The sequence below is a fragment of the Mya arenaria genome, chromosome 5, assembly GCF_026914265.1.
Source record: "Mya arenaria isolate MELC-2E11 chromosome 5, ASM2691426v1".
In the NCBI taxonomy this organism is placed as follows: domain Eukaryota; kingdom Metazoa; phylum Mollusca; class Bivalvia; order Myida; family Myidae; genus Mya; species Mya arenaria.
The window spans coordinates 53982462-54234333 of NC_069126.1; the positions used below are offsets into that span (position 1 = coordinate 53982462).

Sequence of the window (251872 nt, forward strand, 5' to 3'; positions counted from 1 at the left end):
TCTATTTTCCATATATTGGTGGTAACTCGGAGGATTAAACCCATGGTGCCCTGGGTTCGGTGTGTTGTATGCCAAGTCCTGGGCTCCATGGGAAAACACCGGTCCTGCTCCTGATCCAGGTTGGTAAGCAATATACTGTCCATTACCAATATTGCCATTCGAAAAGTTACTGGTTCCGAAGGGCGTAGTCGCACAGGCAATAGGAGGGGCGAGGGAGGTGGGACATTGCGGTGCCTGAGTAGAAAATGCGACACTTGGATGGTTTACATTTTGAAGTCCAGTCCCTATATTTGATATATTATTCTTCATATTTTGAGAGTCATGGGGGTTTGCGGTGTTAAATGAGGCATTAGATACCTGTAAATGTACCCCTCCCACCTCCTGTCTGTCTTGTTCTTTGTCCGTGCGTTTGGCGCCAGATTTAGCCTGTGTCTTTTTATTGTCTTTGCTTTGTTTTCCCTGTTTTGTTTGATTATCTGACATGATGTGTCCGTTTGATTAAGTCTCCAATAACAGTTTATCACTTTTTAACACACAATTTTAATCCAAAAAACTCTATATTCGAAAATAAATTTAAAACTTGAAACCTAAGCAAAATTTTCCAACCGACATTTTTCAGCCTCGTTCAATGTCCAATCATGTGTGACACCCAGCCAATTTCATTGGGAAGATTGTTTATTGATACGGATCGTGTGAGACCGGTAACTATTCGAGCAGCTTCATACTGAATTGCGTCTAGCGTTTCTTTTTCATATTGAGCACACTTATCCCAAAGTAATGATCCGTATTCTAGATGCGGTCGAAGATATGACAAATATATGTGGTTAGGTGTTTTTCTGTGTAGCTTAAATTTCATCAATTTCATAGTACCAAGTATTCTTGAAGCTGTTGCGATGATATTAGTTATATGTTGGTGCCAAGACCCATCCTTACTGAGTGTCAAACCAAGGTTCTTGTGGTGATCAACAAGTTGAACAAAGGTGTTATCAAAAAGAAGTGTTGGACTATTTCTTGGACAATAGGTCAGAAACATTGCCTCTGTTTTAGCGGGATTAAAGTTGACTAGCCATTGTTTAGACCATGCAAGGATACAATTTAAATCATGGTTTATTGTGTCTTATATCATATTTACGTCACGGGAGGAAACAGCTAAAGAACTGTCGTCTGCGAAGAGACGAGTTATGCTTAGTAGAGAATCTGCTATGTCATTTATATAGATAAGAAAAAGTAGAGGACCTAACACGGATCCTTGAGGGACATCACCTCCTAATAATTTTGATTCTGAAAAGGATGATATTACAAAAACTTTTTGACTTCGGTCTTTTAAGTAATCTGTTAGCCAATCCAATAAATTCCCATTGATACCATATTGTTTTAGTTTAAAAATAAGACCTCTGTGCCTAACTTTATCAAATGCCTTGGATATGTCGCAAAACACAATACATGTTGATTCTTTATCATCAAATGCTTTACAAATTTGGTTAAAAATGTCTACCAGCTGATATTGAGTCGAATGGCCTGGCAAAAAACCTGATTGCTTTTTATATATTAGGTCATTAGCATGAAGATGATTATAAATATTTTTAAACATTATTCTTTCCATGACTTTACCAACACAGCTTATTAAGGAGATTGGTCTATAATTTGAAGGTTCGTCCGGAACACCTTTTTTAAAAAGGGGCATGACATTGGCTGTTTTCCAATGCTTGGGATATTTTCTTTCTATCAAAGACTTGTTAAATAATAAACACAGGGGGAGGCATATCGTTTTTGATGTTGCTTTCATCAGTTTGTGGCTAATACCGTCTGGGCCAATAGCTTTGTTAACATTTAAGTTTTCTTGGACATCAGTTACATCCTGTTCTGTAATTGCAAAGTGGGATAACCGTGAGTGTGTTTTAAAAGTGAACAAGGGGAGAGTGACATTTGAATCGTCAACGGTTGATATTGACACGAAGAAGTCGTTAAGCGAGTTTGCCTTTTCTTCATCAGAAGTAGCAACATAACCATTCGCTGTTTTTAGAGGAGGAATAGCATTTGTTAGTTGAGAGTTGTTCTTAACTAAAAGTTTCAGTTTTCCAATACTTCTTAGAATCAATTGTACTTAAATCGTTAAGAGACGTTTGCTTAGCATATTTTTTCATATTATTAACTTTATTCCTAAATTGCTTATAAGTTTGCCAATCAGATTGTTTACCCGAATGTATTGCTTTTTGTTTATGTCTATCACGTTGGCGACTTGTACGTCGGATGTCTGTGTTGTACCATGGTTTATCATTTGGTCTTATAGTTACGAATTCGAATGGAATACATTCTGTACAAAGTTCGATATGTTTCTGTGAAAAGATATAACAAGAGTTGTCAATATTTTTGTTGTTGATAAATGACCAATCCGTAATTCTGATTAATTTGTTTAGTTTATCAAAATCCGCTCTATTATATCTCCATATTTTTCGCTTATAAGGCAATGAATGTGGTAAGGTGATTTTTGTAAATATGTAGGTGCCATAATGGTCACTTACATCCGGATTTTTATAAAATCAAGAACAGTTATATTGTTTGTAATTCCGATTGGATCGATTAATGTTTGAGTATTTGCGTTGACTCTGGTCGGCTCGTAAATGCAGTTTGTCATGTTATTTAACGATAAATTATCGCGAAATTTATTATTGTGTATGTTTAGATGATCTTCATTAATATCTCCTACTATAATCATTTTATCTTTGTATTCAAGCGCTTTTTCTAAGCAGACATTAAGCTTGTCCCAGAAATCTATTGAATAATGAGGGGGTCTGTAAATTGTGCAAAGTAAATAACGAGTGTTCGAGTCATTGATCTCAATCCATAGCGAATCCGTTAGTAATCTCTCTAAATCAAGTAATCTCTTAGGGCGCAAGTATGCTGTAACATAGACTAGAAAACCACTTGAATGGTTTGTAAAATCCTTTCTTAACATATAAGTATAACCTTCTATTTTTAAATAATCGTCCGAAATATTATTATCTAACTTTGTCTCTGTAAAACATAAGACATCGTGATCAAGTAAATTGTCCTTAATATATTCTAATTTATTTCTAATACCTCTAATATTTTGATGTAAAATGGAAAGACATCCGTCATTATGTATTTGAGGACCAGGATTAGTCTCAATATCACCAGAACGAATAATTAATATACGACAAGTTAAGAAATACATCAGATCGACTGGCGTGTATAAATTCATTAGTAATACCATTCTATTGTGTGAATTTAAAATCATTGAACTATGATATTGATCAATTATCAGTATTGTTGCTAAGTGTAAAAGTACATTTTGCCCATGGGCCAATTCGTACTTGATTATATAGTGTATGCACCTTTTAACAAACAGTATCAATGAAAATGCAAAATGTATGCATTGTCCAATAGGATTAAATGAAATATAAGATTTGTATGACATTCGCTGCCTACAGCTATTAAATAACCCCACTGCTGCCCGCCACGCCATTAGCTCATTACCTATTAGGCAAAATAAAAAACGACAAATATGTGACGAACAGAAATGGGGTTAGAATATAAAGGGGACGAAGCGACAGATTGAAAACAAAAAAAGTTCGAGTAAGAATAGAACAATGAAAGTGGAGTATATACATAGGTTATACATTACAACAAGAGCTACCAAAAATAGCCAGCACATAAATAACATCATATTTGACACAATTAATTTAAAGCAGTGCAGAAAACCCCTATTTTATATCCATATATTCACGAAATCGGTCAAGCGACGAAGCCATGATTTAAATACCAGTAAAATAGTATGTGTAGGATCTTAAATGTAAGTATATACGACAATGGTGAAAATCAAACAAGAATATCGAGAATCACGAGGCAGGACAAATCAGTGTCTACTTTAAGGCTAAGCAGATATAGTTGTAAGACACTGAGCACAAGATGTAAATATTTTGCAAAAATAGCTGTAATAATTTACATAATTGAACATGGCAGTCTGTTATTCCAAAAATATAGCCCACATGGCCATAAGTAACATATACATGCATGGACAATTAAAATATAAGGAATGTTCGTATGGAAAATTATGTAGGCTTAGTAAGACAAAGGATGAGATATGAACATAAGAATGTTGTAAGTCTAATAAATAATGAATGTACAGTCTGAGCAACTGTTGGAAATTGGATTTATGGAATATAACGTCGGCGAAAAAGTGTTAGAAATGTAGAAATTTAAGAATATCACTGCAAATGCAAAAATTAAAATAGCTATGTTTGCAGTTATATTTCTTTATCGTTAGGTCTACATTTAGCTATTAAATAATGAGGATAGCAGGATATATATGTGCTTTAGTAAAGCGGATTTTTGTGTGTTCATTCAACTTAGAAAGGTAGGAAAAACATACAGAGAAAATTGGGTTATTTTACTATGTAATAATCGAAAAATGGTATCATAGAGGGAAGCTCACAAAGGAATAACACATGGACTTTGTTATCACGGAACTATTTGACAATATTAACATTTATTTAAATACATGTATATACACAGCAATGTGACGATGTGGAGATGATGGATTGTCACTGCCTCTAATGGAAAGGTGGGGTCGTGGTACACTGGGACAGCCCCCTGTCGTACTGCTTCCAAAGCGTCAATGTTCCTGATTTGGAATTTCCTTTCACTACCAGCAATAAGTTCATTTAACCAATCAATAGGATGTAATCGATAGCCAATCGTAACAGCGGGATGCAATTAGTAATTATGTCTGTGAACCGTGATTAAATATTAGTTGGCATACATAAGCAATATTTCATAGAAATGTCATGTACAACAAAGATTTATGTTAATGTATTATCATCACATCTGGGAATGGACTGGTTTAATTGTTTAGACCTGCACTCTCACAGATTGACCGTTTTGACAAAAAAATATTTTTGTCTCAGATTTAGCTTACTTTTGTATAAATTCCTTCAATTCAAGCACAAATATCACAGTAAAGCGGATCTTAATTGCTCAAAATACTGCCAAAGATAACAGTTTTAAATGCTGTGAGAGTGCATCTTTAAAAAGTCTAGACTTAGATATATATAGGTTGTGTCACATTTCTAATGGTTTTTCTATCACGGGGTTTTCTAACTTCATCGGGAAGCAGCCTTGCGATGAGTTTGCCATTTCGGTGCAATATATAAAATCTACAATTTAAATGTCTCTAAGCCATAAGTTTGATGCATTTTCATAATTTCTTTTTCAGTGACCTGATGTCCGTGCGCAATTTGACCTATTGCCTAAAGCCTAGAAATCGCAGAATGGAACTCATATTAGTTGTGTAATGTTTTTTTGATGTTTGTTATAACAGTCTGTATAAATTGTGTTTGACAAAACAGTGGATTTTTAATCATACAAAATTTTGTTTCAGCAAAGGCCACAGTGAAAGGATTGTGTTAAGGCAGATCTAGAATGAAATTTAACATTGATTACTCAAACGTGCTATTTTTGTATCTTATAAATTAATCTAAATAGTAGTTTTTCGTATGTCTATGTCTTTGTTGTTATTTCTTATCATCCGTGTCTAACACGGTCAAACCCTACCTAGGTCCATCCCGTATATGGTCCGTACATTCATCCGTACAGGTTGCATGTACGTTAAGGTTCGTAAATCCATGTCGTATACGTTACGTGTACGGGGTCCGTACTTCCATCTCGTTCACGTTGTGTGTACGGGGTCTGTTCCTCCATCTCGTGCACATTGCGTGTACGGGGTCCGTACTTCAATCCCGTACAGGTTGCGTGAACGGGGTCCGTATTCCAATCCCGTACACGTCGCATGTGCGGGGTCCGTATATCCATCCCGTACACGTTGCATGTACGGGGTTCGTTCTCCCATCCCATACATGCTGCGTGTACGGGGTCAGTATTTCCATCCTGTACACGCTTCGTGTACGGAGTCCGTATTCCATCCCGTACACATTGCGTGTACGGGGTCCGTATGTCCATCCCGTACACTTTGCGTGTACGGGTTCCGTATATTTATCCCGTACACGTTGCATGTAAGGGGTCCGTATATCCATCCCGTACATGTTGCATGTACGGGGTCCGTATAACCATCCCGTACACGTTGAATGTACGGGGTACGTATATCCATCCCGAACATGCGAGTGAACGGGTTCCGTACATCCATAAATATATTTTTGCCAAAAAATGCTATGGATAAAATATCTATTTCTTCAAAAATACGTAAAAAAATAATAAAAAAATGCACATTTTTTATTATTATATTGATAACTCCATATATCCACGGGTACGGGGATGGATGTACGGAAGTCCGTACACGTGGTGTTCCGTATACGTATTCGTGAACGGGGTTCGTACACGTTGGATTTACGGGTCCAAACACACCTGTACATTCAAGATGAACGGGACCGTTATTTCCCGTATATTCAACCATTTTCCGCAGTGGCATTACGCAGGGAATAAAGTTCGAAAAATGTTAACAGCGGTTATGAATGAAATTATTTAAACCGATAGTTATTTTCACTGATTTGTTGGAGCTGTGAGACCACTCTAGATGTCATTTATCGCAGGTCTCGCGGCACTTTGGGTACCAAATTACTCCTTTTGCGAATATCCCCTCAACCGGTTGGGACAAACCACCTTTGGATTTTTTTGTTTAAGTCACGCCTGGGAATGTGACGGGGTCAAGCCATAATGCAAACATTATAAGGCGCGGGCAGACCTTTATAAACTCAACACGCAAAAAACAACACTAAATTTCTAAATTCCATAACATATCTAAACCATACGATAACCTTTGCGTACCTGTGTTTCGGTCTTCTGGACTGTGTTATGCTTTAAGACTAATTTAATTTCCGGAATCATTCAGACATTGTTCGTGAATTCCATGATCCCGAAAGACAAGTTACTCTCTGCATGGAGTTGAGTCATCTAAGCGTTCTAATTCATTGACATTAAGGAGATTTACCGGAAAGAAAATGTAACCAGGCATCCTACTCATTGCCATTTAAATTATCTTTGCTACAGTAATAACTTTTTGTTAAACCACTTTCTATATAATGCTTTGAATTATATATGCATTGATAAAAACGCATAACTATTACAAAAAAAAATCGGTGTAATATTTGGCGAGACGCCATGAACTTATAGGTGCGTGTTGTTAAAATGAGTAGTAGTACTGCAAAAAAGGGCACAGTCTAAGCCCCGAGCTCTTCTTAAAGCTGCTGTGGAGAAACGTCTAAAGCTCCCAATGAACGATGCTGAGGATATACGTTTGAAGAACTTTTTGAAAGCGCTGAGCGCAGATGTACTATATAATTCCCGAGTTGTTATCGAACCAAGAGAATTATGATATTGGAATTATTTTTCAATTTGCAACTACATGTTTAAGTCATGTTAGTACATGGAAACGTAATAAGGTCTGTTATAGAGCAATTAAGTATATGCACTATCCTCTTAAATTCGGTCTGTGTGTTTAATTAGATATAAGATAATTTGATAGTGAGGATCTTAGTGTTAAAAAGCCTTAAACCGACGAGCCTCAATACTTTTGTTATGCGATAGTAGTAATGGTATGAAATCATGGATTGATTAATGTTACCATTCGGGGATAAGATGACAAAGCGTTTTTTGTTTATACTGTTTATTTGCTTTTGTTGATTTTATTTTGAACAGGAAATTGTAGTCATTTCTGGGCAGGTTATTGATGTGGGTAGTCGGATAAATTAATAGCTTTATTTCGTAAGAGACATTGTAACAGCGATAGGAAAATATGGTTATAGTAACTAGATGAGCAAAACTACATGCATATATCATCCATTCTCACCCCCTACAGAGGGTCTTGGAAATATGCACAATGCAATTATATATGATAACTACCGTAATAGAGGAGATTGAACTTAATATGAGTATAATGTTTATTTTATTATCTTTTAGGTATCAAAAGTGAACACGGTTTTTGAAGTAGAAATAGTTTTGTTGTATTGCATTCGAAACACGTTTTAATATTGATAGCGTAAATAACGTTAATTAAGTTTCAGAGATTTATTGAAATAATTTAGGAAGGAAATGAAGTACCAGCAAAAATCATTTCGCAAAAATGAAATAAAGAAATAATGAAATAAAGAAATAATGAAATAAAGAAATAAACCGAAGGAGGAGTTATACAATATGATTTAGCAGTTGCTGACGGAACTGCTATAATCGGTAGACTGCAACGTCGGGATGTGCAGAGATGAGAAGATCGCCGTGTGTCACAGTATGTAGAAAACTACATAACGATTGATGTTCAGCCATAGTGTTGAATGCGACGTAGTATGGAGGAGGGATGATGGAACAGCGACTGTGCCGCCTTCGCCACTGATATCACTGGTGCCACTACTCCTGTCAACGGCGTAAGTAGAACCATCGACCAAACCATAGTTTTAACTACCCATTCACTAAACACGACAACGTTAATGATCGATTTGATGTGAATTTTACGAGTCTAAACCACACCTGCGTTAACAGCGTCGACATGATTAACTCGGGCACGGTGTACAAAATATGGCCGCCATCATCAAAATAGAATGCATGGATCATCATTTCTTGTAATGACAATTATTCAGATTTGTTTGTGTATACGTGTTCGAGGGGTGCGTGGGTGCGTGCGTGCGTGCGAGAGTGTGTGAGTAAGGGAGTGAGTGAGTGTGTGCGTGCGTCGTGCGTGCATGTGTGCGCGTTTGCGCGCTTGCTTGCTTGTTTGCGTGCGTGCGTGCTTGCTTGCTTGCGTGCATGCGTGCGTTCATGCGGTAGGGTGTGTGTGTGTGTTTTATGACATACTTTTAAGAAGAAGAAAACTACTTGAAATAACATTTAACATTAAAAAAAATAAGTGCAAAAATATTTGTCATTGGTAAATGATAGCAGAATCTATCGTAAGGTAATTCAGTTTGTCAAAAGTGTGAAATAAAATTAATGACCTTTCATAAAATACATGTTTTGTTTGTATAACATATCTGTTCGCCTAAGAATAAATTCATGTACAACACAGTATGACTTAAAATTGTTGCTTAATTACAGTTCGCTCAAGACAGCTGTTTACTACATTGTAATGAAGATTGATTTTTACAACGGAATTATCATATAATGCAAAAATTTAGACAGTTATACAAATTGTATTTATGTGTACCAAATTGTTATATTCATAAGCGTGTCTATTTATTCATTAAGTTATTTTACATGATTTTTTACAAAGTAATAAGCAGCGCTTCCTCTAAAATTAAATCGTTGAGCCGCATCTGCTTGAAGCATATTTTGAATCTGAGTGATCTGCGTATGTAATGCGGTATATAAGTTGACATTTTGTTTCATCAGTACAAATATGAGTTCTAAATCTCACCTATTTCCAAAACATTTCATTTATCACAAAGGTCAACCGAAAGTGTACAAATAACATGGCAGCACATTTGTACTATATCCATACGAAATATATCAGTCAAACTACATGAGCTCTAATGAATCTGGAAGTTTTAAAATCATGTAGGAAGTTAAATAAAAATATTCACATACCTTTTCAAATATTTAAATGATACGATTATTATGTGACAAGCCAGTCGGTAACTACGACCTTGTTTAAAAACACTAAGATCATCAGACTCATCTCATTTAAGTCAATTTTGATGGACCTAAATGCGTTCAATAAAATCATATATCATTATTTACGCACTCGTTAGGAACAAAATGTTTAAATGGTTAATGTCTGTTAAAAGCGTTATTGTACTCAACCAAATGAATGTGAAATAAATCAATGTAGAACTCTTCCTAAAGCCGTTTTAACCTTGTGGCAATACTATAGGTTATGGAAAGTGAGATCACAAAAAACAGGATTTAATTGGCAGAACATTAAAAATAAAAACTACATCGACTACGACTACGTCTTCCACTACTACAACAACAACAACACCAACAACAACAACAACACCACCACCACCAACAACAACAACAACAACTGCTACTGCTACTGCTACTGCTGCTGCTGCTGCTGCTGCTACTACTACTACTACTACTACTACTACTACTACTACTACTACTACTACAACTACTACAACTACTACTACTACAAATACTACTACTACTACTACTACTACTACTACTACCACAACAACAACTACTACTACTACTACTGCTACTGCTACTGCTACCGCCACCGCCACCGCCACTACTACTATTGCTTCTACCACCACCACCACCACCACCACCACCACTACTACTACTACTACTACTACTACTACTACTACTACTACTACTACTACTACTACTACTACTACCACAACAACAACTACTACTACTACTACTGCTACTGCTACTGCTACCGCCACCGCCAAGGCCACCGCCACTATTGCTTCTACCACCACCACCACCACCACCACAACCGCCACCGCTACTGCTACTGCTACTGCTCCTGTTGCTGCTGCTGCTGCTGCTACTACTACTACTACTACTACTACTACTACTACTACTACTACTACTACTACTACTATTACTACTACTACAACTACTACTTCTACTACTTCTACTATTGCTTCTACCACCACCACCACCACCACCACCGCCAAATATAAGGAAAAAACAACTTTAAACGATGTAAAGGCTGTTTTTTTTTTCATGCAATCCTGTTACAAATAAATCGAATTTGCCTTGGGTCATTTTCGATCAACTCATTACTAGTCCACTAGGTTGTTGCTTAGATACACATTGCATTTCATCTGATCTTTCTTAGAATTCATGATTCTGATTGCGTTGATTAAGCTTCAATCATATATAAATATATCGCCATAAGTCCTGGTCAGAATGATCGTGTTCTTTGAATTGCGAATATACGAGAAAATGATCTCGGATCAAACAGAAGGTCACAAGTTCAAATTTTAGAAAAAAAACCTATCGATAACCATGAACTTTAGTGAGAATGTTAGTCCTTATGAATATGTGTAGCGTTTGAAATATGGTCTCGCTAGATTAAAAAAAAACTCAGCAAATAATTAAGTATTTAGAAAAAAAGCATTGTTTAAACAGCAAAAGCACATATTTTTCATCTGCTATTAGAGAAACTTTATCAAAATGTTTGTTTCGGTGAAATATAGATCAAATTCTTGATGTTCCATTAGATCACCGGGAATCTGGTCTGAATGATTGTCTTGATGAAGTCTTGTTTAATTTCGAACACGGATCTTCTCAGAAAATGAAAAGTATGTAGCAATTGTTTTGTTATGCCTGTGGAAAATGGCTGACTCATAGTGGTTACTTAATAGTCGAGTGTCGTCGTCCGTGATGTTGTCTTCGATTTCTCACTTTCGTTTTGCAGGAAAAAGTCTTGGACGATTTATTTAAGCGTCCTTAAACTAATGATGGTAACAGTTAGGCCTTAACTAGAATAATATTGGTCGCAACACATCCAATATGCAGAATTATAGCTAACAGTCTAGAGGCGAAAACTTTCGAACCATTTTCTTTACAGACGCTTTGTCAGAATGATCGTCTCTGTTAATTTTCACACAGTTTCGAATGCGGATCAATTTAAGTAACAAAAAGGTCATTTAATTAATACTTAAATTAATCTAATTTAACTTTAATTAGCTTCATATGCCCCGTCACTCTTGACGTACAGTATCTCTTTCACACTTGGACAGATAATGGTATTTGAATAAAGGGCAATAACGCAAAAAATATACATTCAGAGTTATGGCCCCTAAGCAGTGCATTTCCATCAGCAAGGTGTATACACTACGACGAATGTCCAATTGGCCACCTAGTTTTTATCATATTTTAGGAAAAGTTTTCGGAGAAAAATACAAATAACCAAATATAAGGTTAATACGATTTATTCCTTATACGTAAAACAAAACTTCATTGAAATATGATCACGGGAACAAACTTAACAGTCAGGGTTAACATTGACACCCTTAAAACAAAAACTGCAAGATCAAATCTCGTCGTATTTGATTTTGTTTTAATATTTTGTATGTCCACCTGCTGCGGCAATTACAGCACCTTGTCCTCATTGATATAATGTATCTGTAATGATACTGTTGTGGAATGGCTGCCAAAATCTAATGAATAACACGAGTGAGCACCCAGAGATTTGGTTGCAGCGGCTGGGCACGCACCTTGCGCTTCAAAAGGTACCACACGTGCTCGATCGGATTTAAATCCGGACTTTTTGCAGGCCATTGGAGTGTTCGCACGTTGTTTGCTACAAGCATAACTTGTGTGCTTCTAGCCGCGTGACATGGTGCGTTATCCTGTGCCAATCTCATACCGCGATTGGCACGGATATGAGGTAGAAGAACCGGCCGAATGACTTCATTTTGATACCTCATCGCGTTCATGTTTCCTTGAATGGGTACAATTGGAGTTTTCGTGTGCATGGAAACTCCAGCCCACAGCATAATGGAACCACCCCCGAAGTTATCCAATTCTACCAGACAGTTCTCATTGTTCCGCTCACCCCGACGGCGATAGACGTGAGCACGTCTGTCAGTCCCACGTAGTTTGATGCGTGTATCATCAACAAATAAACCATTGGCCCAGTCCGCCCTTGTAAATCGCAAATGTCGCCTGGCCACAATAATCTTGCCTGCCTGTGCCTTGCGGTAAGAATCGGAACCCGCAGGGGACGACGGCACCGCAAGCCGACTGAAGGTGGTCATTGACAATTTGAATGTCCTTTTGTGGAGTCGTCACTCTTCTTTTGGGGCGTCGTCGGAGATCTGCTACACTTCTGGTCTGTACGAATTTCGCCCAAAGAGTTTCAATTCTGAAATGTCGCCTATTAAAAAGCCGTGCAACATGAACAATAATAAAATCCACTTAAAGTTGATTCAAAGGTGAAAGTTAATAAGATACAATGTATTTCATTGTATGATTGGTCAGTCCGATATGACACAGGTATTGTATTGTTGACCACTCGTGGTATTGTTTACGACTGTTTTTACGTAAATAAGAATCACCTACAGATTAAATTAAACAAACATGTTTCAGTCAATATGTTGTGCTTAATAACAAATAATTACACATATTGCAACTTTTATAACGGCGCGTAACATACCTCTCTGATGGGGGTGCCGGCACGAATCATTCCGACGGCTTGAGCGCGTTCTGCAATGCCCATTATCGCCATATTTAATGTTTTTCATAAAAGAAAATCCACGAAGAATTCATTTTCACCATAGTCTACAACTACCATGCCGTGCACGAGAAACTTGAGCACATAGGCTATTTTCGCACCTACCGTTCCGCATGGATGATTTTGTACATGAATACGTATTTTCTTTGAGTAAATCGATAGATTTGTGTGAACAATACAAAAATAACCAAATCTTAGATTTGTTGATTAAAAACGTCGCAAAGCATCATATTTTATATGGTGGCCAATTAGAAATTCGTCGAAGTGTATACATGTATACGAAGTTTGAAATCAATCCCCTAATGATATTTGATATTCGTTCCGGACAAAAAAATAAGTATGAACATGAACAAGAACAATAACTCAAAAACTATCGCAACCAGACTGATGGTTAATGTGCACTGCACTTCCATTAAGATATATTTGAATACTTAGTTTGATTCCTATACCCCAAAGATTTTTGGAGAAATCCTTCGGACAAAAAGTATGAATATGAAGGTTGAATTAAATACCTCAATCACTCAACAAGTTTCCTTTGTGCTGCAGTTTTAACAAAATAGCAGCTTATTGGCATTTAAGTTTGTTTTGGAAAATATCTACTGTAATACTTCATTAATGCATGTAAATATTTACGTTTCTTACCGGTTGTCCGGTTAGCGCACTCGCATAACACCAGTGTAATCTGGGTTCGATTCCCTGCATGGGCGTACAAGCGGTTTTCCTCCGGAAACTCCGCCCCCCCCCCACCCCTACAACACAAGAACACACTCTCGCGCAACATACTGCCAACGAGAGTAATTTAACATAAGCTAATCCAACATCTTTCAAAATCGTACACTAATTAAGTTTAAACTAGATATTTACAATAAACAGAATAAGATTGAATGTGATAACTTCATGTTGTATTATTTACTAAATGACTGCTTGTTTCACAACTCATTAATACGAGTTCTGTGTAAATGTGAAACTGATATTTCTTGTCGAATATAGCCTTGAGTTAGATGTCCAAAACGCATGGAAACCGTTCTGTTTATATTCTGTCTACCTTACATTACATCAAGTGGCCATTCAAGAAACTTCCTTCAGATCCAAATGACAGCAAAAAATCCGTTGACTTCTTTGAAATTGATGTTGACATTAAATTAAAACTTGAAAAGAGAAAAATGCATTTTAGATTTGTTTCTAATTATTTCTCTCTGCTTAATTCAATTGCTACCCATTACGTGACACGTGATACACAGGAGTTATAGTGCACAGTGTGTGTATACCACGTGATAAATAACGTCATAAATGCTGCGTCAGAAGGCAACATTTTGCTTCGAATGAAGACTTTAAACAAAGATAACTTTATTATTTCTTTCCCATTTTAAATGAAACATAGCACAGTCTACGCCGCTTACAGAGCCCCGAATTCGGTCTTTTACCAGAGTTTGATTGAGAGTTTATTTTTTTTAAACACTTCGACAAACCTTTTCACAAAGTGGCCGACTGACGGAGCACCGTCAAAACAGTGTTTGACGAAACTAATCACCTAGTCAAAGTCTGGTAATGAAACAATGGTGGGACTCTCTAAGCGGCATAGACTACCCTTTATTTCATTTAAAATGGTAAAGAAATAGTAAAGTTATCTTGGTTTAAAGTATTCATTTAACGCAAAATATTGCATTCCGATGTAGCATTTATGACGCAATTTATCACGTGGTATACACACATCAGTTATTTAATTTATCACGGACCTATAAACCAGGTTTATAGGTCCGTGATTTTATGATTCTATATTATTTACATGAAAGATCAAACTCGATTATAATTATTCTCTATACATTAATTAACATTAAAACATCCATTGAAACTACACACATCATCCTCAGTTTTACTGTAAAATAGCATTTATTATAGGCTGAAGAACCCTTATCTGGTCAGCCCCTTGTCTTCATTTAGTATTTCCCTTCTTGTGAACCGGAAGTGCACTAGAAGTGCACAAACTGTCAAGTTTGATCTCAACAATACTCTAGTTTTATTTCCCAACTTTCATCAGTTACTGTAATTATATGTTATAAATGCAAGTGACGCGAAAATGTTTCCAAAGCAGGCAGCCATACTAGGGCAGCATTTTCATAATGCACACACACATACATATATATATATATATATATATATATATATATATATATATATATATATATATATATATATATATATATATATATATATATTAAGTATATTCTAAGTTAACATACATAATGGTACAAAGGGATGGCCTGATCTGAAAAAAAGGGATTCATGGTTTGTAAAATGCACTTTTTTTTATTACGAAATAAAGTATGGCAAATCATAAGAAGTGTTAAAACAAAGATACTCACAGCTTGAACCCTTCAGCACGTGTTGATATTGGCTCAAATATCGTCCTTGAAGACCAAGATTTGCATAAGCGTTACTATTGGCCTTAAGGTATTCGCTGAAGCGTGATTGATTGGTTGACATGATCATGTGATGTTATTAAGGTATTGTTAAAACGTCAAAATATCCTTCACTTGTGGACTACATGTACTATTTATAACGTCGATATTTTTTTATTGACATAAATACCGGCGTGGGTTTGCACACCACTAAAACCAAAATATTTTGTTTATACTATAAATGTATTTTTTTGGCAATTTCGTTATCTAAGAGTAAAATAATGATAGAATAAGTATGTTCAGATACATAACCGGGGAAAACTTATTTTTGGTAAAAAGAACCATTTAATAAAAGAACCTTAAAGAAAAGCATCTCTACCCTGTAATTCGATTAAAGCAGACATTACTCAATAATAGTAAAAACAGACAATTTATGTGTTAAAAGACTTATCAATTAATATAGTTTGATGTTTAATAAGTTTCTACTAATGCACCATGAAGGGCCTGACAAAACTGATTTCTACGAAAACAATAAATTGTGTGTGCACCGGAATTGGCAAATTCGTACCAAGTATTAACTGCAGACGATTGACATGTGAAAACAACTATGAAATGACCACTTGCATATCTGAGCAACTTTGTGGATTAAAGAAGAGGTATTTATTGCAACTTATGGACGACCATTTATTGCATGTGTTGGTTTTTGTAATTTTGTATTTTTGCGCCGGAACTAGCGAAATAACTGATCTTTGCAGTTTGCTGTGTCAGGGGGTCCAACATTTTTTGTGTTTCCCGACATTTAAGTGAGGGAAATGTGTGATGCGGAATACAATGGGGGTGTTCGAAGAGATTTTGGTGTTTTGGGAGGATATTTTCACCAGGTAAGTAAGTTTTATCACTTTTTTCGCAATATAAATACGCCTACCCGAAGGCCACACGTGTAAACTTCTCTCAGTTTTTTTCTATCCTTTTTGGGAAATAGATCCCAAAATATGCCATATCAAAGAGAAAAAATAATTGCTTTATATAAATCAATTGAAAAAAATACAGTTAAAAGAACACACTTTTCTGTCTACTACAAATGAGCAAACTATTAAAATATTAGTACTCTTCCCTTTCAAAAGAGCTGAAATTATCAAACTGTGTGAGTATAAATATATATTGCAATAAATCATGACAGATAATGCACACTGATCTCTGAATGTGAAACTTCTGTTCACTCTAGCATAAAAAATATGAAGATAACGTGAAACTGTGAAATATCATTTTTATTTCACTGATAAAATTCTATAAACCAAATGACAGCATTAAATTAATTAATATTTTACACTTATATTGAGTCATTTTTATTAGGCTTTATATGAGAACGTTATTGTCATCTTTTTAAAATAATGTTAAAGTGATATTCTGAATAAAGCTTTAAAGGTTTTAAACTACATATTAAAACACATACTTAATTTTTTTCCAACTGACTATAAACACGGTAGGGTCGGCGCCGTTTTTGTAGGTAGGGTCAGGTAACCCGAACCAAATTTATTGTTTAGGCCCAAATGGGTCTTTTTATGTTTGGGTTAATAAAATTAAGCTCGATAGCAGCGTTTTTTTATTGATTTATTGAATGAATTATGAAATTTTATATGAACCTTCTAACTGCATTTACAGATGAAATAAAATCATTTAATATTTTATTATTGACTCCATTCATTAGATGATTTAATTATCTGAAAAATATATGCATATAAAAAAGAATTGGCAATAATTAATGTCAGTAATATTGTCCTAAAGGTCAAATGTATATAAGTTTGCACTTTTACAATATTCCTAAAAAGGGTATCTACAAATAATAACTGTTTATCAGGAAGTTTGCTATTGACTGGGAGGTCTTATCTTGCCACTTGCCTAATGTGCTTAAGTGTCTGGGTAACCTGAGAGGAAAAGTGTGCCCAGTGTTGGGCTCTAACCCACAGCCGCTTGAACACTACAAAGTTGAAATTGAAAATATGTCTTCTTCATGTTAAGATTCACTACATGTTCTAAACTCCCTTACTACTTTGCTACCACTATGTTCAAGTGACTGTGCCGTGATCTTAAAGCATAGACTTTCTTTTGGGGTCATAATTTATGAATGGGAATTCTGATTTCTAACAGGCTTTTAAACTTCTGTGTACTGTGGAAAAAATGGGGGCATATAGATTTGCCCTTGTCCATTCGTACGTGATTGTGTCTCTCAAAACACTAGAACTATTTCACCTTGAGTCAAGAAACCTTGTTGACGTGTTATTTAGGTGATGCAGTTGTGCACCTGGGGTTTTGTTTCCCACTGCACTTAGTAAAACCAGAGTAATGGCCCTTGAATTAGCAGAAATTGGCGTTTCTGGATTCGTGTCACTTAAAAACTATATGACCAAGAGTCATTGAAACTTAGGGGAATCTTGTTGGGGTGATGAAGGTGTACACCAGGGCTTTTTTAATAAATGTTATACTAAGATCGTACATTTCCATGCATTACCCCGTTGATGTCGTAAACTGCGTTTCAATAAAACTATATTAAGAACATTTATCTCATAAATTCTGCTCGTAACTTTACGGACGTACATGAGCACTCGTAAGCAGCGTTAGGTTTACGACTAAGATATATTACGCTAGAACGGGGTTAACGCCTGGACATTTATTATCTTAAACCTCAAATTTTATCTTTATTAAAAAAGGGCGCTGTGATTTTGTTTCCCACTGCTCTTAGTAAAACCAGAGTTATGGCCCTTCAATAAGCACAAGTTGGCTTTTTTGGACTTTGGTCGATCAAAATTCAAAAACTGTTTCACCTAGAGTCATGAAACTCATAAACATTTTGAGGTGATAAAGTTGTGCACCTGTGGTTAAGTTTCCCGGTGCACTTAGTGAACCAGAGAAATGACCCTTGAATTAGCAGACATTCTTATTTTTGGATTTGTGTGGATCAAAACTCCAAACCTATATTACCTAGAGTCATGAAACCTTAGAGGAATATTAAAGAGAGTGATGAAGTTGTTCACTTGGAGTTGTATTTCCAACTACCTAGAGTCATGCAACCTTAGGGGAACGTTAATGGGGTGATGAAGTTGTGCACCTGGGGTTTTGTTTCTTGCTGCACATAGTATATCCAGAGTTATGGCCCTTGAATATGCAAAAAAATCGTTTTTTCCGGTCTTGTTGAAATGTGTTGCTCATAACTTCAAAATTATTAGTCATACACTCATGAGATATTTTAGGGAGGTATTTGCTGATATAAAGGGCTATGAAATAAATTAGCTTGAAAAAATGGCCTATCATAGATTTTCACGATATTTACCAAGATGAAAGTGCATTCCCGTCCCATTGGGAGCATGTGTTTGTTTAATGAATCGGACTATTATTTATTAAGATATGATTAAATTACAAGTCAAATCATCTGTCAAATAAATAGCCGACGTCGACGTCTTTTCGCTTAATGTTTTATTGTTGACGTTGTAACGTCGCATTAAATGCGTGTCAAAACTAGAGTTAATAATTGATTAATATAATATTTTACCATTAACCATCAGCTTGTGCATTAACTGCTGTTGGTGTTGTTGTGATTAATAAAAAATCGACACGCACGTACTTGTTGCAGTACGTGCGTTAATTGTAATCGAATGTTCTAAATCGCTTATAATATGAAAGAGATAATACTACATGCGTTTGTATTAAAGAAAACTTTCGAAAGGCCTTGATGATTTGTATTTAGATTACTACAAAGGTATTTAATTAAACCATTAATGTTATTATAACTTGATCGCATACGTTTATATCACGATCCACCAAGCGACATTCTATTTATGGCGCGTATACATTTCCACGTGCTCCATGCGCGTTCCGTACCTAAACGTAACTACTCGGTCATTTCCGTGACAAGAAGAAGTTCACTCCAAATTCGATAATGTTCCGAGTAACACGATTAAAATGTTTATAACGCGGTCTGAAGGTTATTTCCTAGCTATATACAAGAGTACTGTATATTATTACTAATAGTAATGTGTTAGTTTTTAATAACTTTAAAGTTTTATCATATAGAGTCTACAAGTGATTTTAAAAGTTACTTTGTCGTTAGTTTTACAGGACCAAAGGTGGCGGCAACTCAGTTTATTTAACCGATTGTGTTACACATAGTTCTGCAAAAATAAGAATTTATAGAAAAAGGAAGGTGATTGATGTGTTTGATTGTTTAAATAAATCGTAACGATCAATGTTACTTTCCCATGTTTAAACGAGAGAAGGGGAAACAATTGCGGGGTTATTGTGAAAAAAAAACCAGCGGCTCATTTATATGCGGTATTTCATTCGACTCTTTGGGAAAAAAAAATAAACGTACAAATAAGTGCATATTCGTTATCTTTATAGCATCTAATTAAGGCTACATGCATATATACATTCTGTATGAAATATCAATTTATAGCAGAATCGCATTCATCGTATAGTAAGAAGGCGCAGGCGCAATTTATTTGCTCTCATTTTCATCACAGTTATTATCGTCTCATTTGTAAAAAAAAATGTTTGTTGTGTGTGACTTTGTTTGGCGGGAAATTCGAAAACCTATGCCCTATAATGTATTGGTCACATACCAGGAAATAAATTCGAAAATAGAGTGCAAGATTTCGGGGTGGCCGCGACTGCTTAGCTTCTGAACGTATCGAAGACTTCCCCTTGAAGTACACACGTATTGTATATATATAAATCGTACTGTTAATTACATGTTTTATACAAATGACAATTGCATAACAGTGTGGCTAGATAAAATGAATACTCATTGTAATCGTCCACGGGATCATTTTTAAATGGTTGGTCGTTTTAGTATTTTCATATAATTATGACTGGAGAAACGTTTTGTTTAACTAAATTTTGTATATAACAGTCACTGACTTTCGTACAGTATTGTGATGGATCTTAGTAACACGTATGACCGTAAACCCAGTAATCAAACGCATGGGGGTTACAGGATTTCACGTTGGGAGCAAGTGGTAACTTGGGCGTAAGTTAGGTGCACAACGTTATTGCATGTGTCCTTCCATTTGAACCATATTAAGTTTTATATGAGAGCTTTATTAGACTGGCAGGGGGAGTCGTACTTCTCTAAGAAAACGTTCGCTACATTAAGTCTGAAATTGTTCATTTCTGCGTATTATATTAATTAGTTTTTCTCCGAATTTCTCCGTTATTGACGACATTCTCATTATAATGTGAACTTGAAGCTTTACGATTTAAAACGAGGGGGGCGTACCCCCCCCCCCCCACCAATACCACCACCAACCACTCCCCGTTTCGCTAGAACTACTGGGGGACATAGGAATAAAACGTTGTTTTTTTAACTTATGGGAAATACTGTAAGCATATTTTTTACTATCTAACTAAGTATTACCTTATTTTGCACAGTTGAGTTTGAGTCAGTGTGGGGGTGTCTGTGTAGTTGGATGCTCAACTTTTTATATGCGTGCGAAACCTCAGAACCCATATATTTGTACTAGAATAATGTATAGCGTGGTAAGGCTACTTTTATTCTGAAAAAGAGAAGTTTGTTTCTCGTTTGAATTATCTCAAATATTGACATAAATAGTTGGACATCTTTAAGGGGCGGGTGCATTCCCCCTCCCTCCCCCCCCCCCCCCCCACACACAAACACATACACATTAGCCTGCCTGTGCGTACGTACATGAGTACTAGTTTAATAATGCATATCAAACTTTTTTAAACATTTTCTAAAATGTACGACAATTAGATATGTACAAAACTGATTCGGTCTTGGGAGCCGTATCAACTATTACGGTCGTTGCAGTAGATATACAGTACTGTAATTATTTCAATTGTACTTGTTGTGGGCATAAACTACTAAATAGATACAGTAAATCATGTGTATTACCGATTTATGTATTAGTTAACGTATTGTTAATATCTTTTAAAAGAATTTTACACTTTGATCTTGAATTTTTAAATAAACGGACAGTCCTAAGTATTTTCATAAATAGCGACTAGCTGAACAATTGATTGTTCAACAGCTAGATTGTACTACCCAGCCGTAAACTAGGGTAGCTAAAATCAATAAAAACAAACATGTAAGTTGAGTACATTCTAACCTTCAATAAAGCAACACACAGTTAATAAGATATTACTCTCTCTTGACGAAACTTTTCCATGACACCGTATGTAAACAATTTGTCATTTGACAGTCACCAAGCAGACATCTTTGGTAAAGTTAATACAATCCGCATGCAGAAAACTTTACATATTATATATCCCTGCACAGGTAATGACATATAGATTTGTAATATATAGAAAAGTAAAAGTTTACGGCTTGCGCATACCTTTCATTTCTGGAAAATCTGTCGATGTCACTGATTTCTGCGACTTTCGTGCACTTTGCGATTGATGACGTCACAAATATGACGTCATGCACGGTCGTATAGCAATAAAATGCACGAGTTTATTTTCGTAACATAATTGGCAATTATTATATTAAACTAATTATATTAATTTTTTTTCATTATTTGAAGCTCTTTGCTCAAAATTTATGTTGGTTACGATCATTTTACATAACAAACCACACCAAGCCCTTAACTCTTAACTTTGATGTACATTTATGGATAATGGACAAAATAATGGCCTCTGCTTTTGTGACAAATGCGGCATATTGAGGCATTTGTGTCTTACGGACACATTTTTCCTGTTTGTGAGAGTACATCTGCAGTGGTTGAAGTCTACGCCATTCAGTTTCTAGCATTGTGGAAATGGCCCTTAACTGAGCAGCCACGGGTTTGATACCTGGGTTAAGCAAGCTGGTTGTATACACATCAAGTGGGGAGGGCACAAAAGCCAGGTAATGAGATACAGTGCGTCAGGGCTCGGGAAGGTATTGAGGGCAGGTCACATAAAGATATTAGTGGACACCGGGCAGACAGATAGGCCTCAACCTGGACAATAGAGGTTAGCTGCTCAATGATAGGGGGTCTTTATAACCCCATCAGCTGTGAGGCTTGTTGACGTAACATCATTTAGATAGATTCACAATTGTCAGTTTCTATTACACATCTCGATGACAAATTGGACGCACACACTAGTCAAAAGTTTCATAGTGATTTATTTTAATTGTTCAAGCAGGTTTCCAGCGAAAATTGAAAGTTTGTTGTCATTGAATAATGGTCAGAAAATCTTCCGTTTTAAATGTCATGCGGATTCCATATCACAGGTCAGATCAACAGGATGTGCATTTGTTTGACGTTGTTTTGTCCCACCAATGGTAATGATTTTTTAAGGATAACAAATATTTCTTTTAAATTCCAAAGGGTCCAAAAATGATTCGAGCAGTAAAAGTTTGCTGGAGGAAAGCAAAGCTGTTGGAAGAAAACTGCTTTCTTACAACACTTTTGTGATAAATATATATTTATCAGAAAAAAAGAGATATTTGTACAGAAATAATAGTCAAAAAGCTTAAAGGGACATGATTAACATTTAAATGTTGTATGAATCTGGTTGAGCAGTATGTGTCCAGATGCCATATTTATAACTACTAAGGCCACAACAAGTTGATCATTTTTTTCTCGGATTTGCCGCCCCTTAATTAAATCGAAAAACGAATTGCGCATGCACATATTTATTGACTGCCCGAATTTTATTTGGTTTACTTTCGAATTAACCCCTATTCCTGAATTTCTTTAACCTAAATTTTAAACCTGCAAAGTCGACTTCTCATTTTTGTTGAAGTTATTTTAATGCTTTACATTTTTTCGGGAGCAAACTTTCAGAGAAATATTGTCCGATGTGTCCAGACAAAATCCGGTCTGTGTAATCGCAAAATAGCTGATATTTGTTTACAGCCTTTTTTGTCGCGAATATTTTGCAGGATGCACCGTTGTTAAATAATTCTTTCCCCGATTAGTTTTCAGTTTACATGCAGCTTTTGAAATGTAAAATACATGTTTTACGTGAAAATTAGTGTCATTTTAAGTCAATGGATAATAGACTTCAGTAAACAACAGCAGTTTCACAGCATCAAAGGGAATACATGTAATTGTTTATGTATGTTTTAAGAACTTAAATGTTTTGTACTCAAAATTAAAAACAAGTGTTTAATAATGACTTAATCAGATTTCGAGTGAAACATTTAAGTACAAAGACAAGAGTAACAACCATCTTAGAAATGTTTTTCTTGGGTTATTGTTATAAACCTAAAATGCACTCCTCAGTATTCATATAGTTCAGATAAAAAGTAGGACATTTAAAGCTTGTAAATGTTTTAAAAATAATCTGTTATTACACATAATAACATCAGTAAGGCCTGACTGTTTTTTATTCTACGTTTTACAGACCCGCCGCTCAAAAAATGGCCGATCTGGAAAAATAATAAAATTGAAAATGCTACATTTGTTTTTATTTCCTCTACTGTGTTTTGGTATCATCTTGAAAAATAAATTGTCAGAAACATCAGTGGAAAAAGACGTCTGAACTGGAAAGATATTCAATTTTAGGTTCCCATTTTTTATTATAAAAATAGAAATGACGCTTCACAGATGTTAGAAAATGTATTGATCTCCGACATAATAACACCTACTCACTGATTAAAGTCAAACGTTGTCAGAACTAATCGTTCATTTCCGTAACAATGACAAATATTTCATCGGTGTTCTTCGACCGCGTCTGTTAAGAAGATCAAGTAAACTGGGTGCTCATTTGCGGAACTACCCGCATGAAAATCCCTTCAGTTGCTATTAAAGAATGATTACCGTCTTAAATGTACTATATGCACTAACCCATGATGTTTTAAAGATTCAATGAAATGCAAATTCATGAACTACAACATGGTTAGGATTGTTTTCAAAACCCTTTTGGTTAATTTATGATCATGTTAAATGTATAACAGCTTTGAAAATGCAAATTTATTTTCTGATTATGACTTTCAGCACACACAAATGACTAGACATTCTTAGGATTACATCAATTTATAATCATTTATTGGTTTCTGCCATCCTCTTTACTTGTGAACAACAGGGATAGTAAGAGGTTTTAAAAAAGTGACTCTGTCATACCCCAGTTTATGATTATGTGAAGATAGCATTGTTTTAGCAACTCTTCAATTTTATCTATCATTTTAAACGCAGTGGGTATTGTCTTTCTACAAGATCAGTAGTTTGCCATTTAGTTTAATGAAATTTGACCATAATTTATAGCATGAAGTTTGTAAATTGTATCAGTCATTCTGATCTTAATACTGCAAAGAAGACAATTAAGTCGAAATTTGCAAACTTCATGCTATAAATTATGGTCAAATTTCATTAAACTAAATGGCAAACTACTCATCTTGTAGAAAGATACATATCGAGCACGAAATCTAAGGAGTTAGAAAGAATACATTTAAAGTTTTGTAAAAGATTATTAAGAGTCAAAACAAATACTTGTAATGCCACTGTTTATGGCGAATTAGGAAGATTTCCGTTATATATTCAAAGATATGTGCGTATATTGTCATATTGGTTTAAGGTTGCTACCACTGATAATATTATTATCAAAACTATATATACACAAGCTAAGACTGATTGTGATAAAGGTTGTCGTAATTGGGTGTATAACATAAAAAAGATATTAAATGATTTTGGTTTTAGCCATGTTTATGACGATATCTACAATATTGATGTTGATAGATTTATAACAGTTCTCAAATGTAGAATACATGATGCTTTTAAACAAGATTGGTATGATGCTTTAGAAAACAGCTCAGTGCTAGATATGTATCGACATTTTAAGGCTAGTTTTGAATATGAAAGTTATTTAGACATTTTACCCTAAAGTTTACGATTTTTCTTTTGTAGACTACGACTCTCTGTGCACCCACTTCATATTCAGACTGGTAGATACGCTAGAAATAATATTGTTCGAAACCAAAGATATTGTCTTTGTTGTAATTCCAATGATATTGAAGACGAATTTCACTTTATCTGTGTGTGTCAAGCTTTTAATGATGTTAGAAAGAAATATATTAAGAAATGCTATTATACAAGACCGTCTGTATTTAAATATTTACAACTACTGCAATCTAATAATAAAATAGAGCTTATTAAACTATGTCTGTTTGTTAAAGATTCGCTTAAAGTAAGATCCACAATAATTAATGTTAGAACTTAATATTGTAACATTTGTTCATCCTTTGATTCATATAGATGATTTTTTTGTGTCTATATATGTATATATATATATACTCGTTTGTATTACATTGTTTGTTTTTATGCATACACGTTGACATTGATCAGTATAAACATATGTGTTGATGACGATGTACACTGTACAAGTCGAAATAAACTGTCTGTCTGTCTGTCTGTCTGTCTGTTATGGTTTGACAATGAGGATAAAACTATATTCTGTGATTGGCTCTGCAAACTGTTGGCGTCTGATAATGATTGGGATGAAAATAACGATAACGATGAAGAGATCAAGATAGAAGAGGTTGCATTTAGAAACTGATATTATTGCATACGAGAAAATTAATAACTATTAAAAACAAGTATTGTGTGGAATATAAGTAAATTTTAGATATAACATAACTTACGGCGCAGGAGTATATAACCTCATGCAATATTTTTCATATATAACTAGTGTAATAACTATGCAAATTAGGTAACCGCATCACAGAAAAAGTATTCATTTGCGCTGTCAAAAAACGTAAACAAACATCAGGAAAAATGTTTCAAAAGAAATCCTGTCGATGTCAACAAACTCAGCTCCACGATGAAACGAATGGTGAAGAAGGCTGGGCCTAATCCGAACAAACGACCCCTTGATCACAGCGCCACAAAATACCTCGTCTTTGAATTGAATCATGAATGACAACAATGTTCCTGCGAACCAGATTATGCAAATATCGGGACACAAGAACATTTCATCTTTAAACAACCATAGCCACATCAAACCAAATCAACACAAGGAAATATCCAATATCCTGTACTCCACTGAAAATACATGTACAATGCTCAGTCTATGCACACAGTTTTCACAATAGGAAATTAATAACGAAAACATTTTCTGAAAGCTGGTTGTTTCTTATTTGCAACGATACCAACATTAATTAAATTGATAAAGAATTAAAATATTTAGACCCTAGGGCCGTGTTTTTTTCCATACTTGCGCTTCTGTGCGATATGACGCGAATTTCAACGATGACTTTTAGACATTATATGCGTAGCTTATAAAAGTAGGAATTTAAAACCAAAACCATTTTCTAAAAGCTTGTTATTTCTTCTTTGCAACAATACCAAAATTTATTAAATTGATAAAGAATTAAAATATTTAGACCCTAGGGTCGTGTTTTTCCATACTTGCGCTTCTGTGCGATATTACGCGAATTTCAACGATGACTTTTAGGCATTATTTGCGTAGCTTATAAAAGTAAGAATTTAAAACCAAAAACATTTTCTGAAAGCTGGTTGTTCCTTCTTTACAATAATACCAAAACTTTAAAAAAAAGTATCAAGAATTTAAAAAGTTAGACCCTGAACCGTGTTTTTCATACCTGTTTCTCTGTGTGAAAATACGCGATTTTCAACAATGAATTTAAGATAATATTAGCATAACTTTTTAAACTAGTAATTAAGAACCAAAAACATTTTCTGAAAGCTGGTTGTTTCTTCTTTACAACGATGCCAAAATTTATTAAATTGGTAAAGAATTAAAAAGTTAGACCTTAGGGCCGTGTTTTTCTTACCTATACCTCTGCAGAGACCTTATAGGGCCGGATTTTATACTCTCCCTTTTTTTCTTTACGGTGCTCGAGGTTATTTTTCGTTGGGTTAAATAAAATAGAAAAAAACGGCGGCAAATTCGGACACAATCAGTTTATCACTTTTCCTTATTATTGAGCGGTTTCTCGTTATTCCGATCTTATCATTTCTTTTCAACATGATACGGCTTGTCAGTGAATTGAGTGGTACCTGTCAGCGACATTGCCATGCCATAGTATAACAAGAAAACCTTGTTGACAACTTCATTCTTGCAACATCGGCGTACACAAAAATAAATCAAGATTGATACTAATCCTTTGAATCTTACTTTCTTGTGTGCAGCTCGTGGGTTATACCTAAGGTAGTCCATACAACCAGCTGCTTAGTCTTGAAGATTTTGTTTGTTTTGGCGGTTGGGTATAAAAGACTGGCCTGACCTGACCAAATCCAGACCAACGGAAATCTCCGAACTGTTACGGAATTCGTTTGTGATGGTATAAAAGACTGGCCGGCCGGACAAAATTAAAATATGCATTGCTATGTTTTATAGATATTTTATTTATTAAAATTATATTTTATTATGTCTATCTGTGCGCCTGTACTTGCATGTGTGGGCCGATTCTTTTCATAATTTTCGTGAACGATATACCGGATGTAGTTGGATGCCTCTGTAAAATGTTTGCAGATGACTGTAAAATCTATAATAATATTCTTTCCGCAACTGATCAACAACAGCTTCAGGAAGATATTGACCGTTTATGTCAGTGGAGTAAGGACTGGTTACTGAAATTTAATATTAAGAAATGTAAAATTGTGTCATTTGGTAATGAAAATTTTTACAATGACTATAACATGATAGATGAGAATGGAAATGTTCACAAACTTGCAAGGGATTTTTCTGAAAAAGACCTTGGTGTGCTCTTCACAAATAATTTGAATTTTGAAACCCACATTAATAATACAGTCAACAAAGTAAACAAAATCATTGGGCTTATTAGAAGGAAATTCACCTTCATGGACAAATCCTTGTTCTTAACATTGTACAAGTCTCTTGTTCGTTCCCACTTGGACTATGGAAATTTAATATACTTCCCATACACGAAGAAATGTAAGCAAGTTCTGGAGAATGCGCAACGTAGAGCCACAAGACTAATACCTGAATTTCGTGGACTTTCCTATCAAGAACGATTGAATGAACTGAATCTCCCAACATTGGACTACCGTAGAAAAAGATTTGACATGATACAAGTTTTCAAAATTATTCACGAAATTGATGACATCAATGCAAGTGTATTTTTCAATTTTGCGGACAATAGTGGAACAAGAGGTCACTGTTTGAAGCTTGCAATGCCTAAAGCTCACAAGTCTATTCGATTAAATTCTTTTGGACATCGTACTATATCCATTTGGAACGGCCTTCCACATAATATTGTTACATGCAGCACCGTGAACAGTTTTAAATCACAACTGGATAAGTTATGGGCACACAAACGTTTTGATCTCAGTGATGTGTATTAATTTCATCAGCAAACAATCAGACTGGAGTGAATTTCAATATTTTCATTGATAAACAAAATCAGATCGGAGTGGAGATTTGCATAGAAGTAGTCTAAAGGGATCAACTAGCCTAAAGGGCTAAACATTTCCCTAGAAGACACAAGGTAGACACAAGGTAGGTAGGTAGTATGTGCGGCTGTAAGTGCGTCTGTATGTATGTCCGTCTGTATGTATGTCTGTATGTGCGTCCGTATGTATGTCTGTCTGTATATATGTCTGTCTGTATGTATGTCTGTTTGTGTGGCTGTCTGTGCGTCTGTATGAATGTCTGTCTGTGTGTGTGTACATCTGTCTGTTTGTGCGTCTGTATGTATGTCTGTCTGTATGTCTGTGTGTCTGTATGTACGGCTGTTTGTGCGTTTGTATGTATGTATGTGAGTATACTGTTCACACGTAATCATTTTCTAAGATTAAATTAACTTATGTATGTATTAAAAATACTATGTAATAAGCTGTTAATTTTTGTTTTTATTATAATTATTAATAATTTTATTATTATCATTATCATTGTCATTATTATTGTAACCTGACATAATAAAATATATTAATTAATAAATAAGATATCTATGAAACATAGCAATGCATATTTTAATTTTGTCTGGAAATTAGGTAAACTTCCGAACGATTTCCGTAACAGTTCGTAGATTTCAGTTGGTCCGGATTTGGTCCTGTCCGGCCAGTCTTTTATACCCAACCATTTTGGTTGCTCTACTACTACTACAACTAATGAATCATTGAACAGTTGAATGTCCATTAATGTTATCAAAGTTCCTGTTATGCGCATTTGTGTGGCTACACCAATGTTGTTTGTTATAATGATTGCATAGTTAATAATGCCCCTTCAAACCTCTTGGAAAATATATCTTTTGTGTTCTATTTTGAATGGAATTTGAGTAGATTCCAGTTCAACTGGGCAGCGGTCCCCATAAGTAACCTGTTCATAAACAAACTGTGTAGGAATAGGGGCTGCACTCTTTTCTGTCTGTATAGATTTGTGTTACCCATTTATTTTTATTATGGGGAATGCTAATCCCAAAGTGCCCGCTTATATTTATGATATTAGACAAGGCAGGGTTTTTTTTCGGTAATTTGGGAATATGACCTAGACCCGTGAGATTGGGAATTTTCGTGTCAATTTTGGCAAAATTGGGAAATTCTTCATAAATAATTACAAAGGATATACTTTATAACATTGGTATTTTTAACATTTTTAATATGCACTGACTCCATTCACACCTTACATTGTTTATTCCCTTGTTATAACTCTTTGAAATAGTCAATTGTTTGATTAACAAGTTCTTAAAAAATTAAGAGACAATTTAATGGGCTTTTCTTCCTCTTTCCTCTTAAATTGGATACAAAATCTGCTGACTATTAAAATTGATGACTTTCAGACCCATAGAGAGAATGGAATGAATATATTAGTATTTTTAATTGATTCCAATTTCCAAAAATCAGACTTGTTTGCAAATGAACAAAAAAAACAAATGAATCCATTTTGTAAAATTTCATCAACATGTTTCCTTCGGCATTCATCAAAAAGGAAATACACCTTCATTATATTAAATTAATACTTGGTCATTTCACCCAGTTGTCTACTTTCAGTTTTACTTCTCAGTTCTGTCATTTTCCGATATTGGCAATGAAGGTCAATGTCATGTATGTAAACATATAGGTGAGGCATGACAAAGAACAGCATTGTCTACCGGTATTAGTTATTTTAATCCCCTTCTGCACCGAATAATTTACTGTCAACTTTAAATTATTAATCCTTTTGTTGACAATGATACATGTTTTTAACACAATGTTTTAACTCTTAATTTGTTACATGCTCTCTGATTGGATAAAAAATATAGTTCAACCAATGAAAATCCACCTTTCACCATGACGCGGATATTACATCATTGTAAGTCTCTGTGAATGGACGCTTGCATGTAGGGGAAGTAACTGTTTTGTTTATGTTTTCATCGTCTTATTTTCTTTTGAAGTTTTTGAACTCCAGATTTGGAATTTTTATTCGGAAATTGGGAAAAAAAGATTCTTTTTGCCATTGGGAACATGACCGAATACCGGCTATAAATATTGCCAAGCTGCAAATCACTTTTTATGTAAAGTTTATTGTACGCCCTTATGTAATTTCATGATGTGTAGTGTTCTCAAATGTTAGTTTCATTCACTACTGGTTGAGTTTGTAAATCCAAACAGTTTTGAGAGTTTTTAGCTCTACTGGCCAAAGGCCAGAAGAGCTTATGCGATGGTAATGTGTACGTAGTATGTGCGTCCGTGCGTCTGTAAACAATTGCTTGTGAACACGATACAGTCTTCAGTTTTTATTGTATCTCGATGAAACTTGTACAGTATCTAGATATCCATTAGAGCTCAGTTCCTTTCGAAAACTAGCCAGATCCGCCCATGCATGCCTAGATTATGGCCCTTGATAGTATAAAAAAATGCTATTGTGTAAACCCTTGCTTGTGAACACCATACAGTCTTCAGTTTTGATTGTATCTCGATGAAACTTGTACAGTATTTAGATATCCATAAGAGCTCGGTTCCTTTCGAAAACCATCGTCAGTTCGTCTGTAAACAATTCCTTGTGAACATGATACAGTCTTCAGTTTTGATTGTATCTCGATGAAAATTGTACAGTATTTAGATATCCTTTAGAACTTGGTTCCTTTTGAAAACCAGCCAGATCTGCCCATGCATACCTGGATTATGGGCCTTGAAAGTATAAAAAAATGCTATTTTTAGCCAAGTGTATTTTTAGCCAAGTCTACATGAGCGAAGTCTATTTTTTAGCCAAGTTTACATGTAAAGTCACAATTGCTTGCAAAGGTTTGTTCAAATTATGCCCCTGGGGTCATTACTGCCCCCCCCCCCCCCCCACGGAGATCGTCCCACAAGGGACCAGTGCGGCAACACAAACGACCTCGGCGACATTGGCGGAGGCCCAGGGAAGAGTTCTCTTTTCTTTGTAAGGGAAGGACTCCCCCCCCTTAAATTGGGAAATGTTAAAAACCTTTTTGTCTGAAACCACTATGCAAATATTAATCCTTGCTTTTTTGAACAAGGCTTTATTTAGTGGTCCACTGCCATGGTTGTTCAAATTATGCCCCTTGGGTCAAAACTGGCACTGCCCTGGGTGTCACAATTTTCCTAGAGACTTATTTAAGAAATATTTTCAAAATCTTCTTGTTTCAAACCACAAGGCCCATACCTTTGATATTTGTTGTGGAGCATCATATGATGCATTTGAAAACATTTGAAATAATGCCCCTTGGGCAAAAGCTGGCCCCATCCCTTTTGACTTACTTTTTAATTTTTAAAGCTACCGTAATGAAATTTTGACCATGTGAACATTTTTGCAAACAAGCATTAATGTTGTCCTCGGATGTCCTTGACATTGACCTTTGACCGACTTTATTTTTAAAGCTACAGAAATGAAATTTTGACCATGAGTACAGTTTTGAAAGCAAATATTTTTTACCCTCAGATTACCTTTACTTGGCACATATTAAAATAGTTCATGCAACTAATCTGCTTACAACACTTCCTGTCCTCAGATGTTGAACGTGCAGCGTTTTCAGCTAACCCAAACACAAAATGAACTATATATTTGTTGCCTATTACTCAAACGTACATGCTCTGGATTGAAAATGACCACAAGAGCCATGCCAGTAGAGCATAGGCCCTTTTGGGCCTCTTGTTTAACAATATCTTTGCGAGTTTTGGTTCTAGTAACTTCAAACTTGGCATGAATAATGTTTGGTTCAAACCTCAGCCTCTGCTGAAGTACACATTCACAAAATAATTTGATTCATAAACGCAAAACGTTCATATCAAGCACAGTAAATCACCATTCACTTGGTGAAATGGAGTATGTTAATCCCGATTGCTTTTAAAATTATATTTTATCTAAAAATAGATTGCTAATCCGTCATAGTTTTTCATTTCTAATCAAACACACAATGGGAATGGGAATCAACTCGAACAGAATCTAATTTTAGAAAATGAAAGAGTTGTGTCCCTTGCTTCGATAATCTAAGAACATTCCTTACCCATGATATTGATTACAGTGCGATTTAAAATATATTAATAAGCAATTACGTGATAAATTACAAAAAAAGCGTCAAATCAAATTTAAGAAAATAGGTGGTGATTGCAGAAGACGGAAGAAAACTAAAAATGTAATAGTATAGTTGGCAACGCAAATTCGTCAACACCTAAAATGCTTCAAAATTGTGCACGCGGTCTGTGACGTCATTCCCCCCCCGTGCTGCATATTTACATTTCACCTGCTTAGGAGTTTGACAAAGATTTATAAGAAAAATACTCACCTAAACTTGACGAAAATTCACCTTCGTTGCTAAGACAAGCGTCTGTATCGATCTAGATCATCGAATTATCGATCGAGGTAAACAAACGCGTGATTTAACAGGTGTTCGGTATTTATAGACTGTTCGGATTTACAAACTCAACCCGAGGTATAATGTTGTTAAGGCTTCCATGACTAAAATTGTCTATTTTTGTAATTCTGACGTATCGCACAAACCTAGAGGTATGAGCGAAAGGAAGTCAATGAGGCAGGGCATGCTACTTAAGTAAACAGAACTGTGTTTAACCATTTTATATTTGTTATAATTTATTTGTAGGTGTATATGGACATTTATTGTTTGTTACTTATCAGGGCTTTTTTCAGCTGTTAAAATTAGCCATTATTAATCTATTCCTAATGCCAAAAAGTATATATTTTTTTACAATTTGAAGCTTAAGAAAAAAGAAGGTTTACACATAGAGATACCTTCAGTTTTAAATAGCAATTTTAATTTTTTTTGTATGTTCTATTACAAGTTTGTTGTAAAGCATTATACAGTGCACATAATATATTAGTATTTATAATTGCTTTCAGAACCAAGATGAACAGAGAAAGCAAGCTAATGAGGCAGTTACAAGAATGGACAACACAAGAAATGCACTTCAACTTACAATCCTCCATTTCAGCAGCGTTGTATCCTGAGGAGTTTAAAGTGTATGTTCCATTTGCTGTTATGATTTTGGTAATAATTTCTGTAATGTAATTTCAGTTAACAAAATAAAGATTTTCTTGAACAAAATTTTATACTTAATGTCTAGTTAGTACTCAATGTCTATTTAGTAGATGTTCATATAATATTATATTAAAAAGATAATAACTATAACACCCTTAAATAGAATGAACATACTCCCCCCTCCAACTACCACCCCTCCTGGTATAATAAAGTCCACAATTTGTACAAGAATTATGCTTGATTAATTCTTACGCTTGCCTTATCACAATTTAGGTGATTCTTCGAATTTTTGTATCATTTTACTGACGGAAGCTATTGCTTTACGCCTTGCCTAATCATACTCAAATTTGCTTCCTTAATATTGTGCATTTTTTGTATTTTCTGAATCTTTCGCAATGAAGTGCAAAAAACATCGGCCACTCATCGGTGATTCACTTAAAATACAGCAAAAAGCCGAACAATGTTGTGATTTTGTGACTGATATCAATGAACAAAGAATAAGGACATTTTCACATGCGTTTTGAAAAGATGTAATGATAGCACGGATTGTTTCGACATAAAAATGCAAAAATGAGTAAGAACAGTGATGTACCTTTGTTTTTTGGATGATTTTGTAAAATAAAACTGTTGCTCGAAAAACATAGGCTGATTTCAGGAGTGTGCTTTAAATTTCTGGTTTTCAGGTTGTGTAAAGGGCCAGGAGCTGCAATTTGGCAATGGGCGATGCAGCATGTTAAGTCCACAGAGTAAGTCCTGCAAATTACAAGAGATTTCATATCAACACAAAGTCTTACCACTTTGAAGTTTTACCATGATATTTGGAGAAGTCGTCCGATATATATTAGTTAGTAAAACATAACTCAAAATGAAAATAATCTGTTTGGCCCTAGAGACCCCTTATTTGTCAAGCATGAGGGTCACAGCACCCCAGCAGAAAATGTATTGGGGATGGGGGGACCTTTCTATAGTGGTGTACTAATACAGAATCAGACTGCAGATCAAAGTACTCAATTTCTACCGCAAGCATCTTTTCTATCATTATACTTATAAATAAAAGTAATTTCTTGTTTTGATTTTTATCACATTGATACGTTTTTATTTTTAGCTCTACTGGCCAAAGGCCAGAAGAGCTTATGCGATGGTAATGTGTACGTAGTATGTGCATCCGTGCGTTCGTGCGTCTGTAAACAATTGCTTGTGAACACGATACAGTCTTCAGTTTTTATTGTATCTCGATGAAACTTGTACAGTATATAGATATCCATTAGAGCTCGGTTCCTTTCGAAAACCAGCCAGATCCGTCCATAAATGCCTAGATTATGGGCCATGAAAGTTTTAAAGAAATACTTTCTATTATTAGCCAGGTCTGCATGAGCGAATTCTATTTTTAGCCAAGTTTACATGTACATGTAAATGTCTAGATTTAAGGGAGACAATTTGCAAGTCTAGGATTTTGAGAGACAATTTGCTTTTTGCTTCTGCAGTTGATTTCTGAATTACTCTGCCTTGTTCTTGTTGAAAGCCCAAAGGCCATTTTTTAGCTTTAAGTTCTGTAGTTTGCACATTCATCTTAACAAAATTGGTTGTGAATATTTAAGTTATGCACCTGGTGTCATTACTGGCCACACCCAGGGTTCACAGGTTTGGTAAACATAAATCTGGAAAGGTTTGAAAATCTTTTTGTGTGTTCGTGCATCCATCTCAGCACAATTGATTGTGAATGTTTGTTCAAATTGATCAATGTTTTCCTAGTTTTAGAGAAGTTCTACATTTGGTTTTATAAAATAATCCGCAAACAAGCCTATAATAAACTGTTCATATTCAGAAAAGTTAAAGTTACAGCAATATGTATTTTATGTCACCTTTATAAGTGAGTAAGATAAGATGTAAGGAACTTTTAGCTTTTAAGGTAGAATGCAACTATGACTATTTTCTGATTTTTATATCCGAAGCTTGGTATAGTGTACGCATAACGTATCATATGCCTAGTTAAGAACTATTTTATACAGCTGTTCATAGCACAGGACTTATTATATTTTTACCTGCGGCATACGTCAAGCGGTGGCCATTATGTTGTCCACTCAATTACTTTAAAGTGACACTCTTATTCAAAATCAATACATACACATTTATAACAAACCTCAATTTTGACTGATAAACCATTAACTACTTACTAAATAATGCATTTATGGAAAATATTAATTACGGATAACATGATTGTAAGCGTGTATTTAATAGCAGAAAGCGCAAAAATATTAAATGATTGGTGAATGCTAAAAGATTTACTGTGGTCTGCTATAGTTTCATAAGGTAGAAATGCCGTGTTTTATGCTCATTTCTTTCAAATTAAACTCGGTATCCTCCATAAGAACCATTGTTTTCAACATTTCATCATCTTTTTTGGAACATTAAAACATTATTATTAATTGTGGTAAATGTTATTTGGGAGTAAGAGTGCATCTTTAAAAGGCTTTGTCCATTCATCACCAAATTTGATCAGAATGTGTATGGACATACTATCTTGGACAAGTTTGATAACCAGCCATGTCACTCTAGTTACTCAAGAGTAATCCCCCTTTAAATATAAAAATTATCTAAAATTGGTCTTGACCCATAGAATCCTTTGTCCAATCAACACCAAATTGGGTCAGATGGTTTATGGGCATAATAACATGAAAATGTTTTATAACCAGCCATATTGCTTGAGTCACTCGAAACGAATCGCCCTTTAATTATAGAAATTTACTAAAATCGGTCTTGTCCAATCAATACCTTTAGAATCCATTGTCCAACCATCACCAAATTTGGTCAGAAGGTGTAGGGGCATAATATCTAGGACGAGTTTGATAACCAGCTGTATCACTTCAGTCATTGGAGAGTTATTGCCCTTTAATTATAGAAAATTTCCTAAAATTGGTATTTTTCAATCAATTGCTAAGAAGCCTTTTTCTAATCATCACCAAATTCAGGTCAGAATGTGCATGGGCAGAATATCTTGGTCAGGTCTGATTTCCAGCCTCAGTCACTCCAGAGTTATGACCCTTGAATTGGCAAAAAATGTCTTTAAACTGTCCGCTTTCTAAATTTGGCTTAAAATACAACCACTTATCACCAAACTTGGTGTCTTAAAATTAGGACGGGCATATTTTGTGACAGCTGGCGCTCTTGTTTCACATATATAAATATATATATACTAATTTTATCAAACAATTTTGTACTATTTTTAAAGAAACCAACTTTATCACATTCTTTCATCTTTTCTGTCTTTTATGGCATTTGAACATTTCCTTAACTTCACTAGACATCTGCTCCAGGTTACAAAGTAAACTATGATGTGGGTGGGGAACAGTTTGAAGACAACAAACAAGCCTTACTGGAGCAGAGAGCTGCTTTGACAAGGGAGATAACTATAACATTGAGAGATGTCGGCCATTTTGAGCATGAGGTTGAGAGAATCACCTCAGAAGTGACCCAGACAGGTGAGTGATGACAATGGAGAAATATAATACTGTGGGACTATTTGCACTGCTTTAAGTATGATAGCCTATTAGGTATTTCCACATGGTGGGTGGTTGAAACGGCATACTGGTATGTTAGGCCAGTACAGCAACCATCAAAGCTGTATTCGATATGTATCTTAGATTGGTTTCATCCTTAGATTGGTCGTTTTGTTCTTAGATTCGTACTCCATTATACCAGATTCTAAGATTTGGACTTAGTAGTTGCAAGAATCTGAGATTTCAACTTAGATCGTTTGAAGAAGTTAAGGAAGTGTTTACCTTCCTTAAATTTTTCATTACATAATAAGATCACGGTATTTTACGGGGATTTTGGTTGAATTAAAAAAAAAAATCTGCTCCTGTCGCTCAGCGGTAAGTACCTTTTTTGTTTTAATGGTTTTCTGTAGCCTACTGTACAATAGGGATTGGGAATGGAAATGTGAAGGTCAAACAAATATCTCAATGGCCATTTTTTATGTAATGTCGATGACCATTTTCTTATGTGGCAATTGATGATTAATTACATGAAAGATAATATTTTCCCACCTTAGACACATGTTAATAAACAATTATGTCAATTTATTTGTTTGACTGTGAATTGCTGTGTTCAACTGTCAAATGTCAGTGATAAAATTGTTCATCAGTCAGACATGTTTAGAATTTAAAAGGAGAATGTTTCCTCGAATTATAATCATAATTTGCAAAGAAAATAAACATTATCTGGATGTAATAGAGATAGGATACCAATGTGAAGGGGGTGATTTAAAGAGGGTCTTGATTTATGTTGTAATTATCATAATCAAAGTCTTTTCGAATGTTACCCCCTCTAAATTTTCGGATGCTTCAATGTGAACAGTGTTGAGTATTGTTTTAATTTCGGTGATAGTGAAAACATTCATACTTTTGATTGGTAAGTGTATATCTCTTAGAAATTGAAAGATAACTTATCATGTTCACTGCTTCACAGTGTAATCTATAGATTATTCTTAATTTGATCTAAAAATCTCTGTCTCAGCATTGTTCAAAGAAAGGTTGGAACTTAAATATTTCAGGCAATTATTTCTGATGGATCGAATTCCAAATCTGGACCAGCTCCTTGAAAGTGAAATCATTGATATATATAAGTTTGACTGGAATGGGATCAACTTCTTGGAAGAACTTTTAGGTGCCTATATCCAACCCAAAGATCCATGGAACAAAGCTTTGAGTGTTAAGCAAAATATTTTGATAACATTAAGGTACCTTGCAACTGGACCAATACAGTTGAATGATGGTGACATTCACGGTGTAAGTCAGCCCACTGTTTCACCCATCTTAACAGAAGTTATTGAGGTATTGTCTTCCCCTACATTAGTGAGGCGCTTTATTTTTTCCCGCAGGGAATAAAATAGTGCGAAAGAAATGCTTTGCAATTCCATGGTATTGCCAGGTTCCCGAAGGTGATCGGTGCCATAGATAACACTCATATACATGTTGTGTCACCTCATGAGCAAGAGGACATATATGTAAATAGGAAAGGTGTCCACACCATTAATGTTTAAGTCATCTTCGATGGATCATACAACATTATAGATGTTATTGCCCGCTGACCTGGGTCTGTCCATGACAGTCGAGTTTTGCGAGAAAGCACCATAAACCAACTTTTCGAAAATGGCCAGATTGCCCATGGGTTTTATCGGCTAGGAGATAGTGGGTTTGCAACCAAAAGATGGCTGTTGACCCCATACCTAACGCCCCAGACCCCATCACAACAAGCATACAATAGGTACTCAATTGAAACATGTTTTTAACTAGTGCTTCATGGATTAGCAAAATCAATGCTGTGCATGCATACTGCATGAGCGCGCAAAGAAAAGAATCAATCTTTAATTCTTCTGAATGCTAGTGTAATTTTTTGCTGCTTTTAGTGGAAATATTTCTATCAGCTATAAAGTTTTAATATTATCAAATTTTATAATTTAACACACATTTTGTATGACTCAAAACATCTAGTAAACTTTCATTTTCATTTTTTTATTAAAATATTGTTTTGATTCTCATATAATCAATACATAACAATAAATATCTTTAGCTTTTTAGTACAGTAAATTGATATGGTTCAAAATTAATCATGATAATTATAACGTCTGATTTTCAACTTTCAAAAATTGGAAATGGGGGAAAAAAGTATTTTGGGTTGAAGGCTTACAGTTTCCTGGGGCTTTTATAGGTCTTATTCATTGATAGTTTTTAACTGTTTTAGAAGCCATAAAATCACCAGATCCTTGGTTGAGAGGGGGATAGGACAGTTAAAAAGAAGATTTGAAATTTTGCATAGAGAAATTTATCTGCAGCCAATCAAAGTGTGCAGGTAAACATTTTTAGAATTTCAGACCAACTTGTTATGAAAGTTATAAAATATAATATGTTTTCTTTTCAAAGAGCATTTAATTCGAATACATCATAAATGTAATTTAGTCTTGTACAACAATTATGATCATAATATTTTAACAGTTCAACATTTAGTCTAAATGCATGTATGTACAGATAGGATTTCATATCATAAGTGTAACCATTAGGCCACAACAACAGGAGGGACCCAGTTAAAGTGTGCTGGTGAATTATTATACAAGATGGACAGTTTTAATGTAACAGAATGTACTTGACATTTTACATGAAATGAATTTATAACAATAGTAATATGTTAAAGAATATAAAATACATGTACAATGCAACACCTTGAATTTATACATTACACATGTACAGCAAACATTTACAAAAAACACAGTTATTTATGAATGTTAATTCAATACACCTGGTAGAATTTGTGTTGAGTTGCAGTAAACAATTATGATATTTTTTGTATTTAGATTGAAATGGCCACACAAGAGATATTTTTTGAATGATAATAAAATGCACATTTCAGGATTAAAGTAATTTCACTTAAAAAAAACATTAAGCTAATTCTCAATATTCTTATGTAATTTATATATCATCAAATGTAAATTATATTCAACAGGTGTAATTGCAGTGTTCTGCACAACATTTGCAAGCAGCGGGCCATTCCCATGGCAGCCGTAGCAGACAACAATGATGGAAGAAATGGTGATGATGGCAGGCCACAGCCCCAAGCTGACAATCTTGTTGGACTTAGATACAGAGACCACTTTGTTTCATCCTACTTTGGTAAAATAAGTTTATTTCAACATTAACATTACCAAGTATGCTAATGTTTATAACATTTATTTATTTGGTAACAGTAATAGCAAATTAAGTATCAATGGTGTTTTCAACGCAAACTACTTTTGAACAAAATACAATTTCTGCTCATGAACACTTATATTCTTATTGCTATTCCCGTTAAACATATAACCCACATGGGGAAATGCAAGTATTTTTTCCAGTATATGGGTGGGTGTCTTTTTTGGCTAATTTGGACCCTTAGAGGGTAAATTTGATTCTGTAAGGGAATGGTATAATTGTTAAGTGAATTCCCCTTTGGAGTTTATATGTTTTAAATGGAATATCTATTAAGTAAAATGTGCATGGACTACATGTAATCAAATTGCGAGCCTTACTCTTGAAATGTGAACTTAAGTATGGGATAAAATACTGCGGCGCAGAACACAAGTTGCATAATTTCTGAAATTCCATCAATGCACAACAAGGTGTAATACCAAATACCTGCAAGTTTACAGTAGTTATAATCAAAGACTTTAATGAGAAAAAACTGTTGAAAACAGATCAAGCTTCTGGGATAGAATGATATCATGCGCCTGTTCATTAACATTCTACCTTTTAAAATGATTGAAATAATGAAGTAGTGAAATATATCTCCTGTAGAAACATGTACCAGAGAGCTGTTCAGAGATTGGCACATTTCTACAAGACAGTTGTATGGAGCATTCGCAAATGATAAGGCCTTGTCGTTAGTAATAACATTTGCTACTTTGAAACAATATTATTCGTTGTTTCTTGATTACCTATGAGGATTATTCCATTTAAACATACAATCTGACCCAGAGGCAGTTTCTAAATAGATTGTCCCCCTTTAGAAGTAAATTTCTACCTTGTGTTCTGAAAAAACAAAACTACATGTAATATCACAAAGTTGAATGACTCTTTTCTTCTTGGCTGTGTCTCCAGGATTGTATATTTTTAACCTATTTTTTAACGTAGCAAAATCATAACCATGAAATTCCATAGAAAAAACAGTGTCACAGTTATGTATTATTGGTAACTGTTATACTGTGTTTACAGGTTCAAGTATGATGGTGGAGAAGTGAGGGATCTGGCTAGCTGGCCATCCTTGTACAAGAGTGTACATCAGTTGTCATCTAACATTGGTAACTGTTATACTGTGTTTACAGGTTCAAGTATGATGGTGGAGAAGTGAGGGATCTGGCTAGCTGGCCATCCTTATACAAGAGTGTACATCAATTATTGCAGGTATATACTATACTTATTAAAGTTATAGTGTCAGCGGTAATGAGAAAAATGCATGTGTATAAATAAAGTTAAAATTATATGATAGACACGTTCATTCAATATTCATTTGAAGAAAAATTGCAAATTTTTACTAAGAAAACTTGTAATAGTTGATATTTCCGAGATCAAAGTTATCAACTTTCGAAATACCCGCCACAGTTCGTAGCCGTTCGTAGCGAGCTTCGGAATTGCTCATTTGCATAATGCATGCATAAAGCACCCGTATGTAAACAACCGATAGCGTCTTTCTTTCAACTGCCGACTTGATCAAAAGAAATGTCTTCTACCAGTGACTCTGAGGTTTGAGCCTTATTTTATTTTTATTACTAACTGACTATTGATTAAAGTTATCAAGGAACTTCCTTTTTATGTTTATATTTACTTGGTTCTACTATTAAATCAAAATGGCAAGTCGAACTGAAGTGGGTGGTGTAAATTTGCGTGATATTGAATTGCGTTCAATTTATCCGAGATATCGTACTATGTTATTGTTTGGAGCCATGCATACAAGTTAACGTCAATTTGTTTTTTTTACCATTAATATGATCGATTAACATTTTTACTAGTGGAAAAAGCTGAAACTAAAACCAGGTGATCTGGGGTGAAATAGATAACAACATGTTAAGAGTTTTTATTTCATATTTTCAGTCACCTCCAAGCAGTCCTTCATCCCAGATTGATGTAGAGGATATTGATGAGCCTGGTCCGTCGATTCAAAGACCACAACAGAGACAAGCAGCAAAAAAACGTAAGTTGATAACGCGATCATCATAGCAGTTCATCTTATATATTGAATGATGCAGACTTAAGAATCCCAAACTAGAACAGTCTATAATTTATTATCCCCCGCCTATGAAATAGGGAGGGGGATATTGAAATGGCGTTGTCCGTCCGTCCTTCCTTCCGTCCGTCCGTCCGTCACCTGCGTTTTCTCAGTAACTAGCCGGTAGAATTTCATGAAACTTAAAATAAATATGAACCACTATACTGGAATGATGCCCGTCCAAAAAAAAAATTGATTGGACAATTGTCCTTGGAGTTGTTGCCCTTGATTTTTTGAAAAATGCACATTCACAGCCATTTCTCAGTCACTAGCTGGCAGAATTTCATGAAACTTAAAATAAATATGAATGACTATATTGGGATGATGCCTGTTCATTTTTTTTTTGGATTGGTCAATTGTACTTGGAGTTATTGCCCTTGATTTTTTGAAAAACTCATTTACAGCCATTTCTCAGTAACTAGTTGGTAGAAATTCTTGAAACTTGAAATAAATATGAACCAACATACTGTGATGATGCCTGTTTATTTTATATTTTGGATTGTGTAATTTCTATATGAGTTATTTGCCCTTGATTTATTAAAAGATCCATGTTTGCAGCCTTTTCAATGCAGCTAGCTGGTAGAATTTCATGACACTTGGAATAAATAAGAACCAACATACTGTGATGATGCCTGTCTATTTTTCTTTTGAATTGGTCAATTTTCCTTAGAGTTATTGCCCTTGATTTATTAAAAAATGAAATCTCTAAATGGCCTCATCAGTCTTTGCAGGAGATTTTGGTGATTTTCTTCAAAGCAATATTACAAATTTCATCACAAAACTGATACATCATCCAAATGTGACTCAATTTATGTATGCATAATGAATACAACTTTAAAATCAAAAAGTTGTTCTATTATTCTAAGGTACCTGGAACAACAAATATCAGAATCATTTAATCATAATAAAATAATAATTTTGTTTTTAAAAGTAACACATCTAAAGATTTGATTTGTCAAGACTGGAACTTACTCAGCTGCACTCTTTTCTGAAGACTTTAATTCCTCTAGCCCTGATGTAAGAATGCCCACTTCACTAAAATAGTTTAAACATTATTTATTTTATTAACATTAATACTAACAGCCACACCCCTTCGGAATTTGATCACCACAGCTAATAAGTAAGGAAAACTGCTAATGATTTATGATGAGAAATGAGTTCTAGTATTAAAAAACCAAATTTGATGAAGGTGAAAACCCTAATCATTATTTTTTATAACGTGTATAGTTTTGTATATGCATCCCTTTAAAGAAACTCATTCACATACCGGTAGTACAATACAATAATGCATATGTAAACACTAGTCATGTAAATATTTACTGTTTGATATCAAAATTGTAGATTTGCTTTTACGTGTAAAAAATTGTATGACCAAATTTAATGTTTTGGAAAAAACAAAAAACATGTTCACTAAGCTAATGTGGCTTACATCCACAGAAAGAAAAAGTTAAATATTAAAAAGGCTATAATTCAGTGTGAAAGATCTTGTGTAGCATCAGTAATGTGATTAAACTTCATCGAATTTCTAAACAAAAAGCTAAGCATACAAAAAAAAGCATTTTTAATGGTTTAAATCTTTGTCAATGTTCTAGTTTAAACACATCTTAAGATTTGATAGTGTGTTATGGGCATTTAAGTCAAATCTTTAATATTTGCATTTTCCTTACTCGGAAAAGATTCTCTTAGATTTATGTTCCTTATGTACTGCTTGATGTCAGTATTAAGATGTATAAATGAGTATGTGCCTTTAATGTTTATCAAAGGAATTGTTTACCTGCTGGCCATTTGTGACTCAGGAGCCGAGACTTTAGAAATTGAAGGGGTCTTTTCAACGGCTATAAATGATGCACTCGCGGGGGTGGATGTTAGCTTTGTGCTTGTCATTTTACTCCTTGTATCCGTTTCAATTATACCGGCATAGCTAAAAGTATTATAATAACATATTTAATATGAATCTGCAAATCGATAATTGGGAAGTATGGTAATTGTGAATAGAGTTTTACCAATTGGATAAGAAAAGCATTGTTTTAAATGTGTTCTTGAGTTATAAAGTTCCTCCCTAATTTTCATAATGCCTGCAGTATGGCTTAAATGATTTAACATATTCTGGCTAGTCTACATTTATATTGAAGTGAGTCACCCATCATTAAAACACTAGATGTGTTAATGCATGTTTGACATAAACATCAATTGAGATTATTACTATGTTCAATTTTACCAGTATATAACTTTTGCATGGATTAAATTTTATAATAAGGCCTTTTTGATGCTACTATTATAATATAATGATATATTTTAGGGAAGTAAAAAACAACAACATCATACCATACTATGATTATACATAGAAATTTAAGGAATAACTCACCTTTTTATAAAAAGCTCTTCACATTTTTTTTGAATATTTGTATAAACATTTTACTTAAAAAGAAATTTTAGCATTATTTACTTTTTGTATTGCTTAGTGATGGTTGGACTACTTTTGTACCTTAAATGTATTTTAACATTTTAATTAGTTTCATATCCTAAATTATGTAGAAATTTCTATTAGCCAGGAACTAACATTAATGATCATGAATTTTTCAAACGCTTACTGACATGAGTATGGTCAAAAGCAATGGAGTTTCTTAACTAAAGTATAATTTTTCTTAGCTTTTAAAAGGTCTGAATTTTTACATTTGGGGGATGGGGCCGGGTCTTTCAGTGAGAGGACTTGAGCATTATTTTTGCTAAAAAGGGTATGTGCAAGTTGACAGGGAAATCAATCCAATTCAGCACATTGAATGCAAATTCATGTAATTTACATATATGGAAATTACATATTGCAATGTCAATAATAAATGCAATTTGTTCTTTTCATTTGACTTGCAAAACTTTGCAATCATACCTGGTAATCAGCTTGATTATGCTTGATTATGTCTTTATAAACTTGCATATATTAACTGCAAACTATTGCCTTTAATGTTGGTATATAGAAATTCGGGTTAAGGTGTTACATTTTATCTGATTTCACAGTGATCCATGATTGTTTCACCATAGCTTGCAATCTTAAAAAGCGGCACACTCACTCAGTGACAGCTCTTGTTGGAAAGGTAATAAATTGTGAAGTTATTTTGCCCCATTATTTTGGATAATGGACCGGAGTTTTGACCAACATTTTGGGGGATAAGTACACCCCTTCCTCTGGGGAACGGGGTCTGTATACCCGCCCAAAAGTTTGCCGAAATATAGCCATAAATAAATGATGGGGATAAGTACACCCCTTTTTCTGGGGAATGGGGTCTGTATACCCGCCCGAAAGTTGGCCGAAAGATAGCCATGAATAAATAACTAACTAAGGTTTACAAACCCGGTGACTAAAGTAAAACACGTACCTGTCGAGAAGATGTTTTGCTACATCGCCGTCCATTTTCCATCCCATTTGTAGTTTCAAGGCTTTTCATTTATCTAAATGAATACCTAAATACACTTTTGAAGATGACATCTCTTTAACATTGTCCTGTCTTCGCCGCTTTCTGGTCGATTCAGTTAATCTAGGCCTTCCTCTCTTTCTCTTTTCTCCAACGTCCATCTTTGTTGATATGCTGACCTCATTGATTATTCATAACTATCACGTGATTGTCTCTGTTCAATTTCGTAGGCCTTCGGAACTGCTCGGAATAACTCCGAGTAGGCCTTAGCAGGTATTTTGGTAACCACCAAAAATAAAATATGGTCTGAAAATCGCGTTAATATCTGACCATCGGAGTGGAATATAGAGACGAAATTTCGCACAACCCTATAATAAGGATGCTTTTTCACGACATACTTTGCTCTAAATATTTGTTAAGTTTCTGACAAAGCATAGGTAATCAATCAATAAATTAGTTTGAACGATACTGATTTTGTATTGATTATCACTGATCGAATAATACCCTTTATATACCAATGCTGTCAAATTTTCACCAAAATATGTTGAGTAGTTTTTAAACTAAGAGATATCTCCCATAAAGTATTTAAAACTGGATGTATGAATTTCCTTGGCATCAAATTTGGAAGTTTTCTCCGAAATCTGCAGTTTTTGTCTCATGAAAATCCACTATTATTGAACTTTTGTGTTTAAAAAAACTATATTTGTGCCAAAATTGTGCTTGCTTCCAGGCGTATTAAAACATTGAAAGTATTTATTTCTTTTCTTAAAAATTGTGGAAGAACTTTAAAATTAAGATGGGAATATCAGTTATGAATTAAACCAACTCATTTTTTAACGTTTCAATTTCTATAGAAATAACAGTGTCAAACTATTTATTACAGTAGCAAGATAAAACATATGTGAGAATTATTCAACAATTTAGGCAAGGGAGGCAAATATATCAATGGAAAATGAAAAAATGAAAATCGCAGTGACTTCCCTTTGACTGTAGAATTTATTCTCTATTATTATTATTATTATTATTATTATTAACAGCTCGTCTGTGTTTTGAAGAACAAAAGGTCATTGGCGTCGTTTTGGTAAGCGTTACCTTGGTCATAAATTAAAAAAAACGAGGACATTTTGTTTTTCAAAATACAGACAAGTTTATAATAATATTATTGATATTCAAATGGAACATGGTACACATGAGACAGTATAGTAAGGCATATGTACAGCACGTACCATAACTCTTGCTTTACATATTGTAAAGTCACTTGGCGTTAACTTAATAACCATTCAAGATATTCACATAATTTTCAATTTGTATCTAGATAGAAAAATCAATGGAAGTAGGAGTCTTGAGGTCCTATCAAATTGTGAGTCAAGGGGTTCTGTGGGCGTAGCCTGCCGACTGAAAATGAATTTTAGCTTTTTTAGATTGACAATTTGAAGAGTAAGGAGGCTTTACTACTGGCTCAAGTGTTGGCATCGGCTTAAAGTTTTAGGGCTGGTTGGCATTTCACTTATTCATTCAATTCACCTTTCTCTTCACAGTTATTCAATGCCATCAAACAATGAGGTTAGATAGCTCCATATTATCCTAGATATGGCCCTGGTTGACTTAGGAACTTTGGTTAAAGTTTTATGGCACATTAATTTTGGACAGGTTGAAATTTTAGGGCAAGTTGGGATTTTTACTAGTAACTTCTATACCCTTCATTCAATTGGCTTAATACCTCGCACAGTTGGTTACAGCCATCACACAGTTAGGTAACAAAACTCCATATTACCCTAAAATACAAATTATGGCCCTTGATTGTCTTTTTTTTCATTTCTTTTTGATGCTTTTGACAGGCACATATTTATATTTTTAACCAAAGTGAAACCTGTTTATAAGAATGAAGTATGCCATTGTTTAGGCCGGCTGTTATGAGGGCGGCGTCAAACTCACCTATGGTATCAAATATTTTTAGTTAGGTTCGATATATGGTGACTAAGAGTCATGGTTAAGGTCCAGGTCATTGTTACTAAAAACAGAAAAATGGTTAGTACTGAATAACTTCCGTTAGGGTCGATAGATTGGGACAATTGGTACAGACCAGTATATTGTTGGATTTTAGAAGCCCTGCCTAAGAGAAATTTTCATGCAATTCTACAGCTGAAAAGCTGTTCAAGGTATGAGATAACTCCTTGGTATGAAATAACTCCAAAAGCTCTACAGTATTGCAATTGATTATTTATGTGCTTTATACCACTTGTGCCATTGTTATTCAATAAACCTGGCTATAATTTCATGATTCAAAATTATTCAACCCATATATGGTGGCTGCCGATTATGACATTTTTTCACTGCATCCAATCTACATTGTATGGTATAAGTGGTATTAAGTTTTTCCCCAAAATTTTCTCAATGTTTTGCCTGCATCCTACCTATGCTAGTATCATATACAAAGTGATTTGCGGTAAATCTCAGTTTATGAATCATTATACTCATGTGAAAAAACTATTGAAAACTTTTTCAAACCAAAAGGATTGTTAATGATCCTGCTGATTGTGCTGAAACTTAAAATCGTGATCTCACGAGCAGTCATGATTGATAAAAAGCAAGGCTTGTCTCCTTTAACGCTGCTAAAATGGAAACACTAACCTTCTGGAATAAGATAAAGAAACCAAACCATCTTGATTTATTCTTTGATAATACCCAATTACATCCTGTTTCTGAACACATACAGGACTAACCCTTTTAGATGACCGTAAGTGGAAGTTACATAAAACATCATTAGTCAATAAAGCCTGGCAACAGTTAAACTAAACCAAAATGAATCTAACTCTTACCATCTTGCTTTAACTCATGTACAAAGTCTGTTTTATCAGGAAAGGCTTGGAGACAGAGGAGTATCATAGTCGAGAAGCAGCGGGTGGAGATGGTGATGATGATGAGGAGAAATAGGAGGAAAAGACACCTGCACTGGAGATTACTTCCATGGTAAGTGGATAGTTTGCCAGGATTTTTAAAGAATGTGACTGAGAGGGCCTTTCAGAGGAAAAGACAGCAGCACTGGAGTCTGCTGCCATGGAAAGTAGGGGGAAACCAGGTCAAGTAGCGTGTATTACAGTAGATAGTTGGCCAGGATGGGTGGAGAATGTGACTGAGAGGGCCTAACAGAGGAAAAGACAGCGGCACTGGAGTCTGCTGCCATGCTAAGTTGGGGGAAACCAGGTAAAGTAGCGTGTATTATAGTAGATAGTTGGCCAGGATGGGTGGAGAATGTGACGGGGAGGAAGAAATGGAGGGGATAGACACCTACACTGGAGACTGTATCGACTGAGTGGAGAGAAACAAGGTAAAGGGTTGGTTACTTTATTGGATAGTTGGCCAGGATGGGTGGAGAATGTGACAGGGAGGGAATAACTGAAGAAAATACACCCGCACTGGAGTTTGCTTCCACGGTAAGTGGGAAGAAACAGGGTAGGGGTGTGTATTATAGTGGATTGTTGGCCAGGATGGGTAGAGAAAGTGACAGGGAGGAGGAAACAGAGGGGAAGACACCTGCACTTGAGATTGATTTCATGGTAAGTGTGGATTAAGGGTAAAGGTATTTCTATTAAAGTTTTTTAATTGACAGTTGGCGGGATTGAGTGCATATAAATATTGGGAGCTGGAGAAGGAGGGCCTGCTTCCACTGTGAGTTGCGGTGGAGTGTGGGGGGGGGGGCTTGAATTGTAGCGGCCAGGTTGGTTAGAGAAATAGAGGACTTTAGGAAGTGAACATCTACACTGGAAAAACTGCATCCACAGTGAGTTGTAAGAAACAAACCTACTACCGTACTGGTATAAGCTTTATTTAAAAAATTAATTAAAAACAAATAATATATGTTGGAGAAGTCAGGGATCTGGTCAGACAGCCGTCCTTAATCAAAAGTGTACATCAGTTGTCATCTAACATTGGTAACTGTAATACTGTGTTTACAGGTTCAAGTAGGATGTTGGAGAAGTCAGGGATCTGGCCAGACAGCCATCCTTGTACAAAAGTGTACATCAGTTGTCATCTAACATTAGTAACTGTAATACTGTGTTTACAGGTTCAAGTATGATGGTGGTGAAGTGAGGGATCTGGCCAGACAGCCATTCTTGTACAAAAGTGTACATCAGTTGTCATCTAACATTGGTAACTGTAATACTGTGTTTACAGGTTCAAGTATGATGGTGGAGAAGTCAGGGATCTGGCCAGACAGCCATCCTTGTACAAAAGTGTACATCAGTTGTCATCTAACATTGGTAACTGTAATACTGTGTTTACAGGTTCAAGTATGATGGTGGAGAAGTCAGGGATCTGGCCAGACAGCCATCCTTGTACAAGAGTGTACATCAGTTGTCATCTAACATTGGTAACTGTAATATTGTGTTTACAGGTTCAAGTATGATGGTGGTGAAGTGAAGGATCTGTCCAGACAGCCATCCTTGTACAAAAGTGTACATCAGTTGTCATCTAACATTGCCATGCTGTAATATTGTGTTTAAAGGTTCAAGTATGATGGTGGTGAAGTCAGGGATCTGGCCAGACAGCCATCCTTGTACAAAAGTGTACATCAGTTGTCATCAAACATTGCCATGCTGTAATATTGTGTTTACAGGTTCAAGTATGATGGTCGTGAAGTCAGGGATCTGGCCAGACAGCTGTCCTTATACAATAGGGTACATCAGGTTTTGCAGGTATCTATCAGAAAAGTATTAAGCTACAAATACTTCCAAGGATTTTTGCATTCCTTATGAATGTACAAGGTTAATGATCTGACTTTTAACAAACAAGATTTATTCTAATTATGTTAAAGTTTGGACAAAGCATAGTTATTTGACCAATAAATAAGAGTTTGCACCATGCTGATATTTTATTTGTTATCACTTATCAATACAGACCAGTTCATTTACTGATGCAGACACATTTTCACCAAGATCAGGTGTATAGTTTTTAATCTTGTCAAAAATATATACCTGCAGAACTATTTTAAATTTGAAACTGAAAGTTTGAATTTGCTTGCCGTCAATTTTGGAAGATTATCTCTGTGTAAAGATAAAGTCTCAACGCTGAAAAAAATCCACTATTTTCCACATGCTGTGTATCAAATAAATATTTTGCAAGAAGGAAGTTTTAGCCCATTTTTAGGGAGAAATACTCCGACCCAAACTTCCTTTAAAGACTCAGAAGTTTTTATCTTCAACATTTTAACGGGCAGGGCATATTCGTTGTTTATGTCATAGTGCATATGCACAGATTTAAGGCCTGTAAAGGAAATAAAGAGGAAGTATAACTTTAGAATCTGACGACAAAATAAGTTGGCAATCTAGTTATATGAAATAAACCAGCACATTATTTTTTAATATTTAAAATAGAAATAACCATATCAACATTGTGTTTAAATACAGAAGTGTAAAAAAAGATAATTTAGTGAGAATTTCAACATTTAAGGCAAGGGAGGCAAATCTATCATGAGAAATGGTAAAAATGCAAATCTTAGTGACTTCCCTTTGACTGTAGAATTTATAACCTGTTATCATTATTGGTATAATTATCAGCTCAACTGTGTTTTGAAAAACAAAAAGTCAAGTTATTGTCATTACCTTGGTGTCATTGGCATTGTTGTGTTGTTTTTTTTAATTTTTGCCATAACTTAAAAAAATGGTCAAGATATTCAAATGAAACTTGGCACATATTTTGCAGGAGACACTAGACACTAGACACATGTATAGCAAGTCCTATAACTCTTCCTTCAGTTATTGCAAAGTAATGTCACTAAATAGTTGGAAAAAGTCATGCAAAAAATATCACATGTCCAAAACTTAGGTAACCAAGATATTCACATGAAACTTTTTTCATCATTTTTAATTGTGTTTCTAGATGCACAATCAGGGTTGCAGAAATGTTTAGGAGTAGGAGAGTATATCCGCTAAAGAATGTGGGAGTGTTGTGGTCCTCCCTCAATGGGTGCTAAGGGGTTCTTGGGGTGTAGCCTGTCCGTCCTAAAATGAATTTTAACCTTTTCTGAAAATGAATCTCTGCATGTTTTCAAGGATCTTATAACAGAATTGTGTAACTTCATTTCTTAATTAGAGAATTGCTCACTTACAGTTTCTACAGGTTACAAATTCACATGTCGAGAATCTATAAACCAATGTTTCACAATGTACATATTCAGGAGAGGAACAAGGAACACTTCCTCAGTTTCGTCCAGTGTCAGAAGTCTGTCAACGATGCCCGGAATTTAGAGCAGTCTGTCTCCATGGTGAAGTCACGTATTGAGTAGAAACTCCACAAACTCTTCTCACAGAAATCTACAGACCTGAAACTGGCCAGGTAGTTGATGTTAAAAACATGTTTTTGTTGGCATTATCTAATTCAATCAGAATTATGATTTCCTTCATGATTCAGTCCTCAAAATTCAGATTCTCATATTGTTACAAGCTTGGTGTATGGGTTTTAGAAGCACCGACCATTCACCTGTTTTACTTTGCTGTTTTGACAAATATTCTTAAACCTGGACTGTAACTCAAAAACTGTATAATATTTGCAGACGATACTTCGACATGTATTGCTAGTGGTATGGTTTTAGCTGAAGATTTGTGAAAGGGTCCTTTATTGGTAACACCTTTCTGCTTCCATGGAGACTTTTTTTACAGCATGGGTACTCTTCTGCCTTCATAGAGGTAAAAGCTTACAGCTTCACTTTCACAGATTCACAATCATCTGATTTTGGTATCAATTCAGTCATATAAGATAACTCACAATAGAAGAGATCTCAATTGTGAGGTAGACTGTAGAAAATCTAATTTTCTGAAAGCATTAGTAACGCTTTTAATCATAAAAAATGAATTTTCAAACGAAAATATGAAAACTGCAATCTGCTCTTTTGTCAGCAGTCTTATATCACTGGATTCCAAACATTTTCACAAAAATTGGCTCATTCCAAGACAAACAAGTTGTCAAAACGGTCAATCTGTGAGAATGCAGCTAAAAGACTGTCACGTAACTATTTTGTTTTGATTAAAACTTTAATATGTAAACACAAACAAACTTAACATATTTGCTTGTTGAAACCTAATATTACTTCCAATGAAAAACAATACTATTATTTTCTGTAAAAAATCATGATGTTGAACAGCCTGATAAAATGTAGAACCCTGTCCTTTCTAAAACCTGGCTAAAAGCCTACAAGTGGCAATATGGACATGTTTAGCTATCTTTTATTAATTGTTAACTTATGCCTACAAGTGGCAATATGGACACGTTTAGCAATCTTTTATTAATTGTTAACTAATGCCCCTTGATTGACTTATCAAAAGTGACAAGTGCATGATGTTAGTGCCCTGAAGTAAGTTGTATTGGACATCGCCTGTCCATATCAGACCTCCTGTGTCCATTCTGCTAGAACATTCCTTAATTATGTATTCACCATGGAACTTTAATGTTATGAATTAGGTGATTTAATATTAGCCTAGTTATTTGTACAAGGTCAGCTGTATTGGCCTTAGCCTGATGGGGAAGGCAAATACTGTCGATTGAGGGCGAATAACTCAGCCAATATAAAATCACCTAATTAATGAGTATTTAATTAACTAACTATTACATATATATATAATATGCCATTTTGGTTTAAAACATTCTGAGACCTTACCTTATTATTTCCGTTTTTCATTCATGGATTCTTCTTTTTTAGACATGACTTTCCTGTTTATTGTTTAAAGTGACATTGTACAGACTTATAAATAAAGCCGATAGCATTGAGCATTGTATAGTCTAAGGAAACCAATCATTTCTCAAAGGCTCAAAATTGTTTTCACCTTCATTGTCCAATCTGTCGGTATCCAAAAAAATAATTGTCATAAAATCCACTAACAGGTTTAATACAACTGTAATATCAAACCGTACAAAGTGGTTGAAGTATTTAGGCTAGTAATTCCAAATTTGTTTTAAACAAGGCACACAATTTTTAAAAAAAGTTTCAAGTTTTATTTTAATCATGACATATAATAAGCATGTGATATCACAAAACAATGAAACATATATTGATTAATATCAAATAAAACAGTTAACAAACATATCAAACACAAAAAAAAGAAAAGAAATAACCTTTACTAAATAATATTACGGTAGTGAAAATATGAAGTAATAAGACACAATGGAATGGTTATTTTATTATGAACAATTCTTGTAGTTAATCGGAGTATGGAGAATGAGACATCTGAATTTCAGTATTTAAAGATAGTTTAACAGAACAATGCCAACTTAATTAATTTAGATCTATTGTTACAATCCATAAGTTCATCTTATTTATAAAAGTTTGGGTGACAAATGTAATAAGGAACAATAAGTTTTTTACGTACGATTGAAAAATGGTAACATTCAAGTAAGTAGTGAAATTCATCACCAAACAGTCAGTTAAATTGAAAAAAATGGGTGCCTTGTAAAATTATTTACAGCAATCTCATATTAGGGCAAGTTTTGACAGCAAATGAAAACGGTCTGTTTTTCCCATCTTTTATGTAGCGAGTTTAGTTGCCAGTAAAAACAGCAGTAGCTCTTATTGGCCGACTTTGTCGAAATAGGGCTACTTTTGGAATATATTGTCGTCAATTGTCAAGTATTAGTATTACAATTGTCCCAGTATTGCTTCAAATGTGTAATAGTTGATTAATAAAGTTTGATAATGCCCTGTTCTTCTGTTAGAGTATCCTGAACATAGCTGTAATGGACCAGTCTATACACCAGACCTTTTGTGTCCATATCAGACCTGCTTTGTGTAACAGTCTTCTGTGTTAGAGTGCCTCAACTTTTAAATATTCCAGGTAATTTATCTGCTGAAACGATTTGTGGTGAATAAGCTTCTTTTTTTTTAAATTGTTGTCATTGGCATTTTTCTCCAAGTCTTTTAACCTTGACCACAACTAAAAATATTCAAGATGTTCACATGAAATCGAGTGCACATGTTCAGTGTCAATGCAATGACCAACATTTATTCCATTGCCACATGCATATTGCAGTATACATAAATACACAATATATGTACAGTCTAAACTCGTTGGGTAGATATTCGAGGGACCGGCAAAAATACTTCGAGCCTGGAGAATATTGGGCCAAGCGGGATTGCTTAATAAATGTGTATTTTTTAATGCTTTAAAGAAAGACTTGTTAATCTCGTTTGCCATTTGCTACGTTATATCTGCCAAAGTATTTATTGCTGTACATACTTAGTACAGTTCACAACATGCCGCATTTGATTCTATGAAATAATTTATTTTTTATTTATTTGGGCTATTAAAAAAAATGGTTTGAAAAGTTGAAAAATGGTCTAAATTTAAATCATAATAAAATACAAGGCTGTATGGCTAGTTTTGATGAACAATCTTTGTAGTGTACAAAATAGGTTTTAAATGGAGAAAACAACTCATATTAACATTTTTATCAAACTTTTATCTAACTAAACATGGAATAAAAACACACAATACATGAACACCTTCAATGTCATTTTTTCTTGAAATAACCTGAGTTAACATGTCTCCCAATTATTATTTTAGTAGCTCTAATGGCAGCATACATTAATAGACTGTTGAATTTACTCAGTCGCTCCAATTTCCTGAAAAATTTGATTTTTTGTACTTTTTTTACCAATGAAATGTGATATTCAAAGGTATTTTTTTTATTTTCTATTCAAATTGTGCAATTAAATTTAAAAAAAAAATACATGTTCATAGAATTTAAACAATAACAAGTAACATTCACAAAAACATCATAGGAGGCATTATGATTTCACTTCACAGAAGAAAAATAAAAACAGGAACAATATTTTAAGAAATTGTTACACTCCTGACATATGTAGATTACAACCATTAAATAGATTTCACTTAGTGTTTCTCAGTATAAATCAAAGGAAATGCAATTACAAAGTAATTGATAGCCAGTGAAACATTATAAAACAAATTTGGCAAATGACAAATTGGGATTTTACATAATCTGAGAAAGGTTTTTCAAAACCATACAAAAGTGTTACTGTTACTTAATTCTTGCTCAACTTGTAAAAAATTGCAAAACTCAATTGAAATAACAGTTAAGTGCTACAACAGTAACACTTTTATCTCATTTAACTAATGGTATTCAGTGTTAAGTAACTAAATACAACTGTTCCGAATTGTTACACTCCTGACAAAATATCTCAAGTTCAAGTTACTATGTATCATATTTCAATTTTAACCCCAAACTGAGACACAAGTGTTGGCAGTGATGGTTTTCTTAGTATATCATTCCTGGGATGGCCATGATATATCATCTGCATTTGAGCAGGTGTACATCCCATTGAAGGTAGCTCACTGCATAAATCTGATCTAAATATCTGAGCGAGCATCCACTTTTAAGACATGTTCATTAGAAAGTCATATTTTACAACATGTATATAAAATATCTGTCCTATCATATATGATGATTAATATACCCGGTAATAATATAAATTTATTGCACATCTAGTGTTGAATATTTATTTTACATTTGCTACGTAAAGAGACTTACACTAATACAGTGGCACTAACGTGACACTTGATATATATTGTGGCCACAACTTAGTAAATTGTGTCACCAACTTTGTAACTTGAGGCCACAACCTTAAGTACCTTATATGAGGCCGCAACTTATTAAACCGTGGCAACAATTTAGTTACTTGTGACCACAACTAAGTAACAACTATTAATTTCTATGTTGTGGCCACGATTTAATAAGTCATGGCCACAACGAAGTAACTAAGTTGTGCCCTCAAGTTACTAAGTTGTGGCCACAATATCAATAAAGTGATGTCACCTCTGTGTCACTGTAGAGACTTCTTTCTGCATTAACTGTCAAATTATCAGCCACAAAATGATCCGGTTCAAATTGAAAGAAATGGCTCGTACAGATTATGAATATTAGTCTGCACCCCAATTCTCACAGTCCCAGGTATAGTGTCAAAAGGACATTATCATACTGATATGTCAGACAGCTCTCTATGGTCAGTGAATTTGCCTGGGCTGCCCTTATCGATTCATTTATCTGCTGTTCTAGACTTCAGTTTTGAACTTAGTAATTGGCATTTAGGTACTGGTACATGACTTCCATTTATATGCAAGGTGTCTCTTTTGTTGGGCATGATTCTGGAATTGCTTTCAAGAAAAAAACTGTGCAGCTTATCTTCCCAAACTGCTTTATATGCTTTTGGTTTTGACAGTGTACTTTTAATTGAGTATCTTTCATCTTCATGTATCTATTTAGACATGACTTTCTTCTGGCCTAACTATTTTTCTTGTTTGCAGATGCCAACTTACTTTTGACATGTTTGTTCTCATACTTTTGGACAGCTTACTTTGCTTACTACAAGGGTTTCCTCCACCACTTCATGGTCATCTTTGTCAACCACTTTGATCGTCTGTGAGCAGTTGCCTTATTCAATAAAAGCTTTATTGTTTTGGCCCAAGCTCTGGGCTTTTCTAGAAGATTCTTCATAACACAGCTATTTTTCTGATTGTTGCTTGCTTCTCGTGTTTCCTGTGTTTTCTTATTTCTTTTTCATTTTTTAAAACTAATTTTGAACATTGTCATTTTTAAGAGTTTCTCTGTATTTCCTAATTCTTTACTCTGATTTACTTTTAATGACTTTCTTCCTTGTATTTAAACTTTTCTTGTTTCTTTGTGCCCCTTTGAAACCTGGAAGGCTTACAATTAATTTGTCCCTATTTCCTATGATATTTCATCTGTAAAAAATAGTATTCACACTCATAACCAATATTTGGTCAGGAGTGTAACATTGAAGGACATGTCAACAGTCATGCTGGAAATTAAAGTCACATAGTTTTAAATGAATTAAATTATAAAGAAAGGGTCATCAGTTTGCCTCATTGTAGCAAAAAAATACCATTTGTTGATTGTCTGTCTCTGTATGATTTTTTCTATTAATTGTATAGTAATTAAGTTGCGTAAAATTCAAACATTTTTGATAACATTTATAGGCATTAATGGTTTAAACCTACCTTATTTACATCATATTGACAAAATGTATCCTTCACTTCTCATTTGAAATCTTAACATATGTACAAATATACTGCAATACTTCTAAAAATGATGATATAATAATATGCCGAAAATTCGCAAAAAAATGTTACACTTCTGACGGGCACGTATCTACATGCTCAGTAACCAATCACTATCTTTACTTATGATCATTTCTTATTATCACTCCATGACATAGACTTCCAGGAAACACCCTTATTAGTACATTTTTTAACTGTTCCCAAACACTGTGTTTAATTTTATATCAATTGTTACACTCCTGACATTTTTAGGTCAGCTTCTTTCTAGAAAGCTACACAACAGCAAGAGTAATAACACACAAAAAATAGTGTACCCATGTAATAATGATATATTATCCTGAACTTTAAATAAATAAATTGTAAGTTATATGATAATTCATCCGAGCTATACTTTAAAAAGAGCTTTTTTAAGAAAAAAAAATTGGAAAAAATTCAAACACACATTATCAGTATCAGTAATATTTCATGCATAAATATAAGAATATTGCTTAAATTTTTATATCACCTTGAGGTCAACATGTGTTTTTTTGGTAAATAAAGTTATTACATTGTCATTCGCCAATGTTATTTACAGTAATGCTTTAAATTGAGTGCTTTTTGTAAAGTGTCCCGTTTTTTTGTTACACTCCTAACAATTTTGGCCTGTTTTTTGTGCATAACTTTTTTTCCACTGAAGCTAATTTAGTCAAACTTCCCAGACTTTTAGATGACACAGAAACACAAGATATGGGAAAGAAGAAGTGATGATAATTTGAATATTATTCATTTTATTTACGAAATACTCAAACTAGCCATTTTTTTTTAAATAGCCCTTTACGCAATAAAATATGAACCCATCCATATAAAAACAATAAACAAGCAATCTTTACTCTGAGTTAGGAACACATACGAATAGCTTAAGGTTGTATTGGGTCCTTCTCTAGATTGCTCAGCATTTGATATTTGTATAAATTCTTCCATTTGGAGAAACATTCAGCGCAGTATTTTTATGTGAAGACGCTTTATCAAAATGCATTGAAAATTATACATGAAGTGACATACTTTTGACGTATGTACTCTTGCCAATTAAAGTCGGAAATTAAAGTGATAGCATGTTTGCTCAAACTGTTTAATCATTTAATTTTGATAATAATTTTGATACCAATCAAGCAAATCTAATCGATCAGCGCCTCAGCTTAATGAAGTCAGGCAAACAAATCAAGGTGTGAAATTCATATCTGATCTCGCAAAAATGACATCGAGCAAAGCAAACAGAACAAAGTGTAAAGTTTTTACTAGGGACCGCGAAAAATGACATCGAGCGTGGAGAAATATCGACCCTCAAGATATCGACCCATCTGCTCAAATTTTATATAAACATAGAGTAAAAACAAATGTGTCCTTTTAATCAGGTTCGAGCCAACGAGGATATCGAGCTTTGCGATATCGAGCCAACGAGTTTCGACTGTATAACATTGGATGTCAATGTGCTCGTACTGAGTAGGGCTTACAACTCTGCTGTTAATAATTGCTGTCAATGAGTTATGCCCCTTTTTTAATGAAAACCCCCATAAATCGTGGGCGTCTCCTTACAGTGCTCTAAGCTTTAACCTCAAGTATTAAAAGTCTTGAAAAATTGAAAAATGTATTGTGAATATTATAGTTCATCAAGTCTTTATGGCTTAGTTTAAGGAATGTCTGGCTTGTTAATCTCCAGCTAAGCATTCCCTATGTATTGCCTTGGTGTCACAGCAGGGTGCTGTATTTCCTGTTTGTTTTTTAATCGCTAATCGCTTACTAACGGAATTGTTCATAGAAAAAGGGCTGTATTGGTTGTGCTATGGCTGATCAGTATTCATTAAACAGAGAACAGACACCAGACGGCAATAACAATTAGGACCAATAAACAATGTTGTGTTATGTTCATTTTAAAAGAAGGAAAAATTAGAGGTGTAATTATATTAGCATCCAGCTACCTCATATATATATATATATCATGCTTCCAACATAAATGATGCAACGCCATTGGTTCAGGACTGATCACGCGGTGACCCCATATTTTTCCATATTGGGTCACCAAATTTATATCGTACCAAAATGGCATCTATTTTCCGATTCCGATGATTAAATGAAACATATACAAGTAAACATGTTGTCGACGTGACATTTACTTTACGGGGTTAGTAGGTGAACTGAATTGGGATATACAGGGCAAAGGAAACCATATATTTGGGTTCAAGCTTCACTCCAAACTGATATGGTTTCCTTTGCCCCGTATTTCCCATATCGGGTCACCTACTAGCCCCGTAACTTATAATATATATACATCATATTTGCTGTTTTAATGTATCTTCATGAAATACAAATGCTTACACTAGCTTTCTGCAATACCCGGAATTGTCACTTGAAGAATATTTAAACTAGGCCTGTATTTAATGCTTGCACACTATTCTAGAATAAATCAAGTTGTATACACTGACTTCGGCTACCATGGTATGTAACTACATTAACATGGCATTAACTATTCTGACCTTAATTTGGTTTTTCATGTTCAAAAGTTATGTTTGCTCGCTGTTTTCGATTTACTTCAACTAAATACTTATTTAGTGTAAATTGTAGCATAAAGGAAAATCATAATTATCTTCATGAAAATATTGCTTTCTTTCATTATTCTGTGTGACAGGCATTATGGTCATATATCTAAGTCAACAAATATCCTCATATATAAAATATGAATTTGATCCTTTTCCTAGGCTCCAGAGTGTATTCTGTCCAAATACAGGATGCTATATATACAATGTAGGGGACATTCTACACAGGATAAAAAGGGAAGCCAATCTAGCTGATGGAACAACAGAAGATAATGTGGTCACCTATATCTCAGGTAGAATAATCACTACTGGCATTTTAAAAATTGCAATATATTAATGTTTCTTCTGATGTTATAACCATCTCAGTTGAAGGTCAATGTCCATGTGACTACATTTGGTGCCTACTCCGTATCTCTTGAACCACTTGAAGGATTTTGAAATAACCTGACACAGATGTTCACCATATTGAGGTAATGTGCAGATCCTATCTTACAATCAACTCAGTTTAAGGTCACCCTTACAGATCAAAAGTCACTTGACTATCATTTGACTTTATTTCTGTCCAATGATCACCATATTTAGACAATGAACAGGTCGTATGTTACAACCAGGGTGGTTCCATGTCAAGGTCACACTAAGAGGTCAAAGGTCATAAGACTGCATTTCGTGTATGCTCTATATCTCTTCAAAGCCTTGGAGGATTTTTAAATAACTTGCCACAAAATGTCCACCATATTAAGACAATGCGCAGGGCGCATGTTACAACTTGAGGTCACAGTTAGAGGTATAAGGTCATATGACTTTATTATGTGTCTGCTCCATATCTGATGAACCACTTGAAGGATTTGAAATAACTTGCTAAAACTATTAACCATATTGAGATGATGTGCACAGGGGTGACATTTGTTTTTAATTACAAAAACAACTGTCTAGTTTAATATGATAATTTCTGAAGGTATATGTTATTACGTGAGGAACAAAAAAAGAGAGAAATATTTGCATGCATGTATACAGTACGTTTAAAATAGGTAGATAGTGAGGAATCATCCCATTTCAGTGAAACATCTTAATATATGTATTTACAGATATTGTGTTGAAATGGACTCTCTGTAATAAATGGTTATTAGTTGAATATTGATCCACTCTAGTGCTCTTGTTTGTAATCAAAGTTTTGTAAACTTAAGATGTGAGTAATGTTAATAATACATCTCCTGCAGATTTATGTGATCGTGCATGTGAGAGTGACAGTCAACAGTTCCGACATACATTACCATGGTTACAGGAGATTTCCTGCATGAACAAGGCCTAGACAACTGCACACATGCCAGGCTGGCAGCAGACGACTGGTATAGAATAATTTACATATATATACAGGCTGAGTATTGTGTCAAAGAAGATAAGAGGGTAAATGTAGTTTGATCCCCAACAGGGTTAATTTCTCATGGCCCCAGTACTGCTTTCTACCAAGACAATGTACTTGAAAGTGATTAAATAAGCTATCAGCTTAAGTTGTCACCATTGAATTCAAAAGAACTTGTTTTAAACGTTTGAATTTTCTTGATTGGAATATTTTGTCTGTTATCATCTCTGATATAAGTATTCTGGTTTGGGGAGCCGTCCTGCAAATACCACTAAGACTTGAGTTATATATTCTTGCAAGCCAAGCTTTATGTTGGTTGTCTGGAAAGTTTTGAGACTAAACTTGTTTCTTTACACAAGCTGATAACAGAAAATAACTCAGAATATTGAGCTGTAAATAATCATTCATGTCTTAAATGCTGGTTTTTAAAATTGATTAAATCAGTAGAATGGGAGAAAAGTGATGCTCTGAAAACCTATGTCTCACGGAGCACTTTAAACAAACATTACCACCATTCAGAAGTACAGTCTTGTTAAAGCACTAAAACGCCTGATGATTATTGGATGTTTACTGTAACCATCTGCGAGGTTTCGATGTCTTCTTTTTTCTTTCTTTTTTCTTTTTTTAAACAAGTCAGTTCATATAACATCACAGCATGAGCATGTGAAAAAGAAATACATAATAACAACGAGGCGGTTGTAAAAAGAAAACATACAATATACAAAGCAATAAAACTGAAGAAACATATGTTGTACAATGCTTTATATGAATATATGTCGAGAGTTATAGAGTATCGGATACATGTGTTGTTGTACAAATATATTAACATTTTAGAACAGTTTTACTATTTCCTTCACCAATTGACACAGCTTTTTATATTTCGACATTTGAATGTTACACATGCACATTAGATATTTATACCCCTACAAACGAAGTTTGAGGGGGTATATAGGAGTGAGCTTGTCGGTCGGTCTGTCGGTTTTCATGGTTTCCGGACGATAACTCATGAAAGGCTAGACAGATTTGAAATTTTTTTGGTACACAGGTGTAACATCAGAAGATACAGATCAAGTTCGATATTGGGGCTGGTGGGGTCAAGGTCACTGTTACTAAAAATAGAAAAAATGGTTTCCGGACGATAACTCATGAATGGCTTGACAGATTTGAACATTTTTTTGGTACACAGGTGTAACATCAAAAGATACTGGTCAAGCTAGATAGATCCTTCAAAAACTAAATGAGCAAATATTTACCTTAAAAGTAATTGACACTTGGAAAGATGAACAAACAAAACAAATCCAGATGCCAGTAGAATACCAGCAGAACTAAAGTATGGCATATTTGCCACAGTAGTGCTTACTACAAATATTGACCTGTCAGATGGACTTGTTAATTCGGCTACAGGAACAGTCCCGGGATTTATTCCCAGGTGGATAAGGATGCATTCAAGCCCAAAAATGTACTTGTAAAATTTGATGATAATCGTGTTGGAAGAAAAGCTCGTGAATGCTAGTTTTTCTTGTCAGCAGTGTAACTTCTAAATTACTCAACAGATTTAAATAAAACAATACATGCATGATAAAAGAAGATGCAGTGTGCAGTAACCTTGGAGTTATGGCCTCTTTTCAAAGGAATGGTTTGCCATTCCTGTGTCCAGGCGGCATTTGGGGTTATTCGTCATTCCTGTGACAGCTTTAGTTAAATTTGATGACATTCGGATTAACATAGTATTTTTATCAATAAATCGTTTTCTGCTATTGTTTAAACCTAAACATTCAAGTAAATACAGTGGAAACTCACTAAACCGGACAAGGTCTGGACTGGGCAAAAATTCCAGTTTAGTGAGGATTCCGGTTTGGTGAGGATTTGATATACGGAGTAAGTTTACTCAAAATATTAAAACTGAGTTAACCTTTAGAGGGAAGTTGAAAACTGGAATAAAATGAAAAGGAACAGTTCAATTCTTCGACGTTTAGACGGAGGTTGAGACATGATTAAAGCACATGCAAAAGTGATAAACATAGTTAAACATGTCTGCGTTTTTATAATCATCTTTTTTTTCCAAGTCTTAAAATAAAACAATCTGCGTAATTTAATGCTTGTTAAAAATGTTTGATAGTTTAATTAACGCACTGCTCTGATTGGATTCAATCATAGAAGTCTTTAAATAAAACAACCCTCCAAAATGATCACTTAATAACCATTTCTAGTTCTTTATTTTCTGCAACAAACAAATTAATGTTTCAATCAATTTTCTTTTCAGAAGTATTGATTATCGTTTGATTATCGCGCGGCAGCCAATTCTAAGCGCAATCATCATTATCAATTATCGAGTTAACACAACATCACAGGTGCAATATTCAACGACGCAATGGCTGTCAAAACAAAGTGACACGCGATTCGCGAATTCCTAATACACAAAATTATTTTGACATGTTTGAACAAATATATGTCCGGATTTGTGAGGTAAAATAACGTTGACAACTAACAAATTTTCTCGATTTTTTGTCCGGTATCCGGAATTCCGGGGTTCCGGTTTTGTAGGGATTTTTTTACATTGAAAATAAATGGGGAAAACCGGGACTCTGAAAAAAGTCCGGTATCCCGAGGATTCCGGTTTTGTAGAGATACGGTTTAGTGAGTTTCCACTGTAGAGATAATCGTCTCCAATGCTACTGTTTGTTTGACACAAAGGACACTTCCTTGATGACATTTCAAGTCCAATCCAGCTTCCTGTCTCGATAGGTTAAAACAATTCAAAAAAATAATTTGAAAATTGAAGTTAATAGGTGCATTTAACCTAACAGTTAAATAAACAATATTGACGTCATGCACAGATCAGCTGTTAGGAGGTATTTTGTCAGTATTTAAAGATCACAAAAATACAGTTACCATTTCTTTTTGTGCGTAATATTACAACTTACATGTTTATACATTGCTATCGACTGTGAAATTTGCAAGACCATGTTTTTTATACCAGGTGGGTAGAGCCCAGCAAGAACTGTGTCCCCTGGGTGACTGTAAATGACCATACCTTACAGCAGTACATGGGCAGATGAAAGTTGTCAAACATTAAATCTGTGGGAGTGCAACTTTAAGGGACACCAGATTGTACAGTTGCAAGAAAAAAGAAATAGTGAAAACCTTTGCTAATGGCGCAATGCTTCTTTGTTGTTGTTTTTTTGTGTTTTACCAATTTAAAATTAACTGTGTTTGTGTACCATATAAATACCTGTTGATTTAAAATTATTGTCAGTATATGAGTGTGTTCTTATCAAGTCACTTTTACATGCTAAATATTCACAATATGAACTGGGATATAATATAGTTACTGATTTTTGGACCATCTGGTGTCCAGCCCTTTCATAAACCATCTAGCTGCCAATGTGAGTTTTAGATACATATTGGACAGTTTCATTGGATTTTATTTAGTATAAAAAAATATGTTTCATGGCTAAAAGCCTAGAACTTACTCAGGGCTTTTTCTATAGAACCCACGGGTTCGACTTTCGGACCAGTTCCCAAAGCAAAATATAAGATGTTTTTCCCAATCTTCAGAAAAAAAATCCCAATCAAAAGTATAAAACAAAAAAAATATTATTTTTTTTAGAAAGTCTTAAAATGTACTGGTTCATTTTCAACATCTTTATAAATTATGTGATGTAAAGGTTTTTTGATAATTGTACTCGGAAATCATTGATTTTCATCACATTCAGATATATCTGTATGAAATATTTACTGTCATGATTGATTTATTGCAATAGATATTTACACCCAAGGATTGATATTTCAGCCATTTTGTTTCTATTAAAGGGAATTAAACTAATATAAAACAATATAAAATCATTTCCTAATTCGCAGGAGACTAGACTGGCTTTTTCTTTTAACAGTTAAATTTCCCAATTTCAGCATTTTCACGAAAAATTGTCCAAAATGTCTAGGGTCTTTTTCCCGAATTGGGCAGAACAAGCCCTGTTACTTAATAATGTTTTAGGAAAAATGTAATTCAAGGGACATTTTCATACACATCTCCCCACTGCTCGTTTAAAATTTGATTTTTTTAAATTATACATGTATTCAATGTTTTATTACAAATCGCCTGATATCAAGAAAAGGGTACCTCACCGACTTCGTTTTTGCGCAGTATCAAATAATCTAACCTGTTTCTTTTTCAATACATAGTGTATTTAAACGTTTAGAATGACGTTAATCGAATTGTTTTTGTTTATTAAATGAAAAGATTAGAAATGTTAGAGTGTCTTATCAGTTTTATGTTAGGGATATTTGTTATTGTTGTTGTACAAAATATCTAATTCCACACAAGACGGGCGCTGAATAACCAGCTTTATAAATCAATGACTTAAATCTGGCGGCTATTTTAATGAGAGGCTTTCTTAATTATTAAGCAATCTCATTTGCCGAATTATAATATTTTGATAATACACATCAATAATCGTTCCAGTCACTATGCTATGAGCTGTGACTATGCTGATTAGTGTTTTGTTTTATATATACAACAATATATATATATATATATCTTTTTATATTTTATATATCTCTTTATATCCAATATTTCTATATCTACAGTAATAACACAACAATAAACGGTTCTGCTACTTTATTAGTTACCAATATCTTTAATAAGTATCAGTAGAGATCTGCAGTTTTAAGGCTCTAAACTAAGCAAAAGCATAGTAAATCCAGTGTGTGACACTCATTTCATACACAAAATATAACTAACAAACCAAAAATATGGTAATCGACAGAAATCTGCATTGTAATAAGCACAAACGGATCCCAGCAGTAGATGGGTAGATGAGGTGCAGCCCCCCCCCCCCCCTTAAAATCCTCCAAGTTTTCTTCTGTATGTCACTATCGGAGAAAAATGTAATAGTATACAGATCTATAAAATACGCGACTATAGAGTTCAGTGTTTTGAATCTAAGTTTGATGTAGTCAATCGGTTATCGTTGAATAACAACATATACAATTAATAAATTCCACTAATATGGGTAACCATAATATTATTATTGACTAAGTTTGGTAGTGAATATAACTCTTGAACATTTTCAACGAGGGTCATTTGTTACGCAAGGGTTTGGGGAGGGGTGGGGGATTGTCTGTTCTTGACGTTAAAAATGATCGGTCATTCTTTGAACAGAAAGAAAATGACTCATGTGGTCAATATATAACGGGGTCAATCGGCGTTAATTTAAAACACACTAAAATTTTAAAGTGAAACTCTTATTCAAAATCAATATTCCACATGTATAACAATCATTTATTTTGACTGATAAGACCTTACTTCTTACTAAGTAATAAACTCATACAAAATATTATTCACTGATTACAAGATTAGATTGTAACTGTTTATTTAATAGTAGAAAGCGCAAAAATGATTCATTTTTTTTGGTGAATGCTAAAGGATTTACTATGGTCTCATATTTCTTTCAAATTAAACTCGGTGTTCTTTATAAGAACCATTGTTTTGGGATATGTATTTATTTTTAAAGGCATATTAATCTAATAGTATTAGTTGTGGTAAATCATATTTGTGTTTAATACTTGTGTTTGCACTGATTGTAAATGATCACATTGAATTGTTTCTATTATCTCATCTTATTAAGGGTTGTTATAGTTCACACAAATGCACTCACATGAACGCACGTATACGCACAAAGCCCCTCGGGGTGTTCAATTGTTGTATGGTCATTACATTTCATGGTCCAGTGCATATAGATGACCAATTACTGCCTCGTTCAGAATTTAATGACCAATTTCTTAGCTGACCAATGTATGCTATAGGAAAACTCGATACTGCTGTATTGATAAGTTACTGACCACTTCCCCAGCTGGCCAATGTAACATATATGAAAACTTGACTCTGATGCATTGTAAAGTTAGTTTCAATTTACATAGTGATTTAACTAATATGTTATTGAAACTTATTTTCAATATAAGTAACTAAATGTCCCGAGAATTGTTACTGAATATGAAAATGGGTACCAAAATATAAAAAAAAGTATCGTTACAGCTGTGCTTGTGCAAGAACTGTAACTTTGGTTTGCCTTATTTATGTCTTCCCGAGTAAGCAAGATACATGTTGATTTAGTGCTGTCTGTCTGTCACAAAACTTTGTCCCCTGTAAAACTTATAGTTGTACTGAAACCTGGAAGAAGTGTTTAATATAAACTGTAGTTGGGCATAGACTAATGTTTTACCAAAATAGGTCTCTTTTAATTCCTTCATAGCCTTGACTCGAGATCAGCCATCACCAACTTCAAAATATTTACATGGTATTTCTGTTTGTGGGCCCGCTGTGATACTTTGTATCACAGTTTTGCTTGTTTTATTTGATTCGCATGAAAGTAACATACATGATACACATGATGTGATGATGGAACAGCTGTATTGATGTCCAATGACACTTTAGATGAGTAATTTAATTTTCATTTCTGTTCAGTATGCAGATTTTGCTTATGAATTTACACCAGTCTACATGTACGTGTATTTCTTTAACAATTAGTTGATAATTAAAAACAGCGCTGTGCAGATTTCTTTTAAAACATTAGTATTCTGGGGTGATACAACATAAGCATGTTATCATTGACGTTTTCGTTTAATTACTTATTTAAACATATTTTAGATAAACCCATGAACACATAGTTTGTTATTGTTCTTAAGCAGTTAAAATATCTTGAAGTTTTAATATGATGTTGGAAATATTTTATTTTTAGTCTTTATAATTGATTGAAAATATTTAAACTTTACATAAGATGCTTCAGTAATACGGGCGCTGTTGTATAATTGTTGAATATACATCATGTGAAATTTGTTTTGAATATCCTAAATATTCATTTTGATAATAAATATCATTAAACTTGTTGTAATTACTTTCAATTTCTTTTATCATATATGCTCCTGTTTTTATTATCTTACTCCTCCCTTATAAACTGGAAGATTACAACTACAATTTCCCCTATTCATCCAAAGCTTATGCCATTCTTGACTCCTAACTACAATCATTAAACCTTAAGTTTATAATTGTTAGTTACATCACCTGGGATTTATTTGCCCCAAAGGGTGGCATAAAGTAATCTAATCGTCTGTCCGTTCGTCCAGTCCCACGGTTTACATTCAATATATGAAGAAAGCTTGTGCCCAGAGACCTGAAACTTGGTAGTACGATCTGTAATGACCAGCAGATGAACCATGACATTTTGAGGTCATTGGATCAAAGGTCAAGTTGGTGATGATCTTAAGCTGAAAATCAGTTTATGATCAATATCTGAAAAATACTACGGCCCAGTGACCTCAAACCTTTGTAGGCAGGTTGGTCATGAATAGCAGATGAACCCTATTGCTTTTGAGGTTAGTGGGCCAAGGGTCAATGTCGTTGTGACCGTAAGCTGAAAATACACAGTTTGCTAAACGATTAGGCATAGATACCTCGAACTTGGTACAGGTGCCTCATACATGACAAGCGCTCTAACTAATTTGACGTCAGGTGAGCTAAGATCAAGGTCCTGGTGACCTTGAGCAAAACATCCGATTTCTTTCAATTCCTCAAGAATGCTTGAATCCAGGTTCCTCAAACTTGGTATGCTAGTAAAAGGCATCTGCTTCATTTTAGTCATGTTTCAACAACATTCGACGTCTTTGATGCTTTGCATTAACATAAGTCTGTTTGATCTCATATTGCCATTCACTGTGATAGCTAGCAACTTGTTGCAAAATTAATTATTATATCGCCATTCCTTCTTTCAATATGACCTGTTTAGTCCTTAAGTGTTGTAGATATAAAAAAACAAAACAATATCAGTCTTTAGTAAAAACAATTTCTTAAAATATTGACATACGTGACCACATAATTTCCAGCTATATATAAAATCGCGAAAATATCGCTTAAATCATTTTCTATGTACACAAATCATATGTTTTTGATTTTGTTTTGATCATTAAAGCCAAATGAGTTAACATAATGATGCATTTTTTACATCAACTTATATTGTGCACGATGTGTGCCATTTGCGTAATGGGCTCAACGTTTTTTGCCATTATTATTCTATAATCTTGGAAAAGTTTCATCGGGAATCATATGGAAGGCCTTAAATCTGTGAAAGTGGTTACTCTCTCGGAAGGCTAGGCTCGCTTACAATTGCAACTTCATTAAGGGACGTAAATAAAAACAGATTTCAGATCGGCGTAGTACGAGTTTTACCCCGTTCAACAATCACGCTGGATGTGTGTACATTATCAAGCACAGATCAGGAAGAAAAAAATGTTACATGATGAAATAGCTGAGATCAACTTTCTTGTTCACTGACCCGAAATGAAATGACATGCTTCATTGTAAACGCCAGTGGAAACCTACTCTTCTGTTTAAAATAGTTGTGTTACACATCGAAACTATGGATTTGTTTGAAAAAAAATCATTTATAATTTCAGTAACACATTTGAACTAACCCCTAGTTTAAAATTTGATTTATGTTGTTTATATTCTTTACTTCCCGATTTAAATTGCAACTCCAATGTTGACACCTCATATAAATGATTTATGATAGTATTGATAGTGCATGCTTGAAAAAGAAGAGGGGGAGTTTTATTAAAGTCATGTTTGTTAAAGCGTCTTAAGATTAAATACAACCAATCATTTGACGAATCCAAATATCCGGATGCAATTTAAATATTTAAGAATCATTGACTCGTTTTCTTAGGTGATATATTTCATGATATAATTGTGTATAAGCACACTGCTTCAGGAAGAAGTTCATTTACTATTACCTGTATAGAAAAACGTTTTTTTGGGGCGGCTTATTTAGAATACAATAGTAATTATATGTAAACACCAAGCGTATATATGCACAGATACACAATGTTTATCAATTTTGGTTATAACATGTTTTTATACAGAACAGGACGCACTTTGATTACACCGCAAAACTGGTGTTTACGTATTGTTATTCATTTCCAAATGTGTTTTGTTTTATGCAATATGATAACATTCCTACTGCTCTTTCTTAGAATAAACGTATATATTTCCAATTGCATTCATATTTCGATGAAACAAGTTATGTCAGTGAAACCGCCGCTGTTTGAACAGCCGAATTTATACTACTTTCAGTTGTCTTGGAAGCGTCTGTTTTAGCGTTTTAGTTGGATTATCCTAGATTAAAGAATGTCATTTATGAAAAAAAACATCACCAAATGTTTGTATACACCAATTCGCCTCAATGTTATAACATTCAATGTGGGTGCGTTTGCATAGCAACTAAATTTAGATATATTTGCTGTCATACTAAAGTTTAACCGTACATGTATGGTTTGGGGGAGTATTACCTATGATGGTGGGAAAATTAAATACGTAATATTAAAGATCAAATAGCCTTTTTCAATACATAGTTGTGTATTTAGTTTACAGTATATTTATAGCTTTACGTACTGGTTAGCGCAATATTAAAAGTCAACGCTGGCATCCTTAATAAAAACTACTACTTTTGAAATGACATGTAAGAAGGGCAGTTTTCTAAGATCCTCCTCTAGATAGTCGAAAGAACACATTATTTTACTTTTATTTTGGTTTTCAAAAACAAGTTCTATGATAAATTCATAGCAAGCCATTGTGTTGTCTAGCGGGTTGTGGTATATGAGTGACAGTGAACAAGGACAAGTTACTTTATATGGCAACACGCTAAAAGGTATCACTTAAAAGCGCACACTAAAGGTTAATGCATAAAGGTTTAGCTTAACCTTCGGAAAAAATGGTCGAGAACAATTTCCTTTGCCGGGAGCGTGATTAAGCTTTCGAATACCCTAGTTTCATACGTTTTTCGTAAAATATCTTTTCTATATGTAAAAGCCTTGCCTTAAGTCGTATTTCTGTACACGATTAAACAAATCTAACGTAAAATACACTACCAGCCCAAAAGCATGAACCCTGTGTCAACAGAAATAACGAAACAAAATTAAGACAGTGTGTTTTTCAAGAAGCAACACCGCAATAAATTTTCGACCACCACAGATTTAAATTTTACGAGCTTAAAAACTGGTTTTTCCCGCAGTGCAACCACATCACTGATTTTTATGGAAGTAACACAACTATAAATATTGTTAAGAATATGTAATGGTCTTGTAATTTGAGTTTTTTATCTTGCTTTTATAATTTCAAAGTTTATTGGCAGATCGGCATAGAATAGCCTTTGGCCATTAACAACATAAATATGGCAAGAACATAAATCAACTATAAAAAGTAACGGAATAATAATAAATATACATCATGTAATTAAATATGAAAATATAAATTGTTAAACACTGGAAAAAGCAGAAATTAACAAAAGTTAACATAAGGAGGATTACTATTGTACAAGGAAAGTATTTCTTAAATTCATGGCTTCTTTAATGTAGATTGCTATCTTAGTTTGTCTTTTGCTTAACATTAGTCGTTTAAACATATTAAAATTTGGCCATGATATATTTCCTAGGTATTTTAAGCGTAAGAGTCTAAATTTACTACAGCATAATGCAAAATGGTATTCATTTTCTATAACATTAGCCTTACAGCATTTGCAAAGTCTGTTTTCTCTTGCAATACCGGTATATCTGCCGACTTCAATTTCTAACTTGTGAGCAGACAATCTCATGGAAGAAAAATGTTTGCGTAAATTATCGTTTTCAATTCTATCAAGATATTGTTCGTATTCAAAATTTGTTTTCAGTGAGCAATATGTTTCTAATTTAGTCATGCTATTTATCGATCCGCGCCAATCTTGGATAAACTGGTCACAGAGTCTAGCTTTTAACAAAGGAAAGTATTCGGCATTTACATCAAAATTATCAGTAAGAAAATTTAATCCTAAATGGTTTATAATAGATTTCATCTTAGTCGCCCAGCAAGGGCCATTAATATTATTACACTGATCGAGATACATATAATTCATCGGAGAGTCACCATTTTTCATAATCTTTAACCAGAATTTGATTGCCCTTTACTTGCAAACGACAGATAATGGTATTTCCCCAAATTCACAGTATACAGCATAGTTAGGAGTCTGTTTTTTGACACAAAGTAAATGCTTTAAAAATCGAACTTGCAGTTTATCAACTTCTTTAAAATTATAAACTCCCCAGACTTCTGACCCGTATACAAGAATAGGCACAATCATAGTATTGAACAACGATAACTTGGTCTTGACATCTAATTTGACTCGATCGAACAAAATCAGGAGATATTATATGCCCTAAGGGCTTGATCATGTAATATCTTAACAGCACTAGACATATTGCCTGAATACATAAAATTAATACGTAAAATTATCAACAACTTCAATAATCTCATTATTTATAAAGAACTCAATATTTCTATATTGCTTCCTTTTTTTCAAATATACAAACTTTTGTTTTGTTAACATTAATTTTCAAACCCCATTTGATAGAGTAATGAAAAATAGAGTTAATCTGAGCTTGGAGACTGGCTGCATCAGTAGTAAAAAGCACAATAACATATCAGCAAATAGTATCATATACATAGATAACAGTTCAAGGTCTTTAGTACAGAGTGAGTTGAAATCAATATTTTCATATATATCATTTATAAATAATATAAATAAAAGGGGAGATAAAGGCTCCCCCTGTTTCAAACCGATTGTAACATCAAACATTTGAGAATAGCTATTGTCTCTAGCTATTTTTATATAGGATTGGATGTCGCTATATATACACTTTATCATGTTGGTCATTTTACAGCTGATACCTGATTTAATCAATTTTACCCATAATGCATCTCTATTAACTGTGTCAAAAGCTCTTTGGTAATCTATGAATGCGCACCACAGTTTGGAACCTTTGTTAAGGACTTTTTGTATAGAAGCGTGAAGAAGGAAAATTGCATCAGCTGTAGAGTGACCATCTCTAAAACCAAATTGACCATCATAATATTTATTGTTATTTTCACACCATTTGTTAATTCGATTTCTTAATATTAGTGAATATATTTTGGCAGTAACATTTACTAGAGTAATGCCTCTATACTTTGCCGGATTAGTATTATCTCCTTTTTAAAAATAGGGACAATTACGCCTTTAGTCCAGCATTTCGGATAAACACAATTATCATATATATAGTTAAACAGAGTACAAAGATAAGGCGAAATAAAATCGTTACTGTCAATGAAAAAATCCGCAACGTTTCTATCAAAATCACAGGCTTTGTGCCGCTTCAGCGACTTTATGGTTTTGACAATTTCTTCTATTGATATTTCGCAGTCGAGAAAATCAATGGAGAGAGTTTCGTCTCTCGATATATTATGGTCTCTAATGTTAAATTGACCCTCAGCTTCATTTGAAATGTTTGAAAAATAATCAAAAAACGAATTTTCAGATACATTAGTGGATGACTTAGCAGAATTGCTGAACTTTTTGATGTATTTCCAAAATTTACGAGGTGCTGTTTTACTTAAAGATGATATCTTTTTCTTTTCTGCCCCATAAAATATTTGTTTAGCTTTGCGTTTTGTTTTAGAAAATTTACTCCTAGCGTTTAAAAACTGTAATTTATTAACATCAGTATGATTATGATCATAAGTGCGTTTCGCTGTCAAGAAATCACGTTTCGCGCTTTTACAGCTTTAATCAAACCAAGACGCTTTTTGGGTATTTCTGTTTCCGGTAGAGTCTTCCCGAAACAATTTAAAGAGATGCCATACATCAGATTTGAAAAGTTTTGCAGACAATCGTCAGTCGAGGATTGATTGGATAATAATTTTGTATTTATATTATCAAACAGCTCAGACTTGTTTGTAAGTGATTGCAAGAAAATGTTTCTTCGGGAAGTATCCCACATAATTTTGTCATATTCATGACAAGTATCATTTATTTCAAGTTCAGTGCAATTTAAAGAAAAATAAACTGGGCAGTGATCCGAGAATTCTGTCAAGTCCATAACATACATTTAATTTATAATTTCATAACTATTGTGATTGCAGATAATATAATCCACAAGACTTGAAGTTGGTTTATTTCGCCACAATCCGTGAAAAGTACAGTTACCTGCCTCTAAACGGCCATTGAGAATACAAAGATCATTCTCTTTACAAAGTGATAAAAGTCGTGTGCCAAATTGATTGCATATTTTATCATTATTACGTCTATGTGGTAGGTTATTTGCATTTTGACTATACTCTGGTAAATCAATATATTGGTCAAGGTGTATTTCAGGTATATAGTCCGGGAGCTCACCCGTGCGTGAATTAAGGTCACCTGTCAAATACACATCGCCGAGACTCGTGTATTTACGAATACATGAGTTAAGCTGATCGAAAAAATCAAATTCAAACAATGTGGAGTTAACATTTCTATAAACAGAAGAATCATGCGGAGGAATGTAACATACACAAAAGTAAGCATAACGAATTGATTTTATCAATTCTTTTTTACATTTAAACCAAATATAACCTTTATCACATAGTTCGATTAGTTCAATGTAATTTGTGTAGCATTCTTTAATATAAACAATAACACCACCACTGTGGCGCTTAGCTTTTGAATTAAATTTAGGTCTTGGGCAGTTAAAGTAATCAAAACCTTCAATAGATACATTAGTTTTTTTAGAGTTCCAAGTCTCAGTAAGTAATAATAAGTCGTAATTAGACACAAAGTTTAAAAAATCTGAATCGTCAAGTTTTGCTTTAATGCCTTGGACATTCCAAACTAAAAAAGATAGTTGTGATTGGCCAAGATCCTAGCTAAAGCCCGAAGTACGGATAGTTTCAACCGTGTACATTTTGTTGTTAATAAAAAGTTTGTCACATGACAGGTGTGCCGTTTTGCCGTCCTGACGGGCCTTGATCATCGCAGGGATGAGGAACTCCGGCGCTCTTGGATTTCTGAAGGAAACTGTTCACTACAGCGGATCCGAGTGGAGTTATCACCGCCGACTGTGGCATTGAAACCATTTTGTGCATCCATGTCACGGAATTTCTGTTTCACAAGGACCTTGTCCGGGAAATGATTGAACATTGCGACAATTGGTCGTTTTTTGGAAGTGTCATATTTACCAATTCGGTGGGCTCGTTCGATTTTGATGTTCTCATGAGCATCGGCAATATGAAGTGTGTCGCGGAAATAATCGAGCAGGAGCTTGACATATTCTTCCGAACGCCTATCATCAGGAGATGCGCGCTCCTGGAAACCAAAGAATAACAGATTGTTCCTCATACAGCGAGATTTGAGGTGGGTAACGTCCTCGTTAACTTGTTTAACTTTAGCAAATTCACGTTCAAGTTTGGAGATTCGATCTTGTTCAGACTTAAGTGACTTGTCGAAATCGGACTGCTTTTTTGTAATGTCGTCGCACAGAGAGGATTCGTATGCACGTGTAGCTTCAATTTCCTTAATAAGCGTTCCTTGATCGCGAGAGCATTTTTCAAGAGACGAAACACGGTTGTCAACTGAGGAAAGTTTTGAAGAGAGATCGGAGAGCTGCTTTTCTATCACATCTAGTTTTGATAGACGTTTGTCGAGAGAGTTAAACCGCTCAAATATCAGTTTGAAATTGTCATTGTCACTGGCTACTGGAGATTGCAGATATGTAGGCTGGCAATGCGGCGGTACCGTGGGTACTGCGGGTAGCTGTTGCATATTGTACTGAGGGGGTGGCGGGGTAAAAAAAGCCGCTGTTTGAGATTGATAAGAGTTCATTGCATTTGAGTTTGACATGTTCAGAGGCTGTACGTAACCTTGTGGCCCAGGGGACGCCATGCTGGAAAACTGGGAGCTGCCCGGAGAGGGGTTATGTGGGACTGTGCGCTTAACCGGGGTGCCGAGGTTGTCCGGGGATGATAGATTCCTCTTCTTTTTGTTTTTTTTTTCTTTGAAGGCATCCCACACTTAAGTTCGTGTTAACATTGTATGTGTCCGAAATTAGTGAAAAGTGGCCGTAACGGAAGATACCATCCAGAATGCACATATAATCCAATTCAATACACAATTTTCAGGCAAACATGTACCGGAAAATAAAGTTAACAGCACCCAGAACTTAGCTACTCAATCACTCAATCACCACCCGCTCTTAGGAGGCTTTATCTGTGGATTTGCGGTTCGCGGGAAAATCCTTTGTGTTCTTTGTTTGATTTGAATAGTAACTGTTTTTGTCTATAAGTCCAGTAAAACACTAAATAATCCGATTTTATTTTTAGTAAAACGTTTCTTAAATCACTTTTCAATCCTTCTATTTGTAAAAAAGTGTTTTTGCTTGGTTTATACTATAACAAATAGGTTTTTATCCGTAAGATTTCAAAAATGTTCGGCATGTCCGCCATATTGCATACGTCACAAAACATACTTCTTTTATTCAATGTCAACGTTTTATTTTGGGTGATTAGCTTGGCCCTGTATTTTGCATATTAAACAATTGTATTGTCAGGGTGGTCCGTGAAAATGTAGTACGAAATACTTTGCAGTTACTCAATGATATTAACAAGTAGTATGCTACAAATTTAAAACACAAAACTAAAACTAAAGAAGAAAACTTTTATTCAAGCACCATTCATACTAATTATATAGATTACACTGCAACGAATTAAATTAAGTACTCAAAAATATACAAGCAAAAACAAACACCTTAATTTATGTATATAGAAATTAAAACACACTTATGATTGCCACCTCTGATTTCAAATTACTCATGTTTGAAGAAACGAATAGCCGATAAGTTCAAGATTAATCAATAAACTAGCTTTATACACATGTGCATGTTATAATTCATCATGTCGCTTTTGATCTGAAAACCAACTATATTGTTAACTAAGATGGCTTTATGTTTGCTTGTCTCTGAGCACCTACTCTCTCAAGGCAATGAATAAACACATAACGTAATGACACCGATTCACGTTTCTATGGTCCGATGACCAGGCATGATAGCACTCGGGAGAATTTTACATGTATAACAGAAAAAATATTATGTTCTGATTAATAAAATCATAACAAACAGGAAAGAAAAAAAGAAGTAAATTTCTCTAAAATGCAGCACATCATATAACCTGTATGTATCATACATTTGTTAGAGACAGTAACAAAACGCACATATATATAAATACTTATTTGATGTCACAACGCACATATATATAAGTACTTATTTGATGTAAGGAGCAAAGAAAAGCTATATGGAAACATGTCTTTTGATAAAGTGCTTAAGCATGCAAAACAGGTACGAAAACGATCATCTCTTTAAATCACTTTTACGGCACTCGCACATTAAACAGAATTCCTAAAATGGTTGAATTTATCACATTGATAGATCTTTTGCATAGGCTCTATTTATCATGGGGAAATCCAGATAATATTCCTACAAGCTATTGAAATTCAAATGTACACAATGAGTGCGACATTTATCTGTTTCTATCCCAAAAAACTAAAACGCGAAAGTGCATTCTGTTTGACTAAGGCACAATTTCACTGGAGGCTAAGGCTGCGATCTAAAAACAAATGATATTTCAATCATATCTGTTTAAACAAGTACGTATGCTATCATATCCACCACACACATTGACACAATAAACAGGGTTAAGCCTACATAATACATGCATACAACAAATCAATATATTCAACATGTGATAATATACAGTACAAAAATGTAAATATGGCATGGATACTTGCAACTCAGAATTTGTATTTAGTGGTCAACTAATATTGTGTCCAATGAGTAGGTGGTTTTATCAAGTGTGCCAATACATTTACGTCCAAATAAGTGATGAAGTTCTAAGCCTACATTAAATATGCTAACAATAAGTTAATATATTTAACAAATGATATTATACAGTATTTAATGTAGAAATATTATGGATAGTTGCAACAAAACATATATTAATATTTAGTGTTCAACATTATATTCTGTCCAATGAAAAGGCGATTATATCAAGTGTTCCAATGCATTTATTTAAGTAAATCAGCATTCAGCCGTAATTGATTTTAATCAGATGAGGCTTTAAATGTAAACAGTAGCTGAAAAATGTACACAGCATTGTTTATAAGTTGTTGATTGGAAACAAAAATTGTAACGACGCCGCCGGACAAAGTAATCCCAATATGTTTGCAATGCTTCAAAGGCGACGTAAAAATCATTGACAGGTTCATAATCAGTTAATCTCCGCCTAATAGCTGATACAGGGAGAGATCGATCCATGAACTATGAAACAAATATCGGTCTTCGGGAAAATATATATGGGATTTTACCGATTTCGTTCGCAACTCTGTCCGCGGCGCAACTGTTATCTTAAAGATTTGTGGATTTTGTTGCAAACAAAATATCGAGCGTTATAACCACTGTTTGAGTTAATTTGTAGAAAAAAGTATTACTGATCGTATTTTCTAGTTCATGTATAATAATGTAACAGTAAATTTAAAGCACTAGTTAATAAATAGTTTATTTTAAATGTTTATACATGTAGTTAGTTAAATTATTTATTGTATGTTAACCTCAATTATATTGTATTTGTAACATATATACGAAACAGTTTCTAATTATATGATTACCTATAATTACTATAATAAGGAAAGCACGCTAAACTCATTTTTTAAGCCTGCACTTTTAATCTAACCTTGAAATTCATGCAACTCTTTTCCTTGTTTGTATTCTCCGGTAAGCGAAAGTTTTCACCTGTTTGTATTATGATGCTTTTTAGAGGTAAGCATGAGGCTCGTATGAAAATAGAGATATAAACGTTCACATGCAAACACAAAAACACAGTATGCATGCGTTCGCATTATCTTACAACCTTTTAATCTAACTATGAAATTTATGCAACCCCTTTCCTTGTTTGTATTATCCCGTAAGCGAAAGTTTTTATCTGTTTGTATTATGTTTCTTTTTAAAGGTAAGGGTTTTAATGAAGCTCGTATGAAAATAGAGATTTAAACGTTCACATGCAAACACAAAACACAGTATGCATACGTATAGAATGGCACAAGTTTGTCCTTGGGTTTCACTTAATTGTACGTAAAGAACTGATGCCGTCATATGTAGGCCCAGTTTGTTCCATTTAAAGCATCGTTTGTACTGGATTTTTTAGCACCGTGTTGTTGTAAACGGGATACTCTGAAATGAAATTTAAATGATAGAAAAAATCAAATAAGATACCAAATTGCTGCGTTTATAATTGTATTAGAAGTCAAGCGTAACGAAGACATGGTGCTTTTTTAATTAATAAAAAAACACAATTGAAAATGAAAAACTCACTGTCGTTTAAAATAGTATATAAAAAACTTTTTTGCCCGACGTTTATGTGGCTATTGCATGAGGCTTATGTCTGCCAATGCATTTTATTTAGTAACCATCAACATACCCATGTTCAGAATTTTCATATTTTAGGTGTTTGGTTTTCATTCTCTTATGTGAATGAAAACAAGCGACCCATATTGCAGGAACTGTACAATACAACCGTATCTAGTTTTTGCTTCACTGCTTTAAACCTTCCAGCTTTTGTTTGGGTCAATTTGCATTGACGTAGAACAAGCAAACAATTATTTATCACATGCTTACCCTTGTTTTCCGTGTAATATACCCATTACGAATATTTTTATCTTACACATGTGTAAGATAACATATCAGACATTTCGATTGGTCAGACTAATCACACGCAACCTAGATATCCCTCCGCATTGTATGTAAACAAAATGGTTTAAATGCCAACAAATACTTACCGTAATATAATGAAGCTGTAAGACTTTCGGGAGAGAAATGGCTAACGAATCATAGTGCCAGAAAGCATCTTTTACACAAACTTTCTGATAACAATGTTCCGCCAACCAGATAATGCAGATTACTAGTCACAGAAATATCCAGTCAGTCAACAAATACAGCCACAATAGTGACAAACACCACAAGAACATTTCAAACATCTCCATCTTGACCAACACAAGCAATATGCAATCAATGCCATTTGCTTGCCAATTTAATCAGCTGTCGGTTACCGAAAACACAAATACGAATTCCGCAGCACAGACATCTCCTTACACATCCCATGGCGGCTAGAACATCATGTTCTTTGGAAACATTCCTGGTGGAAATTAACTTTTTCAACAGCAACATCCTTGCAGTACAGAGTAAGGCTTCGCCGTTATCATCTGCATGTTGTGAAACACCATGTACACCAAGAAAACGCTGCAAAATCATCGTAGAAAGCGACAGCGAATAACTTTTAAATCCGTGCACACAGAAAACTTGACAGACCGATGTAGGTCACATAAACCGCGTAAATGCATGTACTCTGAGTGTGACGTCATCAAATTGTGTACTTATTGGGGTTTTTTGATTAAATTCGTTCGTTATTCATGTTGTTGGATATTTTACTACACACTTTTGTATGTGTGACTTGTTAAGCGCTTTGTCAGCTTTTAAAACTTGATAACTGCTAGTTACTTTTGTCATTTTAATTTGGAACTATTTATATGGCGCATCGTTGACATTCTACTCTGAGTACTTTGGCTGTCAAACAATCGGTTCAGAAAGTGGAACTTAATTGGTAATAAAAACACCGTTTTAAGCATGTGATAAAAAAGATCTGACACTCGTTGTCATTTAATTCAAGAATTTTATTAAACTCGTCCATGAAAGTTGTTAGTAAGCTCGCCAGAGGCTCGCTTACTAACAAATTTCATGAACTCGTTTAATAAAATCTTGTATTAAATGACAACTCGTGTCAGATCCTATATATCATATATAGTTAGGACATTTTAAAGAAAGAATATTTTGAGAACGTTTTTAATGATATATTGATGGTTCACTAACCTGGGGGAGAAATTGAAATACACCAAGTTCTGTGGAAGTTAAATAATCGTTTAATATACGTTAAATTAGAACAACTGTCATACCGTTCATCGTATTTTCGTAGAATGCGCTCGACTTTAAAGTAGACTCATCCAACGGAGTGTACACATGCGAACTGTAGGGATTGAAAAAAATCACACACATTGTTTTACCACTTTTTTGTATAGAAACAAATCCAAATATTTAAACTTTAAATGACCATGTTGCTGACACCATGTCAATCCTTTAATAAATGGAAATATTATATATCTAACACTATGCGAAACGTCAATTATCTTCAAAATGTCAAGTTCAATCATCAGAATCTACAGTCGGTCACAAATTCAACATAGACACCTTGAGAATTATGCCCTTCAAAACACACATACACACATTAAAACGTCTAAAGGTTTCAGTTTATTGTTTTCGTTAGCTTCACCTACCTGCTGTCCCCATCTTCTGTAAAAAATACAGTAAGAAAATTATAAACATTACGATTGTTACCAGTGTAAAAAATACAATATTTATTTTGCAATGTCAAGATAAACAATGATTTACAATTGTAAGCAACATATTCTTTATGATGAATATCAAGGTATCATATACAACTGGTAAAACATCTTGGACATAATAATTCCAATTTCACACAATTATACTCTGCATATAAGTATACAATTAATATGCTAACATTAAATGTACGTAATTTGTAAATTTACGATATCAATTACACGATATTTTCATGTGAAACTTACTAAGAGCGTCGTAAACTGATGTTTCATTTGTCATGGAAACCTCCTCGTACGTCTGAGCTGCGCTATATCCAGGATTGTTTCTACCGGATCTAAAAGAGTCGGAAAACGGCAGTATCGTTTCTGTTTTTAATAAGCCCTTGTAGTTGTGTAGTATCTTAAATTAATAAATTGTTAATGAGGGAGTAACATCACAGTGCTTTTCAATTAAACCTACTCAATTAGTGACATGCGGAACAAATTAGTGCGCTATAGGAACATGCATTACCTTCCTTGATTCAATTTATAAAAAGGTTTATGTTCGTTATTTTTGAAAGAGTGTTTATATTCGTGGTTAACACGACGAGTTTAAAGATACAAACTTTCAGAGAATTTAGTAGAAGAAAAGTACAACTATCATTATTTACTGTAAAGACAATCCTCAAAAAAGAAAGAAATTAAACACGACAACTTTGATGTTTATTATATGGCCGACAACTCCGTGACTGTTGTATTCTATATTTTGCCCTGAGACACAAACCCAGGGTCGAGCAAACAAACAAGCCCTCTCGGCGTGTTTTCACAAACCTTTGGTCATAACATTGCAAATACTTACTCGGGTTCTTCGTCAGGAATACCTGCAATACAGAGTTTGGTAAAGTGACAGGGACACATGTACACTCAAGGCAAATATAAATAGTACATGAACAACAACATAGAGGTATTTTGGGGCTATTAAAAGGCAAATATCTTGCTTGTAATGTAATTCTTCAACAAAGTGTTTTTGGGTTCCAATTAATTTTGAAACAGTGTCCGGTTTTGCGATAAGTGTTTGTTCATTCATTTAATAATGCCAATGCTGTGTTATGTTTTAACGAAGTTTATTCACATATTGTACAACTTAAAATTTTCTCTGTATCACTAATACGCTTAAACTTGTTTAAATCTATCTAAGCCAACTATTTGAATGGTCAACGCAACCTGCTGTTTTCTTATCCGGTACATTGTGGTAAAATGAAAACATAACAAATAAGCTTTCAAGTTATTCTCACTGGATAAAATATACAACATTTTAACAAATCTACGAAAACGGAAAAGAATTCTGAATTGAAAAATATTAGCACATGCTCTCATATCACAGAATATTTCATTATACTACCTGCAAGTAATCATCCTTCATAAATGGCAATGGTGCAAAACCAGAATGACAGTATGTTGTAGTGCCTAATCTCAATGCTAGTGGAACGAAGTATTGCATTATAATTGAAATGTATATAAACTTCAATGTTTACCTACTCGTTGACGTTTATCAGGGATGTTTCTTTGTTAAGCCTGACTTTTCGAATACTCTTTAATGTGTGACCTTTGCAAACGGTAAAAAATAATTTTCAAAAAATAAGTTAACAATTGATATCTATTAAATATTTGACTGGCGGTTTGGCTTTAAAAACGCCAGTTATTTGATATTTGAGGAGTTTTAGGGATACTTGTAGAACGCTTTTGTTCAAGAGTTTTGATATCTGGATGTGACTGGAAATTGCAATAACCTTAAATTCAGGTTACTTATGGCATTTAAATACACTTTAAGGTAAAATGTCGATATGTCGGGGTCAATTCATACTGCAGGCAATGCGAATGAAAGTTCTTTTTTTGTAGTTATTTTTAAATATTTTGTTCTTGTTTTTAATACAACTTCGGAATGCAGTATATTGATAAAGTTTAAACTGATATATATTTGTAAAAATGTGGGAAATTAGTTTTTCATTTATGTGATAAAATGCAACTGCGTTGTTCGGTAACGAGGCTTGCCTTTTGTCTAGCATACCTTAAATAACCTTTTTTTGTCGAAAAAAGAATAACATAGAAACATGCATATTTATTCATTTAATGACGCGCATTAAGTTGCATTCACTGCGTATGTCAAGAAGTTCCATTAATATAATGTATTTTAAGGGTTATTTTGTTATGTAGCTATGTTTTTGTAAAGTAAATGTTTATGGTAATCATCGACTGAAATATCATCATTATGCTTACATAAAGTGCATAATGAAACTAGAGATTGCTTTTTTAAAAAAAGCCCTTGACTCCCCTATTGTGTGGTCGTAGCTGAGAAAAAATGAATGATGGACATGAAATTTGTAATTTTGGATTGGAGACGAACCAACAATGAAGTTTGGTTTATTCACTCGTATTAAATAGTGAAGAGAAAATAGTGTTGTTGATTAATCTTGGAAAATATAAACGAAGTTTGCATTGTATGATGTTCCTGGGCGCAAGCGTTATTTAATAATTGATCGGAAACCATTTCTCAGCTTAAGAACATTGTGACCTTGACCTTTGATCTACTGATCACAAAATCAATAGGGATCATCTACATGACCAACTTGCATACCAAGTATGAAGTTCCTGGGCACAAGCGTTCTTTAGTAATTAAGCGGAAACCGTTTCTTCACCTCAAGGTCACGGTGACCTTTCTCAAAATCAATAGGAGTCATTAACTAGTCATGACAAACTAGAATACCAAGTAGTAAGTTCCTGGGTACAATCATTCTTAAGTTATTGAGCAGAAACCATTTTTAAGCTTAAGGTCACCGCCAACATATCATTTTTTACTTAAAGGTAACCTTGACCTATGACCTTTTAATCTCAAAATCAATAGGGGTCATCTTCTAGTCATTATCAACTAGCATACGAAGTATGAAGTTCCTGGTCCCAAAGGATCTTTAGTTATTGAGTGGAAACCGTTTCTTCACCTCAAGGTTACGGCGTCCTTGACCTTTGACCTAGTGATCTCAAATCAATACGGGTCATCTACTAGTCATGATCAACTAGCATACCAAGTATAAAGTTCCTCGGTGTGAGCGTTCTTTAGTTATTAGGCGGAAACCGTTTCTTCATCTCATGGTCATGGTGACCTTGAGCTTTGACCTACTGATCTCAAAATCAATAGAATTCATTTACTAGTCATGACAAACTAGCATACTAAGTATGAATTTCCTGGACCCAAAGGATCTTTAGTTTTTGAGCAGAAACTATTTTTAAGCTTAAGGTTACTGCCAACATATCGTTTTTTCACCTGAAGGTAACCTTGACCTTTGACCTTTTGATCTCAAAATCAATAGGGATCATTTACTTGTCATGCGCAACTAACATACCAAGTATGAAGTTTCTGGACCCAAGGAATCTTTAGTAATTAAGCGGAAACCGTTTTTTCACCTCGAGGTCACGGCGACCTTAACCTTTGACCTAGTGACCCCATAATCAGTAAAGGTCATTAACTAGTCATGATCAACTTGCATACCAAGTATGATGTTTCTCGGTCTAAGCATTCTATAGTTATTGAGCTGAAAAGAAGTGTGACGTACAGACTGACTAACGGACAGAGAAAAACAACATGTCTCCCCATGACTATTACGATTTGTTGTTTGAATATTTCGAAAAAGTATCCTGTTTCATGAACATAACGAAATGATATTAGGTAGTTTATTCGTGAACAAATTTGTCCTTTTGTCCTCCGATGATCCATGTTGTATTAAGCATTGGTAAAAAATATCGCATTCACCATATATTCCGTATGTGTTTTAATAAGACTTGCCCTATTTTTGATTGAATAATCAAGATTAGACAATTCGTGAAATATCGTTTTATCAAATAAACACGCAAACACGCTTTATTCTTAAATATTGGCAACTTGTTTCCAGGTTTCTTTGTTGCAATTTCATGGAAAATACGTTAGAGTTTTAACTTTTTATGGCACTTACCCTGCGAATCTTGATTAACCAATAAGGTATTTGTTGTTCAAGTATTTTAAGGCATTATTGGTATACCTCTCTTTCTTGAAATGATGCAATTCATTGTGTAATTTCGTCTAAGAATAAACACGACCACAGCTATGACCACGACCGCTCCAATACTTCCGCCAACAGCACCGCCAATAACAGCACCATCAATGCTACTTTGTTCTATACGAAGTCATATTTTAAAATTAAATGTGTAACTCTCATTAAAACTATCTATGCTCTCTCAAACTTATTTGCTCAGTAGTTTAAATTTGAAATGTGAGTTGATTTATTTAAAAGTATTTAATGTGATCCATATGTGCATATTTATTGTACAATAAGAATAACAAAGCAACCTTAAAAGTACTGGTTAAGTATGGTGGCATATTACTGCCATAAAATAACCCGATATTGCAAATTACACTTAATAAGTAACATAAAAACTGGTTAACTAGATAAGATTCGTGTTACCAGTTATCTATAAATATATTTATACAACTTGTTATTTACTTATGATTCGCGAATTCCACTTGGTAAGTGGAAACACGAATCTTATCTAGTTAACAGTTAGTATATTACCTACTAAGTTGAATTCGCAAACCATAACTAGATAACCTTATAGTGCCTGAATCTGGTATGCTTATTTCGTGTTTTTATACTATATGAACGTTAGGCTGGGAAAGATTGCGAATAGATGAAATGTAACAAAAAAGGGTTAATAAAAATAACATTGTTATGAATATGCCTCTATTTATAGATAGTACCTGCATCGGTCAAAGTAGTCACTTTAATCAAGCTTGATTCGTGAGATCGCCCAAGATCATTTTCAGCATACAACCTCAACTCATACGTAGTGCCTGGTGTAAGGTTCCTGAGAGTATAATTGTATCGATCATTTGCTGCTTTGTCTTCCATCCATTTGGAGTGTAGAACTTCCCTGTATTGAACAAAAAATGTCTGCGGAAGGCCGCCGTCAAACCCCGGAGTCCAGACAATGGTGAAGGATGACTTTGTTACGCTATCCGAAACATGTAAACTATGTGGAATGTTTGGAACCTCTGGAATATAGTAAGATTAACAAATTCCAATGCAATATTACGATGCTTGTGACATGTACTTGGTATACTTATATGTTAAAGTCAATGAGCTGTAGCTCTGATGTTATAAAATATAAAATCAATGTATCGTTTTAATGAAAAAAACAACATCTCAACATTCTAAGTCTGCAGTCGATGATCAAATGATTAAATACACCACGTTTGAAAACATATGTTTGGAAAATATCTGCCAAAAGTCCATCGAAAATTGTTGTCAAATGGTATATTTATGTTTTATTGGTTAGATTAGCTCTCTTTCGAACTCAAAATTCTTTCTGGTCGACAAGTTTCGCTATCAGACAGAACATTATTCTACTGCATTCAATAGACGTACGGTAACCAGTAATATCGTTCTTTACACATTAATTTCAACATATGCACAAAACAGAGAGCGAGGATTTATTTAGCATTCATCAAGACTGTTTAAGTGAGATAGTATTAGGTTTTCAACCAATGGCTGAGACCAGATATTTCTTCCAAATAATGCTGGAAACGTTTCCTGTATGATTGCTTCGGACACCATCTTTGAGGCATATTGAATGTTCCTCGGACATAACACTACAGGATGTAATATTTCTTACGAAAAGTATAAATCCAGCCGTCTTTAATTTAAATCAATTAGGTTTTTTTTCAACATTTGATGTTGAAAAGTTTATACATGCATTTGGTGGAGAGGATCTGCTGCGTTTTAGTGCAAATGGATTTCCATTTCCATGCAAATTAAGTAAATTACTCCTTTATTTTTTCAAAACATTTGGTTTCAATAAATTGAACATAATTTAAAGTAATTTGAAACTTGGATATCGTTGGAATTGGGTTATGCTCATGACAGGGTTCAATTTCTGAAAGGAAAGCGCAATTTAGAAAATATGTATCACAATGACCCCTGCCAATATTAATTTATCGCTGTTAAGGTCATCATTTCTTTCCTTAACTACTAAGTGGTCAAATTGCCATAGTTTTTATTTTCATTGGAGCTTCATTACCGTTATCGGCAGGTGTCGATTAGATGTTCTGAGAAAAGATGGAACAGTTTATCGCTTTAGCATATGCTAAGAATGGCCCTAAGACTTGAATAATAATAATCAAAGGATCAACCTTTTGCTAAACTCGTACGTTACTTGGTACCATCGAAGATTAATCGGCTTAGGCTAAGATCAACCGCCAATGGCTATTTAAAGTACTGTCCAGAAATAAGTTTAATTACCTTGTTTACTAAAATCCTATTAAAGGGGTTTGGTCTAGTTAATTTTGACATCACTGAAACTATTGATTGACAAGCTCCTTGTTGTGGCGATAGCCAGTGAACTACTTTGGTAATTGTCAACTATAATTGGGGCCAATTAGGGAGTAAAAAACCTTAGTTTGGGAGTTCGAGAAGTAGTCTGCTTCTGGTTAGGATTCTGATAGTCAAAAATTGCGTTTAAATCTTCAGGTATACGGACCCAGTTTAGGCAGTCTGCCAGGTTAAGATCTGAGAGTCAGCTTTGCTTTCGTTTAATAGAACAAATTAATTGACAACTAAGAAATAAATAATTGCTAACAATAAAACTTGTATCATCGGACGTGGTTGTTTTGACTTTGTAAATATACAATTGAACGGCTTAGCGTATAGGTTGCGGTTTAGGCGTGAGGGTATTACAAATATTACTATTCAATTTCTGGATTTAATCAATTAGGGTTAAGGAGTTGGTTTAAGACAGTAGGTCGATATTAAACACTTAAGTTCAATGTTGAGAGGATTTTTTTCACGATATTATGAAATTATTAATACCATTTGCGAAAGAGAAAAGCAGGCTCAAATTATTTGCAAGAGAATTAAAAAATGTACAAGAAGAGGTTTAATACGGCATATCCCCACCGAAATAAATACAGAAATATAGAAAAAAATAAGGGAATTATTTAATTTTTCATTAGGCGTATAAAATAAACAAATGTGATAATTGTTAAGATACTAAAGACAGAGTTATGGTTCTTGTGCATTTCGCTTTATGATAAATTTCTTAGTATCATTTTTGAAGTCCCTTCATTCAATACCTCTGGGGGTAGACTCCGGACAAAAGTAATTCCAAATAGTAACAATCACTTATTCTAAGAATACCAAAGACAGGGTCATGGTTTGTGTGCATTGCACTTCTCATTACTTAGATGTTACTGTATATTATAAGAATTTTGATGTCAATGCCAAAAATTAACAAAGGGCAATTACTCTCAAAATAACAAAAAGACTAAGTGCGTGGCGGACGGACGGAATGGCGAAGCAGTGACTTTATGCTTTCCTTTAGAGGTACATAAACAAGTTGAAAAGCTTGGATTATAACCTTAGCATATATTTACTTCCCAATTTACGCATACGTTCATGTATATAAATCGGATAGATTACTGATACCCAAATAAGATAAAATGGTAAATTGTATATCTGTATATATGTTTATAATGATACATATTTAACGATTTCGATAAACCAAATTCAATGTCTGCCTTTTTGACAATGGATATGACAGCAAAGGTGACTTTAATAAATGCATTATCTAAATAGACTTCTTACGGACATAAAAATATCCATTCAATCAGTCTGTAAAAATAATTTAGTACTTTAGGGTTATTGTCGCCCTAGCAAGCCAAAAGTGATCGGCCAGGATTATTTAAGTTTCTGCATAAAATATATAGAGGATATTTGTTTATATCAGTGAAAGATCATATTTTATTTCACGATTATCACAAAAAAAACATATTTTCAGTGAAAATATAGTCTTTCTATGATCACGAGTGGAATAAAATACGATCTTACACTGAAACAATCAAATTGTCTGTTTCTTTTATGCTTAGTTTTATAGATTTTTAATTTATTTTCTTAATTACCCCCTTTTTTGAAAAGGATATTATTTTCCAAATATATCTTTATTTTATAAGTAAGATTTCTTTAAATTTCAAATAATTTATTTACAAACATTTTCTGTTTCAAAAATGAAGTGTTCTGTTTTGATCAAGAGGAAGTAACTACAATGGATTTCTGAAAGTTGATATTTTCACTCCTTATTTTGCAGTGAAAATATCAATCTGATATTTTCACTGTTGTTATTTCATTGATAAAACTCCATATTTAATCGAAAAGCATAAAAGAAAAAAAACAGTTCTATCAGTTATATACAAAACGAACCTTGTGCTTGAAGATGAAATATATGTGAAGTACGTCCGAGTTCATTGCTCACGTTAACTCTATAATAACCAAAGTCTTCGGTCTGTAATCTTGTGAAATTTATGCTTGTTTGTAGCCTGTCCAATGAAACAACTATTTTCACATTATGCGTGCTTTGCATGAGTGTCCACCCATTCATCGACACGCTTCCCTTCTCCCACAGGAAGTCTGTTATATTAGGGCGGGGATAGGCTGCAAAGCTAAATGTCAAAGTGGCGGGAACGCCAGAAGAGCTGGTAAAATTCATATTTGGTGGCGCTGCTGTCGATGCCTGCGGTGAGCCTACAAAAAAGCAATGCAAACATGCGTTATGGGACATATATCGCTTGGCACATCTCTTTAGAGTAATTAAATCATGATTTGAACAATATTTGCCCTAAACAAATTCTTAATATTGAACAAACTTACGGAGCGCATTCAAAAATGTAAAACGGCCTTTTTCGTACAACGTAAAAATATAAAGATGTATATTATAGCGTTTTTGTTCATTATCTGTAAAGCATTATCGTTTATTTGGCCATACGTCGATTTTTTGCGAACATGAGTAAGAGGCATAAATTATGCAAATGTGAATTCAAACAAACAATAAGTATTAAGGAATATATTGCTTAAAATAGGTAAATTGTATGCCATTTATTTGTAGTAAAAGATATTTGCAATATCTGTCCTCTTTTATTTTTCAATCATCAAATCACGTATGCATGCCATCCGTGCCATATTCCCCGGGAAAATCCCAAAATATGTCATTATATCCTACGGCCCACCGGTTGGGAATTAATAGGCCATGTAATTACAAAGTAAATGCATATTAAAGTCGAACATACACCAAAATGCTCACAACGGAGCGATTAATCAATAACAATGAATGTCCCATGGCAAGGTTAAAAAATCACCTTGGTGTCTGGGCAAAACCCTAGGAAACATTAGAAAATACAGCACGTATGATTTAGTGTTAAATGTTCGACTTTAGGGCTTCTCCCTGCAGTTTGCGGTGTATTAAGCATAATATAGCGTGTAATTGCGTTGCACACTTAAATCTACTGGTAAATGAGGTATTAAATAATACTCATAGCCGACATATATTTTTAGGCGAAATGTAGCGACACAACTTTAATTACGACCATTATGTAAGTGACTCAATCAATAAGTGCAACGAACAAAACTTCAATGCGAAATTATACTTCTAATAAATCTGTGCAAACATACTACTAATATGTTAAGCAGGTTCAAGTATAAATGATAGATGATGCTTAATATGAACAACTAATAACATTGAGAGTTTAGGGTAAGATTGTCTGCCTTTCAGTTCAGTGTTTGAGACAACTTTTTGTCCAGTAACAAATACTAATAACTTGAATACTGAACACTCTGTCTAAGAGAGATTATGGTCATGAACTTGTAAAATGAATACCCATAAAACATATTATATATTGTGTGCATGCTCATGCATTCCCTTGCAACTCCTCTTCATAATTCCATACTGAAACTCATTTAAATCAATATCATGGAGTATCAGTCACTTAAAATACTAATTTAAAAATGTTTCGAGTAATACGCAATTGCTAAATGTTAAAGGTCTCTTTCTTCAACATTCCTCTTAATTCATATCTTGTCCGTATGTTTTGATGTATCTTAATATTGCCATCAAATTATGTCACTAGTTGACAAAATAAACACATTTATATCAGAGCTTGACAAACATTCAACTTGCTCAAAACTCTTAACTGAAATTATTGAGACAAACTGAGAACAAATCACACACTTTCCGTTTCATAAGGCATTATATGTCTATTTCACAAATCGTAGCAGGCCTGTCAACACTTAAAGTGGATGGATATTAATTGCAAAAGTGTACAATATTCATTTAGTAATGGTTAAAGGTTGTTTGTATATACTCACTCAAATAAATGGTTATATACAACACAGTAGCACAAAAAATATTTTGTTTAAGTACATACTAACGATCTTAATAAAAAATATCAGGGAAGATTTAAGGTTATTTTAAAGATAAAAACTATATTGAACAACTAGTTGGAAAACTGATTATCGGAAAAATGAATATTATATTTTTTGGCTTGATACCTTACGCCGACATTTAATATATTCAATGCGATTCATGTTTTTCCGGGTGTTACCGAGTTTTCCGGGGAAAAAATCAAATGACCCAAATTTTATATTTACTGATAATATCTAGATCACCAAACTACAAACACAGAAATATACAAGCATTTATTTTGATTCAGCACGCATTTAATTTGAAAATTTATGCTCGAAATTAAAACAAATGTTTTCTATAATTTTAATTGCGTAGTTAGAACAGCGCAGATTATTCGCGCTTTATTTACCGCACAAAATATTATGAATACTCAGAACAACGCTACTTTTAGTACGCTAATCATGCAGAACACAGCTCTCCGTAGCTATTAAAACAGATTGTTAATGTATATACGATTGTTGGCCACCGCAGTTCTAACAGAGCTGAGGTTAAAACGCCCGTGCACGTATTAATTCGTTATATGCTAAAAATGTGATGTCGATATGCCGATGTTAGATTCCGATTGACGGTTATAAAACCCTGCCGGCCTAGGGATGTATAGCTTGAAAATCTTAAAAAATACCAGTACAATAATTTCGAATAAGTGTCTGAGCTACAAACTATTGACAGTTGGGTGGGAGTATGGATAGATGGGTACAATAATTTATAGATGAAATGTAATGCTAATTTTACTACATCGAAAAAAGCACGTCCAATCACCTTTAAATGGCTTTAAATATCTTACATTATCTAAAATAAAGGTAAAAACGAGTGATCCTTGAAGTTGGATGAAAGTTGTGAAACAACTCTATAAAAGTCCGAATTTTGGATCCCATTTCTTGTGAAAATTCCAGATGCCATGGGGGCTGTAACATATAAGCAATAGAAAAAGCTTATGGGTAATATTTCATAAGATTTACACTCATAAACATACATCTGACAAAAACCGTTAACATCCTCATCACAGGGGCGGTGTTGTGGATGTTACGTCCCGTACACGTGTAGATGCCGTCATCTTCACATTGACTTCTCTCGATGACGAGACCGAGACTTTGTGCATTGTTAGCTTGTTTGAGATCCTGACCATCCTTTAGTATCTCAATATGTGACCCGGGGTTACTATCTACTCCACAATGAAAAAGGATTCGAGAGTCTTTATTCAGTTCCACCACATCCATGCCTTCAAATTCTGTTATTGCAAAGTCTGTGATTGACGTCTCGTCTGAAAAGTGAAACGTATAATGTTAGCCATTTATGAAGATTGCTAAATGTATTCCTCAAAATCATTTATGGACAACATTTTGTTATGTGTATATTTTATATAGTGCAAAGATAATAAAATACTTTTCGGTATTAAAACAGTACAGTATAAATTGTACACAGGGGGATATGTTCAGAAAGCGAATTAATGCAGATAACGAATATTTGCAGCGTATTAGAGCGAAATTTTCATGTATGCAACCAAATGCAATGATTTTGACCATAATTAAAGTATAAGTCATCTAAAATGTCCAGTAGAAATATAAAAATTCGTCCAAAATTGATTTGTTTACAATGTTGATATTTGAGTTTCATATGTCTTAAATAATAGATATTCTCATATAATTGTTTTACCGTAGCCATGTGTCATTCGGATAGAAACAGTTAGTCGCATGCTACTCCATTACAACAGAGGACTTACATAATCCGCAAATATTTTAGAATTTTTTACAAAGTAGGCTTAATAATTGGGTTTCGAGGCGATTAACCGTAGAATATGGCTATTGAATGAACACGTTGTCAAGCAACAGGGGCAGCGATTGTAAACATCATATTTTTACTGTTTCTAAATGTAGAAATAGTTTCCTGATTAAATGTATCATCATCAAATTGTTGATAATAATATATGCTCTTCCAGACCGTTAGTGGATTCACTTTTGGTGGTAGGACATAGGCACAGTCGTTTTACTGCAAAACACAAAATTACTGCGTATGAACTTATGTGGACCAACTTACTGATGGTGATTACAAAATATAAGTCTTATCTTAGTTGGAGTTTGCTACCACCACCACACGCAACAAGCAAGAGGAACCAATAGAAATATTTAAAACACAGAACATTTTATATAACTGTTTTACAAAAATATTTTTGAATGCGTGATGTGAAAATTTATATACCTAGAATGAAACATAATGTCAAACAGATATATTTACTTATCCTTGTATATTCAAATGTCCACATAATTAAATCCATTGAATACTAATTAATTCCGATGAACATTTTCAGAACCCCCACCCCATAAAAGTTGAGATATAATCCTCACATAATTATTGAACAAAAATCAAAGATATTAGCTTTTTTTTAGCACCGGTTAATCTTTTATAACGACATGGAGTTCTGAGTTTGATATGGATGTAGATGTAACAAGTGTCATACCATTTGGCTCCTTGTTATACCTTTGGATGCCTTTAACATTGCTGGTTGCAAAAAAACGATTAGGGGTAGAAAATGAGATATGACTGCAATGTGTTACGTTAATGAGTTCCAGAAAAGCTCTATACGTTCATTTACAAGTTTCCACCGGCAGTGAAATAGAGCTAGTCTAGAGATAGCGTTACTCTAATGAGGATCAAATGCGGAGATGTCATAAATAATGTTTTGCCTGCAACATACGGATACAATGTATAGCTCAACAGTTTTTTACCGACGTTCTGTGATTATTTTACACACACTAGCTCTGCAATTTCTATTGTTGAAGATTGGGCGCCTTTTCTCCTAGTAAAGTTTTAAATTTGTATTTGCAGCTTCCGGTTGGGATGATATGGGCGTATTGTTTCTCGGAACAGTCATAGTTACATATAAATATCATTTCTGTAAGTTTTGGGTAAGTTTGCTCTAAATTTCAAATTATAACTATAGCCCCATCATAATTTTGATGGGTATTTTACTATTTGGCCACTAGACCGGCCCAATATTAGTTTCTTTGCATCATATTGTTTGTAAATGCTAAAACAAATAATGTTTGTGCTAATTTAACACCAATTTGACGAATTTCTTCAAATACCATTTGAGGTTTCTCAACGTGGCCCTTAGCTTCTTTCGAGAAGTGTATTTTCTCTAGTAAAATGAGAACAAGTATCTACAATAAAGGTAAACTAGAATTGAAAAGGAAATATCAAAGCTGAAAGCAACATTTTAACATCATCGTGTTATGTAAATTGTGCTCTAGAAAATGTCTACTTTGGACAGTTATTGATTCATGTGTGGAGGAAAAATCGAGTGCCAAAGAAAGTCGATGATTAGGAACTTGAACGTACCAGGTACACGAGTACTTAGATATTTAAAAGTACCATTTCTATAACAGATGTAATTAAACAGCTTATAGCAAAAGCCCAATGTATAAAACGTACGATTACGGTATATATGGTAGAGGCGTATTTGCTAATAAAATGCACCAAAACCAACGGGTAATAGACGGAAGAGTTCAGTTGAAATTGGAATGCACGGGTCCTCTGTAGTAGTGGTTTAAAATTGATTTATTTAATTGTTTCAATGAATTTAAAAGCCTTTTAGTTGAGAAGGTTTATTGCATAGCACATATGTTGTAATTTTAGGGCACTATCAGACACTTTTACGGCTGTTTTCGTATAGTAAAATTGTCAATTTAACAACAAGGCGCCCGGCAGATCACTTATGATAAGAGCTTGTATTCAATGTGCACGCTGATCGCGTCCGCATCCGGCGTCCACATCCAAATTTTAAAAGAAGTTGTTTTATTTGCAAAGTCGCATTTGTTTTTCACATTAGGAGGTACAAATGTTGGATATGCAATCATACTTTATACTATCCATTCAAATATTGGTAGTGACAAATAAAGACCTAATAGCGATATAGAAAACAAAGCTGTTTTCAAAGGGAGGAAATAGTTCCCTCGTCCAACGACCAATTAAGAGTTTGCATATGTGTGCGATATATCGAAAGGACAGGCAGACAAAGAGAAAAAAATGATAAACACTGTATACCTAAAACGAAACGACCTCATTCAAATAAAATAATTTATAATTCTTGTTTGACTATTATTATATTAGGACCGCGATACAACATACCGTTACTTTGATCATAAGATGTTGCTTTTTCGTCGGTTTCAAGTAATATAATTAAATGTTTTGCTTTTTTAACTGAAAAAAAAATCAGTTTTTGAATTTTTAAACGTGATATATATTCGATATACATTTACAATACACCTGTTGTACATGAAATGCATGAGCTCTAAGAAAACAGACTAAACTTCAGTTAAATACATAGCATTTCCGTTCTGTTTATCTATTTTAAACAAGTAATTACAACACTATATTAATCATTCTCGTTGGCACGAAGTTGCGTGAAGGTGTGAACTTGTGTTTTGGATAATACCGGAATACACGCATGGAACCCAGTTGTCCGGGTTGGTGACCACCAAGAAATCTAGCATGGTTATTATTGAATTTTTGTCTTTTAGTACGTTAAACACCTATTGCAGCATAACTTGAACAAAGAAGTGATAGGGCAATCTCAGTTTCTTTATTTAACAGCAGTAAAAACAAATACATAACAATGCAATACACGTGCTGTAGATTTTCTGTTGTTTTTTTTTGCTATAATATTGTCTGTGTTCGGTTTTGTTCTATACTCATTATATGCTGTCATATTTTAAAGGTTTTGATTTTGGTGTATCTGCATGATGGTTATAACTGTTTTCAATTTAATAATATTTTTTGTACACTCTGGTTTACCCCTTGCTTAGATTATTTGCATTTTTGTGTTCATATCGCCTGAAAGCAAGGAGAATTCAATTTACAATCCATGGCCAAACAACTCGTACAAGTATACCAAGTCTCATAAATCCTCTTTAAATGTCAACAACATTTAATTCCCACAATTACATATCTTAACAGAGTAAAACATTGAATGCATGTAAAATAATACCATTGGTACGATCCACAAAAAATGTTTAGGGATATAACGGTTTTTTGACTTCCAGTATCATGTCGAGGTCGGTGTGTAAAAGCATGATAAACGAGCGATGATCCAAAACATGACAGGACTGGTGTACTATAACATTTTCAAGTGTAAACAATATACACGTATAAACCGTTTTACCCGCAATGTATTTCTCTTAACGACCCCTTTTAAAACCATGGTAACGTGCACAAGGTGCAGTGCACTAGGCATACATATATGTAAAGCAAATGTAATGCCTCTAAAACTATACCGCGAATGATAATTAAAAACCGCCAAAACGTCATATTAAGTATTTGTGACATCCTGCGCAAGTTTGACGTCATTTGAACGTTATATCCGAAAACAAACAAGTATCGTTCAATGCCTATAACAACAAAGGACCGACGATTTAAGGTCAGGACATAGTATTTTCAGTGTTTGTAGTGGATACTATCCGCGTCGTGTTATTGTATATTTTAATTATATTATTAAACCATATTTGATAGGAAAACAATCCTGTTTATTTTGCATCATCCCTCGTATGTTATTAGAAAAATGTCCTTTCGTTTGTCGTATGCCTATTTATATCACTAGCGGTTTTAGTTTAAACCAAAGAAACACTGCTTAGATTTTACACTAGATTGCTTGTCATTTCAATTCTGCCAATAACTTCATAGTCACACTATTAGGATGTCCTTGTTTTAGCAAATAACAATTTAATGAATTAAAATTGATTTGTTATTTGTTACGATTTCTTTTTCCGAGTCATAAAATAAAACAATACAGTATGATTATATAGGTGAATATCCAAAACTATGTGATAATTACCTTAAGGTCAGGTCAATATCATATAAGCCTGGTTCCTTTATCGGGATATAATCATACAATATGTTTTGAAAAGAGTTATTAATGGTAAAACCTTTAGTCAAACATCGACTTTTAGTATAGACATATACAAGAATTCTACTGTACAGCATTGTAGTTTATGTTTATTTTATGGGTGTAAACGAATATTCACATAATCGAATATTCGATCAAACGATTGGTATACGAAAGTCAAAATAAATATACGAATATTCCTTTTTGTTGTTGTAAATAAAATAAAGTAATAACATTGTGCTTGCAGCTGTGTTGTTATGTATACAATTATCTTGAAATGTTTTTACAACGACTGGAACCTTATCAACGTGAGAGGCGTAAACGTGATGACAATACACTGTACGCGCGTAATAAAATACCTAATATTCGCATATTAATAGTTTCATTCGTTTGCATCCCCAGTTTATTCTACACCCTCGAATTTCGTTTGTGTTCCGGTTTTTCCTTAGGTAAAACAATAATCGTTGGTAACTTGGTATTTAAAGATAGAATAAACATACGCCATAGCATGTCCTATGTGTAAGCTTCGTGGTCTTTTTGTATCATTACTTTATTAAATATTGAACTCCAAACATATCTTATATTGTGTAAACAGACATGGTTAAATAATATGATAATGCATATGACTATCGACTTACACTGTACATCTACGAATAACTCAGAGTGACTGCTCCCAACTGTCGTGTTACATCCAGTAGGCTCCATAACGTTTAAAGCAGTACACCTGTACAAATCGGCTTGTGATCGCTTTATTACACTCAAGAAGAGAGTCTGTGATGTACTGATGACATGTTCATCGTAAGATCTTGTCCATTTGATCTGCGTCTCCGTCGGATATCCAGGTACGAATTGACATTTCGCAGATGTATCTAGGCCCTCCAGAACCGTGATGTTGTATAATGTGGAAACCGCAGGAGGGTCTGAAAATAATCATGTATAGGGTAGGTAGATTGTGATGTTAATATTAGTTTTAGTAAAATTGAGTTTGACCACCACTGAATACAGTCGACATTTTTTCTTTGTATGTTTACAACATACGAAAACCGATTGAGACATATTGCTCAAAGGTCATTATTCACGTCACACTTTAACTCTGGCAAGTGGGTGATAAACAGGCTCCATAAGACGCCAACAAGACCAAATTCTAAAACGTACATATTTATATCAAGTACAAAACGCCTTTAACGTTAAAACCAGACCGACAAGCAGCATGCCACTGTCTCTACGTATTGATTACAAACTCCCTTTAACGCACACTTTCTGGCTCTCGCCCTTTCTTTGTCTATCCCCCCTCTTCTCACCAACAATATTCTCATAATTTTATATATTTTTTTAAACAAAACGGGGGAAAATCCACATTCTTTTGCGGACAGCTTTGTTTTTATCAAAATCGATTCAGAAGAGAGACTCTCAAAATCTAATCATACCATTAACTTCTTGCTGTAGAACTTATAATTGTGTTGGCATAACTTTGATGACATTTTTCAAATATATATTATTTATTTCGCTATTGTCAATTTTAATGCCCATGCTTTATGTTTTACTATTTAAATTACTATACCGGGGATAGCCGGGGAAATGGGCCGTGTTTTTTACCTTCCAGATTGCCCCTCAGTACCGGGTGAATGCGGTGGATTTACCCAGGGTTGGCTGGACCGAAAGTCAAAGTCCCCGCTATTCCCTTGGAAGGCCGTGGTTACAATTGACTAGTGCAATACACATGTACAGTATAAAAGTTACATCAATAATATCAGAAAATAAAACCTTATATAAGTGAAATGACTGTTTTAATTTTCTCAGTTCTTTGTTCTTATCCACTTGTTTTCTTTGATCGATTTGTAGTAAAGTGCCCTGTTATTAAAGTGGCCTGTTTCTTACGGGCATTGACGCTATGGAGGCCGTCATGATATTCTTTTTCAAGGCAAGGGCCTATAAACCATAGGTTCGTGGTAAAGGCGAGATCTTAAAACGGAATGTTTTCTCTGTTATTTACATTTTCGATTTTCTGCAATGTCAAAGTCACTACAATTTTATCATGTGCTTGAAGTGGTTCAAATTTAGACCTGACCAAATATTTGGAAATGCTCAAATGATGAATTACTCTTACAAGTCTAAAATGTTTTTATGATAGTAAGTACGGAATGAATACAATAGTTTTCTTTTTGGTCTTCGAATAATGTAACGTTACTATGAGGAATGTTGCCTTTACAATATATCCACGTTTAAATTGAAGTTGATAGTAAAGCACTGGATCTTATTGCCATTTGTTAAATATTGAGACAGATTTTCATGTGATACAATCAAAACCTTTTCTTTTATAACTGAAAACCCATGTTTGCAATTAAAAAGCATTTCTTGACATAATTGTAAGATAAATTTGGTAAGAAATTAACTTCTTCTTTTTTTAATTTTTCGCTTTGCGCTCGCCTCTGAATTGCCTTAAATTTAATAAAGTTTTTATTTCGCTCGCTCGCTCCTACATTTTTTTTTGGCAAAATCCGTAGGACGAATGATCAATTTGTTGTGGCATTATCTCATTGTCTATTAACATCAATAATAACCATTGCTATTAATTGTAGCATTGTACTGGAACAAGAGCATTCGTATAACAATAATCCTGAATGCCAACTGGTCTTAATACTCCAGAAAGACTTTAAATATGTTAAACAGATAAACTTTATGTTGCATATATGGTATTAAATTCAAAATAAACACATTATATGTAAGTTTACAAAACAAATATAAATTCACTCACTTGCTCAAATTTCTTTTCAGAGGAAATCCGATCTCGAAAACATCGCATTAATTCTTGGAAAAGATTTACATTAAGGTCGTCCCGAACGTCACTTGAACTGTGCTTTAAGAGCACTTGTGAAAGAACTTTCGTTATATATATATATTTATTGTTTTACTATAGACTTACATAACAACATCATGGTAAAAGACGTAGCTGTAATTCCATTTACAGCATCAGTAAAATTCGGCTCCATCTTGTTCTGTACAGTTAGACTATAGACGTTATTTTCTGATGGTTGTATTCTTGTTATGGACAGCTGCCTGTTGTTGACTACTTGACCTGATGGAAATGTCCACCGGAAGATATCAGGCATCGGGTTTCCCGTGCTCGAGCACAATAGAGAGACGTTACTGTCCTGGATGACTTTTATGATCCCATATGATACATTCGCCCTTCCAATGGTGCACTGAGGAGAAGTTGGAGGTACTGGCATTGAAAATAAATTAGATACTTTTATCACTTTAACAGTGCATATATGGTATTAACAACTATAATGCAAATCGTTTTAAGTTCAAAGCTAACGTAACAAAAAATGTTGCAAAGGTCGAATGTGAACGATGAAACAGTTATAATGTTATCTGTAATCTTAAACTGACCGATAAAAAAGACCGTAACAGATATCGACACATAAGAACATAATAAATAAAACAAAAATGAAACAATTATCAATCAGTTCATATTAAATCCGAAACGAATAAGACAATTATAGAAGTTAAGTTTTTTACCTCATCAATATTTATGGACATTTAAGATTAAAAAATATTTGTCACTTGTTCTAAGTGTCAGTGGTAAACTATTTAATTTGATATTATTATAACACTTACACAGGACTTTAACGTTCAGAGTACCCGAAGCCGATCTAGGAACATCCTCAAATCCGGTCGGGTCGAGCGTGTTGGAGGCTACACACGTTCTAGAGACGGCCGTGTGTGCGGTGAACGTCCACAGCTGACCGGTTCCGCTCCAGGAGGAGAATGTGGGTACAGGGTTGCCGGTGGAGACGCAGCCTACAGTGGTTGTGTTGCCCGAGATGACGGAGAGGCTGTTTTCGGTGATAATGGAGCCAGTGATTCCACCGAAATGAAACGTTGGGCTGCTTGGAGGGTCTTACGCATGTATGAAAATATACAACTTGTTTAGGAAGCAACATGCAAGAAGGTAGAGAAAACATAACAAGTTAAATTTGTGACGATGAATGATACATACATATATGATGTCATAAATGTCTACTTACAAAGAAGTCGAATGCTGAATGAAGTCCGAACACTTCCTGTTTCAGAACTCCCATTTGAAAACGACATGGAGTTATGTGCGGTGACTTCAAATGGACCTTCAGTCTGAATATTAATAACGGAGAGTTGATGATCATTGGCGTTTCCACCTGGCCATGACCACGAGTATCCGGGGTTGGGTTTACTGCTGGTGGTACAATCAATGGTAAAAGTAGACCCACCGACAACTTTTATGGTTCCAGAATTCAGGGATGCTGCCGACCCAACGGAACATTTGATGGGATCCGGAGGATCTGGAGGAAGGATATTAATAATAATATAATGACATATTAGGTGCAGTGTTGGAGTTCGTTCCACGAATTGTGCATTTAATATTTTAGGCTCTGTCGTCATGAGTAAAAAACAAAAAGAAATCAAACGATGATTTGTTGACAAAATCCTATTATGTCAAACACTCACAATATACAGTGACCGTTACATTGATAGTATTCGTCATCGACTCTGCGGTGAGTCCCGTAGGCTGTAAAATATTGCTGGCACTTATGGTAAACACGCCGTCGTTGTTCCTGCTAATGCCGTCCAGAGTCAAAGAGTTGAAGGATGCCATACCGGGAGGAATCCAATTAATGTTCGGAGAAGGGTTTCCGGAGCTGGAGCAGTTAAGTGTAAACACCTGACCCTCGCGGAGAAACAATTGCCCTTTCACCATCGTTCCCGCGTAGATGCATTTCGGCACTGTGGGTCCATCTAAGGATAATACTAGTAAGAGTTATATCGACCATGGGAAAAAAGATGTACCTAAGATAACATTATTTACTTATGCATTGTTAGTGCTAAATTAATTTCTTGTACATCGATTATTTTTGAATTTTCGTATACTGGGCCTCTCCCTGGAATTTTCATTATATTATTGTACACATCTGATCATCTCGGAAACGAAATGGACCTAGTATCTCCACTTCCGCTTATATGCATGTCGGAACCTTATATCTATCTGTGGAAAGAGTGTTTTCAGCATTATTAAAACAATAAAACTAATATAAATATATTAAAAGTATCATGCAATTCAAAAGACTAAAGCTACGAGTTACAGATGTTGGAGACATCTGATCCTCGCACACACACGATCACCCGCTATTTCAGTCCCGAGTCTTTGCGTGTTGTTGAACCAGCTTGGAAAAACAAAATACCAAATGCGTTGTTTTTACATCCAACCTGTTACACTGATTGATAATTTTATCATTTAAAAAAGGATATTGGACATTACTTCATAACATTTATCTAAAATTAATATTATTCGACAGAACAAATTTTACTTACACAGCACATTCAAAGTTGACCTTGCCGATGTCCTTACATCTCCCCCGTTATCTGCTGTACAGAAGAGAGCATTGCTTTGATCTGTGGTTCTAGGAGTTAATTGTAACACGCTTGTGGTGATGCCGTTTAAGGTTGAGACCGTGGCTTGCGAAGAAATGTCTGTTCCTCCCTTAAACCAACGTACAGTGGCTGCGGGACGTCCAACGTCAGTCTCACATTTTATTTGACGGGGTCGGTTCTCTATCACAAAGAGTGGGTTGTTGGTTGGTGTCAGAGTTATGCGGGTTATTTGCACTGTAAATATATACATATTTATTAGTGTGAATTTCTATAAACGAATGCACAATTAAAGCAGACGTCTGTCTGACTCTTAAAGCAACATGTCATGTGACAGTGACATTGAAAACTTACACAAACCTAACAGATAATTATGAGCAGTATTTTTTGTTTTGAAGGACATCTCCATCTTACATCGACAAATTAAGGACTGCCAATTTCAGCAATGCCCCACCAGCTGTATGCGATAGAAAGGTTTTCGGAAACGCCATGTATTTATTTGCATATATTTGCATATATTTGATTTTCTAAATGCCTGTTGCTTTGAAAATATTCAATTATCTTAATATAATTAAACCGTTAAGTTATAGGTTGCCTTGGATTTCAGAAAACGTACAGTTCATAGGCACAATTTGTAAATCGGTGACAGACAACACATTTATATTTTGCAAAGTGTAAGAACAAACACCAGGGTGGTTGTTACCTTCTAAATTTGAATAAGGTAAATAATTTGGTCCAATGTCACCGAGTGCATTGTTATGTTTTCAATTGTCACTAAAATGGCTTAACCCATTTTAAAGAGATTAAAATAAAGGGCTTTAAATAAAGTTTAAAATTGGAAGTATAAAAAGTTTTTCTCTAAAAAATGGAAGTTAAAGCCTCTCAAACGCAAAGAATGTTTCGCCAGTGGTACAACTATTTGGAAAAAAAATAAAATGTGAAATAAATAGCTGCTAAGTATTCCAACCAGACAAACTTGTATCCAATCAATTAATTTGTTTCAAATTTAAAGAAAATATGGCATTAGATGTTACATTTACACAAGGTTTTGGTATTTTCAAATTGCATGCATTTAATTTTGAAGTGCTTTCTTAAATTGTTTTTGTTCTCCCAAAGACTTAATTTTGAAAAGTTTATCCCATTTCTAGAAATTAGTATATATTCAAGCCTTCTTAATTGAGACCCTTGGTTAAGATTTAGTTTAATCTACAATCCGAGTTTGCCAATTTTGGACACAAATTTCCCCAAATATACACACTTTTAAAATATAAATAATATAATGGTATATTTTAAAAAAGAAAATGTAGGACAACTTTTTACTCATTTAACCAAATTAGTTGCAGCAAATAGGAAGAGCTATTTACTATGTGGAAATATAAGCGCAGTTTTAAAAGTAGTAAGCGGTCTAATCAGATGAACTGCTGTTTTAGCTTCAGTACCAGCCATATAGTTGTAGTAGCAGTTGCTGATGCCATTCCCGCAGAAATGACCGTTATGTTAGAAAAACACACATTGAAGGAAAAAGCATTACTTAAAGCTCAAAATAGAAATTTCAAACAACTTAATTCTTACACACAAAATACCAGGATGTCATTGCAACAGAATATTAACGGACACGAACAAAAAATCTGTTTTAAATTGAATTTTAAAACTTCAAAAACAAGCTAATTACGTTGTGCCACTTGAAATATATATAACACGATATACACTAAATGGGTATGGAGAACATAAATACTATGCTTAAATAATATATAAGCATTAATATAGATGGGAAAAATAGTAAAACACATTACTTTGATTATGTCTGTAGCTTTGATTAAAGAAAATATCAAAGGTTTCAACTTTTTGAGCGCCGATGAGAAAAATAAAGAAATAAAACATATACTGGGAAAAAACAGACTATAAGGAATATGGAGGGAAAAGTATTGCATCACAAGATAGTTAAGTTCTTATTTTTTAGATTTTATAAATTAATTTCTTAGGAAAAGAAGATGTAGGTCGATACCAGTCGTTGCAACTGAAAGAAAAAATGAAGCCAACACGAAAGAATAAAGAAGTATGTATGCTGCTGGCACATATCTGAATATAGAGCCAGGATTTATTAAATTACAAACAGAGTAAAAAGTGCCTTTTCTTAAAATGATAGAGCAAGATGGAGATCTGTGTACCTAAAAGCGTGAATATTTTGTTCTTTTTTCAATATAAAAGGATGATATGACCAGAACCAATTTAGACAAGCTATGCATGATGGTATTAACACCGAAGTATCTAAGGATATTAAAATGCTGAATATGAAGCTAATATATTAAGTAAACACGGTTTTAAAATATAGCTCGAATTAATTGTAAAGCCGCTTTCTATTGTTCTTGATAGTAAAATAAAGCACCGGCGGCATGGAATAAAATCAAATATAGCACTAAAATCACATTTATAAAACCAATCAAGATAAGCAACAAGTTTGTTTCTTTCAATCAAAGGGTAAACGGTTTATTTATGGAAACAATAAAGTTGAAACATTAAATGATATAAACAATGAACTTCAGATTGGATTTCAAAAGGATCTGGTTGGACAATTAAAAGTGTTGATAAACATATCCTATCCACTGTTAAGTATAAGCCTTTAAAAGGTTTCTCATATCTACCATTACCAGAAGTCGTGTTTAAAAACAGACTAGGAATAATTAATAATAAGAATAAATTGACAGTGAATGTTTCTGCTGGTGTCACAAAATCACCCACAAAGAATAACTAAATAAAAGAAACACACAGAACAACTTAACTATGAAGGTATTCAGTTTCCAGTAAAGATAAAAGATATCCCAAAAATAGAAAGATCTAATGAAATAAGATCTTATAAATATATATAGAGTTAATTGTACCAATTAAAGTATCCCAAATTTATCCATTATGTATTTCAAAGACTATAAATCCCCAAAATGGGACGATTGATCCTTTATTCATAGAGCACAATAAAGCATCCCGTTATGTATACATACAATATAACACATTAATGAATACACAGTCATAATCGAAAGTTCTTTTGTAAATATTTCATCCAGTACTTCACAGAGGAAAAAATACTCATAGCTCATACAGATGTTTGTTTAGTTATAAATTGTGCGCAAAAGATAAAATAACGAATTCCGGTAAAGAATAAACTAAGGTTTGAAAATTATCACAAACAATTAATTGCTCCATTTGTTATTTTTGGTGATTTTGATGCGATAGTTAAACCAGCTTATACACCATCAGGAAAATCAACCACTGCTTATCAAAATCATACTGCTTGCGGATATGGATATAAGGTAGTTCAAAGGTGTATCGTGGTCTTAGTTTAATATATCGTTTGATACAGAACACCTTAAAAAAGAAAAGTATTGTGCCAAAATAATTAAGGAACATTTTAATAAAGAACTTATAACAAATAAGCAAAAGTAATTTAGTGTTTATTGAAAGTATACATTTTCTTCATTAATCTCTTGCAAATCTGGTTAATAATCTACCTTCCCAGGCATTTACTTTCACACGGCAGTGCTTTCATGATGACGTTGAATTAATGAAAAGAACATGAGTTTACCCATACGATTATATGAATGAATGTGTGGAGATAAACTAGTTGAAAGACAATGGGAGATTATCATGATCTTTCCCTACAAACAGGTGTTATTTCATTAGCAGATGTAAACACCAAAGACATATAACACAAAAACAAAAACTCACAAACAAGAAACACGAAAAAACATCACATAACTCCACAAACAACATATTTAAGGTACACAGTGCTATGTACCGCCTTGGAATGGTCAGTAAAATGTAAATTTACTGGGGGTTTAAACCAGTTTGCGTGCAAAACCTCACTCTTATCCAAAAATACTTGTATGGGGTACTACAATTTAGATCCTTGTCACTACTTTTGTTTTCCTTGTCTTGCTTGGGATGAAAGTCTAAAATGACAAATTTGCAACTAGATTTGTTACTGATATTACATTTAATGATTGAAAAGGACTATGCGGCGGCATAAGTTACATCTCTAACAGATATTAGAAATCAAATAATAAGTACATTAGTAATTATAATAAGAATGCATATGATAAGTTCATAATGTACCTAGATGCAATTAATTTATACGTATAGGCTTTGAGTCAACCACTTCCAACAGGTAACTTCAGATGGGCGGACCCAAAACACTTTAATGATCTAAAAGATTATTGTAGTATTGATTGTGATCTTAAATGACCTAAGAAGATACATGATCTAAACTCCGACTTTTCATGAGCACCTGAAAAGTTGGTGAAAAAATAATGGTAATCTCCCTACTGCCAAAACCTTAAAAGCAATTTCAACTTAACATGTGATAAAAAAAACAAAACTAATTTCAACACTCTTGAACAAAGAAAAGTAAGTATGTACTTCACAAACTAAAGTGCACAGGATATTACAATTTGATGAAAAGGCATACTTAGAATAATATATTGACTTTAATACACAAAATGGAACTAACGTCAACAATTGGATTTAAGAAACACTTCTTTAAATTGATAAATAACTCAATATTTGGAAACACAATGGAAAACAATCTTCGTAAAAGCGTATGTCCCACTCTTACACACGATAAAAATATACTTGAAAAGCATGCGGCTAGGGAAACATTTGTTTTTGCCACATGGTTAACGACGATTTATTTGTAATTTATTAAATTAAACAACAGTTACTTCTTATTCGACCCTGTCATGTTGTAATGTCCATTACTAAGTAAGTACCGTAAGTATGATTACAATAACATTTTTAAGAAAGGGTAAAGAGAATGTAATCCTATTTTTACAGACACTGACTCTCTTTGTTATGAAATAATAAATACACAAGATGCATATCAGGATTTACATGCTTATAAACATATTTTTGAAAACAGAGATTACGTAAATAACACTTTAATGGCAATAAGAAAGTTATTGGTAAAATTTAGGACAAGGCAGCAGGCTGAATTCGTTGGGCTCCGATCAAAATGTTTTCATATACATTAAATAACAAAGCGTCAAAATGTTACAGAATAACCAAAGGAGTTGTAAAACAAAAAATAGTATTTAACGATTACAAAGAAACACTCTTTAAGACATTAACAATGAAACAAAAGTTGAACACCATCAGATTAAGCAAACACAATTTAAAAGCTACACCATCACAAAGACTAGTTTATCTTGTTTTGATAATAAGAGATTTATTTTTGGCGACAGTACGCAGTAAAACACAGTACCATATGAACACTAGTAAACACTGTTCAATCAAATCCTGAAAGGGTACCCAATAATTAAGTTATCTGAATAACCTAACCATTTAACAAGAGCTATTTTTCTTGTAATCCTATCTAATACGGGCTCTAAACCGAGCGAAGCTCGGCAGAGCCCTATTACGGTCACACATAGCACTACTTTCATTCAAAAATTGCACATACTATCAGCCTGAAAAAAAGAAGTAAAGGGGATGGAACCAGTATTTTTTCTGTTCATAAATTTTATTGAGCGCGTGTATGCCGGAAACCAGCGAAATAGCGCCCTACTAGTTATTAAAATAATTCAAGATATGCTTAGATATTCTTATAAACAATTACTATGAATACTTTGGGTAAACTCAAAAAGACGAATAAAACATATTTCTATAGATTGTCTGAGATATATATATATATACTTAGTTTTCACTTGTTTGCTAAAGATATTCATACGCATTGTTTACCATTCTATACGAAGTCGAAGGTCACACTTGACAGTTAGTAGTTGTCATTTTAGGCTTTACAATATCGATACTATTTAGATGTTTGACAGTTGTTGATCGGATAGAAATTGCGAAGAATTAATTCCTGTTGGATTACCGATTTAATTACGACCATGGATTATACCGGTACACATAGCAGAGCTTGTCACGTCAGCAAGGTACAGTATGATTATTTTCATTTTTGTAAAAACACTTTTCAGTAAATCATACAATGAAGATATCAATTTCATAAACTTATGACATGCGGTTGACCAGTTCAGAAATCGCTATGGCTGAGCGAGATATTGTCCCTGAAAAGATGGATGGGGTGTACCGTCTGTGATTAACCTCAACAATGGATGAGTGAGATGTTTTGACTGAGATCAAAGGATGGGAACACCTTTCAATTACCAACACACTGGTTGAGGGATTGAAACTAAAAAGATATACAGGAATTGTGTGACAGGTGAACTCTTGTGCCATGCAACACCACTTTTGTGTACATTAAAAAGTTGGGCGGGGAGGGTGCGGGAGGGGTATCCCCTCCTGCTAAGTGAAACCATGGCGGAGCGCAAGATTATGACTGAAAAGATCAATGGACGGTTGCGGTCTGACACCATGTGAATGATAAAGATTGTAATATGTAATATTAAAATTTTTAATATGTAAAAATATACGACCAAAAGTGGATTATTATTTTATTATATGTATCATAGAGTACACAGTGACAAACACATTTTTTATAATTCTCAGACCACGAGATCACCCAAGGGACCGAATCGCCCTAATCAGATAGCTCGACTGGCCACAACTGCAGTCCAAATACCAGGTAACTGAAATGCAACACCATTTTTTTGTGACAGATGTTATTAAATTATGAAGTTGGAAGGGGAGGGTGCGGGAGGGGTTTCCCCTCCTGCCAAAAAAACCCATGGCGGAACGCAAGATTATGACTGAAAAGATAAATAGACAGTTGCGGTCCAACACCATGGCTTTGTGAGCTATTGTGACTGCAAATATGAATGGTTTTGCTTTGATCCACATATTGTGTGAAAGATTGTAAATAAATAGTGCCGAGTGACCCCTCGTGCCAAGCAACACTATGGGAGATGAGAGATTGTGACTGAATATGTTGAGAGGAAGGCTGACAGCATAAGAGTGCAAGATTGTGATTGAAAGACAAATCGGCTAATGCGGGCTGATGGTTTTGCTGTGGGCCACAGATCGCGTGAAATATTGTAACTATATAGTCAGTCCAGGGTGTGAAGAAGGCGAACCATCCTGCCAAACAACCTCCATGACTGAGTGAGAGTTGCCGTACCCTTTCCATGAAACAACATGGCTTTGTGAGAGAATCATCAATGTTACTAAAATACACTTACTTTACAGGTGCACTTGTATGTTATTAAGCTGTGCAATTCTTTATTCATACGTTCTGTTGTATATGTATTTTAAAACTGAGGTGCACCTCTTACATAAATACAACTGCACCTCTATATTTAAGATGTAGGTGCACATCTTTAATATACAACTGCACCTCTATATTTAGACCGTCATGCCTTTTCTTAGACCTGCACCTTAAAAAATTAGGTGCAACTTCATTTTTTCAATTTACATCGCCGTTCAGTAATTTTCACCCAAATGGTAAGTCAAACTGTACTGGCTTGCTCACACTCAATCTCATGGTCAAGTTTGTTATAAAATTGCCATTGTGTCAAAATTTCTGCTTGTTAATTAGTAAAAAAGTCTAAATGAAATGCCTAAAGAAGTTTGTGTTGTTGACAGTTAATACTGTAAACACCTTCTGCGATTCACTCAAATCTGTATGCGATAATGCACCAGTCAATTGTAACCACGCCCCCCCCCCCAGGTCCGGGGAATAGTGGGGACTTTGATATTTGGTCCAGCCAAACCCGGCTAAAATCCCCACCCTGTGGGGACGAACAGATGGTAAAATCCCCGCCAAATGCCCCTGCACCCCAGGGACCCTAGGTAAGGCCCATTCCCCGCTATATTTAGAGCGAAGACAAAATCTCTGCATTCACCCGGCACTGCTGGCCACCTGAAAAATAAACACACGGCCCATTTCCCTGTCTATCCCCTGTATACCCCCGGACCTGGGGGGAGCCGTGGTTACAATTGACTGGTGCATAAGACCCCAGCTTCTCAATAAATCTCAAGTGAACGGACTTAAAAAGCTTGAACCTGTAATAAAATATTTCCATTAATTGGGGCAAAGAAACATGACATACAAAATAAAAAGTCATGTACATACAGTGTACTAATGCTCAATAGCAATATGTTTGGTCATAAAGAAGTTGATTTACTATAGTATAGGACAATTAGATTTCAGTGTAAATCACTTGTAAATGGGATATGTCAGATTTGCACAAATTACAAACTTTTTTTTGTATTTTAGAATGCATCCATGCCACCTGGGTTTTGACAAAACAGCTGTGGACTGATTTTCAGCAATGCAGGTATTGCCATGTTAGAATTGCCATGTAATGTATTACTGGAGGCAATAAGTTTGAAAATAAACCGAACTTTTGTCAAGGTTTCCCTGAAATAAATTGTCATTATGTCACTTGCTCTAAGCTCTTTGATATTAACATTTGCTTGTTATGACATCATGATCAGTGTTTATTTCAATATTGTGCTCCGATTGGATTAGAGCTACACCATTAACTATTGATATGGCGGTTCCAAATATCAGCTTTTCTTGATTGTATAAGCTCATTGATATACTGTTTGTTTCTTTCCTAATTATATTTCTTTCTTTGGTCTGTATTGTGCATCTATTCCCACATTTTGTTTGCTCTTTTAAGCAAATATACATAATTGCAAACAAGTATCAAAACTTACTACACATACATGTATGATGCAGAATGATGTTTCATTTTAAATAGTGTGCATATGATTTTCAGCTAATCAAAAAGAAAAACATCCACTTAAACAATCACAGCAACACAATGAGATCCCTATCTGAAGAAATACTGCTTCTTTTCATTAATTCATACTATCAAACATTCATGAATATATTTATTTATTTGAAGTTTATACATTGAAAAATTGACATTTCTGAAGGCAAAAGAAAAAAGGTGATCCGGTCTCATTGAGATTAGAACCTTTTCCCTTTATGCATTAAGAAAACACCTAAATACACTCAAAATGCCTTAAAGGGACTGAACACCAGATTGGCACCAAAAATCTTTTTAATGTATTGAATCTCAGGACAATCATTTAATAAAATGCTGTCAAAACGTTCAATCTGTGAGAGTGCAGCTTTAAAACACTTATTTATTGTTTATTTCTATAGCCAGCCTGGTTGCTGAAGCCACATAAGTATTTTCAAGGACAAGAACCAATGCTGATCAAAACGTGGTCTTGTGATGGAATTCCATACCTGTTCTTGGCAATGATTTCCGAGAAAGGAATATCCTCTCCAAGTAAGAAATAATTCTAAGTATGTATGGTTTCAACGCTTTCAAAATGCATCAAGGTACTCAATTAGTTGAGATTAACCTTTGAGTTGTTAAAAACTGATTGCAAAATGTCCAAAAGAATATATATATATATATATATATATATATATATATATATATATATATATATATTTAAAAAAACTGTCATGAAAATCTTTGAATTAATGAACTTAAATAAATGCCTACGTAAAAGGTTGTGTATGCCTCAAATGAGTGTTTACAGGCATTTTTCATACTTTAACAGTATAAGCAGACACTTTTATCCTGTGTCAAACACTGATTTTGTGTATTGCTTGTTATTGTTGTCCCAATAAGCTCCAGTTACATGTAGCTGCGGATTTTCGCCCTTGGCATCCAGGAGAAGCAGCTCTGAATCCAATAGTTCAGAAGAATAAAGTAAGTCAACTCTATAGTACTTGTTTGTGTGTAAATGATTCCAAAGAGTGAGATTTATAGCAAAGCAGGTGTAAATAAGCAACTTATAGACAATGGTAAAGTGCTGTACTCTTGATTTTAAGCCAAATCTAGTCTTCAAAACAGATACTTAATGCATTTTTTTTTAAACTAGGGCATATTTATGCTATCGCTGCATTTTCTACATCATGTAGCCACCATATACATGAAAACACTAGCAGTTGTCATGAATCTTTCAGTTTTGGTGTTTTTTTTTGCCATTTTTTTGTTGCGCCATTTGTCCCGGAAGCAATCAATGTGGCATATAGTGGTGATTAGAATGTCTATAAACACATTATCACTTAATTATTTTTGTTAAACTGAACATATCTGTTACCTTTGTATAAAACTGGACCAGAAAAGCATAAATTTGACAAGTTGAGGGATTTCAGTTTGGCACCATGTCATTTTTTATATAAAACGCTAAGCCGATAAAGTGAAAAAATCTTATAAGAGTAGGCAGGCAATTTTTGTGGTGCTGTTTTATAGACACCATTGAAAGTTACAAGGAGAACTTTACTTGGTCAGATTATTCCAATGCATGAGGAAACAATGGCTCTTAAAAAGTTTGCGGCTAACCATTTGATGGAAATGGCTATTTCTGCCTTTTAAGAAAACACCACAGGTGCTAATACTCATTCTTTAAGTGTTTAAGATATCATTGCCAAACTTGCAGTATGTGTTGCATACAGCCTGAAATTAAACTATAGGGATTTTGAAGTCTGTTTAAATTGCAAAAACATGATATGCAACGACAGTTTTGAAGAGAAAAGCCAGGTGAGTGTTTATATGAAACATATACTAAAAACAATTGTGGTCTTGGGCCATATTTACATACTTTTAACAAAGGTGACTTCATTTGTTAGTGTGATAGCCTCTTCATCTGTGTCAATGTGAACAAATTGACCCTTGTGTATTACTTCAATTGGTTTTAATCTGTTTCAGATCGGGATCCATCACTTCAGTACCATATTCACAAGTAACGCAGGATACCAGATTGGCATCTGGGTTTGAACTCTTCAGTACTGTATTCACCAGTAACGTTTTATCCAGGATACCAGAGTGGCATCTGGGATTGATCTCTTCAGTACTGTATTCACCAGTAACGTTTTATCCAGGATACCAGAGTGGCATCAGGGATTGATCTCTTCAGTACTGTATTCACCAGTAACGTTTAATCAAGGATACCAGAGTGGCATCAGGAATTGATCTCTTCAGTACCGTATTCACAAGTAACGTTTTATCCAGGATACCAGAGTGGCATCAGGGATTGATCTCTTCAGTACCATATTCACAAGTAACGTTTTATCCAGGATACCAGAGTTGGCATATGGGGCCGATCACTTCAGTACCCTAGTATACCAGAGTGCATATTGGATCTGGGATTGATGACTTCAGTACCGTCATCAAAAACATTTAAACTAAGAGACAATAATTGCATATGCATCTCAAAGTGTTCTCAAAAGAGCATCATAAACTCTAATAAATACCTTTTAATTTTGATTTACAAGTGAAAGTGGTTAAATTTTATGAAAAACCTCACTTAAACACTAGTGTTGTTTTTTTGAAAGTGTTTGTAGAACATCTTTATTTTTTTAAAAACATCTTTCTTATCATGTTATAAATTATTGAAATTGTTTTAAACATCTTGCAGAAATGTTATTTGTCAGTATTGTAGAATTAACTTTCATGTTTTTGTACCATATGATGGCATATCTTCTTTAGCTAAAAACCAGGCCCTGATTCCATTATATATTTCCGATTTTCATAGATATATGTTAATTTTGTATATTAGCACAAAAACACAAGTTATTGGATGTTCATTTTTGAGTCGTATACAGTAATGTGAAAGCGCTCAATATAATGCTGGAACTAACTTTGTTAGCCCAGGCACAGATTCAGCCCTGGGCTTAAGGGCTGAAGCCCCCCCCCCCCCAGCTGGTCTCAAAGATATGCTTAGGGGAGGGCTGGTCTTTTTTTTCTTTATTTGTTGACAAATGCAAGGCTGATTTGTCCATTTTCTTGCAGAGTATTCCCTTATCACTAGATCAATACATCATGGTTTATTTCAGTCATCTGGTCAGTAGGCCACTAATCCCTTGCCAGGGGTGGGGGCAATTAACTTTGTCTAGAATACCGTGCGTTGTTAAAATTAAAACTAAGCCTAGTACGTTCTGAACAATGAAGTGTATTTGCAAAGGATATAGTTTTAAACTGAATGAGCTAATGAATGAGCTAATGTAAGCATAATTATAGTACATTCTTGTTCTGATTATGTTGTGAACTGTTAAATTGCTGTATTGTGAATTTATTACAAGTTTACAACATATATATATATATGTGACGCGTCATGAGACTTTTGGCCCGAAACCGATAGCCTCGATTTCGAGAAAAACGTGCGCAAAGTTGAAGCGTAAAAAATAAGAAAGTAACGAAGTTTTTATCGTTAAAACAACCATTAAACAATTGGTCACCCTAGATTGTTCAATCAAATATAGTCTTTAAAATGTAATGTTCATAGAAATAGTGTTTTTTAACCACTTTCTTTCGTATTGTTTATTACTTTTGGTGTTATCTCCCGTAGTAGTTGTCATGAGCTATTTTTTAACCCAAATTTGAGGATGTAGGTCAAGCTGAACCAAAGGCAATTTTCATCAAATTAGGAATTTGTTGGTAAGTAGAATTATTTTCATTGTTTAAGCATATAATTTAACAAATGTGTATATCTTTAATGTAATGCAATATATCCTAAATTCGGTCAAATGGATGGAAATTGATCGCAGGAAAAGAAAGCGGAAGTGAAATTTGACAGTCTGACATTGAAAATGTAAACAGATCAAAATCTAGCAGATATTCTCTTTTTGCATACTTATGATGACTGAAAAAGGACATAATCAATTTTTCATCATCTTACCGCGGCCAACTATCAATACAAGTATTGATGGATTTTACGAATTATTTTTAATTTAGTTTAACTGTCTTTTTAGCTATGTTGATGAATTTAAAGTTGTAGATGAACTTTTTTTTGCAATGTTGATTTATGTGCATAACAAACCATCTCATGAGGTTCAGGTACATTGAAAAAAAATTATGTTATGATGAAGATGATCATGATGTTTATGAAAATAAAAGACTAATGCAGATGGGGGAAATGTTTATCTAGAATTAGAGCACAATACTCTAAAAGCCAGGACCAATATTAAGGACTGTAGCTGCAAGCTGCTTTTTGAGTATGCATGACATTCAGACTAACAGGAAATTTCTTTGGCATGCATTTTTGTGTACATGTTGATCTGCCGGGGCATCACCCCAACTATAAACAGTTAATGATTTGTATTTCTCTAAATACATATCTTTAGAACATTATGATCAAATGTGAATTTCAGGTCAAGCACCTGCTGTACATAGAACAACAATCCATTACAGCTTTGACTATGCCAAGCAGGTCTTCTACCCATATTAGGCACAGCAAGAGTGCCCTGCTTTGAAGTGTTCTGTAAATCACATGGTAAATTTTATTTACAAATTGAGTGGTTAATACAGTTTTGCCATTTGACTAAATTATTATTGGGGAAATGGAAAACCTTTATATTTTGTAAATTCACTGAAAAAACAGAGAAGCGCTCACATTTGCTCTGCGGCGCTCTTGTTTAAATATTTTATATCACCTTTATTCAAAGTTCTTACTTGAACATAAAATTAAAGTGTAAATAAATATATATATATATACACATCTTTTCTATTTCAAAGTGTGTTTTTTTCAGGTTCACAGATATCTCAGTGATGGAGGGTTTAGTTGTTATGTGGCCATTGGTGTGGTACCTCATTTTCAACATCATCCATATAGAGAAGACTCTGCATACCTGCACATTGACAACTGTGTTGGGTGGAATAAAAACAATGCAGTCATTGGGTATGATTGACAAAAGCAGTGTTGAAGTACATCACTTATGCACTGCATATTGACACATGAGAACATTAGAATAACAAAACAATGTAACATTTATTATTTTTTCAATACAAGTAATCAGAAATCTCAAAATATTAATTAGTCTTATAAAAATAGTTGGGCTTAAATCTGTTCTCTTACTTCTCTAAATGTCATGGATTGAAGGCAATCAGTTCAATAAATTGTATGTAATTCTATGTTTAAGGGTCTGATGTATTCTGAAGGGAGAGAAACAGCATTTACTTAAATGAATGCAGGTGACATAAAGTTCAGTGCTGTGTGAGATTTGGTCTGTGGAAGGTAAGTTGTAAGAATGTTGTTTTTTTGTTTTGTTTTTAATTTTGGTGCTTTAAATGTTGATTTAAAGCCAAATTAAAGGATTTTGTTTATACAAATATTGACTTTTGGTACTTTATTTAAACACTGAAGTTGGTTATAATACCTTATTATATAAAAGAAAGCTTGTGTTAAAACAATAGGTATTATATCATGATATAAACAACATGTTTATTTATTCAGACCAAATGGAGGCAGCACACATCCTTTGTGGATTGATGACCTTGGCAAACTGGTTATATTCTTTGACTGGTTGGAGTACACCAAGTGACCCCTGAAGTCCATTCCAAACTTGAGGAAATATCATCACTTCAGGTATAACAAAAGTATTATAGACAGTATCACTGCCTGTGTATGTATATCTATGAACATAAGTCAAAAACAATTTTAGATATTTTTTGTCCATTTTATTCAGATGTGAGTTTTGATGTTCAAATAAATTAGCATAATTTATTCCAAACACTAAGTAATGTACATATATGAACATTATTTTGCAGAACTTCAGCTGACCACCCAGTGAGTGAATTCATGAGAGAGCATGCCAAGGACAGTGAGATTGAAGTTAAGATTGACAAGCCCACAACAATGGCTTTTCCATTGAGAGTACCCTGAACGCATCCAACTAAAAGGACTTAATGCAAAAAGGCTCTGATCCCTTAAATAAGTGAAAAAACTAATATACTGATATGTGATCTTTATAAACTAAATATAAGATTTGAGAATGAGCCTGTTACTGAGCTGATGAAAACGTGTATCATTTTTTATTGACAATTATTTATTCAATAGGAACATGTTCATATGAAATGAAGCTACCAGTGATTTTGAGTGAAAAACTGTGGTTTTAGCAAATGAGTGATAGAAGGGTGCTACACCCTGTCCTTTGTTGGTAGAGCCCCTCTGCCATAATGGAGACCACTATATGATTATTATTAATACAAACTTAAACCAATCTGGCAGTTGAAGCCTATAAATGCTTGAATTGAAGACATTTATAATATTGTTTGTCAATATTAATTACTCACAGCCTGATAAAATGTACCTTAACAACCTTTCAGTTTTCTTCAATATCTTTATAAAACCTTCCTGAATCCTATAAACATTTTCAGCTTTAACTTTTACCTATGAATAAGCATTGAAAATATAATTTGTCAGGTACTATGTGACCAATTGCATACCTCTTGAAACTACATAATGACGTGTACATGCTTAGTAGTTAGCGTGTTAAATAAATTGTTTTCATTTTTGTAAAATGTAAATGTGCCCATTTATTAACTGATCTAATTTTACAATAGTGTAAATTGTGTAGGATTGTTATGTTTATTTAATTAAGAGTATATTTACTACCATTTCATGTTTTATGAGCAATGAATGACTACACAAAAAATCACATTTGAGGTAAAGTTAGTGTGATTATAATCATGTTTGTGGCCTGTTGCCATGATAACCAGGATAAAAAACAAACCCTTAAATATCATTCAAATAAGATAAATTATAGTAAATTACAGTGGTAACATACTTTAACTTCTAGATATTCATTGGTTTGTATTAGGTGCAAGTTCCAACCTAATGTCAATTTATTGTGAAAAATTGCCAATAAACTACGGTACTTGGCAAAGAGTTTTTATTTATTTTGATTTTTTTTTAATGTCAAATACATACACCATGTACAGTAAGGTTTGAGGATATCAATTAACAAATCAATTATTATTGAATGCTTCATATGGCATTTATTGTATATTTAAATGCAAATATAACCCCAAAACGCCTTTTTCAATAATGGTTGCCATGGTAACAAATTAATTTTCATTTATTTTCTCAATAATAATTGAGAATGGTTTTGAAAATATATTGTTGTCGTTATAATGTGGGAATTGTGTATATTGTGATGAATATTTATTGCATCTGTGAATACAAATGTTTCAATCAATTCTTGAACTTTACCGAATTTCTAGCTGTGTCTTAACCAAGTGCCCTTCTAGTTTTTGTCATAATTTCGTTAAAAATAGGAATTTTTGAATTTTCTTTTCAGTATTTTTATCCTAAAGAATAGTACAGTCAGAAATAACTCATATCTCATTTTCGCCCAAAAAGTGGTTTCGGGCCAAAAATCCCATGACTGGTCACATATGTTGTAAACTTGTAATATATTCACATATATATAATTTATATATTATATATTAATAGCAATAACTCATGTTTTGTTGAATAATCTATGTGCTTGTTTTTTTAAAATGTTACAGATGTATTGTTGTTGAATGTTTATTATTCAGTTTAAAGTCTTATATTTCAAATAATTAAATATGTTCATACTTTCTGCATACATTGTTATATTCAATGATGAAATGGTGCTAACAACATCAACTACAGGGAATTTATATTCATTTCAAACTGCTGAGGGGGTCAAACCATTTTTTGGGGTAATTTGCAGAACCTTAAACATCTAAAATATACACAATGCTGTTTTACATATTAAAATAGTAAAGTAAAGGTTGATTGTCAGATAACTGTGATCATTAATTTTAAGTTAAGGTTTGTTTACCTTGTTATGTTCAAAGTAGGAATCATTATTTTGTTCTCTAACTGCTTGTATGATATTCAGTATAAGGTAAATAAGAATATTTATTTTGTTTGTAATTATGTGTTTTCTCAATCATTAAAATATTAAATTTGCTTTACATTGCCTTAACCTTACTTGTGATGCACCTAAATGATCTAAGTGCTATGTGCAGTAAAATATTTCCTCATTACCTTTTTGAATGTTCAATTAAAGCATTCAATAACAACGGCCTTTCATTCATTAAATATGTGATAAATACGAATATTATGTTTGGAAAGTCATTGTTTAAAAACACTATTATAGAAGTCCTTTCCCTCATCTACCAAGAGTTTTACTGGTTTTCTGTTTGACTTAGTAACTATACTATCAAAGGTATTCATAACAGAAGTACCTGTTTCATGTTTTAATGGCATAACCCACGCATATTTACTAAAAACATCATAATAATTAATAACATAATTTTAATATATATTTGTAAATTTGATTCAATTTAGAAAAGGCCTGCATGTCAAACAGATCTACTTACCATATCGCATCAATACAACCAGCCAACCACTTGGACTCCATCTACAATAATATGTACAACACAATAACTTTGCACACTGATATTCCCGTCAGTCAATTTAAATCCTCGTTGTTGATTTACCTCATTAAACCAGGGTCAGTTGATTTCATATGTGAGGTAAATAGGTACCAATGATGTTTTTAACTTTAGAATCAGCATCAAGTAATATATTATTAAAGATCCCCATGTCCTATAAAATGATGATTTATAATGTGTTCATTTTTGGATGGGTCAAACGGGTTCTAGCTCTTTGTATGTCATAGAAAGAATGACCCTTCTGTATCTTCTTAATTAAAATAAACAATAGTCACCACAAATTACACTTGACCTTTCTTGATATTGAATATTGTTGTATTTTAGGGGTAGCACATTCACATCATTTAGTGGGGGAAACTTAAATTGATCAAAATGAAGTGAAGAATTATGCAGCACCAGAGTGTTCCATTGCCAGTTTTATCGTCAAGATTTAAGATCAGGCACTCATTTTTTTGTAGTATTTGTAATAGATCACAGAGCCAAATTATGGAAAAACTTTGTTAACACTCCAGAGGTTACAAATTCAGCCCAAATATCCTGGAAATTTGTCAGAAAGGTTGTTTTGTTGATTTCTAGCTCAAGTTAAAATATGGGTCATCTGGGGTCAAAAACTAGGTCACAGAGCCCACATATGGAAAAACCTTGTTACCACTCTAGAGGTAACATTTTCAGTCCAAATATCCTGTATTTGTCAGAAAGGATGTTTTGATATTTTTTAGGTCAAGTTCGAATATGGGTCATCTAGGGTCAAACACTAGGTCACAGAGCCCAAATATGGAAAAACCTTGTTAACTTTCTAGTTTGTAAGGTTTACTCTTGAAGCAGGGCTTTTTAGGGTTTCTATTTTTAGCAACAAGGGATTATATGTTATATATTATTAATTCTTCAAGTTAGTCACTGCTTAGGTAAAAATTGTTCTTTTTATAGGTTTATAGGTTAGGAAATATTATATCTGTTTATTTTTTAGAATAATTTCATCTTTACCAAATCATGAATTTAATAATCGGACTTTTCCATTGAACTATATGTAGACTATTGTAATTTACAATCTTATCTTTTATGTGGTTAGTGAATACACCTTATATATAAATAAGACTTTAAATCTTATGCATAGTTGGTTTTGCGTCACGGCGGGGTCAAGCCATAATGCAGCCAATGGGTGCGGGCAGACCTTGATAAACTCGAATAAACAAACAAAACATTATGCATAGTTGGAAAGCCATGATGTGTTGGAAGGAAATTGCGACAAGTTACTTTAGGCTGGTCATAATGTAGTTTTATCAAATCCTTAAACTTTATAGCAGTTATATATTTCATTGGATGGTGCGCTGTCCCTCGTTTGTGTGTCTTACACTATTGCTTGTGAAAATCAAATTTAGCCTCTGGGGTCAAAAATCGCTATGCCATAAGCTTTCCTGTGGACTTATCGAAAATCTTCTCGATTGAGACCGCTAGGCCCAGACCTTCAATAATTTGTTATAAGCATCATATAGTGGTCCTCTACCAAAATTGTGCAAATTAGGCCCCTTCGGTCAAAATCAAAACCATGTTCACAATTCTGTAAACAAATAACAATGTTGTGGCTGGATGACCTGGACTGTAACCTGTGAGCCTACTTTCTTATTTTAGAAGCTGCAGCAATGAAATTTGGGCCATGTGTAGAAAACAACCTCATTATACTGTACTGTTCCGTAAAAGTTTCTTTTAACTGACTTTTTTGATTTGTCTAAATAAATAAAATCAATAGGTGCCTTAAATGCAGAATTGAAATGAAATTTATCAATATTTTGCTCAGTATATATACTGATTGTCTCTCTTTGCGATGGAGATTCAAAGAATATGTAATGGAAACAATTTTATCATATGTCTTTTGGTGTTTTGTAATATGATTGAGAGAGATAACAAACACAACAATTTTTATGCCTACCCTGAATAAGTAATCAATTATGTCGGTTTGAATTTTGTCGCAAACATAACTATTAAACGTTACTACATTCTCATGATCACAATTCATTTCTGTAACAGGTAACATTTCATCGCTTTATTTGTGTAATATGTCTTCTAACAATATTTCATTTTTTCATTATGCCTCAAATCTTTGCAAACAAAAAAATCTTATCATATTAATAACTGGTTTTAATAGCATATAAAAATACGTATAAGTCTTCACAGAACCACTATCTACTAAAACAAGATTGTGGCATGTAGTCTTGAATAACCTTAAATGGGTCTGTTTTTTGTTGAGCATCGTAATTCGGAATTTCTATTATACTAATTTGTTTATTAAAAAATGGGATTAAAACTTTATCATGCTTTTTTATTCGACAAATATAAAGGTAGTCAAACCTGCTTTTCAGTGGGTCCAAAAAAGCTTACTGTAAAAGGGTTAGCACCGTAGAAACGTAACTGTAAAAGGGATAACACATTAAATAAAACGTAGTTGTAAGTAATATGTTCGTCGTTGGTGAGTTGATTTATTTTGAATTTACTTCTGTTGAGCGTTTGCGATTTATAAAGCATTACATGGTTAGGTACAAGTATAATTGAACAAGTCAGTGCATAGCAGACTCATTCAAAACCTACTATCTCGCTACGCGCATTTCTAGTAATGTCCATATTAGTCAAAAGTGGACCATGACGAACATAATACATACTACTGATTGTTCACAGTTCAAGAATAATTTAATAAATGTGTATACCCAATATTCTTAGTTCCATTTGCTATGACTCCCCATATCAAAATCTATCTTACCTTTTCAATTGGAATTCCCTCAAATAAGAAATGATCATTTTTGTCCAAACGGATTCTCCCATTCACTAAATTTTCAAATTGGATTACTCCAATGTTTATAATAGTCCCATCTTGTATGTGGGAATTATCAAATTGGATAAATGCACAAACAGGAAGTCTTCGCCACAAAATGCATTAAATTAGTATATCGGTTCTTCAGTTTTACTTATTTTATTATTTTCCATGTATAAGTATTTTATATTTAAATAGATAATATATCTGTATCTTCTTTCTCCCACACTGTATATAGTCTAAATTCTCCCACCGGAAAAGCCGAATTCCTATTGGAGGGCGATTATCTTATTGGAAACCCACGGGAAAAGTATACTTTTAATGAACATTTCCGGAAATATGTTATTATTGTTAAACCGAATCAATTTTCATGGTAAAATATATATACAACTCCGGGTTGAAAACTAGGAAAATCAGGTTGCAAAAATTCAGGATTTGAAAATTACATCCGGATAGTGTTCATCTGTGCTTTCAGTCAGTATATACGTTTAATCAAATTCATACACAAGCCCTTTAGTTTAAATATATTTAATTTTACAACGATTGTGAAACAAGCTATTGCAACTTATATTAATCACTCTCGTTGCCACGTTGTTGCGCGAGAGTTCGGTCTTGTGTTGTTTGGGAAACCGGAGTACCCGGAGAAAACCCACTTGTCCGGCTTGGTGACCACTTAACAAACTCACATGCGCCCAGGCCGAGAATCGAACCCGGATCGCCTTGGTGAGAAGCGAGTGCGCTAACCACTGCGCTAACCGGACAACCCTTTTATAATCATAGGTTCCGTCTTTACATTTAATTGTGAAAATAATCATCCAACGCACAAATAATCAATATTTGTTTTTCTTTACAAGGATATATTTTATCGCAGCAAATATTATAAGACTGTAAAATTTTGATACGTTATAAGACTCTTCATGTTACATACAAACTAATGCTCAGTATGTTATGATGAACTGTATATGACGTCTACGGTCCATGCCTTTTGACCTATTGTAAGCTAGTTGTTCTGAGAATATCATGAAACAGTCTGGTGTTATTCGTCTTTAAGAGTGCAATGAAATGATGTCAAAAGGAAGGTGAATAAAAGGATTATCAATTTCTATAGTCAGAACATTATTTCATACATTTGCATAACTTTTCCCTGTTGGTTTAAACTGATGTTGCCGAAAAAATCAGTATGGATTCCAAAGCACCGTCACCGATTAACTTCAGAAGAAACCCAAACTAAGCGGAAACCTTCAGAAGATGAGAGCGAAAATCCAACTAACGATAAGACGGAAACGCCACAACAATCCAAGTCGCAGTTCTTCTAACATGCCAAGGCATTGAAATTTTCAATAATTTTCAGTATGGAGAAGAAGAAAGAAACGAAAATCTAGAAAATCTAGAGCGTATTGTGAGCCAAAAAAAGATACCTTAATTGAGAGACATAACTTTTGGACAATTCAACAGAATGCAAGAATGATAGACGAGTTCGTTACTGAACTGAAAACAAATGCAAAAAAGATGTGAGTTCGGCGACCAGAAAGTCTTAATGATCAAGGACAGGTTGATTTTTGGGATCGGTGATAGTCGGCTGAAAGAACGATTATTACGTGAAGGTGAAAATCATGATTTGGACAGAGTCACCCTCAGCTGCAAAAAGAGCATAGGCCGTCATTTCATACAAGGACAGTAGTTGACTGCATATATGATGTATCTTAAATAAAGAATAAAAATAAAAGAGCAAATTGCTTTGAAAAACGAAGTACGAAGCCAACAACAAAAAGTGGGAAATACTGAAACTAACATACATCATTAAAAGACACAAATAGCCATAACGATTATATTTTTATTTTTTTAATGTATGTATTTTTCTAATTATTTAACAAATATCAAATATCTATTGTAGCTTTTCTTGTACGAATATCTAAGTGTAGGGGACATCATTGTCGTGTGCGTGTGTATGTGTATGTTTTTGTGTGTGTGTGGGTGTGTGCTAGCGTGCGTGCGCGTGTGTGTGTGTGTGTGCGTGTGTATGTAAGTGTGAGCTTAACCATACTGATAAAAAAATGCATAGAAGGTTATATTATTTAAAGATGACCATGAATGTGTTATTGGTACTCTATGAAAATAAATGAGAAAAAAATATAGTTGACTGCAAGAACGCGGACGGAAGCACAAGGCTAATACGTGCCCTGTATATGGATTTAAATGCAAAACGTGCAAGAGGCTGAATGACTTCACGTCTGAATGATTCTACGACAAAAGTCTGTGAATGACGAGAGCCAGGAAAATGATGTGTTTGCCGGAGAAATCACAATTATATCGGTAATTAACAGCAAAATGGTTCGAAAATATGACACTTGATGATGACACAACCTTTCCATTCAAACTTGACTACTGTGCCAAAGGAAACGTTATTCCGCAAAGTCTCTTCTACAAATTACCTGGACTTAAACTACGTTAGACAAACATTACAATTCGAACATTTTCCAATCAATCTATCACCCCAATGGATAAAATATAAGTGCCAATCAAACATTGGTGAAGTGAAAACATTTGATTTTCATTTGGTCAAATTCAATGCAAGACATATTTTGGTTATAAACTCATGCACGGTCTTTAATCTTTTTCGGAAATTTGATGCAATAAACTAAAACTCGCCGCTGACAAGCGAATCAGTAAAAAGAGACTATGGTAGCATACTCACAGGTTTAGGGAAATTTGACGGGAAAATCATATTGTAATAGACAAAACCGTACCTCCTTTGATAAATACACACAGAAACGCACCGTACATATTCATGCCAAGACTCCAAGAAACATAAGATAATTTGGAAGAAAAAGTTGTAATAAAGCCTGTACATGAGGCGACCGACTGGGCCAACAACCTAGTAATCGTCCCTACGTCTTTGTCTCGACACGAGACACCTTTACATAGCCAAAAAAAGACATAACTTCAAAATACCTACACGTACGGATGTCACGGCTGAACTAAGTGGCAAGAACATTTTCACAATTCTTTATGAAATAGATGGATACTATCAAGAGGAGCTAGATCAAAAAAGCTCATACCTATGCACAGTCCAAACGCCAGTCCTGAGATATCGTTGGTCACGCGTAGCTTTTGGATTGCAAAGTATAAGCGAAATATTTGCCATGAAAAATTTGCAGACATTTGGGGGCATCAAAATGTCTATAGGATTGCAGATGACATGATCACGCTGGAAAAGATGAAGTCGAACATGATGAAGCGCTATGGCAAGTGCTCAGACGAGCTGAAGGAAAAAAGGTCAGATTAAATATGGCCGAAATAACAGCGCCATTACGCATATTATTTAAAAAAAATGCAGCGTTTGAATAAAACCATGAACAAAAAGCCGCCATTAAAACAAGAAATACTAAATTGACATGATGACCAGTGTTGATATTCTATAATGTAAACAAAAATGTCACGGTACAGATGTACAGTTTGCAGCACGGACTTGGTTGTTGTCTTATGAATATGGCTCAAGATCACTGACCGCAGCCGAAATAAACCAAACAAACATCGAAAGAGGAATGACAGCAACTTTATACGCTGTCCATGTAAAGTTCCATCAGCACTTGTACGGAAAAAACGTAATCGTGCAGTCTGATCACCGCCCGGTTGAGATGATTTTCAGCAAACCATTGATTAAAGCTCCATCAAGACTGCAATGTTGAGACTTCAAAGATACTCCATAACCAAAAGATACGTACCTGGGAAAATAAATGTACGAAGCCGACACTCTAAGCAGAGCACACCTCAACGACAGTATCTCAGATGATACCGAAATTGAGGACGATATTTATATAAATATACTTTCGCTCGTATCCCAACATATGATGGACGACAAACATGTGCTAGTCATAAAAAACAAAACTTAAAATGATAATGAATTGCAGTAAATCGAGGCTGGCCAAATCACATAAAAAGAATCCATGCTTGTCTTAAACCGTATTGGAACATTAAAGACAAAATTCACATAAGTGATGAAATGTTATTCTTCAACGAGAGAATTATTATACCGCTTGAAATGAGGAGAGATATTCGCATAAAATTACATGAAAGCCACCTGCAAATATCAAAGACAAAAGCTAGAGCTTCTGGGTTTGTGTACTGGCCACGGACAAAATCGGTCATTGAAGAAAAGTGCTCCAAATGTACAATCTGTAACATGTACAAAAGAAGGAAGACCAAAGAAGCGTTACCACAAGACAAGCTCACACTGAGACCTTGGCAAACGTAAGGAATCGACCTAATTCGATTACGTGATTGTCGTTGACTATTTCTCATAATTCGTTGAACTACGGCTACTAAATGGCAAAACTGCACCTGCGGTAGAGAGACATCTAATGGCTACATTTGCAGTGCACGGATTGCAGAAATTGTAGCCGATAACATGCTGTTTAACAGCGAACTTTTTAAAACATTCTGTGAAAAACTTTCAATCAAACTGACAACGACATCACCAACATACAGTCAAAGTAAATGGCAAGTTTATTAAAATGGACAAGACGAAACCGTAACCTTGCTTGAATATCGGAACACGCAACCGACTGGAAACGATTATTCTAACGCACAAATTTTCATGAGTAAGCGATTACGAGTTAAAGTACCAACGAAATCAGATCGTTTGAAACCGAAAGTGTGTGCAATGCCCGCGAACAGTTGTTGAAATGCCAGGAAATTCAAAAATGGTTTTGTCATGTGTAGAAAGAACGATCGCTGTCACCTTATTTACACGAGATACCAAAACAACGCTTACAGGGTAACATACGCACACATATCCCGTCATGCAGCCGAAATCCTTGTACAACAGCAGCGACTAAGACGGTTAATAAGTAAACCAGCTACATTGAATAAAGTGTTTAATGGGTTATAAGTTATTGTGTTAAACGAAAAAGAAATGCAAAAAGGGATAACGTGCAAGAACCTTTTTTCCCTCCATTACAAATGCTTACAGCATTACTTCAATAAGCAAAGATAAATAACAGAGAGTTAAACAAAAAACATAACAGTTTTAATTCTTAAAACTAATAAGAAAAGTCAAAACAGTTACTGCGAATTAAAGTATTTGGAACATGTTCAATGCCGTCATGGCGTGACGAGATAATTTTGACAGTTCATGTTTTATAAACCGCGTTTCGGCCAACGTATACACTGACAGAACCCGATTACATTATAAATGCGGGAATCAAATCCCCTTCTGGCTACAATTTGACGCCAAAATAAGCGAAACACTTATCAGTTGCGAAACCTTTAAACAATATGCCTACCTGGTTTGTCGAGAGAAATTGACTGTTTCTCCATTGTAACGGGGTCTCTGCAATCGTATTGCCCGATGTCAGCGTTTGAAAATTGTAAAACTGTAAGATGTAGCACATAGCTTGAGACACTTATTGTTTTATTGACGCCATATTTCGAGGGAAAGTTGTTCGTTATTTGGGAGAAGAAAGCGTCATAAGTGCAAAGAATTTTGTTGTTGAAAATGATTTGCATTGGATTGTCTTTTGCATTGTTCGCACAGTTCAGTGTCACACTGTCATCTATATTAACCAGGCTCTTGTCAGAGTCGAACACAAGGCGTCCTGAAAATACATTAAAACATGTAAATGTTTATGATAACTAGTGAAAGTTAAAATCAGTTAACATTGTAATATTTTGATGTCCAAAACGTTGCCTAGACACAACATTGAAATTGTTATTTAAGTTAAGAATGTACCATTTTATACTACAAATATCAACGATGTTCTTGAGGAATACGCCTCGAAACGCCAAACCACAATTTAAACAGCTATATTCTTTTCTGGTCCAAAGATGTCCCCCCTTTAATGGTAATTTCTTGGATCTGCCATTACTTAAGTACACATTCCTTACCGTAAGCAAGTGAAATGATAAGCAGCAGTGAACATCGCAATGTCTTCATTTCTATCGTATCCCTAAAATTGTAAAAACAAATCGTGAGAGATGCTATAGCAAATTAAAGTTTAAACTTGTATTTTCGATGCCAAACAATTCCACAGATGAGTATTCAAAAGGTGAGTGTTGATACTGGTGTAGGATATTTCGTTCTCTTTCAATCCGTTGATGTTTGTGTAAGTGGTTGAATAATTTTCCCTTTCCGTAATATACATATATATGAGAGAGCGTTCGACTCGTTTTATTTATTTCATGAATTTATAAGCACTTAAATGACATTTCGCTATTTTTTCATTAACTGCAACTTTATTGAAGTGAAAAAAAAAATGAATTTAAAGCTAAATATAATAAAATTCTCGCTTGTGACGTTTAAAACAAACATTTTATAAACCATTACAACTGTACGTATTCTTTATATAAACCGAATACTAATTATAAGTCCTCAAAAATAACTAAAGTAAAATCGATGGACAGAACATGTACATTTTTTTTTGTGTGTGTGTGGGTGGGTGTGTGCGTGCGTACGTGCCTGTGTGCGTGTGCGTGTGCGTGTTTGTCCATGCGTGTGTGTCCATGCGTGCATGCGTGCTTGTTTGTTTGCGTGCTTGCTTGTTTTTTCCCAATGTGGTGTGTGTGCCATTTCTAAATAAAAGCATTTTCATAATTCCTATTAAGTCAAATTGATCCGTTTTATCCTAATACCGTGTAAGACATTATTGAATTCGTGATGACGTTTCACTTCTTGCATACTCATGATGTAGTAAGTGCTTCGCTTTTCAGCCTGTTTTATCAGGTTATCCCCTCAGTTTTGAATAGAAATGATTTATCTATGTTAACCTAAGGCAAATGCACTGTCGTTATTATCAAAATCGAAATTATCAATTATGTATTACAAAATTGTTACATTTTAGTCTTATAATACTGTTTTTGGTGCCTTAAGTAGAACAAAAATGATACCTTTCCAAGGCTTGGTCGTTACACATTTAGAAGGAAATATACTAAATCATTTAGGAAATTTACGAACAGAGCCCTCTTTACTTAACCTCTTTCTACGTCCGACGAATAATAATGGTATAGTATCATTTTTCGTCAGAATAACAAGTTTAAGTATGAGTATACAAAGTGTACATTGTACAATCAAACTATTCTGATATGTTACAGCCAAACTATTTTCTCCACAAATGAACTATCGCAATATTGCAGAAGAACTAAAAAAGCTGTAACTGCAAAGTTTTGTTGTTGTTTTTTTAGCTTAGCTCGTAACATATAATTCAGCCAAAAATAACAGTTAAATGGCGGATACGATTGTCGAATGATGGAATTTAAATGGACAGAATCAGTTTGTTTTTTGGACACGTAGTTTTGTTCGCTCTAGCATCTAAATCTTAACTACAGTACTGTTAAGACCAAACTTTACACTCTTGATCACTAGGAGTGCACTAGTAGTGAACAATTTGTGCACTAAGGATAAACTAATGTAGTCTGTAGTTTATTAGATAAGCCAGTATAGATTTTCCTGGTCCACTCAGATTGGCCTTACTATATTGATTTAATTTAACTGATAAGATCATTTCCTCTAGCAGATTAACTTGTGATAAAACATTTTAGTATATTGCATTTATTGATGACTTTATGATGATCATCATTTAATGGGCCAGTAACTAAAGACAAGGGGTTTCTACCCAGCATTTACTGGTCATATTTGTCAACTTTTTAATTCTAATGTAGGTGAAATAAGAATAAAACATTTCTTAAATAAATCCAATAAATATTCTTTGTAAGCCAATATTTGAAAATAGGAAAATTTCTTCAGAAACAGATTTTTCATATATGCATTACATTATAACTTCATCAAAAAGTTTATAAATACAAATCTAGATGATATTGCAATTGTCTGTAACTTTCCTGTATAGATGTTCTGTAACTATATTCACGATTAATTTCATTTCTTTTCATAAATAAACATCTTAAAATCCTAGTTTGAGCATTTGATACTGAATGTATCTATTTATCTTTATCTATAAAAAGAGCACTAACGGGAATTATCCTACCAAATGGCCCACTAACCAGGCATTAAATTTGAATTTTTAGAAAATGATAAAATGCTTATTCATACTTTTGTAATGAGATTACCCATTGTAACAATGTTAGCCCCAATAGGTCGAGGCAATAAACAATACACAGGAAGTATCAGGGACCCTGCTGTGATAACTTAAAAATGACAAAAAAGGGAATTATCCTATGCATCCAACCATTAACCAGGCATTACAATGAATATGAGTTCTATTAAACTTACTATTTGATGTTAAAATACATGATATGCTGATGGTTAAAATTAAATATCTCTACTCTTAACAATTTGATTAACAAATGATGAAAAGTGTCCTAAACTAATAGGTTTTTTTTAATTTATAATGCAATTGCAAAATATAATTAATAAATATAAACTATTTTCCATCTTTTATAAAAACATATTTGTTAACATCTCTTCTCTAAAACCAAATTTGTAAGAAAATATTGAGTTGCCTAGTTTTAAGAAGATTGTCATGTTAATTCTCTGCTGTGTATCCCTTGTTTATTGCACTAGTGTCATTGCAGGGGCCAATTTCCTGTGTATTTGTTTATTGGCTCGGGGCCATTTGGAGGTGACACCATTTAGAGTAGAAAATAGCATTGTCCTATTAATACACAACCAATTCTTGCATAAACAATATGTGCATAGCCAATGTATTAATTTGACTGATGAGAAGCAAATAATAAACAAATAAAGTAACATTACATTTATGTTGTAGGATATAAATCATATAAATGGGATATTATTAATACTATCTAACATTACTCTTATTCTTACTCTAAAGCATTGTTATAATGCTTTTAATATGATTTAAAAAGTTATCAAAATGAAACGGTAAGTCAAACACTGACAGATCTGAGATTTAAAAGACAGCAGGAGGCAATAAAGATAAAGATCAATACACAGAATTGTGTACTATGGGGGTGGGGTGCTTAAAGAAGGCTTAGTGTAGCCTTAAATGGATAGTATTTCATTTAATTATGAAGCAGCAGAACCAATTATACAAAACTTCTAAAATATATGTTTATCTATTATGTGTTTCAAATTAGAAATGCAATCAATAAATCTGGGTACAATTTAGAAAATGTAATAATAATATATGTTGTACTTATTTGATAATGATTGCTGTTAGGCTGTCACCTTAAATCACAATACATTTGTTAAACAAAAATAAACATAAAATTATAAGTTTTAGAATAGATGGAAGAAAATCTTGTTTTATATAACCTTTGAATGAATCAACAAGGGCACAACAATTCCACAGTTTGAGCTTGGAACAATAAGGTATGAACCTTGATGATTACCTTGTTATTGTTAAAATAAAGGCTTATGAATTCATTTCATCATTATGTTCAATAAGTGTTTGAAGATGAAACCCTTTAACCCAGAACCAAAGTTATATCATTATACCTATCAATTAATATCAAAATAATGCAATGCATATTAATAAAGAAAAAAAAAACATTTAAATATCTTTGTTTGACAATTTCTTTTTTACAAAACATCAGTTTTTTTAATTTAATAAATCTATATCATTTACATGAAAGATCCAAATGGATTATAAGTATTCCCTATAAATTAATTAACATTAAAACATCTGTTTAAACTACACCCATCATTCTAAGTTTCACTGTAAAGATAGCCTTTATTATAGACTGAATAAACCTTATCTGGTCAGCCCCTTGTCTGCATTTAGTCTGTCCTTAATCTTCCCCTTGTCTTACCCTAGTGCACTACGAAGTGCACTGATGGTGAACTGATAGTGAACAAGAAGTTCACTAACTGTCAAGTTTGGTCTTAACAGTACCGTACATGATAAAACTACAACCTATTCCGTCGCGATTTGCCTCATCATAAAATAAGTTTCCCCACTGTGGTTTTATCAACCGAGTGTTTTGGTCACGCATTTAGTATTTTATAACCAATAAATCTGGCTGAACAATAATTGCGATAATTTGCTATGATGATTTACCAAATTTTAATAAAGGGCATTTGAAAGTAGAGCATTATCATTAACATATAATATATCGAAACAAGCTGAAACACTGTGGAACTGGTTAAATATTTATTTATATAATAATAAGTGTATAGCCTACTAGCCTTGATATAGCTACGCTTATTATAAACGCTCCGAGGATATGATACATTTTAAATCCTATTTTACCAACCTGGGTTTATCCTAAGTCCTCAAAGAATCAGAAATATCACACTTAAAATGACTATTATATTGTAATCAAGTCTTAATCCTTTTAAATACACATGTGAAAATGTACATGCATAAACCTACAAATGCTTATTCAGGAAGTTTAAAAGTAAAATAAGTTAACAAGACATAGGTAAGGTAGTCGATTTAACCTGCGATAACGCATACCGTTTTGTAGATATAGTTATTATACTGACACTACTTCATCTTCATAAATGTAAATTTAGTGTCCACGCATGCACGGCGGACAATCCAATGGTTATGCAGGTCACCCGGTGTTCCTTTCTAACGCATTCCTTAAATCTTAGAAACAAAGTATAAGTAGCGCTTTTTGCCTATTTGTTTCAAGTCGAATTTTTGATTCGAAACTGTTAGTCTCAAGTGAAGAGTGAATGCAGTGATAGTTGATGTGTTGTTCCTGTTTATTAGACTGATGTTAGAGGATGTGTATTGATAATTGGCATATTTTAAAAAGTTTACTTTCATTTGAATCGTTACGGTTAACAGTAAATATAATCAAAGTTTTCATTGCTTGATTTTTTGATTGGCTATTCTCTTGGTCTGATGATTTTCTTTGGAGCGTGTTTCCATACGAAGTATGTTTGATAAGTTTGTGTGTAGAAGAAAACCAACGGAGGGAATTAGTTGGAAGTTTTGGGGCTCTCCCAGATTTACGATTATTTTTTTTCATGCGATTAATGCGGCATGGCGAACAAAATGTCATATACTATAAACTGTTGCATTCAGTGGGGACGACGGATAGTTCGATGGATGTTATTCCAGAGCAGGCCCTGGGGTCGACACCAGGCCTTATTCCCCTTTTATCCTATCTGGGAAAATACATATAATGTCGTTTATCAAGGGCGGGGGGGGGACGGACGAAGACCGAGACGGATTTTGAGGGTGATAAAGGTATGGCGGGTTGGGATGGAGAAGTAAAGACGTTGATGGAGCAGCGAGAGCAGTTGGGTCGGGAGGAAAGAGGGCTTAGAAGGCAGTGAGAGAAGAACAAACAGATGCGTATATTTGAGGTTTAACATAGTCTGCTGAACAACTGGATGATGCGACAAATATTGAAGTTTGTCGGCAAAAACATTAAGAAGCTTGGTTTGATATCCAAAACAGTTTCAGACAGTAAGATGGTTTCGGACAATTCATCTGTTTCTGATGGTGTAAACAGTGCATCAAGGTCAAAAGCTAGAGCAAAGAAACACAAGAGTTTACATATTAAGGGGGCATACAAAGATATATCCCTATCACAGCTGATATATGATATATCATATTTGATATATGATTTATAATATAGATATGTACTTGATTGTGTAATGCGAACTGATTTCTTATATAACAATAACATCTGATGAAACATAAGAACCCTGAGAAATAAACCCACATTTTCGGCTTGGTGACCATCAACAAAACTCATATGAGCCTAGGCGGAGAATCAAACCTTGGTCACCTATTAAAGAATTTTATTATCATCTCTAAAAAGACTAACTTATAATTTGTGTAATAAGGTGCTAGTTGGGCTCATAGTTTTGTCTTAAGGGAATTCCCTGTTTGAGGTAGCCGATCCGCACGGCCTTTCGAAGCAGACAGGTGCTGCATGAGTTTTTTGTTATGCTATTTGTGTATATAACCACCAACCTTTCTTCGTCTATTTTTGATTTTGTCTATTGTGGTATACCTTGGATCACGAAGAGCGCTATATATTCCAAATGCAAAAATGCAATGTGGATGGACCTGAAACATTAGAGAATATTTGACAGAGTTCTATATTTCACAATTATTGATTAACATAGTTGTTAAAATAGCTTTCAGGTTAATAGAAGTAATAGTACACATTCTTTTGCCAGACTTCCAAGAAAGTGACTTCCATTGTCAATTTTAGAGTATTGATTTGTAACCGGAAGAAACCAATGCCTTGAACGTTATATATGAAACTGGTTTCGATCATTTCCATATCACAATTCAAACTTAACCTTGCTTCAATGTCAAATAAGTGTCTGAACTACTTAAATGAAAATCGCCGACCTGTTTACTCCCAAGAGCATAGAGCTCAGCAACTGCACAGTATAGGCTCAGGGACGCATTCTTGACGATTAATTCCCGTTGTATGTTTAATTCAAGACTATGTTCCTGAAACAATAAACCCCACCTTAGCAAGCTGGATTATATTTTACAATTTGTGTTAGAAACTGCAGGGTTGTGATCACTGAAGACAAGAATAGGTGAAAGTGAAACAACTAAATAGATTGCAACATTTTCAAGAGAAAAAAGCAGGACACTTTTTCAATTGTAATGTAATTCTCTGATGTTCTTTAAACATATTTCTAAAAAGAAACAAAATGGGTGTTCAATCTATTTATTGTCCTCTACTATCACTCTAGCATATTCACAAATTTCACTGGATCTAAATCCCATTTAAAATATACATGTATATGTAAAAATATGGAGCCAAAGTTTCTGTTGTTTTGACTCAAAGCCTATTAAAAACTGTATACCAAGAAATTTCATCTGTTGTCGTTTACATGTAAGCACATAAATTTCAGAGGAAGCGTTGACGCTTCCAACGCTAGAATGTCTAACGGTGCTTCTGATGCAACATGACACATCGGCGCTCGTGTGTTTTTCTGTGGACGCTTGTCAAACTCACCAACGTCATAAGAACCGACGTAAAGCTTGACATCTTCATTGGCCATTTACCAATAAATACTTTCCAAAAGCTTTGCTTTCGTGACCATAACCCCAATATTACCTCCGGTCAATCCATTGTGAACAACGCGCAGCACTTCTTTTTTGAGGTCATATTGTACAACGAGACGCGATTTCTTCTCGTCCTAAAACGTCTGATTTCTGGGCACTTGTCACTTCGCATCTGACTGAAGTCGGTGTATCCCAGTTCATAAGCTCCGCAGGTCTTTTTTTCTTATATTGTGGACTGTATTATATTGGTTCGTCTGTGTTACCTGCGTCGCACATGCAGTCGCTTGGCACGGAGCTCCTTTTCGGTGGCGCAACAATTGCGCTCCTCCTTGTTCAAACCACGACTTGCAAACCCTATGACGCGTCCACGACAATCTTGCAGTTTCGCCAAGACCACATCCATGCCGGTTTCGGATTCTTCAACATCTGGGATGAACTGGCTGGCATCATTACGAGGGTAACCTATAATATCATGAGTTATATGATATTGCGTCAATAATAATGTCGAAAGCTAATTCACATTCGTCACCCCATACAAAAGGTTTGTCGTTTTTTTGTCAGCTAGGTCAGCGAGTGTGCTTTCCTCACGAAGTCTCGCAAAGAACGGCAGAAATTAGACCAAATGGCTACATTATGTTTAACTTGTTAAGCGTTGACGGCAAAAGAAATGTTTTGACACATGGTCGGATAAGGACGCAAACCCTCGGCAGAAGACACGCGTCCGAGAAATTTTATTTGCTCTGTATTAGATGGCACTTCTCATGCTTAAACTTCAGACCAGGAGCTACACTACGGTGTAAAAGCACTGCTGCTATTGCCATATTCTCCTCAAAACTGCGACCAAAGACGATGATGTCATCTATGTGTAAAAGACATGGTACCCACTGATGGCCTGGCAGTGTGAGTTGCATAACGTCCCGCTAACGTTGTTAAGCTCGATTGGCACAACACCGTCTCGTAGTGTCCTTATTTAAAACAGAATGCAGTTTTAGGAATGTTCTCTTTAGATGGTATCTGGAGATACCCGCTTGTTCAGTCAAAACCACTTAATTTGGTTGATACAGCCACTGCAAAGAGAAAGTCGTGTATTCTAGGCAAAGAGACGTGGTCTGATTTCACCAGCTCATTGATTTTTCTGTAATCTACACATGGCCGCATGTCAACCGATTACCTATTAACAAGGACAATTGGTAAGGCAAATGGTGATTTGCTCTTGCGTATTAACTTTTTGAAGTAAGTCATCTACCGCTTATTTCAGTTCATATTTATGCGCAATCGGAACTGCTCCAGACCGTTGTTTTACTGGCGGGGCCTCGCCTGTGTTAATTATCTGCTCTGCTTATTCAGTGAGTCCCAGGTCCCAATTAAGCTTGGAAAATGCGCTTTTATTATTCACCAAAATAAACGTCAATACCCTTTGTTCGCGCTGGTCTTACCTGTCGCAAACTGCTCAAACAAACTGCAAATACTAAGGAACCTGCCGATCCGCATTACTTTCTTTTAGGTCAATATGCATCATCCGTTTAGCTACAACTATCTTTGTTTAAGAGTTGTTGCACTTAGAAACGGGTTGAGTATTGTCACCTTGCATGCCGTAGAGCCGTCGATGTCAACGAGGGTAGAGGCCATTAACAGTAGGTAACGAGCCTTAAACGACTGTGTGGCTTCCACAATTTAGTTTGCGCTATTATCCAGGTCATCTGTTAATAAATGCACTCATACTTAAATATTCATTGACAGACAATCAAACGACATCACTATAAATTAAACATATACATATGTTAAGGAACATGTAAAGTAACTTATCATTCACACAATAAATAAAGCTTATAATTACCTTTGAACGTTTTAAGGGTTTTCAAGGTACGTATATGTAAAGGAATGTCATTCGATATATTTTTGCTATAATTTGTAAAATTTAATGATGTTTCCATGTATTTAGTACGAGGTGTTATCTGAAGACAAGATCCTTGTTTGATCTTAAATGATCTTAACTGTTTTATTGTCAGAGAACGTTACAATATCTGCCAAATATGAAGGGGCCTTGTTTTTCATTATTTTATATACCAGGACAGCACAGTGGTATTTGCATCGGTCTGAAAAACTCAGCCATTTTATTTCTTGGAATAGCCCTGCCGATGGTGTTCGCATCGGTTTATTAAGTATTATTTTTGCAACTCGTTTCTGTAGTGTATTTATCTTATTCACATAGTAACTTGTTCCTTTGCCCCAGACCGTACAACAGTAGTAAAATGTGGGCAATATTTATGCGTTAAAATCATGACTTTTTCAGGTGTGAGGTAGTATATTATGTTCTTTAACAGGGCAATTTTGTTATTTACAAACATAGTCAATTTGATTGTGCCAGTTTAGTTTAACCTTTAACCATGCATCTATTAATCTTATAAGGACGGTATTACAAGAGTAAAGAAAACCTCAGAAACCAGTCCTAGCATCCATTGGCCCTTGGAAGTGTAGATTTAACGACTTAAGCTACTTCTTCTACTTCGAAGTCTCGTATATCTTGCCGCCATTTCTTTCGACCCACAAGCACTGTTCATATTGTAAGTGAAGCATATGGTGCAGTGGTGTATGCAAGTCAATTCGAACAAATTGAAAGCAATATATATACGAATGTAGCAGCCAAAAGTCGAGTTGCACCCTTGAAAAGTATCCATATATCTAGAATAGAGCTAACGGGTGCAATGTAGGGACTACAGTTAATACAAACAGTTTGCAAACCCCTTTATATAGATATGAGTTACGTAATATTCTGTTCAGATAACATAAATGTTTTATGGTGGATAAATGGAGCCAGTAGACACTAGAAATCTTTTGTTGTCAACCGTATAAGTTTCATACATGAAACAACCACAGCACACTAGTGTTGTCTAATCTAATCACAAGAGGAATAAATGTGACAAACTTCAGCTCAAACAAGTTATGGTGGAGTGGCCAGGTTTTTTGACAGAGGAAGAAACCAACTGTCCAAAAAGCATATTTGAACCAGATGACAATGCAAACGTTGAAGTGAAAAACAAATGTTCAACAGTTGATGTTTAAACATAAATTTCCTTTTTGGATAAATACAAGGAAATTCGGCTGTCACAAGAACTGACAGTGCAAGAAATATAGCAGACAGAAAACAGACGAAATAATCGGTGTCAGATTAAAATATTTAGAGTTGAATATGACAATTTATCGAAAGGAGCAGAATAACCAAAGAGGATTTAACTTTTGCCATTAAACCCATTGCTAGATTCAGAGAGAGTCGCTTTGACTTCGCAGACTTTCTTCCTGTAAACACAACGTTCCCAAACGTACTACCAAAATACATCCAATCACAAGACTTATTGTCAAACATTATCTTGAGAAAACAAACCACTTTGGTACAAACCATACACTGTCAGAATGTACAAATACTGGATACTTTCAGCTAGAGAAGAGAATCGTGATTGGGAAGGTTCATATGCTGAATGTAAACTGAGGAAAGCAAAGCCAAAAATCAAATTATGGGAGCATTACCTGTGCATAGATTAGAGAATAGTACTAGAGCAGTTTTGCTGGACCATTCCTTACAAAGCAAGGTAGAGGCAGGATCAAGGAAAGCGATATTTGTACGTGTTCACGTGTATGAAGTGAAGAGAAGTGCATTTTGAAATAGCGTTTGGATTGGACACGGACACTTTTTTAACGTCTTTTTCAGATGTGTTATGTCGAAGAGGATTACCTAAAACATTTTTTTCTGGCAATAGGTTAAACTTTGCTGGGTCTGTTCATGCACTCAAGGACTGATACAATCAGTTAGACAAACAGAAGATTACCAGAAAAAATAGCAAATCAGAAAGGGACATGGTATTTCTTACCACCACATGCGCCACATTTTGGTGGAATTCATGAATTGAAGGAAACAATTTTCCATATACTTGTGAAAGCCGAAGTTACAGACGAAATACTAATGTTAGCGTTTGTTGGGGCTGAGGATATTGGTAACAGTCGTCCGTTAACACACCAAAGTTCAAACCTTGCAGATGATACAAAGTTCACACCCAAATACTTCTTGCATGGGCAAGCTGGTGGAAAGGTTGCACCAGATGGTGTGGACAGTACACGTTTTGATATCAGGAGAAAATGGCGATACATACAATAACTTATGAGACAGTTTTTGGTAAGATGAATCAAGGAGTATTTGCCAGTGCTTGTGGGTCGAAAGAAATGGCGGCAAGAGATACGAGACTTCGGAGTAGAAGAAGTAGCTTAAGTCGTTGAAGTTACTCTTCTAAGGGCCAATGGATGCTAGGACGGGTTTCTGAGGTTTTATTTACTATTGTAATACTGCCCTTATAAGATTAATTGATGCATGGTTAAAAAATATTGAGAGAGGTAAATTGGTGGGAACAATATTTTTAGATTTAATTTAGCTTTTGATCTTGTAGATCACGAATTACTTCTTCACAAGTTAAAGTTGTACCATTTTTCAAGTTGTATATTAAAATTGTTTAAATCATATCTTGAAAACAGGACAAAAAATGTTAAAGTTGGAAAATTACAATCTGAGATACTCCCCGTCACATCTTGGGAGCCCCAGGGGTCCATATTAGGTCCATTGCTTTTTATTCTTTATATAAATGATATTTCGTTCAAGTATCCTGATCTAAAGATGGATTTGTATGCAGATGACTCAACCTTATATGAATCGGGTAATTATATTTCAACAATTCAAAATAAACTTCAGAATTGTCTTGACTATGTTAATCAATGATATCAATTAAATAATATGGCATTGCATCAAACAAAAACTAAATGTATGCTAATTGGGTCTGCTTATGAATTAAAATCCGCTCGTATTCTTCAACTATTTATGAATGACATACGTCTGGAAAACGTTACTTGTCATAAGTTATTTAGAGTGTATGTTGAAATTAAACTAAACTGGCACAATCAAATTGACTATGTTTGTAAATAACAAAATTGCCCTGTTAAAGAACATAATATACTACCTCACGCCTGAAAAAGTCATGATTTTAACGCATAAATATTGCCCACATTTTACTACTGTTGTACGGTCTGGGGCAAAGGAACAAGTTACTATGTGAATAAGATAAATACGCTACAGAAACGAGTTGCAAAAATAACACTTAATAAACCGATGCGAACACCATCGGCAGAGCTATTACAAGAATTAAAATTGCTGATTTTTTTCAGACCGATGCAAATACCACTGTGCTGTCCTGGTATATACAATAATGACATGGCCCCTTCATATTTGGCAGATATTGTAACGTTCTCTGACAATAAAACATACCAGTTAAGATCATATTCAAACAAGGATCTTGTCTTACAGATAACACATCGTACTAAATACATGGAAACATCATTTACAAATTATAGCAAAATTATATCGAATGACATTCCTTTACATATGCGTACCTTGAAAACCCTTAAAACGTTCAAAGGTAATTGTAAGCTTTATTTATTGTGTGAATTATAAGTTACTTTACATGTTCCTTAACATATGTATATGTTTAATTTATAGTGATGTCGTTTGATTGTCTGTCAATGAATATTTAAGTATGAATGCATTTATTAACAGATGACCTGGATAATAGCGCAAACTAAATTGTGGAAGCCACACAGTCGTTTAAGGCTCGTTACCTACTGTTAATGGCCTCTACCCTCGTTGACATCGACGGCTCTATGGCATGCAAGGTGACAATACTCAACCCGTTTCTAAGTGCGACAACTCTTAAACAAAGATAGTTGTAGCTAAACGGATGATACGTATTGCCCTAAGAGAGAGTAATGCGGACCGGCAGGTTCCTTAGTATTTACAGTTTGTTTGAGCAGTTTGCGACAGGTAAGACCAGTTAAGAACAAAGGGTATTGGTGTTTATTTTGGTGAATAATAAAAGCGCATTTTCCAAGCTTAATTGGGACCTGGGACTCACTGAATAAGCAGAGCAGACAATTAACACAGGCGAGGCCCCGCCAGTAAAACAACGGTCCGGATAAGTTCCGGTAGCGCATAAAGATGAACAGAAATAAGCGGTAGATGACTTACTTCAAAAAGTTAATACGCAAGAGCAAATCACCATTTGCCTTACCAATTGTCCTTGTCAATAGGTAATCGGTTGACATGCGGCCATGTGTAGATTACAGAAAAATCAATGAGCTGGTGAAATCAGACCACGTCTCTTTGCCTAGAATACACGACTTTCCCTTTGCAGTGGCTGTATCAACCAAATTAAGTGGTTTAACTGAAAAAAGCTGGTATCTCCAGATACCATCTAAGGAGAACATTCCGAAAACTGCATTCTGTTGTAAATAAGGACATTACGAGACGGTGTTGTGCCAATCGAGCTTAACAACGTTAGCGGGACGTTATGCAACTCTCACTGCCAGGCCATCAGTGGGTACCATGTCTTGTATACATAGATGACATCATCGTCTTTGGTCGCAGTTTTGAGGAGAATATGGCAATAGCAGCAGTGCTTTTACACCGTAGTGTAGCTCCTGGTCTAAAGTTTAAGCATGAGAGGTGCCATCTAATGCAGAGCAAATAGAATTTCTCGGACGCGTGTTTTCTGCCGAGGGTATGCGTCCTTGTCCGACCATGTGTCAAAACATTCCTTTTGCCGTCAACGCTTAACAAGATAAACATTATGTAGCCATTTGGTCTAATTTCTGCCGTTCTTTGCGAGACTTCGTGAGGAAAGCACACTCGCTGACCTAGCTGACATTATTATTGACGCAATATCATATAACTCATGAAATTATAGGTTACCCTCGTAATGATGCCAGCCAGTTCATCCCAGATGTTGAAGCATCCGAAACCGGCATGGATGAGGTCTTGGCGAAACTGCAAGATGGTCGTGGACGAGCCATAGGGTTTGCAAGTCGTGGTTTGAACAAGGAGAAGCGCAATTGTTGCGCTACCGAAAAGGAGCCCCGTGCCAAGCGACTGCATGTGCGACGCAGTTAACACAAACGAGCCAATATAATACAGTCCACAATATAAGAAAAAAAGACCTGCGGAGCTTATGAACTGGGAGACACCGACTTCAGTCAGATGCGAAGTGACCGGTGCCCAGAAATCAGACGTTTTAGGACGAGAAGAAATCGCGTCTCGTTGTACAATATGACCTCAAAAAAGAAGTGCTGCGGGATTGACCGGAGGTAATATTGGGGTTATGGCCACGAAAGCAAAGCGCTTGGAAAGTATTTATTGGTAAATGGTCAATGAAGATGTCAAGCTTTACGTTAGTTTGACAAGCGTCCACAGAAAAACACACGAGCGCCGATGTGTCATGTTGCATCAGAAGCACCGTTAGACATTCTAGCGTTGGAAGCGTCAACGCTACCTCTGAAATTTATGTGCTTACATGTAAACGACAACAGATGAAATTTCTTGGTATACAGTTTTTAATAGGCTTTGAGTCAAAACAACAGAAACTTTGGCTCCATATTTTTACATATACATGTATATTTTAAATGGGTTTAACATCCAGTGAAATTTGTGAATATGCTAGAGTGATAGTAGAGGACAATAAATAGATTGAACACCCATTTTGTTTCTTTTTAGAAATATGTTTAAAGAACATCAGAGAATTACATTACAATGGAAAAAGTGTCCTGCTTTTTTCTCTTGAAAATGTTGCAATCTATTTAGTTGTTTCAATCTCACCTATTCTTGTCTTCAGTGATCACAACCCTGTAGTTTCTTACACAAATTGTAAAATATAATCCAGCTTGCTAAGATGGGGTTTATTGTTTCAGGAATATAGTCTTGAATTAAACATACAACGGGAATTAATCGTCAAGAATGCGTCCCTGAGCCTATGTTGTGAAGTTGCTGAGCTCTATGCTCTTGATAGTAAAAAGGTCGGCCTTAAGGTGTCTTCGATTTTCATTTAAGTAGTTCAGACACTTATTTGACATTGGAGCAAGATTAATAACTTCATACGAACGTCTTGTAGTTTGACCACTATGCAACCCCTGAAAAAAAGCCAATTGCCACAAAAAATCAATTTCGCGGTTAAAATGTGAAGTAGCTTTTTCTAAAATAAAGTAATTCCGTTCTGAAAACACGCGGAACGCAACATCAATTTGTTGTAGCCTGGCAAAATAACTCAACATCGATTAGGCGTATGATTGTTAAATTGTGCTTGTGCTCCTGTTAGCACTTGTTTAAAACGAAAGCAGCGTGATACTTTACAACGATTTAATACCGATTTTAGAAATGAAGCATTCTCGTTTCCTAAAACATTGCAGAGGATGTACGAAGATGTTTTAGAACTGTACTTTAGGCACATTTGTTAAGAATTGTATTTTTGTTAAAATGGACGTATTGCTCTGACTCCATAAAACACAACACTTATCCATAACTTATAATATACAGGAGCTGGACTAGAGTTGTTTCAAATCCTTTATTAGAAATTTATTTACTGTTTTGAGGTCAGTGTTTTGAGTTTAATTTATTTCCTAATTCTTAATTACATTATGACGAATGAAGTTCCTAACGATATTCTGATTTTCAACTTGCTCTACGCGAGCTCTATGTTTTGTATCTTAATTAGTTCTTTAATCTATTGGAAGTGCCGCTTACCATGTATTTTGACTTTTCTGAGTAAATTGACATACTTTGGCCAGGTGTTACAGGCAGCTTGTAACTAGACGGTTTCTTTCACTCAACCAGTAAACCGTTGAACTGAACACGACGGAATATTTTCTTAGTGATGTTGATAAAATATTCAAATGAAGCAATACAGAAGCTGGGTGTAGTGATCGTTTTTCTTTGTATTTTTATGTTTGATACTTATGCCATGATTTGTAAAGGTTATGAAATATAGCATCGAATTCCAGAACATTTTAATTTCAGACCATAATTGTGCACATGCGTATTTGTCTTAAAAATAATTATCATATCCCTATAAAGTCCCCTTTCCATATCAAACAGTGAATATACAGTGCACTGTATCGAACAATCCACATCATATCACATTACTGTACATTAACTGAGCCCGTATCATGATAGTGACGTGTGTTCAGCCTTTAGAAAACTAGCCCCAATTTCTCGAAACTTCTTCAGCTAAATAGGCTTAATAAGGTAATTTCAATTAGCCAAGATTCAAACTTGATAAATGAAAAAGGTTTATTGTGATTATCATAAGGATAATTTCTATATAAAGTTTGAAATCACTTGAAGAAGTAAATACTACACAAAATATTGAAAACGACAACAGTGAGCTTAGCTTATTCCTGTTGTAAGCGACTTTGAGAGTAATTGGGGCCTGATGTTTAAGGTTTTACGATATTTACCACTGAGTCAATAACATTTTTTTCAGGAACGTTATGTATTACATAAAGGGACTATTCCGAAATAATTCAACAGCTGATTTGTATTGATATCATAAACATGCACCTAATCTTTTATGCAAATGTGTTATGACGTAATGTCTGGAATACAGGGTAAGGGTAAGTGTAGACGCGTTGGTTTAAATACGAACAGTGCAATAACATATGAAATTAAGCAAGGGAGGCATAACATTAAACACATACTAAGAGAATAACGTCCAATCATATTTTATATCTATAATTCGATTAAACTACGTTACATTTCATTTAAGTCACAATTATTGTCCACTACTCCCTGCCATATTTTGTAATGCAATGCATTGGAAAGTTATGTAAATATAAATGTTGGTCGCGAAAGTCCAAAGTTTCATACCATGTCTGTAACATTGATTTTTATGGATTTTCAATACCAATTAGAAATAACTTGTTTACCTTAATAAGTTATACTTTCCACGCAATTTGAGTAACTCTCATGTGAAGGTTACACTTAGGTAAAAGTTTATGAGGTTTACTGACCGTTCAAAATCGGTACCTAACAATTCTTGATAAACATACCTATTTTTTTATATATAGTATGTATGCACTGTGCTGTTTGTGGAGTTTTGTGCTATTCTTCTATGTTCCTTGTTTGTGATGTTATGTTCTTTGTCTTTGGTGTTTACCCAGTGCCACTAAACCGGGTTTATGTTAATTTTTTTGCTACTGAGCTTGTTTCTATAGCTTTTTGCATAAATATTAAGGTATATGGTCATATATAGTGTTTTTGGCCTACATCTTCATTGGAAATTAGAGAGTTTATAGGCACAAATAAATTACAATATCAAAGCGACATGTCATGCTCAACAAACACTAAGCTTAAAGGTCAATGTCAAAATTATGACTCAGTCACATAGCCCGGCCGATGAGGTTCCGATGAGCCAGCGATGCGATTTTCACCGAACACCGGCCGGACACCGGCCTGACATCCGTGGCGTTTGTTGCTTAAAACCGCATCGGTGGTAGCTCGGTGAAATTTAAACTTCGGAGCTAAATTTCACCGGGCTCTCACCGAGCTCCCTCATCGCAGCCCCATCGTAACCACATCGGAAAACACGTCGGCCGGTGCACGGCCGAGTATCGGCCGGTGTCCCGTGCATCTGAGACAACCAGAGGACGATGTTTTTTTAACGGACACCGGCCGAGCTCCGACCGAGCTCCGGCCGATGTGGGACAGAGCCTTGGAAAGTATAGTACCGGTGGCTGACCGATGTAAGGGACACCGGCCGATGCTCGGCCGGAACTCGACCGGAACTCGGCCGTAACCCGGCAGGATATCTCTGCTAGTATATATACTGTTCGCTCCTGTCTGTGTACAGCATTCAGCAAGTTGCAGGATGCCAAAATTAGTCAAGGAAAGTGATGGAGATGAGAAGAATTGCGGCAAGAAGAGGCAGCAGCCAGTTAGCAGCAAGGGAAAGCGCCAGAAGAAGCAGAAGACGCTAGCAGTGAAGACCAGAAAATCTCAAAAGTTATAGCCAATATTAAAGTTTGGTGACAAACAGACAACCAGACAGATCAAAAACAAAATGCCTCCCTGATCTACAAGCGGTGGCATAAAATATAAAGACAATGTTTTAAGAATACCCAATAACAGTTTTAATTTTGCAAACAACATACTGAATAATGGACTGTAATATACGACAATGTACTAAGTCCTGAGAACTGTCTATGGTTGCATCCAGTACATGCATATTGTTACACAGAATACAGACGTTACTGTTGGTTTATTGCCATATCTTGCCATGGCACACTCCCGGCAGGACTGCAAAAGTAATTCTTGAGGTATGCGCGCAGTTCTTTGCCTGGTCCGGTCAATCTTGGTCCGTTCCCTGCTGCTTGCACATCTTCGAGCACGGCTTGGTCTCGCCATGCACCCGCGATGAACTGGCCCTGCTCATCTTCCCGGTCGAGATCGGCATTCTGGATGTTGGGGTAACGAGTCCTCATGAGGTTGTGTAGGGTCATGCAGGCCATGACGGTCTTAGTAACTGTCGACGGTCTCATTCCCAGGGTTGTTAGAAGACATCTGAAGCGATTGGCAAGTATACCAAACGCATTTTCAACCACACGGCGTGCACTGGAACACCGGTAATTGAAGATCCGCTCGTCCCGTGCCAGGTGACGATGAGGGTAGGGCTTTAACATGTATTACCGAAGGGGGAAGGCGTCGTCTCCTACCATGTAGTAGGGTGTGTCCCGGTCGTCATTAGGCAGGGAATCCGGTTGGGGGAGTCCGATCGTTCCCTCACGAAGACCTGGCTCTAGCCGCGACCGGTTAAAGATGCCGGCATCGGAACACGACCCTGGTGACCCCACATCCACCCAGATGAACTTGTAGTTCGAGTCTACCAGCGCAAGCATGACGATAGAAAAGAAGCCTTTATAGTTGTAGTAGAGTGAGCCACTCTTGGGGGGCTTCTTGATTGCGACGTGCTTCCCATCGATCGCGCCACAACAGTGGGTTAAGTTCCACCTGTCTCCGAATCCCTCGGCCACCGGGCGCCATTCATCTTCTGTCTGGGGAGTGGCCCACATCTCATCCTCGTATACGTCGTAGATGGCCTGAAACACCTCGGGGATGAAAAGGGCGATGGTGTTGTGTGGGACACGAAACGCAAACGCAAGATCGTTGTTCCTGCTTCCGGTCGCCAAAAACCTCAAGGTGATTGCCAGCTTCAGCCCAGGGTCCAAGGGGGTTCGATGCCTGCAACAGAAGAGGATGAAATATGATTAAACCTTAGCAAGAATATAATGTTTGGAGGGAATTTTGTTTGCAAAATACGGATTAACTTACGTTGTACTCTTGGTAATGCGGGGGCCAACTCGGTTAAGCAACTCATAGTACATCTGTGGCTCCATGCGGAGGAAGGCTTTGAAGTCGGCAGCGTGCTCGGCCTCGAGTTCCTTCATGAGAGTCTCGTACTGGCCGAAAAGGGGTCTGCGTAGGATCCACTCTCGCACCCACCAGCGTCTTTCTCTTCTGCGGGCCCTCTGTCGCTCCCTCTCGGCGGCTTCTAGTATTGCCGCCAGGACCAGGTTGTACTGGAACCTTGCTTGAGCCAGTTCGTGTTCAAGCAGTGCCATTCGAAGTCTCCTCGGTGCAGCCATAGTGATGAACTGACAATGTCAGGTAGGAAGAACGGAATAGCTCGGCACCCAAGTCCGTGTTACATCGGACGAGCATCGGCCGGTCATTGTTCAAAGCCCGTTAACAACCCGGCCGGCGATCGCACGGTGTCCTGTTACCTGCTCGGGTACTGGCCGTATTCCTTCCGATGTCCGGCCGACCTCCGTCCGGTAGTTGCTGCCACATCGGCAGAAAAAAACTCCCATTTTGAGACAGACTCCGTACGGTCACCGGCCGGTGTTCGGTCGGTCGCCTGAAGATGTCCGGACGAACATTCAAAAACGGAATAACGGTGATGTTTCGTATAATATAAACACAAATAATTGTCAAATCGTGTCAATCTTTGAATTTTCTTAAAAACTGAAATGCTCATGACACAGACAAGCCCATATAATGCAGTCCATAATACAAGAAAAAAGACATGCGGAGCTTATGAACTTCGATTCACCGACTTCAGTCAGATGTGAAGTGACCGGTGCCCAGAAATCAGACGTTTCATAACGAGAAGAAATCGCATCTCGTTGTACAAAATGACCTCAAAAATGACGACGCATTTTAATATCCACGAACATGAATATTTTCTAATAACCACAAAATTTCGTACCGACAAATATATATGATCTCACATGCAACTCTTCTTCTCTTGTCAAATTCAAACAAGAAGATAAAGGCCGGTTGGAGTTAACTTTCAGTTGAGGGTTGGTCAGTTACATGTTTGATAAGGGGCCAGTTTAGACCAAGCAGAAAGACTTCCCACGTCAAAAAATGGTCTCTATTCTCAAAGGTGATAATTTAGTTAAAATTCAAATATAATCTAAGTAATAAACAGTTGCCTTTATCTAATACTTTTAGAGCGAGATGATCAAAAACACTTTTGCAATGATCCACATGGATAAGACAGTAAGTGTCGAAAAAGCTGTATCAAAAGTAATTGGATTTTTTATATAAAAAGATAAGTATTAATCTGAATGAATTTGAGTAAAACTTGCGACATTGAAATTCGTTTTAACGGCATAGGACAAGTTCATATATTTGAAATAAAATAAAGAATGACCGTCGCGCACGCGCCTAATTTAGCAACGCTATTTTCAAAATGAGTAAAACACCAATGCGTTCTTTAGCAGTCCATGATACAGAGTATGACAGAAAAACACTTTTCTTAATTGGCACAGGCATCATTTCTACATTGTTGAAATTATGTAAAGACAACCACGGAGAACAATATCTACAGAAAGGAAACATACATAGGATTGGTTCCTTGCTTGTAGGCGCATGTATACAGATGAAATAAGGTTAAAAGGAAGACGATATAAACCATGATAATTAAATCAGTTGAATTGAAAGAATATATTCCTCCAAACTAATCTTTATGTTCCGTGTTCTCCTGTTTTGTATCAATTTCATGGATTTGCGACTCTTAGTTTATTCTTTACACTTATTGACAAAAGTAATGCACGGTTTGTTTTAGATCAATGTTTATAACCAATCATGCTTATGAAGAAAACCTTTTCTGTTGAACAATGCTCAAACGGTGAAAATATCTGTGTAACGGCAATAATTGAAAAACATTTCAGACAACATAACCACGATAGACACGTAAGGTTGTGTATGTGGACATCAAGGTCCCTGGGGCTTGTTCAGCTTTTACCTCCGCTAATAACTGTCTTATTGCCACACACGTTAGTTTTACATTATATACACGTTTACGAAGAAATGGAATTATACAAATAACGACGTCCCTTATGTGAATCCAAAGTGGGGTTACCGGACAAACTTGGGGATGGCCTATGGTCAATCCTCCATTATTAATATGTATTGTTTAAAACAATCTGGTTCAAAATATTTTCTAGCACAAACAATATTTTGTCCTTATGTATATATATTGAACTGGCTGCAATTGATGAAATGATTAGATAATAAATAATATTATAGGTCAACTAGTAATTATTTGAGGCTATACCGCGACAATCGTTGTACTAATAATTAACAATTGACGGCGATAAATGCCAAGACTTGCCCTATATCGGCCAAAGTCGGCGATTATTTTAATACGAGTTTCTGTCGTTTTGATTGGCTACTCAAATTGCCTAATACGGAATTAAAGAATTGTACCATTTTGATTGCCTGTCGAAACTTGCCTTAACATGAGAATGCTGTAAACTATTTTAAAAGTCAATCATTTTGTTTTCCGTTTTACCGACTGTTTTGAAAATTGTGTTCTTCATTGAAACACAATTGGAATACTTCAACCACTTTGTACGGTTTGATGTTACAGTAGTATTCAACCTGTTGGTTGATTTTATTACAATATTGTATTGCTTTCGGAAGTCGACAAAATGGACGACGAAGGTGAACACAATTTGAACCTTTGGCAAACGATTAACGAAATTATCATGAAAAGATATGCTTCCTTAAACTGTACAGTACAATCGGTTTATTCATAAGTCTATGCAATATCACTTTAAGAGATGTATGTCGAAATCAGCAAAGTCCTGTTTAGAAAATCAGAATTAATGAATGAAAAAGGTATATAAGCTCAAATAATAAGTTATGGTAAGGAATTGGAATGTTTTTAACCAAAATGTCGTAACATACATAATAGTCTATTAAGAAAATACTCAATAGTTAGATGATTTCATATTGGCCGAGTTTTTTTGCCCTACAGTCAGCAATATTAGCCTTCGTCCTTCGGGCTAAGGTCAATACAGCTGACCTCGAAGAAATGACTGGGCCATTATGAAATCGTCTTATTAATAACATTTTTCACCAAAATATTCAATCATAAATCGGCTTATCATAAAATGACATAAACAAATCAAAGTATAAATAATCATTAGCGTATTGCGATAAAGTAGCAGATATACTGCATACTATGCATGTATCAACGCAATGTCCTTATTTCATCATTCATAATTCTTTTTTCCTAATAAGCCTTTTATTTATACCAAGGCTATGAATACATCAATTATGAAAAGGTTTTTGTAATAAACATTTATAAGGTGAATATTACAAGTGTTATATTCTTAATGAGTATTTTCAGACCTGTAAATGCATTATTTTAAGTTATACGTCCATGGACATTAAACTATCAAAAGGTTTGTTTTGTTAGATTAATCTTACAATTAAGTATGCATATAAGAACATGTTACATATTTCATACATTTCATTAATTTTCTGAATATTACTCTTTATAAAACGAAAAAGTCACAAAAGTATATAATAGTGAAACGGAGATAATTTCTCGTATGAGCTAGAGCTTTTTTACTGCTTAAAGCACTGTCTGCACTGGGTTTTTCAGCACCGTGTTTTTGTATACGGCATCATCTGCAAACAAAAATAAAGGATTAAGAAAACAAGACAAATTTTAAAACAAAAAGATGATTAATCCCAGATGATTTCAAGTGTAGTTAAGACACGATGTATGTATTCACAAAAGTTGTCAAAGGGCAAAGAAAATTGTTGTAAATTATGATATTAAAATATTGTAATGAAGTAATATATATTCAATGTGATAGTGTGCATTAATTGTCTATTGTATGGATTTTATCTCGAAAAATACACGTGAACATGTTAAGTATGACAATTCAATGTAATCTATAATTACATCAATCTAAATTGCCATTTTAAATGTTTGATATAATTTATGCTTCCGAAGGATCTCAGTCCCAGAATACGTATTTGAGTGTCAAGAATGTTGTTGTTGATTAAGCAAGTAAACTGAGTAGATATATACTAGTATTTGGCATTCGTACCTCGCTCAACATTCTCATAATAAACATGAGGATTTGAATCCTCTAACGGCATGTACACTTGCGAATTCTCGGGTCTGAAAAAGTTTTTAAAACGTAAATTACATGATACCTAAATGGAATATTGTCAATGCATATCCTTGTTTTTTTATTACATAAGCTTTAAATAAGCTATAAATGAAGTCAGTAGTGATAAAGCTAAATGTCTACTTAAATGAGAACTTTAAATCATGTACACTTTTTTTTTAAATTTCTTACCCATCGTTTCCAACATCTGAAACAAATACACACTGATTTAATCTCAAATGTTCCTGCTCATATTATAATAAACTATAAATCTACGTTATACTATCACGATGTTGGGCTTTGCAATCAACACGATATTTAGTAACTATGTCTTTGTCCATAACCCTACCGACCTAAAATGCAATCCAGAGATTGGTGCCACTTAATGTGTTCCACTACAATTCCTCATTACCAACCAAGTTTTACTAATGTGCAAGCTCCTTATTTTTTACAATATTTAGTAAACGTGATATAAAGTTTAGAAACTCCATATGAAGTTAAATGGAAAACATCTTCTTTTTCAATTAAAGTTGACAGAACGACCAAACTGCAATACTACGCTACGTCTTCAACATAGTTTGCAACTGATTTAAATCGGTATAAATAATTCCAAACTAAAATAAGTCAGGAGGAACTAACCAACGTCCTCATTTTAATTAAACTGTATTGGGAAGTGAGTTGTGCCTTTGCCCTATTGAAATTTAACAAATTAGGGCCACAGAAATGAGAACATTACATCCTAAGATTATAAATCAAACAAGAATTGAAAACTTGCCATTACATAACATGGAAGTGTTTACCTACTTAAAGCATCGTAGACGGGCGTCTCCTTTGTTGCTGACACTACTTCGTACGTTACGGCAGCGTTATATCCCTGATTCTCATCACCGTGGCTTAAAATATAGTTTTGATAATAATACACGTTTGAACCGCGTAACACTCCTTATTTTCTAATTTGACACAATAAATACTGATAAACAAACTAATATTAAAACCGATCAACAGCAAACAGTTTTTACGTTAACGGTATAAGTATCAAAAACCTTGTGAAAATGCTCTACACCTCGGAACAAAAAGTCGATAAATACGCCAGTCCTAATTTTTGAACACCAACTTTTGTGATAATTGGTGTACATTTGCAACCTTAAAAATGGACACTTTCAATACACATTTTACCAAATTAAAGAAGCATGACTCTAAACCATTCGAGACTGTCCATCTAGATACCAAACTAGTCCATTCAAGGGCCATAACAACTGAGTAACTGAGATTTTACAGCTAGTTATCGAACTTGTCTGATATATTTATGCATTGAATATTGTCACCATGTTTTATGATGATTGATCGATTCTTATCATTTTTACCGACTAACAAAGTGTGTACAACGAACATAATTGATGCAAACGTACATGTGCAATTACAAGTCTTTAATTCATAAAAATCCCTACGAATACATAATATATGAACAGGTATGTGTAATAAGAAATTACAAGGTGAATGCTAAAGCTGTTGTTATCTAAATAAGGAATTCCAGACCGGTAAACGTCCACAACTAATTGGCTTAATTTACCTCATACGTCAACGAACATTAAAATGACAAACGGTTGGTTGTAAGATCTGTCAAAACTGACTGCCTGTTCCAGTTAAGAATGAATATTAGTACATATTAGTTATTTTATATATTTAATTCATTTTCAGAATTTAACTTTTAAATTAAGATACGTGAAAATATATCTATATTATCGTTAAAAGAAGAGCTAGCGTTTTTTTAAATAAATAAAACTGACGAAATCGGACCTTGTAGTAATCACTTTATGTTTTTAACAATGCTAAAATGTGGTATATTTTGTCACACAACTAATAAAACTTACCCATTTCGACCCGAATGTTCATCTAAAAATGAAAACGATGTACAAACACATATGATACTATAAATGGTGCAATGTTTGATACTTTAATGTAGTACAAGAACTTCGTTAACCTCACATTATTAGTAGACTGGTTTTGTTTGTACAATGTTTTTTTTTCGTTTAAGTGTATGTTAGGCTTTAGCAATGTGCCTCGTTATATGTTAGATTACTTGATTTGCCCCTGTAGTTTCCATTGTATTTTAATTATGGTTAAAATTCTCAGGGCTCAATTAAAAGTCATTCTAACGAAAAGTAACATGAACTATCTTAATATCAGAATACTTTGAAGACAGCTATACATAAAAAACCTTTTAAGATTAAACTATATATGGATCGGCTGGTAGCAGAAGGACGCCATTTTAAGCTATTTACAATTAATTGTTCATTCTGGTTGGTAAATAAATAAATGGCATATTAATGATACAGATTAATTACATAACAGATAAAATAGAAAAACGTTTGTAAAGAATCTATTTAAAAGAGACCCTCATGACCCCTGAAGTTTGAATCAGCGAACATGCATTAAAACAGTGAATTTAAATTTCCCTGTTGTAAATGAAACACAGGTCTCGCGTATTGCGATTGTTGTCGCTGGTTGATTCTAAATCCAACAAAGAGATATTACAAGTTACACATGTTGTACCTTCTTTCGTAGATAGGGACATGTTACAGGAACAGTGCAGTGTGTACTTTCGTCTCAGAATAAGCACTAATACGACTGCAGCAAAAATTGCCCCGAGACTTCCGCCAACTGCACCACCAACAACCGGAGCATGATTCGGAGGTATGTCTTCTTAAATAGAATTAAGTTTAAAGCTTCTAAAGTAGACTTAAACTCGCTGAAAGTAAATAGCCTCAGAATAACCTGAATTACACTTTATAGTAAATATGTGTATTTTGTTAATTCCACCCAAGGGCCTTCGCGCAGTACAAAAGCAGGACAACCAAACGGTGCAGCATATTTGCTGCAGTTGACTATTCATTTTATTCACAAACATTTACGATAATATTGTACACATTAAACTGCATTAGAAGAGAATGTAACAAACAGAAAATAACTACACTTTAAATAGTACATAACAATAATGATTGTACAGAAAACAAGAGTGCTTGTACTTTTACTAGAACTAAATAGACAATAATCCGTTTAAATACTGATGGTAAATCATGGTTTAACATTTACTCAATTACAAATAATGATAAAATATTAAAGGAATTATTGATAGTACATGCTCAATGAACTTTATGTAGCCATGTAACTATGGCATTACACCTGCAAAACATCTCACTGACATAACCATAACCCCAGACCAGTTTAAAACTTTGCAAAATGTTAAATTAAAACAAATGTGTTGTACAGGTGTAAATGGAAAAACAAATACTGCTTTCATTAAGACCAATACAGCACAAGGATCTAAACAATGATTTCTATTTTTTTTTAAATACCTTTAATTATTTTAAATGATAAAAGTTTTTGACGAACATTATGTTAACGCTTTTATAATAAAAACTTAATTTCAATTCATTATTATTTTATCCAGTTTTGTTAATTTCAGGTATAAACAGAGTTCTCTTTTAGACATTCTACATTGAAATATACATGTACACACTTATTCTTTTCAAATTTTCAACAACTAGAGTGACCCAATTGTCTTGCCTTTGAACAAAAAGTTATTTTTTACATCTGGTTGGAAACAAAACTGTATGAATAAGTTCATACTTGAAGTTCAGGCTTTTAAAGGCATATGACCAAATGACTTCTCTTAACCTTTTTGACATTTTTTAAACCCCAGTATGCATATATAACAAACATGCAACACAGCTGAAAGTAATTTTTAATTTATTTAATTTAGCAAGGAAAAAACAAAATTTGGAAATTATTTGACTTTCTTAAAAGCCCAGTATGTTTAGTAGTCTTATCAACGAGTATTTATATAGAAATGTCTTCTCTTATACCTCTAAAAGTATTTTAACCGCGGGATTATAAATAATAAAATATATTTATTACAATCACAATTAACGTTCAACAGAATCAAAAACATACTCGAAACTTATACACATATATATTTACATACATAAAACATATTAAACACTGTAAAATTCTAAACATTTGCTTTCAAATGCTAGATTTAGCACAACTTTAAGAAATCAGCATTTGTAAATGTCTATATGTAGCTGAATTATAACACATTTGCTGTAAATGTCACACGTTTGAATACTTTACACACAAACAATTGCAATGTGGCTGACTAACATCTTCATTCTCTTGAACTATTGAATTCAGTACCGCATCTCCCGGTCTCAGATGATCTATGGCGAAACCATGCTTCAGCATTTTGGCACATCAAAATCTGCAAATAACATAAAAGCAATAGTTTTCACAAGCTTAAACTACCATCTTCTACTGTGAAAGTATGCAAAATGCCTGAAAACATTCATTTGAGGCATTCACAACTAAATAACTATGTAGAAATAAATTTGATAAATAGTGTAGAAATTCAGAAATACAATGATATTGAAGATCAAGGTTATGGAGATACATTATCTTTTGGATATTTTGCAATGAGTTTTTAACAACTCAAAGTTCAAACTGCACTTATTGACTACAAAGAAGCATTTTGGTGAGTCTATACCACACATGCTTTGAATCACTTCTTAGTTATATAAGACCTGTCCCTACTCCTGTCCCTAGAGGTGGTATGAAATTTCGAACAGGACAATTCTTTGACCAGCACAGCTTCTTGTCATTGATAGTTCCTCTAGAGCATAAACATCCTGGCTGCCTTTAAAAAACACACAATACCTTTACAGGAATTTTGAGTGTATTTATGTGTATGTCGGGAAAAAGCAATAATCTTAATGTAACCGGATAATTTAACCCAATTTGCCTTTAAAAATTCACGTAATTTAATACACTGAATGTATGAATGATCGAAAAGAAAGGTTTTCTATTCCAAAAAGGACTATCAATGTGTTTTTGGCTGTGATTGTTGATGTTTTTCTTGTCCATAAGCTTAAAATCAAATTTGCACTATATAAATCAACATTCTTCTTTTAATATGTAGAACGTTTTGTTAAACTAATTATAGAATTTGCATTCCATGAAATGCTCGCATAATACTTTCAAAAGCAAAAACGAAAAGAATAAATTCAAAATACAGACCAATGATAGATATTAGAAAAAAAATGAAATAATCACAAAGCCCCGGCCACAAAATCATATATGAATAAATCTAACAGGATAAATATACAAGAACCAAACAACAGTTTTGATACATTTCCATAATGCGATTGTGAAATACTAAAATATTACCATAGGATGTTGTTCACCGGTCCGTCATCATCCCCCCCCCCCGGCCTGTTCAAACAAAAACAAAGTGTTAGTTTAAGGAATTGGAATATTCAGGATTGGAATAATAAATATATCAACATTAATTACCACAAAATAAAATTATTGAAACCAAGATATACAATACGCCAGTCGGTTTAACGAGTTAGTATGACGTTTTAACGAGAAACTGAAGTCGTTTTAACGAGGTTTATAATTCGTTTTAAACGATACAAAAACAATATGTACCGGTTTGGGAGAGGGCCGTAACTGATGTTGGTATAACTCGTGGCCCGATCCCTTTGCATGTCAGATAATCACTCATTTGTTTTAAATAAGGTATATATATATGATTTATTTGTATTGCTTTATTGTCAACATACATGCAATAAACTATTATTAAAATTAAACCGGTTTAACTCAGCCTATTCCACCGTATCTCAAATTTTAAAGAAACCAGCCAGCGACTTCTTATTCTTACTTCATATTATTGCATAAAATGTGTGTTTTCGGTCCGTTATCGCGGTGCGGTAAAACGCAAAAATCCGGGTGTTATCGGTAAAAAACGTACATTATTCAGTAAATTTACAAAAACAAATTTCAGCATATATAGCTATATACAAATATCAACAAATTAAATAAACCGCATCTAACTTACATATTTTCTTCTGAGTTGTCTTTTCCTGGCAAGCTGATGTGTGTTTACTAGATAGTACTTTCTGAAGTTGTTTAGACTATTTGTTTGCTTTAAAGCTGCACTCACATAGATATACCATTTTTACCACTTTTTTACTTTTTTGTCTTGGACAGAGCAAATTTTTGCGTAATTATAACCGATGATATAAGATTGCTGGCAAAAATCAGATCGTAGATTTTCATATTTACGTTCGAAAATTAATGATTTTTGGCTTAAACCGTTTAAGAAAAATGCATAAAACATCAATTTTTGAACATAAATATAAACATCTGTTATCTTATTTTTTGTCTGCAGTCTTATATAACTGGTTGCCATGGATTCCCACGAAAAAAGCTTGGCTCCAAGACAAAAAATAAAAAAGTTGTCAAAACGTTCAATGTGTGAGAGTGCACCTTTAAAAGCACTAAATTAAGTCTAAAACGTTCAAGTCCTCCGAACTTTAGTTATTTCTGTCGATTTTATTCAGAACAAACGACTTATATGGACATGATTCCATTACGTGGTATGCAATGAACAAATAAATTTCAAATATTTTTTTTCTCTGATGCTGAAGATGCCGTACAAATTATCAAGAACATGTTTACAAAATATTCAGGCCTAAATTAGTTGTCAAAACAAATAATGGTTAAAGTAGGACTATATCGGTAATTAATCGATTACCCAATAGGTATTGTGTGTAAAAAATCCCAGTAATCCAGTCAATTTCCAAAAAACAACACTTTCCAAACGAATGAACACTGCCAAAAAAGGCGTCGAAACAAAAATACAACTGCCGAGTTATGTTGCGGCCCGAATCGAGCTTAATATTAAACTTTCTCAATGACATCACTCATAACGTTACACAAGCACCTGATATTGAGGTTATTTTGAACTAAACTGTTTTTGCATTTTCGTGACATTTAACAGCCTTTTTAAACACAAACGTTTCTCATGGTGTGTAATTTATGCAATAATAGCGATAATACACCTTTTTCGGTCGTTACCATTTGCAAAGGCCCTTAAAATAGTTTACAACCCTTGTGCTACGCACTCGGGCTGTTAACCATTTTGCGGGCCTTTGCAGATTGTAACGACCCCAAAAAGGTGTATTAACCCTATATTCATCTATTTTTCCTACTTCTAACCGGCCTTATTGTCATTTGACACGTCAATATTTTCCGGCATCCTGTTCTTAGTGAGAACACTGTATTATAGTGCATTTACGGGACTAGACCCCAGACGGTCCCAAAATAGGCAAATACAGAATTGCCTAAAAAAGCCAATGCATGCTAATATGAGGAAGTAGATCAGTTTACATGATCAAAAATATTAACGCATCATTCATATCGCTGTCTCGGCCGAGTTTTCCCATTTAACAATTGCGCTTAATGGTTTCCCAGTTAAAAAAATCGTGGACTAGATATCCGAACACCTTGCAAGTCATGTGATCGTTTCACAAACTTAATTGTCAATAAGCGTTTTAGTGACTCTCTGTCATTTTCAGTACAACTAGCCTATTTCAAAAGTTTCCAATGATCAATTTCATGACCGAACTTGATCTGTCAACTGTGCTTACGCTGTTTCGCAGCAATGTTTCGCTTCCTTGCATTGTCCGTTTTTTCCGGGAAGCCATACAGTGTGTACATTTAGGATGTGAAAGTCACTGAATAAGTACATTCAAGGATTCAATGCATTCATTCTCCAGTTAATGATGTATGATCGCAGTCGGGCACGCGAAAACAAATCCACGAAGCACGAAAGAACTTCTTGTTCTTTTGCTCGTTTCCACTATATTTACTTTTTACATTTTAAATAGTTATTCATTCCTATTTAAAATACGTTTGTATAAAAGAATAGCTGATATTTGTTACGTAGTATATCATTGGTAAAATGACGTCACGCCACTCTTATCGGAGTGCAAAATTGAAACAAACAATGACGTCATAACTTCTTGCGTATAATACAATATTTACGTCAAGTTTCATATATACAAAAGACTATGCAAATGAAAATATATAAGTATACAGACATATTTCTTAAAGTTACTGGGAATGACGTGATAGATAGTAAGTAAGATTCAATGCGACGTACAGTGTAGTTTTTTTTAAATTTTCCTTTTTCTTGCAATTGAATCATCTTGTGTTCCTTAAACTATGCAACTGTCCATGCTGAAAATATCTTAATCCTTTAATGAATGAAACTGTACAGTACAGGCCTGCGACTGTACATACCAAGTACTGTAATATTTTTTGTGTTATGGGTCATAATGTGGATTGTTCAGAATATTCAAAATGGCGACATTCGGCATCACAAAAACGTTTTTTTCATCGAATAAATTAATAAGCATTTTTATCATCTTATTAATAAAAAAAATCCGGAGAAAATTGATGTTAAAACGTTTGAACTAATAATATTAAACATCAAATGATCAATATATTTAAGTATATTGTGTTTTACCTCAAAGTTAAAGTTTGTTAACACTGTGCCAGTCGCCGTAGCCTACCTTGAGATTCACAGTAGGAAAATAAGGATCGATAAGACATGAAGTCGCATGTGTTCAATTATGAATCATTTATTTAAAAGTCAAATGTATTCATCTAACTCAACTTAAAAATAAAAATCTGACTTGTTTTAATAGCCGACTTAATCAAGTTCATAACATCAAAAAATGGCGTTCAATGGTAACTCGAAGATTCATTTAAATCTCATTCTAAAAATACCTTGTTTCAGCGATATGTTTAATGTACAATTTGCTTGCCGGCCTGTACGCGCTTTAAATGAGCAATGACTGACAAGCTTTTCTGGTTCCCATTTAATGCTTCAGTGGTACCCATTCTTTAGACTCATCACTCTGGTAAAGAAAGGAAGTAGTCCCTTGCACACATAAAACCTATGAGGGTTTGTTAAGCCGAACGCAAGCGTACGGCTTCAATCCCGTATCAACCAAGAGAAAGTGAAAATACATTTTGTAAAACACCCATGACATTAAATTAGCCGTCATTGACCCGCTTTCAGACTATTTGCAGATCGAAGCAATCCAAATTGTTTACGGCAACAACTTATCGTACCGCGAAGTTAGATGTAATGGGACAGCTATTGGCCCTGACATTAGGACAACACAAGTTTGAACCTATAAAACGATCAGGACATCAGATAGGAGACGTAGATGGATTCTACAAGTATTATTATTAAATGATATACTAGTAGATGATACGTCAATAATAGAGATCAAATGCAATAAAGCGAAGGCTGTTAGGTCATGTCTATGACAACCATACGATTTTTTTTTTTTTTTTTTAAATTTGGATTTATTTAACAATATGCATTTTACATAACATAGTATGACATTACATAATACCAATTTACAAGAATGCAGTTATGTTATTTACGAATAATAATTGAGATACTATGAATGTAAAACCAATCTAAACCGAAAAAAAAAGACTGGGAAAAAAATGAAGGAAAATAAAAAAAATCACAAAACATGCATGTTAATGATCTACTTGTTCATTTCGATATATTGTTTTATTCTTTTGTACAAACAACTTTTGAAAAAGTGTAGTTACAAAAACAAATTTCTTACAATTGCCCAATTACTTTTAAATTTATCTGAGATATTTGTATTTTTATAAATGTTCCATGCTAACTGAAGGCTATTTCTGAAACCAATTACTGTTGGAACACACTTTTTTCTTTTACACAAAAAAATAAATTTCTTATATTCTAATAAAAGTATATCAAATTTAAAGTTATTATTCCCAGAACCTAACTATACAAACATACTGTTTCTGACAATACTTGAGTCATTTGTATTCAACTTTTGTAGCATATCCTGCAATACCGGCTGTATTTTATTGCAATCCCAAAAGAGATGTAAAAGAGTTTCTTTACAGCATTCACAAAAGGAGCAATTATCATTTTCAACTAACTTCATTTTATATAATAATGAGTTTGTTGGTAATATTCTATGAAGAACTCTTAATTGTAACCATTGGATGTAAGAATCCTTTGTACACTTAAATACACAGCTATAGACATTTTTCCAATTAATACAGACATTTTCATATTGTAACAGCCATTTGTGTTGACTTATAGGAATTTCATTATCATCAATAAAGATTTTGTAAAGAAATCTGTTAACATTTTCTTTTGTCAAAATTGGGTTAATAAAAGTGTTCATACATGGGTTACTACATTCTAAAAAGTTAAAGACATTGAACACAAGATTACAATGCCTTATATAGGCCTTAATTGCAGAAGTCAATCCATTATAGTGTAAAAAGTTGATTTTCTTATCAATTATTGCTTCAATTTCCAATAGGCTATACAGATTTCCATTGGCATCAAAAACATCTTTCACACAACGAAATCCCTTATTGTATAGGGTATGAATAAATACATAGTTTCCATTAACAAAATTGTGGTTAAAAAAAATGGCATATGCATAAATTGATTAACAAAACCTATCTATATATAACTTATATGCATTTATTACATCTTTCCAGAATGTGTTTGACATCTTTTGACAAATAATTTCACAAAATTTCTTACCACAATTCAACATTTTATTTACATCAAATAATACAGATATTAATTTGAAACATTTACTACTACCATTCAATATACAATTTCTTATCCATTTTAATTTTAAGCTATAAATATAACTTGTAATATCAATCATATTAATACCACCTTCTGGAAAATCTTTTTTGAAAATGTTACTCTTAATTTTTGCTTTTCCATTCCACACAAACTCAAAAAATAAATCGTTTAGCTCTTTAACAAAATCATGTGTTGGATTAGGTAAACTAATGAAAAGGTGTGTGAATAATGGTAGTAAAAGTGACTTATCTACCGTAAGCCTGCCAATTGGTGTTTCCTCTTTTTCCAATATGAGATACTGTTTTTAACTTTTAACATTTTTTCATGAAAATTTATCTTACCCATTTGATTTAAATCTACATCAAAATGTAACCCAAGCAATTTGAATCTAGTATCGCCCCATGATAATTTAAATTTTGTTTTTATGGACCGTGATGAGTATTTCAGTGGTCCTATCCAAACTAATTTGGTCTTATCATAATTAACTTTGAGCCCTGATAATTGGGAAAAATGATACAACAAATCTACAACCTTTTTCACTGTATCCTCAGTACCATCTAACAGAAGAGATGTATCATCAGCAAATTGTGAGATCTTATACTCCTCACCATCAATTACAATACCCTTTACAGTTTGATTGTTTCTTGTCATAACTGCCATAATTTCTGAACATAAAATAAACAAGTATGGAGAAATAGGGTCCCCTTGTCTACACCCTCTTCCTATCTTAAAAAACTCATAAAGGTGTCCATTTAATTGGATCGCCACTTCAGTATTATACATAAAAATTCTTATCCATTTTTAAAACATATCACCAAATTTGAACAGAGACAAAGTTTTTTCAATGAAAATAAAAGATATGGAATCAAACGCTTTTTCAAAATCAATCAGCATCACTAGGCCAGGAATTTTCTTATCATCACATGTTTTCATAATATCATACAACAATCTTGTGTTTTCACTTATATTTCGACCTTTTATGAATCCTGTTTGATCTTTTGAAACTAAGGTATCTAAAACATTTTTCAATCTGTTGGCTATACTTCCTGAAGCTATTTTGTAAATAACATTTAAAAGAGTAATAGGTCTCCAATTCTTCAAAAACTGTTTAGGCTTACCGTCTTTTGGTATACATACAATTGTTCCCAATTTGATATTCTAGAAAATGAATTAGACAAAAAGGCATGATTAATTGCTCTTAAAATAAATTTTACAATATCTTTCCAAAACATTTTATAAAAGTTTACTGTAAAACCATCACAGCCTGGACTTTTATCATTTTTCATTTGTTTGACAGTATCTGCAACCTCTTCATATGTTAAAAGACCCTCTAGAGAGTTTGACTGCTGATCGTTAAGTAAATTATAGTTACAATTATTAAGTTCAGTTTGTAAATCAAAGTCACATGACAAGTTTTCCTTATATAGATTATTATAAAAATTAGGATTCTTTCAAAATTTCCTCTTGTTCCAAAATATGAGAACCATCATCTTTTTCAATAAATGGTATATGCTTATCAGCAATAGTTCTTTTTTCTAAATTGCAAAAAAAAGTAGTAGCCTTTTCTCCATTTTCTACCCAATTTGCCCTAGACCTTATTACATATCCCTTCAGTTTATTGTTTCTTAATTCACTAAGCTCTGTCTCTAAAATAAGTAGTTGATCTTTATTAGTTTCTGAACGATTTTTTTGTAATTCTAAAATATCATGTAGCAACTTTTCCTCTAGTCTATTCTTCTTCTTTGATTTATAACTAGCATAGAATATCGTTTTACCTCTAATTTCCATTAACATAGTTTCTAGAAATTATTCATCATTTATTACAAATTGAATTTCTGATCCGTCCATTTCTAATACAGCATTACAATCATATACTGGAACACAATATTGTAAAATAATCTCATCAATTTTTCTTTTAACACCTTCTAAATAATCAATTTGAGATAAAAGTGAGTTATTAAATTTCCAAAGGCCCTTGCCATATTTAGCTTTTGAAAAACATAATTCTATAACAACAATTGAATGATCAGATTTGTAGCAAATATCTGTATCACACTTTCTAACATAATTCATTATATTATTTGTAATCAAAAATAAATCAAGCCTTCCCTGTTGACACGTGTTTAATCTTCTCCATGTAAATGTTTTTGTCGCCCCATGTAATTCTCTATAAGGATCTAACAACCCTCTATCAGCGATAATGTTTAACATGGTTTTTCGAGCTTTAGTATTGTTGTTTACCGATCTATAATTTGTGTAGTCTAATTCTGGATTAAGCACAAGATTATAATCTCCACAAATCATATACTTATCAATGTTATTAAATGTATATAATTTATTAAATATCATATTAAAAAAATCAGGACAGTCTTTATTTGGTGCATATATATTGGCTAACAGGAAGGGCACGTCATCGTACAATAATTCAAGGAGAAGAAAGTTTCCACAGTTATCTTTCAATACATTTATTATTTTTACATTTAAGTTTATCAAGGCGTTTTTTAGTATTGTTTAGCCCACGGCAGTTGTAGGAACACAATGATAAATTAGACATAAGTAAAGGTTGTGTCTAAGTAGCTAATCAGTAATCTATAATAGTTGTAACTACACTTATATAATAATATAATCTTGACAAACATCATTATGTACAAAACACTAACTATACAATGCATGTTTAAATATTCAATCAAAGGAAGTATAAAGCCAAAACAATAAAAAGCAAAAATGAAAAACTAGTTTTCACTTTATACATGGAAAGTACAAATTCATGGTTACTCTAATTTCTACAATATTCAAAACTATCTATTTACATAAAGTAGTAACACTTCAATTTATATGGTTAGAATATATGACAAATATTCTCTCAATACCTGTCAATAACAGTAAAAGGGATCAAATATTTGATCTATCTAGTAACCTAGTGTATAATAAGGATCAATTATTTGACTATAATATGGCTGTCACAGACTGATAACATTGTCTTTACATGTTAGGGTTGAGTTATATTAAGTTATTTTTTTATTTTTTATCAAGAAAAAAAAAGCGAAAAAAGAAGAAAAAAAACAAATAATTATATATATAAATACCAACATGCTATGAACAAATCTGGAATTGATGTTACTTTTACCATTGGTCTAACATATGTGACAAGTTAGTGCAAAATCAAGCGACACAGAAAACGACTTCTTACATAAGAGCAACCCCAACTGTCCTATAACAACAACCATGACATTTAAAGATCATTGTTTTCATTGTTGATTAACATAACACTTATATATATAGATCAAGAAGACTACACCAAATTTTAGAATGAAATATAAGTATTATAGGTTTAATATAGTGGGTCCTTTATCGATCCATACAATTTTATATGTTTTTAGAGATGAAAAGATATGAATAAAATCAAGACAATATGGCTTCGAAATCAAATAACAAATATAAGTACAACCATACGATTTAGTGATGAGAGAGGTAGTCTTAAAGAAAAGCGGACGAATTTGAGTTGCAGAAAATACACATCAAGAACATGTTGCAGGAATTGAACGATCATGTTGCAAAACTCGGGAAGTGCTAAGCGGTATTATTTGCCGAAGTAGAGAAAAGAAGTGCACAAGAATGCTATAGACTTGTATAGACTTTTTGACACTTGGAACGTCTAAAGGTTGATTCATTAAATCAATTTGTATCAGTAATCACCGAACATTTCATGTTTAATATCATTCGCACTACCTGTAGAAACAAGACAACGTGAATAAATGCAGACACGCTACAACTTTAACTTTAAAAAATTAATTCCGATTACACTTTATTTGAAATGCATACTTAGGGAAGGAAATCATAAAAGGGCAATGCAGACGTACCAACAGCAAGTCAAACTACTCCCTGTCATGCAAGGATGAATACTGGCTAACTTAGGAAATCCCGAGCCAGCCCAGCAGTGGACTGAAGAGGCTTGTGGCACTTCTTGTCTATGCGTGGAATCATACTCCGCATGCGACAACACATATTTACCCGTTCGATGTCAATCCCAACATCGAAGATAACAGTTGACACGGTAAGTGTGAAAGACGGCGGGACCCCCCCCCCCCCCCCACACACACACACCAAAAAAGAAAAGAAAAACAGGGTCAGTCACCGTAGAGAGTACGCCAGAGACATTAAAGAAATTATTAGACCAACATTACTTTTTAGAAACAAAACGGAGCAATTTTGCGAAGAAAGAAAAGACAGAAGCAGGTATTATAGTTTATATTTGACGGCAAGTGAAATAAAAACACATTTGAAAAACAAATGTACATTAGTATAAAACAGCCAATAAAATATAGTTCAGTATAAAAAGTCAAAAGTCAGAAGTAATAAGGCAATGAAAAAAGGTAAACGTTTTTCAATATATCAAGATGAGTGGCGTCACATAAAATGAAAACTGAGATTTAGATGTTGATACAGGATTTTGTTACGTTGTCACTATGTTTAGAAATGGGGACGCCCTTAGATTATAACGTTATTTTAAGAAGAAATACAGAGTAATCCGATATAAACACACAACTATTCACTAGAAATATGACCATTCTAGTATGCTTACATATGGTAGGTATGTTTTATAAATATATGTTCTTGTTCATGTAATTTTTGCTATGCGGGGCCTTGTTCAGGTAAGATACATTTTCGTTTTCTGAACTTGTGCATATTGTTTTTTAAACACATTTCCAGCTATCCTAACAACTAACAAACATATACAAGTTTAAAATGCTAAATTCTTCTGGTTAAGATATGTACGTACATGTATTTAATGTAAATAAAGTGCTTTCGGAAATGCCAAATAAACGTGTACGTCGATATCAATAAACACATAAACATACCATCATCGTACGTTGATACAAATTAATACACACATTTAAACTGTTTGTATTAAAAAAAATCACGATGAATTAGGCACTAATTCAGAAGTTGGTAGCAAGTTACTTTTTATACTGTCTATTCGCTTTTTTCGTCATTAAAAATCATAATAAGTTACCAATATATATTTCATGATTTAGTGCCGTACGATCGGTGAACTATTTCATAAATCAGTTTGTAAATCCATATGATATTTGTATAAAAAAACAAAGGTTGAAGTTCAAAATATTTCATTTACGAATGTTTATTAAGGTGTTCGTTTCCCGAACGTTTTCCATGTAACACTGATCTCGATAAAATTCCGAATATGATTTAGAAAGCAGTACTCACCCGTTTCCGGCCTTTTCAATGTGGTAACTTCTATAGCGTTCGACACGTTTGATCTACCAATGTCATTTGTTGAATAGACTCTTATTTCGTATATTGTATTTGGACTTAATCCAACAATGACATGGCTGATCTTTCCAGTGTTAACCATGTCATTCCTCCAGACAGATGTTTCAACATCTCTGTATTCTACGTGAAACGTTTGGGGCAGACCTCCATCAAACCCTGGTGTCCATTCAATGTGTACCGTGTCAATTGTGCCATTTTTAAGGTGTTGTAGATTGAAGGGAGTATGTGGACGCTCTAACAATAAATGTTAAATATTTTATAATCCAGTGATAATGTTCTACTTATTTAACCCGTATTAACTTAATATAGCCATCACGTATTTGTATTACACATATGTTATATAACATTCCTCTATTTCTTTTGGTTAGGAAAAAGGTCACTCTGCATGTTTGTAAACAAACTAATTGGAAAAAATCATGCTTTATTGGCATAATTCTATTAAGTCATTCATTTCTAATTTTTATTGGTGATATTTGTATATACAGTAGTACATTTCCCATCTGTATCTTACGAGAAAGGCGTGTTGTTTGTCTAAATTTTGTGAACAGAAAACATTGCTTAAGACTTTCGATACTTAATGGCCTTTAACAGGATTTGACGTCTTTAACATATACCAAATTATGACGTAATCTTACCGGATATGGTTTAACAATTCAAAATAAAGCAAATTTCGTTAAAAGTATAGCGTTTTCTTGTAATTAGTTTTTTTAATTCGGCTTATTAAAGAACAGGTGAATTACGACGGTATTTTTTGCAAATTCTACCTGAAAAGCATGATATAAAATAATCTGACACTCGTCGTCTAAAAGTACATCTTTCTGAACTCCTTCAACAAAAATGTGTATTATTTGACGACTCATGGCAGATCCTATATATTAAATATAAGCATAAATTTGACATCATTTTCAAAGGACTCAATTGTACAAAGATGTTTAGAATGTAGGAATAGTAACAAACTAAGAGAAATGTCAGCCATATGTTAAGCCGCTGTTTGGTAAATCGAAAATTAGAATATTGATCTAAATTACACGACAGTGTTTGCACGTGTTCTGGGGCAGAGTTAAACATAGTTCAGCTTCTTAAAGTAAATTAACTTCGTTAATTACCTTGCGCCAGCAGTCTAAAAGTTTCGGAATAAGTTCCAAGTTCGTTGTTGACATGTACAATGTAACTCCCGAAATCTTTTTCCTCTACGGACCTGAAGAATAATTCAGTTTGAAGTCCGTCTTCTGATATAATTATGTCGATGTATGTGTCATCAGCAACGATATGCCACGTATTAGTAGCTAAATCTTTCTTCTCCCACAAAAAGTCTTTAACACTTGGTCGCGGAAAGGCTACTAACTTTAGAGTTAATACTGCTGGCACTCCAGTAGCACTTCTGACGTTATGGTTTATTGGGGCTAATGTCGTTGCCCGAGGAGCACCTGAAAATGAAAGAAAATGAAAATTGCCTTGTGTAAAATATATTTATTTTAAAGAATACAATGAAATATACAGGAAAAAGCCCGGACATCAAATTATAAACTCCGTTTGGAGTAAACGGTCAAAATGACTCAAAACGCGGAAAACAAAACATACAATATCACCGACTACATGGACATTGCATAAACCATCAATACATTATAAAATGACCCCCATGGAATGCACTGTGAAACACGTGTTCATTGGAGTACTAGTTAACTAAGGGCATAAACCAGTTGGTATGCTTGTTATATCACAGCTATCCAAACATTTATCATTAATAAGTACACAACTAAAAGTATTAGCCTCATCGTAGCCAGAATCAACTTTGAAATGTCAATAATGTGTATAAAGCAAAGATTATGATATAGACTGATACTTTAAATTACTCAACGACTGGATACAGACAACACCTGCAAACGAATCCAGTTAGAGAAACATTGGTACGATGTTGTTATTCCTAGGCAGCCTTAGCATATCCAAGGTTAAAAACTAAAAAGCCTCATAACAATTGCATCGTTGTACAAGCGCGGAGGTAATAAAAGTAAAAATAGATTAATACAACAATAGCAAAAACATATTGTCGAATATTCTTCGAGACTATTTTTAACCGTACTAACAGTTACTTATATATGAGGCGTCACCGTTTTGGATATTTGGTGACAAAATTATTTCCGTCAAATGAACTGCACTCTAGTAATGGTACTTCTAACTTTTATAACGGCCCATAACATATATTACAAAAGATGAAAGACAAAACTCCGACTTTAAGGGTCTATTTTTTCTGATCGTTTTCAAACTTTCTTTTTCTATACAATTTTTGTCTGTCATACGTCACCCCTTTTTGTCGGTAGATAATGGGCGCAGTTGCTGATAATGAGTTTTGTTTTTAATGTAAGTTATCTTATCATAATGAATCAAATGCAGTACTGATCAGTCATGAATAACCATTAAGCGCCCATCTGGCCTATCATGCGTATAATTCAATTGAATGGTTGTCGGTGTTTGACACTAAGTCAGTTACAATATATTATTTGAATAATCAAAGGAATGCGTTAACTTCAATAGAATCGTTAATATGTTATAAGCAGTCGGGCGAACGTATATCTACGGTCGATAAGGCTATAAACTATGTGTACAAAGTAATAAATAAATGTGCGTACATAGAAAGGCTGAAACAATGGCAATTTATTATGAAAAGTCAACGTACTCACATCTAACAAACAGCGTCAAGGACCTGACATCAGCTTGAGTATTGTGTGTGTTTTGTGCTGTACACTGGTAAGTGCCATCGTCCTCACAAACACTTTCGCTGATCGTGAATTCCAAATCGTTTGTGTTAGTGGCAGATTTTAAATATTGACTTTGTTTCAACAACGATATATTTGGTAATGGATTACTTTTTGCTTGACAATAAAATATGACTTTCGTGTTTTCATTTACTTCAAAGTTTTGCCCATGATTCGAATTCGATAATGTAAAATTCGTCACTTCTGCCTCATCTGAAATACAATACATATGCATTTAATTATTATTTTTCAGAATTGCTGTTAATTATTGCTGATGTGTATGCTATTTTTGTCAAAATAGCTTTTATGTTAGGTATTGTGTGTGTTTTGTGCTGTACACTGGTAAGTACCTTCACCCACACAAACACTTCTGCTGATCGTGAATGCCAAATCGTTTGTGTTACTTGCGGTCTTCAAATGTTGACTTTGTTTAGATAACGCTATATTTGTTAAAGGATTACTTTCCACTTGGCAATAAAAAATGACGTGTGTGTTTTCATTTATATCAAGTGTTTGACCGTGATAAATATTCGATAATGTAAAAGTCATCACCTTTGCCTCATCTGAAATACAAAATAAATATATCCGAACTTTATTGTTTTAGTATTTCTGTATATTTATAGGCGAGTTCAACAAAAGAGATTTATATATATATGTATATAAAATATACAACTCTTTTACAAAAATGATATATACAAAAAAGTATTTGTCAATTTGTTTGTACTTTATACAGGTTTTAAATCAGTTAAATCAGTTTTCTTAAACAAATGTCAAATAACGAGTATGCCGTTTGGATACACAATCCGAAAATGGCATCTTCTATTATTTAATATAAAAATTTCAGTACTGCTAGTTTTATATACTCCTACCTTTTTCTTAGGCTCGTATATTTCATCTCTACACGATATATTTAAAATGCATTTGACATAACCTTCCAATCAGAATAGATTGATTGAAAGTATATTAAATTATGTTTGGATGGCGCTCTTGTGTTTTAAATGTATTTGTGAATTAACCTTACAACAACGATGATATAAAACATAACAAGAAAAATCATTTTCAAACTCATTTTTTCAATTAGATTATTGTGTTGTCTGGTACCGCATTAATATGATTTATAAAAGGACAGTCAACGCTATTTGTTCATTCAAGGATATCGCAGCAGATTTATCAGTGTGACAATTTTAGCCGTAGTTTTACGTTTAATATAATAAGTTTTCCAAATTAAAGTTCTAAGAAAAAAAGATCCGCACATAAGATGTCAGACTTAACAACATTAAAAAAATATTATTAATTGACAAAGCTGTTGTAATTAGTGAATATTTGGCTTAAACAATTATAGGACAGGAATCGATCTTTACTTCGCATTAAAAACACTTTACCACTAAGGGTCGTGTAAATCCTTTCTAAGTTTTATAAATAGTTTTAAAAAAAAAATCTGGTAGAAAATTTATCATACTATATTGCAGATGTAAATTGTTTTCCCCTTTGTGTAATGTGAGCACAAGACCTGTCTTGAAGTTCGCAAGATAATTTGATTTAACAAATTAGCCAGTTTAACAGGACTTGAGCATCCCCGTTCTTTAAATGCCAAATTTTAGATTGTGTTGTGTCCTTTTATTCATATAATACAGATAATATTCCTGACTGTTTTGAGTAATACTAATTAGTTCTTAAAGACACCTTTATTAAGAATGTTGTATGTTTGTTTTTTTGTAAATGCCAAATAACCCCTTGTTAAGGTCAATATATGCATAAAATCCGTCATAAATTGCATAAGATACTAAACAAAAAATGAAAATTATTTCGGCGATGCACCTAAGGAGTACTTCCATTTTGACCACTGAAGTTAAAGATAGCATTTATGATTGCGCCGGTTATGTCCTTCAGTCTATATATGCCCGCTCTACTAAATACGGAACGAGCAAATGGATCGATGAAAAAACAACAACAAAAACAGCAAACACATATATGCTATTAGAGAAGCTCAAAGTCAAAGGATACCTTGCAAAAGTGTTACTTTAATGTCTTTTTAAGTTTAATACAGTGACGTATTTGTTCATTCAGTTGTTTTATCATTATGCCAGGTGTGTAGAGATATTTCGTATTATGATGATGCAAGTGTAAAAATGAATATTAAAAGTAGTACAGATATATTCAAATAATATTTGTGTTTTCATTTCTCAATGCCAAATTTAGATAACCTTTTTTTGTTATTACATAAATAAAACTGTTTTGAATATCAAAACAGCAAACTCTACCTTTCACAGCAGTCCTAACTCTCCGCTTATAAAAAAGGAACATTTCAATCAAAATATTATATATAATTACATTGCACATCAATGTAGACTGTATTGCTACTGTTGCCAAAGGTTGCGTCATATCCTGTAGGTTCCATGAGGTTTGAAGCTGTACATCTGTAGTAACCACTCTGGGTTCGACCTATGTTTATGATTCCAAGTGTCTGCTCCATGGAAACTTGGATCATATCAAATATTCTCTCCCATTTAAAGTCGGTATTATTGGGAACACCGGCAGTAATCTGACAAGCCACAGAAATATTGCCTCGTTCGAGAGCAACGACGTTCGCCAGCGGCTTTACCACGGGAGGAACTGAAAAATATCATATCTTCATTTCATACACTAAGATATAATGTGTATTAACGGCAAACGCATACAACGCTGAAAACTAAAAGTATATATACGCGAATGCATTAAGAACCCTATTACACATTATTCTTGATGATGACCCAAAAAGGATTTCTCTCCCATTTAAATTATGTCTTGTATGGACACCAGAAGTAACCTGACAAGCCACAGATGTATTGCCTCGTTCGAGTGCAACGACGTTCGCCAGCGGCTTTACCATGGGAGGAACTGAAAAATATCATATCTTCATTTCATACACTAAGATATAATGTGTATTAACGGCAAACGCATACAACGCTGAAAACTAAAAGTATATATACGCGAATGCATTAAGAACCCTATTACACATTATTCTTGATGATGACCCAAAAGGGATGTCTCTCCCATTTAAAGTCGGTCTTGTTTGGAACACCGGCAGTAACCTGACAAGCCACAGAAATATTGCCTCGATCGCCGGCGGTTTTATCACAGGAGAAACTGAAGATGAGCTTATTCTCATAACAGACACTAAATAAAGATACAATTTTATTTTTCTTATGGTTTTAAAGAAGACAACGCTTTCAGTAATCTAATATATACGCGCATGCATCACCACTACCATTTAACGTTATTCTGGATGATAACACAAACATGATTTTACGACATGCATTTTTTTTCATAAAATATTAAATTTAATCTATGGGCTTGAAGTACTTTTGCTGGAAACGTTATAGTTATAGTTATGCATATATGATAATGCAACTTGGAAGTATTTCAGCCAGTTGTAGATGACAAGCAGTTCTGCTGCTGTTGAACATTTATTTTATACATCTACATAAACATTAAGAAGAATATTGTATACATTATATATTAAACAATATTCTATTTATAAAAAATGAGTTGTCCTACTTATTTCAACAAAAAAAGAGCTATCATGTATTTGAGATAAATTACACAAACGCATTAGAATATTACGCAACAAACAGAAAACAAATAAAAATTATCACATAACAATCATTATTAAACGGAATAAGATTACAATCGGAATTAATTTTATTCTAACTAGAATTGAATGAGAACACATCGATTTAAATTGATGGTAAATTATGGCCAAACATTTACTCAATTAATAGTAATAATGAAAGAAAAAGATACATTACCAAAACAATAGAAGAAATCATTGATAATGTATATGAACAAGTTGAGCCAAGCAAAACTATATTATTTTTTGTTTGCTACACAAATAACATAACCCCATAAGGTTAATACAATTGTTGCAAAATATAAAAAAAAATGTAATGTTTAGATGTAAATGGAGCATACAAATACTGCTTAAAACTTCGACAAATGATATTTTGCTAGTTGCAAAGTATCAACGAGACTCTAATAAAACAATGCCACTTCACTACTATCGAGCATTGTAAGATATCTTAAGAAATTATGTAATTTCGCTTGAAGGAGCAAGAGTTAATGTCATTACGCTACCAATGAGCTTCCTATGATAACTATGAAAGTTTGATGGACCAATGTCATAATGATACAACTGACAATGGACCAATGTCATCATGTTACAAGTGACGTTGTAATATACCAATGAGACCAATGAAGCCATATCAGTACGCTACGAGTGAAATGAGAAATAATGTCAATTATTTTTGCTAAAAGCGTATTGCTATGACTCAGGGTGTACATGGACCAATGCCATAATATAATAATAATAGCTTTACTAAGAAATAAATGCTATAACAGCAACTAAAGCCTTGCTCTTACTCTCAATTTTCAGCCCAAATGTCTTCAAAATTGTCGTAGAGGCATTACGTAATAATTTATACACACAGACATTTTCAATGGAAACATAACCAAGCATGACACTTAATGTTGTAAGTGTTTTGCAAATGAGAAGTGGCAATGATTAAGAGAGTGCCAAGATATAAATCAAAGACGTCGGGTTGCAAGGATGGAGTACATTCACGTGTGTACACAAAACAAATTAAAACTAGCTAGACAAACACAAAAACTTTGCATACTGTACCATCATGAGACGGTTGTAAAGTGTACATAATTAGAAATATACATGTAAAAAATAATTCCATTAAAACACAAAAGCATACATACGTAATGTTATATGAACTTATACTTTTCAGAGAATGGCATGATATAATAAGTACAAAAACATTTTGATTATTTTATATTCATACAAACATTCATGAAGATGTCAAAAACAAATAGTAGTTATGCATGTATTTGATAAACTAAACAAGGACACCTTGGTTTTTTAAAACAGGCCACATGACTGGTTTATAGGCAAATTAAAATAAAACGGTTTCAATTCATGCAATTTTAGAACAAAAGGGAGCGACATGCAGACATACAGAAGCAATGCATGATTCTGAAACTGACTAAAATGTAATAAACAGTGAGTATAGTTTTACAGACCAGTGTCATATCGGTACCACAGAGCTTTGCTCTAGGGACAAATGCCAATTATAATATATTATATTTATGTTAATATAAAAAAGATCACTGAAAAGGCTGCAAATATAGATTATTCACAACTTCAATATGTACATGTACATGGCATGTTGCAAAAGTGGTCCATTCATCAAGAGAAAACATAACTTGAAGAAAGTCTTCAACAAATTATGAGTAATCATACATATGGAAAATACTATTTATAACACCATGTAATAAAATAAACAAACCAAGCTTAAATACATTTTAGCAAAATTGAAGAAATCCAAATTTTGTAAAGTTCCACTTATCGAAATCAACTGGAAATAGAAAATAACATTTGCCAAAATAGACTGACTCAACTTCTTGTACAAAACATAAGATTAGAATATTCATCAATATTTCAGTATGTACAATGGCACCATAATCATTAAAGAGTAATATGCTGCGGGAGCAATACACCAGTATGACATTGCCCAAATTGACTGAGCTGACTTCCTGAGCAGAACATAGAGTTAGACTATTTAAGGATATTTCTCCATGTACACTAACTACAATAATTCAGCATATAAGTATATGATAACCGTTCATAATGGGCTGGGAATGTTTGCGTTTCGACAAAGAAGTTTATATAAAAAGTGTAATTGAACCAGTATTTCGTAATATGGTAAGAAAGAAACGTTAATAATGCCAGAATACATGAATACAGAAATGTGCATGATTACAAGAAACATATGAAAATAAATAATATCGTGCATATTCAAAGCTGCAATGGAAAGACAATTGAAATTATAAAACCAAAATAAAGAACATCTATGAGTTTATCCATAAACTATGAAATTAAATTGTTTGGCACACGCTAAAAGACCATGAATGCAAGCTCTACCGAATTTCAATCGGAGCAATTTCTCGTAATTAGAAATTTTCCATACACTCAAAAAGGTAGTAAAATCAGAACTTTGTGTGCTTATCAAATATTGCTCTTTTCTGTGCCAATTTATGACCACTGTGCTCAAGAGAGCATAGCCAAAAATAAAAGCGCCCAGTTATTGTTTTATTTTAGCGCAATTACGACCGACACGCGCTCGGGTAATAATGGTTCGCCACGGTGCCAGGGAGATAATTCGCCTTGGGAAGGCCCTAAATTAATATTATGTAACATCAGGTATAGTTATGCGATACAACTTGATATCATACAGGATTGTTAACGAAAAGTAAATAAACAATTATCATCTAAAACAAATATAAATGATTTGATTGTAGGAAATGTATAGTACTGAAAGATTAGCCATACATCTCTTAAACTGTTAATAAATGTAAATAAAATAACAGAGATAATTAATTAAACTTCTGCATGTATTCTCATATGTACTAAATGTACTATTATATCCGACAATCAATTAAGATTGCATCTTACAAGGATACATATGCGCATGGGTTAAGATAAGTCATTGGAACATTATGCTATTACATGAATTAAAAGCACACAAGCACTAAGTACATATTAAGTCCACTAGTGGCACAACATCTAGTCAACGATGAAAACTGGATACACAACGAATATCAAGGTCATAAACTCAGTCGGCGCATCTGATAAAGGCCCCACGCAGATTGTGGTTCAAACCTGGGAGTAGGATTTTTTATTGGTCCAAGATCAAACGCAGTATGCCCTGATCGTTCAAGTGTACTCAATCCGACGAGTATTCCCTTCGCGGCTTGAAGAAATATCACTACATTCAGAAATAAATGTTATTGTACTTGGCACAGAATAGCTTCATCATGCGGTTGAAAACTGTAACATATCTATAATAGACATTAGTAGATGTGTACACAACCGTGGCATCAGCTGTGGCAGTTAGATAGCAACAAATGGAATCGGGTCAACCAGAAAGACGCCAAAGTCTGAAAAAACTTGCTAGCTCCTCAACAATGCCCGTAACAATGTAACTCTGTTTAACTTTGACGTTGAAGATGGTGCACAGGTCCTTTAATAATAAAGTATGCAGGCTGAAGCCATTTTTCCCAGTATTTTGTTTAAAACGGCGTCATGATGCAAATGAGAATTTCGTAACAAAGAACATAATTCACTGTAAAGTTTATAAGTAAATTCAAAAGTATATGTAAAACGTATTAAATATTTTCAGACGATATATTTCTAATACCTAGCTAAATCCGAGACTTTTAGCTCTATTTTCAATAAACAAAGATACCTTCGTCACTCAAGCTTAGAAAGATTTTTTTGCACGGTGATGATATTAACCGTTCGTTAAATAAGCAAATTTATGGCTACAGTTTATGAGTCCCTCTGATATATCGAATTGTAAACTGCGTAGTCCGTTACTTAGAGTATGATTCACCGGAGAAGCATATTCTTTTCTTAATTAGTATTTGAAATGAAAAATGAATTTTAAAAACATCACGTTAATAGTTTAACAATTAAAATGAACTAAATTCCAATTCATTAATATGTTACACAGTCTTGCTATAGTCAGGTATATACTACTAATAGAGATCTGTTTTAAACATTTTACAGTTAAATATTCATATTCACAAGTATTATTTACAATTTAGAGCAACCAAAGAGACTCTTTCGTCTTGCCTTCCAGTAAAAAGGTTTAGTTTTTGCATTTGCAGCCAATTGTTTAACTAAGTTTACCCATGGTTATAATATATCGAAAGTTTCGATTGTTTCATAAATAATGTATGTAAATATTTCTAGTGAAACCTGAAACAAAATAAGCACGCTTTTAAAGGTACGCATGATTCCTAAAGTCTTTAAGTATTTATTAAATATAACTTTTCAATTCGACACATATTTTCTGTCTGTATTGTTACTAGACTGAAAATTAACACAATGTTTTCATGTACAATGATTCTCTGAAGTATGTTACCTTAACAATATTTAACTAATCTTACCAGATTCAGATACGACTATTACAAAAGTAAATTTTAAAGTTTTAGTGTTTTCCCTTAGGCTCCCTATAGTTTCGTTTTGAATAGATTGTCCGATATAGGGAGTTACAGATACTTGCAAACATAACTCTCATCATAGAACAACTATCGTATATATGTAATGTATACCCTTTATTTTTACTTATCTGTGAATATACATATAACGTTTTTGACATGTTTATTAAATTAATAGATTGCATTTTAAAATACTTTGATTTACTGAACTAATGAAGTTAATGTATTTGCGTATATTTTTATTTTTGGTTGTTTAGTTTTGTAATTTGTATGCATGGACTCACCTGAAAACACAATATTGTATACTAATTTGTCCACATGGGCAATGGCCTTCTGGATATTCTGTAAATAAATCTTTACCTTCTGTATTTTTCTGGTAAATTCGCGGAAAGCCTTTATATAAAACAAAATTTTGATTTTACTGGGCTATTTACAGCGGTGACTCTCCTCCAAGAGGTTGGTAAATGAACTCACCGTCTCAGTTAACGGAATCAAGATAGCCTATCATACACAAGCAAACGCTTGATTCACAACATATTTCGTCGATTTTAAAAACAACGTGAAACTACGTGAATAGAAAACTGTTTCATGACATCAATTTCCATAAAAGACAGAAATACAGAGGTAAGAAAACGCCGATAACGACCCTGTGTGACCAAATTCATGTATTAAAATGTTCCATTGGAACCAATTCCATGTACAAAAACAGTAACACAAAAGAAATTGCAGTTGAAGAAACTATTTACCTTGTTTCGCTTTAAAATAATTCCAAAATCTTTAAAAATTCAATGCACTTGTTCGAGACCAACACTTGATTGCAGATCTTGAATATCTCTGTACAAATATATCCGACCTATTTTGAGTATTTTGCACATAATTACAATCAAATTTAACCGCCTGTAAACATTGAACAATAGATGACAGCAATGACGTCATTTTCAATGAAAGAATCCTCAGTCGATAGTCTACTTGTACAGTTTTCTTTTTATAATTTATATAAGAGCACCCATTGGGATGATTGCTAACCAGATACTGTACAATATCTTGATGATATGAAAGTATATATTTACTAAATACAACAACTATGGTATGACATAAGAACTAAAAAAAGACTATCCAGCAATTAATGTAATGAAGTTAAATAACACTTTCAGATTACACGTTTAAAAATCCCCGATCTATTGTAACATTGTAAGTACCACAGCTTGGCAAAGGGGACATTAGGTTTTTCGAACCTATATAATCACACTCTGATATCTAGTATTTATAGGCTTGAAACAATACAAGCAGTTTGCTTATTCCTATATTGTAAGTACAATACTGCAGTTTGTGTTTAAACGTTTGATGTAAACATTTTTTTGAGAAAAAAAACAACATACCTCAGTAAGGTTTTTGTGTGTTCTATATACCTACTGTTATATTACATAATATACACTTCTTTGATTAATATATAATATTACATATTCAGTTCTGTGATTAACATGTCATGTTTATGTGTAATTGTCCACAACCATTTCATAATTGTGACAATAAATATAAATTCTCAGTTAACTAGGCTATTCACCAGCGAAAGTCAGCAGGGCCAGTGTTACGTTAGAACATATTCCTGGCACCAGGTTAAATACACCAAGAGCGGTAAGGTAATTATAAGGTTGATTTTTATTTTTTAATAAATTATTTGTGCAATACAAATCTTAAATGTAAATAGTCAACAAAGAAGTATACTGTCATTTGAGTGAATCAAAACTATTTATATTTGGTTTGTTTATCGTGAAACCCATTTCGCTGATCGGTTCTCTTATTTGCTTACATCTTACATTTTAAATTTATAGAAACAATGGCCCTTTTGAAACACCGTCATTCCACCCCCCTCAAAAATCTTCAATTTGCCTATTTTGATATCTTCGCCCAATATCCATTATTCAGACTTTTAAGATATGACATTTAGCTGAAATTTAGCTGAGGTGATAACTTATCAGTGTTTAACCCAGGGTGTAAACAGATTGTTTATTAAGTAAATATCGAACTTTTTTCAAAGGTCTAGACACCCCCACACATGATACTGATCATTAAACATTTAAAGTTGGTATTAGCATATTTTTTCTTGTCTATGAAATAGCACGTGTTATATACTTCATATTTATCACATGTGTTAGCTATTTGATAACTTGCCATGTTATCTTAATAATTATTTAGCTGAACTTATTATTATTCATCATATTACCGGTGTCTTTAAATCATTATTTCTCTATGATAATGCAATATTTTCTTTACACTCAGTAGATTTATGAGAACGCCTAGTGTTCTACCTATTAATTCCTTTATTGATTTATTTATCTTTACTCTTTCTTCTCCTATGTCTGACTCATTGTTTTCCATAGTCAGTCCAATATATATTAGTCTGGGTATTCAGTTATATGTGGTCACTTCGCTGGATGCTTCGCTATTTCTTTACATATCTAATTATTCTGAATACTACCATGTAAAAAAATGGGTATTGAACAAGACCAATGGCGAGTATCCATCGGATAGCACTACGCTAAAATAAATGGGGTAATTAGGTCAAACACATTTGGTCACGAACTGCTATTGTCTTAGATTTTATCCTTACTTTAAAGCGGAGGGTTGTGTGTATTGTTGATCAATATTTATGCAAAAAGCTAAAAAAACAAGCTCAGTAGCAAAAAAGTTTAAACATAAACCCGGTTTAGTGGCACTAGGTAAACGCCAAAGACATATAACATAAAATCACAAACAAGAAACATAGAAGAACAGCACAAAACTCCACAAAGCGCACAGTGCATACATACTATATATATATATATATATATATATATATATATATATATATATATATATATATATATATATATATATATATATATATATATATATATATATATATATATATATGTATATATATATATATATATATATATATATATATAAATAGGTATGTTTATCAAGAATTGTTAGGTACCGCCTTGGAACCTTCAGTAAAATGTAAATTTACTGGGGGTTAAAACCAGTTAATGTGCACAAACCTTAATCTTAGCCCAACAATCCTTAATAAAGATAAAACGCAAAAGGTAAATCTTATCAAAGTATGCATTAACTTGAGGAAACTTATCAATAAAACAAATAATAATAAACGTATATGTAAACCCCAACTTGTTTTGTTTTCAGAGTTTTTTTCTAAATATGTGTTTCATACAAATGTCTAGGGACTTATGTCTTATAGAAACGTATTCTAGTATGATACATACTAATTGTTAGGCAGTACTTTGTCGATATTAGGTATACATATGTATATGTACATCACTATATTATTAATCGTTCTATCTAACGACGTTGAACAGAAACCCGGTCCGATTACTGAAGAAAGGTTTAATTCGCTATCAATCATTTATCTGAATATTCGCAGTATAAGAAATAAATTATCATACATAAACGAACAAATATCAGATTTTAATATATTATGTTTTACTGAAACCCACATTTCAAATGAAGTTTCTGACTCAATTGAAAAACTAAATAACTTTAACACTGTTTATCGTAAAGATGTAAATAATTTCTCCGGTGGGATTCTAGTATACGTCATGATAATGATTAAGTATCAAAACGTGTCACCGAGCTTGAGAATGCTCTTTCTAAATCAATTCGTATTGAATTAAATGACGTTGTTAACAGATATTTATTATGTACACTATATAGGCGTGCAAATACTAGAGTTGAATTTTGGGACGGATTTGAAACTAGCCTAGAAAGAGCCTTTAAAATTTCCTCACGAGTAATAATAGTAGGTGATTTGAATGAAAATCTCTTAAATAGAAATAATAAACTCACCCCGACACTGATGGCGTTTGATCTCAAAAATATTATAACGCAACCAACAAGAGTCACTCAAATCACACAGACATTACTTGATATAATTATAATATATATGAATATATATGTTTAAGATAGCAGTATAATAAAAACTCCATAGAACATAAGTTACCATTTTAGTACTTACGTATACATTAACTTTAAATCTCTAAGAAATAATTGTTACAAGAGAGAAGTTTGGTTTTATAAGAATGGAAATTACGATCGCTGGAATAATTAATGAGTACAATTGGTCATTTATAGTTAAAAATTCTGTGGATGATGAATGCTGTGCTTTAACAAAAGCTTTTATTGAGATAGCTGAATAATATATTCCACGAAAAGAAGTAACTATTAGGCCAAATGATAAACCGTGGTACGACTCTGTAATACGGAACTTTTCTCGACATACAGACCGACAAAAACGTTAAGCTATAAGAACAAAGTTACCTAGCGAAAGGAATAAATATACTTGGAACTTGGAAACAAGATTAATAACTTGAAAAAACATGGAAAAGAATCTTTGTATGAAACTTTTGAGAATTCTTTAAATGATTTGTCAAAAAATAATTCTAGAAAATACTGGAAAACAATAAAAACACTTGTAAAGAAATTAAGGACTGTGAAAAAATACCACCTTTATCATTAGATGACAATAATCATATATTTACTGATATAGATAAGGCAGACGCACTTAATGATTATTTTGCATCTATTTTTACAATTGACAATAATGGAGTGGAGTTACCTCCGTTCGCCTTAATTCCGCTGAAACTATTAGTAAATTTGAAATAACAGAATTAGATATGACCGATATAATTAGTAATGTAGACGTAAAAAAGCCACTGGACCAGATGAATTAAGCTACTTCTTACTAAGAAATACTTCGAGTTCAATCTGCAAACCATTATGTCAACGTTTTAATTAATCACTGTCAAATAGTCAGTTCCCAAGCAAATGGAAATTAGCAAATATTATTCCACTATATAAAAAGGAGACACATCGAAGGCATCTAATTATAGACCAACATCATTAATAAGCTGCTTGTGAAAGGTTTTGGAAAGTATAGTATTTAAGTATATTTATAACCATTTAGTAAGAAACGAACTTATATTTAAAAATCAATCGGGATTTCCTCCAGGGCATTCTACCGTGTATCAACTCATATACATATATCATCAAATTTGTTATGCAGCTGACAATTCCGTATTATTTCTAAAGCATTTGAAAGCGTTTGGCACGCTGGTCTAGTATTTATATTGCGGCAATGTGGTATGACAAAAACCCTTTTAATGTGGTTAGAAAATTATCTAAGTCATAGAAAACTACAAGTTAAAGTTATAAATACCGCCTTGTCATTATTGCGAACAAATGGTGTACCTCAAGGGTCAGTAATGGGTCCCTTATTATTTTTGATATATGTAAATGATATTGCTGAATATATTGGAAGCTTAACACGTCTATTTGCGAACGATAGATCACTATCAGTTACGTTTACTAATTTATTTAAAATAAAATGGAACGTCTCTTAAGCAATGATATGGAAGTAATAACATATTGGTCTAAACAATAGCTTGTACATTTAAATGCTAGTACAACTGAAGGAATGATATTTTCCAACCGTTTTCCAAGATTACCAAATATGCAATTCAACAAAGTCGAAATAAATTTTGTTTAGCACCACAAATTACAAAATCAGCATCAAAGGTATTGACTTCAATGAGGATGATCAAATTCAGAGTTAGCAGAAAAACTCTTAACAATCTATATATATTTCATATATGCGACCTCTTTTAGAATAAAATGCTGTGGTATGGGATGGATGCACTGTGTACGAAAAAAAGAAAACTTAGAAAAACTTTAATATGTAGCCGCGCGTATAGTCACAGGCTTAACACGATCTGTATCGATTGATACTCTAATAAAAGAAATAGGTTGGGTTTCGCTTGCAGACAGACAAAAGATACAAAAGTTAACTCCCGTGTATCAAGCTAAAATGGCACACTACCATGTTGTTTGCAAGAAATAATACCACCTGTGATTTTTACAACAACAAATCATAATCTCCAAAATAATAGCAATTTCGTTACTATTCCTCGAGTTATTTTCAAAGTCTTTTATTCCACCAGCAATCTTAATTTCGACCTCTATAATAACCATTTGCTTAATAGCACTATATGGCAGTGTGGTTACCCAGTTGAAGATGCAGAGCATTATTTCTTGAGGTGTCATCTTTAAACTCAGGAATTTATATCCATGTTGTGTGAAACACGTGCGTTTCACCCACTTAGCGTTACGTCGTTATTATTTGGAAAATCCTCACTCTCCGACGATGAAAATATTGTATTATTCCATTATGTACACTTATTTATAAAACACTCTAAACGGTTTAAGGATAAGCCCCTTCTTTAATTATAACTGAACCAGGTTGTATTATTGAACAGTTTACCACATATCACCTGTGTAGCAGTGAGCCAGAATTCTTCTTCTTTTCTTTTTACTTCCTGTCTTTTTTCTAGCATTTCTTTCACTTATCCATTTCCTTACCTTTTTCTTATTTATATTTATCGCCAATTATTTATCAAGTGTATGTGCTCATGGGGAAGACGTTACTAATGTTGTAAGAACTTGTGTCCAACCCATTGCTTTTTGAATACTCTATATTATTGTTGTAATACCGATCATGTTGAAAGAAGAAAGGCAATAAAATATGTTTAAATCAAATCAGTGTGTATGCAATTAAACAAAGTTGTATAAAAAAGTTCATGTTAAAATATTCAAGACATTTAAAGGCCCACTATATTTTAGTAATGTAAACTTATCGAAGTGTATGTATATCCAAATGACCTCTCTTAACCTCTTTGACCTATTTTAAATCCCAGTTTGAAAACAATGAATTTATTATTAAATCGTATTGATTTTGCAATTTTCATTTTACTTCCAATGTAAACAAACATGGCGTCTGGCGAGCGTTTTGCAAAAACAGCGAATTAAATAAATAATGATGCTGCGGATACCAAACGGGGAACCAAAACTGCCGTAGCATGCTTTAAAGAATCATTGCGTAGAAAAATACAAAATACAAAAAGTCAACACTCATAGCGTATAGGCACGGATTACAGCGTCATCTAGATGTACACAGAACAGACAATAAGAAGGACATTTTAAAAGGAGAATACCTTAAAACCTTAAAAATGTGTTTAAATCCGTGGCTAAAGAGCTCAAGAGAAGGGCATGTCAGTCGTAGAGCACCACCAAGCAATCGCAAACGACGACTTACAGCGGGTGTATGAGTTTGCTACAAGCCAAGATTCGGCTAAACATTTGCCGTATAAAGTACTTGTTTGTTTTTCACATTGTGTATATGACAACAAGATGACAATACATGTAGTGATTAAATGTATGGAAGTTTCATAAAAAAACAAAATTACAAGACGCATTCTTGTGCAAAGCTAATAGTCAGGAGAATTGTATTCCCTATTAACCACTACCATAATATTTTGATTTCTTAGGAAATCAAAATATCAGAAGTGTTCTATGCATTGCACTTCATGTCGACTAGCAATTCGCTACAGTCATTTTTTTTAATCTTATTGAAGTGGTGCCTGGAAATTATGCTTTACTTTGGAAGAATGAGAATATTGCGGGGTAGAGACGGAAGGGTATGGCAGTGACCAGAGATGATAATGTAATCATGTATGTTTACATGACAAGAGACTTCTAGACGAAAAACCGCCAAGACGACAACCAAAAATCATCTAATGGGCGCATGTTTGAAGTAAAAGGTATTCTTGATGCTCTAATTTTAAAACTAGATAAAAATGATACTCTTAAATGCCAGATATTATTTGTTTTTGCTTCATCAATTTTATATCAGCAAATCACAATTTATATAATTGTGAATGTCGAAGCGTTTCGGAAAATCTCAGTTCCACGAGTTAAAATGCATTCTGTCTGTCTGTATTATTCTAACTTGTTTGTTCAAAACATGTTTTAATAACTTTCAGGCAATGACAGATGTGCATTGATGGCATTCGTCAAATACATTAGCCGTCTCATCCCAACATGTCAAGCATTATTTCAAGTTCACAACAAGTAAGAGTGTGTTTGTAATAAAAATGGACAATTTTATATGTCCAGTATCATAACGTAAAGGCTTGTTTACGTTATAGCCTTCTGGCGTGTCTGTTGTTTTACCATGTTATTCCAAATTTAAATTTACGACTAAAGAAATAATGATTGGCATTAGATTAATAAATAAAAATAAATTTTGAATGAATTGATTATCTGTTATGATATCTTGTAATTTTCACAATGCTACATGCCACAAATATTTATGAATTATATTCGAGACTGGGACACTTTATGGGAACTATAAATGAGGATGCAGGACTGTTCAAAATCAACACCTACCACTGGTTTCGTGCTACAACGTTTCACGTCTTAGATGAAGCCCAGATTCCATCTAGACCTACTCCGGTAAAACAAGCACAGAAACAATGAAACGCATGTCGATGGAAAAAAGTGCAAAAACATTAGTGAGCCCTTGGTCGATATCCCTTTATCAGGTCGATAAATCACCATATCGACCCCTTTAAAGTGCAATAAGTGCATAGTATCGCAATAACAAACATGCAACAAAACTGAAAGTATATTTTGAATTAAGTTAAAACCAAATTTCCATTGCACGTGACTTTCGTTTCAATATGTTTAAGAAGTTTAAACTGATCAAAATGTTTTTATATACAAATGTTTTATCGTAACCCTCTCAAAATATTTTAACCCACAGGATGATAAAAGAAATGGATCAATGGCAATTACAATTAGTATTCAACACTAACTATAGTATATCCTAAATTAAGCCCCTATATAGCATTTACAATTGAGTGGTTGAGTCAGTGATACTGTTAGACAACTTCATTCCTTTCTATACATTTCTGTTTAATAAAGTATTTTGTGGAAATTGGGGTTTTATCAAACATAATCTAAGACTTTATCATTGTCTTATATGCACATTTATTTTTTCTCTAAATGATTAAACCCTTAAACATTCTGGGCGTTTCAAGTATGAACCTGATTTCTTATCGAATAAGAGTCGATTCAAAACTGGCAGCTGAGCTAATTAAGGCTTTTAGGTTTATGAGCTTGTCCTTTGTCTTTCCTGTCTTGTCATTGTATTTATTGAGATAAGTCTAGTAGGCAATAGAAGGGTATTGTGACAATACATATCATATATATATAATGATCTAATCCTAAATATATATCTAAGAGCAGAACGTATAACATTTTCACTAGAATGGCAATGCATGGTGGTCATCTTAGACGCCGTCTTGGATTGCTCGTTCCGCACACAAACACGCACGCGCATGCACGCACGGGTCTGCACGTACACGCACACACACACACACACACACACACACACACACACACACACACACACACACAGAACATACATAGATCGCAGTATGACATTTTCTTCTTTTGATATATATGCAAGCATACTAAATTAAGCATGCGTTCAATTATTACCTGATATAGGACAAGTGTTAAACAAACAGAGGCAAGACACAGCTTATTTGACTTACAGAAGGACTATTTTCGGTAAGCATTTATGCAGTACACAAACTTAAGTCTGTTCAGCATTTAACACTTATAAACCAATCATAAAGCTACTTACAAAGAACATTGACCTCAAAGGTAGATTCTCGTCTTCCTTGTTCAGTACTTCCGTTTGTAAACTGCATGGTGTTTTCTAGGGTTAGAGTTACTGTAGTCCTGTCCTGAATTGGCAACTGAATATATTGTCCTGATGTTGACGAAGATACCCCAGTCATAGACCACGAATAGTTTGGCGCAGGATTGCTATTGCAAGAACAATTCATAGAAATAGTCTTTCCTCTTACAGCATATATGGTACTCGATGTAATAGTTGATGATCCGACGCGGCAGCTTGGGGCATCTGGAGGATCTAAATGTATAAACAAGCTTACGGTAATGGTTCTGTTGAAAGGGTTTGCATTTTACAAAATTAATCCACATACATGAATAATTCGTACACATAAGAGAGTACCTATCCTCGAAATAACACGACATTTTAGACGATTTCAAAGTCTTAAGTCTAAGTGATGATCAATTTTGAAATACTTTTTTCCAATGATTTTAATTAAAAATCACATAATTTATATTCAAAACACGAATGCAATGTTATATACTTAGTATTTGATAACGGAAATTTAAAAAAAAAATCGATTTGAGTTAGGCAATGACTATCATTATTGTTGTATAAATGCTTATATACTCATACTAAACTTGTGTTATATAGTTCTTAAGTACTAAGCAGTACTAATATTGATTTACAAAGTACAGCAGTTTACACACGCGTGCCTTAAAAGTGTATATACATTGCATTAAAACACGACCAACTAGCAAATGACTCTCGTTGTATTGTTACGGATACTCGTACAAAGACGCACCAAATTCTTATCATTGTTCCTAAAAACATAACAAAATTCATCATATAACAGCCGTACTAAATGGGATGTCAACCAGAATTGATTTCGACAGAAATGGTCACGGATGGCCGAGTAGTTTCCATTGTTAAATATTCGACATTATGATAGATGCTCGAGAATGTTGGATCTCGCTCCAGTTATTGTCAGTTTGCACGAGTCTATAGTTGTGTATGATTATGTAAACGAGTTTGTACGATATGGTTTTGAATTTTCCGACACACGTATAGTATTAGTACCACTTCGTACGACTGATGGCAAATTACCTACGAGTTTAATTGCTCGTTTTTTTCACAAAGCAAATGCTAAAATGATACAAAAAGATGGCTTTAATTGATATTATAGCGATTTATCTGTTTAAATTCACAAAAATGCAGCACCGAAACAACTCATACAATATCGCACGGCTATCGAATGCAATCGAATAAATGTCGTAGTGAATATAACATCACTTGAAGTATTATGTCGCAACAAGTCGTTAAGAATTGTTCCATTAATTTGGCAATACTGACGATTGTTCTATAAGTTTCTTGATGATTGAAATTTAAAGGTTCAAATCTTCCTGTTTACACTTTCCGACAATATGCGAAAAATGACGATAAATGTACTACTTTAAACGACAATTGGAGACAATTCTTTCACACAACAGCTATAAACTTGCCGCAACTCGTAGCAAGTCTTGACATTATGGGTATTTCAGCCTTCGAACTTTCCTGAATGCTTTAAGGCAGTTTATATCATCATTTGTCACCAAAAAATATAGAAGGCGTCTCAACATAATGCACTAGATACTCAAACTATTTGTGTTCTATTTACATCTGTCACCACGATTTAAATCATGAATTTTAAACAAAATCTCATAAAAATAACTTTAACAGCTGTGTTTATCTTCAGCACATATAGCATACCCGAAAAACAAGGAAATAGTAATACTCACATAACACTTGGACAGTTGTTTTGACGGAACTAGACAGATTCGCAGTCTGTTGAAATGAAGGGACTAAGTAGCTTCTTGCACTGATGTTGAAGATTCCGTCATGTGTCCGTTTAAAGTTACTCAAAACAAGAGGACTGGAGAGACCGCCCCCAGGATGTGACCATGAAAGTGTTGGGGACGGGTTTCCGTCACTATTGCATTCAAGTCGAACCTCCCAACCTTCCCTTACTTTGATCAAAGAGGGCATTGCAGACCCATCGTAGGTACACGCCGGAACACTTGGCCCATCTAAAATAAACGACTTCACTATTCAAGTCATCAGTTATCGTTTTTGAGACAAGGTACTGTAAAAGCCGGTGTGCATATAGGATAAATACCCGATAAAATCGAAAATATAGACGAGTGGTCGTATTGTGTAGAATAAAAAGTGTTCATTCTAAAATCTTATTCAGGAAGTTTATAAGTAACAATCGAGACTAATTTTGATCCGCCTTGATTAATATTGTAGCTTACACTTATTAGGTTAAGTTATAGATATCTTTACTTCTGCTTAGAAATAAAAAGCCAGTTTATATATTAACGAGGATGCATCGATACGATAACATTTGTCTATGAATATTTGCAAATATAGAGTAAAATATCTAATAAAAACAACAACACGATAGTTCGCAATTAAAATCTGATTGGTATATTGCAATTTTTATGCGTTTATAAGAAAAGAGAGAACTAGGACACTTTTTCTTAATACAGAGAAAACACCTGGAAGTCGATGAAATTATTTGTTACTGAAACAAAGACTGTAAAGACTGATCACATGTGGTCACATGTGACGCGTTCCACTGATGTTGATTTTTTTTAAATGAAACCAGAGTGTTTTGCGACGAAAACTCTAGTGTTTTAATAGAACCCACTTATCTTTGGTCTTTAAATTCTGAAATGATAAATTGTTTTCATGAAATTGCACAGAATTCACAATATTTTATTGTTGTGTGTTTGTCTTAAATAATATGTGATAAAAATGATTGTTTGACTGATATTACTTTAAATAATGACACAAATTAATCCACTTCGGTACAATAATCTCGTTCATCGCATTTCGGCGCATTTTGGCGGGTAAAGCTACTGACGGTGACGATCTTTTACAAATACACGGTTTTCTATAATTTAATCATGAATGTCTAAGAAAGCAGGTGCAAGAAGATGAATAAATCAAGTTCGAGTGAATTTTACTGCCTGGATTGACATACCCAATAAGCCTAATTGTGTGCAATATATGGACTTTTAAATGACTGTTTTTCAACATTTTAGATATTGCTAGAAAACGAAAACAATTTAGAACCAGTTAATAGTTACTTTGTTGCCATTGTTAGAAATATTTGCAAAGATTCTTACACATCAAAATGTTGACCTCCATTCCGCTTTGTTCTTGATGATAAGTTGATTTAATAATTGCATGCAGTTACATGAGTTCTATTTCTAAATTTCTCGTTTTAAATTAAAAAAAACAACAATATACACGGAACGATATGAGATGGGATTGGTCCCCTACCCAGACACCATTTCTTTTTATAGTGTAGGTAAAGCGCATTTGTGACGCGAAGCAGAAAATTGATATTGTTTGGTAAGCTTCATGTGGTTGTATCTCACAATTGATATTGCAATGACACATCCCCTTAATTGACCTCCAAAAGGAAAAAAAAATCTTTTGGTACGACATATTGAACTCGCCAACGAGCCATATTTCCGCAGTACATTTGATTGACGTGTCTGGCAGAGGAATCGGGGAGGCATTGAGAATTTAAGGTTGCCATACTCGGTCTCGATTCCTAAAAATTTTCATTATCACTGATTGCCTTCATTCAGTTAAAAATAACAACGTAAATTGCTACAATGATGGGTACTTCTCTTACGCATATTAAGCGGAGGTTAGGTAGGAGAATTTGGAGTTGCTCGCTTTTTTAAGCTCACACAATGCCCGTTCTTTTTCTGATTACTGTATTGTAGTTTTGCTGATGCTCGCAATAATAAAATGTTCTTGTGTTCGTTTGTTCTTTCAGTTACGAAGAGCATGGACTATTTTCTGCTCATTTGGTCAGGTTTCATCGGCATGCTGCAAATTTCAATCTTAATTGCTGCACTGATGACTGCCAATATCTCTCAAAGAGATTATATGGATATAAAATGCACATTCTGCGCCAGCACAGAAAAATAAATTTTGACGAGCAAGTGGAAATAGAAAATAATCGTTATGAGTCAGATGGTGAACTGGATGATTTGAAAATACAGAAAATGCAGACGGTATTAGTGAGCAAACATGCATTGATCAAATTTTATATTGGCTTTGCGTGTTGACATCATGTTTCAGAGAGTGGTTAACATACTGTTGTAAATAGCTCTCAGGATCTTGTGTCTAGTCACCTTTTTATCATTTAGAAAACGGTTGAATATGTGCTAAAAGAACGTGGACATTGTCACCATGTATATTTTAATTGAACGTAACTGGGAAAAAACGACTAGTTTTCTTGTTTCGACGTTTCTTGTTTATTTTTCAACTCATGCTATTTCATGATTCGATTGATTGACATTTTTCAACATCAATAAACCGATTTGAATGGAAACGGTTACATACAACTCTACCTGTAACTATATTTCTTCAGCACAGACATGATGCTGATTTTGTAAAAGACTTGTCTATCACAGATGATATTCTTAACACATCATAAATTTCTAGAAGACCAATGTGGCTTGATAAGCAGCGTACCTGTCCTAATGGGGGGGAGTTGCATGAAGTAGGAGGTAATGTTCGAATAGTCAAAAGTTTTGGATACATTGTACCATTTCAGAAAAACTTGAAGAAACTTATATCCGGTCGAGTACTTGCTGACAAGAGCAATGATGGCATCATGTGTGACTTTTGTGACGCATCTGATATGAAAGACTTGGTCAGAAATGGAGTTGCTAATATCATTCATTTATGTACTGACCCAAATGACTGTCATTGGTGCTATATATTGCTATAAGATGTTGGGAATTAATGGCAAGAGTCCATTACTTGATATTAATTGTGTTCACTTGGCAACATATCGTGTGCAGGATCCTACGCACGTATTGACAGAAGGTCTACTTTGAAAAGAAGTTTGCCTAATACTGTACAATTTCAAAACAGTTGTAAATAATTCACGTTAACTTTGTCGAAGAATGAATTAGTTGCATTTAGTTTCTCTTATCTAGAAGAGAAAAACAAACCAGAGAAGCTTAGAACTGATTATCTCATCAATGTTAAGGTGTAGCAGGCATTCGCCTCTTTGCTGATATTCTGCTGTTTTTTACCATCAGGGGCGTAGCTTGGCAAAAATCAATGTGTAGGCTCCGTTGTTCTAGCGGGGTTTGGAAATAATTTTTGAATTCCTATATCGCCGCAGCTGTATTTTGGGGCATTTTTGAAGGAAAAATAAATTTTATAATTTTGAGTTTTTGTCAGGCTGAAAAGTATATTCCATACTTGTTCTAAAGCACTATAAATTTTCAACAAAAATAAATTAATGATTATTGAAAAACTCTCCGTACTGTATTCAGAATATATAAATGACATGAATATATAACCATATACCATGTCAATAAAAGTAATCAGACTAAGAAACCGGAACTAGATAGTAATCGTACAAATCAAACACTTTCTGTAGCAAAGGCCGGCCACACTTGTTTCAGAAAAAGTTAAGCTTTCTGCACTTCCTTGAAGCGAATGTAATTATAACATTATTAATATCGACGTCCATGTCCTTGTGAATATGCAGTAATTCCAACGATGACATCCTGTCTGTGCTCATGGTCGACCGCAAATAGTTCTTGATTCGCTTCATAGCACTAAACGATCGTTCGCATGATGCTGATGTCGGTGGCATTGTCAACAGTACTCCGAGAATGCCATAAATACACGGTTCAAATCTATGCTCGTCTGTCGGAGCGTATCTTGGAGCCGAGGCGGTCTACTTTCCGCGATATTCCACCGAACTCTCCACCTCGCAACTTCGTACCGAAAGCTTCAAACGAATGCTGGAGATCTGGAGCATATGCGGCATATATGGACGGAAGCATTTCATCTTGTAGACCTGGCAATCGATTTGGCAGAAGATACTGTGCCGCGAAGCGGTCTTCATTGCTTAAAATGCTGGTCTCCATTTCCTGTATCAAATGATCAAGGAATACATTTAACATTGTTATTCTCCAATAGTCGGAAACTGTATTTACATCCGGGTTAGCGCGCTGATTTTGCCTACCAGCCCTTCTTGTCTCGACGCGATTAGATCAAATTCCGCGGCAACATTTGTAGCCATTTCAAAGAGAGCGCCCCACACGTCTGGGTCGTTTCGCTCATTGTTCATAGCTGAATGACGACCTTCACCAATTGCATGCAATAGATCGTTATCTTCTTTTTGCAATAGGTTTGTTAATGCAACCGTGGAACTAAGCACATGTTCAGCCACTTTCAATGCTATAATGAATTCAAAGCAAAGTATCCCTGCCAGATACTGCCCTGCTTTGTTATCCCCGTCGTCATTTAGTGTTTCAAGCGTATGAACTACAACGGGAAATGCGCTTTGCAGTGTACGTAGTTAGCATGCGGTGTTCTTTTACGAACAAGAGCCTGAACTCCTCGATATTTCCCCGATATGTTTGATGGTCCATTGGTTATAGGAAAGAAGGTACCGACAGACAACAGCAAATGGACAAACTTTCTAAGTATAGTTTAACGTTGTAGTCAACTAGTACGCATGGATCTGAGCATACTGTAGCAGATCTGGAGCAGCTCAACTAAACAAACCATTGTGATTTCAAGAATGAGTATCTCAAATCGCCATTGACTCCATCATTTCATTACTTGGTACACATTCCTATCTGGCCGCGATCATTGAATTTTGCGGTTCGATGGTAGCATTTGTTCTTTATAAAAATCATTGATCGCTTTTTGTCTTGCATTAATGCTGTATGAACGCAGTAGGACAAGCCAGCAAACACCATGTAGCGAGCTGGCGCCTCTTGGTCATTTACTCGTATTCGCTCCTGCTTTTATACAGCATAAACGAAATGGAATATTGTATTGGAAAATTAAGATTACATATTAGCAGTATCTTCTGCAATTGAGTAATTGCTCTTTTAGAAATGTAACCTACATATACGTTTGTATGAGAGAATGGCTGATTTTGAAACGTCGTATATCATTGGTTAAATGGCATCGCGCTAATCCAATTGGAGCGCTATATTGAAATTAACAATGGCATCATAACTCATTGCAAGTTATATAGTATGAGTTTTATCTATACTAAGGACTAGCCAAATGTATATATATTGAACATAAATAAATAAAAAAATGATGATTTTCGTAAAAATGGGTTTATTAAAACACTATTGGCTAGACTATTTATGCAGTCAAAATAAGTCAAGATGAAAGCCATGGTTGCCGTAGAAACATGAGTAAACATATGATTGTAAATCGTCGTGAAAATGATGCGCTAATGACAATCCTTTCAATGGAAGAAGCTTGTAAGAAAATGATACACATAACAAAAAATTGTTTTTAACCTTATTCATTATTGACTATCGATTGTAATAATTATGCTTGAAGGCCTAAAATCGCGCGATGCGGTTCAATTGATGTTTCGATATTCAAGTGAGGCCAGGCGGATAAAATGTTTAAGAGTTTTATCTGGTATAAGGTATCAGGCCATTTTTCTGTAGTTCCCACGAGTCCGACCATCGGACACATTCCAAACGCCAAATTAACCTTTTTTCTGTACGAAAAACATCCCGATGAATCAAATGCTCCAAAAACTTGTCTAGATAAGACAATACCCCTACCGGGAATCCGAGAAAATTAATAAACAATAAATAACTACATTTGGAGCTATCGGATGCAATATGTTACCAAGTACTATGCGATAACATGTATGAAGTCGTTGTTGTACATGACCACAACGTGATCCTCGTATGTTGGGGCGTTGCAAGGGCATTGCCATTTAATAAAAAAAAGTGTTTAAAAATGTATGCAGACACCAAAGTAATATGTCATCCTACAGTAGATTTTTTGTCAATGATAACTAGTACTAGTACTAGTGGCCACATAGCCACAACGTGATCCTGGTATGTTGGGCCGTTGCAAGGGCATTGCCAGTTAATAAAATAATGTATGCAGACACAAAAAAAATTGTCACCCTACAGTAAATATTTCTATCAAGAAGACTAGTACAAAATGTGTTACTGGGACTTAAATGATCTATGTATAGCTGCATTATAAGCTGAAGTGATTATTCTTTTGAATAGTTGTCTTTTTGTGTTTTTTTTGTTATCTTTTAAAAATCCAAAATTTTAATGTGGCAAATTTATTTTGGCCCTAAATTGACATTTTTTTCGACCCAGATTGTCCAAGGTCTTTTCCTCAAAATGGCAGAAAGGGCCTGGTTATAGTTCACTACTGCTGATGTGAATAGGATTTACCAAGCGCCCGTTATGCACAATACGCCACATGTTTATAACGTTGTTTGGAATACTAAAAATTACTTAAATTATATGCTACTAAATATGTTAAAAATGCACCATTTTTTTTCCAAAAAATAAAACCCACGAGCAAGTGGACACTCCCTCCTAAGCTGCACTTTGAACCGAATATGTAAATTGGATACAAATAAAAATAAAGTATGCTACTTGGTCGTTACGAAAATTACTTAGCATTGTTAAATACCCTGATGTTTCTCCCTATGTCTGTAAAAGGGGTGTTTCCTAAAATGACCAAAAAGTCCATACTATTAGTCAAACGTAATGATCATGAAACTTTTGGAGTTTGGTAACAGTGGCAACAAATTGTGATTTTTTTATCAGTTATATAGTTAAATATTGATTTCCTGATTTTTGCTGCCGAAATTTTAATCATATTGTATATGTAGAAGTCTCTTGTTTGACAATATTTTTACAAGTGTTTTCATTGTTGCAATCTTATGCCATATGTCTCAATCAGCACTTGATGATACATACTTGATCATATGTTCAATGCACGCTGTCCATTGGAGATTGTTGTTGAGAACAAAAGGGTGTATCTGATGGTGGTAATAGTTTTGTATTCGACCTCTTGCCCACAGAGACTCGATCAGTTCAAAATATATTTTAATTGCAAAATTTAACACCTAACCTCTACATGTTGATAAAGAAGGCATAGGGGTATTGCGTTGCACTTTGTGTTGTCTGAATTGAATGTCTGTGCTCTTCCTGTACTGATTTTTAAAACCCAATTGCTAATAAAAAGGCAACCAAAATTTATTTTGATTATTAATTAACGCACAAGGCATCGGGTTCTTTGTTGTCATAACTTTAAGTAAATACTGTGTATATGTGGACTTAGGTGAGATGTCAGCTAGACTACATTAAATATGGAAATGCGCAAAGGAAATGAAGACAATTGTTGAGGCATAGTCATTGGAAGAGCTGCTGCAAAAAGTAAGATAACTTTATTTTGCAGGATGTACATTGCAGTTATTGAAATAAGCCTCAAGACAGTGGCCAGTACCATTAGCTTTGGGCTTGCAATTTCCCAACGTCTGATTGGCCTGTGCATTTTGAATAACCGGTAATATGTTTTGCAAAATATGTTATAAAACATGTAAATGCACTGAAAATGTGTTGTCTTGTCAACCATTGATGTACCATAATTCCCAGCACAACAGCTGACAATTTCCTTTCAAAGGTGCCAATAAATTTTATATATATATATATATATATATATATATATATATATATATATATATATATATGCATAAACTTACCAAATAAAGTCAATTAAAGATTAAACATACTTATCAACACTACTTACAGACACAGATGTGCATAAGAACGTTTTTCAAAATTTTGTCATTATTATGCATGGGCCTGAAAAATATTGTTCTGGTCTTCAACATTATTCCCTTGACGGGCCAAAAAGAGGTTGTTCTCATGAATTTTTCATAAAAACTGACTTTGTATGTAGACAATTGACTAAAAACCTAGCAACATGTAGTGTGTTTGAACCGATAAAATATACATGTGCAGATAGTGTTTGTTGTAGATCCTGTCTTCACTATATTCTGGTTTTTGATATATTTCAGTTTGTTTTTAAATTAATGTTTAATCTTTTATTAAGTTGCAGTTAAAAAGGTTCCGACGGGCCAAGCAATGACTGTGTTAGAAGCCGACGGGACAGAAATTGAAGATGATGATGTTCTTGCCTACCTCATCAAAGATGAGATGGAGGTAGAGGGTAAGTTTCTAGGCTGTCTTGTTTATTTTCAGAAAAGTTATATTGCCAAAGATTTCAACATTTTCCAGGAGTGCGGATATATTAGCATTTCAGGCTATATTTTTCATATGCTGAAAAAATATATATGCATTTTGCAAAAGTAAAAGTGAAAATGTAAAGAAAATCAGTATACTTTCCGTTTCAAAGCTCACAGTGCAAAAAATACTTCAGAACTAATAAAAAATTGCAAAGACACTATCTGGTTCATCTGCCGCTTTATTTCGGACAATTTATTTGTCAAATGCGAAACAAAACATGGAACAGAGTTAGAATTAATCAAACATGTTTTAAGAGACAAACATAAAAAGATTTTTTTTTTCGAAACAAACCTTAACTAATATAAAGTTGGCACCTGAACTTTATTTTATCAAAGAAAGTCAATTTCTTGTCAAATGTGAAGATGTTAAAAGCTTCTTAATAAAAAAAGTTCACACTTTCTAGTGAAATTGATCCTACTATTTCAAAAATGGAGAACGTTTTGGAGACCTCTTCGACACAGGCCCCAGTGGATTATTCAATGTCTGCAACTGAGATCTCTTCTCTCGCACCAAGCTATCCAACATTGAATTCGCCATGTTTCACTGCAACTAAAGTTGTCACAGACGGTGGGAAGCAAAATCCTTCCGAACCAAAATGGATTAACAAATATTCAAAAACAACTGATGGAATTGAAACATCAAATGGATTTAATAACATATCAAAATTCAAAGATATCAGAATCGTTCACTGAATTAAAGTCAGTTATGTTGAGCCAGCACAAAGGTACAATGAAGATTCAGAAACAGTTGGTGGGGTTTCAACAAATTTCACACCAAAACATGAAAACGTCATTTATCAAAATTACTAATAAAGTCAAAGAATAATTTTCAAACTAAGGTGAATAAGGTGAATAAAATGATGCTGAGACAGTCTTGACAGCCATCGCAACGAATGACAAAGATGAAAGACGCAGCGATAACTGTAAGCCGTCACGAAGTCTGTGACGCCAAAAGCGTTGTTAGCCGTCTATTCTTTGCATTTTTTTTTAAACATTTAATGTTGCAGAAACAAGTTTAGTATTATTATTATCATAACTTCTATTTGTGGAGTTCAATAATTTGAAAACATTCACTGGATTTAAAGTGATCATAAACAGGATTCAAAGAAAATAGTTCAATAATCGGATGTTACGTGCTTACTAAGTGGATTTTTCATCTTCGTCAAATGGATTTAACATGTTCTGTCTGACTAACTGGATTTAACATCTTCGTTCATGGATTTAACGTATTCTGTCTGACTAACTGGATTTTACATATTTGTTCATGGATTTAACGTGTTCTGTCTGAACTACTGGATTAATAGTTTCGTTCAATGGATTACTGATTTCATTATAGTAATGTTCAGCTTAACTTAATAGTATATGTCATTTCGTTATGAAAAAATAATTGATTGTCACTGAATTTTGAAATTATGTGTGTACTAACTTGTAGTATAGGCAATATATTCTTTTATTAACTACGTCGAATAATACCTAATCAAATACAAGTTTATGTTGATATGATTAGTTGTCTTGTGTATTGTGTTATATTACTGTTTCGCATAAATAAGTTTCTAACCATTTTCGTTTTTTAATATATACATATATATGCATGTATATTGCCAATTATGTTGTTGTTGACACCAGGAGGTGTCAAGAACTGGGAGGGGGATAGTGTGGCAATTTTAAAATACTGCATATCAATAAAAACACAGTTAATTACTCAAATTAAATTTTTGCTTTACTTGTTGGTATTCTTTGCACAGATGGTGTCATCTTTATGAGATCTGTATAATCAAAATAAGCTCCTAAGTATAATAGCTGAAATGTTTACTTAACTTCTTGCCACTCTTATCCTTCCCAGTTCTGTAGAAATAGAATGACTATTTGTCAATAAGTATGAATGCACTCAGTGACCAAAGGTACTCAAAAACACTATTATACAAGAGTCACCCTAACTATTATGCAAGGACCACAACAATTATGTTAGTTACCCCAACTATTAAGTAGGTTACCCCAACTAGTATGTAAGCTACTCCAAGAAACTCTTGAGAGACCAAAACGTTTTGATCAGCTGACTCTTGGTCTGTTATGCAACTGGTAATATATAAAGGAGTAGGCAAAGTAGCTCAGCATTTTTTGGCTTTATCTTTTTTTAGGAACTTTAAGTCTTTGGTCACTAAAAAATCTAAAATTCTAAGACGCTCTAAAATAAATATAAATTCTAAAATAAACGCTTTGTGTGTGTTTGTGAAAATAAAGTGTTAGAAACGATTAAATTCTTCAATATTGCTCCAGGTACTATCTTGGATGGTGGCAGCGATTGATTAAGTAATTAATATAAAGGAAACCCAATCCCGATAAAGCTCAATTTGTTTGTTTTACAGTTGTTTTGTCATTTATTTGTAACGTGTTACGTGTTTCAATGGCAGCTGTATTGGAATTAAATTTGTCTGGAATAAAGTTGAAACATGTGACATATTTATCTATATAGAATTTTAGGTGTTCCCAAAACAACGCACTTTATTTTCTAACATGTCACGGTTTCAGTTTGAAACTCTAAACGTGTTTACATTAGGTGTTCGCGTGTTTTTAAAGTGTCACAGAAGAGGTGTTCTCCTTTGAAACGCGTCGCGTGTTTCATTTTGATACACCTGGAAGTATTTCAATTTGGAACTCTAGTGTTTCCCACGAAAACGGGGTGTGTTTCAAAAAAGAGAACATTTGACGTGTTTCGTTTTGAACATATTTTAGGTGTTCTAGGACAAGTGTTAAAAACCGAAACATCCGTTTTAACAGTGTACATGCTCCACTCTGTTTACTATTAAACCAGATTGCATCAGAAATACATTCAGGCCAATCAACGATAAATATCGTGTTTACATAGACAGAAACCTTACAGTCTTCAGCGGTTTGGTTTACTTAAACATTCTCTGCTATTGTGACCCTGCTGCTTTCTTCTCAAGCGGGAACTTTTAAGAAAATTCTCATATTTTGTAAAATGGAAAGATGTTCGCCGGTCCGTATTGGAGTTTTACAAACAGTTAGAAATAGTAAATCTATTTACTAAGAGAGAGCAAGCATCATTCATGAAATTTAGAAAAAATGTTGAATTTGCTAACTGTGAACTGCTTATAGTTTAGTTTCACAACGACAGTGAAACAAATTTTAACGACACTATAATTATCACTCCCGTTAGCACGATGTTTCGCGAGAGAATGGTAGTGTGTTGTTGGGGAAACCGGAGTACCCGGAGGAAACCCGCATGTCCGACCTGGTGACCACAATCCAAACTCACATGTCCCAAGACAGAAATTGAATCTAGGTCGCCACGGTGTGGAGCGAGTGCGCTCACCCCTGCGCTTACCGTACAACCGAACTAAAATGCGTTTAACCCGCAGCTGACATTATTATCAATAAAACCGATACTCTTGGATAACAATATTGCTGGTGTTCGCTCTAAATTTCAAATAGCTATTAAATATTATATGTTGGCCTACATCAATTATAATCAGAGAAGACATCAGAAAAGCATCTTTCTCTTTCATTTGCTTAACGTTATTTTAACATTCCGTTTTTGTTATTGGAAGACATGACATTCTCTTTGCATTCATTTCTTCAAAATAGCATAACTTAACACAGGTCTAACGACTTCGTACATAAACGTTTATGTCAGCAACGTTAACATAAACGTCCTTGAACTCGTTGTATTTAAATTGGTTGTTTAATTAGCCAGAAAATCCATATATTTTATTACAAAACTCGAAATGCCTAATATCAGGCTATCAAATTGTGGGGGAAAAAAGGAAGTGCCAGGCATTTGACGAAGTTATTTTCACTTTATTACCAGTCGGTGGACGTAAATATTCGTGCACAATTATCTATACACACGCAGCTTTTTTCCGCACATTAAAGATTTGACACATTCTTTTTTGAAAATGAATATTTTAATAGTTATATAACTGTAATGAAGCTTCTTTTAAACTATATCGATTTCAACATAACTTTATAATGAAAAACAGCAGTCGAGTGACGCATAATGTAGAAAACATATTATTATCATGGATAACGTGGTATGGTGTTAGATAGCATCTTTTTGCACTGACCGACGAGGCTGACATAAGTTATTTTAGAAAAAAATGAGGAAAAATTACCTGACAAATGTTTCTGACCAATTTTCAAAGAAATCAAAGAAGATATTTTATTTTGAATGTCAAATTTGACGGAACAACGTATCGCACCACCTTAAGTATCCCAGTTTAAAAATATAAAAATAATTTGTGCTAATATTTTAGGGTTCCTTTACACAGACTTTTACTAGATATAAATGCAATAGAGCTGTAAGTAAAGCGTCGTTGACAGCACGTGGTACCCACAAGTAGTGTCGTCTTAAACGCTTGGCTTACGTAGCAAATAAATTCAAACTTGTCTTAAATGTAAATGTGTACTTACAAAGAATGTTTAGTGTTGGTTTATTAGTAGAGATCAGGTCCTGTCCACCATTACTTCCTTGACAACTAATTCCCCTGTCGTGATGTATCCTCTCAGGTGTGTATGTAAGAGTACTCGTGGTAACATCTTGCGACGTTGCCGTGAAAATTCCGGAAGTTACTTGTTTATCATCTAGGTACCACTTTACGACAGCTGCTGGACGACTGACAGAAGTAACGCACGTAAATTGCTGCTGAACGTTCTCAATGACGGAAATAGGATCCGTGTTTGGCGTCAGTGTAACCGATGTTATACCCACTGTTAAAAGGAAGGGAAATAAGTTTGAATCTAAATAGGATTCTAACTTCAATTAACAAGATATGCCTTGTTCAGACGTTTTTGTGTGCAACAAGAGTTTTGAACTGAATGTTTTTGAAATATCTACTAACCGGTTTTGTGAAATTAATTAGCTACTGTGCTCAAAAGTTAATCATGTTAATTGCAAATAACTTAAACAATTGAAAGAGGTATACCAATCGGTGTTTAGCACAAAGAAACTTCCCATTTCGAGGTAACTTTAAGCTCATTGTAATTTAGACGAATTATAGAGGTTATTAAGATGATAACATTTGCTTAAACCAAGCATAATACATGCTTTTTTCCTGATAGCGCGAAGAGTGAGAGTACAGAAGAGAACCATCACAAATCTGCTAGCAAAGTACAGAAGAACCGGAAAAATGAATATTTTATCGATGCAGTCGCGTGGAAGGCGACGACACGAGTTCAAGATCGGTTGTAGATAATTTCACATCTCACGAAAGACAACGTACAGCGGAAGCATCCTTACGCAATATGATTGGCATACATTGACGCAGCAGAAAACGTCCAAAATCGACTGCGTAGTAAACAAGAAAAGCTACCTATGTGTTTAACCTAAGTTCGATTTCACTGATATTATTTTTCGTGCCAACAGTAGCCATATGAGATATTGAAACAAAAATAATATTCACTGCATGCTATCATGTGAATGTTTTTTAGTTATAAACAGTCTAAGTAAAGCGTAATTTTTATGTTTTTAATTTTAAAATGGTTCTTTTAAATGAATTTCATTTCAGTTTTGTCTTATTACTTTGTTTCAACGTCCATCAAAGAAAAATGATTTTTCAGTGTTTATATGCGACATGTAGCTATATACTAGCTTTAATTCGATTTTGAAAAACAGTCATAAAAACTACTTGGTAATAACTTAAACCAATACAATGTTGTGTAAACTGAATTTTAATCTTAAGAAAATTATGCAACCAATTCGTTTCGTATCACGATGTTGAAATAAACTTCATTCTTTTTCTTTTTGTAATATAGGTAGAATATAGTCTTGTGAAACATTGTTTCGTCTGACTGTCCATTACTTTACAAAACACTGTCCATTAATAAATTTATATACGGTTTGTAGTAATAACGTACGTTACACAGTCCAATATGCTGTAACAGAGGTTAACGTAACATACATGTTTTAAGAATTAAGAATGTTACTGTTTATGAGAGTTTCGCCTGTTCTACACTGGGAAACGAATGTACGTCAAAACTCGTTGGCTCGATATCGCTTGGCTCGATATCTTTGTTGGGTGGATCTGGATCAAAAGGACCAAATTCTTCAAACTATATGTTCATATAAAATTCGACGGATGACCGATTTCTCGAGGGTAGATTTTTTGCCACAATTCAAGTCATTTTCGCGTTCCATGGTAAAATTTACACCATGATTAGTTTGCTTGGCTCGATTTTGCACAAGGAGCTATTCGATTAAATTTGCTTGATTCGAATCATAATTATTATCAATGGAACTTGCTTAACAGCATCTGAGTAGGGTTATCAGTTTTCAGATGCAAACCTATCATCGGAAACCACGATAGTTTCTGCATAACCCCTGAATTCCAAAGCGCAAAGTACATGCATAATTGACACAAATTCAATCATTTAAACTTCAAAGTTAAGAATTATGGTAGAAGCCCGACAGATAGATATCGGTAATAAAATTGATCGATGAAAACTTTTGAAAAAATGACAAATGCTGAAGATGACAACGAGTTGGCTTAAACGCTTTTTGGCATGTTAGTTCGCTTGTGAAACGATCACGTGACTTGCATAGTTTTCGGAAAAAAAATATTGCGCGCTACTTTTTAACGCTGAAACATTCCGCGTATTTTTGAAAGGGGAATACTCAGCTGAGATTAAGAGTGGGGCGACAAGATTGTACTTTAAGTTACATGTATTTGGCATAAATCCACACACTTATACGCGAATCCTGATAAGAGCAAGATGACAAGATCACGGGTAATTTTATGTCAATTGCCATGTGTACACTATGCCATCGTTTATTGCCTTGAACAAATAGCGAAATTTCAGATAAAAAACATGAGAGAGACATGTTATGGCCCCATTGCTGTTGATTGCCTGGATATTAGGACCATTACCGCGGCTCCTCTGGCCCTAGCTCCTTCGCAACTGTAGTTAAATGTGCGGGCAGTGTAGGAGTTATAAGGCAAATATGTATTTGTTTTTTGGACGTTGTAAAATATTTGTTCCCCTCAGACTGCAGCAGTATTCTCAATACTAATAATATTTCACCTGCTCATGTTTTAAGCTTATTGAGAAAATTGTATTATATAGAAATAATTATGTGACCTAAGCTATGCATATATTTTCGGATATAATTGTAGTAGTCCAAATTGGCAAATATATAGAAAAAAAACATTACATAAAGCTAACGGTAAGAATTAAAATTAATGCTATAACCTATCAATCAAATTTTAACCCTGAGAAAAAAGATCGTCAGCGTATTTTATCTGTAATACGCCTTTTCCATTCAGAATGAATTACCTGCGTAAGTAATGTACTTTGATCCAGAGTTTCTATTGGCTGCTACTTCACAGTGATAGTCGTCGCTGTCAGTTTCTCTGAAGTCTTTGATCGTGAGGTAAAACAAATCGTACCCACTTGGCTCACTGTTCTTGGATGTACTGTATTTCACCGCGTTTGATGTTTGGCAGCCAAATATATCGCAGGAACCAAGCTGAGTGCGCTGGGTGCTGCCTCTTTTGAAGTTTACATCTTGAACGCCGTCCATATCAACATTGCAAGTTAGCGTTATTTGACCATTTAAAGGCGCGTACTGTTGGTCAGATGTCACGAGCACCGTTCCTGAAATAAGTACATAGTCATGTCTGTCTTTATAACATGTTATAACAAATGCATGGCAGCTAGTTCTTTAGTATTGTGTAACTGAATATTTTTTTATAACTAAACTATGCAACGTCACTGTTACAGGATAAATATAAAATAAAACTTCAACTTTTATTGTCACAAATTGGTATTTTGTACGGGAATATTTCGTTTTAATCTATAGCATCTGCAACACCTTTAATAGACTGTTAACATATTTAAATTTTAATCACATGTTTGTAATTGTAAACATGTTTTATACTTCAAATTGCACGATTCTAAATATTGACATGCTGTTTATTTCCGTAAGTTATGTCAGTGACAGGCTACTCAACGTTTAAAATATCATTTTGTGTTGCAGTTATTCAGTATAAACCTACTAGAATAAATATTCACCCACCTTTACATTTGGTAACCATGGTAAAAGAGATCACTGCAAGCGCTCTAATAAACATATTTTCCATAATAAATCCCAGTGAAGTCACCTCGATTTAAAATGCTTTTTATAAGTTCGTTTAAAACTACTCATGAGGAAGTTTTAAAACAGATGGAATAAGGAAGTAAAAAAAGCATGAAATATTTATCAGGTTACTAAAAGTCAATAAGCACGCCTATCGCTATCGCTATAAGTGATGTATTTTATGTTTTCTACTTCATTATATTCCATGCCAAACATAAATAATTTATTATTTACCTTAAGGATAATAAAATAAAATGAACACATGTGTAGGTGTGCTACAGACGGGATACTTTAATCAAAGATACACTCACATACAAAGCAAATGGTTCCAAAAAAAAAACTTCCAGTAAATTATTACTACTGGCTTCACAGTTCTTATACATATTTCATAATGAAAAACACGCTGCTAAAAGCAGTCGTAAAGTGTCCGGAACCACTGCTGCACCCACTCTCAGACTCAACAATACTCGCATTGCCATGGTAACAGAAAAATACCAATCTGAAAATATAAATATATTTTAAACAAGGTTCAAAAAAATGTTTAACATATATTATTATATGTATCTGAATACATTCATAGATAATGAAAATTTGACAATTTTGCCATGTTTTCTCTATCCCGTCTGAGCGTCGAATAACCAATTCAGTTCAGTAAATACACGAGGAAAACTCCTGATTTACCCACGAGTAACCAGACCTATACCTAATAGTACTTTAATAATCCTATACCGCAATAATAATAAATACATTTATGTTTTCTATTTCATTATATTCCATGCCAAACATAAATAATTTATTATTTACCTTAAGGATAATAAAATAAAATGAACACATGTGTAGGTGTGCTACAGACGGGATACTTTAATCGAAAGAAAAAGAACGGGGAATCTTTTACTATATGTTTTTTAAAACAAAACAAAACAAATTATACATTTGCTCCAGTTAAAATAAAGATCTACAGAACATCGCAAGTGACTAAGAAAAAGAATTCTTTTTACATAAACATACGAATACTTCGTATAACATTATTCGTTTTACAATACACTAAATACCATTCTCGTCATATTTGTAAACAAACCATCCGAAACATGCTTGCAAAAGAAATGAAATAATTTCAATACTTGTCAAATACAAAGAAAAAATGAATAATCTAAATTCCTAGATTTTTCGATACACTCATTTTGACTTGTACCGAATCTCTAACATATCTGTCCTTAGCACTGTCGGACTTCCAACGTCCATGCTTTTTAAGCAATCTCTCTGATACCCCATTTGCAACCGCTGCTGTGGCCCCACCCGAACGAAACGAATGTAAACCATATTGTTTACTATCAATACCGACAGCTTTTAGACTTGTTATCAAAATTTCCCTGGCTCTATTGTAAGAAATAGGTTTTTCCGGGCAAAGAATATGCTTATTCAATTTACGAGAATATCTGATATTACAAAAAAATGTAATCACATGATTTATCATTAATTTCAACTTCAAACAGAAATTTCTCAAGGAAAGAAACTGGACAAGAACATTTTCCTGTTCTAGAAATGATCACCTTTTCGCCAGCTTTGCACTGATCTGTTTTACTAGAAGAAATAAAAAATTCTGCACAATCAGAAAAAATCTTAAGATCAGACCTTTTAATATGTGAAAGCTCACTAAATCTCAAAAAAAACTGCAAAACTTACTAAACACATGCAAATGAATCTTAAATCCAAGATATTGGTTGTATTTCCGAAATGAGCAATAAGTTGAAGCAAATCTTCTTTAGAAATTTCAGTTTTTGCTGAATCGGCCTGCCAGAATCTCGCAACAGACCATTTTTGGTAAAACTTACTAGATTTGTATTACAAGGGTCAGAAAACCCTGAAACTTTATGAGCCCACGAAATACTATAAGTAATGGCGTTCACTTTTGACGCTGACGGTGAAGAATCTTTCATGGATGAAAGAAAAAGTGCAACATGATAATAGGAAGCTGGAAGCGGTTTAAATTCATATTTTTTGCACCACTGGCAAAACGATTTAAAATAACAATTGTATTGTTTGTAAGTGTTATCTGATTTTGACAGTTTCACCAGCGTTTGTAAATTATCATGATGTTTTTTGAGATCATCGGGCAGACATTCTTTGTGAAAATTCCTCCAATGTCCAACCTTGAATGCATCTGTCAAATGTATAATATAATAACATAATAACACCTTTTTGTGTATAATTATTAACTTTTCTTTTCACATACACATATACCATTCAAAACATATTTCTTATAATCTTCGTGTACAGTACACGACTTCATTTGTACCAGGTACAAATGGGCACTTCGGCTTGACAGGCCGAGTAAACGAAATTAATGCCGATAACGTAGGAGAAACAACCCACACACACTCATATCATGTATTTTCACAATTATCTTTCTTATACTCTTCATAGTCCTTTATGCCAAAATAGATATTAAGATCATGATCTTTATAAACGGTGCTTTTTAAACATCAAGGTATATATACAGAAAACGCTGTTTTACAATTAGCAAATACAAATTTAAAATATTTTTCGCTTCCTTCATGAGCATTAAACGCTTACAATATTAAGCATAACCAGTGTAAACAACTCCAACTCAATGCTGAGTCATGTATAGTCATTACTATCTTTGATATACTTTTCCTCGAAAAGTTATACATTTCCTCTCCATAATTCATAATCGTGTGCATCACACAAGCTAAACAAAACACAACTAAGCACAATTTACTTCTTACTTCTGCAGTCTAGTATACATTAAAGACGAATAGCTAGAACTTTGCTAGAGAAACGTCTAGAACTAAATACGCTATCACTCCTGCTATCAAATATTGATTGCCATTTATCAAACTCCAAAACCTCCAATACAAAATCTCTCTTCTGGCAGTTTGCTTCAAACAAAGTTGGCCAAAATGCTGCGCTAGGCCATTTAGGAACAACTAAAGTTCCATGTGCAGAACAAGCAATTAAATGAAATACAGCTCTATTTACTAGATAAATAGGCGGGACTAACCAATTGTTTTCACTGGCCCAATTCTGTGTGAATGCATAGACTGCCTCAGTTTCAAAATCATGAAACTTAGAATTGAATCTATGTATTTTCCTATTACTATAATAACAAATATGTCCATTGTAAACGGTCCCCATATCCTATTCATATACCCGAAAAACTGAGGTGTAACCTCCCATTCATCAGTATTCCTATATTTACTGATATCATCAGCAATCTGGTTCAAATCCCTAGGGACCCATTGGATATCGAGATCAATCTTGTTTTGTAAACAAAGTCTAAACACATTCAGAGCTAATTCCTGTAACTCTAAAATGGGGCTGCCAACCTTGATAACATGAACACAAACTTGAGAATCTGAGAACCATTTCACCTTATGATTTGCTAAAGAATGTCCATACGCTCACAGTGCCAAAAATACAGCCTTCATTTCTCGGAAAGTTGAACTTTTATCCTTGTCATCTTCTGACCACATGTCGTGAAATACAAAACCTGGCAAATTGACAATATGCGCTCCACATGCGAAACTACTAGCATCAGAATACACTTCTAGCGTATCTACAGCAGTGCATTTACCCAATTTTCTGTAATTTAAATTGTCTACATGTTCGAGCCAGAATCTAATCTTAGAAATACACGGACAGTCTATTTCTAAACTGAATGGGAAATCCCAACTAGTCCTTGAACAAATTTGAATGTACATAAATCTAGTCATAAGCCGTGCAATATTGCCAATAACCGGCATCATAGAAATTACTTTCCCGGTGCACTTCGCTAAACTCCTAGCAGAAACAATAGGAAGAGAATTTAAAAATTCCAAAAGCAACATTTTAAAATCTTCAATTCTACGTGCTGGAATGCTAATAGAGTAGTCAATGCTATTCCACAACAAACCAATCCACTCTAGATTTTGAACCGGTAACCAGACTGACTTTTCATCATTTATAATAAGCCCTGCCTGATTGAGGCTATCTTTCACAAATATTGCATCGCGTGTAGCTAAATCACAACTCTTGTTTGTCCCCCACCCATCATCAAGAAACATAACAATTTTGATACCGTTGAATCTCCAGAACTTAACCATTTCGCGCAATGCCTTACTGAAAATAAAAGGAGCGCTCGACAAATCGAAAGCAACCACAGAGTAGCAGTAGTATTTTCCTTCTAAACTGAAACCCAGAAATGTTTTATGTTCTGGGAATATATCGATATGATAATAACCTTTAGACATATCAAATTTGTAACAATACGAGTCTTTTTCAAAATATTCGACTCCTACTTTCCAATCTTCAAATGTCATCTTTTCCTTCCAAATATATTTACTATTCTGAGATCTAAAATAAGTCGTTTCTTACCCGATTTGTTTACAGAAACACTTAAAGGACTGACTACATGAGGTGGAAAATCTGTTTGTTCTATAAAACCGTTTTTCAACATGTCATCAATAGATTCTTTAACAAATTCAATATTTGAAAGAGCTGACTGATTATTTTTTGAAAACGATGTTTCCGGCATTGAAATGAAAGGAATTTTATAGCCGTTTTCAATAACATCTATTATATCAGGGTTTGTGCCAATAGTCTTCCAATAGTGTACATTGTTTTTAAGGCTGCCTTTAACCAAAGATGTTTTGATGGGAGAATCAGATTCAAACTCAAAACAATGATCTTGATTACAAATATATAAACTCATCATTTAGTGGCTGAGTTTGCTCCTGTGGGCTTGACATCACGGTTGGCTGACTGGTTAAATCTGGATAGCCACTCGCACTCGCGCCGGAAGTGACCCCGCTTTCCACATGCGAAGCAGATGACTTTATCTGGCGTTCTAGAATAAGGTTGCTGGGGTTGATACTGGTCCTGATAGGGACTGTAGGTCCGAAAAAGATCCCGCATGCCCGTAGCCATGGGCCGTGAGGGGAAGATGGGCCCCGCACCGGAAGAACGTCCCGGGTATCCAAAGGTTGCCGCTGGTGCTGGCCTCCGCTCCATACGATCAGGGAAAAAAGAAAGAGAATCAGCATTTGTAGGATTACCCTTTTTAAGTTTTCTGACAGCCTTGGCTTCAGCCCTTTTGATTTTACACTCGTCATCGCTATCAGAGCCCAATTCTGGGGTTTCATATTCTTTGACTGTGGCCCAGCCCCCAGGGGAATTGTCCGCCAAACGAATAAGTTTGTTTCTATGTTTAATTTTCCTTAGCGCTTCTTTAGCTTTTTCTTTATTTGAATCAAGGCTGTCAGAATCCACGATAAAGTGTAACAAGTTTGAAATGTCAGTATTGAACTGAAATTTGCAGGAGGTATTCTTGAAATAAGGAATGTTATCTTTTTCCTTTTGTTTGCAACTTGTACTCGTTAGCTCTTGTTTTAATGTTGAAAGTTTCGTGTCAAAATAAGATCTGAATAAATCAAAAGCTCCAAACAAATCTCCTTCTCTATCCCCCGAGGGCCCAGGCCTACCTTTATCTCCGCTGTAACTTGCTCCAGGGTCTCTATCATTCAAGGTCCCGAGTCCCTGCCACGAGATGTGCAAACCGGCTCCTTGCCACGTTGTACTTCCGGTCTCCTGCTACGGTCTTCCGGCTGGATAGACTGGCCCAAGGAAATAGACGAAAGCTGCCTATGGCTAAACTCAAGCTGATCTTGGTCATTTATTCCCGCAGAGTCAAATGACATCTTCCCGAAGTGAATACCAAAGATTAAAAAAAACTCGAGATTTGACAATTTTGCAATGTTTCCTCTATCCCGTTTGAGCGTCGAATAACCAATTCAGTTCAGTAAATGCACGAGGAAAACTCCTGATTTACGCACGAGTAACCAGACCTATACCTTATAGTACTTTAATAATCCTATACCGCAATAATAATAAATACATGTATACTGGCGAAGTTTATGAAAACGTAAGGAGAGTAGTTTACTGTAATCCGGTTCTTATGTTACGCAGTTAAAGTTAATATTAGCCTAATATAGAAACATCAACATGATATCGACTTAATCTTTAATATCAATTATTCTTTTAAATAAATGTCGATTTTATCAGTTTATATCGTACGTCCTTGGTGTTTACAAGTCAAGTCAAGTCAAATGTTTAATTTGTAATAAAAGACCACCGAACCGAAAGACAACGTACGTCATGAACCAAATATCTGAAAGATTGTGTCAGGGGAATGTATCGGTACAACAATATCATAGATATTTAAATATGAAAAAAGGCACTGCATTAAACGGGCTCTTACTGGTACTTCCTCATTTGTATTTATTTTTAAGGGGCCCAGTATACAATATGTTGATGCAAAAAACACGCAATAATTAAAATGCATTATATTTTACTTATTTAAATGAATGATCCAAACATAACAAAAATATGATCTGTGTACAGACACAATTAGCCTTAATGATCAATTATTAGCTACGTGGCCACGAATTCCCCAGTTAAAAAAAGCTCCAAAAGTCGCTAAAAAAAAAAATTAAATTGTGATTGAACAAACTGTATTAAACGAGCTTCATTTTGTATAGTTTCATATTAATCACATGTTAAAAGAAATACATGCGGGTCTGCAATAATGTCATTGTGTGCTATTTGTTTCATACTTTCAACACCGTAAGTCAAAAACATTTAGTAAGGACTTGATTCATTAACGGCCGGAAAACAGTTCTCAGTCATTATCATTTTATGAGCCTTGCCAATATGTGGGTGTTGTCACAGGTAACATATTAACCTTTGTCTTTGTTATATCTTTAACATATCTGTTCTATCTGCAGTATAGTGAAAGCAACAGTTCTTGCATAACTCCTCATCAATTATGTCCATTTTTATGATCCCAGTTTCACATGAGAGTAACTGTCACCGATAAACACAGCAAACGGTTGACACACTTTGCAGCATCGACATTCTTACTCAATCGGGGCAATGCAGCAAAACCATAACGAACTTTCGTTTAACAAACATGTTTATAACAATGTGAAAGTCATAATCCCATACTGACGAGTATAGAGCAGACAGAGAAGTACACTTAACAAAACTCCTTACCGGCCACCTAAGTAATCTTCTAATATTCTTTTCCCTGTGAAATAAGCCTAATTGCAAATTAGTTTTAAGAAAAGACCATTAGCTCGTACACATGCTGTGAAAACTTGGTTCACATGTTTCGCTTTGTCAAAAAGATACAGTGTCTCAAATGACAACACTCTCAATCATAAAAGTCACAAAATATAACACAGCGTGTAAAGGAAGAAAAATAAAAAATACCACCCTTAATCACTTTAAAATGATATTACATCATATGTGAGACTGAAACACAGTCATCAACGGCTTAATTAGTTCAAATGAATGTTCAACTTTAACATTACCATCTATGTGAAACAAAGCCAGAGTCAAAAGATTGCTAAAAATACAAATACAATGAAAATTTTGATTCCCTATGGAATTTGCATTGTCATTTCTTTTCCTTGTGACTTTTGGATTTGGGAGAAACCGCATATGAACTGTGTTTTCTCTGCCGTTTATGCTTCGATATAGCTGAAATTTTTAAAGACTATTGCCACGAGATAGCGGATATCGAATACTGAACTGTATATTGATTATACTTAATGCACTTTTCAGGAAGGTTACTTTACTAAGTGGCCGGTTAGGAATTATGTTTAGTGTATTTGACAATGAAAATATACAAGTGTAACAATGTTTATTATATTGTTATTAATAACTTTCAAGTTGTATTTAAATTCAATTTACTTATTTATAAACTAGAAATTAGTAACACAGAATGTAACTCAATAATTCAAACATAGTTACTGACATGATCGTAGCGTGGACGCTAATGTTTAAATAAAAAAACTTTTTATATATAATTTCAATAATTTTAGAACGTTTCCAGTTTTAGTTGTGACGACAATATGCAATTTTAAAGGGGATCGCTCACGTTTTATACGGGATTGAAGTCGGCGAAGCTGACTGACTCAAGTCCTTGCACGTTTTCCATGAATTGACTACTTCTTATCCTTGCTGAAGTTAAAGCTATATATTTGGGGCACCACTAAACCATAAAATGGGAACAGAAAATATTGTCATTTATTGCTCATATATGGCGCGTGCAGGCCGGAAAGTAAATAGTACATGTTTTGGGCGGATCCGTTTACCAATGAAAGTCAAGACGGAAATACCCGAGGTACATGTCAATATTTAGATCAGCACTTTACTTATATGGATGTGTGTTTTTTATTATGCGTTCAAAACAATTGTTTATTTGATAGGATCATATGTGTCATTACTGTGCAATTCAGTATGTAGTTTGCCATTTAAACTTTTATTGCTAATGATTCATTCACAAAATATGGCTGAAATTGATTGTATCCCGCTTTTTACGCTACAAGAAGCTCGATGAAGTCTGAAGCAAACATATTGTTTATTTGAAAGCAGAGCAAATCAGTATGATTAATTCTTGTAAAGTTGAGTCTCACTGGGATGCATGTGCAATTCATATAAAAACACAATTAACTAGCAACTGCATCGTTTATCGATCTTCGCGTTCCAACCGAGAATCTGAAACTGTAGTAAGGTATGGGTTTTCCCCGATATTCGCAGACATTTCTTTAAGAAAACACATTATAATTCAATAGATTGATCGTTTGATGTTTGATATCATCATTTCAAACGGTTTAGTAGCAATTTACTACGTCTGTTTTGAATATATAGCTGTTGAAAATGTTTTATCTAATCATCAGTAGTTGAATTCATTGTTGATGTGATGTCGATAGGCGCTGCCATTTACAATATTCTGTATTTTGACCCATAACACACTAAAACAACTTGGGCCAGTTGTTAACTTTAATAGCATAGACGGTATCTCGTTAAAATGTATGACGTATTTCGTTAAACTGTCTTACCGATCTCATCAAAACAAATCACTAACTCGTTTATAGGGTTTAATGATTTAATTCAAGGTATTGTTCGGTTGGTGGAATGATCGAAAGCACTCCCCCTGCCCCTCCACAATCACCAATATCTTCAACACACACACTATTCAGTACAATAAATATTTGTTAGACCCACTTTCCATTCCCTCAACCAATTTTCGTCATCGCGGCAAAAACAATGAGTTTAAAGATCCTGCTTTCCGAAGAGTTCTTATTTAAGGTCCTCTGAGAGTAAACACTCGACCGAATAATTACAAACACGCTTTCCTTGGAGGGGTTAACTCTGCGAAACTCCGCAGATACTTGATAAGATTCTACACTTAATCTTATATTGTTTGAATACAAAATTCTATTGCTAAGATGGCTTTAGTAATTTGCGGCTTTTGTTTTTTGAGATCCACTTCCGAGAAAATATTAGTTAATTTAAAAACATTATATTTTAAATGTACAGTCAAACCTGGTTGAACGGTCACCTGCTTTAAATGGCCACCTGCCTTAACGGGCCACTCCAAATTCCCCCCGTACGTTTTTACTATATAATGTACGTGTATTAAGCGGCCAACTGTCTAACGCGGCCACGGCCACTAATTTTTGTCCCCATGAAGCCATATAAACACTAATTAGCGGCCACTAATCCCTTGTCACTGACACTTCCGCGTATAATTTTTTCTAATACACAGCTTTAATTGCGTATAGAAGTTTACGGAAAAGAACGACGGCCTCGGGTATCTCCGTCATCCAATGAAAATAAATATTGCATCACACGATTGCCATGCGTGTTTACTCATCGAGAAATCATGTTTATTTCACGTCGGTGAATGTTTTGATCAGAATTGACACAATTAATGACACAATTAATAGATAATTAAATAATTACGAAGTTAATTATTAAATACCGACAAAAACACCGGTTATTATGAATTCACAGCTTGCATTCTCATTCGAAGGCGTGAAACTAGTTACGATTTTTATTCACTTCAATATTATTTGCACGGATTTAAATTTCTATGAACGGATATTTACACAATGCAATGTTCCTGATGTTGTTTTTTTTTAACTTTGATTATGGCTGAAAATAATACTAATCGAAAGTGTTTGACTCTAAAAGAACGTGTCGAGTGTATAAACTTTATAAAGTTATAAGAAAACGGCCGTAGTGCAAGACGTGTGGCCAAGATTTTAACTGTGGAAGGACTCAAATAAATTTCTTACTTTTCTTAATTGTGGAGGAATATGAAACCAATAGAAATCCAAACGCAAAAAGACAGAGGAAAATGACAGGACATGAGGAACTGAATTAACTAAAATGTGTATGTACATGTAGTTGTGTAAATGTGTAGACTGATATATGTGGTGTGTTTTGTTTATGCTATGCATCAACATTTATCTAATGTACGGACTTCTTTAAAAAGTGAACTCAAAAATGTGAATGTACATGTAGTTGTGTAAATGTGTAGACTGATTTGAGGTGTGTTTTGTTTATGCCTTGTATCAACATTTATCTAATTAATGTATTTTATTTATAAATTTAAAATAAAGTTATTTTATCTATACAAATGTATTTGTTTTCAACCTTCTTCAATAATATTGACTGATTGTGGTGTGATGTGGTGGTTAAGAAACATACTCCATCTCTGAATAAAGCTAAAGAGGCGAAAATGTCAAACCTGGATTAAGTGGCCACCTGTCTTAAGCAGCCACTTTGATCATTTCCCAAGGGTGGCCACTTAATACAGGTTTGACTGTACTCTTAAACATATCATCAACCCCAGCACAATTTGAATGTTAGCTCATGAATATCAGAATGACTTCCATCTGGTACTCTAAACAAAGCATTAACCCCAGCACAATTTCCATCATCTTGGCTCATGATTATCAAAATGCCTTTCATCTCCTCTCATTAAGTCATTAACCCTATTATGATTTACATCTACTCTAAACAAATTATTAACGTTAGCATGATTTCATATACTTGACTCATGAATATCAGAATAACTTCCATCTACTCTCAAACAAATTATTAACCCCCAGCACATTTTCATTCTACCTGGCTCACGAATATCAAAATTTCTTCTATCTTCTCGAAAAAAATCATTAACCCAGGCATGATTTCCATCTACTTGGCTCATAAATATCAGAATACTTTCCATCTATTTTAAACAAAAAAAAATAACCGCTGAATATTTTCCATCTACTTGGCTCATGAATATAAGAATAATTATCATCTACTTTTAATAAACAAATCATTAACCCCAGCATGTTTTCCATCTACTTGGCTCATGAATATCAGAATAATTTCCATCTACTAGGCTCAGGAATATCAAAATGTCTTCTATCTACGCTTAAACCAATCATGAACCCCAGCATGATTTCCAACTACTAGGCTCATGAATATCAGATTACTTTTCATCTACTCTTAAACAAATCATGAACACCAGCATGATTTCCATCTACTTGGCGTATGAATATCAGAATACTTTTCATCTACTCTTAAACAAATCATCAACCTCAGCACACAATTTCCATCTATTTGGCTTATGAATATCAGAATACTTTCCATCTACTATAAACAAAAAAATTACACCAGCATGATTTCCATTTACTTAGCTTATGAATATCAGAATGATTTCCATCTTATCTGATTTCTATCTATTTCTTATCCAGTAGTTACTTGTAGTAGTGTCAAGTTGTAACCAGCATAACAATGATGACACCATCTGCTTCTTGCGACTATTCACACTGCTAAGCCAGTCAAAAACGGCGCAGTATGAAATGCATACAACAAAGAAATAGAGTAATGCATACAACATAGGCAAAGAAGGGTTTTCACATTTGCATACAACATACACAAAGAAGGATGTTGAGAAACGCATACAATATAGAATAAGAACAAAAATATTGACATTGAAATATTATTGTTTAAATCAATAAATTATGTTTATGAGGTTAGTCAAGTGAGAAATAGTTTATTAACTTTATATTTGAATTTTGCTTTTAAAACTAAAACATAATTGATTTGTTTTTCAAACTTTTTGTTTTGTTTGAATAGGGAAAAGATCCTTATATGAAATCATTAAAATTGGTTTAATAGCTTGAAGGAAACAAAAAGTTTATGAAAACTTTGCAATTGGATAAAATAAAGATTGCATTCATTGTGTATACTACAAGTATATAAGTACATTTAGGAAACAGAATCATATCATGTCACACTGATTACAATACATCAGAAACTTGTAAAATAAATCTATATAAATAATTTCTCATAAGTTTAGTAAAGCACCTGGTACTTGATAAAAGACATACATGTATTTTTAAGAATTATTGTAAATTATATGTAACAATTATAAACTGTATCCGAAATGAACAACACATTTGCATAAATATATTATATAAAAAATAATGAATACAACAGAGAAGCATGTGGGATGTAAAGAGTTTACACATGATAAATGTACATTCATTTGTTTACTTTAATGAGTAATTTTTTACTTAAATATTGCATGAAAAACACAGAAATTCCTCAGTGGTTGTTGAATTATCTGAAGGTGTGTTAACACAATATTTGTTGGTCTTAACGGGTGTGGTGAATTTGACATGCAGGCGAAATTGTTGGGTCTATTTTAAAATTATATTTCCACCGTTCTTCATCCTCATCGAAAAGTGGGAGACATTATATAGTATTACGTACTAAGTAAATGTGTTCTATACAAAATATGTGCTGCTTCCATATGTTTCAAAGAAAGCCTTTTGTTAAGTTTTTGTCATTAACAGTCAAATTAAGGTTGACCAGTAAGAAACATTTCTGAAACTAGTTCATTATAATTTCTTATGTTTTCAAGATATACAAAGCTTTCACATTTTTCTTTTTCTGGTAATGGTTCTATTTTAGGGATTTTATGAATTCAATTTGCCTCAAACTTTAATTTAAAAAAATCTTTTTTTCCTGCTTTGGAGTCCTTGATGTTTAATTAGTAATTTTGGCGTTAATGCAGAGTAAAAATAGTGTTTTTTGCTTTCCCGGGATTTTGTGTTTTCTTTGGCGTTAAACTTAATGTGTTGTCTAGATTTACAAAATAATCAAATTCAATAAAGATTAAGATCAATACACAGAAACTGTGTACTATATACAGATTGGTAGGGGTCACTTATCCAATAAAATTAAGGGTCACTTGTCCAGTAAAATACCAGTTATTGGAGATTACTTATGTGTATTGTCTGCCATAAGGTGTCCAAATGACATAATTATGATTCATTAATGACATAATCATGATTCATTATATATTTTTCATTTGTCACCTACACCTATCTTTATGGCATCCCTTAAATTAACGATGTGTGAATACAGAACAAACAAACGATTGCATAGCACCTGCTATCATGGATAATTGGAGTATTGTCTCAGAATTTTGGGGAGTTTATAATAAGGAAGTCAATAAATGAAATCAAAGGATTGTTATTTCTCAACTCATTTTATTGGAAAGAAAACACTATAACACGATTTATCCAAGCACTCTGACAAATATTTTGTCTGACTATGTCCTATCACTAAAGCCATTGTTTATAAAAAAAAAATGATAAATTTATTCCAATCACAAATATTGCAATCAATATAATATGCACATGTAATAACTACAAATTTAATCTAACAGAATAACCAAATTTACTACACGAAATATATATACCTACCCTTTTTACTCATTTTTCTTTTCAATTTATAATTTCAAAAGGATCATTTTATATATTTGGGATTGTTTGTTCTGATGAATGTATTGGATACGGAAAGATCAAATGTTGTTTTTTTGCATTAAAAGTTAAACTATTAAACAAATTTAACATCTGAGGTTTATCCCTTTACAAAATATATTAATAATTATCTATATTTCTCATTTTGCAATAATGGTAAGAACTTATAAATCCTATTTTCACCTATTACAATACAAATCATCAATTCAGACATTTTTACAACTACCAAAAAATGGTTTAGTTTTTCATCTTATGATGAAATGAAAGTTATTAAAAGTAATTCTGTGTTTGGTTTTATAATCCTAATGCTTCTTCAGGTAATCTTAAAATTTATATTTTGTTATTGTTGTTCCGTTTCTTTGCTTTCCCCGATTTCAAAGTTTTCATAAAAGAAATAATAAATTGTTTCTTTATAAATCTAGATATAAAACCATTAAACCAATTTTAATGATTTGAAATAAGGTTCTTTTCCCTATTCAAACAAAACAAAAAGTTTACAAACAATCAATTAGGTTTTAATTCTAAAAGCAAAATTCAAAAATAAAGTGAATTAACTATTTTTCACTTGACTAAACTTCATAAACATAATAATTTATTGATTTTAACAATAAAATTTCACTGTCAATATTTTTGTTCTTATTCTATATTGTATGCGTTTCTCAACATCCTTCTTTGTGTATGTTGTATGCAAATGTGAAAACCCTTCTTTGCCTATGTTGTATGCGTTACACTATTTCTTTGTTGTATGCATTTCATACCGACCCGTCAAAAACACCAGCATGGCTTAACTGACATAGCTTATGAATACCAAAATGACTTAAATTGAGTTACTTCTTCGCTAGTCATAAACACACCAGCATGATTTCAAACTGTATAGCTTATGAATATCAGAATGACTTTACATACATGTAGCTACTTCTCAGAAAGTTATAAACATCAGCATGAACTACAGAGTTCATGAAAATCCAAATGATCAATAGACCTACTTCTTCCTAGTCAAAATCATCAGCATGACTTCAAACACCAGAGTTGTCGAATATCAAAATGACTTCACTAGATCTTCACTAGTCATAAACACCACAATGGCTTGAAACTATATAGCTCATGAACATCAGAATTTCATCCATGATATTTAGTTCACATCAGCACGAATTCAAACTTCAGAACTCAGGAATGTCGAAATGATTTCAATAGATATACTTTTTTGCTATTGAAGATCATTCAACCAAGCGAAAGCTCATGAATAGCACATGAACAAAAAGAAAAAAAGAAAGAAGGAATTTATTTTTGACTAGGAGAGTGTCAAGAAATGTAATAAATCGGTTGCTAAGTTTTTAATAGCTTCCATTGGATAAAGTTTTCCGCTGGAAATAAGCGTGTTATAGTTTACGAAATATTCAGTTAAAGTATATAACATTTTTCCTGAAATAGTACGGGAATTAATTTGTGTTTTCACCATTCATGACGTACCTATATAATAATCATTACATCAATTGCCTTTGTTTTTCATAAGTTTATAAAAGTTATGATTCTGTATACAAAACATGTCAGTATTGCCAAAATATGAAATTTCAACATGCAAATTAATTTTACCATAAAATGCCTATGAAATATAAATAAATTATAAATATTAACAGATAAAAACTACGAAGAGAAACACTATTCTTGTAAAAACACACATTCTTTTCCTGTTTTAAAATCATGTCCGAACTTTACACGGAAAACTATATTCTTAGAAGGGATATTTAATTTTGAAGTTAAACTTAAATTCACTTTCCTAATCACATTTTTCAATTCTTTTCCTAAATATATGGCTTTTTTTAACTTATGGACAGTATATCATACAAATTATTAATATTGATGAGTAAATAGGAGTAAAGGAATAAATTATCAGATACTGTTCGTCATAGAGATGTTTAAACATGCATTTTTTTCATTTTATTGGAAGTTTATTTTAAAAACAAATCATTTTTCATCAATTTGAGTGTCTCGTCTCAAAAGCAATGTTAAATAATCATGATGTCATCAATGATGTTATCATGATATTGGAGTTACATCCCATCTTATTGACTCAAAGATTTCTGTGCAAAACAGTTGTAAGTGCAGTTACAACCGTTTTGCACAAAAATAAAGTGCCATTTTCAGATACAACCTTTTGACAAATATTATATACATTTATCCTAAGATTACAGAGCTAATTTTTTGGGATATTATGGAAGCTTGTAAAATAGGTTAAAAAATATGAAAATATCACTTTTGCAAAAAATATCAGTTACAACCGTTTTGCGCTAAGCCCGCGAAATGTACCGCTGTCAATGTGCGTTAAAGTTCCATAGAGTGCTATTGATAACTTCATGACATGTGTCGGAAAACGCGAAAGGCACAACTGAGAGTAAAGGAATAGCGGAAGCATGCACATCTGTTTTGGTCTTGATTAAGAAATATGGAACCTTATCGGGTCTAAAGGAAAATATAGGCATGTGCTTCATGACATATATGTATATATTTTGTGGGGTACCGCTATTGTTCCTCCATTTTTATCTATGACTTTACCTCAACAATAACAAAGGCATGACCAGGGGTGTTTTGCTACATTTTCGTTCAATTCGGTTCAAAAGTATGTACCAGAAGTCAAAATTAGAATTCATAAATCATGACATGGCACGAACATCGTTTTTGCTCTTGCCTGTAAAACCGTATCGCAACGAAATATATGCACGGGATTCAATTGAAAAGTTTAAATTTATCACAAATGAAATAATTTTGATGAATGCTTTGTGCCGTGACTGTTATGCTCCTATGACCATGTTCCCGTTACAATAAAGATTGTGAGGCTTAACATAGTAAATTTCCTGACGTATCTTCGCTTTTGACGAAATTTGCTTTTGTATTGAAATATCGTATGGACATTTATCGCATAGATTCTGCTTGTAGCCTGAGCCATCTGAAGAAACGTAAGCTTTACGGCAAAGATATCTGATCGAAACGGGGTCCAAGACATATCTATATGCTTCTTTTTTCTTTCACTTGTAATTCGGCTTCAAAAACTCACCAGCATTCACATGCATTTTTTTTTATCCAGATGGGTTATTTGTGGTGTTTCGTTTTGTATTATGTATGTGCATCTAATTTAGTTGCTCGTTTTGTATTTATTCAGCTTGATTTTTATACTGCATGCATTAATTTTACCATGTATGCTCGCATGATTGCAGTGCTTAATTTGCGCCTATCAATCAAATTGAACACATTTATTCTTCATTTATTCTTTTAAGAAGGAGTTTTTTGTTTAGCTCATGAATTTCATTGTCTTTCCTTATTTTATTTTGATAAAAGAGATGCTGGCTGTCGTAAGCTCTTATTTCTGCCAGCAGCCGTTTTTCCTCTAGCGCAAACAGGCGTTCTTCTGACAGTCCTTTGCGCTTGCGGGAAGTTTTTTTACCTGATAAATGAAAAATATTATCTAAGAATTGTAATTCACATAATAATGTAAATAAAAAATATGTTGTCTTTATTATGTGTGTTGTAACCATTTAATTCAGCTTTTAAATGAAGAAAAACACATTGGTTAAACTGATATGAGCATTAGTATGAGATTTCAATAAATACCAAATGGTTTTATTAAATATAATTAAAAGTCTTATTAATATCACAATACTTCTTTTTTTACAAACAAACAATTTATTGTTGCATAACGAACAAAAGGTTTAAAAGGTATATTTGTTACCTTTCTGGAAGTCTGTTTTTTCGACTGTACTTCCACTTGCACCGTCCATGACAATCTGATACCTGAAATATTTTTACAATTATTACAATTACTAACATAAAATAACAGATACACATACCCTCTTCAACACTTGCCAAAGAATGACTCACTTTCAGTGAAACTCTGCTTCTCTCCCAAAATGAAGTCAAACCAATTAAGCATGCACAGTTAACACAAGCCTACAAGCCCTGCACTGGTAAAATGTCTTCCGGACTTGCTCAAATTCTGAATTTTATATAACAGGGCTTGTTCATAAATATGATTCCATGCAATAGTAAAAGAATCCGGACTTGTTCATCCGAAAGTCTAATTTAAATGACTGAGCATGCAGACAAGATATGATCAGAATCCTTTGTCTCTAAATTTACATTAATAAACATTTAAAGTATACTCAAGATTCAAATGTAACTCACGTGTTATTTGGGGAATCATAGACAAAACTGTTCTCAAGAGCCTCTGCAGGGTCACAGGCTCGACTGGTACCAGGACAAGAAACTGGTGGCTGTGGTTGGTCAGGTGACGCAGTTTCATGTACAGCTGATACAGAGAATACTGCAAGAGAAATTTTGTGGGTGCTATACTTGGTCATTGTGTGCAAAAGTGGAATATTATGTTGTTCATTTGCTGCATATTTTTATGTGTGTACACGTTGTCAGTGAAATATTTATAATTATCTTCAGAAGTAGGTACCGATACAACAAGAGTACAAAATGGCTGATTGTACAGTATAAACAAGCATGCATTATAAGATGTAAAATCAATTTAATGTTAAAATCGATTGTAAATGTTAAAGCATGTTCTGCGTGGATAAGATGTGATAAGGTGTATGTTGAACAAAGGAATAAAGTACAATTTTACCCAATGGCATAACAGTAACATCCTCCGTTGGAGTATAAGGCATGTTAACTTCTGGCACCGATGAAACTGCAATACATGGGGGGGGGGTTGTTTTGTTTTTTAAATACATAGTTGTTTAGTACAAATACATGACTTGTTATGCTAACATATACATTTTGTAAAAAGGAGAAATATTGTATTTCTCATTTAAATCATGAAAAAGGTGATTGAATAGATATAACAGTTTAATTGCTGCAGTTATGGTTGAAGATATGTTCTGCAGCTTAAAATGTTTTATTGAATTATTGTCAAAAAGTAGGGTGTTATATACCTGTAACATACGTATCAACACCCCCAGGGATGCCGTCTATTTGTCGCGGGTTGACATCCCTTAGGTGGTCTGCCAAGACCTCTTCAGCTGGTGAGAGTTTGATAGCACCACTCCCTGTTTTTTTCGCTGCATCTAATTTACCTTTTACTGGAAAAAAGACATAATTATTCATATGGTGCAAACATACAGCGGACTGATTTCAGTTGTTATAACATAATTAATTACATCAGTTTAAATCAGAAGTTGTGTTATGATCTTTCAATCATTCATGATATTTGTTTAAACAAGCGTTTTTTTCAAGACTTTAATGAGACATTATTCAAAGAACTTGACATTAATACATACCAAGAGATTTACTGTTTTTAAACATGCTTTTGATGTCCCCCACAGACCTTCTTTCGACACAAAGTCCTGATCTGAAATTAAAAAACAAACCCAGTTTGATTCATCCTGTTTGCCTTTGGACCAAAAATACATGTTATCGTACCTCGAGATTTAACATACTATTATCCTAAAATTATTGGTCAACTGGATCGAAATATGTAGCATTGGTTGTTTACAAAACAAGAGTTTTAAGCCAATTTCAACATGGAAAAAATAGTCATTAAAAGATGCATGTACGTACGCGTTAAGGCGTTGGCAGATGTTCTCCCACATTCCCTTGAGAGGCCCCACGGAACGATGAGAACAATCCTCTGCCCTCCTCTTCCACAATCAGACCAATAGCCGTTGCCTTTTCCTTGTCCGTCCAGTTTGCACACCTTTTTTTCGCTATTTTATTGCAGGACGCCATCGTTGTAAACCGACGACGACTTGACAGGTTTATGATGTTTGGTCGAGCTTTACCTCTTTTTGAAGAGTATCCATGCTTTTAACCCAAACTACCAAAAAGATAATCGCGTTATACTCGATTAGTTAAACCGGTTGTTAAACGATTTCGTGAAATTCGATTTAACAAAGCGATTTAGTTAAACCGAATAACGGGTTTAAACTCGTTGCTAATCTAAGCAGTTTAAGAAGTTTCGAGAAATCGGGGCCAGTAGTTCTAGCGAAACGGGGAGTGGTCGGTGGTGGTTTTTTTTTTTTTTTTTTTTTTTTTTTTTTTTTTTTGGGGGGGGGGGGTGTACGCCCCCTCGTTTAAAATCAAAAAAGCTTAAAGTTTACATAAGAATGAGAATGTCGTCAATAACGGAGAAATTCGGAGAAAAACTATTTAATATAATACGCAGAAATGAACAGTCTAATAAAACTTACATATAAAACTTATTATGGTTCTAATGGAAGGACACATGCAATAACGTTGTGCACCTAACTTACGCCCAAGTTACCACTTGCTCCCAACGTGAAATCCTATAACCCCCATGCGTTTGATTACTGGGTTTACGGTCATACGTGTTACTAAGATCCATCACAATACTGTACGAATGTCATTGACTGTTATATACAAAATTTAGTTAAACAATACGTTTCTCCAGTCATAATTATATGAAAATACCAAAACGACCAACCATTTAAAAATGATCCCGTGGACGATTACAATGAGTATTCATTTTATCTAGGCACACTGTTATGCAATTGTCATTTGTATAAATCATGTAATTAACAGGACGATTTTTATATATACAATACGTGTGTACTACAAGGGGAAGTCGTTTCGATACGTTCAGAAGCTAAGCAGTCGCGGCCACCTCGAAATCTTGCACTCTATTTTCTAATTTATTTCCTGGTATGTGACCAATACATTATAGGGCATAGGTTTTCGAATTTCCCGCCAAACAAGGTCACACACAACAAACATTTTTCTTTTACAAATGAGATGATAATAACTGGGATGAAAATGAGAGCAAATAAATTGCGCCTGCGCCTTCTTACTATACGATGAATGCGATTCTGCTATAAATTGATATTTCATACAGAATGTATATATGCATGTATGCCTTAATTAGATGCTATAGAGATAACGAATATGTACTTATTTGTACTTTTAGTTTTTTACCCAAAGAGTCGAATGAAATACCACATAAAAATGAGCCGCTGTTTTTTTTTCACATTAACCCCGCAATTGTTTCCCCCTTCTCTCGTTTAAACATGGGAAAGTAACATTGATCTTTACGATTTATTTAAACAATCATACACATCAATGACCTTCCTTTTTCTATAAATTCTTATTTTTGCAGAACTATGTGTAACACAATCGGTTAAACAAACTGAGTGGCCGCCACTTTTGGTCCTGTAAAACTAACGACAAAGTAACTTTTAAAATCACTTATAGTCTCTATATGATAAAACTTTAAAGTTATTAAAAACTAACACATTACTATTAGTAATAATATACAGTACTCTTGTATAGAGCTAGGAAATAACCTTCAGACCGCGTTATAAACATTTTAATCGTGTTACTCGGAACATTATCGAATTTGGAGTGAACTTTTTCTTGTCACGGAAATGACCGAGTAGTTACGTTTAGGTACGGAACGCGCATGGAGCACGTGGAAATGTATACGCGCCATAAATAGAATGTCGCTTGGTGGATCGTGATATAAACGCATGCTATCAAGTTATAATAACATTAATGGTTTAATTAAATACCTTTGTAGTAATCTAAATACAAATCATCAAGGTCTTTCGAAAGTTTTCTTTAATACAAACGCATGTAGTATTATCTCTTTCATATTATAAGCGATTTAGAACATTCGATTACAATTAACGCACGTACTACAACAAGTACGTGCGTGTCGATTTTTTTATTAATCACAACAACACCAACAGCAGTTAATGCACAAGCCGATGGTTAATGGTAAAATATTATATTAATCAATTATTAACTCTAGTTTTGACACGCATTTAATGCGACGTTACAACGTCAACAATAAAACATTAAGCGAAAAGACGTCGACGTCGTCTATTTATTTGACAGATGATTTGACTTGTAATTTAATCATATCTTAAGAAATAATAGTCCGATTCATTAAACAAACACATGCTCCTAATGGGACGGGAATGCACTTTCATCTTGGTAAATATCGTGAAAATCTATGATAAGCCATTTTTTCAAGCTTATTTATTTCATAGCCCTTTATATCAGCAAATACCTCCCTAAAATATCTCATGAGTGTATGACTAATAATTTTGAAGTTATGAGCAACACATTTTAACAAGACCGAAAAAAAACGATTTTTTGCATATTCAAGGGCCATAACTCTGGATATACTATGTGCAGCAAGAAATAAAACCCCAGGTGCACAACTTCATCACCCCATTAACGTTCCCCTAAGGTTGCATGACTCTAGGTAGTTGGAAATACAACTCCAAGTGAACAACTTCATCACCCCCTTTAAATATTCCTCTAAGGTTTCATGACTCTAGGTAATATAGGTTTGGATTTTGATCCACACAAGTCCAGAAATAACAATGTCTGCTAATTCAAGGGCCATTTCTCTGGTTCACTAAGTGCAGCGGGAAACTTAACCACAGGTGCACAACTTTATCACCTCAAAATGTTTATGAGTTTCATGACTCTAGGTGAAACAGTTTTTGAATTTTGATCGACCAAAGTCCCCCAAAAAAAACTTGTGCTGATTGAAGGGCCATAACTCTGGTTTTACTAAGAGCAGTGGGGAACAAAATCCTAGCGCCCTTTTTCAATAAAGATAAAATTTTAGCCTTAAGATAATAAATTTCCAGGCGTTAACCCCGTTCTAGCGCTATATATCTTAGTCGAAAACCTAACGCTGTTTACGAGTGCTCATGTACGTCCGTAAAGTTACGAGCAGAATTTATGAGACAAATGTTCTGAATATAGTTTTATTGAAACGCAGCTTACGACATAAACGGGGTAATGCTAGGAAATGTATGATCTTAGTATAACCATTTATTAAAAAGCCCTGGTGTACACCTTCATTACCCCAACAAGATTCCGCTTAGTTTCAATGACTCTTGGTCATATAGTTTTTTAGAGACACGCGTCCAGAAACGCAATTTTCTGCTAATTCAAGGGCCATTACTCTGGTGCAGTGGGACACAAAACCCCAGGTGCACAACTTCATCACCTAAATAACACTTTAACAAGGTTTCTTGACTCTAGATGAAATAGTTTTGGTGTTTTGAGAGACACAAATCTGGATGGAATCACGCACGAATGGACAAGGGCAAATCTATATGCCCTTTTTTCCACAGTACACAGAAGTTTAAAAGCCTGTTAAAATCAGAATTCCCATTCATAAATTATGACCCAAGAAAGTTTATGCTTTAAGATCACGGCACATTCACTTGAACATAGTGGTAGCAAAGAAGTAAGGGAATTTAGAAAATGTAGTGAATCTTAACATGAAGAAGACATATTTTCAATTTCAACTTTTTAGTGTTCCAGCGGCTGTGGGTTAGAGCCCAACACTGGGCACACTTTTCCTCCCAGGTTACCGAGACACTTAAGCACATTAGGCAAGTGGCAAGATAAGACATTCCAGTCAATAGCAAACTTCCTGATAAACAGTTATTATTTGTAGATACCCTTTTTAGGAATATTGTAAAAGTGCAATCTTATATACATTTGACCTTTAGGACAATATTACTGACGTTAATTGTTGCCAATTCTTTTTTATATGCATATATTTTTCAGATAATTAGATCATCTAATGAATGGAGTCAATGATAAAATATTAAATGATTTTATTTCATCTATAAATGCAGTTAGAAGATTCATATAAAATTTCATAATTCATTCAATAAATCAATAAAAAAAACGCTGCGATCGAGCTAAATTTTATTAACCCAAACATAAGAAGACCAATTTAGGCCTAAACAATACATTTGGTTCGGGTTCCCTGACCCTACCTACAAAAACGGCGCCGACCCTACCGTGTTTATAGTCAGTCTGAAAACAATAAGTGTGTGTTTTAATAAGAAGTTAAAAAACTTTAAAGCTTTATTCAGAATATTACTTTAACACCATTCTGAAAAGATGACAATTATGTTCTTATATAAAGCCTAATAACAATGACTCAATATTAAGTATAATTTATTCATTAATTTAATGCTGCCATTTAGTTTATAGAATTTTATCAGTGAAATAAAAATGATATTTCACAGTTTCACGTTATCTTCATATTTTTTTATGCTAGAGTGAACAGAAGTTTCACATTCAGAGATCAGTATGCATTATCTGTCATGATTTATTGCAATTTTATTTATACTCACACAGTTTGATATTTCAGCTCTTTTGAAAGGGACGCGTACTAATATTTTAATAATTTCCTCATTTGTAGTAGACAGAAAAGTTTGTTCTTTTAACTGTAAAATTTTCAATTGATTTATGTAAAGCAATTATTTTTTTCTCTTTAAAATGGCATATTTCGTGATGCACATTTTTCCCCATAACATGTAAGGTCTGTTTCCAAACATGGGCAGAAAAAGACCTATAACGAATATATTAGGGATGCAAACAAATGGCAAAATTGATATTCGAATATTCGGTAATTCTGTCGATCGAATGTTCGATTACCAAAATGAATATTTAAGAAGTGTAGTAAAATAGTATTAGTTTTCGCTATCGTTATAGCCAGGGCCTTTTAACCCTTCTTTGTCGTAGCCGGTACATGCGACGGTCGCTGATTTTCCCCAAAATTAGCCTCTGAAATTCCCAATTTACACTCAAAATCCAACAAAAAGCAATATATTTTGAACAAACAAATTTCATAATGTACAAGGCGAAGATCGTAAATTCCCGGTTGAATATTGTGATGCATCAACGGAGAGTCGCTCTGTAGGACGAGCAGCCTTTTTCTGGGATTGACCTTTACTAAATATAACTATAGAATAACAAAAAAAAACCTACTCGGGAATTAGTTAAATAATAAAACGAAAATAACCATGAATTTTGAATCATCTATTGTACATCAATGTGCTAAAACGCTATTCTATACAGTAACATTTCAAAGCACGAACGTTAAATCGAAACATGGAAAACAGTTAGAAGCACATAACTACGGAATGCCGTTAGGGCCATCGCCTATGAATGTGTTGATCTGAAACGCGACACTCGATAGTACGATGATGAAAACGCGAAATCACGAAACTACGATGGTGAAAACGCGACAGTACGATGACGAAAACGCGACAGTACGATAACGAAAACGCGATAATACGACAGTACGATAATGATAATGCGATAAACTATCGTGTTTTCACCATCGTACTTTCGCGTTTTCACCATCGTAATATCGTGATTTCGCGTTTTCATCATCGTACTATCGCGTTTTCACCATCGTACTATCGCGTTTTCATCATCGTTCTGTCGTGTTTTCATCATCGTACTATCGCGTTTTCATCATCGTACTATCGCGTTTTCATCATCGTACTGTCGTGTTTTCAACATCGTTCTATCGCGTTTTCATCATCGTACTGTCGTGTTTTCATCATCGTACTATCGCGTTTTCACCATCGCACTATCGCGTTTTCATCATCGTTCTGTCGTGTTTTCATCATCGCACTATCGCGTTTTCATCATCGTACTGTCGTGATTTCTGATCAACTAAAAATGCGTGATAAAATCTTCAGTTGAAGTCATGATTCAATGACTTAATACAAGCACCCCTGAAACCCACATTATTTCTATGCGCATGCGCACCGGAAGGCGATAGTACGATGATGAAAACACGACAGTACGATGATGAAAACGCGATAGTACGATGATGAAAACACGACAGTACGATGATGAAAACACGACAGTACGATGTTGAAAACGCGATAGTACGATGATGAAAACGCGATAGTACGATGATGAAAACGCGATAGTACGATGGTGAAAACGCGATAGTACGATGATGAAAACACGACATTACGATGATGAAAACGCGATAGTACGATGAATAAAACGCGACAGTACGATGATGAAAACGCGAAATCACGATATTACGATGGTGAAAACGCGAAAGTACGATGGTGAAAACACGATAGTTTATCTCATTATCATCATCGTACTGTTGTATTATCGCGTTTTATTTATCGTACTGTCGCGTTTTCATCATCGTACTGTCGCGTTTTCACCATCGTAATATCGTGATTTCGCGTTTTCATCATCGTACTATCGAGTATCGCGTTTCAGATCAACACATTCATAGGCGATGGCCCTAACGGCATTCCGTACATAACAAGCAAATATCATTCATATCATGAAGGCGGTTTGAGCAATATTAGCACAGCTTAATTGGCAGTCATGACACCACTTTGGTGGCCGATTCCGTATATCCTTTATTGGGATTGTCATTAAAAAACCCGAAAACACTGAAACTTGTTTGATGCCACTTGTCTAATAGCCAGTTTTCGTAAAATTACGGGTACGGTTACTAGTCCCCGACGATATGAACCTAATTGACATATAACGCGTGTAAAGTGTCATCACGCTCACGCCTCTGGTATAAGGGGCCAATCGTTGTAAAAACAAGACGAATATATACAACAACACAGTGGTAGGTAAAAGGTTTATTATTTTATTTATCAAACAAAAAACATCGAATATTCAAATACTGACTTTGACATTCGAATATCAAACGTTCGATCGAATATTCGAATATTCGTTTGCATCCCTAGAACACACACAAGCTGATATAGGGAGGGTGTGGGCAATCACCCTCTAAAAAAGTCCAATTTTACTTTTTATTTCAAAATAGGAGAGTAAAAGGAACTAAATACTACCCTGACAACACTTAAACCAAAAATAAATTTAGGTTCTGAGGCAGGGTCGAAAAACAATAGTTGTCACGCCCCTAAGTTAGACCCCTCAGAACCTGGACCCTCCCCTGGTATACATATAATAAAAAATATAAACAAATAATATGTGCACACAGCAAACTTCAAAGTACAGTTAGTTCGCTAGTTCCGACGCAAAAATACAAAAACGAACACATACAATAAATGGTCGTCTATAAGTTGCAATAAATACACCTCTAACTTCTTTAATCCACAAAGTTGCTCAGATATGCAAGTGTTCATTTTATAGTTGTTTTCACATGTCAATCGACTTCACTTATTACTTGGTCGTCGCTACTTCCCAATTTGCCAGTTCAGGTGCACACACAATTTATTGTTTTCGTAAAATCAGTTTTGTGAGGCCCTTCATGGTGCATTAGTAGAAACTTATTAAACATCAAATTATATTAATTGATACGTCTTTTAAAACATAAATTGTCTAATTCTACTATTTGTGAGTAATCAAATTATAGATAAAAGATGCTGCTATTAAAGGTAGTAGCTCATGTATTTTTACCAGAAATAAGTTTTCCCGGTTATGTATTTGAAAATACTTATTTTATCATTATTTTGCTCCAAGATAACGAAATTGCCGAAAATTTCTGAAGGGTTCAAGCTGTCAGTATCTTAGTTTTAACACTGCTAATGATTTGCCACACTTTATTTCGCAATAAAAAGTGCATTTTACAAACCATGAGTCCCTTTTAAAGCTGCACTCTCACAGATTGACCGTTTTGGCAACTTTTTTGTCTGTGAATGAGCCAATTTTGTAATAATGTCTGGAGACCAGTGATATAAGACTTCTGAGCCTGACAAAAGATCATATCGCAGTTTTTTCATATTTACGTTCGAAAATTCATGCTTAATGGCTAAAAGCGTTACATACGCTTTACGAAAAAAGAGTTTTTTGGCAGTTTTCTAAACAATTGAAGTATCTTATATGACTGTATTGAATGCATTAATGCCAAAATCAGCAGAATCTGAGACAAACAATAAAATCAGAGTCAAAACTGTCAATCTGTGAGAGTGCAGCTTTAAAGGGTATAATCTCTTCCAGATCAGGCCCAGAGTACCATTATTTATGTTAACTTAGAATATACCTAAAAATAATAATATTTACGTGTGTGTGTGTGTGTGTGCGTGTGTGTGTGTGTGTGCGTGCGTGCGTGCGTGCGTGTGTGTGCGTTCGTACGTGCTTGCGTGTGTGTGTGTGTGTGTGTATGTGTGTGCGTGTGTGCGTGTGTGTGTGTGTATGATAAACTCATGAAAAACATCTCCTTAAAAAATGAAGTCATTATTCTTAAGTATTTATGTTCCATCCATATATTCTTATTCCTTAATATGATTTAGCATATTAAAGGTAATAAATCTTTTAAAACATGACGTTTATTCGAAGGCCAATCTAAAGCATGCAATTACAATGATATCTTAAATCTTGTAAGCCATGTGTTAACATTTTAATCGGGCAGTTAATATTTAAAGTCACCTTGATACTCACGCATATTCATATTTTAAATAGGGGTTATTTCAAACGTGTCAATCAAAATTTATGTAATCATTTAGTTATACGGTTTACTACGAACTTAGTGGATACAGCAGACAAATTTGACAATGGTTTTAATAATGCACCAAATCATTTCATTAGGAGTAAATGAACGAAACATTTTGCCTCAGCTACTTCGTCGTGGTCGCATGTTACACATTCTTAATCCTGATTTATGCATGATAATGTACACTTATCCAGCGTAATTTTTGAACGGGACAAAACACGAACTTTGTCGATCTGGAAACCTGTTTTTGTTTATGTCCCATAGCAAAATTTGTGCATCATTGTATGTCCTTGCCTTTCCAGTGTTATTGTCCGTTTGTCCTTTTTTGATTCCTTTTTAAATCGCTCTTTGGATTTTGAAAAAACATGGCGAAGCATTCAACACATCAAGTAGACAAAAATCGAAGAGTTTCGAAATGCATGACCATATGCAATATACGACTGTAATTGAAATGTGTCTTCATTCTTGTATAAAAGCACAACTATCGCCAACAATTGAATGATCGCCCACAAATATTCAGTAAGGTGGTTGGATTTAAAAAAGAAAAAAAAAAACAAAGAAAGAATGACAAAAACTGAATCGATTTTATTGTAATTACCGCATCTAGTATTGTTTTAGATATCAATACTATATAATTTGTTGTTACAGAAATAGTCAAACTTTTTAATGTCCTGAAGGTGAACTGGGGATAGATGAAGCAAATACATAAGCTGCACAGGGGTTAGCTTTTAGGTGGCCTGAGGATTGTAACGATGTATTCAGAATAAAGAGACTGAGTAAATGTAAATGGCCTTTTACCTCTACGAAATGTCGGGGAAAACTTTTCGATGTCGTCCATATTGAGGGATGAAATAATAAACAAATGTTGTTGTTTTTATTGGTATCTGAACGCTCTTCATTCTGACCTCTCGGTATACTCTGGTGTCTTTACGTCCGCTGTTCAGCCTTCCAGAGCAATAATGTAACTTCCCTTATTTCCTTATATGCAATACGTAATTCAATGAAATGGATTTTGACACATATTTCTTACCTCTTTGGCCAATCTGTGTAAATATATTTTAGAAAAATCAGTCCAAAATGTCTGTGTGAAGTGAAATTATAAGCATTAGAATATAGAAACAATTAAAAAAACGCAGTTCAACTTAAATCCTTGATGTATCAATTTTCTCATGGAAGCTTTTCAAACGTGCAGAATCAGGTTCAGTTAGTAAACGCGAAACATATCAACCAAGACTGTACAGTTGAAAATAGTTATACACTAAATGGGCATGGTTGTAATACATATCTGCGTATGCTATCAAATCTCAAAACCTACGCGCGCTAATGCTACTAATGATATTTGATGAATGCCCATACCGAGTCAACGTATATTACCCGAGACTGTGCTGTGATTGAGTCTCAAGGCAGTTGCAACTCAAGATTCCACAGAATCCTTTTGTTGTGTTGGCGGCCATGTTTTTTAGTCTACGAATTTCGTACGCCAGCCTAAGAACTTCGTTAAACCTTTCGTAGACCTACGAAAATATTTTACCAAGATAGCAAACATAACATGATGAAGTAGCTTGTGAGAAACTAGCCAGTTAACATTCTATCTTGATCTCCCAAATTGTGCAAATGATGTTTTAATTCTGATTTTTACCGTCTTGAACGTATTTCATTCTTCTTTGTAATACTATCATAAACAATTAAATTGAAGAAACTAACTGTCACTGGTTTATCATTTATATCAGTCATTCGTGTAAACGCTTTTACAAATATGTGTTTATTTTACTAATAGTTGATTTGTTTCCGGTTTTTGTTTAAACAGTTTGACTTTTGTATATACAAAGTACATGAACATTTATAAAGCAATTTTTCAGTTTCGTAAGGAACTCTGAAAATGAAGGGAATTAATAAATGCAACTAAACTGTACTTCTTCATTGCATAAGAGCAAGTATAAAGGTACAAGTAAATTTTAATTGTTAACACGTATCTTATTTTTGTATCAAACAGTAGCCCTTAGGATTCTCTTTTAGCAATCCAAACAAAACAAAATCATTTATGCTAATGAAATAAAGGAAAACTATGGTAGTCGGTTGATCCGCGGGATATTGTATCATTTCTTCTTGCTTGCATACATATAAATCACGCTCGACGTGTAGTCTCGTTCACTATGGAATTAACGCAAGCAATTTCAATGAGCCTCCGATCATTACATCAGTGAATGCATTATGAAAAGTTGTCACAGTCCCAAAAGACGTATTCAAAGTGAATTTGTAGAAACCAAACAACAGGGTTATATTTAATATTAGGGGAAATAATGATACGACGCTTTTCTGGTGACTTGTATCAGGTCGAGACGGAAACATGTTTACTCAACGAACGAGATGTGATGCAGGTCACCAGAAAATCGTTTTATCGTATAATTCAATTTATCACATACCTGCCTATTTAATTATTCCTTTTTATTTTTCGGTTTCAATTTGATTTAAATTTACCGCCATCTGTCAAATGCACGTATGAATTCGAATGTGTTACGTAGTTATGTGTAGTGAAGTCAAGGGAGGGTACTACAGTGAAACGAAGTCAAAATAAGAACAAAATATGTTATGTTTTAGCAAAATTAACAAATTGATAATATAAAACAATTATTAAATGTCACAGCACAAAAAACACACTAAGAATCCGGTACTTATTTTACGGGTATACACTTATCGCGATTTTTAACAAAGTAAATGTTCGTTGGATTTTTTTTACAATAATAATATGCAGAATTAAGGGAAGTTCGTGAGTCAATCGCTATCGATGATGCGAATTCGCCTTTTTTTCTTTGTATTGGCGAGCTGCTCATATTTATGATAATAAACATGGATAATGCAACAATTTATGTTCTTCGAAATGGCAAACAACTAGTTCCCTAAACAAACTGTCTAGATATATTAGAAGTGTTCTCAGCACCGTGCTTATTATCATGGTTCTTTGAAGAACATGATAACCATGTTCCTGAATATTTACATGCTTCTGAAGTGTAAGTAAAGTTAGATTATTTTATGTATTTAAAAATTGACAGGTTTTACCAGTTTTGATGGTCACGCTATTTTAGCAACGCGAAAGTAGTTCCGAGATTACTCACGGTACTCGCATGATACGGAATCAGAAAACGACAGTATCATGATACGGATTTTTCAAAACGGCGTGCTGTATTTTCACAGTTGGATATGGAAAATGAAATTGATAGGCATATGATAAATAAAAATGTCTTCTCTTGTCATTCAGTTAATTATTTCTTGATATACATATTTATATTCCCAATGACAAACCATGATAAAGGGTTGCTCTTGTGCTGTCATTTGGCACCGAACATAATTATTAGGATCCAGATCATTTAATGACTTCAAGAGGATTTTTAGGTTAGAAAAAAACAACATTTAAACAACCGTTATTAGATTGCTGTCGTGTGCAGCTTATTCAAGGATATTTGACCAAAATAGCAAACACAACATAATATAGTAGCTTTTAAAAATATCAGTCAGTAGTAATTTATTCCTGATTGGAGATTGCTGTTGTTGTATTTGCTGATGCAGTATCTTTCATATCAAAAGTGAACCTGTGAAATAAATTGTTTGTTGATAGCTATGATAATGTAATATAAGCACGCTATTAAATGCACTGTAAGTTTGTCATTATGTTACAACACAGTCAGGGCACACAAGACTGCCACTCGTCATTGCAATTTTGACAATTTCCCATATGTGACTAAGCATATTATAGAATGATAGACAGGATAGCCTATACTTGCTGTAAATGCCATGCAGTTTCGAATGAGCCATCAAGCGCCTGGGCGACTTTGAGTATTGGAACCTTTTTTAGTTTAGGTTTGAAATATACTTTTTGCAGTCTTTTAAATTATTCCATTCACCTCAGTTTGTTGAGTGAAAAACAGTTAAAAGCAGCTCAATGGCACTGGGCGACTACTCGTCATGTTATGGAAAACCAATAACAAATGGCGTTTCAATATTCAACAAAAACCTGCCCAACTTCCCCGTTCAACCCCAAACCGGGCAAAGATGAGCTCTATTAAGACAATTCATACCGCTACACTTTTCAGATATGAGCATGACGAAATCGTGGGTTCATGTTACTGTATTGGCATTGATTAGAGAGTTCTTGCCAAATTACACTTTGAACGTATATGGGCTGTTCGTTGTTATCCGATCTTTATTGTTTGCATTGTTGAATTTCTTTAAAACTTGAAATTAACTATTAAAATAGCACCTATGAAAGAACTTGCGCTTCTGATACTAAGTAACAGATAATTATTCCACTAAAGTTTATTAGTCATTCGTGAGCATTTGTAATATATACAAACGCGTGTGAAAGTTCCTGTGTTCGTGTGTTTTTGCTTGCATTCGTGTTTGCGTGTGTGTGTGTGTGTGCGTGTGTGCGTGCGTGCGTGCGTGTGTGCGTATGTACGATCATGTGCGCGTTTTTGTGTGCGTAATGTTTAATCAAAAGTGAATAGTTTCACAGCGTAAATGAATGACCAACACTAAGAGGTCGGCTCATCTGTTCTATTCGATAATGATGAATCTAAAAGCCACGACCAGGAACAACTGATAAACGGCATGAACCAAAGTCATTGAGGAAAGAAACAAACACGACCAATTAACATAAAGAACCAAACTTACCCACTAAATGCTAAAGTTTGAAAACCTTTCCATTGTGTGTTTGAGAAATTCTAATAAATTACTGCATGATGTCGTACACCAATACAAGTTTGGCAGCCCATTCTGTCATCATCTCTGCGGTCGGTAGAAAACAATTTAAACAATCTTATATCAAGGGATCGAATATAAAATAGACGCAAACTAGTGGGTGGATTGAATAACTGTAAATCTTATTTTTATAAATACATACACAACAGTGTTCAAGTGGGGCTGAAGTCTATACATTGTAGATGGAAAGTATTCTGATATTCATAAGCCAAGTAGATGGAAATCTTGCTGGGGTTAATAATTTCTTTTGAGTAGATGGAAGTAATTCTGATATTCATGAGCCATTTAGATGGAAATCATGCTGGGGTTTAACGATTTGTTTAGAGTTGATCATTACAAGTCGTTCTGATATCCATGAGCCATGTCAATGGAAATCATGCTGGTGTTAATGGTTTGTTTAAAGTAGATTGAAGTCACTCTGATTATCATGAGCCAAGTAGATGGAAGTCATGCTGGTGTTAACGGCTTGTTATGTGAAGAACAATAAAAGTCATTATTATACTTATGAGCCAAGTAGATGGAAATCATGCAGGTTAATGATGTTTAGTGAAGATGGAAAGTTTTCTGATATTCATGAGCCAAGTAGATGGAAATCAGGCTGGGGTTAAGGATGTGTTAAGAGTAGATGGAAAGTTTCTGATATTCATGGGTGAAGGAGAAGGAATTTGTGCTTAGTAAAGGAGTACTTGAAGATGGAAGTCTGATATTTATGAGCTTTGGAAATATCTAACCCCTTAAATGATTTCATCGGGATACGATTTTTTGTTACCGAATTTGGTCATTGTCAATTTCAAAATAGCTTTAATTTACTATCTATAATTTTGCTCAATAATTATTTAAATTTCAAGTTCTTGTATATTTTGTACACTATGATGGTCATTATAAGAGCTGATGTCAATAGTATGCTATGGTGATTTGTAGAAATGTTTCTTGACATCATTTTAACTTAAAAACTAGAAATAGGAAATATACATGCATATCTTAATTAATTAGTTAATGAAATTGCTATTCACTTCACCATTGTATTAACAAAATTCTGTTATTCATCATTTACAGTTTGAAATTAAGGCTATTATTAACTTAAAATATAATGTTCAAGATAATTGCAGTATATATTGTTGTTGTTTAAATAAAATAATCATTTAATTGTTTTTGATATATAATAATTCAATTGTTTTTTTCATATAAATGTTATATTAAACTAAAATTGTACACAAACCCCTGTTTGTGTTAAGTATATTTACAAAACTATACATAGAATATATAAGAACAACTCAATTTTCCAAAAAAATATTGAAAAAAATCATGGCTTTTATCATCAGTTGATGTATTTAAGTATGATTTACATTGCAAGTAATAAATGGTGATTAAAAGTCAAATATCTTAAAGCTATCAAAGAAATTTAAAAAAAAAAAAAGATTCAGTTACAACACTTTTGCACGAAATGTATTTAGAAATATCTTCAATTTTTCAGGCAAAACAGTCGTAACTGACTGTTACAACCCTTTTGCGCAAAAATAATTTAGAAAATTCCTCAAATTTTTGTGCAAAATGGTTGTAACTGACTGTTTTACAAATATTACTTTTAGAAATTGACTGCAAGTTGTTATTGTGATTTATTCATGATAAGTACACAAAATTAAAACTATAGTTAAAAAACAAAGGAACTAGGAAAATAAATCAGTTTTTATTTTCTCCTGAACAATTTTCAAAATGTCAGTTACAACCGTTTTGCGCTAAACCCGCGATTTGTACACGAACATGTGAAATGAACAGGCAAAAAGTCGTATTGAAGTCGAAATGTCACAACCATGAACATCAAATGTGTTATGTAATTTTGCAAACTATAGTCCATTCCTGGTTGATAATCAGTATTAATAAATGACGAAGCTCCGACCCGATATGAAACCCGTGATCATATGTATTGACCCAAAGTCCGATACTCAAACCAAATTACCATTTCCGCAGATGAACGTTTGATTTTCATTTGATTTTGCATTTCAATTCCCGGTTTAGTGGAGCAATGCCCTTTATAATACCCATGAGTGTTGTCATTTTAATTCATTATGTGTTGTCATTTAATCCTCTGCATGCTTATAGTGATAAATGATCATTGGCATATGTTTCCCTTTTTTCATGAGTTAATGAGTTTAGCACGCAACGCACCTAATGTATACTCAACCGGCGACATAAGGACTATGGTGATTTTCAGCGTACTTAAAGAAACCAATTTACATAGGTTATTTGGGACAGTAGCCTTTCCTTAAGGTATCTGCATAACTCGTAAATTCGTCTAAGAAAGTGGCTTTTGACTTTCGACTACAGCAAGCATGCTCCTGGACGGAAGCCTCGGTTTCGACTTAGCTCTTCCCAGGTCCTGATTCCCGGTTATCTCCATTGGACTTACCTACAAGCTTGGTAACAGTATTGAATGATATCACACTCTCCCTCGTCCTATTATTAAGGTTGGGGATACGTGACGCTAGCAGACTTGTTTGACCGGGTTGGACACTAAGACTTCAAAGCTTATGACCTACTTTGAAGCCTAAGACAGTTGAACCCAGAAAAGAACCTCTGCGATACTGGTTGGCATGACTAGGACCTTTTAAATGGACTGGACGGACTACTTTGAGGCTTCACATGATACCTCAAAAGTGTACATGTCTAATTCCAGAGAGAACCTCTGTATTAGTTACTAATGAGAATCACTACCAACCACAGCATCTTTGTCTTGGAGAACAATTTGCCAGTTTGAAAATATAATTACATTATAAGCACTATATATATATATATTGGATATATATATTGTATACGTTGAACCCCAGAGAGAACCAGAGAGAACCTCTGAGATACTGGTTGGCATGACTAGGCCCCTTCAAGAAGAAATGGGCGGACTTCTTTGAGGCTTCACACGATACCACAAAGCATACATGTCTAATTACATAGAGAACCTTTGTATTAGTTACTTATGAGCAACACTACTCATCAGCCCACTACCAACCACAGCATCTTGGTCTTGGAGAACAATTTGCGAGTTTGAAAATATAATTACACTATAAGCACCAGATAGAACTAAAACTTCAAAAGACAGAACTTCCCTCTCTGTGTGAATATGTAAAACTGAGTTAAAATACACTCCTACTCTAGAATAAGACAGATCATCTCACAGAGTTGTATTCTGGTATGCAATACTAAACATCTCCTGAAAATACACTCTTAACTCATGGTGGGACAGAATACCTCACCAAGCATGAACTTGGAAATACCAGTTTTATCACAAATGACTCTTTTTATTTTAATATAAAAATTTGAACATTGTGACATACATCACAATAGCCCATTTTGACAAAAGGTAAGTTGCTATATGACCAAAAATGTATTATAAAAGTCCATAATAGAATTTCACTCCAAGACATATGATGCTACAACCACCCCTATAGATCCCATGTTAGAACTTTTCCCTCAAGATACAGCCGATCCGTTTTTCGGTTGTGGATCTGTAGGACAACCCTAAGGGGTAGAATGAAGTCTTCACCAACGCTTTGCGCAGTGACCCCAATGGTGCCGAGAGATGACATCCCGTGCTACATAATTTTTAAGACCAACGACTGAAAATGGAGAGTCCGAGACAACCAGCATCAAAACGTGCATTGTCTCAGTCTTGGCATTCTTAGAGGCCAACACAACTACCATATTGGTAACACAAAGAAGGTCCTGTCAGATGACAGTGGCCACCGGTAGCGAGGGCAGCACATTCTCTCTCTCCTTATGCGTGAGACAGAACATCTCACAAAGTTGAGAGACTTGTTGGGACTCCAGCATAGAAAGAAGATGGGTAACTTGGAACATCTTTAGAGCTTTGGACAGTGCTACCTTAAAGCTAAACATTGTTCTGTCTTGCTTTCTACTGACCTTTAGAACTCCTGTTATGAGCATAGCCTTCTTATGGCTATGGATAATTGTTTATCGCCGCGCCATGTTACCCATGTCTCCTCGGTTTCCCGGGCTTCATTTACCCGTTTTACACAGTGACACGGCTAAAACTAACCGTTCACTTAACATAACAGTGAAACCTGGAGAACCCTTGTTCACACTGTTACTCGGGCAATTGACTACATTTCTGCGTGCATCCCAGTGGACGGCCGTACCCAGGTCCCGAAGTCTTCTCGAACATTCTTGACCATTGTCAGTTACAAACTGTATACACCGGGTTTTTAACGGCACAATGTTGTCCACTTCCTGAATCTTTGCGCAATACTAGCACCTTCCAACGGGTACTTTTGCTACCATACCGTTGCAACCTTGCACTATCTTTATAAGTGTAACCGGAGTCCGGACTCACCCATGCAAACCATAAGCCCAGTTTCTTTATCCAGCATACTCTGACAAACCCTCCTGCTACTTTGGGAATTAAAAAACTTTTCACGCAATAGTCAATGGTCATAGCTCAAGTTCTGCCAGCTCAGTAATACCAAAACGTCCCTCACAAATTGGAGTACAAAATTGGCTTTCAGAACGTAGTAACCAGCTGAGCACACAAACATCTGTCCTACCAGAACCTTCAGCAAAACGAGTGGACTTTAGTCTTTAGTCTTAACACACTCCACTTCATCTGTCCAACCAGAACACTCAGCATAACGAGTGAACTTTAAACTAATTGCACCCCAATTCCCCTCCCAATAAAAAATATGGATTCTGGAAGGGATCTTATTAAGATTTGGTGCCTATTATCACGTAACCGAGCCACAACAGCAGTGACATGAGGGTCGCTGCAACTATGGACAGATTTTTGCACAAATTCTGCCGGAGACATTAACTTAAGCTTTGTTTAACCATTCTGTGGATTGCTATTGACAGGCTTGTAACAATCGGCCTTAAATCAGATTTACCTGGCAATTGTACTTCTTACTGGTGATTTAGACTCATTTTTTAAACAAGTAGTGAAGGTCCAAGCCACTATCAAAGGTGTAAAATAATAACGATGAAACAAAATGGCGGCCCATTCGAAAACAAATTTGCCTTTACCGGCTATCGCAAAACATTGACGAATTGCAATCATACTTGTCAAGTAATTCATTAGAGAAATACTCGTAGACATATTATAATGTCTAGACCTTTATAAGACATATATTATCTTGAGCTTTATTGCATTGAATCTTGGAAAGCAAGCTAACATGAAATGTGACCAAGGCAAAACAGCTGAGTCACAAAGCTTCCGATTGGTCGAAAATTACAACTGTTCTTTTCGACACCCACTGGAGATTTCCAGCTTACTTTAAGAAACCAATTTACAAAGGTTTCGTCACAGTTTTCCCGATTCCCTAGTTTCCGGTTATGTTGACATTGGGTCCTGATCGTGCTTATAGTGATAAATATTAATATTTTTGAGCGATATGAGGACTCAATTAACCAGAAATACAACCAAAGTGCTTGCAGTCTCTATATAAAAATGAGCTTATTTTGCAAAAAGTGGGAAAACTGTAAAGAACGGTAACCCCGCCGGAGAGTTTTTGGGTCCCGCTTATAACCGCATACTAGACATTACGTTTTTTTTCTTTTACGGTGCTCGAGGTTATTTTTCGTTGGGTTAAATAAAATAGAAAAAAAAAACCGGCGGCAAATTCGGACAAAATAAATATATCACTTTTCTTGAGCGGTTTCCCGTTATGCCGCTCTTATCATTTCTTTTCAACATGATCCGGCTTTCAGTGAATTGAGAGGTACCTGTCAGCGACATTGCCATGCCATAGTATAACAAGAAAACCTTGTTGACAACTTCATTCTTGCAACATCGGCGTACTCAAAACTAAATCAAGATTGATACTAATCCTTTGAATCTTACTTTCTTGTGTGCAGCTCGTGGGTTATACCTAAGGTAGTCCATACAACCAGCTGCTTAGTCTTGAATATTTTTTGTTTGTTTTGGCGGCTCTACTACTACTACAACCAATGAATCATTAAACAGTTGAATGTCCAAATGTTATCAAAGTTCCTGTAACGCGCATTTGTGTGGCTACACCAAAGTTGTCTGTCAATATGATTGCATAGTTAATAAAACCCCGTCAAGCCTTCTGGAAAAAATATCTTTTGAGTTCTATTTTGATTCGAGTAGATTCCAGTTCAACTGGGCAGCGGTCCCCTTAAGTAACCTCAGGGTTCCCGCTGGCGATCGCCATTGTCGCCATTTGCGACAAAATCGCAAAAGTGGCGACAACTTTTCAAATTTGGCGAATTTATGGCGACAACGATTTTTTTCTAAAATATTTTCTTAAAATGACGTAAGTGGTGACCATGCGGCCTGCATGATAATCGATTCTGTCACTGTCATAAATCAAGCGCATCTGCTGGTGCTACAACAAAAATTAATCCGATAATTAGGGCAAGCAGTCACGGCCCAGTCAACACCTCGCTAATTATTGCAGAATTTTATTGCTTTCACGGATAAACAATGACATCCTTTAACTGTTATGTCTCATATTAACAAACAATTTTAATATTTAGCTCAACAGCCTTGTTGTTGCGTAATTATTGTGTTAGTTTTAAATATGCAAATCATAGAATTTTATGTTGTCGGAAAGTCACGTGATATGCAAATTTCGTAATGACGTTTACGCGCTAAAAATAGACTTGCTTTCGGTTTTGTCGCAATTTGTAATTGCTATAAATGCAGCATTCTAAGAGTTCAAAAAGATAAACAGAAATCAAATAAATAGGATTAAACCCCATTTGATAAGGCTTCTAATATGTTGGCTGGAGTAAAGAGTAGGTAGACAAATTTCTATTAGGAAAGTTATGGCCCTAGTTTGACAATGTATATTTCTTTGAATTTCCATTTAATTTAAATTTATCTCATAATTTCACAAATGTATTCTTTTATTGTATGCAGGCATTAGACTGAAATCAACATATTGATGTTTATGTCACATTTTTTGCAATATTTTATTTATATACTAGTCCATATACAATGAATTTTGTCAACAGAATAACAATTTGCTATTAATATCTTGTGCTTCATGTACAACAAAATGTTATGATTTGCACGACAATGTGCTAATTAAATGCAATTTAAGGCTCTTAAAATGCTTAAACCCCATGAGCTTCAGGGGGCTTCGCCCCCATGGCCCCCACAAGGGCGCTGCCCTGGACCCGTAAGGGGGCCTATCGCGGCCCCCTTAACCCCCCGCGAAAAAGTGGCGACAACTTTTTAGAACCCAGGGGGAACCCTGAACCTGTTCATAAACAAACTGTGTAGGAATAGGGGCTGCACTCTTTTCTGTCTGTATAGATTTGTGTAACCCATTTATTTTTATTATGGGGACTGCTAATCTTGAAGTGCCCCCTTATATTTATGATATTAGACGAGGTAAACATCAGATCCGAGCTGTAGTCCAAATAATTGTATGTTGACGGAATTTTTTTAAGATTTTTGATATGGCAAATCCTTCACGTACATATTGTTTAGTATCAAAAGTGGGTAGTTGTTCCGATCAGGATTCCGAGTTAAAGCATATAGCGTCTATAAAATATCATAAAAACAAGAAATATTACCAGATAATGTTATTTTATATTAGTTCCGTACACAAAAAAAATAAATATCCAACTTAAAATTATGAGTTTGACGGCTTTTTTCATTTCACAGGGTTCGAATTAAGACTCGCATACTCGCAAAATGCGAGCTACATTTGGAAATTGCGAGTGACTTTTATTCAAGCTCGCAAAATTCTGCGAGTGGCTTTTTCTAGACCACAAAATGTTAAAAGGAAAGTAGAATAAACATGAACTTAATTCCACTATGTAGTCGAGTGTAAACAGCCTATAAGTGGCATGTTTACACTACCGGTATAAAGAAGTCAGTACGGAGTCACGCTCTAGTAGGTTTTCAAAAATAAAACAAATACGGAAAAGGCCGAGTTTTATCTCGAATCTTTCCGGGATGCTCCGAGGCGTGCATAATACCAAGTAAATACGAATGACGTAATCACCTAGCTCAATCATTGGCTAAATTTAGCGCTTTTGCGCACTATATATAAACCCCATCATCCTTTGAATATATTTCCACCCAACTGTCAAAATGAATAGACTTCGTTGATCAATATATTTCATGGTCCAAAGTATCCACGCTACATTTACTGTTGCTTTTTTATTTTAAATTTATTATTTTATTGTTTTTAATACTTATAGACTTAATGAAATCAGTAGCGTGCTTGTCGAATGGGTATTAAATAACCCGATGGCGTGGGTAAATATACAAAGTGAACAATGTCATATTATTGGACAGCTTTGTTATCAAAAAGCTGCCAGCATCAGACGAGTCTTTCCATACCCCCCAAATAGAATAAGCCATCAACAAGTTCTAGTAGTCGAGTCACTCAAGATTGATACTTTTTAATATTCATAATATGTCTTAGGTGTTAATTTCTACTTTAATTAGACAATATTATAAGGGAATAAAGCAAATAATAAAATTGCAAGTTGATTTGTCATTTTGCGAGTTGCCTCAAAATGCACTCGCAAAATTTTGCACTGCTCCTCAAAGTTAAATTCGAACCCTGTTTCATTCTGTCAAAACATAACGATATATACATGAAGGGCACCTGCAAGGCTTTAGGGCACAGTTTTAAATCGCTCGGAACATTTCGGCCATGGCCGAGTTGTTACGATTGTATAACGAGGTCTATCTCAAAGCTGTGTCGGAGGAGGCCGAGCTATTACGATTGTATCGAGTTGTTCCCCTTCGCATAATTGTTGTCTGGGTCAGTCAACTTTCGTTTTATTGGAAAGGTAAACAACTTGTTTTAATGCACTTAATGCTTGTTTAGTGCAAAATAACATTTCACTTACATGGTAAAATATGAATATAACTCGTTATGATCAATTTCAACCATAAAATACTTCACTTAAAACAATTTCAATATTTTTAAAACACCCCCGTTTTTTGCACATTTCCGTTTAGACGTTAGGGATTGGAAGAATCCCGTATAACACGTCTATTATTTTAGACTAATCCGAGCTGCAAATAACTTTTTATGTAAAGTTTATTGTACGCCCTTATGTAATTTCATGATGTAAAGTGTTCATGTTAGTTTCATTCACTTAAGTATAGTTGTTAAGGCTTCCATGACTAAAATTGTCGCTTTTTGTAATTCTGACGTCTCGCACAGAGGTATGAGCGAAAGGAAGTATGTGAGGCAGGGCATGCTACTTAAGTAAACAGAACTGTGTTTAACCATTTTATATTTGTTATAATTTATTTGTAGGTGTAAATGGACATTTATTGTTTGTTACTCATCAGTATTTTTTTCAGCTGTTATTAGCCATTATTTATCTCTATCATACATGTGATAATTTCTTGGGTCGATTCCGGGACACTCGTCGTAATGTCAACGCACACAACGCAATTTTTTTTAAATGTGGAACGTCTGTGGTGCATTCTATAGCATATCTGGGGCTATTTTAGTCGTTTTTAACGTCGGGGAAAATGTACCTATTTTGACTGCCAAGACGTATTTTTTACTTGACATGGTTGTTTTTTTTCTGCATTTTCTTGAAAAAATAAAACCACCAGATATTTTTCCAGGCTTTAAATGAAGTGCTAACCAGGAGGATATGCAGTCTACTTTCGGTTTCATCAAAACAGGAAATAAACAACTATACGGGCACCTGTTTACCCGCGCTTTTGAGAACATGCGTTACAAAATATTTATTTTTTCATCACATTTAAAACGTTTGCAATTTATGACACACAATATTTTCCAGACGATAAAGAAGATTTTCCAGTCGATGAGCTTTTTTCCGTTTGGAGATGCATATAATTTTGATAGAGACGTGTCAACAATCGGCTGTATAAAGCGATCACGTGATTAAAGCACTCTATATAACCACCTGTAAACCCCATATCGCCGGTTTTATTTCGGCGTAAAAATACACACGATAGTTCGGAAAAAAGGTCAAAACAGTAAAATTCCTTATGGACGCGTAAGTTGTTTAAAGTATAACGACGTATCGACTTTGAAATTTGGAAGGAATATGGGATGTTTTCCGTGTTTTAATTTTGTTTTTTTACTCATTTTGTCACTTTCTTTGAACTTACCTTCATGCTCGTTTGTTGGTAAAATGTGTGAAAAATATCAATTCATCAATTAAAAGCTATCATTCATAAGACCAAACAAATCCATATGAAAACAATGAATTTGTATACAAGAACCCTCCCCCACTCGTTAAGCACAACAATAGGCCGATAGATCAATTATCGGGTGATTGACGATGACCTCGACGACACACGTACCAATTAACGGATTAGTGTCAACATGTCCTGTGTTTTACGACCAGTGTCCAGGACAGGCAAAATAGCTGACTTACATTGGTAAAATTAAGATAATCGATTACGATTCCGAGATTATTTTTTTTCGTTTTTTTTTATGACTTTCCGGGACAAACATGCACTCTCCGTGACTCCGTGACAGAGATCCGATTTCCGGGACAATCCCGGACGTCCGGGACGTTATCACATGTATGTCTCTATTCCTAATGCCAAAAAGTATATATATTTTACAATTTGAAGCTTCAGAAAAAAGAAGGTTAACACATAGAGATTTTTTTTTGTATGTTCTATAATAAGTTTGTAGTAAAGCATTATACAGTGCACATACTATATTAGTATTTATAATTGCTTTCAGAACCAAGATGAACAGAGAAAGCAAGCTTATGAGGCAGTTACAAGAATGGACAACACAAGAAATGCACTTCAACCTACAATCCTCCATTTCAGCAGCGTTATATCCTGAGAAGTATAAAGTGTATGTTCCATTTACTGTTATGATTTTGGTAATAATTTCTGTATTGTAATTTCAGTTAACAAAATAAAGATTTTCTTGAACAAAATCTTATACTTAATGTCTAGTTAATACCAGACAACGCGAAAACTTTTTTTCCTTCACAGGACATTGCGACAGGTAAACACTGAAAGTTTACCTGTCGCACCAATTTTTTACCTGTCGCAATGTTACAAACAGTATTCAGTTACATCAGCCTAAACCTTGATTTTAAGCCTCTTATTTAAATAAGTTTTGTAATTCCCCATAATAACAGGTTTAGATCTTCTTGCTTAGATGTGTCCTACTATTATAAATTACAAAAAAGAAGCTTAAGGTAAAAAAATCAATATTTCGGATCTTAAGTAATTAACTTCCTTGCCTCCCCAAAAAACTCATATCCGGTTCGTCAACCCATGGTGCAGCTAGATCTAACTATTTTATTTCATCTTTAAATCAAAGATACAGTATGGTTATAAAATAATATTTATAACCAATTGTACTCAGACACAACATTTATGCAAAAACGAAAGTAGAGTTCTTGTTATTGGCAATGTTAAACAGAGCGGAAAGAGTGTCATCTCGGTATATTCATCATCATATTTAAATTAACACGATTGCTGGGGTCCACTTCGACGAAAACAAATTACATACAGAATTTTGTAATTTTCGAACATTTCCGTAAAATTCTGTCTATATCAAAAAGGATTAGAGTACGAGCTGAAATCGGAACCTTATTTGTTTTTTTGGCTTTTACGGGAACATGTGCAAAATGTGGTTTACAAATAGTGATACACGGATTAACATGCTGAATAATCATGATATAATAGTTAAAAAAACCTCTAAATAT

General features: G+C 34.2%; 3 protein-coding genes and 1 long non-coding RNA gene across 7 annotated transcripts; 1 reads left to right on the forward strand and 3 right to left on the reverse strand.

Annotated features, from left to right (window-relative positions):
• Positions 1 to 77639: 77639 nt before the first annotated feature.
• On the reverse strand, positions 77640 to 134248 carry LOC128234658 (hemicentin-2-like). Its single transcript, XM_052949033.1, has 18 exons — positions 134109 to 134248; positions 129825 to 129886; positions 129224 to 129535; positions 103953 to 104246; positions 103092 to 103379; positions 102635 to 102925; positions 102225 to 102506; positions 101527 to 101826; positions 99242 to 99523; positions 93699 to 93986; positions 90691 to 91011; positions 87198 to 87491; positions 86482 to 86616; positions 83271 to 83292; positions 82679 to 82767; positions 82370 to 82385; positions 81992 to 82062; positions 77640 to 80216 (listed from the first exon to the last, which is right to left on the reverse strand). Exons 2-18 carry the CDS (start codon positions 129871 to 129873, stop codon positions 80161 to 80163), a joined length of 3390 nt encoding a protein of 1129 aa, XP_052804993.1. The 5' UTR covers positions 129874 to 129886; positions 134109 to 134248; the 3' UTR covers positions 77640 to 80160.
• On the forward strand, positions 116292 to 120496 carry LOC128234662 (uncharacterized). 2 transcript variants are annotated; one of them, XR_008260991.1, is made up of 6 exons: positions 116292 to 116365; positions 117079 to 117200; positions 117457 to 117605; positions 117847 to 117941; positions 118161 to 118292; positions 118475 to 120496. It is a non-coding gene; the product is annotated as an uncharacterized LOC128234662 (long non-coding RNA). The 2 variants fall into 2 exon arrangements; XR_008260990.1 differs by lacking the exon at positions 116292 to 116365 and adding an exon at positions 116492 to 116627.
• A 14142-nt stretch (positions 134249 to 148390) lies between the features above and the next one.
• Positions 148391 to 149350, reverse strand: LOC128235796 (putative nuclease HARBI1). The gene is made up of 2 exons (XM_052950590.1): positions 149037 to 149350; positions 148391 to 148946 (listed from the first exon to the last, which is right to left on the reverse strand). Exons 1-2 carry the CDS (start codon positions 149348 to 149350, stop codon positions 148391 to 148393), a joined length of 870 nt encoding a protein of 289 aa, XP_052806550.1.
• A 3068-nt stretch (positions 149351 to 152418) lies between these two features.
• Positions 152419 to 207614, reverse strand: LOC128234659 (nephrin-like). Of its 3 annotated transcripts, none has more exons than XM_052949035.1 (15): positions 207494 to 207614; positions 206752 to 207072; positions 203893 to 204189; positions 191105 to 191392; positions 189336 to 189626; positions 174077 to 174358; positions 171671 to 171958; positions 170099 to 170419; positions 168927 to 169226; positions 155738 to 155884; positions 155056 to 155077; positions 153989 to 154077; positions 153377 to 153392; positions 153122 to 153195; positions 152419 to 152693 (listed from the first exon to the last, which is right to left on the reverse strand). In XM_052949035.1, exons 1-15 carry the CDS (start codon positions 207555 to 207557, stop codon positions 152638 to 152640), a joined length of 2856 nt encoding a protein of 951 aa, XP_052804995.1. In that variant the 5' UTR covers positions 207558 to 207614; the 3' UTR covers positions 152419 to 152637. The 3 variants fall into 3 exon arrangements, with proteins under 3 accessions (XP_052804995.1, XP_052804994.1, XP_052804996.1); XM_052949034.1 differs by having other exon boundaries at positions 155738 to 155887; XM_052949036.1 differs by having other exon boundaries at positions 153985 to 154077; positions 155738 to 155887.
• Positions 207615 to 251872: the final 44258 nt, after the last annotated feature.

Bases quoted from the DNA above. Each gene is read 5' to 3' on its own strand.
- LOC128234658 (XM_052949033.1), bottom strand. From the start codon at position 129,873: ATGAAGACATTGCGATGTTCACTGCTGCTTATCATTTCACTTGCTTAC. The intron at 103,380-103,952 runs GTAAGTAAAATT...TATTATCCTTAG, and splicing joins GTCAACTTTGAATGTGCTGT to ATGGACCCACAGTGCCGAAA. The intron at 102,926-103,091 runs GTGAGTGTTTGA...TCCTTCCTCCAG, and splicing joins TGTAACGGTCACTGTATATT to ATCCTCCGGATCCCATCAAA.
- LOC128234659 (XM_052949034.1), bottom strand. From the start codon at position 207,557: ATGGAAAATATGTTTATTAGAGCGCTTGCAGTGATCTCTTTTACCATG. The intron at 174,359-189,335 runs GTAAGTAGCTTT...GATATTTTTCAG, and splicing joins CTTTGAGGTCAATGTTCTTT to TTCCTCCCGTGGTAAAGCCG. The intron at 169,227-170,098 runs GTAATTAACGAA...ATTTATTGTTAG, and splicing joins TTTTAGACTGCTGGCGCAAG to AGCGTCCACATACTCCCTTC.
- LOC128235796 (XM_052950590.1), bottom strand. From the start codon at position 149,350: ATGGCTGCACCGAGGAGACTTCGAATGGCACTGCTTGAACACGAACTG. The intron at 148,947-149,036 runs GTAAGTTAATCC...CTTCTGTTGCAG, and splicing joins CGCATTACCAAGAGTACAAC to GCATCGAACCCCCTTGGACC.